The 288,358-nt window shown below is 40.3% G+C and overlaps 7 protein-coding genes and 1 pseudogene across 13 annotated transcripts; 1 reads left to right on the top strand and 7 right to left on the bottom strand.

Moving 5' to 3' along the window:
• Nucleotides 1-20,134: 20,134 nt before the first annotated feature.
• Nucleotides 20,135-23,960, bottom strand: LOC119621570 (myosin light polypeptide 6-like; annotated as a pseudogene).
• Nucleotides 23,961-39,119: 15,159 nt separating this feature from the next.
• TAS2R5 (taste 2 receptor member 5) lies at nt 39,120-40,388 on the bottom strand. Its single transcript, XM_007983205.3, has one exon. It carries the CDS (start codon nt 40,384-40,386, stop codon nt 39,226-39,228), a length of 1,161 nt encoding a protein of 386 aa, XP_007981396.2. The 5' UTR covers nt 40,387-40,388; the 3' UTR covers nt 39,120-39,225.
• Nucleotides 40,389-55,664: 15,276 nt separating this feature from the next.
• On the bottom strand, nt 55,665-56,564 carry TAS2R4 (taste 2 receptor member 4). Its single transcript, XM_007983194.3, has one exon. It carries the CDS (start codon nt 56,562-56,564, stop codon nt 55,665-55,667), a length of 900 nt encoding a protein of 299 aa, XP_007981385.3.
• A 6,805-nt stretch (nt 56,565-63,369) lies between these two features.
• TAS2R3 (taste 2 receptor member 3) lies at nt 63,370-64,469 on the bottom strand. The gene has a single exon (XM_073008667.1). The coding sequence runs from the start codon at nt 64,405-64,407 to the stop codon at nt 63,457-63,459; it is 951 nt and encodes a 316-aa protein (XP_072864768.1). The 5' UTR covers nt 64,408-64,469; the 3' UTR covers nt 63,370-63,456.
• Nucleotides 64,470-76,508: 12,039 nt separating this feature from the next.
• On the bottom strand, nt 76,509-88,350 carry SSBP1 (single stranded DNA binding protein 1). Of its 5 annotated transcripts, none has more exons than XM_007983189.3 (7): nt 88,264-88,350; nt 87,487-87,553; nt 84,460-84,520; nt 82,987-83,127; nt 82,704-82,791; nt 81,137-81,225; nt 76,509-76,659 (listed from the first exon to the last, which is right to left on the bottom strand). In XM_007983189.3, exons 2-7 carry the CDS (start codon nt 87,508-87,510, stop codon nt 76,616-76,618), a joined length of 447 nt encoding a protein of 148 aa, XP_007981380.1. In that variant the 5' UTR covers nt 87,511-87,553; nt 88,264-88,350; the 3' UTR covers nt 76,509-76,615. The 5 variants fall into 5 exon arrangements, with proteins under 5 accessions (XP_007981380.1, XP_007981381.1, XP_007981383.1 ...); XM_007983190.3 differs by having other exon boundaries at nt 88,074-88,341; XM_007983192.3 differs by having other exon boundaries at nt 88,092-88,341.
• A 203-nt stretch (nt 88,351-88,553) lies between these two features.
• Nucleotides 88,554-177,099, top strand: DENND11 (DENN domain containing 11). Of its 3 annotated transcripts, none has more exons than XM_037991178.2 (9): nt 88,554-89,245; nt 145,074-145,173; nt 146,107-146,265; nt 156,932-157,085; nt 164,708-164,846; nt 165,809-165,940; nt 166,071-166,221; nt 166,884-166,952; nt 168,254-171,196. In XM_037991178.2, the coding sequence occupies exons 2-9, from the start codon at nt 145,079-145,081 to the stop codon at nt 168,447-168,449; spliced, it is 1,095 nt and encodes a 364-aa protein (XP_037847106.1). In that variant the 5' UTR covers nt 88,554-89,245; nt 145,074-145,078; the 3' UTR covers nt 168,450-171,196. The 3 variants fall into 3 exon arrangements, with proteins under 3 accessions (XP_037847106.1, XP_007981375.3, XP_007981373.3); XM_007983184.3 differs by lacking the exons at nt 88,554-89,245; nt 168,254-171,196 and adding exons at nt 130,307-130,606; nt 174,033-177,099; XM_007983182.3 differs by lacking the exon at nt 88,554-89,245 and adding an exon at nt 130,309-130,606.
• WEE2 (WEE2 oocyte meiosis inhibiting kinase) lies at nt 95,410-130,283 on the bottom strand. The gene is made up of 13 exons (XM_007983178.3): nt 130,021-130,283; nt 116,792-117,193; nt 111,577-111,773; nt 109,711-109,756; nt 106,741-106,913; nt 104,940-105,061; nt 102,676-102,822; nt 101,905-102,012; nt 101,676-101,761; nt 100,752-100,922; nt 98,228-98,370; nt 96,692-96,834; nt 95,410-96,385 (listed from the first exon to the last, which is right to left on the bottom strand). The coding sequence occupies exons 2-13, from the start codon at nt 117,131-117,133 to the stop codon at nt 96,360-96,362; spliced, it is 1,704 nt and encodes a 567-aa protein (XP_007981369.3). The 5' UTR covers nt 117,134-117,193; nt 130,021-130,283; the 3' UTR covers nt 95,410-96,359.
• AGK (acylglycerol kinase) lies at nt 176,371-278,325 on the bottom strand. The gene is made up of 16 exons (XM_007983186.3): nt 278,206-278,325; nt 273,941-274,055; nt 242,178-242,217; nt 238,754-238,833; nt 234,116-234,191; nt 225,552-225,644; nt 222,279-222,311; nt 220,901-220,995; nt 208,757-208,826; nt 196,625-196,704; nt 193,604-193,661; nt 189,188-189,338; nt 188,668-188,765; nt 181,265-181,335; nt 178,986-179,070; nt 176,371-177,799 (listed from the first exon to the last, which is right to left on the bottom strand). The coding sequence occupies exons 2-16, from the start codon at nt 274,039-274,041 to the stop codon at nt 177,662-177,664; spliced, it is 1,269 nt and encodes a 422-aa protein (XP_007981377.2). The 5' UTR covers nt 274,042-274,055; nt 278,206-278,325; the 3' UTR covers nt 176,371-177,661.
• Between the last annotated feature and the right edge of the window lie 10,033 nt (nt 278,326-288,358).

Here is a 288,358-nt window from a genome sequence, read left to right as displayed (position 1 = left end):
GGCTCTTACATCTGAGGTTGTACTGTGCTCAAGCCTTCAGGGGGGTGTCAGCTGATCTTCACTGATGTTATTTCGCTGATCTCAATCCCCAACCTCCCAAAGGGCTTGCGATTGTATTCCAGCTTTGACAGAGAGGCAAGTTTACTCCAAAAACAAAAAAATTTAAACAGGGCCCAGTAAGGTTTCCTTGTTTTCTTAGAATAGTTCCCCATTTTAGAGAGTTCTCCTTGTTTTCTTAGAATAGTTCCTCATCTTAGAGAGAACCTCAGGGTCATATTGCTGATACATCGGAGTCTGAGATTATCATGACAAAATCTGCCTTGCTCATTTGTATGAACTTAATGGAGGTGGGGGGAAGGGGAAAATGGAGTTAGTTCATGGGTACAAAAATATAGTTAGAACGAATAAGATCTAGTATTTGATAGCATAACAGGATAGCATTATAGTTAATAATTTATTGTACATTTTAAAATAACTAAAATAGTATAATCGGAATGTTTGCTATACAAAGAAAGGATAAATGCCTGACATGATGGATACCCCATTTATGCTGGTGTAATTATTATGCATTGTATGCCTGTATCAAAATATTTCATGTAACCATAACTATATACATCTACTATCTACCCATAAAAACTTAAAATTTAAAATGTTTCAAAAGACAATACAGGAAGATAAGCTACCATTTTTTTAATATCTACTATATATCAAGCACTGTGTTAGACCTTTTGACATGCATTATACTCTTCAAAAGTAGTTATATTCCCTGCTTACTTGAGGTTTCTGAAGAAAAGCAAGTTAGTAACTTGCCCAAGTTAGTAAATGGCATCTTAAGTCAGGGACTGTATGTGTTCTGAAGATGATTAAATTATACCAAATCTATATTGCAAATATTAGTTGCTAAAACTAAGCAGGATAGAAATCTGTTTCCTTTGATTATATGATTTTTAGAAATATAAAAATGGCAGAGCTGTGATTCTAAACTTTGTGTGACTGACTCCAAAGCCTGTGCCACTTCCCTTACATCTTTCCATGGCTACGTTTCTAGATATGCAAGTGTTTCCTGAATACTTTCACTTATCCCTTTCTTCAGGTAAGGTTAAATGCACCTATTTAGATAACACAAGAAGTCTGATGGTTTCTCACATGCTTTTAGATTTTAGCCCCTAGTGAAAAATTATTTGAGGTCTGTATAGAGTGAATCTTCCATTCTTATTTAAATGTAAAGTTTCCCTGGAAACCACTCCGTAATATTCCAGTTCTATATTGCGGAAAGTGATAGACTTAAGCTCAATGTAGGTATAAACGAGAGTGATTGCATTATAATACCAACTGGTGATTGCCAAGATCAGGTCAACATATATATTTTGGTAAATAACCTTGAATGAAGAACAAAAGTCAAAACAAAAATTTTGAAACCTGATAAGGTAATCATCATCTTTTTTTTGGGTTAATAAATCTATTCTTCCTTTTCAAAGATTTTCAAGTTTGTTAATAGCCTGGACTTTATCCAATGACTAATAACAGCAGAGATAAATTTAAGTAATCTGCAGATAAATGCCTAGAACATTAATCGAGGCTAAGAATAACTTATGGAACTATTAGCACATCAATTTATATTTTTAAAAATCATATAATCAAGGGGAGTAGGTTTTAACCTGTTTCCTATTTTAGCAACTAATATTTACAATACAGATTTAGTATAATTTAATCATCTTCAGAATACATACAGTCCCTGACTTAGGCTGGTTCACCTCTGGATTTTTTTACTTTATGATGGTGAAAAAGTGATACACATTTGGTAAAAGCTGTACTTCTAGTACCAACACAACTATTCCGTTTCTCACTTTCAGTATACTGGTCAATCACACAAGATATTCAACACTTTGTTATAAAATATACCTATGTTAAATAATTTTGCCAAATTGTAGGCTTATGTAAATTTTCTGAGCTTGTTTAAGGTAGGCTAGGCTAAGTTATGATGTTTAATAGGTTAGGTTATTAAATGCATTTTCAACTTATGATATTTTCAACTCACAATGGGTTTACTGAACATTGGACAAGTTAAGAAACATCAATGTAGAAATTTCTATGGCTATAGATCTCAGCAAAAAATTACTGCCAAGAGTAAAAATATTCTCAATTCAAGATTATCTGTCAACTATATGTCTTGGAATTACTTCGTGGACATCAATTTTTATCTAGAAATTCAGCTTGTCTAGAACTTCAGCTAGACTGATCATTAAACCCTGATATAGATTCAGATAAGCTTCAAGATGCATATCTCTCATACTCCTCCTTATTAGAATATTCTAATGCATTTGAATATTAAATTGTAAAGAACTGTGGATATTAATCTCTTCTGACTTAGACCCATCCTAGTCAGTGTGACATCACACTCTTGGCTAAAGTAAATTCTCTACCGAAAAAGAATAAGAGGCCAAAAGAGAAGAGCTTTTGGAAAATCACTATACATTTGTGTAACCTTTTAAAGGTTACTGAAGATATTGGTTTAAAAGTACTTAATATTAAATGGAGAACAATAATTATGGGGGGAGACTATAGTGGAGGAGGATTAGCCCAAGTTCTGTCAGAATTTACATTTATCTGACCCAGTGTGTGATGGTTGCTAAAGGAAGGATTTAACAGAAAGTATCATAAGAATATACATGACTGAGTTAAGTAATCAATTAAGACTAAGTGGAAAAATCTGAAAATTGTTTCTTCCAAAAAATGAAAGAAAGCCATTGCAGATAAAAAGGCAACTACGGATAAAAAATATTTCTCTATTTAGAAAACAGAAATCATGCAGTTTCAGGCAGCTCACCACTAGGCTTCTAATCATATAAATATTACCTTTTTGCTTCTTTTGTTATAGAAAGGATTCAAAAACCCTTACTACTCAGAAAACATCAGAAAAAAAGAAATCTAGGGTCTGCCTTTGGGTTTTTGTTTCTTCAATTTTTAGGAAAAGTAACATTTAATGTTTAAAATATAGCTGTCTTGCTTAATGTTCAGAAAAGACTAATTTTTAATAGAACATTTTAAAAATGTGATTTCTAATCAAGTTTCATAAATAAATTATGCAACAGTAAAGTAATATTTATAGTTAAGTATTGACAAAACATTATTAGGATACAATTGACTCAAATGGTGTCTAAACAACAGAAGGAAGGATGAACTATGTCTAAGAAGGGAAAAAATTTAGAGAATATGGAATCAAATATCCATGCATATCTGACTGTATGAGTCAGTTCTTGCATTGCTGTAAAGAACTACCTGAGACTGGGTCATTTATAAAGAAAAGAGGTTTAATAGACTCATAGTTCTGTAGGCTGTACAGGAAGCATGGCTGGGGAGACCTTGGGAAATTTATGATCATGGTGGAAGGCAAAGGGGAAGCAGGCACGTCTTACATTACTAGGGAAGCAGGAAGAGAGGGCAGAGGGAGGCGCTACGCACTTTTAAACAAACAGATCTCATGAGAATTCACTACCACAAGAACAGCAAGAGGGAAATCTGCCCCCATGATCAAATCACTTCCCACCACACCCTCCTCCAACAGGGGATTACAGCTAAATATGAGATTTGGGTGGGGACATAAATTCAGACCACATCACTGGCTCCTAATGATTAGGCAGAAAAAACTCAAGTGGCCATCTTCATGACTGTTCCGTACTCTAAGTAAGGAGAGGATGCTCAGTACCTAAGTGTTAAAGACAGAAGATATGTGTAAACTGGTTAGTTCCCAGTGAGAAAGCAAACAGAATATTCTTGATTAAGATAACTATTATCTTGTAAGTCTGAAAAACTGGAATTTTCAGAGCTTTATTAAAAACAGGATGGCAAATTTGAGTAAAATTCTAACTATAGAGAAACACTAGAAATTGCTAGATACATAAAATCCCCCATGATATTAATCCAGAGGATCAAATACTTACATAAACAGTGAGATTAGAGCATCAGCCCCAAACTAGGAAGATCCCTAAGTTTGTAGTAGGCAATCTTGAAGGGTCTTGGAATTAAGTCACAGGAAGAGGTTCGGCAAACAGAACATAGGAACAGGCTATCATTGGAAAATAATTCCCATGAAATAAAGGGAAGATATGAAGGGAATTTGCAGGAAAGAGCTATGGATCTCTATCCAACCAATTTATGTGAGGGTCTGGTGGCAATGAAGAAAGATCTATCCACAGAGTCACGGACCCAAGTGTGGATTCTAGTCTACAGAAGCACTGGTAAAAGCAAAGACACAACTCAAAAACGAAAAAAGAAAAGTTCTCAAGGAATAAGGAAAGCACCAGGACACATTTTTAGCTCTGGAGCTAATACAGAGGTAGCTGGTATAAACAACATAGCACCCTTGGAAAGACCAAAAAAAAAAAAAAACCAATTGAGTGTAATGAAACACATATTCCTATGGCGATGCCCTGCCTAGGTTCCCAAACCACAAGACTGGCATAAGGGCCTATATTAGACTGTGCATCATCTCAGAGATATGGAGTGTATGGGAGTCCTCCAGAGCAAATAAATGCTTGTTGTAGAACCTGAAATTTAGATCAGCACTTGGGGAAACCAAGACAAAGCAATAAAACATAAAGTTAGAATGGCAATTATTAAAAAGTCAAGTGACAACATACTGGTGAGGCTGTGGAAAAAAGGGAACACTTATACACTGTTGGTGGGAATGTAATTAGTTTAGCCACTGTGTAAAGCATTTTGGAGATTTCTCAAAGAACTGAAAACAGAGCTACCATTCAACCAAGCAACTGGATTACTGGGTATGTATCCAAAAGAATATAAATTGTTCTACCAAAAAGACCCATTCACTTATATATTCATCATAGCACTATTCATAATGGCAAAGACATGGAATCAATCTTGGTGTCCACTAATGGTGCATTGGATAAAGAAAATGTGGTACATATTCACCATGGAATGCCATGCAACCATAAAAAAGAATGAAGTCATATCCTTTACAGCAACATGGATGCAGCTGAACTCCATAATCCTAAGCAAACTAATACAGAAATAGAAAATAAAATACCGCATGTTCCTGTTGGGGTCCGTGCTGGGGGTAGTGGAGAATGAAAGAACACACAAAAGACAAAGACACACAGAGAACGTGGCGGCCGCACTCAGAGCCTCCGCCTCACTTTATTTATACTCCATAAACCGCACGTCAGCAGAAAGAATGCAATGCAAAACAAACTTTCTTTTCCCACATGTAACCTTCTACTCAGTTCCTTGTTTCTATGCTCTTCCTTATCTGCCCGCCTTCTTGGCGCCTACGGAAGTTCATTAAAAGTTCAATTGGAGATACTGTCCTTGAGCCCTATCTATTCTCAGCATACTGTTTTCAAAGGCCCCTGCATGTTCCGACTTACTAGAGGGTGCTAAGCACTGGGTACTCATGGACATACGGATGGCAACAACAGACACTGGAGATTACTAGAGGAAGTAGCGTGGAAGGGGGCAAAGGTTAAAAAATGAACTATTGGCCAGGCGCGGTGGCTCACGCCTGTAATCGCAGCACTTTGGGAGGCTGAGGTAGACGAATCACGAGGTCGGGAGATCGAGACCATCCTGGCTAAGATGGTGAAACCTCATCTCTACTAAAAATACACACCAAAAAAAAGTAGCTGGGCGTGGTGGCAGGCGCCTGTAGTCCCAGCTACTTGGGAAGCTGAGGCAGGAGAATGGCGTGAACCCAGGGGGTGGAGCTTGTAGTGAGCCAAGATCAGGCCACTGCACTCCAGCCTAAGCGACAGAGCAAGACTCTGTCTCAAAAAAAAAAAACCAAAAAAACAACTAACTATTGAGTACTATGTTCAGTATCGGAATGATGATATCAATCATACCCAAACCTCAGCATCACACCATATACTCAGGTAACAAACTTGCACATGAATCCCCCAATCTAAAATAAAAGTTGAAATTATTTAAAAAATAAAAATTAAAAATAAAACATGAAGAGGATGGAAAACATGCAAGGGAGGAAGAGCTGTGTGGTAGATTATATTTTCCACCAATAGCCACAACAACACCTCCCATTCCACAAACTCTCCTGCAATGTGATCTTGCCATTCCCACGGCAAGAGTGGAATCTCTCTCTCTAATCTGGGTTCTCAATCTTGGCATTATTAACATTTTGGACAAGATAAGGCCAGGTGCGGTGGCTCAAGCCTGTAATCCCAGCACTTTGGGAGGCCGAGACGAGCGGATCACGAGGTCAGGCGATCGAGACCATCCTGGCTAACACGGTGAAACCCTGTCTCTACTAAAAAATACAAAAAACTAGCCAGGCGAGGTGGCGGCGCCTGTAGTCCCAGCTACTCGGGAGGCTGAGGCAGGAGAATGGCGTAAAGCCGGGAGGTGGAGCTTGCAGTGAGCTAAGATCCGGCCACTGCACTCCAGCCTGGGCGACAGAGCGAGACTCCGTCTCAAACAAACAAAAAAAACCTTTGGACAAGATAATTCTTTGTTGTGGAGGGCTGTACTGTGCATCATAGGATGTTTAGCAGGATTCCTTATCTCTACCGCTAGATAACAGTAGGACAGCTTGCTTCTCAGTCATGACAATAAAAAATGAGGAACAACATTGTCCCTGGTTGAGAAACACAGCTCTAGTGCTTTGAATCTAGGTGGACCCTGAAATTTCTTTGGTCAGTAAAACACTGCAAAAAGGATTCCATGCCAGTTCCATGAATAGTACTTAAGTGGCCTGCCTGGCAGATTCCCCGGTTGCCTCTTAGAATGTTCACTTTTGGAAAACTCCCTCTTAGTAGCCAGCTAAAGTACTATGAGAAATTCAAGCCACATAAGGAAGCCAATATAGGCTCTGAAGTTGAGCTCCCAGCCGACAGTAAGCATCAACTGCCCAGCACGTGAGTGAACCGTCCACTCCAGTGGAGCCAACATCTAACTTCAATTGCATGAGTGTCTCTGACAAAAACCACATAGTTGAATTTAGTCAACCTACATAAACATGAAAAATAATAAATTATTGTTTTAAGTCACTAAGTTTTGGGGGTAACTATGAAGAAATGAAATAGAAAGAAATAAGAATGTATTAGAGAAGACAAAATAAGTCACTATTTTTTTAAACTGAAGACAGAAAATTCCATAATGTTTGCCTTATAACCACAATGCTAGTTATAAAATTCATTCTCCAGGTATTAATTATGTCATTAACAAAAAGAATATAGAAATGCTAGAGTTAAAAGGCAAAGTTTTATTAGTGCCTGTAACTAAAAGAATTAGGATCACTTAAATTTGAAAATATAAATAAAATAATTCCATTATCTATGCTCAGTAACAGCAAGTTATTACGGCAAAAAGGAAAGAGCATAGGCTTTTGATGTATAAGGGGCTTAAACCCCAGTTGCACCACTTTTTAGCTATATCCATTCCAACTGTGAAATGCTAGACATAAGACATAAGGATGGTGTCTATGATCTTTATAAGTTGTACTGCCCTGAAAATTCTATCCAACGCAAAAGAAAAAATACACACGAAAAAAGCACGAAACATAACAATCATTATTTTGCATAAAATAGAACTGCCAAGTCTCTTGATTGGAAATCCCAATTGATTTTATTGATTATATGTTATCTATAAAGAACATGTTCTGATAGGCAATAATAATTACTTTTAAAATATAAGGAAAATATTTTAATAATAACATTAACTAAAGCTATAAACATATGGAAAATTTTCTCTGCCTCTCTAAAGAAAAGCACAAAATTTTCTTGAGTGGAATAAAAAAAGACTTGAATCATTATTTCTTTTATCACCCACACTGAAAGCATCTACCATGCTCCTAGATGATAAAACTTAGTATCACATTACCGGTACCCCAATCTCTAATTTAACAATCAATTTTATGACATTCTAAGCAGAATCACAATAAATTTTCTTTAACAAAGCAATTCAAGAAAATGAATTTATGAGAAGAGCCAAAACACTAATAATGAAGAATAAGCAGTGGAGGTGGTTTGTCCTGATCTCCCAAACAATAAAGTGTACTCTATAGCTCAATAATTAAACTCCTATGGCACAAGTATGAGAATCTGTTTCATAAATCAATAGAACAAAGCAAATAGTGAATAAAGTATGAACTGGTCAATTATCTGAGATACGCTCATTTGCCTCGTTTCTCCTTCCAGATCTTTTTCCTTCCCTCTTCCTTAAGAATTATTAACTTGCCAGGTAGGATGGATCACAACTGTAATCCCAGCACTTGGGGAGGCAGAGGTAGGTAGATCACTTGAGTCCAGGAGTTTGAGACCAGCCTGGGCAACGTGGCGAAACTATCTCTTAAAAAAAATAAATAAATAAATACAAAAACTAGCTGGGCATAGTGGCACACACCTATAGTCCCAGCTACTCAGGAGGTTAAAGTAGGAGGATCACTTGAGCCCAGGAGAAATTTCAGTGAGCCAAGATTGCACCACTGCACTCCAGCCTGGGTGAGAGAGTGAGACCCTCTCTCAAAAAAACACTTAGCTTTAATTAACTATATTGGAGAGCTGAAAACAGTTTCATGTGTTTTCACATCCAACTGACCATAGACCTAATCCTCATGGATCTGTCTAAAATAAATATATGCCACCTCCTGACAGACTCTGGTTTATTATATGTGCTCACAGTATAATCTTATTTCATGAACTTAACCTTCTAAATAGCATAATTTTATTAAGAACAACCTGGAATTTCAGTGGCCACTTTGAGGGAACATTTGACACTTCCAAATTGTATCTCTTGGTTGAGAAGGCTGGGTCAAGCAAGATGGTAGAATTGAAGGCTCCACTGATCTTTCCGCTAACAACCACACCAATTTAACAACTATTTACACACACAAGAAAAGCACCTTTATAAGAACAGAAAATCAGGTGAACATTCACAGTACCTGGTTTTCATTTCATATTGCTGAAAGAGGTAATAAAGAGGTAGGAAAAACAGTCTTGAGTCACTGATGCACACTTCCGCCATCCCCTGGTGATGGCTATGGAGCTCAGAGAATCTGTATACTTGGTAGAGGGAGAGTGTATCAATTGGGACACATTGCATTGAACTCAGTGTTACCCTGTTATAGCAGAAATCAAAACAACCAAACTCAGCTGATGCCCACCCACAGAGGGAGTGTTTAAACCAGCCCTAGCCAGAGAGGAATTGCCAATTCTAGTGGTCAGAGCTTGAGTTCCAGCAAGCCTTGCAACCTCAGGCTGGAGTGCCATGGGGATCTAAATAAACTTGGAAGGCAGTCTAGGCAACAAGGGCTACAACTCCTAGGTGAGTCCTAGTGATGAAGGAGGCTCAGAGCCAGTGGATTGAGGGGACATCCTCAGCTGGGGCAGCTACAGGAGTGCTGGCATCAGCCTTCCCCTAACCCCAGGCTTCACAGCTTATGGTTCCAAAAGAGACCCTTACATCCACTTCAGAGGAGAGAAAAGAGTGAGGAGGACATTGTCTTGCATCTTGGATACCAGCTCAGCCACCACAGGATAGGGCACCAGTCAGTTATGAGGCCCACTTTCCTGGTCCTAGCTCCCAGCACTTCTAGACACAGCATGGGGCAGAATGGAACCCGCTGCCTTGAGAAGGACCCAGACCTGCCAGGATTTGCACCTGCTAACTGAAGAGCCCTTGGGCCCTGGATAGCCAGCAGTAATAACCAGATAGTATATCATGGGCCTTGCATGAGACTCTGAGACTTGCTGGCTTCAGGTGAAACTTAGAACATTCCTAGCTGTGGTGGCTACAGGGAGAGACTCCTGCTCAAGAAAAGTGAAGGGAAAAATATAGAGGATTCTGTCTTGCACCATAGGTACCAGGTCTGCCATGAGGAGGTAGAGCACCAAGTGAGCTTTTGAAGGACCCTGATTCAAGGCCTTGGCTCTTGGGCATTTCTGGACCTGCCCTGGGCCAGAGGGGAGCCCACTGCCCTGAAAAGTGAGTACCAGGCCAGGCAACATTCACCGCAAGCTGACTGAAGAGCTCCTGAACCTTTAGGAAACATCAGTGTTAGCCTGGCAGTACTCCCTGTGGTCCTGTTATGGTCAGAAGGTGAGGCTCCCCTGCCTTTGGAAAGAGGAAGGAAGAGTGGGAAAGACTATGTCTTGTGATTTGAGTGCCAGCACAGCCACAGTACAACAGAACACCAAGTAGACTTCTAAGGTTTTTGACTGTAGTCCCTGCCTCCCAGATGGCTCCCCTGGACCTGCCCAGGGCCCGGGGGAACTCACTCCCATAAAAGGAGGAACAACAGGCCTGGCTGGTGTCACCTGCTGATTGTGGAGCTCCAGGGCTTTGAGCAAACAAAGGCAGTGGCCAGGGAGTAGTTGCAGCAGATCTTGAGCAAGACCCAGTGCAGTGCTGGCTTCAGGTCTGACCCAGTGCATTCATATTCATGGTGGCCACAGGGGTGTCACTCCACCTCCTGCTCCAGGAGACTCAGAATAGAGAGAGAGAGAGAGATTCCCTTTTGGAGGAGAAAGTAAGGGAACAGAACAAAAGTCTCTGCCTGGTAATCCAGAGAATTCTTCCAGATTTTGTCCAAGACCATCAAGGAAGTACCTCTGTGAGACTATGAAAACCACAGCATTACTGGGTTTGGGGTTCCCTCTAATGAAGATACAGCTTATATCACAACACCCAAGTCCCTTTGAATACCTGGAAAGCCTTCCCAAGAAGGATGGGTACAAACAAGCCCAGACTGCAAAAACAACAATAAATACTGAACTCTTCAATGCCCAGACACAGATGAACATCAGCAAGTATCAAGACCACCCAGGAAAACATGACCTTACCAAATGAACCAAATAAGGCATCAGGGACAAATCCTGGAGAAACAGAGATATGTGACCTTTCAGACAGAGAATTCAAAATAGCTGGGTTGAGAAAACTCAAATAAATTCAAGATATCACAGAGAATCAATTAAGAATTCTACCAGATAAATTTAACACAAACATTGAAATAATTTAAAAGAATCAAGCAGAAATTCTGGAGCTGAAAAATGCAACTGACATATTGAGAATGCATCAGAGTCTCTTCGTAGCAGAACAGATCAAGCAGAAGGAAGAATTAGTGAGCTTGAAGACAGGCTATTTGAAAATCCAAAATCAGAAGAGGCAAAAGAAAAAAGAATAAAAATCAATGAAGTATGCCTACAGGATCTAGAAAACAGCCTTAAAGGGCAAATCTAAGAGTTATTGTCCTTAAAGAGGAGGTAGAGAAAGAGATAGGAGTAGAAAGTTTAAGCAAAGGGATAATAACAGAGAAATTCCCAAACCTAAAAAAAGATATCAATATTTGAGTACAAGGTTATAGAACACCAAGCAGATTTAACTCAAAGACGACTAACTCAAGGCATTTAATAATCAGACTCCCAAAGGTCAATGATAAAGAAAGGATCCTAAAAGCAGCAAGAAGAGAGAAACAAACAACATACCATGGAGCTGCAATACATCTGGCAGCAAACTTTTCAGTGGAAAATTTACAAGCATGTAAGAGTAACATGACATATTTTAAGTGCTGAAGGGAAAAAATCTTTTACCCTGGAATAGTATATTTGTCAAAAATATCCTTCATACAAAAAGGAGAAATAAAAGCTTTCCCAAAACCAATAGCTGAGGGACTTCATCAACTCCAGACATGTCCTAGAAGAAATGTTAAAGGGAATATTTCCATCCGAAATTATTTATTAGTTTTCTTTCTGCTTGTCTATTTGTTTATTTTATGCAAGCAATATTAAGTTGTTATTAGTTTAAAGTAATGTGTTATAAGATAGTATTTGCAAGCCTCATAACCCTAAATCAAAAAACATACAAGAAATCCACACAAAATAAAAAGCAAGAACTTAAATCATACCATCAAAAATCACCTTCACTAAAAGGAAGAAAGGAAAGAAGGAAATAAGAAAGAGAAGACCACAAAACAACCAGAAAACAAATAACAAAATGGCAGGAGTAGGTGCTTACTTATCAATAATAACATTGAATATAAATGAACTAAACTCTCCAATCAAAGGACATAGAGTTGCTGAAGGCATTAAGAAAACAAGATCCAATAATCTATTTCCTAAAAGAAACACACAAAAGCCAAAATAAACAAATGGGATCTAATTAAGCTAAAAAGCTTCTCCACAGCAAAAAAAAAAACTATCAACAGAGTGAAAAGGCAACCTACAGAATGGGAGAAAATGTTTGCAGTCTATCCATCTGACAAAGGGCTAATATCCAGAATCTACAAAGAACTTAAACAAATTTACAAGAAAAAAAAACAAACAACCCTATCAAAAAGTGGGCAAAATATATGAACAGACACTTCTCAAAAGAAAACATTTATGCAGCCAACAAACATGAAAAAATGCTCATCATCACTGGTCATTAGAGAAATGCAAATCAAAACCACAATGAGATACCATCTCATACCAGTTAGAATGGCGATCATTAAAAATTCAGGAAACAACAGATGCTGGAGAGGATGTGGAGTAATAGGAACACTTTTACACTGTTGGTGGGACTGTAAACTAGTTCAACCATTGTGGAAGACAGTGTGGCAATTCCTCAAGGATCTAGAACTAGAAATACCATTTGATCCAGTAATCCCATTACTGGGTATACACCCAAAGGATTATAAGTCATTCTACTCTATAGACACATGCACACATATGTTTATTGCGGCACTATTTACAATAGCAAAGTCTTGGAACCAACCCAAATGCCCATCAATGATAGACTGGATAAAGAAAATGTGGCACATATACACCATGGAATACTATGCAGTCATAGAAAAGGATGAGTTCCTATCCTTTGCAGGGACATGGACGAAGCTGGAAACCATCATTCTCAGTAAACTAACACAAGAACAGAAAACCAAACACTGCATGCTCTCACTCATAAGTGAGAGTTGAACAGTGAGAACACATGGACACAGGGATGGGAACATCACACATTGGGGCCTGTTGGGGGTTCGGGGGCTAGGGGAGGGATAGCATTAGGAGAAATACCTAATGTAGATGACAGTTTGATGGGTGCAGCAAACCACCATGGCACGTGTAAACCTATGTGACAAAACTGCACGTTCTGCACATGTACCCCAGAACTTAAAGTATAATTTAAAAACAAACAAAAGAAACATACTTCACCTATAAAGAGATACATAAACTAAAAATTTAGAGATGTAAAAATATATAACATACCAGTGGAAACCAAAAGAGCAGGAGTAGCTGTACTTAGATCAGATGAAACAGAATTCAAGACAAAAACTATAAGAGACAAAGAAGGTCACTATATCATGATACAGGGGTCAATTCAGTGAGAGGGTATGACAAATTTAAATATATATGCACCCAACACTGAAGCACCCAAATATATAAAGCAAATGTTATTAGAGCTAAAGAGAGAGAGAGACCCCAATACAATGATAGCTGGAGACTTCAACACACCACTTTCAGCATTGGACAGATCTTCCCAGAAAATTAACAAAGAAACATCAGACTTAATCTTCACTACAGACCAAATGAACTTACTAGATATTTATAAAACATTTCATTTAACAGCTACAGAATACATATTCTTTTCCTCAGTACATGGATCATTCTCAAGGATAGACCATATGTTAGGTCACAGAACAAGTCCTAAAATATTTCAAAAAATGAAATATTAATAATTATCTTCTCTGACCACAGTGGAATAAACCTAGAAATCAGCAGCAAAAGGAATTTGGAAACTATACAAATACATGAAAATTAAACAGTCTGCTCCTGAATGACTAACGGGTCAATGAAGAAATTAAAAAGGAAATGTAAAATTTCTTGAAACAAATAATAATGGAAATACAACATACAAAAGCTTGTGGTACAACAAAAGCAGTACTAAGAGGGATGTTTAGAGCTATAAGTTCCTATATCAAAAAGGAGCAACTTGAAATAGACAACCTAATAATGTCTCTTAAAGAGCTAGAAAAGCAAGAGCAACCCACATCCAAAATTACTAGAGGGGAAAAAAATAATAAAGATCAGAGCAGAAATAAATGAAATTGAAATGAAGAAAACAATACAATAAGGTTTTACAGGCTCATGCCTGTAATCCCAGCACTTTGGGAGGCTGAGATGGGCAGATCACAAGGTCAGGAGTTCGAGACCAGCCTGACCAACATGGGGAACCCCATCTCTACTAAAAATACAAATATTAGCCAGGTGTGGTGGTGCACACCTGTAATCCCAGCTACTCAGGAGGCTGAGACAGGAGAATCGCTTGAGCCTGGGAGGCGGAGGTTGCAGTGACCCAAGATCACACCACTGCACTCCAGTCTGGGTGACAGAGTGAGACTCCATCTCAAAAAAAAAATAAACTAAAAGAGTATAATTGTATTGTGTGAAACACAAAGGACAAATGCTTAAGGTGATGGATATCCTCTGTATCCTGATGTGGTTATTACACATTTCATGCCTGTATTAAAATATTCTATGTAACTTATAAATATATACACCTACTATGTACCCACAAAAACATTAATAAAACAAAACAATATAAAAAATAAAAAACAAAATTGTATGTCTTTCTATTAGTAATCTACTACTGTGCAACAAGTTACCCCAAAACTCAGAGGCTCAAAACAACAATCATTTATCATCTCACAGTTTCTGTTGATCAGAAATCCAGTCATGGCTTATTGGGTCTTTTGGCAATTGATTCCCTCAAACAGCTGCAATCGAGGTGTTCACCAGTGCCTTAAGGTTTTACTGTGGTGAATCTATTTCCAAGCCCCTTCACATGGTTACTGACATGATTCGGTTTGTCCTGTACTGTTGAACTGAGGGCCTCAGTCCTCTTTGGCTGTTGACTGCAGGTCACTCTCAGTTCCTTGCCATGATGGCCTCCACAAAGGGCAGCTCACAACATGGCAGTTTGCTTTATCAAAACAAGCAAGAGAGAAAGCAAGAGAGAGAAGCTGCAAGTTACAATCTTTTGTAACTTATCTGACAGTGGCAGCCCATCACTTTTGCTATGTTCAATCCAATAGAAACAAGTCACTAGGTATAGCCAATACTAAAGGGGAAAAGATTCCACAATAGATGTGACTATGACTACCAGATATTGTAGATTATTGGGAACCATATTTGAAGCTGTTAACCACAATCTTAGAGATATACTGAAAAAGTAATGAGATTTTGAACATTCAACGGTTGGCATTTGTCAAGCTAGTATGCAGAAATCTCTGAAAGAAATGTGATTGGTTTGCTTAATGGATTCTCTAGCAAAGGATAAAAATATATCTATTTCAATCTTGGATCTACAGTTCTCCATAAGACATCAGTTTCCTTTTATCCTACTTAATCCTACCTGTCTTTGCACCACTCTTTTAGCCTTCCCGGTCTGCTTCTAGACTTCCTTTTCCTCAGAGAATCCCTCAGGAGGAGATTAATAAGCATGAAAATTGCCCTGTGCAAGTAGAATTTAAACTTAGTGCATTCAGAAGTCTATTAGACATGTACTAACTGATACTTTTCAATTGATTCATCTTAATAAGACAATCCATTGTCTTTTAAAATGGATAAATAGTGCAGGCTGACAAGAAGCTGAAGGCAATCTGAAAAAAACCTAGTTCTCAATAACAGGAAAGGGCTGAATATAGCAAAGCAAGTTAGTAAATAACTTTTAAAGACTAAAACTTACCCCCTGCCAAAGACTGAACAAAAATTCAGTCCTATAAACAAGAAAAATAAGGAGTCTATTGATGACTACAGAAATCAACTTGTACGGGTCTTTAAACACAATTCTGGAGTTAATGTAAAAAATGAGATCAAGCGAACTTTGTCCTGTCTTCATCAATGGACTAAAATCTGATGTAGTAGATCTAATAGAAAAAGTAAATTAGAACAAAAGACTTTGGCATAAAAGAACCATGGAGTATTGCTGAATACTTTAAATGAGACCTAGAAAACAGGCCATCAAAAAGAGGATTTACTAATGTCATTTGAAATTACCAATCAATCTGCTTCTTCCAGGCATATGGAATGAAAGATCATGATACCTGTAGATATGGCCAACAAAAGGTCCATGGCAAAAGCCAGTGATCCATCTTATTCAAAAATAAAAAGAAAGTTTTCTTTAAAAATGACCAAATATGGTGCCCAAGGGAACTATTGGTATCACAAAGTTTCTTGTCTTCCATAATCCTCTCAAGGACTATTCAGCCTCGTTGTTAAAGGAAAATCATGGAATTCCTTACAGACTCTGATGTAACTATATCTACTGTATAAACAAACAAAGACCACCCAACTGAGAAAAAAATACAGTCAATTTATTCAGCTTACTACGGCAAGGCAATCACCACCGTCACTAGCATTCGGCAGAGATTCAAAGGCAGGCAGGAAAGGGTAAAGCTTTGCAATGAAAAACAGGAAAGGCTTCAAGTATGCTCTGATTAGAGGTTGTTGGCATGGAGAAGCTGGGCCAACTAGAAATGAGGCATCTTATGTGTTTGGTTTGGGAAGTGTATCTGGATTTCTCTGGGTGATCCCGAATTGGAAGCAGGGACAAAAAATAGGGAAGCTAGCAGTTATTGACCATATTCCAACTATTCTAAAATGTTTTCAGCATTTTAGAATGGTTTGGCTTCCCAGGCAGGTTGCTGCAGAGGTTGTGTTTAGAAAAGTAATTGTTCTTGCAATACAAAGAGATTTTAGATTTTATGTTTCCTACATGGGTATTCACAGTAATCTAGGGACAGGGAAAAACATTTAATGGCAACTGCCACCCAAGAATTTTGTAAGTTCTTGGCACTTACAAAAAAAAAAAAAAAAAAAAAAAAAAAAGCATCTTTGCCCTTATTATACTCAATATTCTAAGAAAGTAGAAAGGATAAAGGGATGACAAAATTGAAATTAGCCAAACTTCTTATAAGAGACTAAATTGGTATATTTAGTCACATCATCAACAGGTTCAAGCTATTCTTCCACAACATAACTTTTCTCATCCATTGCTGAGATAAAGATTTCAAAGAAAGACTGTTTTTGAAGCTCATTGGAAAGAACATTATTGAATACCACTGAAAGCCCACATTGGTCAAACTTCAAGTAACAACTTGGCCTTGTTTCAAAATTTCAAATGTCCTGTTCTACTTGGAAATCTGAACACTTGGGTGATCTAAAGCTAAGCTATCCAGGCATCTTCCAGAAGTACATAACATCTTCCACAGACCTTCAGACAAACAGATGACTTCTTGCTGTAGACAGGTTCTTCTTAAGACTCACAGAACAAGGTCCAGATAACTGAAACCATAAATAAACTCATATCCCATGTCCCATTTTTTTTAACCTGCATGCTCCTTTGTTTATTTTCCTAGCTATTTGCTTTATTTTCTCCTAGTTTAAGCTTCTAAATTGCTAACACACATTTGTTACTTTTAATTGATAACATTCCTTAATACTACTCTGTGCATCCCTAATCACTCCTTGGAATGAATCAGTATCTAGCTACAATTCACTCGTGATATGGCTAAATCACACAATCAAACTAATTGTGTTTATAAACACTTTCCTCTGGGTAACACTTAGTGACTATTACTATCAGTCTCTGCTAAAAAACCAGTTGGTTTCCTGAAAATACAAATCAACTACTACCCAGATTTTTAGATGGCAAACACCATAACAGGTCAGACAACCAAAACTCAAAAACTCATCATCAGATCACACTTGTTATGAAAACCAGAACACCTTGCATAGGAGGTAGCCCTCACAAATTTTTCCAATATTAGAGTTTAGAAAAAGACAAAGAAATAAATAGTGCACGAGTAGAAGCTGAACTCATTTTTACAGATCCCACAATAAAGGCTAACCACTAAGTTCAACTTAATACTTGTACTAAAGATCTATCTGTTTATCTACTCTTGATCTACCGTTGATTTCACTTTCTGATACCAAACCAATTTTTCTGAGTGGCACCACACCCCTGTGGCACAATTATACCATCCCATAGGGATATTTTGTCTGAAAACAGATCATTAAACTGCCCCCAATGACACGCATTAGAATTGCAGTACAAAAGCCCATTGAGTACTAGCTGCAAGTTGGACAGGCATGTCCAAACTCATGCCTGCCTTCCAGACAGCTCCTGACATCAACCTGGTTCTATTTGGCACATGAATTTTCCCTCATTAAAAAAATAGGCCGGGCACAGTGGCTCCCGCCTATAATCCAAGCACTTCGGGAGGCTGAGGTGGGTGGATCGCTTAAGGTCAAGAGTTCGAGACCAGCCTGGCCAACTTGGTGAAACCCCATCTCTACTAAAAAGAAAAAAAGAAAAATTAGCTGGTCATGGTGGCGGATGCCTGTAATCCCAGTTACTTGGGAGGCTGAGGCAGGAGAATTGCTTGAACCCGGGAGGCAAAGGTTGCAGTAAGCCAAGATCATGCCACTGCACTCCAGCCTGGGCTACAGAGTGAGACTCCATCTCAAAAAAAAAAAGAGAGAGGGAGATGAGATGTTTAAATATGACTGAACTCAAGAAGGATAGACTGAGCCTCAGTTGGAGACTCAAAACTTTAACAACTAAGGGGAGATTCTGTGCTTCTTTCTTCTGTCCTCGAGCATCTTAATTGTTTTATAGGCCTAAAAAATATGGTAAATACTACAACACAATGGTTCAAAGATTGATGGAAGAGCTAGACAATGTCTCTGAGACCATAGAGCTCCTCATCTGAGACGTTTTGAGACTGGACAGGTTATGGTTCAAAACAAGATAGCCTTGAATATATTATTAGCCTCTCAAAGCAGACATGTGCCATTTTAAGGAAAGACTTTGAATTTACATCTCTACAGACCATTTTGGAATCTTTAATATTACTCTAAGGAATAGTAAACAAATCAAAAGTTTAGGTGATTTGGCTAACATACTCATATCTCATCCTGTGAGCTTTCTAGATTGGGAATGGGATCTGTTCTCTTGTTTTAATTGGACTTGTTTTGTTCCAGGCTTAAAAGTGAATTACAAACTGTGCTGTATTCAAATATGTGATCTCTACCTTAAAGGCTGCCACGCATTCACTGTCTCATCAAATGATTTAACAAGCAATTATGCAGCAGAAGCAACAAGAAAGAATAGCATTTGTTGAAACTGAAATGACTATCAATATGACAAAAGACATACAAACAAAAATGTAGATCTGGATAGATCACCAAAATTATCAATCACAGAGCCTCAACCAGAGAATGATCAAAAAACAGTCTGAGAAATGGAAGTCAAACTAACAATCCTATCTATCAGAAAATTACCAATCCTGCAGAATAAGCAAGAACACACCACAACATGGTCTGGAAAGAGAAGACTACAAGTTTCGGAATTCAGATGAAAAGAGAACGAAGAAACACTGCATGCCCTGCTCTGTTCTCCCAAGCCCATTAAAAATGACTGCCCCCTAACCATTTAGCCCAATTCATTCCCCATTTCCAAAAGACATCCCAGAGAAATCACCCAATTTATAATCCTAACACCAGATCTAGTCCTGTAAAAACAAAAACAAAAAAAACAAACAAAAAAAAAACCAAAACACACACTCTGTAACTTTTATTTTGTGTACATTGTTGATGTTCTGTTCTTAATGAGGTTTTCTCTTGCTGGGGAGATTAATAATAAATGACTTTGTTTTTATATAAGTTTTCCTGATTATCTTTTTGAGGATTTTAACAGTTCCTGTTTAAGGCTAAGCCTCAAGAGATCGCATCCCCTCTCTTCTATTCGAGAAAACCACTCCAGTATTCCTCCCCAATTTTTCTCCAATTCCTCTCCTCCCAAATCTATTGCTCCAACTCCAATCTAGCTTTTCCAAAGCATTCTCTCTAAAACTGCTCTTTCCAAAGTCGCCCATGACTTGTATATTTCAGAATTCAAAGGTCAATTCTTAGGTCACATTTTGCTTGAGCGACCAGCATCATTTGACAAAGTTGGTCAATCCCTTTTCCTGGAAACAGTTTCTTTACATGGCCTCCAGGATATCATGATCTTTTTATTTCCATATACCTCACTGGTGCTCCAACCTCTTAACATCAGTAGTCCCCAAGTTTTAGTCATGGACATCTCTTTGCTATCTATACCCAATTCCTTAGTAATCTTTATCAGTCTTATAGTTTTATTTATTTGTCAGGGGGCGCAGAGAGAGCAACTTTATTTGGTAAAAGCGGACCAAACATTCAGAAGAGACAAGATAGGAAAGGTGCTGTGACAAGAGAGCCTAGAAAGCCTTCAGGCTAGATACAAAGTCTCCCACATCAAAAGGCACGGGCTCTGGGGAGACTGAGAAGGTCCTTAGCCATGTGGCACCCCATGGACAAGCTCTTCACAGTTGATGCAACCATGGCTGTCCTCATGCCCTGCACTAGCAACTCTACTTCTATCATCTTCTCACCCAGTGTGACAAGAACTTGCCAGATTTCAGTGCCCATCATGGTGCCTTTCCCTTTCTTGTCAAATACCCAAAGTCCTTCAACATAATCCTTATAGGCCCTGGTCCCTGTCCTTGGCCACAGCCTGCAGCATGGGCAGGAAGTGCCCAAAGTCCAGCACCTTCACATTCATCTCATGACTCTTGGGGATCCCCAGGACTTGAATCACCTCAGCATTGGTGGGGTTCTGACCCAGGACCCTCATCACATCCCCACACTGACTGTACAGGATCTTACCATCACCTGTTCAGTCAAACAGCTAGAAGACCTCCTTGAATTCTGTGGTCTGGTCCTCAGTGAAGTCACACACCTTGATTGCTTAGCTCTGTGGCACCTTTTCCTAGAGTAATGGCCCAGTCTTACAGTTTTAAACATCATATTTAGTCTAAATACTCCCAAATATTTACCTCCAGTTTAGATTTTTCCCTTCCCTTCCAGTCTCACATATTTAACTAATCTAATCTATATATGGTTAAATATTAGTTAAATTTAATACATTAAAAATTAATAAAATATAAAAATATATTAATAAAAAGTAATATTTTAACTATTTTAAAATTAGTTAAATCTAATAGATTATATGTGTGTGTATATATACATATATCTCAAACTTAACATGTTCAAAAATGAACTCCAAATATTACCCCCAGATCAACCTGCTTCACCCGCAGTCTCTCCCAAATATCCTGGTGACAAGCTGTGACCCAGCACTTTTTTGTTTGTGGAAAAAAAAAAAAAAAAGTCCTTGTCCTTATGGAACACACATTCTAGTTTAGAACACAGGTAGCTAACAAATAAATAAAGTATGCATGAATGATATCAGATAAGTGCTATGAGAAAAAAATAAAGTAAAATTGTGAGTGCTGGAGTAACATTGTTAAATAGGGTACTCAGTGAAATTCATTGAACGTGGATCCCCAAAACTTGAGCAGGCTCCAAGAATTCTCCTGAGGATTCTCAGGAATGCTGAAATAGAGTGGGGAGGTGGCTGGGAGGTAGTATGTCTCTCCTAGAAATATGATACGGAATAGTGAGAATACCATAATCAAGGGTGAGAAAGTGAGGATAGGGAAGGTGTTTATGAAAAGGTATAATAATGTGTGACAAAAATGTGGCTCCTGAGTCTGAGAAGGTGATGTTGGGGGACAAAAGGGCAAAAGAAAAGGGAAGGCAATGGATCTCCAGAGACACCCAGGACATGAATCTCGGAAGAAAATGATTTGGATTGGCAAATGCTCTTGTTGGGGATACTAAGAAGACCCAAAGCCTGTTGACACACACAGCTAGGGACCTTGGAGTGAAGGCTGCTGTCATGAGATGTTCTCCCATCCCTTTTTCTAATTCCTTAGAAATATCCAGAAAATACTGAATTATGAGGACTTATTAAAAGGAAATCAAACTGTTGATACTTATTTGTATAAAAGTAATCCTTTATGCTGCATTCAATACAAGTTCATCTGAACATGATACTATGCTAATAACATTTACTTCATCTCAGAAAAACATAAATGAGATTAATCCTCTACTCTTTTTAACCTTTGCTGCACACTGGAATTATCTGGGGAGCTCTACAAGGCATAATTCTTGAGTCTCATATAAGAAATTTTGATTTAATTGCTTGGGCAAGACCTGGACATTGGGATATATTTTAATCTGTCAAGGTGATCCTCATGTACAGTCAAAATTGAGAATCTGAAAGTAATTTTCACCACGAGGTTTGTAATATCTAACTTTTTCCCAGAATTTTACAGAATACTAATAAGAGGCTGTGAAAAAAAAAATGACCCTTTAAAAACTCATCCTTACTGGTTTTTATACTGGTATATAAAAATACGTTAACTTTTGTGTCTTAACCTTACATCTAGCTACCTTTCTAAACTAGCTTATTTTCCAATAATTTTTAGGTTGCTGGGATTTTGTATCGTAAACAATCATATTCTCTTAAAATAATGACAGTTTTTGTGATGGTTAATATTAGTGTCAACTTGACCAGATTAAAGGATGTAAAGGATTGTTTCTGGTGTGTCTGTGAGGGTGCTGCCACAGGAGATTAACATTTGAGTCAGTGGACTGGGAGAGGAAGACCCACCCTCAATGTGGGTGCGCGGTATCCAATCGCCTGCCAGTGTCGGTAGAAAAAGCAGGCAGAAGAAGGTGGAATAAGCTGGTTTGCTGAGTCTTCTGGCTTTCATCTTTCTCCCGTGCTGGACGCTTCCTGCCCTTGAACATCAGACTCCAGGTTCTCTGGCCTTTGGACTCTTGGATTTACACCAGTGGTTTGTCAGGGGCTCTCTGGCCTTCAGCCACAGACTGAAGGCTGCACTGTCAGCTTCCCTGCTTTTGAGGCTTTGGGACTGGGACTGAGCCACTACTGCTCCTTGCTCCTCAGCTTGCAGATGGCCTGTCATCGGGCTTCACCTTGTGATCCTTTGAGTCAATTCTCCTTAATAAACTCCCTTTCATATATACATATATCCTATTAGTTCTGTCCCTCTGGAGAACCCTAATACAGTTTTATTTCTTCTTTTCCTTTAATTTATTTTTCTAATCTTACTTCTGTCTAACACTACCAGTATAATGCTGAAGAGCAAAGGTGATAGTTGGCATTTCTGTCTTGTTCCTGAGTGTAAAGGAACAGCTTCTACTATTTCCTCACTTAGAATAATGTTTGTGATTTTTTTGTTATCCTTATCAACTTAAGGAAGCTCCTTTCCATTCTTGGTTTACTTAAAAAAAAAAGTTATCACAAATGAGTAGTGAATTTCATCAAATGTTTGTTTTGTATTTTTCAGATGACTACATGGTTTTTAATAACAGCTTTATTTGGATAAAACTCAGATACCATAAAACCCACCCTTTTACAATATACAGTTCAGTGAGTTTTTATATATTAACAGTTATGCAATGATCACCACTATTTAATTTTAGAAAATTTTCGTGACCCAAAAAGAAATGCTGTACCCATAAGCATTAATTATCCATTCCTCTTATCCACCAGCCCCTAGCAACCACTAATCTACTTTCTATCTCTGTGGATTTACTTGTTCTGGACCTTTTATATAAGTGGAATGATACAATACATAGTCTTTTGTGACAGCGTCTTTCACTTAGCATAATGTTTTCAAGGTTCATCTGCGTACTTCATTCCTTTTTATGACTGGATAATATTCCATTGTACGGATGTACCACCTTTTTTCAGTCCATTCATCAGATTATGAACAGCTTGTTTCCACTTCTTGGTTGCTATGAATAATGTTGCCATGAATATTTGTGCACAAATTTTTGTGTGGCTATATATTTTCATTTTTCTTGGCTATATACCTATAGACGGAATTTGTGGGTCATATGGTAACATTTAACATTATTTAACATTATTTAACATTTTGAGGCACTGCCAAACTGTTTTCCAAAGTAGCTACACTAGGTTATATTCCCACCAGTAATGATTGAGAATTCCAGTCTCTCCAAATCTTCATCAGCATGCATTATTGTCTTTTTCCCTTTGGCCATCCTGGTAGGTGTGAAGTTGTACCTCATTGTGGTTTTGATTTGCATTTCCCTGATGATAAAGGATGTTGACCATCTTTTCATGTGAAAATTGGTCATCTGTATATTTTCTTTGGAAAAACACCTATTCAAACCCTCTCACCCTTTCTTACTTGTATTATTTGTCTCTTTACTAAAGAGTTGTAAGAAGTCTTTACATATCTTGGATTCCAGGCCCTTATCAGGTATATTATTTACAAGTGTTTTCTACCATTCTGTAATTCATTCTTCACTTTCTTGATGGCATCCTTTGAGGCACAAAAGTTTTAAAAATTAATTAAGTCCAATTTATCTATTTTGTTGTTTTTGCTTATGCGTTTGGTGTCATATCTAAGAAAACATTACCAATGGTAACAAAGATTTACTCCTATAAGTTTTCTTGTTAAGAGTTGCATAGGTTTAGGTATTACAGTTAGGTCTATTGTCCATGTTTAGTCAATTTTTATATATGGTATGAATTAAGAATCCAACATCAAGCTAGGCACAGTGGCTCACACCTATAATCTCAGCACTTTGAGAGGATATCATGGGATGATTGTTTGAGCCCAGGAGTTGAAAATCAACCTGAGTAACACAGTGAGACCCCATCTCTACAAAAAAAAAAAAAAAAGTAAACAACTAGTCGGGCATGGTGACATGAACCTGTGGTCCCAGCTACTTGACAGGGAGGCTGAGGTGGGAGGATTGCTTCAGCCTAGGAGGTCAAGGCTGCAGTGAGCCATGACTGTGCCACCACGCTCCAGCCTGGGCAACAAAGCAAGGCCCTGACTCACAAAATAATAATAATAATAATAATAATAATAATAATAATAATAATACAATTTCATTCTTTTGCATGTAAATATCCAGTTGATCCAGCGCCATTTGTTGAAAAAACTTATTTTACCATTGAATTGTCTTGGCACCCTTAATAAATTATTTGACCATAAATGTGAAGGTTTAATTCTGGACTTGCAATTCTGTTTCTGTGATTCATATGTTATCTTTATGCCAGGACCACAGTGTCTTGATTATTGCAGTTTTGTAGTAAGTTTTTGAAACTGAGAAGTGTGAGTTCTCAAAAATTTTTTATTCTTATTCGAAATTGTTTTGGTTACTATAGCTCTCTTACAATACTATATACATTTTAGAGCCAGCTTGTCAATTTCTGCAACAACAAAAAAGCCAGCTGGGATTTACATAGGGATTGCACTGATCAATTTGGAGAGTATTGATATCTAAACAATATTAATCATTCCAATTCATGAACATAAGTAATAGTTCCATTTATTGTCTTTTCTGATTTCTTTCAGCAATGCTATATGGTTTTAGTGTTAAGTCTTGTACTTTTGTTAAATTTCTAAATATTTTATTCTTTTTAATGCTACTGTAAAGGGAAGTGTTTTCTTAATTTTATTTTTGAATTGTTCATTGCTAGTGTACATGCATACAATTGATTTTTGTGTATTGATATTGTATTCTGCAAGTCATTGTTTTTCTAAACCTTGGCATCCGCCAAAGGAAATATGTGAGTCTTTTATTACTTACTGAAGCCATTTATTACTTTTAATGGCTTTTCAGTGTAGATTCCTTAGGATTTTCTATAAGCAAGATCACATAATCTGCAAATTAAGAGAGTTTTATTTCTTCCTTCCTAATCTGCATGACTTTTACTTATTTTTCTTGCCTAATCATCCTGGCTAGAATTTCCAGTACGATCTTGAATAGAAGTGGCAAGAGCAGATATCCTTGCCTTGTTCCTGATCTTAGGGGAAAAGCATTAGTCAATCACCATTGAGTATATAGATAGATACCTCCCTTCAGGTTACAAAAGTTCCCTTCTGTATTAGTCCATTCTCATGCTGCTATAAAGAACTGCCCGAGACTGGGTAATTTATAAAGAAAAGAGGTTTAATTAACTCATGGTTCCACAAGTCTGGGGTGGGAGGCCTCAGGAAACCTACAATCATGGCAGAAGGGGAAGCAAACATGTCCTTCTTCACATGGTAGCAGGAAGGAGAAGAATGAGAGCTGAGTAAAGGGGGAAGCCCCTTATAAAACCATCAGATCTCATGAGAACTTACTTAATATCACAAAAAGAGTGTATTAGTCTATTTTCATACTGCTATAAAGAAATACCCAAGACTGGGTAATTTATAAAGAAAAATAGGTTTAATGGACTTACAGTTCCACATGGCTGAGAGGGGCCTCAAAATCATGGCAGAAGGTGAAGGAGGAACAAAGGCACATCTTACATGATGGCAGGCAAGAGTCGTGTGCAGGGGAACTGCCCTTTATAAAACCATTCACTATCACAAGAATAGCATGTGAAAACCCACCCTCCATGATTCAATTACTTCCCTCCAGGTCCCTCCCATGACATGTGGGGATTATGGGAGCTACAATTCAATATGAGATTTGGGTGGGGAATACAGCCAAACCAAATCAAATAGCATGGGGGCATGAGGGAACTGCCCCCATGATTCAATTACCTCCCACCTGGTCCCTCCCACCATTTGTGAGGATTATGGGAACTACAGTTAAGATGAGATTTGGGTTGGGACACAGCCAAACTGTATCACCTTTTATACCTAGTGTGTTGAGTGGTTTTATCATAAAAGGATGTTGTGCCTTTTCATATGTTTTTTCTACATCTATTGAGATGATCATATGAAGTGTGCCCTTTATTTTATTAATATAGTATATTACATTAAGTTTCAGATGTTGAAACAACCTTGACTAAATTCATTAATGCAAATAAAAACTCAAAAAAGCCTACAGGCCTTAGTCTACTATACCTGCATTAAAAATTTTGGTTGGGGTGACCTCGGAGCATAACTCAACCCCTGAACAACCTAAACTGAGACCTCACTAGTATAAGTGGGTTAACATGCATTGACCCAATAATTTGATCAACGGAGTAAGTTACCCTAGGGATAACAGCACAATCCTATTCTAGAGTCCATATTGACAATAGTGTTTATGACCTCGATGTTGGATCAGGACATCCTAATGGTGTAGCCACTATTAAGGGTTCGTTTGTTTAACAATTAAAGTCTTACATGATCTGAGTTCAGATCAGAGTAATGCAGGTTGGTTTCTATCTAACATTTCTCCTAGTACAAAAGGACAAGAGAGAAGGCCCACTTCATAAAGCGCCCTCACCCTGTAGATAACGCTATCTCAATCTAACAAATCACCATACACCATACACCCTACCCAAGAACAGGGTTTGTTAAGATGGCAGAGCCCGGCAATTGCATAAAACTTAAAACTTTATAACCAGAGGCTCAACTCCTCTTCTTTTTTTTTTTTTTTTTTTTTTGAGACAGAGTCTTGCTTTGTCACCCAGGCTGGAGTGCAGTGACCTGATCTCTGCTCACTGCAAGCTCCACCTCCTGGGTTCACACCATTCTCCTGCCTCAGCCTCGCAAGTTGCTGGGACTACAGGCACCCACCGCCATTTCTGGCTAATTTTTTGTATTTTTAGTAGAGACGGGGTTTCACCGTGTTAGCCAGGATGGTCTCGGTCTCCTGACCTCGTGATCCACCCACCTCGGCCTCCCAAAGTGCTGGGATTACAGGCATGAGCCACATGCCCAGCCTCCTCTTATTAACAATAAGCCTATAATTAACCTTCTCCTACTTATCATTTCCACTGTAATCACTACAGCATTCCTTACATTCATTGAACAAAAAATCTTAGGCTATATACACCTATGCAAAGGACCTAACATTGTAGGTGCTGTGGACTGCTTCAACCATTCACTGATGCGATAAAACTTTCCATACAAGAACCCTTACAGACCTCAACATCTACATCTACTATCACCCTTTATATTATTGCTCCAACCCTGGCCCTTTCTATTGCTCTCCTCTGTGAAGTCCCCTCTCTATAACAAATCCCCTAATTAATTGTAATATAGGCCTCCTATTTATGCTAGCCACATCAAGCCTAGCTGTGTGTTCTATTCTGTGATCAGGATGAGCATCTAATTCAAATTCATACTAGCTCCTACCCCAATCTTAATTAAAAAAATAAATCCCTGCTCTACAGAAGCAGCCACCAAATACTTCCTTACACAAGTAACCACATCTGTAATTCTCATAATAGGTATCCTTTCCAATAACCTGGCCTCTGGACAGTGAATAATAATAAACACTATTCATCAATTTTCATCCTTAATAATAATAATGGCCCTAGTAATAAAAGAATAGCCCCCTTTCACTTCTGAGTCCCAGAAGTAACTCAAGGAACCTCTCTAATGTCTGGCATACTTCTCCTCACATGACAAAAACTAGCCCCTATCTCGATCATGTTTCAAATTTTCCCAATTACAAACATGAACATCTTCCTATCTATCACAATCCGATCCATTATAGTAGGCGGCTGAGGAGGACTTAATCAAGCACAACTGCGTAAAATCATAGCCTACTCCTCAATTACTTACCTAAGTTGAATAACAGAAGTAATAATTTGTAACCCAAACATTACCATTCTAAACCTGATTACTTAACAACTACCACATTTCTGGCACTCAACCTGAGTATAAGCACAACCCTGTCACCATCTCGCACCTGAAACAAATTAACATGGTTAACACCTATAATCCACTAATTTTACTATCCCTAGGAGGTTTACCCCCATTAACAGGATTTCTGCTTAAATGAACCATCATTCAAGAATTTACAAAAATCAAGTCTTATTACCCCTGCCATCATAACTATCATAACTCTACTCAACCTGTACTTTTACATATGCCTAATTTATTCCATCTCAGTAACAATATGCCCCACATCTAATAATATGAAAATAAAATGACAATTCGAAAATACAAAAACTATATTTCTCTTCCCCCCACTTTTCTTTTCCACCCTCCTCTTACCTATCTCTCCATTGATACTGACTATAACTTGGAAATTTAGGTTACATAAGACCAAGAACCTTCAAAGCCCTTAGTAAGTAAATTGTATTTAACTTCTGTAACAGACCTAAGGACTGCAAGACTCTACTCTGCATCAGTTGAATGCAAATCAACCATTTTAATTAAGCTAAGCTCTTGCTAGATTGGTGGAATTCAAACCCACGACAATTTAGTTAACAGCTAAACACTCTAATCAACTGGCTTTAATCTACTTCTCCTGCCATTGAGGGCAGAAAGGCAGAAGAAGCCCCGGCAGGACTGAAGTTGCTCCTTTGAATTTGCAATTCAATGTGACAAACCACCTCGGGGCCGGTAAAAAGAGGCCTTGACCTCTGTCTTTAGATTTACAGTCTAATGCTTACTCCGCCATTTCACCTTTTTTCCCACTTAGGTTCATCAATCGTTTGTTGTTTTCAACAAACACTCTACCTGCTATTCGGCGCATGAGCGAGGATAGTGGGCACCGCCCTAAGCCTTCTCATTCGAACAGAATTAGGCCAATCAGGAACTCTGCTAGGAGATGATCAGATATACAATGTTATTGTTACCGCCCACGCATTCGTCATAATCTTTATAGTAATACCAATCATAACTGAGGGTTTCGGCAACTGACTAGTTCCTCTGATAATTGGTGCACCCGATATGGCGTTCCCCCGGATAAATAATAAAAGCTTCTAACTTCTCCCTTCTTCCCCCTTTCCTACTCCTACTTGCATCATCAATAGTAGAAGCTGGCGCGGGAACCGGCTGAACAGTATACCCCACTTTAGCAGGAAGCCTAACACATGCAGGAACCTCTGTGCATCTAACCATTTTGTCTCTCCACCTAGCAGGCGTTTCTTCTGTTTTAGGGGCCATTAATTTTATTACCACAATTATTAATATAAAATCCCCCAGCCTTATCCCAGTATCAAAACACCCGTTTTCGTGTGATCAGTCCTCATTACGGCAATCCTTCTACTCCTTTCTCTCCCAGTCCTAGCCGCCGGCATTACCATACTATTAATTGACCGTAGACTCAACACTACTTTTTTGGTCCTGCTGGTCGGGTGACCCTATCTTATATCAACACTTATTCTGATTATTTGGTCAGAAAGAATAAACAATCTTGCATTACTTGAGAAAATCCCACCTGTTTGCAGTATATGTTGCTGGATTCAGTTTGCTAGTATTCTGCTGAGGATTTTTGCGTCTGTATTCATAAGAGATATTGGTCTGTATTACAATGTCTCTAGTTTTGTTATCAAGGTAAAACTAGCCTCATTGAATGAGTTGGGAAACCTTCCTTCCTATTCTATTTTTTGGAGGAGTGTGCCAAAAATTGGTATTGATCCTGTAAATGTTTGGTAGACTTGACCAGTGAAGCCATCTGGTCCTGGACTTTTCTTTGCAGGAAGTTTTTGTCTTTTAAATTAAAACTCCAGTATATTTTTGAAGGTCTATTCAGAACTCCTGTTTCTTTTTTATTCAATTTTGGTAGTCTGTGAATCATATGGCTTTTATTCTTTATTATGTTCCTGGAGCAAATGGTGTTTATATAGTCTTAATGGTAAGCCATCCCTGCTTTCCTGGGATAAACAACATCATGATGTCTAATTGTTTCTACTAACTGTTGAATTCTGGTTTTAAATAATTTAATTATTTTTATTTTAAACATTTACTTCTATATTTATATGTTAAGCGGGCCTGTGCTTTTCATTTTTTGTTTTTTTCTGTCTGGTTTTGGCAAAGTTATACTGACCTCAGAGTAAAGCTTAAAGAGTATCCGCCCTTTTTTTTTTCCTATTCTCTGGAAGAGTTTGTTTAATATTAAGTTACAGTTTGGTAAAATTTGCCTGCAAAAATGCCTAAGCTTGTTTTCTATGTGAAAATATTTTAACTACTGCTGTTTCAATGTATTAAATTAAATAAGTAGCTGGATTCTTATTCCTAAATCAGTTTTGGTAAATTGTATTTTTCTAGAAATTTGCAATTTCATCTAAGTTTTCAAATTTACTGAAGCAAAGTTAAGTATAGTATTTTTTAAATATTTTAATATTTTCTGTATCTGTAGCTAAGGACCATTCTGCATTCATATTATTTAGCTTCTCTCTTTCATTCCAAACTTATTTTATCAGTGGTTTCTTAGTCTGCTCAGGATGCCATAACAAAATACCATAAACTGGGTAGCTTATAAACAACATAAATGTATTTCTCATAGTTTTAGAAGCTGCAAAGTCCAAGATCTAGGCACCAGCAGATTCAGTGTCTGGCGAGGGCCCACTTCCTTGTGGATAGACAGCCATCTTTTTCCTAAGGGCAAAGGAGCTCTCTAGGGCCTCTTTTATAAGGGCACTGTATTAGTCTGTTTTCACGCTGCTGATACAGACATACCCAAGACTGGGCAATTTACAAAAGAAAGAGGTTTAATTGACTTACAGTTCCAAGTGGCTGGGGAAGCCTCACAATCAAGGTGGAAGGCAGGAGGAGCAAGTCACATCTTACCTGGATGGCAGCAGGCAAAGAAAGGAGGACTTGTGCAGTGGAACTCCCCTTTTTATAACCATCAGATCTCATGAGACTTACTCACTATCACGAGAACAGCATGGGAAAGACCTGCCCCCATGATTCAATTACTCATAACACATGGGAATTCAAGATGAGATTTGGGTGGGGACGCAGCCAAACCGTATCAGGCACTAATCCCATTCATCAAGGCTCTACCCTCAGGACCTAACAGCATCCCCAAAATCCCACCTCCGAATACCATCACATTGAGGATTAGGTTTCAATATACAAATTTTGGGGGGACACAAACATTCAGTCTATACCAAATGAGTTTTCTACTTCATTACTCTTTTCAAAGAACAAACTTTTGGTTTTTTCATATATATCAGTCAGAAAAACAACACACTTGAAATAAATGAAGAAAATTTCATAATTTGTAAGTGCTTGGGAAGGATTAAAGGAATCAAAATCATTTGAAATTTTATTTATATTTTCCATTGATTTCTTCCATATCTTTATTATCTTGTTCCCTCTAGTCCTTAGTCCAAGGACATTGAAAATTAACTTTTCAGTTTGAAATTTTGCAGATCACCCATGTTCTGCCCTGAACCCCCAATTTATTTTATCAATCCTATTCAGTTTAGCATTTAGAATGCTTCCAATTTTTCAGTTTTATAAATAACTGTGCGATGAACATCTTTGTAAAAGCAAGTTTACATAGATCTTTAATAGAGATATATTTACAAAGTATAACTGCTATATCAAGATATATACATATGTGTTAAAATATGCTGCCAAATTGTCCCTCAGAATATTATACCAATTAGCACATCCATCTTCAATGTATAAGAATATCCTTTCCCTGTATTCTCAATAAAACCATTATCTTTCATTTTTTAATCTTTGCTACCTGGATAAACACAAATGGTATTACAAAAAAATCACATTTTTATGACTAGTGAGAAATAACAATGTGTTTATAAACCATTTAATTGATTCATTTTTTTAATTGCCTCCAAAGCCTTTCTCATTTTTGTGTTGGAATGTTATGGTTCTTTTTAATAATTTTGTAACAATTAATAATAACTTCTTCTGGTTATATATGCTTAGTTGCAATTTTTTCCTCCGTTTATCCATTGTTATTTAAATTTATATGTGTGCTGTTTGTGACATAAAGAAGTTTTAATTTTTTATGTGATCATATATGTTAATAATTTTTGGATGATTTTTGTCCTTTATAGCATAATTAGAAATTTCTTTCATTCCCCAATAATTTATTCATCTATATTTTCTTTGAGCTTTTTATGGTTTCATTGCTTACACTTTATTCTTTAATCTACCTCAAATTTAGTAAAGACAATGTGAAGTAAAAATCTAATCTTACTAATCCTAAATGGTTAGCCACTTGTTTCAGCAGCATTTATTGAATAATCCTTTTTGAAAAGAAGACCACATTTATCATCTGCTAAATTTACATATTTATCTGGTGTTTCAATTCTATTTTCTTTATCTTTTAATTATTCTTTGCAAGTGCAAATATTTAAAATTATTTCTTCTAAATCCTGTCATTTCTGACAACATGAATGAACCTGACGACATTATGCTAAATGAAATAAGCCAGGCACAGAAAGACAAACACCTCATGATCTCATTTACACGTGGAATCTAAACAATCAAACTCATAGGAGCGGAGTGTGGGATGATAGTTACCAGAGGCTGGGGGGTGGATGGAATCAAGAGATGTTGATCAAAGAGTAGAATGTTGCAGTTATGTTACACAAGTGGAATAAATAAGTATTTAAGGTGATAGATATATTAATTAGCTTGATTCAATCATTCCACACTGTATACATATAACATCACGATCACTGTGTACCCCGTAATTTACATCATTATAATTTGTCAAAAGTATAAATAATTTTTCCTAAATAGTAGTACAATAATAATATTAAGGATAAAAAATTATATCCATTATTATATACCAGGTACTCTTGTAAGCCCTTTACATCTATTAATTCATTTAATCTTCATGACAACCTGTGAGGTATATACAGGCCTTCCTTCATAAAGGGATATATATGTTCTTATAAAACTTTAAATTCTTCAACATCATACACAAAATATAAGTTTATTTGGGGGTAGGATAGAATAAGGTTGGAAAAGACTGTTGAAACCCGATGTAACTTTGTAACCAGAGCACTAACTGAAATAAAAAGAAAGTTAATAAAAATCCTAGAATGATATATCTCTATAGCCTTCGCACTCAACATCTGTCAATCAATCATTCACAGCCTTTATACTCAGTTTTATGTTTCCTTCAAAGTATAGATCTTTGAGGGAATTAATTTTTAGAGATTAATTTTATTACAATTAAAAATCTGAACCAGTGTAGGATGACGATAGTTAACAATAATGTATTATATTGTTTCACATAGCTAGGAGGATATTGAATGTTCCCAACACAAAGAAATGATAAATGTTTGAGATGACAGATGTGCTCAGATCCCCTGATGTGATCACAATACATTAGGTGGATCAAAACATCACTAGGTACCCCATGAATATACACAATTACTATTTGTCAACTAAAAAAGGTAAAATTTTAAAATCTGAACCAGAGTACAACAGTATCTATCAATACACTTTTTAAAACATAGGAAGAATGTTTTTGCTGCTATTTAATCTTCACTCAGTTTCACCAAAAACTCAACAGTATGTAGAATGTGGAAGTCCTAAAAGCCACTCCAATAGCTTCCACTAAAGGAGATCACTGCAGCAAAGTTTTCAGCTTCTTTCTTAAGATGCTCATATATTGCTAAGGCTTTCTCTTTAATTGGAAGAAAGTTTATCCTGTTTGTTTCTTTTTTTTTTTTTTTTTTCTTTTCTGAGACAGTGTCTCGCTCTGTAGCCCAGACTGGAGTGCGGTGGTGCGATCTCGGCTCACTGGAAGCTCCACCTGCTGGGTTCATGCCATTCTCCTGCCTCAGCCTCCTGAGTAGCTGGGACTACAGACACCCGCCACCACGCCCAGCTAATTTTTTGTATTTTTAGTAGAGTCGGGGTTTCACGGTGTTAGCCAGGATGGTCTCGATCTCCTGACCTTATGGTCCGCCCGCCTCAGCTTCCCAAAGTGCTGGGATTACAGGCATGAGCCACTGCACCCAGCCCCCTGTTTGTTGCTTTTGTATTCAGTTGAAATGCTCAATTTTTCCTGTTTACTGCATTCTCACAAATTCTAATGCACTGGCAATTATTTGTGCTACTTTTTTTCCCTCCAGAGTCATCCCCAATTCTATGCCACATTGACTCTTAATGCATTTGTGAGTATTGACATCACAATCTCTCCAAATCCTTTAGTTTCAGGATTTTCTTTGATTGTTCAAATATTTCAGAATTTGCTTACTAACCTTATGATAATCACTGAGCCTCCACTGACATTTTTAGAATTACCTCTCCATTTGTAATTAATATAAAATACGTTGCTAGCCAGGAAAGTATTTCTAAACTTCTCTTCTTGGTGTTACTTGAAAATAAGAACAAAATATTTACTAGAAAAAAATGTCATGCAAAATCTTGTTCTGTATTCTCCTGAGAAATGTCAATCTGATTCTTGATCTGTTCTTTCAAAATTTTGTAAATTTCCTTTGACTTCGATATTCTTAAATCTCTACAATGCGTTTAAGTGTGACGAATTCCTCCCACTTTATCTGTCTTCTTTGACATCCTTTGAGTCCTTTTAGTCTGTCTTTTTTCATCATTAACTTAATTCAATTCTTGGTCGTTAATTCTTCAAATATTTCATTCCTTGTGCTCATTTTTTCCATGTCCTTCTGGGGCTCCAGTCATACCTATGAGTGTCCTTTTACTGCTGTGTGCCATTTTGCTTTGCTTTTAAATTTCCCATCTCTTTATAACTTCGCCATATCTCCTGTGAGAGTTCTAGAGCTGGCCTTCCAGTGCATCAGTTCCACACCAGGAGCTGTACCCATTCCGCTGCTTAATTCAATGGCAGAATAATTTATTTCGCCTGATTTAAAAATGCATATTTCAGAAGCCAAAGGGAAACCAGGCTTTTCCTCACCCCAGGGCCTGTCAGCTAGGGCAGGCCTGTGATCTAGAATCAGCCAGCCAAAAATCCACCCAGGATGGCTCAAAGAGACACAGTCTCAGAGGCCGTGGCAGTGTCAAGAACACAATGCTGACAGCTGAACGGGAGAGGCGGTGCCAGCATCAGTCCCTGTAGTGTGACTTGATTGTGTTCTTGTTTATTTAACCCCTCTTGGTTCCCATTCTGGGGTGGATCCTCCAGCCTTCTCCTTGGTTCTATAATCTAGCCAATTTCCTTTCAATAGTGTATTTTTTCCTGAAGTCATATGAAGTTGGACTGTGTTGTTCATAACTGATACCATAGGTGACAGAAGTCGGGATATGGGAGAAGCGCAGGACAGGTGAAGCACTAATTTCTTCCTCCTACATAGTTGGGACTCTGTGGATACTGTCATAAGGCATGGTTCAAAAACGCAGGGTAGAAAATATATTACTTACAATTGTGAAAGTAATGACTGTTAGAACGACAAAATAAAACTAATCAAATTTAGGAGAGGAAAATGGATCAGGGGTAAAATGAGATAGTCCCCAAACCTGATGAATGGGACTCAAAGGTTACAATTTAAAGCTGATAAGACAAGTAAGAGAACCAAAATCTTACTATTTACAGTCATAAAAAATAACCAATAAAAGAGCTAACACAAGTGAGAAGATACAATTATATCCAGTCTGTGGGACTAATATAGAAGGTGGGAGGTAAAAACGTTGCTGTTCATTTGCTATCTTTCTGTCTTTTTGAAATCATTTTTAGCCATGCTCATATATCACATTTTTAACACTTCACATCTCTCAGCTACACCACCACAGAGCATATCACATAATTAAATGTAAGGCCATTAATATCTACACACACACACACACACACACACACACACACGGATCCAGCTGCAACTCTAAGAATGCAAATTACAAAAGATTCAATTACATAAGAATCAATTCAAGAGTATATATTTGCCTTCGGATTTGTTTTCTTTGCTAAAACACAAAGCAGTCTCATACCCATCATAAGGTAAATTGTGTACAGAAAAAGAAGGAAATCAAATTCCAAAAGGTGATGTGGAAAATGCAATAATTTTTTCTGCTTTATTGAGGAATGATTGACAAAAAGGGTATATATCTACAGTACATAATGTGTTTTGACATCTGTATACACTGTGAAATGATTACCACAATCAAGTTAACATATCCACCACCTCACAATTATCTTTGTTGTTGTTGTTAGCGAAAACATTTAGCATCTACTCTCTCGCAAATTTCAAGTATATAATATGGTTCTATTAACTATAGTCACTATGCTGTACATTAGATCTTCAGAGCTTATTCATTCTGCCTAACAGAAACTGTACCCTTTGATAAACATCTCCTCATTTCCCCCATGCTCCCAGCCCCTGGCAACCACCATCCTACTCTGTGCTTCTGTGAGTTTGGCTTTTTGAAATTCCACACATTTGTGAGATCTTACAGTATTTGTCTTTCTGTATGTGGCTTTTTTCAGTTAGCATAATGGTCCTCCAGGTTCATCCACATTTTTTCAAATGACAGGATTTCCTTCTTTTTTAAAGCCGAATAATATTCCATTTTGTGTGTGCATATACATATATACACATACATATGTACACCACATTTTCTTTATCTGTTCAAATGTTAAAATGTGATGTTTGAGCATGGCTAAAAACTATTTGAACAGTACAGAAAAGTAGAAATGAAACAGATACACATACATGTATACACGATATTTTCCTCCTCTGTTCATTTGTTAATGGACACTTAGGTTGATTCCATACCTTGTCACTAAGAAAAGCAGATCATAAACTTTGATCTGTTGTGATTTAGATCTTAGATCCCATCAATACCAAATTTGAAAGATTAGTTGCTTATTGCCTGTGTGTAAAAATACTCATAAACTTGAGGGAAGTTCCACAGGCTAATCCTAGTTTGAAGTCTTATAAGTATGAACAATGAGATACTTAGGATTTACTGGAAAGAGTACAAGACTCGGAGTCAAAAAATTTGGGTCTGCCCCATCTGCATTATTTACAAGTTCATGATCTTGGGCAAATCATCACTCCAGCCTGAGCTTTGTCACCTGTGAATTGGGGATAAAATTGCTAACTGCATAGGATTGCTATTAAAATCAAATGAGATAATGGACTATATATGAGATTGTCTGGTAAAATGTAAAGCCCAATACAAATGTTAAATACTATTGTCACTATTACAACAACTGGTCACAAAGGACATCTATAAAAAAAGTAGAAATGGCATAATGAAAATTCATCCTAATAAAAAAATATAACCAAGCAGAAGCACCTTTCTTTTTAAAAGAAATGAATATGATCCTTCCCAGGACACAAAATATGGTACTTGACCTCACACAGTTCACAGTGGCAGTGGAACCAGTCTCCCACTGTGTGATGACTGATATCCACACGTGCCCAGCATGTACCTCGATTCACAGCTTCAGGTAAGAAAAAGTTTGTTTGAGAGAATATATTAATGAATAGATTTTCACTTCCTTGATCATAGGAAGTGAAAAAAAAAGTTTAAGAACATCAAGTGTTGTTCTTTGGATTTCAGATCCCCTGGAACTGAAACAAAGAAGGCTAGAAAGAAGGTAGAGAAAGAGGGGCGTAGAAGAGTCTGTAGAAAGAGGCATGGGGTTCCAAGGAGGGAAGGACAAAGCTAGCTCGTTAGGAAAGTAGTATGTTGTAAAGGAAAGAGCCCTGGACCAGGAGTCAAGAAACAGCTCTAGTCCCAGCACCGCCACAGGCTCTCTATGAAACCCTGGGCAGGCCACTGCCCCTCTCTGAGTCTCAGTTTCTTTACCGATAATACAAAGGAGGCATCGTAAAACCAGTTAAAGCAGCTACTCAATCATTTACAAAATATGTATTAAGTGTTTATTATGCGATAGGCAGAGTTCTAGTCACAGAGACATGGGAGAAAACAAAAACAAACATGGTTCCTGCTGCCATGGATCTGGCATTCTAAATGATCTCGCTCCAACTCAAAGACCCGGCACACTAGAACTGACTGTAGGCTGTGGTGAGGCCACAGTAGACAAGCACAATGGCTAAATGACTGAAGAGCAGACAGCATGACCTCTTCGAAAGCAGTCTATTTTTTTTAAGCAGAAGCAAGTGCTCCTCACTCTCATGTTGCCCCACTCCAGGTCCTGGGCCTTGGAGCTTAATACAGATCATGGCATCCAACAGACTTTTATTCTGAAAGCCAAGGTTAGGGCTCAAAGAAACTTGCAGAAATATAAAGATGTTTTGTTTTGTTTTTCAGTTAGATAATTAGACTCATTACAGCAGAGAAATGGGGACATTATTTGATACTTTTTAAAAAGCATATCTAAAATGACTAACATTAATGTACAGGTGAAATTTCATAAAAATTAATGATCACTATAATTGTTCCTAATCTCTGTTTTCTATACTAGGAAAAACAAAATTTATATATGAATTATTTGCTATACGTAGAGAGAATATAATACCTCTTTTACCAAACATGAAGCCCTAGCCTTGATTTCTGTGGTACATTAAAAAAATATACTTTGCATTGCCAAAAGAGAAATAGTATTGAGTTTTGATCTGTATTTTCTGTTGCTCATTCATTAAATTGGTGTAAAAGAAGGAAAATCTTAAAAGACATGGAAGGCAGCTCCCTTACAGACAGCTATCAAAAGAGCGTCCCAAGAGTGCCCTGACCACACTTTTCTTCCCAGATCATGGGCCCCAGCATCTCCGAGCACACACTGTCTTCCACAGGATCTTCTGACAAGTCTGCTTCACCCTAGGAATCCCCATGATCAACATGAGAGAATGAAGAGAAGGATAGGCCGCCATGAGTGTCTCCCAGATGAAGACACTGGTGAGATCAGGAGGATAAGTCTTGGAGGTGATGGAGAAGGGGCTGGCCATGATATAAACCAGGTGAAGTAAGAGGAAGCAGCCCAAGGACTTCAGGGCAGTGATGTGAGCCTTGGCCCGGGCATCCCTCCTACCAGCTGAATGGACCTTCATCTTCTTGTGGTGTGTATACAAAGAGACAATCAGCATCCCAGAGGAAACAAGAAACACCATTAAAGGCAAACAACTTCCAGAATTGAGCTGAAATACATACAGGTACTGCCAGTGTTCAAAGGGATAACGAATGCTGCTGTTTCCTTGGGAAGGATGATGGACCGTTAAGCCAACTTGGACTGTAAGTAACAAACTGATTATAAAGTAGCCCAGAAGGCACCAGAGACTCAGGTTATAGGCCCTCTGCTTTAGCCACAAGTAGGCAGGGTGATCAAAGGTGGTGATCTTCTTGCAATAGAAGACACTGAGGAAGGTGGCAAACCACAAGCTGGCCTGGCTTACCAGGACCCAGAAGACACTAAGATAGCGAAGCCAACGGCTGCTCTGGAAAAGGGGAAACAAGCTTAAGTCCAAAATGATCAGCCACTGCAGGAGAAACCGGCAGCCAGCCAGGCCCAGGATAATGAGGTTATATGAGGACCAGCTGAATTTTCTGATCCATTCTCTTAAACTCCAGACCACAAGGATTCCATTTCCAATTAAACCGATGAGAAATTCAATCACGGCCACCAGCATCAGCAGTCCTAGGCCAGCGCTCAGCATGACGGGGGAGTGGAGGCTCTCACTGCTCCTGGCTGAGCTCAGATCCCCCAGCAGCGATAACACACCAGGGTAAATTTGCACACCACAGAATCTGGATTTGGCCTTATCCCTCTGTAATCTGTCTTCAAGCAAGACTGAACAGCTGTGACGAGGAACAGAGAGGTTGAAAGTTATGACACGCTCTGTATTTGCATCTACATGAATGAACTCTGGGTGTAGACCCAGGGATTGCCAACAGTACCATAGACACTGGCTCTCCATCTCAAAGGTCGTGGGCCAAAGTCTAGACACCAGGATATAATGTAACAAGGCCCCTCAACAAGAAAGATCAAATCAAAACATGCTCAGGTGCTAGATAGTGCCAGTTATGAGCTCATATATATATAAAAAGAAATTTTATTTTCATAAAAACAACATTGGGCTGGGCATGGTGGCTCACACCTGTACTCCCAACACTTTGGGAGGCCAAGGTGGGTGGATCACCTGAGGCCAGGAGTTTGAGACCAGCCTGGCCAACATGGTGAAACCCCATCTCTACTAAAAATATAAAAATTATCCAGGCATGGTGGTGGCTGCCTGTAGTCCCAGCTACTCCGGAGGCTGAGGCAGGAGAATCACTTGAACCCAGGAGATGGAAACTGCAGTGAGCCGAGATTGCACCACTGCACTCCAGCCTGGGCGACAGAGCAAGACTCTATCTCAAAAAAAAAAGAAAAAGAAAAAAAAGTAAGCATGCTAAGAATTCTCTATGAAGCTGTAGGCAGGCAGGCCACTGCCCCTCTCTGGGCCTCAGTTGCTCTACTAATAACTGAATGGATTGTAGGACTAGATTTCCATTCCTTCGGATTAAATTTACAGAGTGCTTATTTTGTGTCAAACTAGTGTACTAGGCACTGGGGATGGTGCCATTGTAATACACGGTCCCTGCCTCCAGGTGGCATTCATTGTACATCATCTCCACCCAGCTGCAAGACCTAGCACTCTAAAACTCTGGCTGTAGGCTATGGAGGGGCAGAGAAGCTCACGATCTTCTACCGGCCTAAAAATCTAGATGAGGCTTGAACCTGTCCAAAAGCAGTATTTCTTTGGCAACTTTCTGATAGAGACATAGTGCCTCTCTCTGCCCACCTGCCCCAATCTAGCCTGGCAGTGGAATTTGCCACAGATCCTGGTAGCCAACTGACATGTTTCCAGAAAGCTATTCTGGTGTCAAAAAATCAAAGTATCCAGAAATATAGAAAGGTTTCTGACAGACTAGTTTACTACCAGTGTTGAGAGGCTAAACCACATAGAAAATTGAGATCATAATTTAGCTAATTCCACTAAGAAAAGTGCTTGCCTAAAAAATATCCAGCAATTAACATACAGGTTCACCTCTTTTTAAAATACATTAGTTTCAAACTATAGCTATTTTCTACTTCCTTTTATCAAAAACATAGCGTATTGGCAAGGAAAATTGGATTATCTGCAGTAATTTTTTAAAATGTGATACTTTCCATGCAAAATATGAAAACTCAGTTTTGACTTCAGTAGTTTATTAAAATGATGTGATTTGCATTGCTTATAGAGCAATAAGGTCCAGTTTCTAGCCTGTTTTTCATGTTACCCTTTCATTTTGTTTCAAAATCAAAGAAGAAATGAGAAGAATTGAGAATAAAAATTTTATTTTTCTAAAATCTAGTTATTTCTACTGTTGTCAATGATACAGTTAAGGACCTGATTAGATCCTTTTCCCAAGCCATGGCCTCTAGGATTTCCAAACACATATCATCTCCTACAGAATTCTCTGACAAGTCTGATTCCTCATAACCATTACAACAGAGGAAAGTGAAGTATAGACAGCCATGAGTGTTGCAGAGATGGCAAGAATGGTGAGATCAGAAGGACATTAGAAGGTTATGGAAAAGTGGCTGGCCAAGGCAGAAACCATGTAAAAGGGGAAGTTCAGAGCAATGAGCACCTTGGCTCGAGCCTCCTCCTGACAGCTGTGTGGTCCTCCATCTTCCTGTGATGTCTATACAAAAAGACAAGTGGAGCAGAAACATCACAAATAGCAACCAGTTTCCTGCACTGGACTGCAATCTATAAAAATAACAGATTTAAAATGGGTTGCAGGATGTTGCTGTTTCCTGTTAATGGTTTTTAAAGCATCCAGCCAACAGGAGCTGAGAAATAAAAAGTGATCTTGAAAGACACTAGCAAAAACCAAAAACCCAGCCTTTTCAGCTACAAGAAGTCAGCGGGGCAAAGGTCATGATCTCCATGCAGCAGAAGCCACTGAAGAAAGTGGCAAACTGCATGTTGGCCTGGCTTACCAGGACTCAGAAGACATCAAGATAATAAAGCCAACCACTGCTCTGGGAAAGTGGAAACAGACTTACATCCAACATGATCAGCCTGAGTAGGAGAAAGTGGCTACTTACCAGAATCATGAGGATTTATAGGAACTTCTATTATTTTTTATTTTTTATTTTTTTTTGACCCATTCTCTAACACTCCACACCACAGGGACTCCATTTCCAACCAGGCCAATGAGAAATTCAGTCACTGCAATGGGCATCAGCAATCCTAGGGCAGCAGCCAACGTGACTGGGGAGGGGAGGGTCTCAGTGCTGAATCAGGAGGTGCCCTGCTTTAGTGCTGATTAACATATACTGCTCCTGGCTGTGTCAGAATCCCTGAGGATGGTATTAGTATCATGGCAGAGCATTTCACTTCTTACAACTCAGATTTTGTTACTGTCTGAAATCCCTTCTCTGGTAAAGATGTTACAACTGTGAACAGAAGAAACATTCTTGAAGGTAACAATCCCTCCTTCACTTACATCTACCTGACACTGGCCTGAGATCTGAGATTAGGTACAGAGACACAATTACAGAATGGCCTTCCGAAGGAAAGAACTAAACTCCAGACAGCCTAGAGCACAGTCTCCTGAAATCCTACTTCTACCGGACCTAACTCCACAAAACCTAAGTAAGACATTCTGAGAATTTAAACAGTGGCAAATGCAAGGCAACTCATGTTATATAAAGGGAAAGCATGGGTCGGGCACAGTGGCTCACACCTGTAATCCCAGCACTTTGGGAGGCCAAGGCAAGTGGATCACTTGAGGTTAGGAATTCAAGACCATCCTGGCCAACATGGTAAAACCCCGTCTCTACTAAAAATACAAAACTTAGCTGGGCATGGTGGCACAGGCCTGTAGTCCCAGCTACTCAGGAGGCTGAGGCAGGAGAATTGCTTGAACCCAGGAGGTGGAGATAGCAGTGAGCCGAGATCGCACCATTGCACTCCAGCCTGGCAACAGAGCAAGACTCCGCCTCAAAAAAAAAAAAAAAAAAAAAGGGAAAGCATGACATTTATCAATTATTTAACCAATATTTATTAATGACTACTATGTGCCAGTCCTCTGTTCCAAGCTCTTGGGATACAGTGGAAAGAAACAAAGTTGCTGCTCTCATGGAGCTTACGTTCTGGTGGACGAGGCAAGTAATTAATGGTTTTAATATGTTTATAATTTGAATATATAAACATGAGAGCTATATTTACACCTATGTAAAGGCTTATTGCAATAACAATGAAAACAAATGGAAGGATAGGGTGAGCACACAAGCAAAAACAAGGAGAAGACAGGATAAATATCAACTGCTGAATAACAAATTCTAGGAGAGGTGAGGCAGGAGAGAAATCTGTGAACCACGGCTGCTACTTCATCTCCACGCAGAACTGTTCAGCCTATCGGCGTTCACACCAAGAGCTGCAATGAAGGGGTGTATGTGGAGAGTAACAGCCTCCGTGCCATCCACTTTACCAGAGTAACAGTATGGTTTTTACTTTTGATACAACCAAAATGTGTCTGCCATTATACTACCACAAGTCTTTCTACCAAAGTCCCTTCTATTCATGCTCCTATTCCCCACTGCTCTGAGCCCTCAGCTACTTTAGCAGTACCTGAACCAAGAAAAGAAAGCTGATAAAAGATCAAGTGGGATGCAAGCATCCAAAGAGACCCTCCTACAGGCAAGTTATGGCTTTACACTCAGCGTCAACAGAGCAGTCTATAATAAGAATATTAAAAAGAATGAAACAAAGAACAAGCACTGGTTTCCAAAACCTGGCACTTTCACCCAAAAAATCACCCTGTCCTTTTACCACTCAGTACAGTTCCATCTTCCATCTCCTATTCTACATCTCTCTTGCAAATCTTCTGTATTCCTGTACTCAAGACTTCTTAAAAGGCTTCTCAGACTTGTTCCTATTTTGCCACTAGATGGCGTCAAGGCAACGCCTCTGTAGAAGATGTGGCCGTAAACCTTAATGAGCTGAATTAGTTCAGATAGTCAGAAACGGAACAGATCAAGCATGTTTTTAATAAGCATGTGTAACAAGAACACAATTTATAAATGTACACAAATTTACAGTCTTGCCAGCTTCCTTCCTCACAAACATGAAGAAGAGGAGTCTTGCTCACCAGTCATTGCGGCCTTTTTGGTGCTGCAGTTCAGGCGTTCGGAGACAGGAGGAAGCACAAACTACACCGTGGAGGGTGCTGTGTGCAGCAAAGACCACAATTCTGAGGAACAAGATGACCAGTATCGGCAACGTTGCTCAGGGCAGGGAAGTGAATAGAGTAAAAGCGGGCTAGTGAGGAGACTGCAGATGAGAGAGCGGGAGCCCGTCCCGTCCCGTCCCGTCTCCCTCTGTCTGGAGTGCAGTGGCGCGATCTCGGCTCACTGCAAGCTCCGCCTCCCGGGTTCCCGCCATTCTCCTGCCTCAGCCTCCCGAGTAGCTGGGACTACAGGCACCCGCCACCACGCCCGGCTAATTTTCTGTATTTTTAGTAGAGACGGGGTTTCACCGTGGTATCCAGGATAGTCTCGATCTCCTGACCTCGTGATCCACCCGCCTCGGCCTCCCAGAGTGCTGGGATTACAGGCGTGAGCCACCGCGCCCGGCCCCGGGAGTTATTTTTGTGTGCTTTTATGAATACGAAATTTGGAGGGCTGAGAATTTTTAACTGTAGCAGGCAAAATGTGGGGAACCCTCCAGGAGGTGCAGCATAATTTCACTCCCTCTGAGTTTGTACTGGACATAATGACTTGCTCCTAACGAATGAAGTGTGGAAATGGGGGAAAAATTGTAACTTTACGATTTTTTATGTTTTTAATGTTCCTGGCAGACACCACCTTCACCAAGTGATCAAGGTTAACGTCACCAGTGACCAGTCATGTTGATATCACAGAACTCCTAACGTGATGAGTAGGGCACTTTACCTCAGTCTAACTGAGAAAAATATCAGACAAACCCAAATTGAGGGACGTTCTACAAAATGCCTGAATAGTCATCTTTAAAACTGGCAGGGTAATTTTAAAAAGAGCTGAGAAACCGACACAGACTAGAGATACTAAATGCAACCGTACCACGGTGATGGTAAACTATGAATATTAGCAGAAACTGGGTGAGGATGATGTTTGAACTCTCTGTACTCATTCTGCAACTTCTCTATAAAACATTATAAAATACAATGAAATGAAAACATTTTCAAAATTGAAATAAAACTCAGATATAATAATTACATTTTTAGCATTGAGAATTACATTTTTAGCATTTAGCAATGAGAATTGTGCATATCCAGAAGACACTGAGGTGTTCCCATAACATTGCAAGATCATGCTAAGGAAAGGGTCAAGCAGCACAGACTACAGACAGGGCTTTCTGAGTGTCTGCCCATCCAAGGTAAAGAGTTCACATGTTCATGCTAGCACCGGCCCTCACTGGGACACAGGCCTCAAGACAAGCTTTCTGTTACATGTATTAATCAATTGGGCACTTGTGGCCATGCAGAGAAAGGCAATGCGTTTTGAAGTCAGACAGATTTGGGGGTGCTCCCAACTCAACCAGTTAGCAGCTAGGTCCTTAGACAAGCCAATTAACCCCTCTGAGCTTCAGTTGCCCCTCTATAAAAATTATAATGTTTACTTCACAGGGCTATTGTGATGATAGAACAAATTACCTAGCCTGTTGCTTCCCAAATAGTCTAATTAGTGTTATTTTTCTTTCCTTCCCTGGTGATTTCTCTCCCTAACTACTACTTTCAATAAAGTCAGAGAACACCTGAAGTCTGTTATTCACAGTATGCAAATCCAGGATGAACTGACCTACTGATTCTAGACACAGGTGTCCAGTTCTGAATAATTCCAGAATGTCTGGAAAGCATGAATAAAGAGGAGAGACTGATTAATCCAGGCCTTTAAAACACATAGAAGTCAAAGATGTAAAGGGGTAGGTGGGAGTTAGGAGAGGTCTTTTCTGAGTAATATCAATGTTTAGCTATTTCTTCTCTTGAGATACCTGGAGTTCAGATCATAACCATAGTCATTGTTGCATCTGTGAAAGCAGCAAAATCAAGACAAATAATTTTTCCATATTTAAAATAGGTCAGAAATGTTATCAGACCAATCAAGTATGCACCTGTGTTTAGATATCTCATTTGCAAGCTAGCTGTGCACACACCCAGTCATTTGCCCAGAGCTCCTGACTCCTTCCTGCTGACCCAAGGCAGAGTTGCAGTCACCCCATTTCCCAGACCCCATATATCCATATAGACATAACACAGTGGACAATCATAACATGGTGAAGTGATGTTGACCTCACACCTCCACCAGGCATGGGGAGGAGGGTATACAGACTGCACCCCTCCTCCTGCTATTGACCTTACCCTCATGTCTCCCGTTTCCTCTCCTCTTCTCCCACCCCCATTAACCCATATCACTCTCTTGTTAATTTCTATGCCAGGCAAATTCTTACACAAACATAGAATTTCTTTTCACACTATTTTCCTCATGGAGTAAAACTGGCCTTGGGGTCTTCTCTTAGAGGGGGAAATAAATGTATATCTGTGCCTTTCCTTAGACCACAATATCCAAATCCCTAGGGAGTTTTGTCAAATTCCACTTCCCCCTTCCACTCCCACACTCAGAAGGAATGAAAACAGGGTATATAAAATGTGAAAAATAAAAATTCCCAATGGACTCTGACATACTTCTCACCCTCCTGGCCCTCTTTGAGAACCAGTGAACTAGACTAGATGATCCATCTCCAGCTTTAACTTGTAAAAAAAAGTTATATTATTAGAAAATTTATTTTAAATGCCTTCAGTAAGCTTCAATTTCACCTGAAGACTGTAGCTTTTGACGCTACCTTAAAAGTTACATTCCATTCAATCTTTAAAAGACCCCTTTCTAGTAATCTTTTCTCTCTTTTTAACAATTGAAAATGGTTCATCAACAGAATGCTAGTAACAATTATCAAGGAAACCCAAAGCCAGACATGTTTAGAAATGTTTAAATGAAATTTAAGCGATATAAAGAAGCTTTTAAAATCCCTGAAATTTTTGAGGGGAGGTTCCAAGATGGCCAAATAGGAACAGCTCCAGTTTACAGCTCCCAGCGTGAGCGACACAGAAGACGGGTGATTTCTGCATTTCCAACTGAGGTACCGGGTTCATCTCACTGGGGCTTGTCAGACAGTGGGTGCGGGATAGGGGTTGCAGCCCACAGACTGTGAGCCAAAGCAGGGTGAGGCATCACCTCACCCGGGGAGCACAAGGGGTCAGGGAATTCCCTTTCCTAGCCAAGGGAAGCCTTGACAGACGGTACCTGGAAAAATTGGGTCACTCCCAGCCTACTACTGCGCTTTTCCAACGGTCTTAGCAAACGGCACACCAGGAGATTATATCCCACACCTGGCTCAGAGGGTCCCATGCCCATGGAGCCTTGCTCACTGCTAGCACAACAGTCTAAGATCGAACTGCAAGGCAGCAGTGAGGCTGGGGGAGGGGAGCCCGCCATTGCTGAGGTCTGAGTAGGTAAACAAAGAGGCCAGGAAGCTGGAACTGGGTAGAGCCCACCACAGCTCAAGAAGGCCTGCCTGCCTTTGTAGGCTCCACCTCTGGGGGAAGGGCATAGCTGAACAAAAGGCAGCAGAAACTTCTGCAGACTTAAACGTCCCTGTCTGACAGCTTTGAAGAGAGTAGTAGTTCTCCCAGCATGGAGTTTGAGATCTAAGAACGGACAGACTGCCTCCTCAAGTGGGTCCCTGACCCCCAAGAAGCCCAACTTGGAGGCACCTCCCAGTAAGGGCCTACTGACACCTCATATGGCCGGGTGCCCTTCTGAGATGAAGCTTCCAGAGGAACGATCAGGCAGCAACATTTCCCGTTCTGCAGTATTTGCAGTTCTGCAGCCTCCATTGGTGATACCCAGGCAAACAGGGTCTGGAGTGGACCTCCAGCAAACTCCAACAGACCTGCAGCTGAGGGTCCTGACTGTTAGAAGGAAAACTAACAAACAGAAAGGGCATCCACACCAAAACCCCATTTGTATGTCACCATCATCAAAGACCAAAGGTAGATAAAACCACAAAGATGGGGAGAAACCAGAGCAGAAAAGCTGAAAATTCTAAAAATCAGAGTGTCTTTTCTCCCCCAAAGGATTGCAGCTCCTTGCCAGCAATGAAACAAAGCTGGATGGAGAATGATTTTGACAAGTTTAGAGAAGAAGGCTTCAGAAGATCAGTCATAACAAACTTCTCCGACCTAAAGGAGGATATTCAAACCCATCGCTAAGAAGCTAAAAACCTTGAAAAAAGATTAGACGAATGGGTAACTAGAATAACCAGTGTAAAGAAGTCCTTACATGACCTGATGGAGCTGAAAACCATGGCACAAGAACTACATGATAAATACACAAGTTTCAGTAACTGATTCAATCAACTGGAAGAAAGGGCATCAGTGATTGAAGATCAAATGAAGCGAGAAGAGAAGTTTAGAGAAAAAAGAGTAAAAAGAAATGAACAAAACCACCAAGAAATATGGGACTATGTGAAAAGATCAAATCTACGTCTGATTGGTGCACCTGAAAGTGACAGGGAGAATGGAACCAAGTTGGAAGACACTCTGCAGGATATTATCCAGGAGAACTTCCCGAACCTAGCAAGGCAGGCCAACACTCAAATTCAGGAAATACAGAGAATGCCACAAAGATTATCCTCGAGAAGAGCAACTCCAAGACATAATTGTCAGATTCACCAAAGTTGAAATGAAGGAAAAATTGTCAAGGGCAGCCAGAGAGAAAGGTCAGGTTACACACAAAAGGAAGCCCATCAGACTAACAGTGGATCTCTTGGCAGAAACTCTACAAGCCAGAAGAAAGTGGGGGCCAATATTCAACATTCTTAAAGAAAAGAATTTTCAACCCAGAATTTCATATCCAGCCAAACTAAGTTTCATAAGTGAAGGAGAAATAAAATCCTTTACAGATAAGCAAATGCTGAGAGATTTTGTCACCACCAGGACTGCCCTACAAGAGCTCCTGAAGGAAGCAAGAAACATGGAAAGGAACAACTGGTACCAGCGACTGCAAATATATGCCAAAATGTAAAGGCCATCAATGCTAGGAAGAAACGGCATAAACTAACAAGCAAAATAACCAGCTAACCTCATAATGACAGGATCAAGTTCGCACACAAAATATTAACCTTAACTGTAAATGAACTAAACACTCCAATTAAAAGACACAGACTGGCAAATTGGATAAAGAGTCAAGACCCATCAGTGTGCTGTACTCAGGAGACCCATCTCATGTGCAGAGACACACATAGGCTCAAAATAAAGGGATGGAGGAAGATCTACCAAGCAAATGGAAAACAAAAAAAGGCAGGGGTTGCAATCCTAGTCTCTGATAAAACAGACTTTAAACCAACAAGGATCAAAAGAGACAAAGAAGGCCATTACATAATGGTAAAGGGACCAATTCAACAAGAAGAGCTAACTATCCTAAATATAAATGCACACAATACAGGAGCACACAGATTCATAAAGCAAGTCCTTAGAGACAAAGAGACTTAGACTCCCACACAATAATAATGGGAGACTTTAACACCCCACTGTCAACATTAGACAGATCCACAAGACAGAAAGTTAACAAGGATATCCAGGAATTGAACTCACCTCTGCACCAAACAGACCTAATAGACACCTACAGACCTCTCCACCCAAATCAACAGAATATATATTCTTCTCAGCACCACATCTCACTTATTCCAAAATTGACCACATAGTTGGAAGTAAAGCACTCCTCAGCAAATGTAAAAGAACAGAAATTATAACAAACTGTCTCTCAGACCACAGTGCAATCAAACTAGAACTCAAGATTAAGAAATTCTCTCAAAACCGCTCAACAACATGGAAACTGAACAACCTGCTCCTGAATGACTACTGGGTACATAACGAAATGAAGGCAGAAATAAAGATGTTCTTTGAAACCAACGAGAACAAAAACAAAACATTCCAATCTCTGGGACACATTTAAAGCAGTGTGTAGAGGGAAATTTATAGCACTAAATGCCCACAAGAGAAAGCATGAAAGATCTAAAATTGACACCCTAACATCACAATTAAAAGAAATACAGAAGCAAGAGCAAACACATTCAAAAGCTAGCAGAAGGCAAGAAATAACTAAGATCAGAGCAGAACTGAAGGAAATAGAGACACAAAAAACCCTTCAAAAAATCAATGAATCCAGGAGCTGGTTTTTTGAAAAGATCAACAAAATTGATAGACCGCTAGCAAGACTAATAAAGAAGAAAAGAGAGAAGAATCAAATAGATGCAATAAAAAATGATACAGGGGATATCATCACCAATCCCACAGAGATACAAACTACCATCAGAGAATACTATAAACACCTCTACACAAATAAACTAGAAAACCTAGAAGAAATGGATAAATTCCTGACACATACAACCTCCCAAGACTAAATCAGGAAGAAGTTGAATCCCTGAATAGACCAATAACAGGCTCTGAAATTGAGGCAATAATTAAGAGCCTACCAACCAAAAAAAGTCCAGGACCAGACGGATTCACAGCCGAATTCTACCAGAGGTACAAAGAGGAGCTGCTATCATTCCTTCTAAAACTATTCCAATCAACAGAAAAAGAGGGAATCCTCCCTAACTCATTTTATGAGGCCAGCATCATCCTGATAGCAAAGCCTGGCAGAGACACAACAAGAAAAGAGAATTTTAGACCAATATCCCTGATGCAAAAGATCCTCAATAAAATACTGGCAAACCAAATCCAGCAGCGCATCAAAAAGTTTATCCACCATGATCAAGTGGGCTTCATCCCTGGGATGCAAGCCTGGTTCAACATACACAAATCAATAAACATAATCCATCATATAAACAGAATCAAAGACAAAAACCACATGAGTACCTCCACAGATGCAGAAAAGGCCTTTGACAAAATTCAACAGCACTTCAGCTAAAAACTCTCAATAAATTCGGTATTGATGGGACGTATCTCAAAATAATAAGATCTATTTATGACAAACCCACAGCCAATATCATACTGAATGGGCAAAAACTGGAAGCATTCCCTTTGAAAACTGGCACAAGACAGGGATGCCCTCTCTCACCACTCCTATTCAACATAGTGTTGGAAGTACTGGCCAGAGCAATCAGGCAAGAGAAAGAATAAAGGGTATTCAGTTAGGAAAAGAGGAAGTCAAATTGTCCCTGTTTACAGATGACATGATTGTGTATTTAGAAAACCCCATCGTCTCAGCCCAAAATCTCCTTAAGGTGATAAGCAACTTCAGCAAAGTCTCAGGATAAAATATCAATGTGCAAAAGTCACAAGCATTCCTATACACCAATAACAGACAGAGAGCCAAATCATGAGTGAACTCCCATTCACAATTGCTTCAAAGAAAATAAAATACTTAGGAATCCAACTTATAAGGGATATGAAGGACCTCTTCAAGAAGAATTACAAACTACTGCTTAATGAAATAAAAGAGGACACAAACAAATGGAAGAACATTCCATGCTCATGGATAGGAAGAATCAGTATCATGAAAATGGCCATACTGCCCAAGGTAATTTATAGATTCAATGCCATCCCCATTAAGCTACCAATGACTTTCTTCACAGAATTGGAAAAAAAACTACTTTAAAGTTCATATGGAACAACAAAAGAGCCCGCATTGCCAAGACAATCGTAAGTCAAAAGAACAAAGCTGGAGGCATCATGCTACCTGACTTCAAACTATACTACAAAGCTACAGTAACCAAAACAGCATGGTACTGGTACCAAAACAGAGATATAGACCAATGGAACAGAACAGAGCCCTCAGAAATAATACCACACATCTACAACCATCTGATCTTTGACAAACCTGACAAAAACAAGAAATGGGGAAAGGATTCCCTATTTAATAAGTGATGCCAGGAAAACTGGCTAGCCATATGCGGAAAGCTGAAAGTGGATCCCTTCCTTACACCTTATACAAAAATTAACTCAAGATGGATTAAAGACTTAAATGTAAGACATAAAATCATAAAAACCCTAGGAGAAAACGTAGGCAGTACCATTCAGACATAGGCATGGGCAAGGACTTCATGTCTAAAACACCAAAAGCAATGGCAACAAAAGCCAAAATTGAGAAACGGGATCTAATTAAACTAAAGAGCTTCTGCACAGCAAAAGAAACTATCGTCAGAGTGAACAGGCAACCTACAGAATGGGAGAAACTTTTTGCAATCTACCCATCTGACAAAGGGCTAATATCCAGAATCTACAAAGAACTCCAACAAATTTACAAGAAAAAAACAACCCCATCAAAAAGTGGGCAAAGGATATGAACAGACACTTCTCAAAAGAAGACATTTATGCAGCCAACAGACACATGAAAAAATGCTCATCATCATTGGCTATCAGAGAAATGCAAATCAAAACCACAATGAGATACCATCTCACACCAGTTAGAATGGCGATCATTAAAAAGTCAGGAAACAACAGGTGCTGGAGAGGATGTGGAGAAATAGGAACACTTTTACACTGTTGGTGGGATTGTAAACTAGTTCAACCATTGTGGAAGACAGTGTGGCGATTCCTCAAGGATCCAGAACTAGAAATACCATTTGACCCAGCCATCCCATTACTGGGTATATACCCAAAGAATTATAAAGCATGCTGCTACAAAGACACATGCACATGTATGTTTACTGCAGCACTATTCACAATAGCAAAGACTTGGAACTGTGCCCAAGGGGGACTTTGGGTAAGTGCCTAAGCAAAGACTGAAGACTTTCTTCAAACAGCAAAAATAGTCCTAACACAAAGACAACATATCCAACCCAGAGAGGGGAAAATTAAAGACTGTGTAGGACAAACAGGAAACAAATTGGCAGAACTTTGCCAATACAATAAAAAGTATCCAGACAAAGCAAGACAATTCACTTACCTTTCTTAGCGAGGACAAACTGGATGTTGACCTCAGAACTCCCTCTCTGTCTTTTAGGTAGGTGGGTGGGTGGATGGACAGACGGACGGACAGACGGACGGACGGACGGACGGACGGACAGATAGATAGATAGATAGATAGATAGATAGATAGATAGATAGATAGATAGATAGATAGATAGATAGATAGACTGTATATATGTTATATATTTAAACATATTTTTTGATTATAAAAAATGTTCATTATAGAAAACTTGAAATATACAAAAAGATTACTTGATTCCTCCCACCTAAAATAATTACTGTTTACATTTTTATACATTTCCTTTTAGACTTTTCTTCACATGTACACATTTTTACCAAAAAAAAGGTATTATACCACGTGTACAGGTTTTATTTCAATTTCACGTAGTAGATCATATAAAAATGTTCTTTGACTATAAGATGGTAACTACATACTATTTCATCATAAAGATATGTATTATTGTATAGATTTAAGGTATAGCACAGGTTATTTGACTAAGGTAACAGAGACCAAAAATCCAGCACCTGAAAGAATAGAGACACTGATTTCTCATAAACAGTCCCGGAGTTCAGGCTTGAGCAGTCCAGAGCTGGTGTGACAAGACCACAGTGCCAAGAAACATGGAGCCAGCTCTGGGATAGAGAATTACTCCACTATCGCAAGCATTCACCTCATCTGCATTGTCCAAGATAGACAATCATGATGTCAGCATTCCAGCTCATGGAGGGAGTAATGAAGAAAAGATTAAAGAAGGGAAGGTAGGACTGCTCTGAAGCACCACCTAGAAATTATATACATCTTTTCTGCTCATATCGTGGCAATAATGGAATTTGCTGCCAAAATTCTGAACAGCTAATGATTTGATTACTATGGAAGAGAGGAGAAAGAACAGATACTGAGGGACCAATGAGGGTGTCTGCCACTCATTTAGAGTTCTTAAGACATAGTGTGCATTTAATCACTCTCAGTAATCCTTTTATCTCTCTCAGGATTTAACATGATGAATACCTCCAGGTTTCATAGCACAAAATATTGGCTTGGGTAATTTTTACTGGATATTGCAGTCAAGATTCTAGTAATCAGAATGAGAAAAGTCATGTAATTTATAAAATTTTAAGATTTATTTGACATATGTAAATATTACATAAGCATTTTATGAACACCAAAAAAAACTAAATAAATACAAATTATGATTCCCCAATTCACATTCCAAAGCTTGTCAACATCTCATCTTCAGACTCTTGTTCTTTTGGAGCCACAGTCCTATTGTCCCAACCACAGAAACAACATTCTGCAGAAGAACTGTGCTATGCACAAATGCATAAACAGATGAAATAAATTCATCACAAGTCAAGCACTCCCCCTACCTGTCCAGTGCTTCTTTGGCTTTCTGCTGAGTTCCATATCCTATGGTGAGGTACAGTATTTTGTAAATTTGTACTCATATGGTGGTAATTTGATTGTCTAGCACTTGCCTTTGACCTTAGGCTGGCTCCCCTGGATTTTAAGATTTTTGGAACCATTCTTGATTCAGTTTCTTAAATACTAATCACTTCCCTCTACTTAGCAACTCTGGCATTATCCTCTTTTCCAGAACAAGCCTAGAAACCTTAGGGTTTCTTGCAAGGAATAGTTCAGTTACTGTTACCCAGCAAGTGTGAGGACACTTTTTCTGTCTTGTCCCACAGTGTTCTTTTCACCTTTCTCTTTCCTTCTTTTCTCTCTGAAACCTTCCTTTTTTCCTTTTCTCTTTGCACTGCCCCCAATTCCTCTGCTTTCAGTCAGTCTAGTGGCTCCCAGTGACTACCTATCCACTGCTGAGCCCTTACTCAGGGCTCCGCAGCTAAACCACAAACATTTAACTCATCATATGCACCCCAATGTATTCTCTAATGTGGAAGAATTTCCCATTATACTTTAATAGACAATGAAACAATGTGATGATTTCCATTGTCCATGGATTCAATGGCCATGCAAAATACATGATAAATAATGCCTCAAAAAAGTTTCTTAGAGAATGTGCCTTATTTTAAAATACTTACATACCAAAAACAATTACAGAATGAGCTGAAATTCAGGCACTCAAAAGCCTAAGAGTCAGATCAGCAATCACAAAACTGAATTCCTCAGACCATTGGGAAAACTGCCAACAGAACACCTTGCCCCCAAACCATCAGGTGAATCTAGGTATTGTTTACTGAAATTCCACTATTTTTTGAAACAAAGAATCTTCTTTGCTGTTGTTTTCAGTTTAGGATGTGTGATAATAATGAGAACAGAATGTCCTGGAGAGTAAAGGGTGGCAAAAATCAGACAAATGGATTTGGTCCCCATATCCATCCCTGCATAAAAGGGGAGATATTGGACCAGTGTAGCAACTGAATATGGAATGTAGAGGATGAGGAAATAGATCATCAGCTTCATAGCACCTACATGAGCTTCCGTCTGGGGATTCCAGAAACCAGTGGCATTTTTCTGCATCTTCCGTATATGTCTCCTCAAGGAGTATATTAGCAAGGAAGCAGAAGTCACATTAATGATGAACTGGAGAGATGAGCTCAAGACAAAAGAAACCACTAAAGACAAGATGCCCTCACTGATATTAAATGATGTGTTATTTCTCTTAGTCACAAGTTCAGGAAAAGGTGATGCCTGGCTAAGCGTGATATACAGGCAAGTGGTGAAAGCAGAAATCAGCACACAGGCCGGCAGCAGTCTGGGGATCTTTGGGGAGATATTCCGCTTCAGCAGGAGAAACACTGAGTGTTGGAAGTTGGTAATCTTCACACAGTACAAGCTGTTGAGCAAGGTCACAAACCAGAGACTGCTTGAGTCCAAAAACATGAAACACAACACGAAAAAAGCAGACAGGTAGACTGACCTTTCCTTATTTGAAGAGACGAAATAGATGGTGTTCACCAGAAATAGTCCCAGCATAAAAAACCTGGTGATGCCCAAGCTGAACAGGATCCTTTCAGAAGAGGAGATTCTATGACTTTTGACCCAAGTTTTGTAATTGACCACTGTAATAAACAGACTCATAATGATTCCTACAAAATCTAAAATAACTGAGGCAATAATAGCAGAGAAATAGAATAACCAAAGCATCTTTACTCATCAAGGATTCGGCAGTTGTGGTGCTGATAGTGGGGGCAGGAGAAATACCAAAATGTATAAGCAGACACCAGTATCTAGCCACGAAGGACATCTCCTTTTTAATTTTTCCCCAGTGTGGCAAATGAGCCATCCATGATCTAAGGGCCAGCTGCTTTTACTGAGATGCAAATCTTCCAAGGATTGCATTACTATTCCTTCATGTGTATCCTGTTCTCCCTAGACATGCCTAATTACAGCGAGCCTAGGTGATCCTGGGAGTCCAATCCTCCAAGAGCAGGAGGGTGAGAGGGAGGAGTCACAACAGGCTCCAAAAACTTAGAATCCAAATCGGAGAGCTTGAGTCCAGCAATGCTTCTGTCACTGTTTTACGGTAAAGCTTTTCTTCATAAAAATGCCAGAATATGGCAGAAATCCTTATTCCTCACTCCTACCCACCCACCTTCTAGCCTCATATTCATGGATAACCAGAATCCAATTTCTCTCTCTCCTCTAATCTGTTGCTGCCACAACCGGTTTCTCCAACTGTAATTCTGGCCATGCCAATGCCACTCTTTCAACCCTAGTGACTCATCTACAGTGATTTATAGTGATCTAATACATCAAGTTCAAAGACCCAATATCTCCTTGAAAAAACCTTTCTCAATGAATCCCATCCTTTCTGATGCCCTTTGCTTTGCATTCTCTATCTACATACATAGATTTGTGCCATAACCATTTGCTATGCTCTGGTTTTTCTTAGAAAAAGTTAAGTCAACCCTTGTAGGTGTTTCCTTTATAAATCTGGGTTTATGTTTAGATCACATATGGCTATTTTTCTTAAGCATTTAACTGTCAATCCACGTACCCTGAAATGAGATACACAGTAATGCACTGGTTGCAGTTTTGTGAGCCAAACAGCTAGGCATCTCATTGCTGGATTTCTCTGTACTTGCTCAGATGGGAAATGGCACAATACCCCTGGCAAATGATATTATGGCGGACCATAGGTGAATGTAAGAGTATGGCATCTCCTATCTACTCCAGCAGCTGAATGAAACCAAGGTGCAATCCTGGATGCGGCCACATATGTTACCAAATTAGCATCAAGGTACAGCACAAAGTCCTACTGCCAAGTCCAAATAGAAATAGACAAGAAAAAGGAGCTAAGATATAATGATAATCAGGTCCAGAAGAGGGGAACACATTCATGAGGCCCTTTAAGACAGATGACAGGACAGCAAGCCTGGAGAAATTCTCTGACCTTGTGCCCAGGTGCTTACAGAAGCTTTTTATTCAAAACTGACAGGCACTGATAGAGGCATGCCCACATATCAGTTAAATAGGCAAACAGAATGAGCCAGGAAGACTATGACTAAAAGGAAAATTATCGCACAGATTTCCAATTAATTATCCGTAGATGGCTGCATTAAAGTGAAGTTACAGTATTACTAACATCACATTTAAATAAAATAAATAATATAGAGTAAACCATAAGAAATAAATGTGGCCAAAAGAGCAGGAATCCCAGAATTAGATAGTAACAGACTCTATCCAGAATGTACTATACCAAATTGTTGGATTCTGTGTAGGAGGAAGTGCTGTAATTAAGATGTGATAAAGTTGGCTAGCACAATCAATGAATGAGCTCATTCAGTTAGAAGTTATTTCCACAAGGGTCAGTATAGGAAAAGTGTTAGCAGAACCCTTTCTCCCTCTGCATGAGAATTTGACCTACAGTTAAAATTCCTAGCTGTTTTCCTTACCAACCTGAGAAGGGTGAGAACATCAACTATGTTTCTAGACCAAAAAAAAAAAAGACTCCTGACTGGCAAATTGCATCTTGACTGGAAGGAACTGTAAGTGAACTGTAATAAGTATCTTACGGAGACTGCATGCATTGGGCTTCCTTCTCCTGTGCCTGTATCTTGACTCAACCCTAGAAGCTTTGTCTACAAAATTATAACATGATAAATTGGATCTTTTGGGACACGAATCTTTTAATTTACGGCAGCTCCCAGCCTTACTCTAATGTGTATCTCTTATTATTGTACCTGAACTGTATGACCTGCACCAAAGACTCTGCAAAAGAGGAAGGCCTGACACTGCCCTGCTGGTAAATTAGGTCCCTCAACTCTATCCGTCTGAGTAGGCTGGTACCACAGTGGACTAAGACAGTCTTATAAGTTTGATTATTTACTAGAGCCCAAGAAGACCAACTAGCAGGCATTGCAGGCATGGGTCCAAACTCTGCTTCTTGACAGGTCTGTAAGAAAAGCTTTAGGGCAAATTGTCAAAGCAAATGAATGGCACTTAACTTATTTGATGACAGCTCTGAAGAATTAGGTCAGTCATGAAGAAACAGGAATTTAAAAGTTCAAAATGTTTTCAAAAAAGTATACATGGCACTTACGAGAAAGAAGAAAACTTCCATTTCTTGTGGTTTTTTTTAAATGCTTACTATGTTCCCAGCAGTGCACCAGGCATCCTAGGAGGAGTATATGGTTATCCTATTTATGAGTGAGGAAAATGAAGATCAGGGAAAATAAGTGACTGCTTAACACCAGAGCAAATGCCTTGGCCCATTTTCTGCTGCTATAACAGAATACCACAGATTGGGAAATTTATAAAGAAGTCTAGTTGGCTCACAGTTCTGGAAGCTGGGAAGTCCAAAAGCATGGTGCTGGCATCAGCTCGGCATCTAATGAGGACTACTTAGTACTTCATAACACGGCAGAGGGCAAGAATGTGTACATGAGAACAAGACAGGAAAAGCGGGCCAAACTCCTGCAATAACAAACCCACTCCTACATTAATCCATTCATGACAGCAAAGCCCTCATGACCCAGTCACCTCTTAAAGGCCCCACCTCTCAACACTGTTACAAGGGCACAATTACATTCTGGCATGAGTTTTGGAGGGGACATCCAAACCATAGCAGCAAACAAGTGGCTAAGCTAAAAGGTCTGAGACTGAGCTCCTTCTACTACACTAGACTTCCCTCACTGGTTATTTCCTTCTATAAACTGTGGTTATCAGCCAGTCACTGTTAGGTGCTGGGGAAACAGAGAAGAATCACCCACAGCACACCTGCCTTCAAAGAATATATGAAATGGTAAAAAAAAAAAAAAAAAAAAAAAAAAAAAAGAAAAGACAGATGAATAGACAATTAGAATTGAAAGTTTTAGATGCCATAATAAGGAAACACAAGGAGCACAACAGGAGTGTTCAGGAGGCACACTTGATCCAGTTTTGGCAGTTCAGGAACTGAGAAGACATATACATTCAGTCTTAAAGGATGCAAAGAGATTATCCAAAAAAAGCTAAGGTAGGGAGAAAGAAGGATATTGCAAGCAGAGAACTCTACATGCAGACTAAGAGGTGATAGTGTGTGGTGGGTTCAGAAAACAGAAGAGGGGAGGGGTACAAGGATAGGAAGAGAAATAGTGGGAGATGAAACCGAAAAGATAAATCAGGAAGTATCTATGCCATAGTAGGTACAGAATTTGGACATAATTATTACACTAATGTGATCAGAGGCATGTACAACATTAGAAAAACACACAGAATAAGTGCTTAGCTTCACCTAAAAGAATCAGAGAAAGTTTCCTGGAGGAGGGAGGTCTTGAAGAATAAGAGAAGTTGACACAGTTGATAAGAAAGATAATTCTAGGTATAGAAAGCAGCACATGAAAAAGCATAGCAGCAAGAAGAGTACGGCATATTTGGGAACTAGAAGCAGTTCAAAGTTCTTTTGGAAAAGCAAGGAACAAGAAGATGAAACTAAAAAGAAAACAGAGGCCAAATGATGACTGGCTTTATGCTGTAAACTAAGTAGTCTGGACTTTACCCAAAGCAATGGACAGCCACTGCAAGACTTTTAAGAGGGGAGCATTACTCCCCTCTTTTCACTGTATGAAGAATACAATCCAAGTAACGAGGAAAGGCTTTGCTGGAAGGGGATGGAGTTGGAAACAGGAAACTAGTTAGAATCCTGTTGCAATCACTCTGATGGGCTGAAAAGAGTGGAAATGGAGACCAGGAAACATGTGAGAGAAATGTTTTGAAGTACAACAAAGGGGATGTGGCAACTAAATGGATATTGAGGTTGTAGGAGAAGGCAGAATCTGGAATGATTTCTAGAATTCTGGTGCACTTTGAACACACACACACACATGCACGTACACTTATATGTCTTTTAGTGAGTATCTTTATCGTCTGCACTAGCTTTTTAACAAAGAGATTACTTATATGAGAGGTCTGCCAAAAGGCAGAGGCTTAAAAAAGATTAGATGTGCAAGAGATCTTAGGTGGGTGGGAGCCAGAGGAAGTGAGCAGAGTATTCAGATAGCAATGTAGGTCTGACAGCTATAAAAGGGGAAGAGGTAAAGTGGGGTAGGGAATAATTGGGTAGAGAGAGTTCAAAAGTGCAGTAGAGGTCCAAGAAAACTTCAACCAAGCTGATGCAGAGTCCTTGGCCAAAATTGCCTGTTAGAGGAGTCCCATGTCTCAGCAAAACAGACTTGCCTTAGTACTCCACAGTGCTCCACCACTGGCTGGGAGAAGCCTGCAGGAAATGTGGCCTCACGGTAGTGGATCTCCCAAGCTGGAGCCATCAGCCAATTGAGCCTCCACAGCAGAGATCTGAGTGCACATTTTCAAGGCTGACACAAAAGGGGTCTAGAGACAAAGATCACCTGCACCAGGACCCTCAAGATAGGATGATCCCTTTATTGTACCTGAAGCACCTGTTTCAGTGATGCAGCAATTAAATACTTGTTACTGTGTCTTTATGGCCCACTAAGTAATGTTTTTGAGAACAGAACCGTGTTCAAGGAACAAGCGTCTCGTACAGTGCTTGGTCTCGTACAGTGCTTGGTACACAATAAGTGTTAAATAAATGTTTGTGGCAGGAAGGAATGAACTGGAATCAAGGCTAGCCAGAATCAAAATGAAGTGAGAAATGTATTCATTCCTGGACTATTACAGCAACATCCAGAAGCTAGGCAGCGCTCATCCCTTTCTCAAGGGGGATCTGCCAGCTGGGCAATAAGGGGAGAAGCCTTAAAAGCCAAGGATAACTCAGAAATCCTTCCTCTCTGGCTATGAATACCCTGTCTGGCCACAAATGGAAACTGAGATCAGATAGAACACGGCTAAGAAACTCCACTCATCAACTCCTGAAAATATGTATTTCAGTGTTAACCTGGAAATGTTGCTCAGACGATTGACCCAGCTCCACCAAGTCACAATGACAATTTAATGATAGTGTGGCCAACAAAATTTACTCACTCTACAAGCTCAAATGTGCTGAAAACAAGTCAGTTCTTTATTTTATCTATCAGTAATATGGTTTTTCTCCTGAGCTGCCACCTGCTGGCTGGGGAGGTGTTTAATCCAATGGGATAATGCAAACTGTGCAGACCAAAGGAAATTTTTTTCCCGTCATTTTAGAAATTAAGATATAAATCCCAGAACAACCCTAATGTTAATTTCCGGTTACATATGACCAAATGTCCAGTAATGTAATGGACATTCATGCTATGTCCAAATATACTCATTTTTATTATGTCAAAATATGCTCCTTTTCACAAAATAACAACAATAGCAGTTTTATTGTGTGTTTACTCCACGTAGGACAGCACTTTTCATGTGTTAATTCACTCATTCCTTCCAACAACTTTATCCCAACACACACACACACACACACACACACACACACACACACAATTACTATTTCTATTTTACAAGAGAAGAAAGTTAAATAGAGACTGGTTAGGAAGTTTCCCCAAGGTCACCCAGTTCAAAAGGGCCAAAGCCAAATTTAAACACGGGTTGTCTGGCTTCAGGGTCCACATTCTTAGCCACAACAATCCACTTCTGAGAGTGCCATTAGGACTAGAAATCCACATTTCTGAATAATGCCATATGTATTAACTGAATATGTTTACAAATTTGAGAATTCTTCAGGATATTAAGCAATATCTTTTCATTGACATGTCAAAATTGTTAATAACAGGAAGTAAATCAGCATCTATATACTTCTGTTTAAATAAAATTGATTAAACATAAAATTTGCTTATATTACATTTGATAAAACTGTAACTTTAAAACCAGGTAGGCATCTTGGTCGAAAATAAAAACAAAACCACTTGGTCTTTTGGTCAATCTACAAAATAATTACTTGAAAACGTACTTCAGCAAAATGATCATGAAATGCAAGATTGAATTGGAATCTAGACTCTAAAGGTCTTAATTTTCTTTCCACTGTTTTCATTATTACACAATGGGTTTGTGGAAACTGGAATCATATGGAAATTGCTGTTGCTGCACAATCCAATATTAGCACAATAATAGCCTTCACTTACTCAGTACTTTACATAACACACTGTGCTAAAATGACCAGTAGGGATCAGAAGAGGGGATCAGACAGGTAATTAAAGTAACTCACCTGAGGCCAAAAATCTTGGCCAGAATCAGAACTCCAGCCCACATCTACAGGACTGCAAAACTTTTGCTCTTTCCTTCAAGTCTACTATGTAATTTTATGTTTATCACTGTTCGTATCTAATTTAAGTTGAAACTAGTAATCAGACTCATTGTGTGGAGCTGATGATCATTAAAATACAGCACCGTGTGTTTATAGTGAGAGTGTTCTTACAACATCGTCATTTCCAAAGCACTACTACTCCTGCGCCCTCCCCACTTCCACAACCACCATACAGACAGAGGTCGTGAGAAGCATAGCTTTCACCTTGGAAGAGGTCCTCAGGGACCAGGGGCAAAGCAGTCAGGGTTTCTCTCCTAGTGATGTTATGGAACTGGTATCATGGGAGGGTCAGGAAGAATCCCGTAGTCTTGAGCCAGGCAAAAGGCTCACGGGCTCCACCCCAGGCCCTCTGTTACTCTAGGAGAAAATGGGTCCCTTGGATCCAGGCTTCAGGTGGCCAGACTCACACCGGAGCATCTCTACAAATGTCTGCTTCAGTTTGCTGTTCCCCAGAATGACAATAAATGAGTGGCCAGCAGGATAAAACATTGTCATTACCTCGCCAATCATCTTAGCCATCTTGGTTTTTGGTAGGAAATGACCAAATGATGCAATTAAAAAGGCAAGAAAGTAAAGTAAGAAGAGAAAGAAGAAGGAAAGGATGATTCTGATGGCCCTCTTGTGGGCCTCAGTGCTTGGATCTCTGGAGCTTGTACTATTTTGCAGCATCTGCCGTGTGTGCCTCCCCAAGGAGAAGATGAGCAAAAAGTAGGAGGCCAGGGACACAACTAAGGGAGGCAGGTACCACAGAGTCCCAAGAACATGGATCAGATAATACTCATTCCTCTTCTTTCTGAAGTGTTCAGTCACATTCCTGGTGGCCTCAATTCCCCTAAGGACAGAATAGAGCTTAAACTCATTGATCAGAGATGCAGTACTACCACAGGATAAGAGCAGTGCACCCAACAGCATCCATATCATCACCCTAGAAACTCTCCACTTGAGCCAGAGGAATGTGGGGTGAGAGAAACTGGCGATTTTCAAGCAGTAGAGGACACCAAGACAAGTGGCAAACCAAATGCTCAGATGGTTTGTAAATGTCCAGAAAACATCAATAGTTTGCATTATTATGCCTGAATCATGTTCGTTAACAGATAATACTATTAAAAAACTATCAGTCAAGATAATACACAGCAGAATGATCCTCGAGAGTGCCAGGGTGGCAATGATGAAGTCAGACAAAGACATTCTCTTGGTCTTGAACCAGCTCCTACCATTGACCAACCCAATGAAACCATTGACCAGAATTCCCAGTGTGAACTGAGTGCCACACACAATCAGGAACACCCCCTCGGTGAGTCCCATCATGTCAGCAATTAGGCAGTCCTGATCTTTGTTCTTTCTGTTGATATGTAGAATCTCCTCACTGATTTGATATTTTTCTTGTTAATCTACTCCTCTACCTGTTGCTTCACTGTACCTGTCTCTCGTCTCTGCCCGATTTAGTCTGTCGTACAGCACAATTTAGGGAATCCTCTCTGGCTCTTTCAGGTTAGTCTGTCCTCTTCACAGATGATATGGATTGTCATATTCCATCTATGAACCTAAACTTAGCAGCTCTTTGCTAAAATGCAAATAAGTAGTGTCCAGTGTCACAGAGAGAAGGAAGAGATCTAGGTCACAAAGATGATGGAGGACTTGGACTCAATTTCAAAGGGTGTAGGGCTCTGAGCTACCCAAAACAGAAAGATGAGCGGCACCAAATGGAGGAGGCTCAGAATTACTCAGAAGAGTAAAAAGTCTCATTCCTCAGGAGGGAGGACTCAGAGATACAGAAAAGGAATTCCACTAGGAGCCACTATCCACCTGGAGTGAGGTTTAAGTGCATAAAATTGTAAAAGTTCAGTGCCATTGATCCTGGATTAGAATGAAAAGGCCTGCTCCTTGGAGCCTGGCTTACATGCAGGGAGATGGCAGTAAGCTACAAGCCAGCAAGAGAAGCCTCACCAGAAAGTGGCCAAGCTTACATCCCAATCTTGGACTTGCATTGGGAAGTCTCAGACCTACTCTGGATTTCTAGTCTGCTGTAATACTGCCAAGGGAAGCATAAGAACAATACTTCTGTTCTTAACCTAAGAGCTCTTCTGTTTAACAAGGGGCTATTAATTAAGGATCTTCACTCAGGATTACATGCAGAATTAAACAGTACTTAGTTTATATTAAAGTATGCTTATGTTCACTCTTTTTAAAGTTAATTGCTAAGGTTTGTGTACTTTTTATGTCCCACTCCCTTCCCTAAATTTAATGAGACATTAGTTTAAAACCTAAAGGACCGTGGGAATAACGATAAGATTTTACATCTTCTTGCCGTGGAAGGTCATGTAAGAGAAAGGTAAGAGTAAAGAGTTGCTCATGTATATGGAGATAAAGTCAACAATGTATGAATAAGGAAGAATTAGGTTTAAGTACACAACACAAATAAGTGGCTTAGAGGAGAGGTATATTTGTGTTCCCCAAAGCAGTCCAGAGGCAAACTGTCCAGGCTGGTATGGTGGTTGCATGGTGATCACAGATACCAGCTTCTCCTATCTTCCATTCTGAAGATTGCCTCATGGTCTAAGATGGCAACTGGAAATCCAGCCATGAAATGTCCACATTTCAGACAAAAAAGAAAAAGCTGTAGGACAAGAGTCTGGGGAAGCACACCGGATATGCCTCCCAAGAGTTACTCATATAAAAAGTTCCCTGAGAGCATTACCAAGTGACTTCTGCCTATAGCCCCTTGGCAACCCCTAACTGAAAAGAATAGGAATGCAGTGCATGCATTGTGCACCCTCTCACAACTGGGTTCTATAAATACAGAAGGGACAATAGATACTGGGTAGTGCATTGACCATGTTTATTTTCTATATTTTATGCTTTGACACTTTCGGGCCTTGCAGACCCAGAGAAGGCGTGCCCTCCCAAGGTTAGCTAATTCCTAGAGTTAGCAAACAACTTGCCTGAGAAAACACCTTGGATAAGCAAACCAGCCAATCCTGAATCCATACTGCCCCTCCCATCTACCTCCTTTGCTTAGGACGTAGAAAACGAGCCCAGGACACTATGACCTTGCTTTCAATCACCCCAGGGCCAGGCACCTGATAACTAGGGACCATCTTGAGAGCCTGGAGCCTGCTGAAATTATTCAAACTACCCAATCCTAAACTTGCTCAGCTTTCCACCGTACCTTACCCATCGCTTCCCTATGAAAAATACAACAAAGGCTCTGGCTCATGTTTTCCCCTCTCCTTCTTCCTCCTGACCAACTCCAGTGCGTCCCTAAGTGGCCCTGCATGGCATAGCATGCCACCTCCTATTGGGAACTGTGAAATAAAATATTCTTCTTTCAAAGCAGTTGTCTCCGTGACATGATTAAAGCAGTTGTCTCCTACCGTACATGATTAAGGCAAGTCCCAGGTACATCGTAAAACAGGTGGGCAACTGGAAATCTTTTCCACAATATGGTTTTCTAACACAGAAAGCTAGAATCTACAACAGAAAGTTAGAATGCTTTAAAGTTATCTCACAGCCAGGCATAGTGGCTCATGCTTATCATCCCGGCGACCCAGGAGGCCAAGGTGAGAGCATCACTTGCACCCATGAGTTTGAGGCTGCAGTGAGCTATGACCACATCGCTGCACTCCAGCCTGGGAGACAGAGCAAGACTCCAACATACGTACATATGTTATAAATAAAGGATAAATAAATAAAATTTAAACATTAAAAATAAAGAAAATAACCAGTTTATAATGTGTTTGGCAGAAGAAAAAGAATAATCACTCCTGTCTCAACTTCTCCTCTGAGCTCAACTAACATAATTAATGCCCTGCCAAGGAGCAGTTAGAAAGTCTACGGATAAACCATATTCAAAACTAAGCTCATTATCTTTCCCCCCCCTCAACTCTGCTCCCACATCCAAGTTCCATAAACTCAGAAATGAAGTGCTACTATCCACACATGTCTCCGTGCAGGAACCTCAGAACCACCTCTGAATTGCATTTCCTCTTAGCGATAGTGGTTGTGTCACCACTAGATCTTGGGCAGAAGCTGTAAGTGATTCTCTGCAGTATTTCTAACACAGAGCCTTGCACAGGGTCTGGCACAAAATTGGTACACAATTCGCATTTGTCAAATCAATTTGAATCCCAAACGCCCCTCAAGTCACCTCTCATCCCCACTCTTGCTAACCTTTCTAGGCTTAGTACAGAGCTTCCTAACTGGCTCTAGGCTTTCTCCTTTTAGCCCTTCACTCTGTCTTTGTTGTTCTCCTTCTAAAGCACAATTCTGATAAGATGTCCTTGTTTTCAAACCTTCTATTGCTCCCCATTGCCAAAGTTCTCTGAAAGCTTTCAAGGCCCTTTACTATCTAGCCCCAACCCACTTTCCATATCTCACCTTTGTTTCATAAACTTTTGTTTCTGGATCTTTGCTCATGCTGTTTCCTCTGCTGAAAGCTAACCTATCTATTCTCTTCTAAGCTACTCCTCACACCCTATCACAGTTAGCTACAAAGGTTTCTGCTTATCCTCCCTAACCCTCCATAAGCTTAATTGTGAATTCCTTCAGTGCAGGAATCCTGTTATATTCATCCTTACATTCAGGTCCTATATGGGTGCATGACATATAGCAGATGCCCAACTGACTTCAGAGTTTAAAAAGATACACAGATTGATTACAAATAGTTGTGGAAGATTAAAAGCATAAAACAAATCACTAACATGGAATAAGCTGTTTAGTAATTCATGAAAGTTAACAACAAAACAAGTCAGGTACAATAAACTATTTCAAGGTTAATATGCTTTGTAAATATCACATAAGACTTGGCAAGATGGACATAGTGACTTAAAAGAATTATATGGTCAGGTGCAGTGGCTCATACCTGTAATCCCAGCACTTTGCGAGGTTGAGGTGGGTGGATTACAAGGTCAAGAGATCGAGACCATGCTGGCCAACATCGTGAAACCCCATCTCTACTAAAAATACAAAAATTAACTGGGCGTGATGGTGCACACCTGTAGTCCCAGCTACTCGGGAAGCTGAGGCAGGACAATCACTTGAACCTAGGAGGCAGAGGTTGCAGTGAGCCGAGATGGCACCGCTGCACTCCAGCCTGGCGACAGAGTGAGACTCCGTCTCAATACATAAATAAATAAATAAATACCTTGTTTAAAATAAAAACTAGAATAATAATAACAGCCAACATGTATTGAGCACTTGTTTCAGTTACTATGTATTATATAGGTTATATGCACTGTGTTACTTATTGCGCTTTTCACAGCACGCCTATGAAGGAGGAACTATTATCCTTGTTTTACTTCCAGGAAAACAAAACAACAAAGATCTTAGGCAGATAAAGTTAATTAACTCACGAGAGAGACCACTCAACTGTCGAGTGGAGAAGCAGTAATTCAAATCCAGGCTGACTGCACAGCCTTAATTCTGAACTATTATTATAGACCACCTTTTTTTCAAATGACAGGTAAGGCAGAGAAACTAAATGTCAAGGTGTGCACCTACAATGGCAAAACAAGACTGACATGGCAGAGAAAAAATGATGAAGAATAAAGAGACAAAAAAAAAAAAAGAGAGAATTTCATCGTGCCTGTAGTCCCAGCACTTTGGGAGACTGAGGTAGACAGATTGCTTGAGGTAAGGAGTTCGAGACCAGCCTGGCCAACATGGTGAAACCCTGTCTCTACTAAAAACACAAAAATTAGCCAGGTGGTGTGGTACGCACCTGTAATCCCAGCTACTCGGGAGGCTGAGACAGGAGAATCACTTGAACCCAAGAGGCAGAGGTTGCAGTGAGCCAAGATTGCATCACTGCATTCCAGCCTGGGCAACAGAGCAAGACTCCATCTCAAAAATAAATAAATAAATAAATAATTTGATTATTGTGGTTGCACGATGCTGACAACCTAAAAAGTTACACACTATCCTAGTACAGACTGTGGGACTGGCCCAGAAGCAAATTACAATAGTGAGGGGAGACTTCAATGCTGTTAATGCCTGCCAAAAATCTCATTATCTAAAAAGTGGGTCTGACAAATTCTTAAACAACATTCTTGATTATTTCAACTGGTAATGAGTAAACAATGAAAGGAGCAGACGCTCTGAACTTACTCTAACCAGTAAAAAGACAGTGCTTGATATAAAGGAAGACGAATATGTTAAGATAACATGGTAGAGAAACTGACTCATTTCTTGTAAGATCATTAAACTGAAAATCAGAAAGAATTAAGAGGTAGAGGTATTCTCCTTCACTTATAACTCTCCCTCCAACCAAAACCGATTAAATTCCCAGTGTGATTTAGATGCACGCCGCATGGGTCACTCTTGAAAGGTTGGCTGTGGGATGTTCACTGCAGCACTATTCACAATAGCAAAGACATGGAATCAATCTAAATGTCCATCAATGGCAGACTGGATGAAGGAAAAATGGTACATATACACCGTGGAATACTATGCAGTCATAAAAAAGAATGAGATCATGTCTTTGCAGGAACATGGATGGAGCTGGAGACCACTATTCTTGGCAAACTAATGCAGGAACAGAAAACCAAATACCTAATGTTCTCACGTGTAAGTGTGAGGTAAATGATGAGAACACATGGACACATAGAGGGGAACGGCAGACACTGGGACCTACTAGAGGGTGAAGAGTAGGAGTGAGAGGATCAGGAAAAATAACTAATGGGTACTAGACTTAATACCTGGGTGACCAAATAATCTGTACAACAAACGCCCACGACAGGAGTTAACCTACGTAACAAACCTACACATGTACCCCTGAATGTAAAAGTTTGGAAAATCTACATTCTCCGTAAGGAATTTGACAGATTTCTAACACTTTCTGATTTCAGTGGTAATATCAATGAATTTGATTAATATTATACAATAAATGTGTCAACATTTGAAGAAAATAAAAGGTTGGTGGTATGGTTTGGCTCTGTGTCCCCACCCAAATCTCATCTCAAATTGTAATCCCCACATGTCAAGGGAGGGACCTGGTGGTGATTGGATCATGGAGACGGTTTCCCCCATGCTATTCTTGGGATAGTGAGGGAGTTCTCACAAGATCTGATGGTTTTAAAAGTGACAGTTTCCCCTGCTTGCTGTCTCTCTCCTGCCACCACGTAAGATGAGCCTTGCTTCCCCTTTGCCTTCCACCATAATTGTAAGTTTCCTGAGGCCTTTCCAGCCAATTAAATCTCTTTTGTTTATAAATTACCCAGTCTCAGGTAGTATCTTTACAGCAGTGTGAAAATGGACCAATACAGAGAACTGGTCCAGGGAATAGGGCACTGCTGTAACTGTTGGAACCTAGTTTTTAGATTCCTTCCTGGGCAGGGGTCGTCGCGAGAGACCACTCGACACGGAAGTCACAGCGGAGAGATTTATTGCTAGCGCGCTAGGGTCCTATGTCCGAAGTTGGCCACAGGACCCCGAATGCCTAGTACAGACAGTTTATAAAGGCAAAAACCACAGAAACTCACAAAGCTTGAGGCGCAAGATGATTGGAGCAGGTTATGACCTGAGCAGGGTGTCTTACTCTGATTAGTTGGTTTGAACCTGGTTTGAACCCGCGCGGGGTATTTCCCGGACTTGTCCTTCTGTTTGAGTTCCAGGAATTTGGGTGGGTGTTTTAGATAGCCACACGGACATCGGGCGGGTGCTTTAGATGGCCACCTGGTCATTGGGCGGGTGCTTTAGATGGCCACCTGGTCATTGGGCAGGTGCTTTAGATGGCCACCTGGTCATTGGGCGGGTGCTTTTAGATGGCCACCTGGTGTGGCTTTTCTAAGCTTCTACGTTTCTAAGTCTCTAAGTCTCTAAGTTTCTAAGTCTATAAGTTTCTAAGTCTAAAAGTCTAAAGGTTTCTAAGTTTCTAAGTCTATAGGTCTCTAAGTTTCTAAAGGTTTCTAAGTTTTTAAGTCTATAAGTTTCTAAGTTTTTGTGGCCTATTTTCATAACAATAACCTAAAAATGTAGAAACGACTTTGGAACTGGGTAAGAGGCCGAGGTTGGAACAGTTCAGGGGGCTCAGAAGACAGGAAGATATGGGTAAGTTAGGAACTTTAGCCTAGAGACTTGCTGAATGTCTTTGACCAAAATGCTGATAGTGATATGGACAATGAAGTCCAGGCTGTGGTGGTCTCAGATGGAGATAAATAACTTAATTGGGAACTAGAGTAAAGCTCACTCATGCTATGCTTTAGCAAAGAGATTGGCGGCATTTTGCCCCTGCCCTAGAGATCTGTGGAACTTTGAACATGGGAGAGATGTTTAGGGTATCTGGCAGAAGAAATCTCTAAGCAGCAAAGCATTCAAGAGGTAACCTGGCTTATTCTGAAAGTGTTCATTTACATGCATTCACAGACTTTGAAATTGAACCTTATGTTTAAGAGAAGCAGAGCATAAAGGTTTGGAAAATGTGCAGCCTGACCATGTGGTAGAAAAGAAAAACCAACTCTCTGAGAAGGAATTCAAGTTGGCTGAAGAAATTTGCATAAGTAATGAGCCAAATGTTAATAGCCAAGACAATGGGGAAAATGTCTCTAGGGCATGTCAGAGTCCTTCACGGCAGCCCCTCTTATCACAGGCCCAGAGGCCTTGGAGGGAAAAAGTTTCCTGGGCCACGCCCAGGGGCCAACTTCTCTGTGCAGCCTCAGGACTTGGTTCCCTGCATCCCAGCGGATCCAGCACCAGCCATGGCTAAAAGGAGCCCTTAAGGAGAACCTCTGCTACAGCAATGTGGAAAGAAAATGTAGGGTTGTAGACCCCCAGTAGAGTCCCCACTGGGGCATTGCCTAGTGGAGCTGTGAGAAGAGGGCACCCATCCTCCAGACCCCAGAAAGGTAGATCCACTGACAGTTTCCACCATGTGCCTGGAAATGCTGCAAGTATTCAACACCAGCCCATGAAAGCGGACACAGGGGCTGTACCTTGCTGAGCCACAGGAAGGCAGGGGCAGCTGCCCAAGACCAAGACTGTGGGAGCTCGCCTCTTGCATCAGCATGCCCTGGGGTGGCCTACATGTGAGACACAGAGTCAAAGGAGATTATTTCGGAGCCTTAAGATTTAATGACTGCTCTGCCAAGTTTCAGACTTGCATGAGGCCTGTAGCCCCTTTATTTTGGTCAATTTCTCCCATTTGGACCGGAAACATTTGCCCAATGCCTGTACCCTCATTGTATCTTAGAAGTAACTAACTTTATTTTACAGGGTCATAGGTGGAAGGGACTTGGCTTGTCTCAGATGAGACTTAGGACTTGGTCTTTTGAGTTAATGCTGGAATGAGTTAAGACTTTGGGGGACTGTTGAGAAGGCATGATTGGTTTTGAAATGTGAAAAGGACATGAGATTTGGGAGGGTCTGGGGCAGGATGGTATGGTTTGGTTATGTCCCCACCCAAATCTCATCTCGAATTGTTGTCCCCACGTGTCAAGGTAGGGACCTGGTAGGTGACTGGATCATGGGGACAGTTTCCCCTGTGCTGTTGCCTGATAGTGAGGGAATTCTCCCCAGATGTGATGGTTTTAAAAGTGGCAGTTTCCCCTGTGCCCTCTCTCTCCTACCGCCTTGTGAAGAAGGTGCCTGCTTCCCCTTCACCTTCTGCCATGACCATCAATTTCCTGAAGTCTCCCCAGCCATGGAGAACTGTGAGTTAATTAAACCTCTTGTTTATATGTTACCCAGCCTCAGGTAGTATCTTCATAGCAGTGTGAAAATGGACAAATACAGTTGGCTGTGGGAATTCGTGGATATGGAGGGCCAGTGGAGAATGAATGCAAGTGGAAGCAGGCAGCGGGCAGAAAGCAAAATGCAAACTTCACATACCTGAGTTCAAACTCCAGGTGTGCATCCTGGAAGATGCATGACTTTGACAAGTTATTTAACCTCTCTCGATTTTGGGTTTCCTCACCTGTAAAATGGGATTATTGTACCTTCTTCTTAATAGCTAAATGAGACAATGATAAAAAGTACTTCGCTTAGTGCTTAGTACATAGTAACCAGAAAAGAAATGTCAGTCATTAATATGATTATTGTTTCATCTTAAGAGATTTCCCTGTAATTCATTAACCTTGGACTTGCCTCTCATTTTCCACAATGATTTTCTTGCTGTTACTCCCACAGATCTTCACAGAATATTATGCAAACTCTGACAGAAAAATAGTAAAGTGATCCTGCCCTCATTTTCTTTTTGAGTCCCACCTAACTGAATGACAAACATTTATTAATCTTCATGTCACTGTGCTAGGCTGAGTTAGATTGGGGTTTGAGTAAAAGAAAACCCTGCCTTCAAGAATTGCATGATCTCATTTGGGAACAAAGGGAAAACAGCACTAACTTCTCCTAACTGAGCTGCAAAAGTTAGGCTGTAAGACACATTGCAATGATGAGTAATTCCCAAATAAATGTATACTGTATTGCCAAAACTGCCACAGAAACATCTCTTTGGTATTTTTAGATATCTCTGAATTAAATGTCCAGTGTGTTTTAAGAAATGATTGATTCTTTGAGAACTGTAAAGGCATCAAAAAGTAGATCTCATATAGGTTGGTGTTGTTTGTTTTTGAGATGGAGTCTTGCTCTGTCACCCAGGCTGGAGTGCAGTGGCACAATCTCGGCTCACTGCATGCTGCACCTCCCAGGTTCATGTCATTCTCCCACCTCAGCCTCTCGAGTGGCTGAGACTACAGGTGCCCGCCACCACGTCCGGCTAATTTTTTGTATTTTTAGTAGAGACGGGGTTTCACCGTGTTAGCTAGGATGGTCTCGATCTCCTGACACCGTGATCTGCCCGCCTCGGCCTCCCAAAGTGCTGGGATTACAGGCATGAGTCACTGCACCTGGCTAGGTTGATGTTTAAAGTAAATTATTTTGGGCTGTGTACACGTGTTAACAGATGAATGAATCATACAAGCATGAGATGCTAAAATGCAGATGGCGGAGGAAAATATATAAAAGATTTTCTTGTTCACATCCAGTGAAGTGGTACTCATTAAAAGTGAATGAGTAAAGTAAGCCTGGCTCAGAAATAATGGAAAGATCTTTTTCCCCCAAATAAAGTTTTATTTTTTTCTCATTATAAAAGTAATATATGTTCAATGCTAAAATATATATATATATAAATTGTAAAGAAACAAGGAAAATCACACATAATCACCCTCTCTAGAGATAATAACATCCTGTTTCTCCCTCCAGACTTTAAGCATATCTTAATTACAACTTCTTTTTCAAAAACGGGATACCCTGGACATACTGTTTGATACTTTTTCTCCCATTCCTCTAGGTATACTATTCGTCTTACCATTTAACATGAAACCTCCAAATCGAGGTCACAGTGCAGTTTTCTGAGGTTTATTCCCTGACACTACCACATCAAAAAGGGAAATGCAAGACCCAAAGCTTGGGTTAGAAGATCCCTACAGTATTTTACTGCTATCATATTCCCACATGTGCTCTGCCTACACCAGCTAGGGAGCAGGAGAAAGTTTCTCAGCAGACGGGGCTTCCTAGGGGTGGGCAAAGTTTACGTAGCAAGTCTGACTGACTTGAGGAGAGAATCGGTCTGCTAGAATCATACGCATGCTGAGGACGGCACGCTACACACCTGAGTCTGATAAGGCACTGCTGCTTCAGCCCCACAGCCTTTCAGAGGCGTGGAGAGAAGAGGCAACCTTCAGGGAAGAGTTTAAAGCAGAGCCCCTCGGCTCACAGTGGTCCAGCACAGCATCCTCTTCTGCCCCTGCATTCTGGACTCAGAAACCGCTCAGGGTTGGTAATTAAGCTCTTCTGTTCAGCATGTCATTTTCCCAAAGCAGAGATTTATCACCCTGCTTACACAGGACTATTAATCTGCATAATTTCTCACAACATTTAAGGCACGTAAAAGTTGCTATGCTGATGGAAGAAATAGAGTTGTTCAAAAGATAAATTTTATACACTTCACAATTTTGCTTAAGGAATGTGGCATAACGGAATAAAGACTACATCACCAGGCAGTTTTAATGTGTGAACTTAAGAGAGCAGAGTTAATATGCTGATTAATAGTCCCAGCTGCAGGAAAAAGAAAGATGATTGGCAGGAGAAAACAGCAATGAATGTTCTACTGTTCCTGGGCAAGGAGAGGATAAAGCTAAAAAATTCCATCTTTCCTCAACCAAAATGCACTGTAAGCATTAAAAAGCTACTCAAGTGTGCAGAAAATACCTTAAGACAAAAAAGTCATGGACCTATAACATAGCTTGTGAATTCTGAACCTAATCAAGTCCAATATGACCTAAGCTGCAGTTAGCACTACACCTGTACTCTTAGGCAGAGAGGACAGAACATGTAGGCTGGGGAGCAAATACATAGGCTGGGTCAGAGGCCAAACTGGAGACAGAGTCGCCTAGATAGTATGAGAGACTTCTACTATTTGAACAATACAACCTGCACAGTGGCAGCCAACCTCCGGGACACAGCAGCAAACCGGCAGGCAGAACTCGGGAGAGCTGATGCAAACGTTAAACAGCAAAAGATGCATGAAAAACTGAGTTCATTTCATCTTTATTGGTCAATTATTAGTATTCTAAGCTTTCCTGAATCTTGTAATAAAAAGTAAGATTACATGATGTACCTAACGATCCACATGGAAAAATAAAAGGAAAATGTAGGACCTAAGACTCTAAGGGAGGCACTGACAGAGGTTGTTAAGAGGATCCTCTTCTACCTTCCCCAAGAAGAGTTCTGCAGAAGACTCTAAAAGGATAGATAAGAGGGGCAGAGAAAGATAGAACAGAACCACAGCTCCTGTGGCATCACCTGGAGATGAACGATTTCACCTCTAATTTATTTCAGGTCCTTATTGCTGGTAAACTATGTTTCATAAATGCTACTAGTGAAACTGTCTGAAAACAAAAGATATGAAGAAGGTAGGTTAGTCTTAAAGATGTTTAGGTTACACATTAACCACTGCTCAGCAACCCCCTTCAATTTGCCTGAAGCTTAGAATCCCATTGGGATGATTCATCTATCAATGCTTACTGAGTGGCTATTCTGTGTAAAGCACTGTTTAAAGTGCAGGCAAACAGAAGATTCAGTCCTTGCCTTCATGTCTACAGAGCAAAACGGTAAGAAAATCAGTATTTACAAACATGGGATAAATGTCTCACATACAGTGATGTTCAGTAAATTCACTGAGTGGACAAATCAATATTGTAAGAGAAGTGTATACAAAAACCAGGAGACCTTCCCAAAGGATATTTATCCTTTTGCCATAGCACAAAAGAGCCTGAAAGTTTACTATTTTGTATGCCTGTACATAGAAACCACCCCCAAAAGAATAAACAACTAGTAAATGCTGTAACAGATAGTAGCTACCAAGATTATACCACAAAAAGGAGAGTGAGAACGACAGTCAGAAAAAAGATTATCACTCATTTTATGTAAAAGAGTATTTTTATTCTTGTCCTTGGGAGCGATAAAGATTATACATGACTTGGAAATGAGACTGTACCCAATGATGGCCAAAGAAGAATCATCCTTTCTACTCCTTCTCTTTCGTCTGGTCACTCAGAAATATAATATTATCTGTAAAAAAGCCAAAATGTAAATATTAATTTCAGAACTCTTTCTCCATCTCATTCAATAATTCTCCTCTAATACATACAACTTGAGTGCTGTTCATTAAAAGGATTTTAGACAAATTTTCAAAATATTAAACAACTTGCTATGCTCATGAGAGGTACACATACAGTTGGCATAAGTGGAGCTAAAAGTTAGGCACTGGCTGCTTTTCTAATAATTCAGATTTTGTTAGAAGAGGTGGGATATTTCTTGTCTTCCCTGAAAAGAAGATAAAGCCTTCTTAGAAACAATTTCCTGCAAAAGAACTGGTCACAAAATTGGATGCTTGCAATGGTCAGGCAGATGCCATGACACCAGGCAGCACATCCTCAGAGAAAAGGATAAAAGTATATCACATTCTACACTCTGGAGGTCTAGAGGAAAGAGTAAGAGTCCATATGTGGCCCTGTTAGCAATGACAGGATTTATTTATGTTTTTAACTTTAAAAATTCAAATAGAAGAAGTTTTATTTTTAAATTATAAAACAGAATAATTTCTTTTTTTCCTTTGGAGATGGAGTCTCTGTCACCCAGGCTGGAGTGAAGCAGTGTGATTTCAGCTTACTGCTGCCTCCCGGGTTCAAGCAATTCTCCCGCCTCAGCCTCTCCAGTAGTTGGGATTATAGGTGCGCATCACCACACCCAGCTAATTTTTGTATTTTTAATAGAGACAGGGTTTCACCATGTTTGCCAGCTGGTCTTGAACTCCTGACCTCAAGGGATCCGCCCGCCTGGGCCTCCCAAAGTGCTGGGATTACAGGCGTGAGCACTCCACCTGGCCCAGAATAATTTTAATATACCAATTCTTGGGAATATTTTTATGAATCAACATCACAGAGTTAGCATTTTTATCCAAAAATATCAAATGTTGCTCTTAAAATGCTATTCCAGAGGGAGTTAGCTAAAGATAAACAAAAGAACAGAGGCAAGTAGTAGTCACCCTTCAGTATCCATGGGGGGACTGGTTCCAGGACCTCTATGGATACCAAAGTCCACAATGCTCAAGTCCCTGATATAAAATGGTATAGTAATCACATATAACCTATGCACTTCCTCTTGTATACTTTAAATCATCTCTAGATTACTTACAACATCTAACACAAGGTAAATGGTATGTTGACAGCTGTTACACTGTATTGTTTTGCTTGTATTTTTTGTTGTTGTATTATTTTTATTGGTTTCTTTTTTCAAACATACTCGATCTGTGATTGGTTGAATCCACAGATGCAGAACCAAGGGACATGAAGGAATGACTGCATTTCCTTTATAATTCCAAAAGATCTAGATTCTTGTAATGATAAAATTATCCAGCAAGGACTGAATATTTGTTCATGACCATAATCTTCCAAAAACTAGAATGTTTCGGTATAGAATGGTTACTTCAGAAGAGACTATTCAAATATCACTGTGGAAAAAGCTAAGAGTGCCATCCACTGGTAGTGATTTTTAAGTTACAGATAGGATCCCTAGGAGAAAAAAAAAAAATCACCAATATAACAGGATCAACCAATAAGCTCTATTTTCTTCAATTCAAATGTCACTAAAGAGCTCAATTTTGCCATCAGACATAAACCTAAAGTAAACTGACTGTGCTAGTGGAACCTAGTGACAAGAAAAAAACAAAACAGCAGATCATCTGAAATGCTTCCATTTGGCATGGTTACTAACAACACAATAATCCGAACAATCTAAATTTTGCCCACACTCTTGGTTTACATTGGGACCCACAGGAGGGTAGGAAAATACCTACACTGCTTTTCAAGGTTAATAAACTTTCAAAGAAACTTAGCAGTAAGAAAACATATGAGCATTCTATACAACAAATTATAAATTATTAATAAGGTATGGTGGTTAAGACACAAACTCTGGAGCAAAGGAAAGAAGAAAGATAAAAGGAAAAATCTAAGAGACTTAGGGTAGAAACCATGTAATATAATGTATGAATGTTTATGAAGTAATCAAGGAAATCTGAACACTATGATATTTAGTTAAAAAATTAACAGTAATGTATCAATATTAGGTGTGATAATAGCACAGTAGTTACATTTTCAAAAAGACACCCTATCTTCTAGAGATCCCTATGGAAATTTATGAATAAACTTATGTCTAGCATCTGTTTCAAAATAATCGAGGTGGACGACAAGTAGCTGGAGGCATGGATATAACACTGTCCATAAGCTGATACTGAAGTGAAATGGTAGGAGTTCATTTCACCATTCTTTCTGCTCTTATATATGTTTGACATTTTCCATAGTAAAAAAAAATTTTTTATCTATTTATTTTTTTTGAGAGAGTCTTGCTCTATTGCCCAGGCTGGAGTGCAGTGGTGTGATCTCAATTCGCTACAAACACTGCCTCCTGGGTTCAAGCAATTCTCATGACTCAGCCTCCTGAGTAGCTGGGACTACAGACACACATCACCAGACCCGGCTAATTTTTGCATTTTGTGTAGAGACAGGGTTTCACCATGTTCACCAGGCTGGTCTTGAACTCTTGACTTCAAATGATCCACCTGCCTCAGCCTCCCAAAGAACTGGGAGGTGTTAGCCACTGCACCCAACCCAAAAATTCATTTTTAAAAATATTATCTAATTTGGGCATATCTCAGAAGTTCATAAACACAGAGACATTACTATAGTAAAATTTAGTTTATTGCCATGTATTTATTTTAAAAAGGTTTCTTATTTCTTAGTATTTATATCCATAAAAACAAACAAAAGCACAAAAGCACAAAAAAATCCATAAAAACAAAAGCACAAAATTCAGTGTCTAATTTTAGCAATTTACTCAAGAAGTGAAAAAAGCACCACTTATCTCATTTAAAGACATATTTTCAATGTAATTTAAATACATTAAAATTATTTTGGTCAATTAGGTACTAAAAACAACTTTAATGATAAGTCAATTGAGGAGAATTTGTCATAGAATTCTTTTAAATATTTTAAAGTTTCTTTTATGTATGCATTTTTGTCACAAATAGGGTAATAAAAAATTCTTAACTATACCATAAATTATTAAGATACACTTCTGAGGGGAAAATAAAAACAGTAAAACAAGTTCAAAGAAAAAAGAATAATATAAAATTTCCAAATGCTGAATCGGTATTTTTTACAGGATAGCAGGTATCACATTGCTATGCTATTTAGATTCCATTAATACATTTAAAAATAACACAATTTTATATTGAAAAAAATGTCTTTATGTCACTTGCAGACACCCAGACAGGTATATTATTTTCAAAATTCTTACAGCATTTTCAAAATTCTTTTAGCATTTTCAAAAATTTGAAAACTCTTTCCTAGGGGATACCTCGTTAATCTTCTTTAACCTTTACATGTACATCTTTTCTATGTTGTACTGTATTTTGTTTAAAGAGAATATTAGGCCAGGCATCACGGCTCATGCCTGTAATTCCAGTATTTTGGGAGGCTCAGGTGGGAGGATCATTTGAGCCCAGCAGTTTGAGACCAGCCTGGGCAACGTAGTGAAACCTCATCTCTACAAAAAAATTGACAAATTAGCCAGGCGTGGTGGTGTACACCTGTAGTCCTAGCTACTCAGGAGAAGGCTGAGGTGGGAAGATCACCTGAGCCTGGGGAGGTAGAGGCTGCAGTAAGCTGTGATTACACCATTGCACTAAAGCCTGGTTGACAGAGGGAGACACTGTCTCAAAACAAAAACAAAAAAAGAGAATATTAAAAACTTCCTGGCTGGGCGCGGTGGCTCATGCCTGTAATGTCACAACTTTGGGAGGCCAAGGCGGATGGATCACCTGAGGTCAGCAGTTCAAGACCAGCCTAACATGGTGAAACCCCATCTCTATGAAAATTACAAAAATTTGCCAGGCGGTGTGGCACACACCTATTACCCTAGCTACTCAGGAGGCTGAGGCAGGAGAACCACTCGAACCCGGGAGACGGAGGTTGCAATGAGCCAAGATCGTGCCATTGCACTCCAGCCTGGGCAACAGAGTGAGACTCTGTCTCAGAAAAAATAAAATAAAATAAAAAATCTTAATTTCAAATAGAAATTTCAGCATACTAAGTACCAAAGAGGTTCTGAATAAATCTGCACACTCACATTAGTGTAATTCTTATCTTGGCATATGCTTCTTCCTGGTTAGGGCTAGAGCCTTCCGAAAGACAATACATTCAGTTTTGGTAATTCTCAACAATAAGTACTGGGATGGACAATTCAGTTTTAGGCTTTATTCAAAAGTTACTGGTGACTAAAACTGTGAGTATAAAAATAATTTTTTAAAGGAATGGATAAATGTAGAGACTCTTACCATGTAGAGAAATCAGAGTCACGGACATCTTCTAGTGAGTTGCCTTACCTCCTAAGTACTGGTACTCTTAACCCTAGTTAGTTACAATGTAGCCAAGCTTTTGAAAAAGAAAACGAGAAAACGGAAAAATAGCTATTTTCACAAGCTTCTTACCAGCTATGATAGTTGTTGCTTGTCGCCTCACATTATTTTTATCCATGTATTCACCATAGTCTATTTTCCCTTCCAAATAAATTCGAGACCTGATATAAATAAAAAGTACAGTTTTTAGTTGAGATCCTAATATGCGTTATAAGAGTCAGGTCAGGGTGGTACTGAGTATATGACAAGGATGAAATATATAATCGTACATAACCTAATTTTTGCTACCACTTCTCAAGGTTCAGGATTAGAAGTACTGAAACAGAGTGTACAAACAGACTTGCTAACATCTAGGTAAAACAGACAATGTTTTCATCTGTCAGCTATTTCTCTTATGGAAGTTAAAAAATGAAACAAAACAGTTCAAAGGGCAATTTAGTGGCAACCTTTAAATCTCTAGGAATAATTTACAATGTATCATTTTCCTTGACCTTTGATTTTGGAGTCCCTAACAGACTTAATTTTCATTTATTTATCAATTCTTTTCTATGACCTTAGAAACTTACATGATTAAAATTCAAAATATGAATTTGTAGCTTAGTATAATATTACCCTGAATTAATCACTAAGACTATTTCTACACTGTATCAGCTTAGAGGTAATTACTAAGACTATTTCTACACTATCTAGAAGGCTAAACTAGGTAACAAACCTAACCATGATTTTCAAGAGTGGAAAAATGACAATAGCACCAGTTTTGAGAGTCTACCACCACCAAAAAAGTACAACACAGAAAGATCAGTGAAATGTCAGGTGCTCCCCAATCCCACACACACCCATCAATCAGTAAGTGGGAGTGCAGACAATTCCCTTGAAATACCTTATATGTGTGTGTGTATGTGCACATATTCATAAATACATACATAAAGGGCAATGAAGATACATAGGAAAAAAGCTATAGTTATTGAAAAGAAAAATTTTAGTGATTGCTAAATTCTTTTTCATGAAATTTGTTTTGATTATTTCTATAAAACAAGTACATTTCTAAACATATTAACTACCAATACAACTGCTGTTACACACACCATTTTGTCCTTCTATGAGTTTGGAAAACATACTTTTTATACATACTCAATCCAAGCCTTCCAAAAGGGAACTATTAAGCCTATAGAAAATCATCAAATATAAAACAACAGCCATGAAGATGAAGTCGAAGTGTCAGGCTTCAGACATGACAGGCTGTCTGCAGGAACACCACGTGGCAGCCAACAGGCAAGAAGCCACACTCAGCATCCCCGGCCACAGAGGCACAGGAATTCCTGAAAGCAGATGTTCCACTTGCTCAAATGCCACTTTGCCTTTTCTCCTGCCTCATCTATTTCTATTTATGTACACACCCTGTTTGCCCTAAACTGTAAACTCTTAGAAAGCTAAAACTATGTTTTATATACCTTTTAATTAGTCACACATGGCAACACGCCATGCATATAGTATCGAGGACTTAGTAAATACCTCTTAAATTAATACAGTCATTAGTATACTCAGGAATTTAAGAGGCTACACACTCCTTTCCATGAGAACACTTCTTATCAGTTCTTTAAACTATTCAATCCATAAGATCCTTCCTTCTTCAACTTACCCCTTTTTCACATACTGATATGCCACATCTCTGAGGCCTGGCCGGAATACTGATATTCTGTGCCATGTTGTCTTTTGACTGACATCACCTAAATCACAAGAATAGGAAACTGGTTACAAATGCCAATGGACAACATGCCCAGGAAAACCAATGTCACAATTTCTAAGAGAACAAACAGAAAGACAGATCTTGTTTAAAGTGGCTTATCTCTAAATTAGACAACTGGCAATAAATAGTATCTATTTATTGCTGATAAAATTAAACCCCCATCTTTTCTACTCACCCATTTGGTAAACTTCACTGTCCCCTGATCGCCACATCTCATTAGTTGCTAGAGAAAATATTGTGACTGGATTTTTTCCTTCCACCTGTCTCAAGACAGGGTCCTGACCCACTCGCCCAAGTAAATGCACACGATTCAGGGCTGAAACACAACACCAAGACCAAATGAGACACAGAACCTGCTATAGACTGAATATTTGTGCCCCTTCCCCCCAAATTTGTATGTTGAAGCTCTAACCCTCAATGTAATGGTATTTGGAGGTGGGGGTCCTTAAAAGGTAATTAGGCTTAGATGACGTCATGAGGGTGAGGTGCCCCTATAGGAAGAGTTCAGAACTTTCTGTCTCCACCATGTGAAGACACGGTGAGAAGGCAACCATCTGCAAGCCAGGAAGACAGCCCTCACCAAGAGCTCAATCATACTGGCACACGAATCCTGGATTTTTAGCCTCCAGAACTGTGAGAAATAAATGTTGGTGAAGCCACCCGGTCTATGGTATTTTTTTATAGCAGCCTCTAAGCTGACCATTAAAGAAATCCACACCCAAGATTGAGAGAAATGTCCAGAAGAAATGTTATAAATATCACTGCAACTTCAATCTCTGTATTAAGTAAAACCCAAGCTCTGGAAGATCAGAAAATAAGTTAAGGAATGAATAAGGAGAGGTTGCGAGAGCAAAGAGTGTTGTCAAGAAAGAAGAAAATAGTCATAGAGAAAGCAGCCCCACGAAACAAACTGTAAGCTCTAGATCTTAAATTCTTTTTTAAGATATCTTTTTTAACTGACTGTGGAGCTAAAAGAACAAATCTGAGATCTGAAAATCTTTATAAATACAAGGGAATATTTCTGTGAAGAAACAATATCTTTTATAATCTCAGCCTAATATAATCTGGGAAGACTCAGATAACCAAATATGACTCAAAGAAATTCTTTTTTTTTTCTTTTTGAGACGAAGTCTCACTGTCACCCAGGCTGGAGTGCAGTGGCATGATCTCGGCTCACTGCAAGCTCTGCCCCCGGGGTTCATGCCATTCTCCTGCCTCAGCCTCCTGAGTAGCTGGGACTACAGGCGCCCCCCCACTACGCCCGGCTAATTGTTTTTTGTATTTTTAGTAGAGACGGGGTTTCACTATGTTAGTCAGGATGGTCTTGATCTCCTGACCTCATGATCTGCCCACCTTGGCCTCCCAAAGTGCTGGGATTACAGGTGTAAGCCGCTGCGCCCGGCCAGAAATTCTTATGCAGGAAAGAGTTGACGAGAATGAGTAGTAACTGGCTGATAAGGAGAATAGGGGCTCAGTTTATACTATATCTCCACAGCCTGATGGGTCAAGGCTAAGATCTGAAGAGCAAACATAAACTAAAAGCACAATGACAACATGGTTAACCCAACCAGCATACCTCTTCTACGGCACATTTGAGATTGGCAAATTACTAAAAATAACATTTTAAACTTGGGAATTAGCTACTTACATCTTTCAAGAACCAAACTGGTAGTTGTTTCGGACTCATGTCTTACAAACTGACGAAGTACCTAAAGAAGAACAAATGAGTAACACGGCTTTAATTTTTAGGAAACGCAAAAGCAAACGGAAGAATTACTCACATTCATTCACCATGTAGTCAGTAATTCCTGTAAATTCCAGAAGAGAAGAGAAGCTCTTCTCATGTTCTCCCAAAAGAGTGCCAGAAGGACCTGGCAAACACTTCAAGTGCAGCCTACTGCAGAAGCCCAAAGGTACAAGGAAGGTACTAGAAGGCATGCTCAAGAGTTACTTTATAGTACTCCCCTGTTTATTTTGCGACAGTACCCCTGATTATGGCACTTCTGTGTTTGCACACAAAAGGAAAAGTCAAAATAATATGACTTTAACATTACAGAGTATGATAATATTTGTAAACCCAACCTGTACCTAAGAGTCGCTGCCAAGTATTTTCAAAATCCAGCTTTCATTAGCTGGAGAGACAAAAAGTACTATATATATATCCAATATATACATCCTCTAATTTTTTTTTTTTAGTATAAACTGGCATATTATTACTATATTTTGGTTACAGTAGACTTTAGAAATTAAGAAATTTAGGTCCAACATAGGTACTGATTTAATCCATCATTAGGCCAAAGGAGAGTAAAAAGAGATGTTTTATAATTAATAATTTAATAAGTAGATTCATTAATAACATACGCAATGATCAAACAAGTGTCAGGAGGTGTGGAATAAATGCAAAGCCTCACTCTCAGGCATAACAACGAGCTAGTTTAGAGGAGGATCCCCAACCTCCAGGGTCAAGGACTAGTAGAGGTCTGTAGCCTGTTAGGAACCCGGCTGCACAGCAGGAGGTGAGCGGCAAGCAGTGAGCAAGCATTACTGAGATCTGCCTCCTGTCAGATCAGCAGGGGCATTAGATTCTCATAGGAGTGCGAACCCCATTATAAACTGCTCATGCGAGGGATCTAGGCTGTGCACTCCTTATGAGAATCTAACTAATGCCTGATGATCTGAGGTAGAAAAGTTTCATCCTCAAACCATCCCCGCAACACCCGCCTCCTCCATGGAAAAATTGTCTTCCGTGAAACCAGTTACTGGTGCCAAAAAGGTTGGGGTCTGCTGGTTTAGAGAATGAGAAATAGGTTAAATTCCAATAAAACAATACATTCTTGAACTAACCACATGAGTGACTTTCTGACACAGCAACAGGAACATATTCCAAAGTCAGACTCCCTGTGTCTATGTAACTGCCTTCCCCCGGTTGCTCCTTCAGACCTTAAAAGGAATTAGGATGCCTCAAATATGATTAACCTAAAGTGTTTCATTTTAAAATCAGCAAAAATTATGATAGGTAATATCTACTTCACAAGGTTATCGCAAAAATTAAACAGCTTCAGTAGTGAGCTTAGCCTAATACAATTTCTATAAATATTTCATGGGAAATTTCATGCTTTCAGTGCATCAGAAAAGGTCTAATAAATTTGGTTCTTTGATTAAACACAAAGATTCGACTGTCCAAGTCAAAATCACATCATTGTCGGAAAAGGTAGTCACTACCACATAATAGCAGCAATGGTTACTGACTATCAGCTAAGAGATTTATCTATTATCAATTATAAAACTAAATCTACAAGTTATGTAAAATTATCCCCACTTAGAGCTGAGAAAACCACCTCAGAGAGACTGCATAACCTGCCCAAGATCCCGCAGGAAGTATGTGGCGAGTGATCTCAAGGCCCAGGCCCTTTGACACCAATGCTACTACTTTCCCAAAGCCCCTTGCTGCCTCCTGAATTTCAAGAGCTACTGTAAAGATGGGAGTACACGTCGCTGAATTCAGAGTTGAAAGAGCTAGCCATTCTATCAGCGAAACATTTTCGAAGTGGCAGTACTGTTAATATAAAAAGCAGAAGCCCACCCATCAAATAAACACCAATTCCCAGGGTGCTGTTGGCTATCTAATCCCATCACTAAACTTATGGGCACAGTGTGGGTAAGAGAATAAAGATATGAGTACAACATACCATAGAATCAAACTGCTAATGAGAACCTGTGTCATGATTCTGGAAATGTACTCACTTCAGTGCTCAGACAAGCAAGAGCTCATAAATCTTACACGATAACAATGTCTCATTTGGGGCACACAAAAATCAAAGCCTACTGGAAAAGATTAGGAAAGGATTATTTAACTTGGATACTTTTTAAAATTAAACTTTTAACTCTTATTTAAAGACATCTTAATACTGTAACATTAGTGTTAAGTAATAACTTTTTTATGTTTCACATTTCAATACAGAAAAAATAGATTAAAGATACATAGAGGTTAAAGGGGGGATCCAAGAATAGAGGATTAAGGTGGGAAAAATGACAGTCATGGAGGAACTGATTCTTCATTGATCTTCACAGGAGGATGGGGAGTAGGAGAGCCAAAGAAGAATCTACAGGAGGTGGTGCCCAAATGTGGTAAGTGAGGAAAAACGGTAGTCTCAGCTGGCTCAAGGTGGGCTAGAGTGACTGGAAAAGTGAGGAGCCATATTAAGTGGAATGAGAAGGCATTTTCTACATAGTGAAATCTGTGGTGACCATTCAGACTTGAGCTGCTCTCTCCAGGGTGGAAAGATGGGGGAAGAGGAAAGTTTAGCAACACAGGAGGTAAACGGTCAAAAAAGCAACTACACGCCTTAAGAAAAAAGTTGGAACAATGAGTCCTACAGTCTTTAGGTCACTAAAGACCTATAATGTCCTATCACTGCTTAAATTCAAGCAACACACACACGTTTTAAAAATTAATGATTCCTATTACATATGTGAATAAACCTGAACTTTTTTTTGTTTTAGTGAACATAATTTTCACTGGCAAAATTTACACTACCAATCCTCCATATCAGTTGAGTACAGAGGTGGGTGGGTGAGCTCAAAGGTCTTTTGCCCTGTAGTTAAAAGCCTGAAGAAGTCTTCTGATCACTGCTGATAGTAATACATCTCAATATTAATACAGACAAGTGACTACCTGTAACACGGGTCTTCGAAACATGGCTTCTATTTTCTTTCCTTACAGTCTAATCTTCAGGCTCTTCCTAAAGGAAAAAAACAAAATAAGAAACATTACTTCTTATGGCAAAAGCACAACTCACCAGTCCTAAATTCCTAACTGCATTCATAATTCTTATGCACTCCAATTTTGTGACCACAACGTACCAACATTCCTGCACACCTGATGAGGATTCCTTCCTCCCTCCCAAATAAACTCACACCTGTATGTCTTTTTGGTCCCAAACAACTTCCTCTTCCTCCAACCCAGACAAAATTTTGATTGTGAGTTAATCCCACTTCCAATCCACTTCTTCTCAAATTTGATTACAATGCAAGCTCCCCTAGGGCACAGATTTTTATCTGCTTTATTCACTGCCATTTTCTAAACTTCTAAAAAAGTTTAGGCATAGTAAAGGCTCAAAAACGATTAGCGTCAAAAAGGGACTTATATCTGAAACCTGTTGCTGAAAAATTACTGCCTTCATCTCCATTAGCAAAGACCAAGCAGCGTAGAGATCCCCGGGCTAGCCAGCCACACCGTGGGGAGAGGTGGGCACCCTTTACCGGAGATGGCGCCACCACCTGAAAACCGAGGAGAACTGGGAGGAAATCACGCAGTCCTCCGCACGACTGAGGAAAGGGCCAGACACCTACAGAAACACCTCCCGACCCACGCAGGATCACGCGCAGCCAAAACACAGGACTCCACCACTTGCTTACCGCTTGCTATCCCTCCCTCACCCGACGCTCTTACCCGAGCAGCCGAGCCAACCAGGTGATCACTTCCGGTGCACAGGGAACGCAAAACTCGCGAGAGGAAAAAGGAAGCAGAAACTCCACAACGTGCGCCTTGGAAATACTGCCGGCGAGCGCTGTGGGAAACACCGCCCCTTAACTCTGAAGTTCCGCGAGTTTCTCTTTGGTCGCGGGAGGATGATCAACGCCGCCAAGTGGTGAGTTTGGAAGGTTTCAAGGTTCAAATTAAATGAAATTATGTGATGAGGTTTCTAACGGTGCCCGGGAGGGGGCGAGGTAGGCAAAACAGAGACTAGCTCTGCCTTTCGGGGGAGAAAGGAAAACGATTTGTGACCAGCCTAGGCGACATAGGGAGACCCTGCCTCTACAAAAAGTATAAAATTAGCTGGGCGTCGTGGCGCGCGCCTGGGGTCCAAGCTACTCGGGAGGCTGAGGTCGGGGGATCACCAGAGCCCTGGAGGTCGTGGCTGCCTTGAGCCGTGAACGCACCGCCGCACTCCAGCCTGGGCATCAGAGCGAGACTTTGTCTCAAAAAAAAAAAAAAAAAAGAAGAAGAAGAAGAAGAAAATTAAAGAAAAAAAAGAAAAAGAAAACGTTCCAGGCCTGTTAAAGCACTAAGAAAAGCAGAAAAAGAAAGGGGAGCCGGGGAAGGGCTGACAGGCCGTCAAATTTAAGGGAGCACCAGAAAAACTGGCAATCAAATAATATCTTAATGTAATATTTTAAAAGGTAAAAATTAATGCAAGAAATCCGGGAGGAACAAAATAAGAGTCGTGTGTAGCTTAACAACAGGGAATGTTCTGAGGAATGCGTCATCAGGCGATTTCGTTGCTGTGCGGACACCATAGAATGTACTTTCGCGACCTAGATGGTAGAGCCTGCGACACACCTCAGCTGTGTGGTGTGGCCTGTTGCTTCCAGGCTGCAAACCTGACAGCATGGGACTGTACACTGAATACCGCAGACCACTGTAATTCATGGTAAGTATGTGTGTGTCAAACATATGTAAACGTGGAAAAGGTACAGTACAAATACAGTATAAAAGATAAAAATGGTATGCCTGGATGGGGCGCCTACCATGAATGGAGCTTGGAGAATTAGAAGTTGCTGTGGGTGAGTGAGTGAGTGAGTGGTAACCCAACGTGAAGGTCTAGGACATTATTGTACCCCACTAAACACTTCATAAACACTAGACACTTAGGCTACACTCAGTTTATAAAAAATATTTTTCTTCCTTCAATAAACTTTCACTTACTATAACTTTATAAATCTTTCAATATTTTTTACGTTTTAACTCTTTTGTAATAACAATTAGCTTAAAACACACACTGTACCACTATACAAAAATATTTTTCTTACATCCTTATTCTGTAAGCTTTTTTCTACCTTTGCTTTTTTCTTTTTTTTTTTTTAACTTTTTTGCCTTTTTTTAAAAAAACGAAGTCATAAACACACACATTAGCCTAGGCCTACACAGGGTCATTATGATCAGTCTCAGCCTTCCACGTCCACCTCTTGTCCCACTGGAAGGTCTTCAGAAGCAGTGACACACAGTCATCTCCTATAACAATGCCTTCTTCTGGAATCCCTCCTGAAGGACCTGCCTGAGGCTGTTTTACAGTTAACTTTTAAAAAATAAGTTAATAATATAATAAAAAGTATAGTAAACACATAAACCAGTGACATAGTCATTATTAATATCAAGTAACCCATGAGTAATACATTGCATTCTGATGTTTTATTAGGTACAATGTCACTAGACAATAGGAATTTTTCAACTCCATTGTAATGTTATGGGACCACCTTTGTAGATGCACTGTTGTATATGCAGTCTGTCTTTTTCCCAGACATCATTATGAAGTGCATGACTGTATTAAAATTTTAACTGAATACAGGATCTAAGCCAGATTGGAGCCTGAAGCACAAGGAAGAATGTGCACCCCATATATATGTGTGCTTATGTATTTTTAAAAACTGGGGCTAGGAAGGTTAGTGGGGGGCTGGAGGGAGGGTGGGAATTGTTAATGGATACAAAAAATAGAATAAGACCTGCTATTTTCGATGACACAATAGGTTGACTATAGTCAGTAATTACTTAATTGTACATTTTAAAATAAGAGTGTTACTGGATTGTGTGTAACTCAAAGGATAAATGATTAAGAGGATACCCCATCCCCATGATGTACTTATTTCACATTGCATGCCTGTATCAAAATATCTCGTGTACCCCTAAATACTTCCTTTGAACCCACAAAAATTAAAAATGAAAAAGACAAAAACAAAAAAAATTTTAATTAAAAAAATTTTGGCCAGGTCCAGTAGCTCATGTTTGTAATCCCAGCACTTTGGAAGGTTGAGGCAGGTGGATCACTTGAGCCTGGGAGTTCAAGACCAGCTTGGGCAACATGGCAAAACCCTGTCTCTACAAAAAATACAAAAATTTGCCAGGCAGCCGGGCGTGGTGGCTCACGCCTGTAATCCCAGCACTTTGGGAGGCCGAGGCGGGCAGATCACGAGGTCAGGAGATTAAGACCATCCTGGCTAACACAGTGAAACCCTGTCTCTACTAAAGATACAAAAAATTAGCCAGGCGTGGTGGCGGGTGCCTGTAGTCCCAGCTACTCAGGAGGCTTAGGCAGGAGAATGGCGAGAATCCGGGTGGCGGAGCTTGCAGTGAGCTGAGTTGTGCCCCTCTCTCCAGCCTGGGCAATGGTGTGAGACTCCATCTCCAAAAAAAAAAAAAAAAAAATATTAGCCAGGCATAGCGGTATGTGCTTATAGCCCCAGCTACTGTGGAGGCTGAAGTGGGAGGATCACTTGAGCCTGGGAAGGTGAGGTTTCAGTGAGCCATGATCACACCACTACACTCCAGCCTGTGCAACAGAGTGAGACCCTGTCTCAAAAAATATATGTGTGTATATATATCTATATATCAATGAAATATGTGCGTGTTTATATATGTACACACACACATTTTTTGAGACAGGGTATATATATCACACTATATATATGTATATATGTGGATATATATCAATATAAATTTTTAAATTAATTTTTAATTTAAAAAATTTTCGACAGTCCAGTAGCTCATGTTTGTAGTCCCAGCACTTTGGAAGGTTGAGGCGGGGGAATCACTTGAGCCCAGGAGTTCAAGACCAGTTTGGGCAACATGGCAAAACCCTGTCTCTACAAAAAATGCAAAAATTAGCCAGGCAGCTAATTTATGTGTGTATATCGACATATACACACATATATTTCCAGAACATTAAAGTAGTTGAAGCAGTATTGAAAATTTTTAAAGTCAGTATTGTAACAAGAAAAACCCAAAATTGCATTAATAAAAACCTTCCCCCAAACTGAGAGGAAGCCGAGAAACCAAAGATTGACCTGGACAAGTACAGCTTGGCGAGTGGAGGAGTTTATGAGAACTTACATACAAGGCACTCCTGGATGGCAGCAGGATAGCTGTGGAAATCCGCCTGGCCTCCCATCCCTAAGCTACTTGTAAGCTAATTTTCTGGCTTTTAGCCTATTGTGTGTGATGGAACTGTTTTCTTTGGTAGGTTCTCAGATATTCTCTGGGATCTTTAGCCTCTCAGAAACACCTGCTCTTTGGCTGGTCACCATGGCCTTGGCACACGGCCTGGCCTTCAGGATTCAGGCAGTGGACATACACTTTTTAGTAACCCGGGGTGGGTACACTCTTTAGTAACCCGGGGTAGGGGGGTACCCGTTACATTACAGGTGTATTAAAATTCACACTGTTTTAACTTTAAATATTTTATTTATGCCAAGATGGAATGTAATATAACTTTACTTTTAATGGAAGTAAACTGATCAGTAATGTTTTCAAATCTACTTCTTTGCTTATCTTGTTTTGAGAGAATTTCCATACCTTCACAATTTTTCTTGACCAAGTTAACAATCTTAAATAATTTTAATTCAGCTTACTGATCTTGTCTTTATTTAAAATTTTGGTGTTTTATTCATCATGATTTTTTTTTCATTAGTTTTAATATTTTAAGAATATTTCATTAAAGTGTCACAAATCTTGATTGCTGAGTTTCTTGGTGCCCCTTAAATTCTGTCTCATTCATGCTAATCCTGGGCCTAGCGGGAAAAAGAATGTATGGAGCCCCATAAATTACAGAACCCACACCAGTAGGGGCCACCCCTTCCATTCCATCTCCTGGTCCTGGCACTGTCCAGATTGTGGAGAAAGAAGGTACCCACCGTATTGTTCTGACAGGCAAATCACCTCCTCAGGCCTCTACCTAAAACCTTTCATCTTCCCATATTTTGCCATTTAGGGATAAAATCTTAACATAGCTTCCAACGCACACCTTAACTCACTCCTGAAGGTCTTGCTTACCAGTTGGTATATCGTATTTCCAGATGCTTACCTCTATTTTACTAGCACCTTCACAAAGTTGAGCTCCTAAAACATACCACACTATACTGCCTTCAAGCCTTGCACAGGAATCAGTAATCCCACACTCCACCCACTATGTTACTACTGTCAGTGACTTCCAGTGATTTTTCTCTTTAAAAATCCTGCTTCCACTTAAGTCAAATGAAAAACTAAATTCACTCTTTTGCCCAATGTCAATTTCTCCCTTGTTTTAATGGTACCAAGATTCTCCCAGACTTGAACTTTATAATCATCTTCATCTGTCTCTGACCACCTACATCCATTCACCCATATCCAATCACTTGGCCCTAAAACTTCTTTCTTCATGATGCCACTAATATGTCCCTTTCAATTTGCATACTTTGGAGTAAGGAGTGTGGGAGAAGTTATATAAAGAAAAATGCAGAAAGCACCATGCAAATTGAAAAGAGACAACCTTAAGCAAACTCTTACAACTTTCTAAATAATATGTTAGTGGAAAGTCTGGAGTACCCTGAATTCTCAGACAGGAATTGCCAATACACATTCTCCTGAGATTGCTGGCCGGAGAGAGTCACAGTGCTGCTACTTTGTTTTTTCTTTGACAAAGAAAAGTGTGAGAAAATGTACAGTTTTTTAGATGTAAAATGTCATGGAGAAATTAAAGCATTTTCTTCTATTATCAAATGGATCCCTCCTTCCTAACACAAATGCTTCTGTGCTGCCTTGCTCCATCCTCAGGATCTGAAATGCACTCCCCTCACACACTTTCAGAACTTCTCTACTCAAACGTTCCTTCCTTTCTGTTCTCCCGTTTCATTTTCTTTGCACACTCTGTCCATCTTATAACAAATGATCACGAAGGTACCTCATCCCTCCTGTTAACTGTGAGCTCTTAGAGTTCAGGGAACTTGTGAATATCCAGTTCACAGTCTACTTTAAAATGAGGACAGGCTAGTAGGGCCCAGGTCACAGGCCAGGGTATGGAAATAAGAATCCAGAAGGGATGCTCAAATAAGCATTCTTATTTCTGGGAAGAGTCCAGAAGGATGCTTGCAGAGCCATAAAATTTCTTTTTAATCGAGGACTTAGAATAGTGATTCCAATATATTTTTGTATCAGAGATACCCCTTCAGAAACCTAAATTTCACATTTTGATGAGGAAGCCCTGAAACCTCTCCATAGGATACACATACACATACTTTCTGTAGTTCATCCATGGGCCCAGAGACGGCCTTCCCAATGCTGTGAAGTGGTGACAGGTAGCATTATGGCTTTAATCAGTTTTAATGCCTGGCAGTAGTAGACTGACACAGGGCTTTTATCACTTGCAAAGATGAATGAGAAAGAAGTGTGTATCATAAATGCCCAGGGGTACAAAATCCCCTTTGGCCTGACTTATTTCTCCCTGAATTAAAAAGGTTCCAGCTATAGGCATCCATTGGTAGAGACGAAGACTGGCAATGCTTTATCATAAATAGGAAGCCTTGGACAGTTTTGCTGTAAATTATCCATTTTTAAAGAAATTTTAATCAGGTTTTTACTTTGATTTTAAATCAGCTTCTCTAAAACCTCATAATAACTGTTGAAAAATTGCAGCACTTATTACCTACACTGATTACTTGCATATATTTTAGAATGATTTGAAAGCAATTTTAGCAATACTTAGTAGTTATTATGGCTTAATTTAAAAACAACCTGACAATTTTTCTGCAATTCAAGATTGAAAATATGGTTCATCTAGAGATAAAAAGCCTTAGTTGTTCATGCTGAAAGGTTCATATCTTTCAATATTCATCTTTCTACAACCTTGAGTAAATGACCTCTCTAAAGTGGTATGTGTGTCAGAGCTTAGACCAGTGGAGCACAATAGTATTCCTCTAGATCTCAAGATTATCTGTTGGTACCTTAATGTCAGTGTTGACATTTAGAATACATCCATAGAGAAGTAACATATTTTCTAAAGTATTTTAACTTCTTTAATGCTACCAGCCCAATGATGTTAATGAAATAATTGTGATAATTAGTTTCCAAGTTACATAATGATCTCTGTGCAAAAACAAAACTTACTGAGGTAAGGAATAAGCATCAAACTGAAATGAAAGGGATGAAATGCCAAGGCCAGTGAAGACCCAGTCCCTCACACTCAGTAGTATCTATGCAGATAGATACATACTATTTTGGTGACATCCTGCTACTGTAGAGAGAGAGCAAGCGAGAGAGCAAGCCAGAGAGCCAGAGAGCCAGAGAGCGGGCGAGCCAGAAAGTGAGAGAGAGAGCGAGTGGGCGAGCCAGAGAGCGAGAGAGAGCGCGAGCGGGCAAGCCAGAAAGAACAAGAGCGGGCAAGCCAGAACCAGAGCCAGAGCCAGAGAGCCAGAGCGGCCAATAATCTGGCACCAGGTCCATTCAGTTGTGAAGCTAGGCTGAGGAACACAGTAGAGAAGAGGCTGTAGACCCAAATAGTCAGTTGTCAATGCCTGAGAAGACTAGTATAACCAAACAATTCTCATCTATACATTGGATGTACTTAATAATTTACCTGTTTCTAAATCACAAATTGTGGTTGACCTTGTACTATACTACAAGGGACATGGCCTGGTGTGTATGTGTTGTTCAGTGGGAGGTGGCAAGAGATAAACTAACCCCATTTTATAATTTTGAATAGAGCCTAGTAAAGAAAAATGGCAGTGGGCTATAGGAAGACCACCACCACACTTAATTGCATGGAAAGAATTGCTACTCCAAAGCAGAACAAAGAATAGTATTAGGGTTTATTCAATTAAAAAAACTTAATTAGCTTTTAAAAATGAGGGGGAAAGAAGAAAATCAAGCAGCAAAAAAGCCATTATCATCAACAGGTTGCATTCACTAAGATGACACAAACAGCGCTTATCAAATACCTTTATGACCAACAATTTTCTAGCAGAGCCTGACCATTATTAACTGTTGGATCTGTGAAGCTGAGACTTGCCACCAAGACCTGTTACTACTGACCCACTGAATTCTCTTACCCTTTTATTCATAAAATGTTCTCCAACATAAATTTCTTGTTCTTTGTTAGTTACATTTTACAAAGGATATTTTACCTGTAATTAGACTTTGGACAAGATAAAAACCTTTATTTAAAATACAGTATTCTATTCCTTTTAAAATGTGTATAGAAAAAGGATTTAGATAAAAGATGATCTTAAAAAACAGGAAACAAAGCCAAATTCTCATAAAAATCATGAGAAATTGGTAAGACCCGGAATATCAAACCAACCAGAACAGCCAGAAGAGAGGCAGGGCAAATAGATGGAGAACAACCACAGGCATTTCAAGTTTTCCCTGAAGCCCCTCCCCACAGCATTTTTGTTCTGCAAGTTAACAGCCAGCTCAGAGATGTCCAAGTTGCATACAGTCTAACTTTTACCCACCTCACATAATGGTGAAGCCATTTATTTAATAAATACAATATCAGAAAGGGTATACATTAGGAGACCCACTTCCTCAAGAAGCTGGGAATTTTCTCTTAGGAACAGCATCATATAACCTGGGAAGCACTGTGGAAAATCCAGGCACATTTCCTGTAAGCTGTGACTTCAATCTAAACTAAATTCTATTCCTTTCTATGTACAATGAGTCCCTGGGATCCTTCGTGGGGAATCAGCAACAGCAACCTCAGAATCCATAGGCCAAACCAAGGGCTGTTTCCTTTTCTTCCTTCAGTGCAGAGGCTCACGCTCTCCTGCTGTTCATCAAAAGTGTGAGAAGTAAGTAAGTTATTGATCAGTGGCATTAGGAATATAACAATAGAGGAGAAATGGCTTCCAATTACTGTATCTGGGACCACTGCTAATACAAAGCCTTACTAGCTTTAGGATCTTGGCTATAAAATGGTAAATTAGTAGTGGCTTTTGAAATCCTTGGGCATTCAAGTTGGCTAATTTTTTCATTTTATAAGAGGAAGGTTGGGACAGCTGGTATCTATTTCCAGAGGTTCTACAGTAAAAGGTTGGCTGGTGCAAAATGAGTTCTTAAGGGGAAGATTACTCACAGGTAAAGCTTGAAGACCTTGCACTCTTTCCTCCCACCAGGCGTTTTGTGCTTCTTGATCCTGTATGGGTCCCAGAGACCCCAGTGTCATCATGATGGCTATCTCCCTGGGGTGACTGGGCCTGCTGGGCTTCTCTCAGTTCCCTGAAGTGCAAGGGGGAAAAAGCAAAGACTACTTGATCTCCAATCAGAGATATATATGATCAAAACTAATATGTAAATGTTTTTCTTTTTCAGTATTTACAGAAAAAAAGCCTGAGCTATGTACAGAATAGAAAATTCACTTACTATGGTTGTCATAAAAAATGGTTGACACATACATGTCATACAACATGGTAGGTTTAGCTCCCCAGACTCTGCTGATTGGAGTATAAATGATCTTTAAAATGTTTTAAATTAACTGAACAGCTCTTCAGGCTACATATGAAAGGTACCAGGGTCAACAAAACACAACTTCTGAGTCAAATCTGGCCTATAACCTGTACTTATAAAGTCTTATTGGAACATAGCCACTCATTTATATGTTGTCAATGGCTGTTTTTACACTGTAACAGCAGAGTTGAAATCATCACAACAAAAAGCATATGGCCCACAAAACATAAAATATTTACTGTCTAGCCCTTCACGGAACAAGTTTTCCAACACTTGGTCTAGACCAGCAGTCCCCAACCTTTTTGGAATCAGGGACTGATTTCAAGGAAGACAGTTTTTCCGTGGATGGGGAGTCAGGGGAGGAGATGGTTTCAGGATGAAACGGTTCACCTCAGATCATCAGGTATTAGATTCTTGGAAGGAGTGCACAACCTAGATCCCTCACATGCACAGTTCACAATTGGGTTTGTGCTATAAGAATTTAATGCTGCCACTGATCTGATGGGAGGCAGAGCTCAGGCGGTAGTGCCCACTCACCCACTGCTCACCTCCTGCTGTGCAGCCCGGTTCCTAACAGGCCACGGACTGGTACTGGTTCATGGTGCAGGGGTTGGGGACCCCTGGTCTAGAGAGTTTCAAGATGCTGTCTGCCCCATCTCTATGATGGGTGCCCATCACTTGTACTGGCTGATGATAGTCACCTGTGTCTCCATAGCTGACTTTCCAGAAGGTACACACCATACTGTCCTGTATCAGGGCAGTATGTCTACCTGCCCGCCCCTGAAATTTAATGGGTTTCTAAAATAGGTCTTACCCATCTTACCTGCGGTTATCTTATATTAGGCGATCACCAACCAGTTACTAAGATACCCACTATCACTTAGAATCCTAAGTTTTCTTTACTGGTATTTCCTTATATTCCTCACTCTTACTTCCTTTGTTTTCATTAACTGAAAATTTCTCTCTCAAGCAACCTAATCACAGAGCCTCCCAGCCCGATGCTACAAAGAGCCGCGTGCCGCCAGTTTCCTTATGGGCAGGGACCTATGTATTATAATGGTGAATATATTTATACTTGAATCCACAAAGAAGACACAGTAGACTAGTCATACCATTGTGAGTAGTGCTCAGATTCTTTTTTGACCCCCATCATCCAAAAATATACCTTTCCAGTGTGGCAGTTTTGAACTTTTCTAAATTCAGCTGCTGTTGGAGCTCCTCTGTTTTTCCCAGGGAAGGCCGGAGAACTCTATTTCTGGCCAGAGCTGCTGCAGAAGGTCTCTGTTCAGCATCAGGGTGGATCATGTTCTGATTATATAGGACCAAGAGGAAATAAATAGAAGCTTCACTACTGGAAAAATCTTCTCACTGAAGCCACCTTCAACCCAGCTTCTCCTGGTGGATTTTGTAAGACTTTGCTTCTGCTTTGTGCAGCGGGAAGAAATGAAAACTGAGCTCCACCTTGGGCAGGAGGATTGTCCATGTCTGGTAGCACCAGTTGTCCACACCTTTGATTTGTCTTTTTTATTTTTTTTAATTTTTTTGAGATGGAGTCTCGCTCTGTCGCCCAGGCTGGAGTGCAGTGGCCGGATCTCAGCTCACTGTAAGCTCCACCTCACGGGTTTACGCCATTCTCCTGCCTCAGCCTCCCAAGTAGCTGGGACTACAGGCGCCTGCCACCTCGCCCAGCTAGTTCTTTGTATTTTTTAGTAGAGACGGGGTTTCACTGTGTTAGCCAGGATGATCTCGATCTCCTGACCTCGTGATCCGCCCGCCTCAGCCTCCCAAAGTGCTGGGATTACAAGTGTGAGCCACTGCGCCCAGCCTGATTTGTCTTTAATCATATTTTGGAACTGGCTGGCTAACTAGTCTATTGCCTTAGTTTTAAAGTAGAAAAAAACTAAGACCCTTGATAAAAATTATCCAAATTATGGAATGGCCAAGACCAAAACCCAGTTTGCCCAACTCTTATTCCAGTTTACTTTCTACCACATCATGTTGCTTTTTCACTTAATATTAATAACCCAAAATGACAGTATTCCTAAAGCATTTAAGTTAGAAGATGTCTAACCTATCATGATTTGAATATAGTAGAAAATACCTAATTATATACAGCAACTGACACTGTCATATAGTGAAGAAAACACTGAACACAATTCTGAGCCAACTCCACCATTTGTTTTATAAATTTTGCTGAAGCTCCATTTCCCTTACCTGAAATTTGGGATAATTATATTTACCTTCTTGGACTATTTTTAGAATTTAACAAATTAATATATGTATTGTCCAGTACAGGGCCAGCATTTACGTACTGAAATATCAACTAAATGCAAAAGTGGTTTACACATGGAATTAGGTGATTAGACTGAACAAAAGGAAGGAGGAAGAGTTTGCCTCCTTTCAGGAAAGCAAAAGAAGTCAGGAAGAAGGACAGATTTGTAAATACATTTGAAGTTTGCAGGTAAACTGTGAATCTCCCACACCTGTAGTCCAGCTACTCAGGAAGCTGAGGCAGGAGGATTGCTGGAGCCCAGGAGTTCAAGGCTGCAGTAAGCTATGATTGTGCCACTGCACTCCAGTCTAGGTAACAGAGTGAGACCCTGTCCTCTCCCACCCAAAAAAATCTAATCTCCAAGGAAATAGGTATTTCTAAGGCTGTTTTGGGAATCCTAACCAATCCTGTTCCTTAAGACATGATTTAAAGTCATATATATGTTTTTCTTGACATGATTAAGCTTGATAATATAAGCTTTTTGTGTCAATTTCAACATAGTATCTTCCTTTTCTTGTCCCCACACTACTCAGATGTCATTAAGTACAAGTAAAACAGATTTTTGAATTGACATCATGCCTTTTTTCTAATAGCTCAAATAATTGGTATTATCAATTAGCAATAAAGTAGTCTTATACCTTCTTACATATAATATAAATTCATTATTTTAGTACTATCACTGTTATTGCTAACAAAAGTTAAAACCCTGAAGTAGGAGCTAAAGGACCAGATTTGATTGTGGAGTTAGCCCGTAATTCATTGTCACTACAGGTGTCAAGGAGCTGCTCTGAGCCATGGTTTCCTCAACTGCAGGATAAGATGCCACCTGCCTACCTTACAGCATTGTTAGAAAGGGCAAATGAAAAACATGTTTGTAACAGGATTTTTAAACTAAGCATGAAAGATTTTACAATATCCTCTCAGTTTCCTTAAGAAATTCTCCATCCGTCTCACCACCCCCCGATTTTTTTTTTTTTTTTTTTTTTTTTTTCCTGAGACAGTCTTGCTCTGTCGCCCAGGCTGGAATGCAGTGGCACGATCTTGTCTCACTACAAGCTCCAGGTTCAAGTCATTCTCCTGCCTCAGCCACCCGAGTAGCCAGGACTACAGGCACCTGCCACTATGTCCAGCTAATTTTTTGTATTTTTAGTAGAGATGGGGTTTCACCGTGTTAGCCAGGATGGTCTCACCTTCTGACCTCGTGATCCACCTGCCTCGGCCTCCCAAAGTGCTGAGATTACTGGCATGAGCCACTGCGCCCGGCCCTGCCCCTTATTTTTTCTGGACTTCTAGTCACATTCCTTTTTCTGTTAGTGACACTACCAGCATCTCCATTTTTCTTTGCCCAACTACTTGCCATCACATTAAAAAAAAAAAAATAGATATTGCATCTTCTGTTCATCTCGTAAAAGATCACCTTGAGCAGACTGGAAAAGCTTTCTGAGAGCTCCTGAGGAACATCTGGAAAGTTACCCTTGCGGATATGGTGCCATGCAGTACCATTGGTGGGTAATGACTCTGCTCCTGCAGCCACTGCGATTGTTAATCCCAAGGCAAATATGTCTGCTTTGGGAAGGTGCCGGTAATCCTTCAAAACAGAAAACAGGAAGGCCAGTTACTATGCCAAGCAGAGTGAGTCTAGATTAAAATACAACTGGTAGGAAAGGTTCATTCGAGTGCATATAAGGTCTAAACAGATATGATGGTCAAAGGTACATTCACTGTAGTCAGTGAGTTCTAGAGAAGAGAGAACATAAATCTACCTGATTATCACTGCTGTGCCCTGCGGAGTCCAAGGCAGAAACTTCCTGCCATTTTGCTGTCAGGCTCAGAAAGGCTTGCTACATAACTTGGCTGATCACAGGAAGGAAATACTCATTTTCACCTGATTATCACCCAGGAAGAAGTTATATCCTCCCTAGGCCTGACTCAACAGATATTGGAGAAGATGGGCAATGACTAAACGTCATTTCAATAACCGAAACTGGTGGTGCTATCAGAACGATAATGGCATGATAAAGATGGACTGGACCAATATGGGCTTGAGGAAAAGGCTTCCTTCTTAGCAGGCAATCCATGAGGTTAGGAAGTCTAAGAAATATCTGGAAACAGTAAAGGGCATTTAGAAAGAAAAGTCTGAATATTGATTCATCCTTAATTGAGCCAGCTTTCCTCACTTTTTTGGAAGAGTTTCTCTCCTATCTTTGGTCTCCATTCTGAATGAGAAGAGAGGTACTATAATGATAAATATACAGTTTTAATTTTTTGCACTGAGATCCTCCATTTGAGGAGTCAAAGGTTCAATGGATTATAAAATATACTCTATTTCCCTAATCTGTACCTCTTGTAAAATCTCATTAGCCAGGAAGCGACTATCTCCTTCTTCCACTTTGGGTTCGTTTATTGATGTTGCATGGCCCAGGTCACCTAAAAAAAGATAGGAAAAAGGAAAGAATAATAAAAGAGAAAAAAAGAGCTTTAAAAGCATGTCTTAAAACTGGAATAAATTGAGTCATCAGTATAAATTTTATAGGATAATAGTAACTGGTAAGAGTCTAAGGCAGACTAACCAATTTTATATATCACATCAGCAGAGAGAAACCAATCAGCTTCATTTTCAACTTCTTCTATGACTCCAGGGGAGTCACTTTGCATCTTGTGACAAATGAAGATATTACCTGAAAAAAAAAAATCACAGGATAGGTGTAATGATTTCTAAGCTTTTTCATCTCAAAGATTCTTTTCTGTATTTGACAATTCAGCTTCTCTCCTTTCTTCTTTTGTGTGGACATAGCAAGACTACTAAGGTTTCTTTTTTTCCATGAAATCTCACATCACTTCTGAAGAGCTAGTGATTGATCATACCTATTTAAGTTGAACTGACCTCATACATTCTCCATTCTCTGAAGGAGCTGGCATCAGAGTACTATTGTCCCCAAAATAAAAGAATAGTAAGAACTTGTCCTTGGGTTTCACACTAATGAGTGATACTCATTTCTCCTTAATCAGTGCAGAGTTAGAATGAGTATAGCCCTAGTCATAAACACAATCAGAATGTAGCTGATATGCTGTCACTTGCCTTTGTAGTAAATTAAATACCTAATTTTACCTTTTTGGCCTTACTATATGGGTAAGAGTCTTTTTTTTCTCTATGTCCGTTGGGCCTAGGGGAGAATGGTTAAAGCTATTTAACTGATTTTTTTAAGGGACACAAATGGAAGAAAAGGGTTCTTGCCAGTAAACACTGTCTTTGACACTTGGTAGACAGACAGACCTAGATTTTGATGATAGAGTAGAAAGAACAAAATATGGTAGAAGTGGCAGAAGGGAATCACACTGACTAGGTTTGATGTCCAGGTGTACCATGCCAGAGTTGTGGATGTACTTAAGTCCAAGGGAAATCTGTAGAAGGATGTCCTTGAGTTTTGGCTCTTTGAAATGATTGCCAGACTTAGTGTTTTCAGATATAGCAGCTTGCAAACTCCCACCTGGGAAAGAACAACGGAGAATAGCCCCACAATTCGAGTCTTATGGATGAAAGCACAGTAAATACAATTGGCCTCCCATATCCTCAGGGGATTAGTTCCAGGACCTCCTGCAGATACCAAAGCCCCAAATGCCCAAGTGCCTTGTATAAAATGGCATAGTACTATAATGAATACATTCCTCATGAATGGCTTCAGTCCAACAAATAGATTAATTCAGTGTAAGTGCAAAGCGTAATATCTGCCCCATCTATACCACAGACATGTTGGAAAGGAGAATTACAGGGCTTTCAAAGAGGAAAAGAAAATGCTAGTATCTCAGGTATCCAGTATATGGCCCCATTGATTCAAGCATGTACCAGCTAACATTTTAAAAGTTTTACCTAATTATTAACTAGAAGATCAATCAGGCATAGTCATATAGCTACTATTGGTGTCAATGATTAGCTCCATGTCAGTGTCGGGCTAGTAGTTATAGGCCATCAGTTATTTTAATTTAATTGAGTGTAAGTCTAATTTCGTTAGAAATAGATCATAAAATAAGAATATTTAATAACTGCCAACCCAAGGAAAATATAAAAGCTGCATATACACCTAAATCTTATTTTAGCCACAGTATTGGTACATGAACTGTACTCGATTTATTGTTGTTATCAATTAAATAAAAGGCCTGGATTCATATAACTATCTGATCTTGATTCTAAGGTATTAGAATGCTTCTGATCACTTTTTTTTTTTTTTTTTTTTTTTTTTGTTTGAGACAGAGTTTCACTCTGTCACCCAGGCTGGAGTGCAATGGCATGGTCTTGGCTCACTGCAACCTCCACCTCCCGGGTTCGAGCAATTCTCCTGCCTCAGCCTCCCCAGTAGCTGGGACTAAAGGTGCATGCCACCACACCCAGCTAATTTTTGTATTTTTAGTAGAGACGGGGTTTCACTATATTTGGCCAGGCTGGTCTCTAACTCCTGACCTCATGATCTGCCCACCTCAACCTCCAAAACTGCTGGGATTACAGGCGTGAGCCATTGTGCCCGGCCTCTGAACACAATTAGTGTTCATTGGCAGGTTCTTCAAATTATAGAGACCTAGCTCTAACTGGCAGTTACAAAGACCATAGCTCCACTCATTGAGCTCTGAGATAGTCATGGAATTTGAGGGAATTCATATTTAAATGCATTCTGTGTAAAATTGAATTTAAAGAATTATTTTAGCATGACATGTAAGTTCAGAAAGGAGAAAAATTCAGCTCCTTTCAGAAACACAAGGAGGGCTACCATAAAGTTTTTTATTCTTTTGAGAGTCTTCTTAGAATTTATATGCTATATGTGACTTATTAATTAGAAAGAATAAGTAAGGAAAGAGAGCGTTTGGGAGCTTGTTAAAAATGAAGTCACTCGGCTAGGTGCGGTGGCTCACACCTGTAATCCCAGCACTTTGGGAGGCTGAAGCAGGTGGATCACCTGAGGTTGGGAGTTCAAGACCAGCCTGACCAACATGGAGAAACCCCATCTCTACTAAAAAAAAAAAAAAATACAAAAAATTAGCCAGGCGTAGTGGCGGGTGTCTGTAATCCCAGCTACTCAGGAGACTGAGGCAGGAGAATCACTTGAACCCGGGAGGTGGAGGTTGCGGTGAGCCGAGATCGCACCATTGCACTCCAGCCTAGGCAACGAGCAAAACTCCATCTCAAAAAAAAAAAAAAAAAAAAAAAAAAAAGAAGTCCCTCCAAGACAAAGTTTTTAGGTGAGGTCGTGAGGTACTGCCAACAAGGAGGAAGGCTGCAGCCACCAAAGCTCTGATTCTCTACCAGCCTGAATGTTGCTTAAGGGGAGGGAGCACATCTAACTCATCTTCACTTGCCCAAGGTCTAACATGGAATAAATATTTTCGGAAATGAATGATTATCCTGACAACAGAAGGAAAAGAAAGAATAAGTCGAGGACCCCTTTAAGAGGTATAGAAGCTCTGTGCTTCCAAGCAAGACTATAATATATAGTACAGACTTTTTAGGTATGTCTGCTATCTGTGGCATAAACTATGAGGAGGAGGGAAAGTTTATTTCTGAAGGCTTATAAAGTTCATCTCCCTCTTCGTAGATATTCGTCTATATACTACTTACCACTGCAGTATTCATTCTGAATGATCATGTGGTCATCTTCTGCCCATGAGGAATAGTAACGTACCACATGGGGGTGATGCCCAAGCACTGCATGCGCATAAACTTCATGCAAAGCCAAATTCCTATGAGACAGAAAAGCATTGAGGAATAAAGACACCAATCCACATAAGGTACACAAAAATGTTTCTTAAAAATATGAGGCTTTATTAGCAATGGCAGAAAATTTATTGAGAGCGCACTGCTTGCTTACTATTTTATCTCACTGAATCTTAATAATCATTTGGTAATATACAGTGGAAAGGATGAAGGCTCTCGAAAGTAAGTGGCCCAAAATCGAACTGGTAATTAGTAGACTTAAGAGCAGAACCTTGGTCAGCCTGGTGCCAAAGTCCATTGTGTTTTGATTTTAACATGGCATATGTAAAGAGGAGCTTTAAGTGGTTATGCCTCAGTGGCAGATGCGCGTCAGGTCTTCATTTCATCCTGTCACAATCAAAACATTTTAATGGGCTTAACGAGAAGGCCACTGTACACCAGATTGTGGATATTGTAATGGGCCTTCGATTCATCTCTATAAAGGCTAGGCAGTCATTAGAGTCAGTGTTAACCTCAGCCAATATGACATACTCACAGAAATAGCCTTGGGGAGAGATATTCCTTATGGAATAGAAAATCCCAACACAAATTAAGCAAAATAGAGTACTTGACAAATCTCATAAAAATGAGGAACTAGCCAGGTGTGGTGGCACATGCCTGTAGTCCCAGCTACTTGGGAGACTAAGGCAGGAGAATCACTTGAACCTGGGAGGCAAAGGTTACAGTGAGCCACAATGGTGCCACTGCATTCCAGCCTGGGCAGCAGAGCTAGATTCCATCTCAAACCTGTAATTCTAGATTCTGCGTGTTAAGTATATCCTCACAGTTCATAAAAAGCATTGGCTGAATCTGAAAATATGTATTTTCCTTGTGATTAAGGAAAAACTTTTGAACAGTTCTGGGAATCAAACTTATTTTCCCTTGCATGTAGTCTCTGAAACTTTACTATTGAATTCATTGTTAACATAAAGTAAAGATAAACCAGTGAGTTTATAATAACTTTCTATTTGGTAATATTTCTGATAAATGAAACAGACACCAGAGGCCAATTCCACAAATCTATTCTTTTTTTTTTTTTTTTTTTTTTTTAAAGTCAGAAAGACCAGCAGTGGAAAGTAAAAGCCACAAGAACAAAAACAAAAAAAACAAAAAAACACAAACACATGATGATCAGCCAGGTGCTCAGGCCTGTAATCCCAGCACTTTGGGAGGCCAAGGCGGGCAGATCACGAGATCAAGAGATCGAGACCATCCTGGCCAACATGGTGAAACCCCATCTCTACTAAAAATACAAAAATTAGCCAGGTGTGGTGGTGCATGCCTGTAGTCCCAGCTACTCAGGAGGCTGAAGCAGGAGAATTGCTTGATCCCGGGAGGTGGAGATTGCTGTGAGCCAAGATCTCACCACTGCACTCTAGCCTGGTGACAGACCGAGACTCCATCACAGAAAAAAATAAATAAATACAAATTAAAAAATAAAGAAAAACATCATGATCTAAAATGATCATGGTATATTTTAGGAAGTAACATCTCTGAGCTGGAAAACTCAGAAAGGTTATGAATATGAGACAACATGTAATGTGGGGTGATTTTAAAATACAAATGATTTTTAACAACATCGATGCTATAAATTCAAAATAATTTGACAAGAAACAGCTCTCCAAATCTAAGTTTATACTTTTAGTGCATTTCAAAAGGTACTCACTCATTTGATAATTCTGCAAAAGTTTTCATAGAGCGCTTTATTGCATAAACACATCCATCCAGCCTCTTAATGCACTTGTAGACTGTACCAAATTCACCAACACCAATTTTTTCCACCTCCAAGAATTCTTTTTCGTAGCGGGAAGCCATGTTGGTTTCTCTTAAAACACATCTCTAAAGTATTTTAATAAAAAGGAAATTAGAGTAATTCTAACATGTTGTAAGCAATAAAATTAAACAATATTACAGTCCTAAATTGCTCCAAGTTTTCAAAAACACTTTTGAGGTGATTGCAATGAATTCTACCTGTGTCAATATTCATGGTAGCAAGAATCTCCCCAATTGCTGACTATCTTCTTTGTTCTCTTTGTAACCTTCTGTACAACCCTATACTGACAATTCTCACTTATTTTTCAATATTCTTTTCTCTATCTGGGCATACTGTTCTTTTCTACATGTTCCTAAGGGGACACAACTTCTCACACCCAGAGCTCCTGTCCTTAGTTCAAAGAATAGCTGGGACCTGGGTGGAGCAAATTAAAAGAAATGAAAGACCTCCCTTCTTTACGTGTCTCAAAGTCGGAATGCTAATGTTTCCATCTCAAGCTGAATAAGCATACTTGTTTTCTGTTTCTTTTCCCAAAAAACCAGCCTGGAGAAATGATCTTGTCAAAATCGTCAAACTTTGACAATTTTGGTTAGTTCAGACTATGTGTTCAGGTCTAGCAACCACTCTCACTACTGGCCAACTAGCAACATCACTCATTGCCCAGCTAGCAAATAACCCCAGGTCAATCTGAACTCCTTTCATTCCATCTGTGAGATGAAGATCATGGCAACTACTCTTCAGGGTTCTTTTAAATATTACATGATCATATACAGTATTACATATAGTACACATAACACGTACCTTAGGATAGTGTCAAGTCATAGTAAATTCTGATTAAACTATTCTGACCAAAAAATCTCCATAAATTTATATCAGTCTAAATCCAAGCTGATTGATCTTCCAAAGTCACCTTTTCTCAGTATCCCAATCCTGAAGAATTTTTCTCCAACTTTATGAGTTTGAAAAATCTTGGGTTTTACTACTTCCTCATTTTCAACATCTAATTCCAATCACTTTCATCAGCAAGATCTCTAATTTTCATTACCCTTAGCCAGTCTCACGCTCTGTTCCCTTCTTGTTTGGATTTGCTACAGCTACCAGCCCTCTCCTCAACTCTTCTAATAGTAAGAGTTATTTTTGCAAAATGATACCATAGAATCAGAGATACCTAATTGTTTCCCATGAGAAATTCAAACTCCTGATAAGAAAGCCTCAAGACCTTCTACCAACTGCACACTCACTACTTGACTACCCTCCCTCTAGATACCAAGGAAGCCAGTGTACCATCTGCATCTATCCCTGACCACTCCCCTCCCACCCTGCCCCCTTACGCATGAACTCTGTTCTCCTGCCTTGATAGCATTAAGTTATTTACTTCCTTAGCGTAAAATTATCTTAATATACAATCTCTTCCTACCCAAGTCCTATTTCATAGAAGTATTTACTAACCCCTTCTAGATTTTAAATATATACACGCATATGTATATTCACATTGCACATATGTACATACACATATACACAAATACACATATCTCATAGCTTCTTATTTATGTATAGATTGTTTTGAAATTTCAAAGGTTTTAACTTCTGTTTGGGCAGATTTTTTTCCTTAAAGGGTCTAACTAAATACAATGCTTATTTAGTGTTCAATAAACATTAGAATTTCTATCTGAAATCAAGAGATAAATTACAAAATAAGTGAGGAATAAAATCCAAGAGTAAAATAATGAAGGCGTAAGTCAGAAACATTTGCATATGAAGGAAAGACTGTGCCAGTGGCTTTCTTTTCTATGATGTCTACAATAGCCAAGTGCTAACATTTTTAACATATTAACATATTTATTTATGCAAATAAAACTTACTTCAGAAAACTTTAGAAATTTAAAGGAAAAACAAATATTAAATATCCACCTTTCAAAAATGTTGAAATAGCAGTAGTTATAGCTGCATTTCATTCTCCCAGTGATGAATGTGGAATAGGTAGTTATGGTCATTCAGGATATAAAACTTTGAGTCTTTTCACTCTGAACCTTGAACATACACATGTTTTCAAGGTATTATAAACATCTTAATGGCAATTTAATACTCCACTGAGTATTAAATTAACAATATTACATTAAAACTGTAATCAGCTTAGCCATTTTTCTATTATAAGGCATTTGGTCTCCCCCCTGTTTTGCTATTACAATCAGCATCTCTGAGGATAATATTTACAGTATTTTTTTTTAGGTTAGATTATCAAATAAGGGATAGATCAAAGGTTGTGAACATTATAAAATCAAATATTAATACTTTAAAAGCTAAAAATGTGCATATCAATCTCTGGCTCTATGCCATTTTTTTCCAATTCTCTTTTTCTATTTTGAGACCAAAAATATCTTAATTTTCCCTTTACTTCTCTACCCCATGAGTGTAGAGTTTTTCTCCAGATTAAAGATAGAAGCAGAAATATTTAAGTTTAAAATACTCTAAAGTAATGATTCAGCATATACATATCAGACACTGCCTGGCAAAGTTACAACTCGCAGAGAACATAGACCCTGAGTAGGGTCCAGAAAAATTCAGCTGCAAAGCACATTTACAAAGCTAGAGTGTGAGGTGGGGTGGGGAGGGGAGGAGAGAAATAGAGTAGGAGAAAGGAGGGGAGGAGGGGAGATGGGGAAGAGAGGGCAGAAGGAGAGGGTAGAAGAAAGGGAGGGAGTGTGCAGGACAAAGGAGAGGAGGGGAGGGTGACGGAGGAGAAAAGGGAGGGTAGAGAAGAAGGGAGGAGGGAGGAGAGAGAGGGAGAAGGGGAGGGGAAGGAGAGAGAGAATAGGATAAACTGCCTATGTTGTGGCAGCTGGGCCAAAGAACCATGCTTACCTTGGCAGGTAGTCCTCCCTTGCCTTCCTCTGGACCAGCTTCCTCACTTAAAGAAAAAAAAAGTTTATCAATATATAATTAATATTTATTGAGCCTGAACTATGCTAGGTTCTAGGGATTAAGAGTAAATAAGACAATCATTTCTCTTCGGTTTAAATGTGGAGGCAGGGATAACCAGGACATTTCAATACAAGAACCTAGAACAGGATAAGATAGCAAGGATACCATGGACAGCACTCAATTATTTCAAGAGTAAAAAGCTTTCCCAGAAGGGAGAATATATAAGCCAAGATTCTGGGAATGAGTAGGAACTAGGAAAGGGAAAAGAGTGAGGTTTTCAGCAGGTAGGACACCATGTGCTGGAGCAAGACTCACAGAACATATGTGAAACTGTTAAATGGGTGTCGTCATCCACAAACTAGGAAACCAAGACAGAGAGAGGTTAAATAACTCTAGGTCAAACAATTAGCAAGTGGCAGAACTGGGACTTGGAGCCAGGTCTGACGCCAAAGCATTTGCTCCTCACTGCCACACCACACTCTCCTTCCAACACCCACCCCTCCCCCAGAATCTGGCTTTGTAATCACTTCACAGGTAGACTACAAGTAGGGCAGAATCTGCTGTAACCCGGGATAAGATATTTTCAATTACTCTTAAATAAGCTAAGTGACCAGCAGACATCCTCTTTGCCACACATACTTGTATTCTGGATCCTTAAGCAAGATTTCAACTAGCTATAGATTTTTCTTTTGGAGAAACACAAGGTAGAAATGGCAAATGGAGGGCGCTACATTCATGGAACTAAATCGATGCTTGGTATTTGTGATTTAGTACCACATTATAATACTTTATGAAGTGTTTTATAAATTATAAAAATAAGGAAAAATACTCTTAGAAGCACCAAATGACACTACAAAAGTGTCACCACTTTCATTGCCAAGATTTCAAATCAGCTGTCTTTGTTCCTGGCTTCAGTGAGAGTGTAATGATTTACAAAGACTCCTAAAGAACTAAAACCAATCGAATTCTTGGTAACCAAAGTAGGTGAGTAGACTTGTGCTGAAGTGCTGTTTACTTAAGTAAGAAGGAGATAGTGTTGAGAGAACCTATTCTGGTCAAAGACTGATTAACACATACTCATCGATTCCAAAGAAACAACTTGACATAGCACATTAAACACTGCAAAGTTTACATTGTTAGCTGTCCATTTATTTTGCTGAGTACATATGAACATAAATGACTGCCCCACTTTGGAAGTGATTCCATTCTATAAAGGCCTTGAAGAGACATAGTCATGTTCCTGAGTAATATGCACAATCCTTATTTGGACAATTTCTGTCATTCAGGGGCCTTTATGGAATAGTGCAGTTTGGCTTTCTATTCTTTCGCAGCTCTGAAAGCAATGCTTTTTTGCTTCAGCCAATCTTTGATCACCCACAGAGAAGTTCAAATCCTTGCTCTATAGCTTTCATCACTAGTCACACAAGACTCAAAGCAGCAACATACTCTTTGAAGTTTGAACTACACCTTCCACAACTGCCAGCCTCATATTAACCAGAGGGGGCCCCTTGAAGGCAATTCCACAGCCCATTCAACTTCCTAATAGAAGCCAGAAATCTATTGCTTATTCTGTCTTGTTCTTTTATAGAGAAAGCATCTTCAGTACACGTCAGAATGGAAAGATGTTAGAATCTCTGGGATAAAGCAGGTAAAACCAGCAATGATATCTAGGGAGGGGAGAATATATAAGCATATACATTTCATTCAGATAGGGTTCTCGTTTCTAATCTTACTTTAACACTCACTTCTTACCGCTTGACTGTAGTAGGGTCAGTTCTCAAAAGTCATAAGTAATAGAGCACTTACAGATCTCCTCGCATTTTCCTCTTGCCACCAGATTGAAGGAATAATTTTCTATAGGACTCTGGAGTGAAGGGATTAATATTGACCAGAGCCAATGAGGTCATCTCATCCTTCAGGGGAGCAGGTGTGAGCTTCAAATGCTTAGGGCCCCTGGAGGGAAGCTTCCCTGTTGGAGAAATCGCCAACCGGCTCAGCATGCTCTGAATGAGGATGACAAAAGACAAGCCATAATAACATTAGTAAAGACATCCCGTATCAGTTAGCTAGTTAATATTTGAATCGAAGAATGCTTTTGCTGAAGGGGCCTTAGAGATTATCTGGTTCCATGCGAACTAGTTGCATTGTAACTGCTCCTCTTATGAAAACTACAGAATCCCAGTCTCTGCCTCTAGATATTCTGATTCATAAAGTCAACACAGGAGTCTGTACTTTAGTCAAACTCTAACCCTTCCCCTGGGCAATTCTGTTAGCTGGCTATGAAAACCAGTTGTAGTCCTATCTCCAGTTTTTAAAGACAAAGACATTAAGTTTAGACAAATAAAAATGACTCTATATTCTCAGAGCTTATGCTTTAACTTCCTCTCAATTATTCATCCAAATATTTGTTTGGTGCCTACTACGTAGCAGATGCTGGGTTAGATGCCAAGTGGTACAGAAGTGAATTCTAAATCTTAAGGAATATATAGTTCATTATTCAGCAGTTCATCAGTGTTTCAGAAATAATCACCTTATAAGAAAAAGATTTCATAGACTATTTAAACATGAAAAAAAGTTTTAAATTTCACTTAAAATATAGCATTAACTGAGGAGTGCTTCACGAAGTGGGGTAATTAGATTGAAAATTAGTACTCTAAGCCCTTAAGATTCAGATCTTTGCAGTGGCTACAACCAGCTACCAATAAATAGGCAAATGTGCAGGACTTAACCACTCCAAGTGGGATACAAGAAGAGAACATCAGCCTAAACCTAACCAGAATGAAACCAAAGGGCAAAGGGAAAAGCCAAAGATTCGAAGGCAGAATGCTGACCTGATGTCAGGGGCCAGAGGAGTAGCTGTGTTATGGATCTTCAGGAGTATGGCAGCACACCAGGGGCCACAGTATAAGCATTGCACTGTGAGGCTCTTTCTAAAAGACTTCTACAGTTCTGATCGTCTCTGCGCATGATATTTTAGTGTAGCAGCAGAAGCCAGATTGCATGATTCATTAAAGAATGTGAGTCTACAAAAAATGAATATTGGATCTATTGTAAATACTAAAGAAATGATTGAATAAGCAGGAATGAAGGAAGCTATGGAAAATCACAGTAACCTGCCTTTTTTGTTTTAAAACTGAAGAAAAATGATGTCATTGCCAGAGTTAAGTGTTTCTCATATCTTGGAGTTCATAGGGCTGCTTGAAGAATCCAGGGGGCAGACAAGCCCTTGTTGACAGACTCACAGCTTTCCTGTGTGTTTATCATGAAGACTGAGTATTGGTTCAAAATAAGCGAAACTATAATGATATTTCTCAGTTATCAGTGCGATTTGCAAAATGGACCTAGAATTTTGTTGTAAGTCATTCTGAGAATTAGTTTTTTGTAATGCTGATTATCATATGGAAAGTAAAATGCATCTATTACATATGAAACAGTGGGTAGCCACACCTGGAATGCAGCACATAGTTCTAGTTGCCACATCAAGGAAAATATAAGGGGCCTAGAAAATATTCAGATAAAAATTATTCATATCAGGGAAGACTAGATTTTCTAGTCAGGAAATATGAGGGCCAAGAGAATCTGTGAGCACCACTTATGATGTAGGGAAGGATATTAATTATGTTAATATAGTCATTATTGCTGGAATAGTAGAATTATGAGTAATCCTTTCAAAATCTCAAATAACATAGTTTGGGATAAGACATATGAAAAGAACTTCTGCTTAGAAGTACAGCAATTTGAAAATTTATTGAAAGATGACACAGGTTGAGAGTATAAATGTGCTCCAGAGAGGGCAAATAATTCTATAAGGAATAGCTCTAGCACAGATGATTGAGGGAGATTGGGGAAATTTGGCAGATAGCTACTTGACTTATGAAGATGGTGAGAAGGCAACCTCTCACAAACACACAAACATAGTATCTCGGGACAGAGAAGGATTTTAAAGGCCCAGTCAATACAATTAGCCCCCTGATGCTTGAATCCTGATATTACTGGGATGTTTGGATTTTTTAAAGGCCCAGTCAATATGATTAGTCCCCTGATGCTTGAATCCTGTTATCATTTGGATATCATGTTGAAATATAATCCCCAGTGCCGGAGATAGGGCCTGGTGGGTGGCATTTGGATTATAGAGGTGGGTTCCTTGGTGCCATCCTCATGGTAATGTACCAGTTCTCATTTTGTTAGTTCACGCCAGATCTGATTGTTTAAAAGAGCCTGACAGCAATCCTTCCTGTCTTGCTTCCACTCTCTCACTTCTTCTCTCACCATGTAACAAGCTGCTTTGTTTCTGTTCACCTTGTGCCATGATTGTCAACTTCCTGAGGCCCTCACCAGAAGCAGATATGGGCAATATGCTTACTGTACAGCCCGCAGAACTGTAAGCCAGATAAACCTCTTTTCTTTATAATCTACCCAGTCTCAGGTATTCCTTTGTAGCAAGGCAAACACACTAACAAATCCCTTCTGCAGTATTCCTACCAAGTGGTCATCAATGAGTGTTCTATGCTTTTAGCCACAGGGAGCGTACACCTCCTAAGCATGCTCTTCCATCTCTAGATGATTCTGTCAGGAAGTCCTTGCAGTGAACTGAATTTCACATGATTTCTGGTTCAATCCCTTGGACAAGACTGACTAAGCCAATCCTCCTTTCCCATCAGCTTTGTCTTCTGCATAACAATGATCAGCCACCAAGCCTCTCCTCTGACACAAACCATGTTTTCATAAAGTATGTACTTTCCCAGTTGCATTTCACTTTTGCTCCCAAGCCCTGTCGTCTGCCTCTCCCTTAAACCTTGGCATTATCCAAGATTTCTAACTGGGCCACTTCTCTCCTTACTCTGGCACTCAGGCTATGTGACCTTATCTCCACCCATGGCTTCAACTACTTCCTAAATCCTGTAGATATCCAAATACGGATCTCCAGTTTTCATTGTTTTCTTGTGCCCCAGATCCAGTTATCCAACTTTTTATACCACATCTCTGCTTTTCTCCAAACCCGTATATTCCTCAGTGTCACCTATCTTGATTCCATCTACTGAACCAAGCAAGAAACCTCAGTCATCAGATTGTTTCCTTTTTCCCTGAACCCCTCCATCAAGTCATCTCTTAATTTTTCACTGTCTGTCCCAGTCCAGGCTCTTCTCTGTTCAACAGGTCTATTCTGAATACTGCTGTACCTCCAGGCTCTCTCATGCTCCATCCCATCATACGTACAAAGGTCATGATTTTTCCTAAAAAATCCCCCTACTCAAAACCATGGTAATGGCTCTCTCAACACTCTCAGGATTAAAATCTTGATCTAACTTCTGCCCACCTACACTGGCCTCATCTCTTGCGCTCTCTCACACACAGGCTCCTGTAACATTGAATAACATGCTGTTTTCCAAGTGTAGTAGCCCCTTACCCTCCATAACTTGGTGGATGCTTTCTCCTTTGCCTAGAATTCTTATTCCCCTCTTTGCCTGGCTAACTCCTAATATCCTTTAAGACATCGTTCAAACATTACTTTCTTTGGAAAGTCTTCCCTGATAGAGATTTAATTCCTAATTCCTTCTCATCATGCTCAACCATTCCTCTAGTACACATGGTTTGAACTTTATTGTTTCATTTATTTAATCTTTATTCATTTTGTGGGCTCTTTTTGAAGGCAGTGAATGGGTTTTGCCAGCAGAGGGTCTGCTAACACATCAAGGTGTTCAGTTAAGCTGTGAATGATCAAATGAATGTCATGTTTTCTTCCCTGTGTACTCTTACTCAAAGCCACATTCTCTCAGCCCATTCTCCCCCATATATCAAAACTGGACCAACTTTCATTGCCCTTCCGATACCTGTCTTTTCTGATCACTGCACTGAGAATGTGTCCAGCGGGTTCTGACCACCCTTATCACATAGTGTCTATTGGCATAACTTCTCTTTGCTAGACTGTAAGCTCTTTGAGGGCAGAGACTGTATTATATGCTCTTTACCTACAGGGAATTCTCAAAGAATAAATGGGTGATTAATTGGTTGGTGCTGTGACCATTGAAAAACCCAGAGATAGATCGGAGCATATTAGTTTTTCTACAATTCAAACAAGCAGCTTAGAATTTCCTGGTATACATGGTACCCACACCCAGCAGGTACTAAAGAGACCCGCTGACAGCAACTGTGCCGCAGTCAGGATCACAGATGTTATGATGATGATCTTAAGTGCCTCAAGCTGAGCCAGCAGGAAGCAGAGCTAATACCAATCCTAGCACTCACACCTCATGGCACCAGAGTTGATTAGAGGTAACCCTGCCCCAACTATGGCTTTAATAACATGAACGATGCAACAGGACACCAATCGCAACAAGAATAAAGGAATATGCTACCAGGGACTGTTGCTTATTTGCCATCCTCAGCTTATAAAGAAGTATCAACAAGTTTCATCTTTGCTGACATATAATAGAACCTGTATTTCACGAGACCAAGGAGGGGAGAGGAGTTTCTTCTGGAAGGAGCAGCAGCAGAGAGATGAATGTGTTCGAACAGTGAATCTGGACATTCTTATATTAGAAAGTATTAGTAAATAATCACACAAAAATAGAGCCAGTTGGCGTAATGGAAAGAACAGACTAGGCCAAAAAGATCAGGTTTCTAGTCCTGTCTCTAACATTGGCTGAGCTGTGAGACAGCTTCTGTCCTGGGCCCTTCATTTTCTCATATGTAAAGTGCACAGCTGGGGCTCTAAATCTCAATATTCCTTCCAGTTCCAATATTCTTTAGGAACGTTTTTCTACCCAAAATTTGTTTGTGGCCAATAGCGAATAGTTACTGGCACCAATGGTTTTGAGAAGACAGCTGGCAAACCATTTAATTCTGTCCATTTTCTGGTAATTTTAATCTCTTCTTTATTTTCATCAATAAATATGTAATTGAGGACATCCACAGCCTGGAAGTGACTGTCATACACACATGAATCCACTGTCACTATCAGCTAAATTACAGGAAGCGGAGCTTGGCGACCTGGGTCCGTTTTCCCCCACCCTTTACTTACTTTGGGAGTAGAGGGGCTGTCACTCGGCAGCAGCTTGCTCCTGCTGTCTTCTTGGGCTGGTGTCTCAGGACATTTGAGAGGATGTGACACTGGAGTCCTCAAAATCTGATCTGGACTTTCGTTGTCTTTTTCCCAAGATGTGTCGAGCTCCTGCACGTTGCTAAGGGGAGTCCGAGGTGGTGTACCCTTTGCCTCTGAATCCTGCACTTCACCCTTCTCTGGGGTTTGGCTCGAAGCCTCCCTGCTTTCTTGTGCTTTCTTCTGCCGTTCAATCTCAGTCTCCTCACAATAGGAAAAGTTTAATTTCTGTCTTGGTGCTTTGTCAATATCTTTGTCATCCATCTCAGCCAAAGAGCTTTACAACACAGGCAAAAAGCTCTATCAGAAGGGAACCCTGGGAACCTACAGAAGCAGGGAGGAGAAAGTAATTTAACCTGCAGGTTTCGTGACGGTAGCCTGAATTTCCCTCTACCAACTAACAGCTACAAGGCACGGTGTTACTGTTCTGCCTTAAGTATTACCAATCTATAAGACCTCAGCTTATCCTGATTTCCATTCTGATTAAAGAAAGCTCCAGTGACTCTCGGAGCAATTAAGTCCAGTTCATGTACAGAACTCCTCTGGATATGACACATAGTCTCCTTGAACCCATGTGCTACCAAATACTAGGAGAAAATTGGATTCCTTTAATTTAGCATGGCTTTAAACATACCCGTTAGCCAATTTGGGAATAAGCTCATATTGAAAACAAATTATTTTCACTCCTTACACCTGCCATTTATAAATATCACCCCCCATTCTCCTCCCCACCCACCCAATGGCTAACAGCAGGTAATTACAATTTAGCATCACCTGGCTATCATAATGATCCTTAAACAGCCTCTAACATATCTTGACTGGAGTTTGTATCCCTGACAGAGACACAGCTTAGCTCTGTGCCAAACACACCTGCCCTAATTCAGGCATCTCCCTCCTGCAGCTGTTAGCTGTTAGCAGTTAAAGCTTCTAGGGAATTGAACAAAAATTTAAACTGACAAAAGAAAGGCTAGAAAGATCAGCAACACATAGAAACAGATATTGATCACTGGAAAACAGCAATGGCTTTTACCAAAACTGCCTTATTTTGTAAAATGCTCTTTAATATCTTTAGTACACGTTATTTAATTTCTTTCTCAGAGAAGCCCCCATGAGAAGGATGAAAAACTCTTTGAAGAAAAAAACAACTATTATACAATCCAGCTGTCTCTCTTCTCTTCCAGTTATATAACCAAAGAAAATAAAATCATTATCTCAAAAAAATACCAACACTCCTATGTTCATTGCAGCATTATCCACAACAGCCAAGATACGGAAACTACCTAAATATCCATGGACAGATGAGTAAATAAAACGCAGTGGATACACACACACACACACACACACACACAATAGAATATTACTCATTCATAAAAAAGGAAAGTCTGCCGTTTGTGACAATATGGATGAACACAGAGCACATTATGTTAAAGTGAAATAAGCCAGGCACAGAAAGACAGATACTACATGATATTACTTATATGTGGAATCTAAAACAGTCGAACTCCTAGAGGGAGGGAGGAGAATGGTGGTTACCAGGATCTGGAAAGGCAGGGGAAATAGGGAGATGCTGATCAAAGGGTACACACTTTCAGATATAAGATGAACAATTCTGGGGACCTAATGTACAGCATGGGTGGGCATGGGTGTGGTAATTTTTTGGTAATCATTACACAATGCATAGGTATATCAAAGGAAAAAGGCCTCACTGATATCACATTATAGGAGAAAACTATGTGAGAGGCAGTCCATGTAAAAGGAAGATGATACACTCGTGCCCCTCAAGGAGGCTTCAGAGGGATGGCAAATGAGAAATTATTTACATGATAAACATGGGCCCAAAGAGAGACAGGAACCAAGGCAGCTTGATGAGTTTGAAACAAATGTTATTTCCCTTCTCTTTACAGACTTTGATACCTGTCAAGCCTCTTCCATTTACCTCTCTTCATAGATCTCTCCACCACTTTCTCCTAATTCCTTACCCATTCCCAACCAGAAGTCCTGACGAGGGTAATCCAAATGAAAACTAACTGGGGAGACTTGAATGTGTTTTTTCAGCTCAAAGCCTTCTCATGCTGCAGCCCTTTGTAGGTGGGCACACCAATTCATCCTTCCTTGGCCCTTCTCCATAGCCTCCCACCCACACAAACTATGCCAGATAATTCAACAGGGGGTAAAATATTGGTCACAAAATGCAATAACTCACTGCCTACCTTTGCCAGAGATTCAGCATCCTACAGGGGCCAAAAAAAAAAAAACCAGAATAATCAAAGAAAAAGGAGAACTTGTAGGTTACCAGTAATGCAATTATTATCAACTGGGATTCTCAGCCTAGGAGTGTCTTGTTTACCAATTAGCAAGCCAGGTGATAGAATTTCTTTTCTACAGCCTTGATGTTGATCAATTTCCCCTCCCATTCCATGGCTTGTCATTCCTGCCTCTCCAGGCCAGCTAGAGGCTGGCTTTGCTCTCAGTAAAGCAGGACTGACTCAAAACACCTGCTATATTATTGTCCTGGAGGCAGGACACAGGGGCTGGTTTATTGGGTATTACCCAAGTAGACCAGGTTTTCTTTTTTTTTTTTTTTTTTTCATCACCTGCTGCTTTTTCTCTCTCCCTTGCTATACTTCTTGATTACCCATATTTATGACTACATTGTTTGCCTAGGGAGGCAGCTATGCCATTGCAATGCTTGAGATCTCATGTTATCAGCAGTAATACTGTTAGAAACTTGGACCATTCACCTTTTCATGTATTGTGACTCAGAAGATAATGATTGTGGCTAAGTCTTCAGAATAAGAAAGGTGTAACAATGAGCACAAAAAAGATATCCCAAATTTGGACAACTAAATAATAAGAATTGCATAGTTAACTGATCTGGATGACCCAAGGGAATCCCTAGAGGTGCTACCTATGGCCTCACTATTTTTTTGGTCATGTTGTAGCCTTTTCTTAATTTTTAGCCTCTTTCCATTATGAAAAATTTCATCTCTGCTTCAGTATATGTTAATCCCACAGGCATCCATCCTGATATAAACCTTCAGGTCATAGTTGAGATGATGTGTCAAAAAGGGGACCCATGTAATCTGTGGCAATAAGAGGAAAAGGAGAGGGTTTTCCCTTTAATGCCTGACATATAGTAGGGGTTTAATAAATTGTTTTAGGATGAATTTGGGGAAGTAAATTAATATATTTCAATCATGTTTAAAATACTCTGTATTTGACTTTTTTTAAAAAGCGTTTGAATTTTTTTCTCAATATGTCAGGAGTTGATGCACAGGGGGAAAGCGAAGTTCCCAGGAGTAAGATGTGCAAGAAGGAGGCCTTGCATTTCAGGGCTGAGTTCCCTAAACTGTGTGCTTGAAGGAAGTTCTCCCCTTGCAGACACACTGCTGAGTGATAAGGAAGCACCTAGACTCCACTATGACCAGACTGGGTTCTGAGGCCTATGAAATGTTGATGGGAAGAACAGAAGCAGGAAAATCTATCTATTCAAATTTGCAAGAGGTGGAAACTTATTCACCTTCCTGGATAGACTGTCCCGTTGTCAAAGTAAAGCTAAGGCCATGGAAAATGAGCTATTTGAGAGTCTGTCGCTCCAAGGAAGAACATGCTGGCCTAATCGTCCCCTCAGTCAGGGGAGAGAATTGTAAAAAAACACTTAAACGGGCCTAAGTAAAGGTCCAGCACATTATTTATTTAAGACTGAATTAGGACTGAGTCATTCCAACTCCGAAAAAAGAATATTGGATTCTTACATATTTGATGGACCGTCCCATTGAAAACCATTGTGAAGTCTGGTTTCCCAAGCATGAAATGACACTTTCACTGTCAGTCTTTCTAGGAATCTGGCAGAATCCAGGACCGGGGTTAGCCTTATTTTTTAAGCGACCTTAGACTAACAGAGGCTCTCTGGGCCTCCAGACAATTGGCCAGGGACTCTGAAAGCCAGAAACAAAGTTGAAAGAACTCCAGGCTGGTGTAGAAAAACAGCTGGCCTTCATCACCAGAATGTGCCCCATAGAAGCAAGAAAGCAGCAAGCGAGGTTCTTAAACGAGGGCCTGCGGTCCTCATCAAGATCTGGAGGAGTCATCTGCAACTTACTGCTGAGTAAGAAGCCTAGGCAGTGTCTTTAAGGTCCTGCCAGCTTTAACATTGTATGCTTTCTTTTTCTTTTGTTCAATCTCTCACCACAACTGGAAGTGTTGCCTCAACTACACAGGAGAAAGTTTGCAGTAACTTAGAGAAAACATTATTTTAATCACCAGCGTATGTTCTCTCGCTCCCTGGACAAATCCATCAGCAGTGGCAACACTGACCAGGTCCAGATTGGGGCCGCTGCAGTGGATGTGGATCCATTGAAACCAGGGGTCTCCAGTGCTCCTGACTCCTCACAGCTCTGTTCCTATGATAAGGATGGTCAGCAAAGCCAGCAACCTTGAAGGGGGACCTTCTCCTAATCTCCCTGCCTGCTGAGAGAGTGTTCAGAAGCAGCCACCTGTCAGCTGCGATGAATCCAATGATAATTACATAAATCATTAACAATACTTGATATTTGCCCATCACATTTCTCATTTCAAACTGCTCATAAAACTGTATCTCATGGGTGGCGTTGCCGGCACAACAGAATTCCAAGGAAAGATTATGGGATAAGTAAATAAAGCCTGGAGGTTGCTTTAAAGCCTAGGAGTCTATTATTAACACTTTCTCCTTTTTATTTAACTTTTTCTTCTGGAAGTGTTCAAACATACCAAAAATAGAGAAAATATTAAAATGAATCCTTATGTATCCAAAACCTAGCTTCAAAAATTACGTATGGCTTTACAGTCTTGTTTCGTTCATACCTGCAACTTCATTGAGGGTGAGTGTTGGGGTATTCTGAAGCAAATCAGTAACAACATATTTTACCCATGGATACTTTGGTGTCATTAATAAAAACTACGTTATGCTATTAATTTGAAATCTACTATAAATCTATCTGATGAATAAATCAAACAGATTTTAACAAACTGCTTCTCTTGCCAAATATTCCCGTTTGCTAGAACTAGAGATTATTCATCAAAATAGCTGTGACAGTAGAAACACATCACTTGTCTCCTCACACAAGACATAGCATTCTTAGACTAGGAATAGGTCTCTGATTTGATGTCCCAGTAATTTAGAGATTGATGATATCCTACCAATAGTTTAAGGAGCAGACATTTTAAAACGATGGTATAGACCCACTAGTCTGACCTTCTCTCTGTTAGTCACAGTTGGGCTGTGGTCATTCCCAGATTCCCTAACATTAGAACAGGTAATAGGTTACCTGCGTGACCTGCACCAAGACCAGCCCCACAGCCCCCAGCCACAGAAATAAGATCTCTCTCTCTCTGTCTCTGTGTGTGTGTGTGTGTGTGTGTGTGTGTGTCTGTTTCTGCCTCTCCCACATCACTCACACACACAGACACACACACACACACCGCCTCACTGGGAAGAAATGAGCAGGTATGGAAGAGACATTCCCAGAGATGGATCTCTACTGTGGTCAGTCTTGACTTATTCACTGTCAATGCTCCAAGGGATGAGCTCTGGAAGTCACCAGTAACTTGGTCAAACATCCCCAGCTACTTCTTCATCCTTCTGATCCAGTCATGAGGTTCCTACACTGAAGTTTTACCTTCATAAAACATTTTATGATTTTTTGAAGTGTGGTAAAGAAGAATCTAAGCTCTTCCACAGGCGGTAACTACTAGAAACTGATGATAAACTGTGAAAAGTGGCTGTCTCTAAGGATGGAGAAAGGGATGGCGGGGTTAGAGGAGGTGATTGCTGCACAGTGTGTCTTGCATGCATTTGATCATTTAACTTTTTGCCATAAATACATACTCATCAAAATGTTTAAAATAAACTTTTTAAATGTAATCAAGTAAACACAGAAATGCACATATTTTTTAAACTGGCCCATAAGGTGCTTGAATCTTTTTGCTCTCTCATCTTCATTTCCTGACCTCTAAACTCTGGAGGCCTCTGGGCTGTTCCCCCAAATTTTCCTCTTCTCTGTATACACTGTCTTTCTTGGAATATCACTTAGCCCACAGCTTGAAACACCAACTGTAAGCTGGTAGCCTCTGAATTTATGTCCAAGTCACAGAACTTTAACTTATACTTCAGATTTGCAACTGCCATATAAAATTGCCTCTGGATGTCTAACAAGGCTTCAGTCTTAACATGTCCAAAACTTCCCCATCACATCCACTCCTCCTGTGATGTTTACTATGTCAGGAAATGGAAACAAGTGAGTACTCCTCTCTTTCTCTGCAACCCCACATCAAATCCATAAGCGATCCTTTCAGTCCTATCCTGCCTCTTCCCTGAAGGCAACAGCCTCCTCTTCACGGGCATCCCCTGCTCTTGCCCTTGCCTCATTGATTTCTATTCTACATCTAGTAACCAGTGGGATCCTTTTAAAAAGTAAGCCAAGGCCAGGTGCAGTGGCTCATACCTGTAATCCCAGCACTTTGGGAGGCTGAGGCAGGCAGATCACTTGAGGTCAGGAGTCTGAGAGCAGCCTGGCCAACATGGTGAAACCCTGTCTCTACTAAAAATACAAAAATGAGCCAGGTGTAGTGTTGGGTACCTGCAATCCCAGCTACTTGGGAGGCTGAGGCATGAAAATCCCTTGAACCCGGGAGACAGAGGTTGCAATGAGCTGAGGTGGCGGCACTGCACTCTAGCCTGCGTGACAGCATGAGACTCTGTCTCAAAAATAATAATAATTATTATTATTATTATTAAATAAATAATAAAAATAGAAAGTAAGCCAGATGCTGACATTCCTGGAGTCAAATCCTCCAGTGCCTCCCAATTCACTCAGATTTCTGACAGAGCCAGCCCTCACACCAAGGCCCATGGGCCATATGGTCCATCTCCAGCCTGTCTGACTCCTGCCATCTTCCCCATCAGGCATTCTGCTCTAGTCTCCTCACTATTCCTTCAGATGCCAAAATCGTTTTTGCCCCAGAACCTTTGCTCCTCCTGGCATGTCGTTTCTCCACATCTCACTCGCCCTGTCCCTTCCTGCAGGTGTGTGCTTAAAGGTCACTTGTCAGAGAGGTCTTCCATGATAACCCTAAAGAGTACCCATACTCATTCACTGGCCCCTTGCTGTGTCATGTCCCTTCACAGCAAGAATCCTTACATCATACATTATATATTTAATGATTCATTTTTAATTTTGTCTGTCTCCCCCACCCCACCCCCAACAGAATCTAAATTCCATGAGGAGAGGGGCTTAACTCTTATTCGATGCTCTATTTCCATTATCTGGATCAAGTCTTGGCACATGGTAGACTCAATAAACATGTCCAGAGTGAATCAAGTATGTTATATATTCTATCTATCCCCATGATGGACACCACTGCAGAATGGATAGCTTTTATGAGGTTTCCAACTTAATTTTCAGCCCCAATACAAATTGAAGAGGACTAAAAGGGAGGGATTTGCAGATTTTAAATAATGTATTAATTCTTAAAATCTGCATCATTTTATGAATCCCTATACCATTTCTGGCACAACCTGAATGTAACCTCTGCGGGATATGATTTGCTGTGCTTTAAACTTGGGCCACGCCAACAAGCACCTGTAGCACAGATGACTTGGGAAAGAAATACTAGTGCAGACAGGGCTGATATTATGACTAGTGTGGTCTAATGTAGAAAGTAGATGTTAGGAAATAGGGAGACTGGAGCAGATGCACCCAGGAAGTCCCTGGATGCACTGGGCTTTTGGTACTCTCAGAATCTGACTGTGGAACTTCAATTCCCAGGACAGATAAGGGTATAGATATTCCTTAGACCACTACAAAGATTATTTCTTCATCTTGTCCATTCCTTTTTTTTTTTTTTGAGACGGAGTCTCGCTCTGTCGCCCAGGTTGGAATGCAGTGTCGCGATCTTGGCTCACTGCAAGCTCCACCTCCTGGGTTCACACCATTCTCCTGCCTTCCGAGTAGCTGGGACTGCAGGCGCCCACCATCACATCTGGCTAATTTTTTTTTGTATTTTTAGTAGTGACGGGGCTTCACCGTGTTAGCCAGGATGGTCTCGATCTCCTGACCTCGTGATCCGCCCGCCTCGGCCTCCCAAAGTGCTGGGATTACAGGCATCAGCCACGGCGTCTGGCCTATCTTGTCCATTCTTAATTTCATCCCTGTAATACCTCAGCTTGCCTCACAATTTGGATTCTTGTCTGGATCATCAGTATTTGTCTTGGCAACTAATTATGCATATTAATGATGAATGCAGAGCTACCTATTCCTTACCTCTATGGAACACTATTCCTGCAAGATAGAATAAAATGACTTGGTGATAGAAAGACGCTGTTAATCTTCCTGCCTCACATATGGTGAATATGTATTTCTCATGCAATTTGAATGAAAACTCACTTTTTTGAGAAATTAGATAAAATGATTTTAAAGTTCACATGGAAAAATAATAGTCAAAGAATGGCTGAATAATTTTTTTTTTAAGAGAGTAAAGGAACAAGACTACTTGTCATGGAAGTAAAAGTTTAAAATATATGTATAATAATTAGTGTGGTACTAGTGTAAGAACAGACAGGTCAATGGTGAGTGATACATACAGAAATTTACTATTGTATTTAAAGGAGAATTATAAGTCATAGGAAGTGAAATAACTATTCAATAAGTCATGTAGGAATTATTGATTAACTGTTCAATGCAAAATTTTTAGTCTTCTTACCACGTATCAATATAGGCATTGAATAGATTAAGAAATTAAATGTAGGAAATCAATTTATAAATAACCAAAAAAGAAAAAAAAAAGAGGGCCGGGTGCAGTGGCTCACACCTGTAATCCCAGCACTTTGGGAGGCTGAGGCGGGCAGATCACTTGAGGTCAGGAGTTCGAGACCATCCTGGCCAACAAGGCAAAACCCCGTCTCTACTAAAAATACATAAATTAGCTGGGCATGGTGGCATACACCTGTAATCCCAGCTACTAGTGGGGCTAAGGCAGGAGAATTGCTTGAACCTGGGATGCAGAGGTTGCAGTGAGCCAAGATCGTGCCACTGCACTCCAGCCTGGGCAACAGGGCAAGACTCTGTCTCGAAAAAATAAAAAATAAAAATAAAGTAAATGTTGATCAAATTTTTGGTGGGGGACCAACTTTCTAAATGTCAAAGCAACATAAAAAGTCACAAAAAAGGCTGGGCATAGTGGCTCACGCCTATAATCCCAGCACTTTGGGAGGCCGAGGCGGTCAGATCATGAGTTCAGGAGATCGACGCCATCCTGGCTAACATGGTGAAACCCCGTCTCCACTAAAAAAAAAAAAAAAAAAAATACAAAAAAATTAGCCGGGCGTGGTGGTGGGTGCCTATAGTCCCAGCTACTCGGGATGAACCTGGGAGGAGAAGCTTGCAGTGAGCCGAGATCGCACCACTGCACTCCAGCCTGGGCAACAAAGGGAGACTCCATCTCAAAAAAAAAAAAAAAAAAAACAAAACAAAACAAAATCACAAAAAAACTGATTATGTAGCAAATACATGGCATTGGAAACATACAATACATTATATTAACAATTAAATAATATTAAATATTATGCCAGACAAAAGATTAATATTCTTATGCATAAAGAACTCATACAGATTGGTAATGAGTATCGGGCATCACAGAAAGACAGTGCAAATGAGCAAAGGACAAGCAAGCAAAGGGCATCACGGACAGACGGTGTGCTGAAGAGGAACCACAATTCACCAACATGTAGTTTGAAAACATGATTAGAGATTTAATTACAAAACATAAACATGAAACAAAATGTTATTTTCCTCTGACAAATTGGCAAAAACAATTTTAAGTAGCAATACCTCATTTAGACAAGGGTGAAATGAAACTGATACTCATATACACTGGTGAATCAACAATTTGGCAGCACAATTAAGAGAACCTTAAAATTGTGAACGCACTTTAACCCAGCATTGCCACCTTTATCATAAGCCAGCCACCTGAATGGCAGATCACATTTGCCCTACCTGTCTCCCCTCATTCTGTATTTCATTTCTTGCCTTGAAGCTGTCTTTCCTGCCTGGCTGTGAGCCTGATGAGAAGGAACGTCTGTTTTCTTCCCAGCTGTCCCAGTGCTATGCGCGGGGCTTAGTATCACAGGGCTTAGTAAGAATGATATTTGGTCAAAACCTTAGGCACAACAAAAAGGGAGGGTCTTGACTATCTAGCAATGAAAGATGGCTAAGTAAATGATCAAACACACATACAACGGAAAACATACATAAGAATGATAGAGTGCAGGCCACTCTATCTCAAAAAAAAAAAAAAAGTATGCATATAAAAAGTTTCTAAATCAGATCTCAAATTGTTCATATTCTGATGTTAAGGGTAAAAATAACACAAAATGGATATAGAGCATAATTTCAACATGTAAACATAAATACATCTATTTTAAGATATATAGTCCTCCCTCGGTATCTGTGGGAATTGGTTCCAGGACCCCCATGGATACCAAAATCCATGGATGCTCAAGGCCTTGATATAAAATGGCATAGTATTTACATGTAACCTAGGCATATCATCCTATATACTTTAAATAATCTTTAGACTACTTACAATACCTAATAAAATATAAACAGTCATTCTACTGTATTATTTAGGGAAAAATGACAAGAAAAGGCTGCATATGTTCAGTGCAGATGCAACCTTCCTAGGCCTAACTACATAGTACATGTTGGCAACAAGGTAACGTTGCCACCGATGCTGAACCTGTGAATGTGGAGGGCTGACTGTTCTATTATATTTATGTGCCATTCATCATAAAAAAAATGAGAAGTCTAATGGGGGTACCATGAAGAAACTGTGGCCAGTAAACCTCCCACACAGAGAGATTTGACAAGCAAGAAAACGTGCTTGTCTCAACTGGGTCACTAGGTGAAAGGAGAAAAAAATCTTGCCTAAGAATGTGAACTACAAGTCAGTATTGAAGCTAGGTTGTGTGGTTGAATGAACCTCAGTGGAGAATTTATTCAAGGCAGTCTCAGGTTGGTGGTGCCTCCAGATGGCTAACAAAAGCAAGTCAAAATGTCCTCTATGAGAACTAGACCTCAGCAGGGACTAGCAGCAATCGTGAGTCACTATGGCAACATTAAAAATGAAACATTTTTGCATCCTAATTGATGAAATAGGATCAGCAACATCTTAACAGTGGCCAACTCAGTGGTAAGATTATAGATCAAAGAGAGTTTTCTGTATTTGATATGACATAGACATATTTAGTATTTGGGAAAGTGAAATAAATTTTCAGTTTTACACATACGGTGTCCTAGGTGAAATCATTTTGAAATATTACATCAGACTAAGGTCCCTGAATATGATTGCTCCTTCCTCTCTTCTTTTCATCAACAGCAGAGCTATTCTAATAGCTAAATTCAATTAGTTCCCTCCCTATCATCTTGTGAAATTCAGTCACCAAAGAGGAGATAACTGATGGTCAGGTATAATACCTCAATCAGACTGTGAATGCATGTGCTAAGAGGGATGTCATCACTGTCATTAACATTTTTGAACACCTACTAGGTCCGAGATGTTACATAAAGCCTGACAAGAGGGCCCATTACACAGAATTGTAAGTCTCTACTTTCATTCATATATTTAATTGACAAGTATTCGTTGGACACTTATTATGCACTAGGAATTTAAAGATAGACATTGTGGCTGATAAGCCAGGATATACACACAAATGAAGACTGGAGAAGGCCATAGGCTTAGGGTTTGGAAATTTTGCTTTTCTGTTTATATAAAAAACTGATTGGGAGGGGAATTATGAGTTTATTTCCTGGTATATACACAGCTTGAGGGTATTAAATGTAGGATGTGCTGGGGGGTGGGGGCAGTGGAAGATGGCTATTCCTACAAAAGATCAGGACAAGGAAGTCCCTCCAGGGAGGAGAAAGTCCATCATCCCTAAAGCTAATGGCTTTAGAAATTGTTTATTCTCTATGAACCTCTAGTTTATATTTAAAAATAAAATTTTGAATGCCTCAACCTGAAAAGCTTTGGCTATGGCCTGATCTTCTGAAGTAGCGGGCTTTGGAATCTGGCTTGGAGTAGTTTGGATATAGTCTAGCCTGGTGCGCCTTTGAATGAGCCAGATAATGCCCTGGCCCTGGTGTTGGCTGGACCATGCCTGGGGCTCCTCATCTATTTCAGTGACTGTCTGCATACTGCAGGGAGTGAGCGTTGAATGGTCACTTACTAGCCCTTGTAAACTTGCCCTTGTAAGGTCGGGAAAAGGCTGAACTAAATATGTAAATAATGAAAGTAGACCCTGTTCTTGGGGGTAAAATGCTGCATAAGTACATTCTTTATTGTTATATCATAGATTTTAGACTAGAAGTGGCAGCCTAGGGCAGTCATTGGTTATCTCCTTAGGGATACGGGTTAAATCACATTATCATTGCACTGCTGGCGTGTAGGACACGGATGTTCATAAACATCCCCTGGAGTAACACCCAACACATAGCTCTACTGAGTCCTTTTGAGAACAGACAAACCGTGGAGACTTGCTGAACCCTGGATGAACTGTGTACCTCCTCCGCTTGCCACCTCCATCTTTCCATTTTAATAGCTCTTCCTATTTTTATACACATATCCTCTTAAAGAGTTGCTTAGCTGCTAGATTTACCTCAAGGATTGAGGCATTTAAAATTTATTTTTAAATATAAAATGGGGGTTCATAGAAAACCCCTAATCAATTTCCAAAGCCATCAGCTTTAGAGCTGACTTTCCTCTTTCTCCCCTGAGCAACCCTTTCCTGATCTTCTGAGGGAATATCCCTCGCCCCACAAACGCTCCAGCATCTCCTAATTCCCTCAAGTTGTATATATACCAGGAAATAAACTCATACTCCATCCTAATCAGTTTGCAATATACAAGGAAGAGCAAAATTCCCAAACCTTAACCCTATAGCCTTTTCAGTGTTTATTGATGGCTATATTGCAAACACCTGGGTAGCCAGGGCGCCTCTGCTTCACTCCGCTGCTTAGAAGCAGATTCTGCCACACATCCAGGGTTATGTAATACATATCTGCCACGGCCCACAGGACCAGGGGACTTTAAAAAATAATGATGACATAAAAACTCACAGTGGTAGCTATACCACGGAACCCTAGGTGAGAAGGCGCCTCCACCCGCACACAGGTGCATGCACGCAAGGATGAACGTTCCGGCCGCACGCGTCCCACACACGGACGCGCACACCGGCGCCTCCCAACTGGCTCGCGGTTCCCGAAGCCGGTTCCGCGGACGCCTGCTCCGGCTCCGTGGGAAAGGCGCTTACGCGACGGGGCCCCGGGCAGCGCCAGACCCGGCGGGCGGCGGCGGCGTTGGCGCGGCCAGGCGAGGGGGGTTCCCGTAGCCAGCCCGCCCCGCCCCTCGCGCCCGCGGCTCCGCCTCGCCTCGCCATGGTGGAGCAGGGAGACGCGGCGCCGCTGCTGCGCTGGGCCGAGGGCCCCGCCGTCTCCCTGCCACAGGCCCCGGAGCCGCAGGCGGGAGGCTGGGGCCGGGGCGGCGGCGGGGGCGCCCGGCCGGCCGCGGAGCCGCCGCGGAGGCGGGAGCCCGAGGAGCCGGCCGCCCCGGAGGTGCTGCTGCAGCCCGGGCGCCTGGAGCTGGGCGACGTGGAGGAGGACCAGGTGGTGGCCGTGTTCGTGGTCACCTTCGACCCCCGCTCGGGTGAGGGCCGCGCCAGGGCCGGGGGCTCGGGGAGGGTCGGGGTGTCCCCGAGCTTTGGGGGCGCGGGGGAGGGGCTCGGTGCGCGCGCACCTGCCCTCCCAGCCCCGCACCCCGCACCAGCGGCGGCCCCGAGCTCGGGGAAGGGCGGGGGTCGGCGCGTCCCCAGCTCCCTGCCTCGGGGCGCAGCCGGGTGCTGGCGCGCGGCCTCTCGGAGCGGCCCCGAGGGCTTTGTTTCAGCCCCGCCGACCTCCTCTCCCCTCCCCTCCTCTCCTCTCTTCTGAGTCCCAGCCCCACAGTGGTGTTCGCACTTCTCCAGTGACAGGAGATCCGGTTTGTGGCCGCGTTGGGTTTTGTTTTCTTTTCTTGCGGGCTGGACGGTTTTTCATGTTGAGCGGAGGAAACCCCGCCAGGCGAGCGCCTTGAGCTCTCCGGCCTCCCCCTACCCCCGCCCTGCTCGCTCTAGCTCCCCGTAGCTTCCTCCTGGGTAACTTTCCTAGCGGCCAAGTTCACTTTCTCTGACTGCATTATTTTGAGGAATTAACGCCGGGAGCATTAAGGGATGGGGCTGAGGGATTCAGCTGAAGGCTGATTAAAGGAGAAGCCTCCCCGGATAGGCTGTCTTTCGGAGATGCTTGGAGAATTAAAGTCTTAGCCCACATAATCTTAGTCTAGCCACCCGGCAGGGAGGTGTGCATTTTCCAGGTGGGAGTCCGCGGGGGATAGAAAGTGGAAGAATGACCCTGCGCGCCCAGGAAGCCTTGGAGGGTCAGCTAGGGACTTCTGACTCTGAAAGCGGCTGTGCTGTTCGGTGTTGGGGGAAGGAGGTGTCATCGCAGGAGTCGTGGTGTCAGGGCTTAAGGAAACCCAGGTGTGACTGTCAGTGTCTCCAGGGCAGCTGCTGGAGTGTGGAGTGCCTGTTCGTGCAGGAAAATATTGGCTGCTTTCTGGGATGAGGTGGGATGGAGTGGGGAAAAAAGGGGTTAGGATCTGGAGAAGGGGAATCCAGTATGGCAGCTGAGGATGGGTTCCAGGCCGGTAGCTTTGGGGTTTTCAGCTGTGGGACACAGGGAGAATGTGGGATTCACTGTGGAGCTCCATTTGTAGGGACAGAGTTTGTGGGGGAGAATTCAGGCCTTTGTGACTTCTGCTTGTTCCTTTGCCCCATTTCCATGGCTTTTAAACTTTTTTGACTGACCTATCATGTGAAATTAATTTTACATCACAACCAATATGCTCACATACATACGGTACTTACGTAACTGAAACAGACATTTCATGAAGTAGTGCTGACTCCTACATGTAATGCATTCTTTTTTTTTTTTTGAGGCAGTCTCACTCTGTCGCCCAGGCTGGAATACGCAGTGGCTCTTTTAAGTGTTCATCAGACATGCTGATTGACTCGCATTTGAGATTCCTAGATACCAGTAGTTTGAAAAATATTAGTCTTTTTTGACCAAAGTAACCCGTAATACTAGACAAAAACCAATACTTTGTAACTAATCATATTCCTTATATCATACCCCATCATTTATAGGTAAACAGCTACCAGCATATGATTTATCCTGGGAAGTATTTCAGAGTAGCTAGAAGGAATGGAAAGGGCACATTCACACGGTCTGATTTAATATTGGTAGCTCCAGTGGTAGAGTCTTAGGGAAGGGAAAGAGAAAAGAAAGTCTTATACTAATCACAGACAGAGTGATAGTTGATAATCTGATAATTGATCAAGTATTGATATTGGCCAATTGATATTTGATATTTATTACAAATATTTGATATTATTACACCAAAAGGCTAGTACCTGCCCCCATTCCTTGTTAGTCACAGGCAGTGAGCATGGCTTTGTGAATTTGTGTATACGGTGTGTGTGTGTGTGTGTGTGTGTGTGTGTGTGATGGTTTTCAGACTAAGGCTGCTGTGCAAAGAAGGGATTGTAACAGATACTTAGACACTTTGTGCAGGCATTTTACTATAATGCTGTTTGATTTATTCTGATCACTGCTCTGTAATTTGAGGATCATTTGTGCTCAATTTATAAATGAGGGAACATACCAGGGATGCTTAGGTAATTTGGGAATATTAAGTAGCCAATAAATACTTGACTGTAAGTCGCATTGTCTTTCTAGTATACTGTGCTGCCTGAACCCCTGGCATCTGATCCTTATCCAGGGATGGATGAGGAGGGAGGGAGGAAGAGAGAGCGCAGTGTGAGAGGGAGCACTTGTAACTTTTTTTTTTTTGGTGGGGGGAAAGCAGTCCTTTCCTGCCCATAAATGTGTTTGTCACTTGTCATCTATCCTAGTCCTAAATGGCACTTTGCATCCTGTAAAAATACTCTGATAGACCTTGTACCATATAATTTTATTTTGTATATATCTTAAAAGTAGGAGATGTAGTGAATGAATGCTACTGAGCTTCTGAGAGCCTCAAGGTTAGCACTAGGATAGGGCCCTCAGAGAGTGTGGGATGTACCCCTCGTGTGATGGTTCCGGTGGAGTGAGGCCCATAGTGGCACAGTGAACTGGAGGCATCACTGGCCCAGCATCTTCCCCTCTCTACTGCTGAGGCAGATCTGCTGTTTGTTCCTATTTCATATTGGCCCACCCAGACTTTTGCCTCTCCTTCACCTGTGTGCGCAGTAAAGTGAATATTGACTTCTTTACCAAAATTAGCATGTTGTCGAAGTTCTTACACAGGTGCGATTTGTCTGCCGTTTAGTTTCTCTCGCTGACCTGCCTGCTTAGCCACTTCCCCATGTCTCCCACCTGTGTCCTCGGTTGCCACTCCTAGGAGATCCTTCCTCCCCCCACCCCACACCCACCTCAACCCTCCCCACCCTGTCACTTACTGCCCGGGCCATAGTATTTTGTGCATCTTCCCATGTAATGTGGATAACCGTTGGCATGTGTCCAAATCAGTGTGTGTGCATGAGAGAGAGGGAGAGAGTGAAAGAGGGAGAAGAGAATTCATAGCTGTGGTACATTAGGAAGTAGAGTAAGAAGGAAAAGGAGAGGTGGATCCTTGTTAGAAGGGGTGTGTGTGTGCGTTTGAGCAGGAATATATGCAGTGATTCTCTGACTGAGGTGTGGAAATAAGAGTAATCCTTTTGCACTTTTAGATACAAGTTTTGGAAAGCTGGGCAGGCCATCTGTGGGAAGAATCAGAGAAAGTTAGTCTTAAAGCTTATTTCCATCAGATTCATGGATTGAAAATTATGGTTGTTGAGTCTACAAGTGACTTAAGAACAGGGGCTTCAGGTTCAAAGTGAGGCTTCCACGTACACTCAGTCCTTATCTGGAGCAGGGGGCCCTCGGATGGTGGTGCTGATCATCTGGGCCACAAAGCGGCTATTGAAACCAGACCCAGATGCTAACTCTGCAAGCTGGGTGGAAGATGTTGGAAGCCAGAATATTGCTTTTTCATTTTGTTCAACCCCATGATTTAGAGCCTTGATTTTAATTTTACTTTTGTTATTTGGGTTTCTAGTAACATTTTCTTAGTCTGCTTGATTAAAGGAAAGGATATTGTCACACTTGGGGAACACCCCTGCCCCCAGATGGTGGCAAGAGCGGTTTCACCGTGTGGCTGAGGACGTGTGTGTGGGCAGGATGGAGGCCGATGAAGCTTTGAACATACAATGTCTGGGCATCTGTGCATCTGCCTCATTAGACTGTTTCTTTATAAGAGATTAACTTTACACTGCCGCGTTTAGAGTTTTATTGTGGGTGTCTGGGAGAAATTCCTGTGCTCTGTGTGTTTGTACTGGGGCAGCTTGCAAGAGGAGGGGTAAGGTGAGAGGCAGATCACCTGCTGAGGTTTTCAAGCTATTTCTCCCTTTCTTCTTGGGAATGAATTTCTACCTGTTCCTCCCTCAGCCTCTAGCCAGTGCCCAGATTACATCTAAACACCTATTTAATTTAATGTATCTAAGCGCATCTATGTTTATATCAGGTGAGTATATTTAAAATCACACATGCTAATTTTAATCTCTGTAGATTCCCTGTATAGTCTATGAAACATAAGCATTTTTTTATTTTTTTTTTTAAACAATGGAGATGATGGGGGCCCAGTGAGATTAGGGCTAGGTCTGGTGTCTGAGGCATGACTTGGAGCGCTGCCCAGGTCATCTGATTCATGGCAAATAATAAATGGCTCCAGCAATGGGTGGGAAAGTGACAAAGTAGAATGCGAATGGAAAATTTGGAGGACCGTTTTAAGATGCAAAGAACAGTCATAAGCATGGACAGCTCAAATGCAGGCAAAGAAAAAGCCAGTTCTGATACCCGGCCAGAAAGTCTCGCAGGAAGAGAAACTGTCATGTCGGCGTCCTTCTCCTGTATTTACACCAAATGCCAGTGGAATACAATTGTGGTTCATTTGCTTAATCCCTCCAGGGCAGAATCTTTCCCAGGTGGTTGGTGATTCACCTGCTTGTGGTTTTCAGGGAGAAATCAGTTTGTAGCCATCTGCTGTGAAGTCAGTTTCTCCTCTTGAAAATTGAGGAGGGGAAAATAAAAGTGGTAATTGTAATACCCACCAATTCCTGAGTGCCCACTGTGTGCCAAGGACTGTGCCACATGTTTCAACAGCCTGCCTCTGATCCTCCCAACGGACTTCACCATAATCATGAGAAAAACAGCTGCACCGAGCCATTAAGTTGTCTAAAGTTAGGGCCAGAGTCCAAGTCTACCTGCACCCCTTGTCCACACCACACCACCACCCAGTGGAGAATGATATGGGATCTGTGAAATGGAAGGTCTTTCTTTGTAAAGTGAATGCATTGGAATTCAGCCATGGATTGGCAGATAGCTGACTTTAAATCACTAGGATTAGCTTCTTCCTGACTCAGCATTCTTTATCCTGTTGCTTTTCTCTTTGCCTTGTATGTGCTCTCAGCCTAGGTGGTTTAAAGTCTGTTTCAAACCATGTAAAACCCAAAGTCAACTCACGTGGGTTATTTACTTTTCTGGTGTTAGGGTCTGAACCAAATACTCTTTGGAGATTTCCATCTGTGGGATCTGGTGGCCCCTTTAGGTGGTTATGTGAAGGGCATGTGTTGTTGGGACCTGGAATACTCTTGGTTGCCTGCCTTTATTCCTGAAACAGGATTTGTTTTGACTTCCTGATTAGAATCTGTATACACAGATGGGAAGATGCCCGTGGAAAGAGTAAAAGGCCAGGCACGTGCTGGGGTGGGAGTTCCACTCCTCAGGTCAGAGGAGCTGGAAGAGGATCTCCAGCTGAGGCAGTCTCTGGATAGGAAATGAAGCGCTCAGGAGGAAGTGCTTGCTTGGGGGTCATCTAACAGAGGAGGAAAAAGAAATCGACATATTTCCTATTAAAAAGAGATTGTTTTGGTTCAAGATCATTGCTTTCTCTATTTTAAATATTTTGAGGTGAACTTTCTAGCAGACCACAGTTACTGCAGTTAATGTTCGTTATCCATAGGAAATAGTGATGAATTTTAAGACATCTGGGGGTTTGGTCATTTCTCCTTTAAACAGAAGTAGTTTTGGAAGTCAGAGGCAATTGTCAACCTAGATAGGACAGCCTACATCTGGCCTAGCCCATGGGCTTATAAAACCCCAGCTCTGGGAGGCCCTGGTGCACAGAGCTGTCAGGCTGACCTTCGGAGCTGTGGAGTAGTAGGGTTCAGACCATCTGTACATCCTCAGCCAGGCGCGGCACTGGCCTTCTGTCTTTCCCTGGGTAACTGAGCTGCCAGCCTCATAGTCTGTTAGTCCAGGTTCCTTTAAACACAGACATATTTGCCTTTGCATGAGCTCAGCACCTGGCAGGCACCCTGCTGCCAGGTTGTGCCCCACCAATATTTGTTCAATGACCAGCTGAATGTCCACAATGCATATTGCTACATTTGTGCCGCCCGTGGTCGTTGTGTGAATCCCTCCTCAGAAGTTGTCTTTGCAGTAGAGGCTAGGAAGTGCCTATAAGTACCTGTAATAGGCCGAAGTCATGGTGCAAGATGAGAAAGGACACGGAGATGGAAGGAGAGCAAGTTAGGGGAGAAAAGGGCACTTGTCAGTGGCGACTCCTCTCTTTGATGGACTAGCCATGAGATGACCTCTTTTGTTGAATCTTCCAGGCCCCAGCTCCCTGGCTGAGTTCTTAATACAGTGAGGATATCTGGAAAACCTAAAAGCATGAAATGTGAAGACTGAGCCTGGCATAAGTAGCAGTCAGGATGAGTTTCTTTCTGGTATTAAATGGCATCCCATAAGGATTACTAATTATGCAAAATCACTTTACATTAAGCCTCCTCAAATTCCACATGTAAGCTGGTTTTCATTTGTAATGTTTCTGTAGGATAGCCTCAAGCCCTGATAGCTCTTCATTCCCTATTATCTGTGGTACATTGCCTCAATTATTTTTGGCTTTCGCAAAGTCCTTTATGCTCTCCTTGTGTTTTTACACGTTGCTATTATTTCAATTATTTTCCCCAGTTTGTAAGTTGAAATGTTCTGAGAATTTGAAAGAATAGTACAGTGAAAACCTGTATGTCTTTCACTTAGAGTCGCCGTTTATTCACATTTTGCCCCATTTGCTCTATTCTTATATAGTCACTCCCCGTATAACATGAAATATGTGTTCCAAAAATCATGAACTAAAAATCATAGGGCTTCTGAGAAAAACTTTGTCAGTGGCACATTTTTCTTTTTTTTTTTAAAGATAGAACCCTACCAAAAACTATAGGACAGTTTTGCATATGATAAATGGTTAAGAAATACATAAATACTCAGTAAACATGGAACTGTACCTTTAAAAGACCTGGTGTTTGTATCTGGAGGTGAGTGCTGAAAGGATTGAGCCTGTGAATTACTATGTGTGGTGGGAGGAGGGTTGTCTGAAATCAGAGGCAAAACTGTGACGCTAGAGGTGCATGGCATGGCTCAGAACGAGGTGACCTGAAGTAGCGGGTCAATGCTTAAGGTGGATGTGTTTTGTAGATTCCGACACGGCTTGATTCAGCTGGGTGTAGTTTTCTACATTCACTTCGTGTTTTTCATGATTGAAATCACGCATAAACAAACGTCAAATTCCCTAATACATCAATTGCTTTGGAACAGATTCAACAAGCATTATAGCAGAACTGATTGACTTTTATTTTTTTGCTAAACTATTTGAAAGTAAGTTGTAGATGTCATGGCATTCATTTCTAAATTCTTCAGTATAGGCTGGGCGTGAATATGTATCCCAATGCCTGTAATAACACTTTGGAAGACCGAGACGGAAGGATTTCTTGAGGCCAGGAGTTCAAGACCACCCTGGGCAACATGGCGAGACTTCGCCTCCACAAAAAATGAAAAAATTAGCCAGGTGTGGTGGCGCATGCCTGTAGTCCCAGCTGTTTGGGAGGTTGAAATGGGAGGATCATTTGAGCCCTGGAGTTAGAGGGTATAGTGAGCTATGATTGGGCCACTGCACTCCAGCCTGGGCAACCCTGTCTCTTAAAAAAAATAAAATACAATACCTCAGTATAAATCTCCTAAGAATAAGGCTGTTTTTCTACATCACCATAGTATCATTGCCACTCTTAGAGTAGTTAATTTAGGTTAATTCATCAATTAGGGTTTTTCCCATAACTAATATATTTTATTTTTAGAGCAACTTTAATTTTACAGAAAAATTGAGCAGAAATTACAGAGTTCCCATATACTATCTCCCCCTCACTGTTACACAAATAATTTCCCTTTATTAACATCTTTCATTAGTGTGGTGTATTTGTTATAATTGATGAACTAATATTGATACGTTATTGTTTATTTAGATCCATAGTTTACATTAAGGTTCACTGTTGTACAGTTCAATGGGTTTTGAAAAATGCAGTGTTACATATCCACCATAACAGTATCATACAGAATAGTTTCACTGCCCTAAAGATCTGTGCTCGACCTATTCGTCCCTCCCTTCCTGTTGATCTTTTTATTGTCTCTGTAATTTTGCCTCTCCCAGAATGTGACATAGTTGAAATCAAACAGTATGTAGCCTTTTCAGACTGGCTTCGCTTACTTAGCGACGTGCATTTAAAGTTCCTCCATGTCTCTTCATGGCTTGAGAGCTCATTTTTCTGTATTGCTAAAGAGTATTTCATTGTGTGGATGTCTCACGTTTTGTTTATCCCTTCACCTGTGAAGGACATTGTGGTGGTTTTCCAGTTTTGGGCCATTGTGAATAAAGCTGCTGTAAACATCTTTGTGCAGGTTTTGTGTGAATGTAAGTTTTCAGCTCATTTGGATAAATACAAAGGTGCATGGTTGCTGGGTCATATGATAATATGTTAGTTTTGTAAGAAACTGCCAAACTGTCTTTCAAAGTGGTTGTGCCTTTTTATATTCCCACCAGCAATGAATTCCTATTGTCCCACATCCTCATCAGCATTTGGTGGTTTTGGTGTTTTGAATGTTAGCCGTTCTGATATGTGTGTCATGCTATCTCATTGTTGTTTTAATTTGCAATTGCCTAATGAGCATATGAAAAAATATTCAACATCATATGTCATTTGCCATCTGTGTATCTTCCTTGATCAGGTGTCAGTTCAGATCTTTTATCCTTTTAAAAAGTTGGATTGTTTTCTTATTGTTGAGTTTTATGAGTTCTTTGTATAATTTAGACAACAGTCCTTTATCAGATATGTGTTTTGCAAATACCTTCTCTCAGTCTGTGGCTTGTCTTTTCACTCCCTTAATAGTGTCTTTCATGGATCAGAAGTTTTACATTTTAATGAAGTCCACTGTATCCATTTTTCCTTCATGAATTGCGCTGTTAGTGTTATATCTGGAAACTCATTGCTAAACCCAAAGTCACCCAGATTTTTCTCATGTGTTATCTTCTAGAAGTTTTATAATTCTGCATTTTACATTTTGGTTTACTATCCATATTTTAAAAAATTATTATTATTTTAGAGACAGGGTCTCACTCTGTTGCCCGGACTGGGATGCAGTGGAGTGAGCATAGCTCCTTGCAGCCTTGAACTTCTGGGCTCAAGTGATCCTCCCACTCCACTCTCCCAAGTAGCTAGGACTACAGGCTCATACCACCATGCCTGGCTATTTTTTTTTTTAATTTTTTGTAGAGACAGGATCTTGCTATGTTACCTAGGCTAGCTGCTTTCCATATTGAATAAATTTTTGTGAAAGGGGTAAAGTAGGTGTCTAGTTTCATATCTTTGCATGTAGATGTCCACTTGTTTCAGCACCATTTATCATAAAGACTATCTTTTCTCCATTGTGTTGCCTTTGTTCCTTTGGCAAAGATTACGTGATTTATTTGTGTAGGTCTGTTTCAAGCCTCTGTATTCTGTTCCATTAATCTATTTGTCTGATATTTCACCAATACCTACTCTCTTGATTAATTTTATAAGAAGCCTTGAAGTTGGGTGCACTGTTCATCTTCTAATTTTATTTTTCTTCAGTATTATGTTGGCTATTTGGGGTCTTTTGCCTTTCCATGTAAGCTTTGGAATTAACTTGTCAATATCCACAGAATAATTTGCTGGGATTTTGATCGGGATTGCATTGAGTCTATAGCATAAGTGAATATGAAATTCCCTTTGCTCAAATTGCTCTCAAGTACATCTGTTGCATTGACACAAATCCAGTAAGTGATAAAAGTAGAACTGACTATATACAGATCTGGATATGCCTTTTTTTCCTGAACCATTTGAAAGTAAGTCACAGATATGATAATATGTGACTCCTAAATGTTTGAGTATAAACCTTCTAAGGATAAGAACATTTTCCTATATAACTATAATATTATTACTATTTCTAGGGTAATTAACACTAATTCATTAGTTTTTTTAAACACATGCATGCCCTTAATAAATCTGTTAATATATAATATATAAATCTGTTAATATATAATAAATATAAGAAGGGAAGAGTGGATATTGAAGGACAGCTTGCATACCTGATATACCTATATTTCTTTTTTTAAAAAAATGCCTTCTATAAAATGAGTATCTTAAGAGACTCCTTTAAAAAATCTTAAGATACTCCTTTAAAAAAGATAATTTGGGGAAACAGTAAGCACTTTACTGATCTCATGGAGATTCACAATACAGAGTGGCATATTAAAGGCTCTGAGAAGTTCTGCAATAGAGGAATGTGTCTAGCTTTGTTTAAGCTAAGATAACGTGACCAAAAAAACAGACATTTCACAAAATTTTGTTTTCTTTTTTGCAGAAGCCCTATTAACATAAGCTTGGGAAATACTACTTTGGGAATCATTGAGAGTGTCTTAGTTTGCAGTTATGCAAACATTCTTAAAGCAATTCTATTCCTAGGGATGTAATAGAAATGTGCATATTGTGATGGTCAAAATTCAATCAAAGAAACAGAAAAACTAGGAGATACATAAAGGAATTTGTTGCAGGGATTTGGTTTTATGCAACTGTGGGAGCTGTTAGACAATCTATATAAGGCTGTTACTTGTGTCTGCTGTTGGAGTTTGAAGTCTACTGGGCAGACAGTTATGAAGGAAGAGAGTAAACCTGTGAAGAAGAAGAGGAGAAGGAGGAGGAAGAGGAAGAATAAGAAGCTGAAACTCATGAAGATAGATGGGAACTTGGATCAGGCTGTTACTGTATCCAGCTTTGGTGATGTGGGTGTCTCCTAAGGAGAAGCTGATGCCCTTTATTATGGAACTAAACACACACCTGGCTTAGGAGTCGGAGAAGCTGAAGGAAGATGAAGGGATGGTGGCTGCAGCATCGTCAGGGCTGGCTGCTGCCCCTCACCACTGTGGTAAGCCTGCAGAGAAGCAGCTACGCAGTGGACCTTCTGCACCGACCTTATAGACGCAAACATAACGTGGCTATTGATTCACTTCCAAATCTCAGCTGGAAGCATACAAAGAAGGGAAATTCTGAGGAGGATAGTTCAGCCTAACCAGGTCAATGCATTACAATGCCACTTTAAGCTATTTCAGCAGATGGCAAATACAGGATTGTTTACAGCAGTGCCCGTTGCTGTAACTTCACATTGGAAGTAACCCGAATGTGCATCACTAGTTAAGCAGGTAAACTGCTACATGCATATGATAGAAGTACTAAATGAACAAACTGTTGCTACACACATCAGCATGGATGACATAAAAGACATAAAAGAATATAAACTATAATTACATTTGCAGAAACTCAGAAGAGGCTAAGCTAATTCATGAGAGAGGGTTAATGACTTGGAGGCTTTATGAGGGAGGGTTCTGATGTACAAATAATGTTCTTTCAGCTTCTTGATCTGGGTGCTACTCACACAAATATGTTTACTTTGGGAAAATCCATTGAGTTGTACTTTGTGCACTTTTCTTTTTTTAAAATTTTAAGTTCCAGGATAAATGTGCAGATGTGCAGGTTTGTTACATAGGTAAACGTGTGCCATGGTGGTTTGCTGCACCTCTCAACCCATCACCTAGGTATTAAGCCCTTCATGCGTTAGCTATTTATTCTGATGCTTTTTCTTCCCCTTCTCCACCGACAGGCCCTGGTATGTGGTGTTCCCCTCCCTGTGTCCACGTGTTCTCACTGTTCAGCTCCCACTTATGAGTGAGAACATGCAGTGTTTGGGTTTCTGTTCCCATGTTAGTTTGCTGAGGATAATGGCTTCCAGCTCCATCCATGTCCCTGCAAAGGACATGATCTTGTTCCGTTTTATGGCTGCATGGTATTCTGTGGTGTGCATACCACGTTTTCTTTATCCAGTCTACCATCGATGGCTGCATAGTATTCTGTGGTGTGTACCACGTTTTCTTTATCCAGTCTACTGTCGATGGCTGCATGGTATTCTGTGGTGTGTACCACGTTTTCTTCAGTCTACCGTCGGTGGCTGCATGGTATTCCGTGGTGTGTACCACGTTTTCTTCATCCAGTCTACCATCGATGGCTGCATAGTATTCTGTGGTGTGTACCACGTTTTCTTTATCCAGTCTGCCGTCGGTGGCTGCATGGTATTGCGTGGTGTGTAACACGTTTTCTTCAGTCTACTGTCGGTGGCTGCATGGTATTCTGTGGTGTGTACCACGTTTTCTTCATCCAGTCTGCCGTCGGTGGGCATTTGGGTTGGTTGCTTGCCTTTGCTATTGTGAATAGTGCTGCAATGAACATCTTGGCACTTTTCTATACTTATGCTATACTTCAATATAACATTTGGGTAAATAAAGTTTTAAGACACTGAGTAGTCATGAGCAGGCTGGGTTGGAGGAAAGAAGCTAAGTTTGAGCTAGCTGAACCCAGTCATGTGTGGCGTGTGGGTAAACAAAGCAGTGAGTATTAGAAGAAGCAGGTTGGTTGAGTATGAGGAGGACAGAGCCTATCGAGGTTCATTGTAGCTCTGTCCCAGACTGTCCGTTTCCTCTGCTGAGCATATACTGCCACTGTGAAGGGTGAGGAGCATGTCCACAGAGGCCCAAGCAGGGGCTGTCATCGCTGCCGTGCATCAGCGGAATCACCGTGTGGCAGGGCAGGGAAGATGGTGATTCTGTAGACCTAGGGTAGCCCCTGGCACCTTTTAAAGCTCGCCGGCTGTCCTGATGCATGCCACAGGGAAAAAATCCACTGGACTGTAGAGGTCATAGAATGGATGGTAGGGGAAAATATAAGAAAGCGTGGGGGAACTTGGTGCTTAAAAAGCTCATCTTATGCCCAAGGTCACCCCTCTTTCTTTCTGAGTGCTTTTTCTTATCTTTGACCCTGACAAACATAACATTGTTCAAAGCTTTCTGTTTTATGAACTCTTAATTCCTTTTTCATGCTTTTCACTTTAGTGAATTGACTCAATGATCGGAATCATTCCTCTTTTGCAAATAAACTATTTGAACATGCCTTGGGCTGCTGAGTGTGGGATTCGACAATGCTCTATGATAACTACCATGTCCTGAGACTAGATTGTATATTCCCTGATGCCCTGAACAATTATCTGAAAGCGTTGTTTGACTGGGATTATTGATGGTTTTTCTAATGCCTAGCAAATTAGGATTTGGAGTGTTAATAACAAGTTTGTTCTGAAATGAAATCTCACAAGTAGCTTAGTGTTTTGCTTTAAACCCTTTTGAATATGCATGAAAACAACAGGGAGTATTCTATAGTATTCTCTCAAGACTCCAGATAACATGCTATTGTGTAGTTCCCTGATTCCCGCAGCCTGAGGCATGCTTGTACTTTTAAATCCTACCTTGGCCTGGGGTGGTGGCTCACGCCTGTAATCCCAACACTTTGGGAGGCTGAGGCAGGTGATTCACCTGAGGCCAGGAGTTGGAGACCAGCCTGGGCAACATGGTGAAACCCCGTCTCTACTAAAAATACAAAAATTAGCTGGGCGTGGTGGCAGATGCCTGTAGTCCCAGCTACTGGGGAGGCTGAGGCGGGAGAATGGTGTGAACCCGGGAGACGGAGCTTGCCGTGAGCCGAGATCATGCCACTGCACTCCAGCCTGGGTGACAGAGCGAGACTCTGTCTCAAAAAAAAAAAAAAAAAAAAAAATTAGCTGGGTGTGGTGGTACGCACCTGTAGTCTCAGCTACTCAGGAGGCTGAGGCAGGAGAATAGCCTTGAACTTGGGAGGTGGAGCTTGTTGTAGTGACCCGAGATTGTGCCATTTCACTCCAGCCTGGGCGACAAAGTGAGACTCCGTCTCAAAAAAAAAAAAAAAAAAAAAAAAAAATCACACCTCATCCTCTGTCCTAACATTGATCCCCCTGCACTATAACTGCTCATCTCCTCTAGATCTCCTCATTTCTGTCCGGAATCTAATCTCACTGAGGTCAGGGACTTTGTATCTCCAGCATCTGGCTCAGGAGAAACCAAATAATTAATGATGAGTGAATGAGTCCCAGAATTCTGGAAGCAAATATCATTGGCCCTTGAAGAAGGACCTCACTTAGAGAGGAGAGAGAGGGAGGGAAACAGAGTTACACTGGTCAAACAGGTAGGAAAAGCACTAAAATAGTATTCTATCATGGAAATCTAGGAAAAAGAGGAGAAACGTTTGAGGAATTAGCAAATCCTAATTTGCTAATAAACTCTCATGAGAATGAGAGTTTAAAAAATGTTTTGGGATTTTTCCCAGTCATTAGTGGCTATAGATAGAATCAAGGTCTCAAGGGATTAAGGAGAGAACACGAGATAAGGAAATGAGGGCGTAAGGTTAAAAAAACATGCAGAGAAGTGAGGCCACAAAAGGCAGATTTGGAAGTGGTTGAGCAGAATGACAGAATCAAAGGCAGCATCCTCCTGAGGGAGGAGAACAGTGTTTGAGGGCGGAGATGGGAGGTTCCTTCAGTGTCCATCTCCGGATCCTCTGGTGTCACCCCTGCCGGTGATGGAGGAGCTGAGCTCTGAGCATCTCGCTGGTCTGTGTCAGGCTGAGTCAGCAGTCGGTTTATTGAGAAGCCATGTGTGCTAAGCCCTGTACTAACCCATTTTCTTTGAATGATGTTGCATCTTCCTTTTCCTACAGGGAACATGGTAGAATGGTGCTTACCTCAAGATATTGACCTCGAAGGTGTTGAGTTCAAGTCTATGGCCAGTGGGTCCCATAAAATCCAATCTGATTTCATGTAAGTACTTCTGAACTGGAGTCTTCTTTGTACCATTCCCCCTGTCTCCACACTTTCCCCAAAGCAGAAGGGTTCTTGTTAGGAGGTCTTCATGTGCTGTGTGTAAATGCCTTGAAAATACATGGATAGTTTTGTGTTGACATCATTTTTCTAGTGAGATGTCTAGCTTTCATCAGGTTCTCAATAGGCTTCATGACCTACAAATCTCAAGAATCCCTTAAGAAGAGGTTCTCTCACTTTCTCAGAAACTACATGGACCTCACTTGAGGTTTGGTTTTAATGAAGGTGCACAGTTTCAGCCCCGTGTGGGTTAACTGAGGACATCTATGTGTTAAACCTTGAAATTCCAGCTTTAAGTCAGGCCATTTTTTAGTCCTGTGTAGTGGCACATTCAGAGAGTTTTGTGAGAAGGAACAATGGAAAGACCTTAAGGGTAATGAAGTGGCTTTAATCTCCTCATGGGGCTGAATTCATGACTGATACAAGTGTGAGAAAGAGGAGAAAATAAAACGGCAGCTCAGTGAAAAACATCAGAGCCTCAGGAAGTGAGGGAAGAATCAACGCGGTTTATGATACGAAAGAGAGTCTTAGTTCCAGAGGAGCCTGAAGAGGAATGTTGGTTCTGCTTCTCCCATGCAAGTCATTAGTTGTGGTGCAGGAGAGAAGACATGTGTCCCATGATCGCGGGCAGCTGAGCAGCAGACTTGCCAGGGACCAACTCCCAGCTCCAGCCAGGTGACCCTTGGCAAGTTCTATAATCTCTTCAAGCCTTGCTCGTCTCGTCGGTGAGGTCAAGTGGCTTGGCCTACTTGTTTCTTTGAGGCTGAGCTTTGTCATTGACAGCCCCGGACACAGTTCATTTGTTTTGTTAAGGATTGCATCTCAAACTTCCTCTCTGATCTTGAGCCACGCTATGTATTTGGTCTCTTCTAGCTATTTCCGAAAGGGGCCCTTCTTCGGCCTGGCCTGCTTTGCCAACATGCCAGTGGAGAGCGAGCTGGAACGTGGCGCGCGGATGAAGTCTGTGGGCATCCTCTCTCCCTCCTACACGCTGCTTTACCGCTACATGCACTTCTTGGAGAACCAGGTTCGGTACGTGGCTTCCGTACATGTGCAGGGAGGCAGCAGGATCCACCAGCTGGTGCATATGGCACGAGCCCTCGGAGACAGCACTTGCGTGCCAGAGCGGCAGATGTCTTTCCAAGAACATCCATGGCGATGTTTCACGCCTCGGGTAGTGTCCTTTCATTTCAGCCAACGTCCTGCATGATGAGTCTTCACTCTATAATGAAAGCCGGGGTATATTCTGCCTTCAGTTTGGATTTAATACTGCCATCACTTTTTAAAATTAAGTCATTTGTTGACAGGTACATGATCTTTGTTTATTCAAAGCCACAATAGTTACCTCCTCGCCCTAAGTTGGCAAAGAAATCCTAAACTTTTAAAAAGCCTACTCTTTTTTTTATTGGGATTCTTACTATGATTGGGATAATAGGAAGAGAACTTAAAAAAAATTTTTTTTTTGGTAGAGACAGGCTCTTACTATATTGCCCAGGCTGGTCTTGAACTCCTGGAGTCAAGTGATCTCTTGCCTCAGCCCACCAAAGAGCTGGGATTATAGGTGTGAGCCAAGTTGCCTGGGATAGGAAGAGAATTTTTAACAGCAAAAAAAATTTTAACATTTTTTTATCATGCAAGTAACCTGATTACATTTCAGATTTCAGATTTTGAGGGGAAAATTTATCCCTAATCCCTGAAGCACTGACAAAATGTTACCACTTCTTTTCTGTGTATGTGTGTACGTTTAAAATACATATTTGAGTATATACAATATGTATATTCTTTTATAGTCTATACTTTTAAAATTTATCACTAAACATTTTTATGCGACATAATTGTGATCTTCAGCTTTGAAAGTGTGAACTTTGTTGTTTGTGGAAAAAACATGTTTATTATTTAAAAATTTATATGAAAGTACAAAGGATTTTTAAAAATCCTCTCAAGTAGTAACACTCACAGATATCCATTGACAATATTCCATGAATGTGATTGTAGAATACAAATATCTTTACAAAAAAGGATTAATATTTTATAGATTTAATTTTCTCAAATAGCAGGCTGTGTTAATGACATACATTAAACATACTTTTACTTATAACTTCAAGTAAATATTTTTTCACAGTAAGATACACTATTCATTGAAATATTCCTCCAAAATTAAGAACAAAGGTTATGAAAAATGTGACAACATGTGACAAAATGTAACAATTGTTTACTGAGAAACAATATATAAACATTAAAATTGATCAGGAATGGTGGCTTACGCCTGTAATCCCAGCACTTTAGGAGGCCAAGGAGGATCAATTTAGGAGGATGAGTTGAAGCCAGGAATTCAAGACCAGCCTGGGCAACAAAGCAAGATTCCAACTCCACAGAAACAAAAAAATTAGCCAGGCATGGTGGTGTGCACCTGTAGTCCTAGCTACTTAGGGGGCTGAGGTGAGACGATGGCTTGAGCCCAGAAGTTCTGAGCTATGATTGTGCCATTGCACTCCAGCCTGAGTAACAGAGCAAGACCCTGTCTAAAACATAAAAGTAAATAAAAAAATAAAAAAATTCTTGAATGGTGGAATTTTACCATCAAACACGTTTGTTTCTTTGAAAGGATCTTGCATGATCAATACTGTTGGCCTGTTCCCTTTATCCTCAGCTGGTTGTACAGTTCTTGAATGCTTTCTTCTTCCCCTCAGGATGCTATAGATATTGTTCTACTGTTATCTGAAATTAGTCCTTTTGGAGAAGTTTCTCCATCCAGATACCTATAGCGTTTATCTTTGTCTGTGCTGTTTCTGAAATTGCCAAATGTTTTGTTTTGTTGTTTGTGTTTGTTTTTGTTTTTTGAGACGGAGTCTTGCTCTGTCACCTGGGCTGGAGTGCAGTGGTGTGATCTTGGCTCACTGCAACCTCTGCCTCCTGGGTTCAAGCGATTCTCCTGCCTCAGCCCACTGAGTAGCTGGGATTACAGGGGCCCGCCACCATGCCTGGCTAATTTTTTTTTTTTTTAAGTAGAGACGGGATTTCATCATGTTGATCAGGCTGATCTCAAACTGCTGACATCGTGATCCGCCCGCCTCAGCCTCCCAAAGCTCTGGGATTACAGGTGTGAGCCACCGTGCCTGGCCTGAACTTGCCAAATGTTTATTAGTTCGTATCAGAATGTTCTGGGATAGTTTGTCCCCTTTGCTCAATAGATAGGTCTTTTATTTTTAATTTTAGGAACTTTTTCTTCTGTAATAAAATATTTAACTTTTGCGTTCTTGTTTTTCCTTCTCTAGGAATGCCTGTCATGCATATATTTTCTCCTCATTGTCTTCCATGTTTGTCATTTCGATGATTATTTTAATAGCTCTTTATTGCTGGAGCTGTCCCATACATTTATTGGTTATTCTCTGTGGCTGAACATGCAGCATGTTTCTATTAATTGTTTATTTTTTTTAGCTGCTCCTCTACCTTTTGGAGCTGTGGAAAATACATTTGCACTTATATCTTTTTCTGTATTCAAAATATTTCCTCAGTTTTTTCTTTTGTGTCTCAGAAGTAATATGAAGTTCTAAAAAAGACCATTTTATTGGGATTTTGACACTTTTAAAACAATATTATTCCTTTTAAAAAGCTAATTTTCCAAGTAGGCAACACAGTCTCATGGTTCAAAATCCAAAAATTTTAAGGTGTTATTATATTAGTTAGGGTCCTGGCTAAAAACAAGAACAGAGGCCCAAAATTACTATGGCCCAATTAAGGTAAAAGATTATTGCTCATGTCATAGCATAGAGGTAAGCAGGTGGTCAAGTTAGGTAGCCTGCTCTGTTCCATACAATTGTTCAGGGACCCATATTCATCTCTTGTTATTCTACCATATCCTAAGAATGGTTTTGTATTGCAAGGTGCCCTTTCCCAAATGTTGAAAGCTGCTCACTGCTATTATGTTTGCATTTCAGCTCATAGGGAAGAGGGAAAGACTAGAATTTGCATATCTCACTTCTCATATTCCATTGTCAAGTTCTCAATCACAGAGACACACCCAACAGCAAAGCAGACTGGGAAGCATCACTATTAGGTGGGTGACCCTGTGACCAGTTAGAACTCTGGGGCATTGGTTACAGACAGGAAGAGGGAAGGCTTGACTTTGAGAAGTCAACAGCTTCTGCCTCAGTTTGCCCCTCTGGCCACTCAGGTATACATGTGTACTCTTCTTCCCACTTGTAAAGGCCATTCCTCCCACCCCAAAGGAGACGTCATAGAGTCTCATTCAGTTCATGCTCCCAGTCTAAAATCTAGGATTTCTCTGTGGTGTGCAGTAGTTCTTTACATTAGGCCAGGGCATGGTTCTTCTTACCCTGAAAACTTATGAAAGAATAGACAAGTCCCTCTACTCCCTACCTCCCAAATGCAATAAAGGAGGTGAAGTAGGAACCACCATACAAACTCCTGTTTGGAAAAGGGAAGAATGAGAAATACGGATGGTCACTAGTTCATAACAACAGTGAAATTCTGCTGAGCAGGAATTGCAGAGTCAGTATGCTGTTGGTTCAACTTTGGTTCTGTTGTGTAGAATCCCCTGTCCATTTTCCTCCATGATACTTGGCTTTGTCTTCTAGAAGATTCTTTCTTCATTTTCCTCCATAACCTCATCTGCAGTGGGCATTGGAGAACATGCCCTTCTTGAGGCTGTACAGCTTTAGAACACCTTTCCTGCTGGTATATAGATTTTGGGGTCAAGAAGTCATAGGCTTTTATAAGCCAAGCATGTGACAATACATGTCCCTCAAAAACTAAATTGACTTCTGGTTTGCTTCCAGTCAGTTCCAGGTAACAGTATCCATGGCCAAAGATCTTCTTTGGGTCATGGATTTTAATTAGCAGACTGAATTATAGTTACTGGCCTCTCGTTTTGGCTGATCCCTTTCTCCCTCATTTTCATAATGACTTCCTTAAGGTGATTCCCTAAATCTGATCTTTGTAAATAAGCTGACTCCCTTGTCTGCCCAAGAATACTAAATTGCAGACGTTCATAGATGCCCTGAGAGAGACTCCTGTCTCCTGCTTTTGGGGTACAGTAGCATTGACTTTTCCAGCCCTATGGGGTCCCAAATTGTTGAAATCTCAATGGATTTATATTGCCAAATTTAGAACACATGACCCTTAGTAGGCTGTATTTTATTCCGTTTTTCCTTGCAAACCAGCCAGTTCTTCCTTGTTTTTATCTTACTCTTGTAGTAGCTCACTAAAAGCATATAAGGGGCAGTCAGCACACATTCTATTTCCAACTGCTTCCCCTTAAAGCTACAAATTCAGAGGACACAGGGTCTCAAGTTATTGAAGTTTTAGCAGATGTTTTGCTACAAGTGTAACAAGGGTTGCCAGCTTTCTAGTCTGCAGTATCTATTTTCTCACCACCCTCCCCTTCCAGCAACAAAGCCAGTGTCTCAGTATGGTTTTTGATACTGTAGTAACTCATTTCCAGGTATCATTTTTGGCTTTTAGAGTATAGGCTGCGTTGCTATAATGAAGAAGAGACCCCCAATACTGTGACACAGTAAGATAGAATTATAGCTTTTCCAGCATGGCAGTTGTAGTAGTTCATTGTGGGTAGGTGGTTCTGTTCCACTGGTCATTCTTGGACCCGAGTCATTCAGTCTTACATTATGTCATTTTCTAGAGTGTTGTCTTATCCACATGGTAGAAGCTGTCTCCCCATTACATTGTCGTTTTCCAGCCTATAGGAAGAGGGAAAGACCTTGGCTCCATGGAATGTGAGCAGAGGTGGTATGTTCAACTTCCGGGATCTGGAACTTCCGGGATCTGGAACTTCCGGGATCTGGAAGTTGAACATACCACCTCTGCTCACATTCCATTGACCAGTTCTTGGTTACTAGGCACACATAAGTAGCAAGGGAATCTGGGAAATGTGGCCTTTAGCTGGGCATCCATGTATCCATCTAAAATTTGGAAGGTTCTGTTACTAAAAGAAGAAGAGTGTGGCAGACTGCCACTCACCCAGTTCCCGTATCCGTCCAAATCTCGGTAATCATAATTCATTTCTCATGTATTATCTCAAAGTGTGTGTATGTATATATACAAATATGTATATTCATACTGTCTCCCTTTTCTTGCAAAAGATAGCATGTTATTCGTGTTGTTTTGCACCTAGCCTTTTTCATTCAACAGTATGAAAGATCTCATCAGTACGTTGAGAGTTTCTTCCTTGTTTTCAGCTGTGTCATATGCCATGTATAGAATAATAGCATTTATCAAGTTCATTATTGATAGACATTTGGTTGTTTCCAGTCCATTTCCTGCTACAAATGATACTGCATTGAATATCATGCATTTCACACATGAGGGGTATATTTGTATATTAAATTTTCAGAAATGAAATTGATGGCTTAAAGGATATATGTGTATGTCATCTTAATAGATCCTGCCAAATTGCTTCCCATAGAGGTTGTGCCATTTGCATGCCCAGTAGTAATGCAAGGGAATGTCTGTTTCATCACAACATTGCCAACACAAAAATGAAAGTTTGGGAGTTTGGACATTCTAACCTGATGGAAGAAATAACTGTACATCAGTATAGTTTTAATTTTTATTTTTCTTATAAGTGAGGTTGAGCACCTTTATGTATGTTTGAGTCATTTGTATTTCTTTTTCTGTGAACCATTTCTAGCCTTTGCTATATTTTGTTTAGCTTTTCTTAATTTTTTTTTTTTTTTTTTTTTTGAGATGGAGTTTGGCTCTTGTTGCCCAGGCTGGAGTGCAATGGTGTGATCTCGGCTCACCACAACATCCACCTCCCGGGTTCAAGCGATTCTCCTGCCTCGGCCTCCCGAGTAGCTGGGATTGCAGGCGTGTGCCACCACGCCTGGCAAATTCTGTATTTTTAGTAGAGATAGGGTTTCTCCATGTTGGTCAGGGTGGTCTCTTAACTCCCAGCCTCATGTGATCTACCCACCTCGGCCTCCCAAAGTGCTGGGATTACAGGCATGAACCACCGCACCCGGCCTTTTCTTATTAATTTCTAGGAGTTTGCACGATAGGGAAATTTTTTCTTTGTTATATAAATTGAAAACTTATATAACACTTTGTCATTTGTCTTTTAACATTACCTTCTTGTCATATAGGTGTTTTTCTTTGAATTCATTCATCTTTTTATGGCTTCTAGATTTTGAGTCTTAGCTAGAAAAGTTTTACAGCTGGGTGATTAAAGAGGGCTATAGGTAACAGAAGAGACTTATATGACAGAGTATGAGGAAAAGAAGGAAGCACAGTTAGATAAGCTCAAGTCTAGGTTAGGATAATACTTGAATACAGCAGCAGCTTTTACATGAATTCACTAGTCTTCATTTCTGCAGCACTTAATCTGTGTTTTGTATTTCTTCTGACTTCCAGTGTTCCAAACCTATTTACTTGTATTTCATCTACAATTTTTGCCCTCAGTATCTCTAAAGAGTCTTTTTAACGATTATTTCTTATGAATCAGAAGATATTGGAGAACTATTTCATAATTTTAAAAATTAAATTAGAAAAGGCAAGAGGGACTGTTATTGAAGAAACGGACCCATGACTCATAACCACATTTTACCTTGCTCAGGTCTCGATTCAAACCAACTGTGAAATAGCGTTTGGGGGACAGTGGCTATATTTTGAATGTGGACTGGATATTTATATTAAGGCATTATTATTAGGTGAGATAATGGCATGGCGATTATGTGTTAGTTATTTAAACAGATTTTATCAGTTAGAGATGCCTTACAAAGCATTTATCAACGAAATGTTATGAGGTGGGATTTTCTTTAAGACATTCTAGGAAAAAAGTGGTGATGGTAAGGTATAGGGTATAGATATAACCATATGGATCAAATATTATTGAAGCTAGGTGATAAATACATCCGGAGGTGGAGGTTGCAGTGAGCTGAGATCGCGCCACTGCACTCCAGCCTGGGCAACAGAGCGAGACTCCGTCTCTAAAAGGGAAAGGAAAAAAAAAAGGATTATTGAGGTCATTTAGTATGTAAATTTTGTAACTTGGTATATTAACCTTTCCGATGTATCATGAATTATAGTCCTCAATATTATTGTGGTTTCACAGCATTTCAATATATAGATACATCACAATTTATTTAACTGTTTCACTGTTATTGGGGTTTTAGGGTGTTCCTTATTTTTTTCACCACCGTGCACATCAGCATCCTTATGAGTAAATGACTGTTCACATCCAGAAATAGTTCTTTAGGCCACAATCCGAGAAGGGGAATCATTGGATCAGAGGCTATATACAATGTACAATTTAATACAAGCTGTAAGTTACGCTTCAGAAGGTGGTGCCATTGTATCCCTGCACCAGCAGTAATAAATGGGGGTGCTTATTTTTCTGCATTTGCAAAGCCAGGAACTAGGAGGCGATTTGTTCAGACAGATATATACATATATATACACACACACATACACACATATACACACATATATACACATATGTAAATACACACACACACACATATATATATATATATACTTTTTTTTTGAGACAGTCTTGCTCTGTCACCCAGGCTGGATGCAATGGTGTGATCTTGGTTCACTGCAACCTTCACCTCCTGGGTTCAAGCAATTCTTGTGCCTCAACTCCCTAGTAGCTGGGATTTTTAGTAGAGACGGGTTTCACCATGTTGGCCAGGCTGGTCCGGAACTTCCGGCCCCAAGCGATCCGCCCACCTCACCCTCCCAAAGTGCTGGGATTATAGGCATGAGCCACCACGCCCGGCCTGTTCAGACCAATACTTAACACACCAGAGTGATGAAGTGTAATTGTTGCACGAGGCATCTCTGATTCTGATTGTGGATGAATTATTGCCCGTGTGGTAGGGACAGGCAGGGTCAGTTGCATTGGGCATCTGCATGGCCACATATGGCTGTGTTTTATCAGTGAAGGAGCTGTGGGCTTAAGGAGAATCCCAGTGTCTCTGGCCCAGCAGCCTATGGCTTCAGATTAATAATATATATTGAGCCAGTTGTTCTCTAGTTTTTACAGTGTCACGGCTCTTGGATGGGTTCCATGGGTGGTTTGGCATACATTTCAGTGTGGTGGTTTCTCAATTTCTGCATTCTTATAGGTAAGTTCACCAGGAAGGGCTCCTTTGACATCATCTTTGAAGACTAACTTATCCAGCACTCTGAGCCTTGTTTCAGTACTTTTCGGTCTTTCTTGATATTGTGGTTTGACAGTCTTGTTTGTTGCAAAATCTGTAGTGTGTTTAAGTTTTGGGGCTTTCATACAACAGTTGCTTGACATTCATCCAGGAACTGCCAATTTTCGTTTTTGTCTGTTCAGATTCCATATTATTGCCTTGTTCTGTCCCATCAGTCAGTAATATCTGAGGCAGTCAAAGGACAGAATCCTCATATTAGTTCTTTGTCTAAAGGATTCTAACTTTTGTACCGAACTTTTCTTTAGAATCATGATTCAAGTATACAGTTTAATGTAGTCAAACAGAAAAGGCAATTGAGCAGCAAATCAGCAAACAATAAACATAGAAAATGAAAAAATATTACCTTGACACAGCCCCCTTTAACACAGAAAATATAGTAGTAGCAAAAACATAATGAAATGATTCTCAGTATTTTTAGGGAAATTTGATCCTAATGAAACACCTTTGAATGAAAAAATATAAATTACCCCTGACACAGCCCCCTTTAACACAGAAAATATAGTATTAAAATATAATAAAATATTCTCAGTGTTCTTTTTAGGGAAATTCCATCCTAATAAAAACACCTTTGAACATAATTGCCTTTGTGTGATTTTTCTGTGAATCAAACTTTGATCAGTTTGACCAACTTCCCTAAAAAGTGTCTGAAATTGCCATCTTCTCAGAATAGTCAGACACAGCTTAGACCATGGGTTTCCTGTCTAGCTCATGAACATTTGTAAAAGTGAACTAAATGATTATAAGCACCCTCCTCCCAACGAGTTATTTGTTACAGGAGGACTGCCTCCTTGTCAAAACTTAAAATGTATAGGGGCCCTGAAATTGGAGCTATCATCCATCTTACATTAGTAATCATTATATGAATATAGTGATGAGTTTTTTCCTTTTTAAAATATAAATTTGTCTGAAGGTCTGTTGTCATCACTTTGACATAAGAGCTGTCAGTCAGTCTGGAGTGGAGATGGTTGGAGAATGGAAGGCTATAGTTGGTTGATGAAATCTTGGCTCTGAACAGTTTGTGTCATAGTTTGGGGTAAGCCACTGTGGCAGTTTGCAGAGGCAGTGTGGCAGCGGGGAGTGCCTGTTTTTAATCACTGCTGTTCCAGGGCCAACCATAATTAGGGATGTTTCCCTTGCTCAGTGAAGCCGTATTTTGCTTTTTGTTCATTGATTGATGGAAATTGTAGGACACTGAGAAAATAACGATGGGCTAAGAGGGTTTTGGTGCCTTTTATTCCTCCCTCAATTAGGGCTTTTCCGGGCCTGCATAACAAAGTGCCAAAAACTGGGTGGCTTACAACAGCAGAAACATACTGTCTCACAGTTCTAGAGGCTGGAAGTCCAAAGTCAAGGTCTCAGCAGTGTGAGTTCCCTTTGGGGCTATGAGGGAGAATCCGTTCCAGGCCTCTCCCCTAGCTGCTGGTGGACGCTGGCAATCTTTGGGGTTCCTTGGCTTGTAGATGTATCATCCCAGTCTCTTGTCTTCATGTTCACCTGCTGTTCACTGTATGTGTGTGTCTCTGTGTCCAAAAGTCCCCTTTCTATAAGGACAGCATTCATACTGGACCAGGGCCGGCTCCAGTGACTTCATTGTAGCTCGATTACCTATGTAAAGATGCTATCCAAATAAGTTCCCATTCTGAGCGAGGTGCTGGGGCCCCATCTTTTTTGTGGGGACAAAATTCAACCTATAACAGCCCCATTAAACATAGTGACAAACAGTCCTCACAGTGCTCCTGAGCTCCACTGGGGGGCAGGATTCTCCACTGTCCAAATGGCCCAGGGTGCTGCCTTCTGGGTTCTGGGGTCTGGGGTCAGCCAGCAGGGCCAGCCACAGCCAGGCTCTGCGACCCAAGCCAGTGGGGCGGGCAGAGAAGAGATTCTGATGCTTTTTATTTCTTTATTATTATACTTAATGCAGAAATTATGAGCCCTGGTGATATCCAATAATAATTGTTTTCCCTTATTTGAGACATTGGAGGTAAGCTTCTCCGTATTCTTCCATAACCACAAAGCAAGCAGGCAAGCGTGAGTTCTCTAAACAAAGAGCGGCTTTAAGCAGGGAATTTTAGGCTTCCAAGCTGGCCCCTTCTCACAGGAAGCGGCCATTCTCTGGGAAGTGGCACCCAGTGTGCGGCGTACCTTGCTCAAGAACAATAGACATTAGTCATAGTCTGTTAATTCTGTCTGTTTCCCATGAGAAAAAGAATGTGTTCCATGGTGCTGTCAGGGAGTTTCAGGCCCATGTTTGAACTTTTCCTCAGGATCTTCCGTAGCATCAAAGGAGGTGACCTAAGCAGCCTCCAAATGGGGATCTTTGGAGTATGTCAGGGCCTTTGCCCCTGAGTGTTACAGCCCTTGAGGTGGGTGGGGGGTAGGAGTGGTAGCAGAGCTGTGACCAGGGCTGTTCTCACTGTGTGTGTGTGTGTGTGTGTGTGTGTGTTCGTGTGTGTGTATGCATGTATGCGTGTATGCATGTGTGTGTTTTTCTGCAGGCACCAGCTGGAGATGCCAGGACATTACTCTCATCTGGCCGCCTTCTATGAGGACAAAAAGGGGGTGCTCCATGCTGGTCCTGGCAGAGGCAGCAGCCTGCCCCCGGTCTACTGGCTGCCTTCCATCCACCGATACATGTACCCTGAGATGAAGGTGAGGTTAGCCCTGCTTTTCTTACACGATACTGGATCTGTATCTGGGAATAGTAGCTGTTGATTAATTTTTAATGAATAAAAAATTTTGTCTTTGGATCATACAAAATATCTACTTTTGATACAGTAGAGTTGCAACATAAGCATTTGGTTTGTTTAAAACATAAAGCAAGTTATCTTAAACAATATGCTTTCTAGACACTTCTGTAATCATAGTATAAAGGCGTGATAGGCCAGTCGTGAAAAGACGGATTTACTTCTGTTGATTGCTTCTGATATTTTAACACCAGACATTTGAACTAAAGATGAAGAGTTCGATGAATAAGTATGACATTTCTTAGTGAATATGCTTTTGACGTTACTTCATTTTGTATTTGTTTCTGAAGTACTTTGGCTTTGGTACTAGAATATGCCTATTTACAGTTAGCAAAACACCCAGCGAAGCGTTAGGTGTTGGAAGGGTGCAAATATGACTAAGAACATGAATCTCCTCTTTCTCTTTCTTCTCTGTCCCCTGCGGTTGGCCACAGGATGTTTCCATGGAAACCTAGGGCTCCCCTGGTAGAGAAATTATGCCAAGAGTCCAAGGGAGAACTCTGGGAAAGATGTCTTAGGAGAGGATGCGGTCCCTGAGTATTTGGCTAGGTGGAGAGTGAGGATTGCTGATTCCAGAACCAGGAAAGGTGTGAGCAGCAGTGAGAACCATGGTCTGTCACTCTCTTAGCACCTTCTGGGAGTTACGCATTGTGCCAGCTATTTATCTATACCTGTTGCAGCATTCTCTAAAATAAAAGTAAATGTTTTTTTAATCCTTGTTTTCCAGTGAAAGCAACCGGAGCTTATAAAGGGCTAGTGACTGCTTTAGGTCTTATAGCTAATAGGAGTTAGAGCCAAGTTTTAAACAGAGGTCTAGTGCTACAGCCAGTGCATGTGTCCTGCCCCACTTTATTGTCTTTGCAGAGATGGGGACACGGAAAAATGCAAGACAAGTTCATGGGACATGAGCAAACTAGTTTGGCTGGGATTAAGTCAGCCGGCATGAGGGAAGTGATTGGAGAACTAGGTTCTGAAATTAGATTGTAGAGAGCCTTAAATAGTAGACCTTGGAACTTGAATCCTAATAAGTACCAAGTAGGGACTTACTGGGAAAAGAGACCATGCTAGGTATTTCAAACTAATTTAATACAGAAAATCAGTAATATAGGAGTTGGAAGGCTGAAGGAGTAGAAAAGGAATAGGTAACCAATATATTAGTAATCATAGACAATAGCCTGACTAACGCCCTATATTAGTCATCTATTGCTGTGGAACAAATTATCCCCAAATTAATGTTTTAAAACAGTACATATTTATTATTTCACAGCTTCTGTAAGTCAGGAATCCCAGCATGGCTTAACCAGATTCTCTATGTCATGATCTCTCATGAGATGGTATCAGCCAGGGTTAGGGGATCATCTGAAAGTTTGACTGGGGAGGTGTCCACCTCTAAGATCATGTGGGTGTTGGCAGGATTGAATTTCTTGAGGACTGTTTTGAACTGAAGGCCTCAGTACCTTGCTAGCTGTTAGTTGGGGGCTCCCCTCAGTTCTTAGCCATGTGGGTCTCTCCACTATGCGAGGTTGCTTTATCTAAGCCAGTAAGAGAGTGTACTAGCAGGATGGAAGTCAGAGCCCTTTGTAACCTAATCATGGAAGTGACAGCCCTGCAATGTCACCATATTTTCTTAGAAGCAAATTAAGAGGACGAGGGGATCGCATAAGGCTGTAAATACCAAGAGGTGGGTATCACTGGGGACTATCTTAGAGGCTGCCTTCTACCCTCCCCTAGGGCTGGGGTAACAAAGCAAGAGAAGCAGAATGATCAAAACCATGGGAGCCTGCAGGAGGGGTCCCTACACAGCCAGTACTCAGATCACTGAGGGAGGCATTGCACATCTATGCTGGGACCTCTCAGGAGGTGTGGCTGCACCTGTGCTGTGCATGCTGAGGAAAGCTGGAGACTGGAGTCGTGGGTGTCTTCTGCTGCTGGAGAAATACTAGCTGGAGCAAGAAGCTGAAGAGATTTCCTTCTGCCTTTCAATCCACAATCCTTGCTCTCCATTGAAGAACTCTAACAGGAAGCCAATTGGCGTGTGAGTTTAGGAATTGTCCTTTACAGGTTTCCCAAGCCCATGGTATAGGCTGAGAGACAATCATTAAGAAATGGTCAGAGGGCCATTGGAGGTACTCTGGGCTTGCACTGACCTGAGTCCTGTTCTCTTTCTGTCTGCTCATAACTGAGACCCATTTTTTCCTTCAGAGTCAAATTTCTGTTGGAATTATCTCCAAATCTACAGGGAGGTGACCTGCATGTGACCTAAATGTACTCATATTCCTCCCCATAAGAGTCCAGAGATGAGGGACTAAGGGAGAAAAAAGAAAACTGCCCATGCTTTTGAGGACAGCTCATTAACATAACTGTTAGACCCTAGGAGATGCAGGGAAGAGGGTACTGTCATGGTTGCAGATACAAATGTGGAGTGTCGTCTTTTTACAAAACAGTATGTCAGCACATCAAAATAAAAAACATGGCCAGGCATGGTGGCGCACACCTGTAATCCCAGCACTTACGGAGGCCAAGGCAGGCGGCTCACTTGAGGTCAAGAGTTCGAGACCAGCCTGGCCAACATGGTGAAATCCTGTCTGTACTAAAAATACAAAAATTAGCCAGGCTTGGTGGTGGGCACCTGTAATCCCACATACTCGGGAGGCTGAGGCAGGAGAATTGTTTGAACCTGGGAGGCAGAAGTTGCAGTGAGCCAACATCGCACCACTGTACTCCAGCCTGGACGCCAAAGTGAAACTTCTCTAAATAAATAAACAAATAAATAAAACATACGTGGCTTTTGTTTCAGCAACTTTACTCCTCAGGATCTATCTACCAGAATGATGTATGTGTAACAATATTTAATTCAACATTGTTCGCAGTGGTAGAAAACTAGAAGGCATGTGTATTGAAAGCCGTGGTGAATAGTGAATTCGAGCATAAGAAGATGACATGGAAGGACCACCAGATCTCATTTGTGTGAGAATAGCAAGGTGCAGAAAACTCATCATCCCTTGGTATCTGCAGGGCCTTGGTTCTAGGCGACCTGCCTCAGATACCCAAATCTGCAGATGCTGAAGTCCCCATATAGTAGGGTGTAGTCTGTGCGTGTAACTTATGCACATCCTCCCATATACAGATACTCCTCAACTTACTGTGGGTTTACACCCCCCAAGCCCATTGTAAGTTGAAAACATTGTAAGTCAAAAGTGCATCTAATGCTGGCAACGCAACCGACAGTCTCTGACTTACGATGGGTCCACTTAATGTATGATTTTTCGACTTTATGATGGTGTGGAAGCAATGCGCATTCAGTAGAAACCATAATCCCATCAAAGTCTTAAGGAGCTTCTTGACTTACTATGGGGCTACCTCCTAATAAACCCATCATACAGTTGAAAACTTGGTAAGTTGAATCATGGTAAATCAGGGACCTTCTGTGCTTTAAATCATCTCTAGATTACTTATAATACTTCATACAATGGAAATGCTATGCACATAGTTGTTATACTGTGTTGTTTTTTACATTTATTATTGTTATTCTTTATTTTTCCAAATATTCTTTATCTGCACGCAGTTGGTTGAATCTAAGGATATGGTATCGGGATACAGAGGGCCGGCCAACTGTACATGTGATATGATTACACTGTTGTTAAACAGTCACAGTCTCTGTCTAGATAGACACATACACACACCCAGACAGAAACATGGAAAGTATTGATGGGTATATACAAGCTTAAGAAATGTATTCCCTGGGATGAGGTAAAGTATGGGATGGGGTAGGCCAAGGCTTACAAGTATAAAAAAGGCAGGGCCAGGAAAAAACAAATGACGACACTTAAAAATAGCATGTATGTCCCAGCACTTTGGGAGGCCGAGGCAGGCGGATCACGAGGTCAGGAGATCGAGACCATCCTGGCTAACACAGTGAAACCCCGTCTCTACTAAAAAAGACAAAAAAAATTAGCCGGGCGTGGTGGTGGGCGCCTGTAGTCCCAGCTACTCGGGAGGCTGAGGCAGGAGAATGGCGTGAACCTGGGAGGCGGAGCTTGCAGTGAGCCGAGATCACGCCACTGCATTCCAGCCTGGGCAACAGAGTGAGACTCCGTCTCAAAAAAAAAAAAAAAAAAAAATAGCATGTATGATATAATACTTGTCATGGATGGAAAATAATGTAATATATCTTTCAGTTTTTATTGAAATATAACATTTTATAGGAATAAGTTCAAAAATAGTATATATGATTATTTGTCATGTATGGAAAATAACGTATATATATCATTAAGCTTTTTATTGAAATATAAAACTTTAAAGAAGTAAGTTCAAAAATCATATGTATATAATTCAATGAATTTTTACAACATGAACACACGTATAAAGAAAAACTTTAGTCTGGGCACAGCGGCTCATGCCTGTAATCCCAGCACTTTGGGAGGCCAAGGCAGGTGGATCATGAGATCAGGAATTCGAAACCAGCCTAGCCAACATGGTGAAACCCCGTCTCTACTAAAAATGCAAAAATTAGCTAGGCATAGTGGCGCACGCCTGTAATTCCAGCTACTTGGGAGGATGAGGCAGGATAATTGCTTGAACCCGGGAGGCGGAGGTTGCAGTGAGCCGAGATAGCGCCACTGCACTCCAGCCTGGGCCACAGGGCAAGACTCCCTCTCAAAAAAAAAAAAACAAAAAACTTTAAAGAAGTAGACTTTTAATGTAGGAGTCAGATATAGGACTGTTTCAGAGGGAAAGAAAATAAACTGGAAAGGAAGCAGAGGGAACAGGAAGACCTCTCTGAGAGATCCAGATGTGGCTGCTAAATGCTCCCCTTAGGAAAATGGGGGAGTGGGAGAGGGATATAGGGGAGGAGGGTTGGGCCCCAGGAGTGGAGGGCTTCCCTAGTGGCAGGCATGGGTATTATCAGAGCCTGCTATGGAGACTGAGCTGACAGAGGTTAGGGAGTAAAAAGAAATTGGAGTGAAAAGAGGATGGAGTATGGACTTGCAAGGTTGGAGGGAAAACATGAAGGTACACACTGGAGACATCAAGGAAAGAGAGATCTCTGTAAAAGCCACAGAGAAACAAGGCTGGAAAAAGGGAAAGAGATGTCAATGAAAGCAGGAGAAATTTCTGTTGCATATGCAGTGAGCCTGGTAAAGTGAGGAGGGGTGAGAAGTCTCTAGAGCTGACTCTTTTAGAAGAGAAGAGGTGGTCCTATGGGCAGTGCTTCCTGGCATGGGCCTGGGCACAGGACCTGAACTACTTGCAGGTCCCAAGAAGGGCCATGTTCCCTCTTACCTGCAGGCCTTTGTATGTGAACACCTTCCCTCAGATTCATCTGTTTTTTTAGTTTGTTTTGTTTGTTTTGAGACGGAGTCTTGCATTGTCGCCCAGGCTGGAGTGCAGTGGCACGATCTCAACTGACTGCAACCTCTGCCTCCCAGGTTCTAGCGATTCTTCTGCCTCAGTCTACCAAGTAGCTGGGATTACAGGCCCACGACACCACACCCAGCTAATTTTTTGTATTTTTAGTAGAGGTGGGGTTTCACCATGTTGACCAGGCTGGTCTTGAACTCCTGACCTTGTGATCTGCCCACCTCGGCCTCCCAAAGTGCTGGGATTACAGGCGTGAGCCACCGCGCCCAGCCTCAGATTCATCTTTATGTCAAAGCTTCAACATCACTTCCCCCAGGAAGTCTTTTCTGTCTCTCCTAGAGTGGGATGAGGCACCCTCTGGTTTGCTCCACCAACCCCCATTCTTCTCCCATCACGGCTCCCATCAGGCTGTATTTTAAATGCTTGTTTACCTGTTTCTCCCACTAACCTATAAAATATACGCTGGGCGAGCCCTGCCTGGCCTCCATGTGGTGGAAGAACAAGTTAGACGCTTGAAGATAACCAGTGGGAAAGCTGGGAGGAATGAGGGCATGCTTTGGCGCCCTTTCCTATCTGATTGCTGTTAAGACTTTGATGAGAGATAGTGATTGGAGGGATGCAACCAGCCTTGGTCACTTGGTGCCTCTCCTCCTCCTGATTTGAGATGTGGTGGCAGAGGAGTAGGCATGGGTGGCAAATGGCATGCTCAGCGCAGGGTTGCCTTTATCCTGGCATGGGGTAGGGAAATGGTATCAGTGCAGGAGTGATGGCTTGGAAAGGGATATCCTCTCCGGGTACTGCAGATGCAGCTTCGGAGGGCCCAGGACAGCCCTGACCTGGACAGGCAGAGTGCAGAGGCTGCCCTGAGGCTCAGGTGTAGGTGCCCCCAAAGGCTGGTAGTTGTTAAACCCTAGCAGGCAGCCTGGGAGTCGGTGCCTCTCTCAGAAGTGCTCTTGCCTGCCTCCCTGATGGGTGATGAGCTCTTACTTCTGGCACTTTGGCATGGAAGTGACCTTTCACAAAGCTTACGGGGTTTGTGAGGCCTGGAGTTTGAAGCCTTTCTGTTCTAAAAATAGCCTTGGCTGTTTTTATGTGCTATTTCATGTTTTGTCTCAGGCAGTCCTTATAACCCTACAAGGTAAGTGATGATTCCATAGTTCACAGTTAAGGATAGTGAACTGAAAACATTAGCTAACTTTCCCCAGATCTCCCTGTTAGTAAATGGCAGGGCCAGGATTGGAATTCAGCTCTTCCTGGGATCAGAGCTTATGCTCTTAACCCCTTATGATACTCCTTGGCTCAGGGTTCCCAGAAGGCAATTCAGGGGTTGCCAGTTAGTGTCAGAAGGAAGAGTGGGGCCAGTCGTGGTGGCTCATGCCTGTAATCTCAGCACTTTGGGAGGCCAAGGTGGGTGAATCACTTGAGGTCAGGAGTTCAAAGCCAGCTTGGCCAATGTGGTGAAACCCTGTTTGTACTAAAAATACAAAAATTAGCTGGGCTTGGCGGTGCATGCCTGTAATCCCAGCTACTTGGGAGGCTGAGGTAGGAAAATCGAACCCAGGAGGGTGGAGGTTGCAGTGAGCCAAGATCACGCCACAGCACTCCAACCTGGGTGACAGAGGGAGTGAGACTCCATCTCAAAAAAAGAAGGAAGAGTGGTCAGAGGTGAAGTGTAGCAGGGATTATGCCAGGGGCTCCTTCCTACCTGTGACTTCTGCAGACACCTCACTTTGCACAGTAGTAGTCCTGTAGATTTGGGATCTGACTGGGGACTGTTTGCTCATTGTGTTATTACTTACAGTGCCTAGTAATGTTTTCAAGTTGAGTTTTCTTATTGAAGCAGAATGTGTCTTCAGAGATGCTTTTATTCTGATTTTTTTAAAATTTAAATTTAGCTTTGTTTTCTTTGCATTGTTCTCCTGAGTAAAAGAATGATCTCTAAACTCAAACATCAGTGTATCAGGGAGCTGTTGTATTATAGAAATCCAGTTTAAAGGGAAGACTTTTAAAGTGAAAAACATCATTTTGTGTGGAAATAAGCATCCTTTAATGTATCTGTTTGGATGGACTTCAGAATTTCGGAGGTGAGGATTAGATACCTTTAGCTATATTTCTAACAAGCTGTTCCTCACTCTTTCTCCTCCCTATTCCCCTCAATTTTTTCAGATCACACACCCAGCTGGCTGCATGTCTCAGTTTATAAAGTTCTTTGGAGAACAGATCCTCATCCTCTGGAAATTTGCCTTACTTCGAAAGCGCATTTTGATATTTTCTCCCCCACCTGTGGGCGTGGTGTGCTATAGAGGTAACCAGAAGCCAGAGTCAGGGGTGCTGCTTAAATCCCTGGAGCAGGAACTGCTTGAGTCTTTCTGTCACTGATCAAGTTTGGAAGAGTTTGGGCCACATCAAGGGGATGGGGTTTTAAGCCCAGGAGTGACCTGATTGGCTGTGAACGCTGGTGGCAATGTAGAAGATGGGCCGGATGACACATCAGTGGCGTGGCCAAAGATTAGGGTCTGGATTAAAGCAGAGAAGATGCATTCTAGATGTATTTTAGAGAAACTGGACAAAACTTGTCAGATTGGATTGTAAAGGTTCTGATGTGTGTGAGGCTGCAACGGAAGAGTCTAGGATAACAAGGGTGGTGGGGCCACCAGATGGGGGACTGAGGAGCAGCCGGGGGCTGCCTTGAAAAGGTTAGTGTGGGATGTGATGAGGGTGTGCTGCCTTGAGACCTTCACAGCAGGGGTGTCCGCCCACCCTGCATAGCTGGGTCAGGACCTGTGGGCGTTTGAGCTGGAGATAAAGATTTGAGGGAGAGAGATTATTTCTGCACTCATATCTGAGATGGACAGCATTACCTGGGGAAAGTACAAGTGTGGAGGGGTGTTCTAGACACAGGAGGTGGACCAGAAAGGTGGAAGGACAGAAAGGACTGGGGAGGGACAGGCAGAAGGGGGAACCAGAAGACACAAGGGTTATAGAGGCCGGAGTTCTGACAAGGTCAAATTCTAAGCATGACCAGCTAGAGAAAGACTGAGAAATGTTTATTGGGTTTGGGAAACATGTTGCCGACGTCACCTTGAGGGATCAGTTTCTCCTGTGGGACCTAAAGAGGCTTGCTACCTCCAGTCTCCTCAGAATGCCAGGACCACCTGGCTCCTGAGGCACCAGATAGCCTAGAGCAGAGGTGTTGAGCTGCAGGCTCCAAGGGAGGAAGGGGGTGGAGGGGCAGACCCTCCCCACTCACCTCCTCTGTCCCCACAGTGTACTGCTGCTGCTGCTTGGCCAACGTTTCACTGCCTGGCATCGGGGGCACCATTCCTGAGTCCAAGCCTTTCTTCTACGTGAACGTGGCCGACATCGAGAGCCTGGAGGTAGAGGTGTCCTATGTGGCCTGTGAGTACGGGGCCCCCCCTCATCTTGCCCTCAGGTCCCAGCCCTGCTCCTGCCAGATGCGGGGCTCCTGGAGCCTTGCTTCCCAGGGGGGTCGGGTGGGTTCCCGCCTCTCTAACCCCGGGTTCCACAGGCACCACAGAGAAGATATTTGAGGAGAAGCGGGAGCTGTATGACGTCTACGTGGATAACCAGAATGTGAAGACACACCACGACCACCTGCAGCCGCTGCTGAAGATCAACAGTGCTGACAGGGAGAAGTACCGCCGGCTCAATGAGCAGAGGTAGCGGCAGCTACGGGGAGAACCAGGGGCTCCACCCTCCTCAGGGCAGCTCCAGCATGGGGGTCTCTGCAAAGCCTGTCTTCTGTCCTTTCCCTGACGCATTTCTGCCAGTCCCCATGCTGCCTGGGATGGAGATGGAAACGAAGGGAAGCCCTGCGGTGGAAGAGGCCAGGCTTCCTGTATGCTGCCCTGATAGGAGGGGAGTAGATCCACGGTGCTGGTTTCTTTCTTCTCATGGACTTTGGAATCTGTGGAAATTACCTTAGCTGCCAGATGCTCTCCACGTGACCTTTAGATGTACCTGTGTGTGCGGCGTAGAAGCACCTTGACTGAGCACCTTCGCTGTGTTGGTCGCTGTATTAGAAGCTTGCTTATATGTATCTGATGTCATTCTCAATAATCTGGTGATCCTATGAAATAAATGTTATCATCATCCCCCACTGATAGACAACTGGGAAAGATTGCTACTTGCCTAAGATTACCAGGGGCAGAACTGGCCCTGGACCCCAGGAATTTTGAGTCCAAACCCTGTTGATCCCTTTCCTGGCTGGTGCTGCTTCCTGGGAGGTGGTGGCCCATTGAAGATGCCTGGCTGAGGCCTCACCTGTGACTGGGGTCCTGGTACCTGCACCAGAGTCTCATGGTTCTCTCCTTCCCAACAGGCAGATGCTGTTGTACTCCCAGGAAGTAGAAGAAGACTACAACCCTTGTGAAGAGGACCTCTTCGTGCTGTGAGTCCTGGGGCCATGGGCGTGGGGTCTCCCTGAGGATCCCTTCAGCACTGAGTGACGTGCATCCCTCCCATGTCACTCACTGTGGACCAGGGATGCCCTTTATTGCTGCCAAGGGCACTTCGAGCCAGGCTCCTTACAGAGGCAAACCTGAGCCTGCAATGCCATTGGGGGAACCCAGAGGACTTACGGAAAGAAGCAGGGCCCTTAAGAGAAAACAGGAGTCTTAGTGTTTCTTTTCTTGTTGGGCTTTTCCATCAAGGATGTCCACTGCACAGAAGCTGTCTGTCCCTCAGGATTCAGGGACTTCTCCTTTCCATTGCCTCCTTTGAATAGAGTAGTTCCTTGCACTGAGTATTATGGGATAATCTGAAATTTTAATTCTTGAATCAAATGAAATCTCTTTGCCCCGTAGGGGTAGGAACCAGGGCCTTTCCACCTCACAGCACTGACTTCATTCCTAGACAGCTGGGTGCAGTAGCCTTCTGTGCTGTGAACTGAATTCTCCCAGCTTCCTCTTTGGTCTTCCAGGGCTGAGGTTGTGGTTTGATGTTGAAAACTTAATGTGGGCATTTCTACAAAGGTGCAGCATCTTGATTCTAATAGGGGACTTCCTAAAACCTACATCCTGTTTAGGTGGAAAGTATCTGAGGCTTGAGCACAGCCACAGTCTCATCCAGTATGACATGTACCACTGTGTCTGAAATTCCTGAGCACCCAGGGCCACTTCAGGTACCGGGCACTTTGCAGACCTGAGAGCTGTATGGGGCTGGACTGTCTAGTCTAACTAGACAGTGAGCGCTGTCCTGAACGGGGCTTGTTTGTTCATAAAGCACTCTAAAGCAGTGACTTTTAAATCTTGATCTGTGCATCTCACTCCTCCCAAAGAGTCATCAAGGGAGAGCAAACACCCAAGGGTAATGTTGGCTCATGTTCATTTTGTTGGTGGTGTTGAATTTTTGCTTCCTCCTATGACTAAGCAGAAAGAGAAAAGCAGTGTGTGGGGGCCTCTTCTCAGGCTGTGTTTAAACCCCGGTCACTTCCCTCAACAGGAAAATGGATTTTGACAGGCCATCTTGTTTAGAGATTTCCCTAATCACACCATAATTAATGCCAAATGGTTTCTTTGCTAACTTTAGTAGCACTTGAATAATTGTTTAACTTTTACTCTTTTCTTAAGATACCTGCGAATCCACTGAAAAGTACATTAAACAACAGTATAGTTTTGGTTCCCCATATGTGGATTATCTAGTGAGTTTTTTTCCCCCCTTCCTTTCCTGTGTCTTGTCTTCTAAATGCAGATTTTTCCTAGAACAAAACAACCGGATATTTCAGACTTTGTTGGAGGTGTCTGCCAGTCAAGACAAAACTCTGACAGCAGAGCATGCCCGGGGCATGGGCCTAGACCCCCAAGGAGACCGGAGCTTTCTCCTGGACCTGCTGGAGGCCTATGGCATTGATGTCATGCTAGTCATCGACAACCCCTGTTGCCCGTAGGAGGAGCCAACAGGACTGGGAGCCGCTTCATGTGGGATGTCAGCAGCCTGGAGTTCACCCCAGGCCCCCAGAGGGCCTCATTTTTTATTAAGTTGACACGAAGGAATATTGTTTATACTTTCCAACAAACATAATTTTTGCAGTTTCCTTTCTGCCCTTTTCCCTAGAGATAAGGTGAGATCACCTTGGTTTAGTGTCCTGCCATGTTAGGATATTGGAATCTGCCACTTTCTCCCAGAGCTGCTGGTCCTTTGGGCTTGGTCATAGGAGTTGTATCACTAGGAGTGGGCTGAGCTCTGGAAATGTTGGGATGGACTGTTCAGAAAGTTTGTGCGGTCTTTGTCCCTTGACGTATTTGAGAATAAGACAACCATCTGTCCCCTGTGGCCTTAAGATGTTCATCTGCTTAAAGGCAGAAACTAGACCCGATGATCTTTTAAAGTTTTTAGTAGCTCTAGGAGTCTTGGGATCAAATCCCTTTTCTTGTTCACTGGGGCAACTTTATGTCTTCTCTGTTTACTTGAGTAGGGACCACAAAGAAGGAAAAAAGGATGTTTCTGACACCAAATGTGAGCTTATCTTATGGTCAGAATGACAGAGGTTGCTTATCAGTGAGCTGAAAACTAAAATTGTAGATTGAAGCCTTGAAACCTTCCTCAAAGTAACTTCATGGTGGCCATGCAATGTAATGTTCCTCTTTCTCTAAACCCCTCCTCTTGGGATGAATTGGTGAACTGTTAAGGGCCAGTGCTGGCCTTGGAGCTTGCAAGCAAATTAATTTTCCAATTTAGTCTCTTAAGGGTTCAATATGCTCTTGGAGTAAGGGGTATTTTTAAAGGCTGAAGTTTGGGCTACTGGAGGATAGAGCAGTTGAAGTTCGAACAGGATGGAGAAGTCACTCTAAGTCTCTTCATCTGGACATGAGTTCTCTGGAGGCATTTGCAGTAGCAACTCTGGATCAACACAGATTTTCTGGATTCTGAAATCTAGCAAGGATCTGAGCTGGTTAACTCAGAGGGTGGAGCATGATGCTAACAAGACCGTTCATCATTTTGGACCCCTCACAAACACACTTTTCTTTAGCAGAGGTGACATTCCTTAGGCTAAATCTTTGGATCCAGGGACATAACAGATTTGTTGAGAGAAAATGTGGCAGTGCCTTCACCCAGGACAGTAGTCAGGAAGCCCCGAGCATCACTGATGGATTTATCCATTCTCTTCTGAAGTGCTCTGCTCTAGGCTGGGTCCCATTTTCACCTGCCTGTCCTCTGATTGGCTTTTGCAGGAGGGCAGCTTACGTGTTTGTCAACCAGTTAGAAAGCCAGTTCCTGTGGGTTGAGTTTACGCCTTCTTGGCCATGATTGAGAATTTTGACTTGGGATACTGGGTTGCTGGTGACAAATAATGTCTTCCTCTTCCCCCTTCCCGCCTGGCTCGATTATGGGAATAGCCGTCAGTGCATCTATGTCTGTGACCAAGACCCAGCCAGACTAACGTACACAGCAGAGAGAAATAACATTCAAATGGGGGGTCACACATCTCATCTCAAGGTGCTTAGGGTTCACTGCTTTATTCAAAAGTATTTTCACTGTAGCTCCTTCATATGGAATATCAAAACTGAAGAAATTCACACGTGGACATGCAAATAGACATTGATTAATCAAGGTAGCATCTTTATGTAAATATATAAATAAGTTTGGGCATTGAAATGAAAACTGTCCAGCTAATACACTTCTCCTCTGCAGTGTTGGTTGCTGTCATTTCAGTAATGTAGATGTTTACAAAAGAAAAAAACATCTGTGTTTCGAGGTTGAAGACTCATCTTTTTTTCTCCTTTACACACAACCTCTCCTCTTGCCTCTCAAGGGTTGAGGGGTCCTTTCTAACTTAAGGCTAATGGTTACTTTTCGTGGTATCCTGAGGTTCAGGGTGTTTTAAGCTGGGGGTAGGTGGTTAGAGGCAGGAGCAAGAGTGAAAGGAAAGGTCTGATTCTCCTAGAGGACACAGGAAGACCTTTCTCTGGAATTAGGGAATCTGCCAGGAGGAGCTGTTTTAGGCATTTCTGCTCCAAGCCTTCTATATGCAAACACTCTGCGGGTTTAACTGCAAGCTCAGAAGTGCTGGTGTAAACACAGCAGGGTGAGAATGAAGTTCCTGTATTTTCCTTTGAATGGTGAGTCAGGGCTTCTGGGTTCCCTTAACTTTGTGCTTGTCTCGGTAGCTTTCTGTCTCAGTCCACCCTCCCGCTCATGCAGAGGGCCAGGGTATGGGTGGCCACAAAGGAGAATGTGCCAGTGAGGCAGTGAAATATTTTCTGAGAAACCATCTGCTTTTGTTCAGAAGAAAGTGCTGAACATCGTTCACAGACTTCTAGGTGTGTAAGCTCTTTAGGGGCGGGCATTATGATTACCACTGGCCTCCTAGAGGAGGGTTGGAAACTTGTGGTGTGATACCTTCTGCTACTATCTCCTGCTGAGCCTCAGCCCTGGCCTGCCTGAGCAGGCCTAGTTCTCCTGTGAAGCTTTCAGCCTGATCTCATGCCACACTGTGAAATGAAGCATGTGCCAGTTTAGAAATAATTGCTGACCTGAGACGCTGGCTGGGCTGCCCTGTTGTTCCTAAGTCAGAAGAAATTCCAGGTGGGAGGAGAATTCGGGTTTGGGGCTTGTTGGTGTCCATGTAAAATATGACAAAGGCCTGTTCAAGGGGGTGTTTTCAATTCTGTGGGCTCAGCAGATGATACTACTCAGCCTTTGGGAAAATGTCCAGTTGGCTCCTGGCTTAGGACTCTCCACAAGGAGTTCCAAACGGTAGGGCTTATCCCCTACCAGAATAAAAGTATGGGCCAAATTATGTGTTTAGAATTTGCTTGGGCTTTAAACATGAAACATTCCCTATGCCTGGTAGAGACCATTCAGTGTCCCACCTGGGACCTCTACAGTCCTCAGTAAATTATGATTGCAATGAATGAGAAGGCTTTTGTCTTCCATATCCATCATCCATTATAGCATCTGTGCCTCCATCTGGTTAGGGGGAGGGAAGCTGAAATCATTGATGTATCAATAGAAGTAATTTAGCTTAGGAACTCGCATCTATAACTTACCTTGTTTTGTTCCACTTTAAAGTCAAGACAAGAAAGTTAGGCTAGCACACAGGTGCACATGCTTCCAGATGCCACATGCGAACATTTGTTGGTCATGTAACTACCGATGAGACTTTAGCTAGAAGATAAATTAAATCTTAGCTAAATCATTGTTTTTCATTCTGGTGGCTATAAGGATGAATTTGCTCTCAGTCTTGATACATTGAAAGCCCTTCAAACACAATAAAAGATGAAATCACTCACCTTTAAACTGAGGCCTTCAGGGACGCTTTTGTAAAGGGCAGTAGTGAATTAGGCTTTCAGTTGTAGGACATCAACCCTCTGAGAAGAGGCAGAGACCCGAGGGACCATTTATTTCCCTTTGAAACTGCACAGCCCGGGGAATGGATTGAGATGCTTTCTCCAGTCCCTGTATAGGTCATCCTTGCAGAGGTAGAGGAGGAGTGGGCAGGTGGATGAATAAAACAGGATAATGCTCAGCTTGGCAGTGAACTTGCCTTAGTGTGATGACAGTTCTAACATGGGCAAGAAAATCAGATGGGGGACCAATATGCCAGGCATAGGCTTTTGTCTCCCTAATAGATCCCAAGCTAGTAGGCTTGGATTCTGCCAAATGGCCATCCCTCCTGTCTTCTCCCCTGTACCTTGTAGTTATACCGAGGTGAGAATCCTGCTGATCCCAGTCCCGTCCCCTCTCATTTCAGGAAAACCCTTTTCTGATTCAGGTAGGGGGAGAGGAGGAGTTAAGGGCTCCGTTTACTCCCAAGTCATGGATTTTTAATATTCCATTTTTATTACTAATATACCTCTGTTCCTAGAAGCTACTGGAGTCTTGAGTGTTGTGGGAAAAGGCTAACTGTGAATTAAGTTAATGTTTTTCTTATAAGAAATGGAAGTTTATTTTTTTATTGATATTACTATGTGATGAACTGAGTATGCATATACTGAAATGGAAGGAAATTTTAAAACTATTATGCTAGAAGAAATGGGCAGTTTTGTAATTTGGTGGTGGCTGAGACCCCATAGAAGTTTTACTTTGTAAATAATTTGGAGAGTGAATAAGGAGATTGTGCTATGAAATCTTGACATGCTCTTTAGGAGGTAGACTTGACAGTCCTAGGAAGGTTGACATAAAAATACCAACCTTAAGTAAAGCTCTAGTACAAAAAAGGGTAAATGTCATCATTCTTATTTTTAGGCCTCTTTCTTGAGAGAGGTGGGAGTGGGAGGTAGTGTTATAAATGGCACTTTAATTCGTTTTTGGAACTAGAATTTAGGGGCAGTCGGGTGAAACTGCAAATTTTGAAGGGGAATAAGAATTTTCTAGTGCTCTATAAAGAAATGATGGAGAAAAAAGCCTTGCTTTCATCTTTTTAGAATTTACTCTTGATTTTTAGCATACTGTGGGGCTTTTAGAGCTAATATGATCTAAATTCAGAAAATTTAATTTTCATAGCAGGCCAGGTGTGAATTACTTATGTTTGCTGTAGAATGCTTATTTAGACTAATAATAAATTTACTTTGCTGTCTAAGGCCAGTCAGAGAATGTGGGGATGAGGCAGGATGTTTTCAATTAGCCAGAGATGATCCACAAAGTGAACAGTCCACGCGGAGGTCATTGAATTGGATGGTTGCAAATATATTGACATTAGAGTGAAAACTCCTTCCTTTGGGTAAACTAAAGAAAGATACAGTATATTGAAAAATTTTAAGATGGTGTTATACAAAAAAATTTGGGTCTAACGTGTCCATGAAGGCTGTCAAGTGAAGAATGGTGGAGATTCTTGGCGTTTGAGCAGCCAACCTGGATGAGTGACTTCAGGGACAGAGAGCAGAGGAAAGCAAAAGGAATTTCCTTTATTTACCCAAAGCTTGTTGACAGAATTTTTGTATAGGTCTGGGAAAGTAAGCCTAAACAAATAGTTGTAGCCTTAGAAAAACTGTTTTCTCATTTCTTTGAGTTAGAATCAGCATAGCCTCCCTGTCGCCTTAAATGTAAAAATCCTATTTTGATTAATACCCCAGCCTAAGAGTTATAGCAATACAAGAGACTGAATCTATTTTTGTTTTGGGTCTTTACCTCATATTATGAAATTAGTAAGACGCTTCATAAATTTTGCCCTGAATACTGGTGTGCCCAGGTATGCTGTGCTCTCTGTTTCCAGTGGTGGTAATTTTAAGGCCTAAAGAAACCTGGGGTTAATCCTAAGAGTAAGTGTTTCTTGCAATGATTTTGTTCTGTGGTACAAATAACATCTATGAATATCATATCTGTATATATATGAACCAAGTTGTGTGCAGAGAGGTTGATATAACTATATTTACAGAAAATGATTTTTACAATTAAAGTTCACATTTTAACATGAACATGTGTGCTGCAGTCCCTTCTCCAGTCCGAGAAAAGTGGTTTGTGGTAGGAAGGAATGGTGGCCTACCCCATGAGCAGAGCCCATGGGGGCTGAACCTGACTTCACTTACAGTGATGATGGAGGAGATTGGGGAGCTGCTACCTGTCCTTCTGGAAGCCACGGTCTGGAGAGACTTTCTCCAGGTAATGGGAAACAAAGTTGGGAATAACTATGCCACCCAGAAGAGACAGGGCTGTGTACCCTTAATTACATCAGGAAACTTCTGGAATCCCACAGAGACCACCACCCTTTTTACAAACTCTCTTATCAAAGTTCAGTTTAAAATTGTATGTGTATATATATATATATATTTGGTGTATGTGTAGATTCTAAACTTTTATTTCATTCTTAACCTTTTGGGGAGTTAGAGTATGTATTTAGAACCAGTATAGGGTACATTGCTATCACTGGCTCTGTAAATCAAATGGCCTGGATTCAAAGCCAGGTTCCTGTTTTCTGAGCTATGTAACCATATATTATTGTAGGCTGAGTATCCCTTATTCGAAATGCTTGGGACTTAGAAGTATTTTCAGATTTCAGATGTTTTAGGATTTTAGAATCTTTGCATTATAAATCCAACCCCAAAATGTTCCACTGGGCACTTCCTTTAAGCATCATGGTGGCACTCAGAAAGTTTTGGATTTTGGAGGATTTCAGATTTCACCTTTTCAGATTAGGGATGCTCAACCTGTACCTACTTCCTAGGGTTATTGTGAGAACCGATGCATCAGTTACATGTGTGAAGCACTGGCACTTAGGAAATATAACTGCATCCAAATATGTGCAAAGCAGCTGTGAGGGAAAGGAAAAAAAGCTTTATAAACTTTATCTTAAACTCTATCTTACAGAAAGCAACTGTGGTTTTTTTTTTTTTTTTTTGTGATGGAGTCTTGCTCTGTCACCCAGGCTGGAGTACAATGGTGTGATCCTGGCTCACTGCAACCTCTGCCTCCCGGGTTCAAGTGATTCTCCTGCCTCAGCCTCCAGAGTAGCTGGGACTACAGGCGCCTGCCACCACACCCAGCTAATTTTTGCATTTTTAGTAGAGACAGGATTTCACCATGGTGGCGAGGCTGGTCTCGAACTCCTGACCTCAGGTGATCCACCCGCCTTGGCCTCCCAGAGTGCTGGGATTAATCTTTGCATCTGAGTGAAATTAATCTGTCAAAAAGTTTGTACTAAACGGAATCACCTGGGAAGGGTGGCCGACTTCCCGATGCAGATTCCCGGGCCCCATCCCCAAATTGGGTTATTAGGTTCTCCTCTAGATAACTCAGCATTCCAGCTTTGGCTGACAAGTCTCACTCAGGTCACTCTCTTTTAGTTGCACTGTTAAACGTCTTCCATGCAGGCTTTATAGGGAAGGACAAGGCAAAGAACAAAGCAGTCAACAATAAGGAAACCAAGCCCTCACAGGAAAGAACCTGAATCAAGGAAACAAGGCATATTTATATTTAAAAATGAATAAGATTCTAAAGTGGCTTCCATATCCTTCCTTAATTATATGTACCATTATGATTAGAACCATTACATGAGCACACACACACACTGGTAGCCTATCAATTAGAGAAGAAAGCCAGATTCTGCACTGGTCCTTGAAACTGTTACAGAACCACGATATGCTAAATGCTCTCGGCTCAGGTGAAAACTTTTATTTTCATATACCACAGCATCCTTCCCCCCTACCTGTGGGTGGTATGGGATGAGTGATCTTTATGCTGATGTTTGGAACCATCTGTTATGTTTTTGCTAAAGAACTGTTACCGCCCTAAAGAATACAGTGTGAAATAAGAAAGCCTTCCTTTTTGTGATCTTTGTTCATGGACTTTTCATAGCTGTTCTGTAATCTACTCAAGCATTGGTCTCTCTCCTATCTCCATGGGATGTGGGGGCATGGTCTAGGTACTCTGTCTTAAAAGGGATCTGCCTGAGAGTGAGCCTGCAGCTAAGGCCTGCCAGCTCTGCTTCCTCCCTTTCCCCCTCGCAATCCTCCCTCATTGATCTTCCTGTGGTGCACTGCCCCCTAGAGTGTAAGAACCTCAGGGGCACTGAACAAAGGAAAATGTCTGCGGTAGAAAAAATGGTGCTAATGACTGGCTGGCAAAGCCCTGGCAAATCAGGTGGATTTTAGTTCTCCGCTTTCAACAGACTAAAGGAGAATCTAATGAAGTTGTTAGTTGATAGATCATCATTAATAATTCTTGATGATAGGGCACTGTGATCTTTGTCGAAATTCCAAAGGAATTCAAAGAACTGTATGACATTGCTAACATAATTCTGTTCCATAGAATTTATGTGCTTACATCTATAAAGAAATGAAACAAGGAATACAGCTGAGGTTGAACCCCATCTCAGCTGTAAATCACATTCATGTATTCTTGGATAAATGAAGTAATTAGGATAAAGATCATTCTAATAAAACAACTTTTAATCATCAAAGAATTATATTAATACCGTTTTCATTATATACCAATAATTATGATAACATTTGTTCTGGACTGAGATAAACACTTAAAGCAAGAACTAAAAAAACTTATTTCCATTTATATTTTTTGTTGACAAGATAATGGGGTGAATGATTAAAAGATGGCAGGCATAATAGATTACATTCTGACAGGATTCTTGGCTGAAAAGTAGTATAGAAATACAGAAGGAGAAAAGCCAATTTGAAATGTTCAACTACTAAAGAACTAGCTCATTTATTTTTATAAATGAATGAAGGGTGTCAAATTGTTATGATATTTAAATTGTACTGGATATGTTTAAAATAGTGATGTAACAGTTTTTATTTTAGAATACCAATATTTACACGACACCAGCAAATACATACTTTGTCAACTATTTAACTTCCCATGAAAAATTTTAGATGTCAACTTAGATGGGTGAGGGGATACATGATTTTTCAAAATACTTCTGGGGGGCACGTGAGCAGAATACTTTGTGGACCACTGCTTTAAAACACTATTTCTCCAAGTACGGTTGAGGGACAACTTATAGAATCACCTGGGAAGGGCAGCTGACTTTTTAAAAATGCATATTCCTGGACCCCATCCCCAATTTGGGTTATTAGGTTTGGAGTGGACCCCAAATCAATTTTCAACACGTACCCCAGGTGGCTCTCATGCAAACCATTTAGGAAGCACTACTTAAAAAAATAAAAACTAGCAATTTACAGTATTGTAGCCATGGCTGAAGAGGGAACCAACCTCGCCTACATTTCTGGACTGAGGATAGAACTGAAATAAAAGCTAAACAGGAGCCAGAGCTCACAAAACAGAAGCACCCGTGAAGGAGCCTAGAAATAGGAAAAGGTCGCCAGGGAAGGAATGCACTTTCCTGGAATTCCTAGCACGGTCAAAGAACAGAAATGGAAGGGCGTAGGCAGGCTAAGCCCACTGTGGTTGCACTTTGGAAGAAAACAGAAGAAAGTCCTTTTCCATCTTGAACCAGCCTGAGGAAAGTTCGTGTTTAGGAGCGCCGACCGTCACACCAAAATAAAACATGCACTAATGGAAGCTGATTGCAAAGCAGGTGACAAAGCACACTTCGGGAAGCACTGCTGGAGTGGGGGCAGAGGGGTACTTGCCATGAAAATGCCCTGGGGACCCTCTGACAACACTATTGGGATGGTTGAGGCACCTGTTCTTTTGGTCCCACCGGGTGGCCTAAAGTGTGGTCTCAGAGCGCTTGTCTTCTGCTGCTCACTGGGTGGGGCTTGCGAGCATCTGTTCTCTCTTCCTAGGATCACAGAAGAACTGCAGCTTCCTGGGGAGCAGTTTCACCTCCACAGGCATCGCTTCATACTCCTCACTGTCAATGCTAAAAGAGCCCCCTGCTCCCTGGGGAGAAGAGAATATTCAGAACAGCTCAAACCCACATCAGTGGCCTACTGGAGTTGGGGTCTCACAACAGCACCAGAACAAGTTCATTACGGAAAACAACATCCTCTCTTGAGGATTACCCTAACGTTCTTTTACAAAAAACATTCAGTGCCTACTCTGTGATGGCACAGTGCTGGTTCTGGAAACATCCTAATTCTACCATCTATGAAAAAGGATTTATTTTCTTTTTTTAGCCCCTATCTCCTCCCAGAGTATTTTGGGATTTGAACAACATGGTTATAATTTTGAAATATGTATTAAAAGGCAAGGGTCCTGCAACGTCTTAAGGAACTCATAAACACAGTCCTTCTATATTATGCTAATCCTTCTCAAATAAAAACAGAGAAAGACAGCTAATTCTTTTATGACAAGCTATTATATCTGCTGGATCATTTTCATTATTCTCTAAGACTTGCTTAGCTTGATATACCTAAGGTATACGAACATTAATATCATTACAAAGTCTATGAAACGCTTCCATAACTCATGCATTTAATTCAATATTTATATCGAAACTGTGATGCCAGTCACTATGGGGATACCTTCTCTTTACTTATGTCTGAATACCTTTTCTGAATATAGTAATATAATGGCCACATGTCTTCAAAGGCTATCTGAAGAGCCTCTTTTCCATATTGCCAATTGAATAACCTCCCAATTCCAGATTCTATTTCCATTTTTTTCACTTATATAGGTTATTCTAAGCATGGCATTTTGTAATACAGAAAAATTCAGTGTTGAACTGAAAACTGCTTCCAGATCCTTTATATAAAATGTTAAAGTAAAAGCAACTATTAACATTTGCCAGCTAGACAATTCTCTGTCTTAATGTAGTCACCGTCTGCGTTATTTACATATGGAAAAATAAAAGGAGACCTAAAAACCACTTTAGGGAAGAACCTTGGCTTGAAAACGATGGGAGTCTTCAAGAGTCCAAATCTAAATCCATGACTCCGAAGGGGATTCTGCCATCCTTTTCGGCTCCCCGCTAATATGACCCAGAGCCTGGCAAAATGCTTGGCACCCAATACGTGCCTAAGTGTGTGGGTTAGCTAACAGAGAGGAAGGATGGGACACAGCAGAGGGGCAGGCCGACGACGAACGAATCAAATGCTGTGGGTCTACCGACCCCTTCCCCACTCACCTCGGGGACAAGCAAGGTGCACCGGCTGGCTTGGAGACACTCCGTGCCCTCGGCATGCAGCTTGGGGTTTCTCACCTTTCGACTTCTGTGGGCACAGGAAAAAGCAAGCTTAAGACCAGTGATGGCAACTGCATTAGGTTGCAACAAGGTAGCAACTTCTTTCCCCCTTTTTATGAGGTTACATAAGTGGACAGATGGTCTATTAAGCCACAGAGTTCTGTAAATAATTTTTCCACAGTGATTCTTGCTTAGCATTGTGATACATTCTAGACTGAATGTAGAGAACTGTGCATGAAGTTATGACTTTCTCTGAAATGCTCTTGATTTAAAAATTGATTGATTTAAAAATAATCATTCCACATGTAACTAATTCTTAGATTGTTAGTCTCAAATTTAAAAATTAGAATGAAATTCAGTTCTTTAGGAAAAGTACTAAACTTCTGGTATTTGGTACTTCTTGTGATTACTTGAAGGAGAAAATATTTTTACTTTAATGTAGATATTTTTATGTATATGAACAACTAGTCTTAGAAGTTCTCTGATAACCCTTCCTATATGTGGGTCCCACTCCTGTGGATTCAAGCAACCGAGGATAGAAAATACCTATTTTTGCAACTGTACTGAATATGTACAGACTCTTATCCCCTAGAGAATACAGTACAGCAACTATCCACATAGCATTTACATTGTATTGGGTATTGTAAGTAATCTAGAGATGATTTAATGTCCACAGGGAGGATGTGCATATGTCTATGCAAATACCATGCCACCATATAGAAGGGACTTGAGAATCTGGATTTTGGTATCTGAGGGAGGTCCTGGGACCAACCCCCCAAGGATACTGTGGGATGACTGTATTTATAACACAGTCTATTTGGCATACAATATCTACCTTGACTAAGTGACTATGGAGTAAAATTTCCAGCGCATATTCAGACACACACTCCACCTCATGCAGATATATCCTTTAGGCAGTGGAAATACAGTAAAAGCTAATTCAGGTAAACTAGTCCATTATTATTCATTAACAACAGTAATTCTACGAAATGGTATCAGAGTTTTCTAATGCAACTTCACAATGTTCTCTTCAGATATCCAGAGGAAACAGACATTGCTTGATTTCACTTCCTGTAGAGAACAGAAGGACACTGTGGCTGCCACTGGTGCTAACAATGCAGAACATAGTGGGTTCACCTAACTTTAGCAATAGAATTGGGGTCTCTATTTCTGGATCCCAGTATCATAAAGGAGATTTGAATATTGCTGGTCTCGCTGGTCAGACTGTCAGTGAAGATTGTGTGATTTCTGGACATTCTGTAGAAGGAACAGGATTTTCCCTTCTTTTTCCTAGAGATACAGCAAGAAAATCAAAGGCTGCAGAATCAGCTATTCAGTCTCTGAAGAATTTATGCCAAAGGCAAGAACAACAAACTTATGTGCCTGTGTAGATAATGAAGTAGCCATGGAGACCAGGCCGCTGCAACAGAAATGTGTGATCCCTAAGTGGGCACAAGAGGGAGCTCTGAGACAAAGCACAGAAAAGCAGAGCTGAGCAAATTACCAGTTGGCATGGGAACACACCAGCTCCTCAGATGCTCTGAAGGAGGATTTATAGTGTTCTTAACCAATACAATTCTGGCAGAGGTAGGACTTAACAAATCACAGGACTTGGAAGGGTATTCTGTGTTGGAAAGGGAAAAAGGCCTGGGAAATGCCCAAGGTACTCAATACCTTTTCCAGTTTTCCATGAAGGCCCCGGGAATAGGAGGACGTGGTGAACTGACATAAACAGTAATGGATACTGTGAAGTGCTTCACAATATAAAAAGACTTGACACACATTCTCTTACTCAAGGCTGAATGCCGGTCCTAAGATCGGCAGAGACGATTGTCTTATTTCATTCTGTAGATGGGGAAAGGATTCAGACGCTAAATGATCCGAGTCATGACGTCGGGTAAGTGGCAGAATCAAAATTTGCATTCAGCTCTTTGAGCCTGAAACCAAAGTTCTTGACGCTGTGTCATGCTCCATTGAATTCTTTGGTTTCAATTGAAAAACAAAGACTGCTCTTATATTCTGATCCCCACAAAATGAGCAGTGACGGCCAACACAGGAGAGGGGCACTACACATGTCAGCCCCTAGGAAAGAAAGAACATCGAAATTCCTAAACAAGACAAGGCTTTGGCTGGATCTCTGTCTTAGACTTCATGGGGCACTCTGAATAGTAAAATCGGAGAAAATCACAAGCCTCATTTCCTATGAACCCCAGTCCACTTACCCTATAGTTATAAAGTCTCCTTTGCTGATGGTGTCAGGTTCAATGCAGATATTCAGAAAATCTTCTTTGCTCTAAAAAGGTTAAGAACACTAACGTCATTACTCTTAAAATTTGGCTAATGCAGCCTGTTGTCATCCTCAGCTTTGATGGTTCATAGTTTGAAGCTATGTACAAATAGGGGACTCTACTTGTAGTGATTTAATTCTGAACCTATTCTCAGCCTTTTTTTCTTTTTCCCACTAAGAGCTTTACTGAGGTATAATTTATAGAAAATTCATCTCCATTGCTTGGCTTTTCTTTTTTACTACATAAGCAAACAGAAAACTCAGAGTGGGAGGTTCTGGACGTTCTGTCACTCACTAGTAATTATTAACTGTTCTAGTCTCTAGGATTACTTCCCTTGCAGGCCAAGCTTTCAGCTCATCCCAGCAATCTCAGTGTTCACTGTACATTAGCTTCACATCACAGCATGGAATCAGCTGCTTGGTGTGGAGAGCCCAGGTGCCTGTGCTCCTTTAAATGCTCTACATACACATTTGGTATGCAACCAGAGTTGAAAAATAGCAATCCATTTATTCTATGATAATGTTTAAAAACTTTCCATTTCCAGCCACAGAAAGCTCTGGATGATTTCAGCTATGACAAAATGGCTATAGAACAGACTTGATTCTTGGACCACTTCCCATAACTTGCTACCAGTCAGTGACTAGCCACACAAACTTAGCCCTCTGTAAATGAATCCCACAACTTCTATGTCAGCTTCAAACAGAGGTCTTGTTTCTTTGGGGGTACATTCAAAACCATCAGGCCCAGGATAACCCACAGGCCTCTGAGGGCCTTAAAGCCTTTGCCTAAGATTAAAGGGTAACAAAGAACAACTAACTCTCAACTAAGAATTACAAAACATGAAGTGGATGACTTTGAAAGTTCACCTTTTATTCAGCTACTTGCTGAGTACCAATCATGCACCATGAACCCACGGAGCTTGGGTTACACCAATGAACAAAACGCACATGAATTTCTGCCTACAAAGAACTTACTTTCTACTGTAGAGACTGGAGGGAATAGATAGATCATAGTAAAAGAGTAAATTATAAACTGTGTTAGAAGATAAGGATACCACAAGTATATCAGAGTATATTAGAAAAAAGGAACAAAGAAGCAGAGCAAGGAACATGAGGTGGCGCTGATGGCAGTGGCTGCATTATAAAAGGGGGTTCCATGGAGAAGCCTTGGAAAAGAGACCTGAAGGAGATGAGGGAGTCAGCGATGTGGACATCCACAGCAGTGGTTCTCAAAGTTTGGCAAGTGTCACTGGAGAGCAGGCAACACTCAGACTCTGGTTTTTCTTTGTCAACTAAAAAATAAATAAATTTTTGGCCAGGTGCAGTGGCTCACACCTGTGATCCCAGCACTTTGGGAGGCCAAGGCGGGTGGATCACCTGAGGTCAGGAGTTTGAGACCAGCCTGGCCAATGCAGTGAAACCCCATCTCTATTAAAAGTACAAATATTAGCCGGGTATGGTGGCAGGTGCCTGTAATCCCAGCTACTCGGGAGGCTGAGGCAGGAGAATCGCTAGAACCTGGGAGGCGGAGATTGCAGTGAGCCAATATCGCGCCATTGTACTCCAGCCTGGGTGCCAAGAGTGAAACTCCGTCTCAATGAATCAATCAATAAAAATATTTTTTTTTAACTCAGACTCTGGCCCCATCCCAAGTTTCTGGTTCAGTAGATCTGGGGTGAGGCCCATGAATTTTCATCTCCAGCAACTTCCATGTGATAGTGATGTGCTGATCTAAGGATGGGACTTTGAGAACCCCTAATCTGCGGATGAGCAATCCATGCAAGGGGAATTACTGGGGCAGAGGCCTTCAGGCGGTGGTGGGGGAACATGTCTGACAGCACAGAACAGCAAGGAAGCCCATGTGGCTGGAGCAGAGTGAGTGACAGGGACGACAGTGAGGAAGACAGAGGGAAGAGAGGAGCTACATCAGCAGAGCCTCATAGACCATGGTGAGGAAGCTGGCTTTTAGGCTGAATGAAGCAGAGAGCCACTGGAGGGTTCTAAGGAGGGAAATATGTTCTGGCTTCATTTCAGTAGGATCACTCTGGCTGCCATGTTGAGAATTAAGACAGGAGTAGTATTGCAGAGGGAGACAGTGGGCTACGAATTAACATTATAGATAAATGTGTAAGAATGGCCCAGGGTTCAGGAGCTCCCAGGAGCAATGATCTGCTCTGACAATAGGACACTGAGAGGTGGGGCTGGGGGGAGAGTTAGAGAGGAGGAGGAAGAATGGGTTAAAGCAGTGACGAGGCAGGAGGACAACCACCAGTCACCAGGCCCAGCATACAAGGGGAGGAAAAGAAAGAAAACACAGCCACTGCTTAAAGGCTGTGGGAAAGACAGAGCCCAGGGGAGAGCCACGCTTCAGCTAGAACAGGGTCGGGAAACATTTTCGGTAAAGAGCCAGAGAGTGAACACTGAAGGCTTGCAGACCATGAGGTCTCTTTCACAGCTATTCAACCCAGCCATGGTGGCTGAAAGCAGCCAGAGACTGCACTCAAATGAATTAGTGTGCTTGTGTTCCAGTAAAATTTGACTTACAGACACTGAAATTTGAAGACAATTTCCACACGTAACAGAAAAATACTCTTTTTTTCAATGATTTAAAAATGTAAAAAACATTGTTAGCTTCAAGGCGGTATAAATACAGGCAGCAGGATATTCGGGCCTGTGGGCTGTCCTTTGCTGACCCCTGTTCTAAAGCTTTGTTCTGGAAGCACAATTAAGTTACCTATAAAGAAACTATGGTTCTTTGGAGGTGAGCCTTTAGCTTTGTTAACAGGGAACAGGGCAACCTTTAGTCTAGAATTAATTTTGACTCACTAGTGAGGCGATACCTTTCTGAGGACATTACCCAATGCCCCATGTCTGAAGAGGATTTTCTACTCTAAGTGGTTCGAACATGAACTATTCCTGGCTTTATGAGAGGACTGACACTCCCGAGACTGTCCCGCCTGCTCATTGCTAACTCAACCTCCATCTCAGGTGGTGGTTTCTCACATGCATGTACCTGTCAGTACTCAGCTGAAGATTCCAGAGGAAACCTCCATAAACTTCTAGCTTGGTTCTGGGTGCGGGTCTCCTCTCCATGTGGTTTTCTTGAATCCTGCCTTGCAATTCTAGCTGCCTTGATTTCTCAGAATTCTCAAAGGCCCCTCAACCGAGGGGGGCCATGGGCTGTGTGGGCTCCCTCTCCACAGGCAGTGGCCTCTCTCCAGCAGTCAGCTGGGGCAAGCGCCAGGCTCACCGTGTTTGACTCCCTGCTCTCTGGACTCACTGACCTATGCTGCTTGTCTCATACCAATGTCTCATACAGTTGTTTCATAGATTTTGTCTAATGTTTAAGGTGCTTAAGGTATAAAGCTGGTGCTTTTTGCTCCATCTTGGCCAAAAGTCTCACATTAGCATTCAAAAATCAATTCATTTTATTGCTTTGACAGATTAAATGAGGAAACTTTATTATCTCAATAGATGCTGGAAGAGTACTTGATAAAATTAAGTATCTAAGATATTTAACATGAAAGATAAAAATGGTTAGCAAACTGGGAATAGAAAGGAACTTCCTTAATCTGATAAAGGGTATCTATAAAAAAAGAAAACACATTAAATACAAGAATGAAGCAATGAAGACTTTCTCTCTAAATCAGAAATAAGAAAGACGATGGGGACTCCTGTTATTGCTACTTCTACTCAACCATGTACTGAGGTCCTAGCCAGTGCTCTAAGTAAAATGAAGGATTGTAAGGATAAGTATTTGAAGAGAGAAAACAAAACTTGCACTATTTGCATTGGCCATGACTAAATCTATAGAAAATTTGAAAGAATTCATGGAAAGAAAGTTAGAATAATTAATAATAATTTAATTAGGTTGCTGATTCAGCATTGATATAAAAAGTCAATTATATGTCCATCTACTAAATCAGACAGAAAATGAAATTTTAAGAGATATTATTTAGAATAGCATAAAAATTAAGATAACTGGGAATATATCCAGCAAAAGACAGGATATTCTAGAGAAAACTATAAAACTTCATTGAAAGATATTGAAGCCCTAAACAAATGAAGAGATACACCCCGTTCATATGCGAGAGGAGTCAATATTGTAGAAATGTCATTTCTCTCCAAATTGATCTATGGGTACAATGCAGTGAGATCAATATTATAACATTTCTATATGGAATTTAATAAACATTCTAAAATATTCATAGAACTCAAATGAGCTAAGAATAGCCAGGAGACTGTTTTAAAAAAAGAAAAACATGGAACTTATTATAAAACTGTAATAATTAAGAGAAGCAGAGTATTAAGTATGAGAAAATGGAACAGCAATAGAAGAAAGAGACTAGAAACATTTACATGTATATAGACATGATGTACGGCAGAGGTCTATTGAAGATCAGTGGGGGGAAATGGAGATTTCAATAAATGGTGCTTGGACAACTGGCACCAACTTTCTATTTGGAAAGAACATAAAATTGGAGCTTTACCTCCATCATTCACAAAACTCACTTATAAGTGGGGGTATTTCCTTTTTAAAGAAAAATGGAACTATGTTGCAAATCTTTTCACCTCTTTTTCCCATGTCAATAGATAGAAAAAATACATCTATAATAGACATGATTTTTAATAAATGTACCAAAATTTATTCAGTCTGATTAGTTCATTGCAAATATTTTACTATTATAAATACAGTGAGCATAGTTGTATAAGAGATCCTAATTTTCACACATTCTACACTTCTACAGCTTCTTTCATACACCGAATGTACTGGTTTTAATAAGTGAACATTTTGAGCTATTACACGGCAGCTACATTGCCTTTAATGTATTGCATTTGCTTTTATTTTTATAAAGAATTGTGCAAAAAAGAAATGAATTTGCTACTACTAGTGATAAGCAGCACAGTATCATATACTTTTATAATAGGCACAAAGATAAAAAGCACTTGGCATTGTGAGTGTGGCTAATCTTGATCACCATCACATACTCACTGAACTCAATCCATTCACTGGTACTCAGTCATCAGAGAAAAGAACAATGGTAAAGAACATGAACAAAATACTCGAAATACATATTATTAAAGACCTGGTATAAAGGAGATGTATAATTAGAAATTTTATCTTTCTCTTTTAAATTCCTCTGGAACAGAATTTTTTTTTTTTTTTTTTTTAGCATTCATATATCTACTTTCACCAGTGTTTTTCAGATTTCCATTATGTACAAAAGGACTGCCTACATTATATATTCATCAGATTATTTCAGTAGGATAAATTCTTAGAAATACACCTAATAGGGCCAAAGGTATGCATATATTTTAGACACTTCATAGATACTATACCCAGTTGCTGAGATAGGATGTTCCAATTTATATTCCCATCACAAACACACACCACCAAGCTTTTAATCTATAACATGCTTTTTAGTCATGACAATTCAATGTTACTATTTTAATTTGCATTTCTTTGCCAAAGTCACTGTTTCCTTACCTACAAAATGCAGATAAAGATATTTACCTATAAGGATTACATAATATTATGTAAAATTCTTAGGACAGTGCCTAGCATGTAGTAAATAGCAAATATAAGCTATTTTTTCAAATGCTTATTTCTTTTATGAATTTTCTATTCTTACCCCTTGCTCACTTTTTATATTAGTCCTTTGCCCATTTCTTATTGCTTTATCCTAAGAGCTTGTTACAAGAAAAGTGAATTCCTGGTCTATCACATGATAATACTTTTCCCAATATGTCATTTAAAAGTTTAGAATGTCTTTTTAAATAAAAAGACAAATGCATCAGTATGATTTTTGCCTTAAATGTCATGCTTAGAAAGGCCTTGTCCTCCTTAAGTTTATACTGATAATCACTTAGATTTTACCCTAATACTTTTTTTAACTTCAAACTTCTAAGTTCAGGGGTACATACACAGGATGTGCAGCCTTGTTACATAGGTATAAACGTGCCGTTTACCCTAATACTTGAATCATTTTATTATTTTACATTTAGTTCTTTAATCAAACTAGAATTTTTTTATAGGATGAAGGGAGCTATGTTTTCTAAATGTTTTGCAATGGACATGTATTATTTTCATAATTAGAAAACAACTCAATACTCTGAATATTAATATTAGAATCAAACTTATCATTCTATTAATATTGGAATCAAACTTTTCACGACATTCCAACTCCATCTGCTAATTTTCAGACTGGCCTAGACAACTGTGAACAGACTAATTTGCATAAAAGCTGAATGTAATTAGTCCACAGTTAACAATTACTTTCCTATTGGTATTCTCATTAATATAAATTACCAAGGTTTTCTCTATACCAGGGTCAGTAAACTTTTTCTGTAAGTGACCAGATAATAAACATTTTAGGCTTTGGGCCATACAATCTGTCACAACTACTCAGCTCTCCCCCGTAGCACAAAGGCAGCCACAGACAATGTATTTGTGAATGAATATGGCTGTGCTTCAATAAAACTTTATTTATGGATACTGAAACTTGAATTTTACATATTTTTCTGTTCACAAAAATTATTCTTCTTTTGATTTTCTTTGCATCATTTAAAATTAGAAGATTCTTGGCTTCTGGGCTATACAAAACAGGTGGCAGACCAGTTTGCCAATGCCTGCTTTATTTCAATACTTTCGGGTGTATTTTCTATAGCAGGACCACCCAATAGAACCTTCTGCACTGACAGACAGGCTGCATACCTGTGATTTCCAATATGGTGGCTACTAGCCACATATGGCTGTTGGGCACTTGAAATGTGGTGAGTGTGACTTAGGAACTAAGTTTTACATTTTATTTAATTCTAATTAATTTAAATTTAACTAACCACATGTGGCTAATAGCTACCATATGGGATAGTGCATACCTATAGATTGGGCCTAAATAAATCACATGTAGATATAGATACAGATGTATGTGTGTGGGTATTTTTCTCCTGAGGATCTAATTTGACATATTTAGTACAGTCACAAAAATTGTGGATATTTACTCAAGTAAAAATTTCACAATTTTTTTCCCCGTGACAAATGGGAATAGTTAATTTGCATTTCTAAAGCCCTCTTGCCCTAGGTTCTCTAAATGCCAATTAAGCAATGAGCAGAACATGTGATCAGAGCCCCAGAAGCATTTATGCCACTCCTGCAGGTGGCAGCTTCTCCTCATTGCTGTTATTCCTTAAAGGCACACCACATCCTCTTTCCCCTGACCCTGCCCTCTCTATCTCCACAGGGTAAAAATAAAAATAACTGAATTAGTGGGAGCATTCTATAGCTGTTGTCACTTTTCTTAGGTACCAAATGCTTTTCTAATAAAAAAGCACACTTACTGTCGGGTCAAGCTGATTGTTCCGTGTTGTGATGGACAGTTCAATGGTGGACAGCTGCACATCTTTCCAGACCTCTGGGCTCACCTCTTGGGAAAGGGCTGTGGGAATCCATTAGATACAGGTCAGTTTCTTCCATTAACATTTAACCACCCACCACAGATGGCTAGCTGCTAGCTGCTAGCTGCTCAGCTCAGTTGCTCAAGCCTTTCTGCTGACTCTTTGCCTTCATTTTATTTATTTCATGCTTCTTATACATAGAGGTAAAAATGGCATCTCTGTGCCTAAAACATCACTACCAAAAGCAGTCACATTAACAGAAAGATTGTGCACAGAGACTGCTATGCCCACTGATGGCACATTGCTTGGGCATGCTCTGGTGGCACACAGAAGGATCAATTCAGTGATTCCTGAAAGGCTTCTCCTGCTCTAGTTAAGTCCCTAAAACTGATTTTGGAGGTCTACTTTAGGGCACTCCTAAACTGACCAGGGCCCTCCAATCCTCAGTTGCCACATTGCTCACCATCCTGTGGTTGTGCCCAGTAGGATGCAAGCCTTCGTAATATTCTCCTGTACAAAGAAGGTCTTTGTACAGGGGTCTCCTCTGGTTCGCTGGGAGGTCTCTCTGTAGGTCCCGTGTATGAGATAGAGGCTTGATGAGTCTGAGGCCACTCCTTTTAATGTGGAGAGAGAAAATTTTCTTATGCATATACAATTCCACTCTGGGAGTTTCTCTCAGTAAAGGTTATTTATTTGTCTCTTTATACCTGCTAGAAAGTGAATTAATAATCTCTCACTAGATGGAATGCTAATTTGGAGCATGGAATCCTCAAGCATTCTTTTCCTCTTAAAGCTAGATCTTAAAAACCATGAATTCAGCAAGTACTGCCTCCACTGCTCCCCCTAAAATGGACTAACCACCACCATTTACACTTGTCCAAAAAGAGGGTGAATGAACACAGGGTCATCCGTAATAAATTCATCTTTGGCTTACAGATGTTGATGCAAAATGAAACTGAGGAAATCCAGTTGCATCAAGTACCTACCTCACTTCTGGAATCTTATTCCACACACAGGACAGAATGGTTTAGCCCAGGCTCACAATCCAGCCCAAGGCTTCTCACTTTTGCTTCAAATCCCATCACCCTCACACTCTAATTTTTTTTTTTTTTTTGTCTTCTGCATCCTGGCATCCCAAGTCCAGTGTCATCCTGGATCACATCCTGACCACATGAATAATTAAAACCATACCCTAGCCTCTCAGCCCTTGACATCACCTCCAGTTCACCACATCCACCCATTTCCACGGCCACATCCTGGCCCCTAATGTCACCCAGAACTATTTCACTTTGGAAATCTAAAACTCTGTGATCCTACCCTCTAATCACATCCCATATTCTTCTGGTTGATTCTTTTGTGCCCATTGTGTTTCTTAGGGTGAAATGCTTCCTGTTCTCAAGTTTCCAGGTGGTGAATTACAAAACAGTAGCAACACTGGCTTCTCTCACTCCACCACTTACTCCTCCCCAAGTCTAGAAGGACCAATGCATGGATCCAGCCCCTTCCTTTCTCTCTGACAGCAGCTGTCCTTGTCTCAAACGTTCACTGCTTCTTCTAATTTTCATGTGGTGAAAATTAGCTTCTTGTGGTGGTCTCTGCCCTGAAGGAGCTGTTTCAATGGATACGTTCAGTTCACAGTATTAGGAGATCAGATAGAGACCACGTATCTGTGCTCTGTCCTCCACTCCTGCTGACATTTATAAAGCTGACGTTTTGATCTTCATCTGCCTAGTTCCTACATTTGTTTTCATACCTTGGTTCAAACTAAAAAGAGGAAGAGAGGGGTTTTATTGTGGTCCTCTGAAGACCTAACTGCTGCAAGTTTTCAATCACATTGAGGATTCTACTCCCTGACCACTCATTTTCCCTCAGTGCCAAACTGATAGTCAATTACTTTCAATCGCTTTCTTTTTCCACTTACTCCAGGCTCTCCTGTGTCTTTATTCTTCTACAATATGTCCTAGAAAGCCCCAATTCTGGATCAGCCTTGTCACTAAGTTCCTGCACTCTTACATCATGGCTCAGTATTACTAGCGGAGAAAATGATACTCCTGCTGAGTATTAATACAGGGAAAAGCAGTCACCCAAAGGAGCATTCGTGTCTACAAATCGTTAGCCTCAGGTCTTCAATGCTACTTGATAATCCTAAGCCTCCTCCCTCCATTCATCTTTCTTCAGAATCCCCCATACCACTACCCACCGCCTTTCTGACAGGATGATGGCTTCCTATACTTCAGTGAGAATATCAGAGACATCAGTGAGAATACCTTAACTTTCTCTAATCTCATTTTCATCTGGACCTACCCTTTACTCCTCTCCTGTATCAATGAAAAAAGGGGTCCCTTCTCCTGTCCAGGGACAATCCAGGATTCTGGATCCCACACCCTTCTACCTGCTCTTGGATTTTGCCAATTCAGTCATGCTTTCTGTCTCCCTTCTCCTCACCTCCTCACATTCTTTTTCTTCAGTCTAGAAACACATGGATATTCTCCACTTTTAAAAACTCCATATTGATCCCATGTTTCTCTCAGCTTTTGCCTTCCCTATCTCCATCTCGTCAAAGTCAGGTTTCTTGAAGGAGTAGCCTGTCCTTGCCATCTCCACTTCTTTACATCACTTTTATGTCTCGACTTTCTTCAACCAGGCTTCAGCCACCACACTTTGGAGGCTGCCCAGCTTTTGGAGGCTGCCAAATTTGATGGATACTCTCTTGTCTGTATATTTAAAGTCTTTGCTTTTGCTTCTTGAAACTCTTACTTTTCTCTTGAAATTCTCTCTTCTATTGGCTTCTACGTTGGTATTCTCTCCTGCATTTTCTCTTAGCACTTCTCAGTCATTTTTGGTAGTTCTTTAAATGTTTATGTCCCTTAGGGATATTCCTGGCCATCTGTACTGAATGGTAATTTCACCCAACCCATGATTTCAACACCGCTCTCACACTTATGACATTTGAATCTGTTTCTGTAGTCCAGACCTCTCTGCTGAATTCCAGACCTAAATCACAATTGTATCTTTGCTTGTCTGTACCACAGGTATGTTAACTCTACATAGATTAAACTGAAAATTTCATCTCTCTTCACAAACTTGATTTACTCTTTACTCTAGTATTATCAACATCAGTGGAAAACTCCAATTACCAAACTCTAGTCCCTCATACCAGAAATCTGATAATCCTATATTCCTCTGACTTTTGAGGTTCTAACTTAACAGTTCTTTAATCCGTCTTCTACTGTCAATACTCACTGTTACCTCCTTAGTCTATATGTTACTTCCCACCTACTTTAACAATCTTCTATCAAATGTCCTTGACTTGAGCTACCTACATCCTGTTTTTCTGTTTAGAAAAAAACAATTTTTCTAAAATGCAAATCTGCTCATGTCATGCCTCTGCTTAAGACTCAATAACTCCCCATTGCTTTAAGGATAAAAGTCAAATTGCACATCAAACCCCGCCATAACCTGCCCTTACCTAACCCACTGGCTTCACTTCCTGCCATTTTACTGCATTAATCATAATTAAGGGCCATGTCACACCACTGTGACTTCACACAGCCTTTAAATGTTTCAAAATTTAGTGTAAGTGTCACCTCCCCTGGGAAGATTTCCTGACCCTCATTAGATTGAGATGCCCCTCCTCTCTGCTCCTGTCTTAGTCTTTCTATCTGTCTCTCACAGCACTGGCCTAACTGCTGATTTGCTTACACTTCCCTCCCAGCATATGAATACTTCTACTGAGGGCAGGAAACCTGTCTCATTTGACTTTGTATCCCAAGCATATATCAACAACTGTTTGCTGAATAAATGGTGGAAATAGTTTATATTCCATTTAAATATGTAGCTACTCTGTTTCTTCCTAAATGCACTCAGAACTCCACCAATGAAATTATTCCCTCGAGGAATAACTGATTTTACTAATCCAGTTTGCCCTTGGTATATAAAGACCTTGCCCTGCCAAGTTCATTTTTAAAATTATATACATTTACTTCTAGTAGTCTAGTGATTTTAGGGTTTTACATTTAATTTTTTAATCCAGCCAGAATTTTTTTAAAAGGTAAAGGAAGCTATGTTTTCCACAAGTTTAAAAGGTAAAGGAAGCTGTTTCCACATGTATTACTTTTATAATTAGAAAAACACTCAATAACTCTGAATATTAACATTAGAACCAAACTTCTCACTACATTCCAACCCCATCTGCCAGTTTTCAGACTGGCCAGCCAAACTGTGACTATACCATTTTGATTTGCATAAAAGCTGAATATAGTCTGTAGTCCACAGTTAAAGATGACTTTTCTATTAGCATTTTCACTAATAAAAGTTGTTAGGCTTTTCTCTATGCCAGTATTTTCTATTGTATCATATAGAGTAGCACTGCCCAACAAAACTTTTTCTGATAATGGAAATGTTCCATACCTATGCTCTCCAATACAGTCACCACCACCCATACTTAGCTAGTATAGTTTGAAACCTACTGATATAAACACAAACCTGTACAATTAGATATTACATATTCAGATGCAAATCTTCAATTCATTTCCAGGTACTAACATAGACAAGCATACAAATAATCGGTGGGACATAGGGCATTATGTTCAAGGTCTGTCTGGCAAGAGAGTGAAATAATAGCAAAGGGAATTAGAATGCTAACGAGAGATTAAATATGGGTTTGGAAGTAGAGGGAATGAGTTGGTAGATGACAGGTGACTGCTTATCAAAACAGGAATGCTTTTTGCATTTATACTTAATCAAACATGCCCTGTTTTAGTGTTGAAGCATGCCACATTCATCTGTAGCAAGGAATTTAAAAAATATACCAAATATATGCATTACAGAGAAACAACAAAATAACACAGCAAGTATCTACATTGTAAATCACATTTACCTTAAGAGTGCTGAAAAAGTGGGCTGCTTTGATTTTTAGAGGCCCAAGATACCAGTACCTGTGAAAAGACCAAGATAAAAATCTGATAAGAATATCAAAAGAACTATCATGTGATAGATACCATTCATGGCAGACAATACATTAGAATTACATCTCTGCTATGAGTGGCTATTCTGGTAGCTAGGAGGTTATGGCTTAGTATAAAAGAGTATTTTAAATCCCCATTTCGATGCCTTGTCAAGTTATACATAATTAGTTAGTTATACAGTAAAGATTCTTGCAATTTATGAGAGATATATAACCAGGCTCCCTGAGTCACTAAATTCACAACAGCCTTTAAACACATCCTTTAAGCCATAGAATACAGTTCGGTATACAGTTGTCCCTCAGTCCAAAGTCTGCAGATGTTCAAGTCCCTGATAGAAAATGGCATATGTGCACATAATCTATGTACATTCTCTTGTATATTTTAAATCAACTCTACATTGCTTATAACACTTAATATGATGCCTACACATCACTTCATTTGCACGGATTCAACACAGTACTCGGTGTGCTGCCAATTCCAGTTTTGCTTTTTGGAATTTTGTGGAATTTTTTTTTCCCTAAATATTTTCTCTCTGCATTTGTTTACATCTATGGATACAACGGGTCAAGTGTACATTCAAAAGGGCTATGAGTAAAGGATGATGCAGCCACACGAAGATGCAAACACTGCATGCTCTGATGTGCTGATCCCAAGATAAATGACTAGATCCTGTACACCATGTCCTCTCACACAAGCAAACGCACATATGCACACTCAATTAAAATGTGCAAACCAGCATAATTTCACGTGACTCATGTTATACAGCTTCAAAATGGCAAATGTTAAATCTGGGAATAACGATAATCTATTGCTTATTGCTAAATACATAAAAGCTACTGGAGAGAGGAAGACACCTAATCGGAATTAGAAAATGGCATAAAGTAGATTCTTCTCTTAAAACTTACCTCTGTTAACAAATCACTCAACATTAACTGCTCTCTATTGATTCTGATCATATACATTTATTTAGCATCCACTATGAATGTGGAGGAAACAGAAGAAATATAAAGTATAAATTTCCCACTTTGGGAGCTTATGATTTGAGAAAATAAGACCCAAATAAGTAAAAGCAAACAATGAATGACTATATAGAAAAGCATAAACTGATCACTGCTTATTGGTAAGGGGAATAAAAAAGAGACAAAAAATAATTAAGGGCCTAAAATCATTGGAGCAGCCATGCTTATAAAATGAATGGCACAGAATAAAGTCAGGGTACAAAACTTAGAGTATGGGAAACAGGATAACAGCCAGAGAAAGAGGGAAAAGCTTAGAAGTAAAGATGCATAATTTCATAATTAGGGGTGATGACAGAGTAAGTTGGGCCTGGAATAACAGACAAAGAGCTTAGATATAATCCAAGAGGGAATGCAGAAACATTCTAAATTATTATTCAGGTTGATATTGTGCTCCTACTAATGAGGCCCTGATCATCTGATTTTTTGTTGTTTTTTTTTTTTAATTTCCTTTATAGTTTGCTTCTTTCCCTAGTTAGCCAAGTAGAAGGTCATCTCAACTCAGGCAGTTACGTTCTACATATTCCTCAGTTTCCTTCATCTCTACCAATAGTACATTTTGCCACTGTCTTTGTAGTCTTCTATAGCCAGCTAGGAAATGATTTCTCATATCTCTACCATTTCTTTCTTAATACAAAGAGCAACTCAGTGGATGGGCCTAGCCAAGGCAGCATGTAATGACAATCAGAATTTTAAAATTCTTTGTTCAGAAACCAATCAAGATATGGGGCAAGTATATAAAGTAGCCCTGAAAGTGTTGACCTGTGCTGTGCTTTACTGTTGCTTAACACATTTTGGAAAGCAATTTGTCCTAACCAGACTTTTTTAGGGAAAGCTAAGCAGTTTCTCTTGGTGAGCTGCTGGATTTGAGATTTCAGATCAAACACAAGGTAATTTGTGGAACCCCATAATCATGGCACACTTGCAAATAAAAAGATGTGAAATACTTCAGAATGCAACATGTAATATAATATGGTAATGTCTCTCTTTTGACATTGCACTGTCAGGAATCTCATTAGCAAGAATAATAAAGTGAAACAAGTGAGAGAAATTTCTGTTAAAAAAAAAAAAAAAAGCATGGCAGGCTGGCCTATCAAGTGAAAGAGCAATTTCTTGAGAGCTATGTGTGAGAGCAGTCACAATTCATTTAAACTATACTCAAACTGTAAGCCCTCGATTTTAAGAAAAGGTAAAGAGAAAATAACACCCACCAGGTATGAAGCAAATCTCACATGGTGTCCCCTTTAGTCTTGCTCAGCAAGCCCTTGCCTAACTTTACCTCTCCACAGCAGATGGAACACGACACATCCTCTCTCCAATCCAATCCATTGCACACAATGGATTCTCCAAAAATAAGTCAATTCCCATGAAAAGCCAGTGCTGGCCCTCTCATCAGCTCCTCAACAGGCCTGTTTCTCCCACCTCATGGCACAGCCAGGCGCCGCCTTTCTTCCTCCTCTAAGAGCAGCGGCCTGTGGTCTCCCAATCTGCGAGGCCTTCACAAACATACCTCTCAGGAAAAGTCATCCGACTGCAACAGCTCGGTAAGGCTGTAGCCCAGGCAGTCCCTTCCACTTGGTAGCCAGCTAAGCAGCTGCAGAATGACAGGCAATCCAGTTCTCCCTACAGCCTAGCTTGAGCCTAACCTATGCTCAAATATTGTGCCTAAAAATAGAGACATACCCTTCTCCTCTTCAGCTACTGCCCAGCTAGTGCTGAGGAAGCTGCAACCTTCCCCAGCCTTTCTGCATATAGGACATAAACCTCTACCTGATTGTTCGTACCTCCATTATTCACACATAATTCAACCTCAAGGCCCACCAAATTTATTCCCAGAAGATCTCTGTAACCTGAAAGGCAGGGACAGAATAAGATTTTTTTAAAAAAACATCACACATCAATATAGTAATCCTTTACTTGCTAACTTTGACGCCAGCATCTCTGAACGATCCCCATCGAAGGCCGGTCATTGCAAACACAGGCTGTTCCTTTTCACCCTGGAAGTTAAACATATTTCATTTAAATTCATGATTACAATCAGTCACTTGGAACTCTTTACATGTGAGCACTCAGCAAATGTTCATGGCCTACTTTTCATCAAACCAAAATTCTAAACAGTCTGCTCAAACATTAAAGACATTAACCCTGTGAGGGCTCAGTAAAAATACTTGAATAAGCCACACTGTAAATGAAGGGAAGTTTTACACATCAGGTTTCATGAATCTGCTGGCAGGGGAACATACTGTCATACTTTGGACTGTAAATTTGGGAGTATTATGTTACTTCTTGAACCAATCAGTAGTCAGGTCAGCTAGAATTTCTTTCCTGTACTTGTCCAAGGCAAAGATAACTTAAGCCTGCATTTTCCTTAAGGATCAAGAGCTCTCAAGTCAGATCAGAATCCTGGTACTCTAGAATGTTTCACCTGAATATCTGAAAATACAGTCAAATATGTGTTAGAAAAAGTCAAAATAAAAAGTGACTTGGAGTTAGTCCAATGTTTTATGGCCAAATACTGCATATTATAATCAGTGAATTTCTAATAAATCAGTGAATTAAGCAACATATAGAAAAAATACACAATACAGCCAATGTCCCTAAGAGTTTATACTCCACCCTGAATCTTCCTTAAAAATTATCAATAATCTAGGTACCAGGATTCTAAATAGAATTTTTCCTGTAGCTCAGAATTTCATCTAAAGTCTAACAGCTGAAAATTGACAGGCACCCAGTGCCCCCACACTCTAAAGAGAGCCACCAAATGCTACAGAAGACTCCACAGAAGTTGCTAAAAGCGGGCAGAACCAGCTTGATTCCCACCACAGCCAGTGCAAGCAAAAGAGTAGCAACTGGAGGTAAATCCTTGGCAGTGCAAGTCGCTGCCAAGAGAAAGCAGGCTGTCTTCTCCGCAAGGGAAAGAGTGCTTCCCCCAACGCCACTTTCACCCCGTTTCCACTATGCCAAAAGCAAATCATTTGCTTTGGAATGACTAGGAGAATCAAAGAGATTTCTAGGAGAATCAAACACAATAGAAGAAGCCTGCAAGGGAAGGACGCTGGCCTCTCATCCCTTTGTCGAGGATCTGCAGGTGCAGTAGACTTGCATTTTCACTCTCTGTACCTGCTTTAGCAAGGGACAAGGGAACCACAGAGAAATGGCAGAGAAAAAAGGAGAACGTGCAGCAACTCACTGGCTGGTACAGCAAGGACATATTAGTTTTCTGGGTGCCTAGTGGATACTGTGGAAGATAACAGGCCTTTGAGTCATCTTGACAGTATCCCATCTAAGAGCCTAGCCCAGGGATGATAGTATCCAAGCAGTCAGAAGCTGTGGAGAGAGCGAAGCTTGGATGCTCTCCACAGGAAGCTGAAAAAGGTGGAGCTAGAACAGGTCTCTAACATCAGAAAACTATGTATGCCATGGGGAGGAATCCCAAAGAATTCACACATGAACCCATAAGACAGCCAGCACAGGGGCATCAGCAACCAAGAGGGAATGGTAATGAAAAAGATTTTTCTCTAATCATTCCTTTATGTACCAACAATAAAGTAGCTAGAAACAGTAGGAAGCAGAGAGAGTGGGATGAAAAAACAGCCCAAAGACATTGAGGGGAAGGAGGACTTTTTTATTTTGCTTTTTTTTTTTTTTGACAGAATCTCACTCTGTTCCCCAGGCTGGAGTACAGTGGGGTGATCTCGGCTCACTGCAACCTCCGCCTCCCAGGTTCAAGTGATTCTCCTGCCCCAGCCTCCTGAGTAGCTGGGATTACAGGTGCACGCCACCACGCCTGGCTAATTTTTGTATTCTTTTAGTAGAGACGGGGTTTCACCCTGTTGACCAGGATGGTCTCCAACTCCTGACCTCAGATGATCCCCTGCCTCAGCCTCCCAAAGTGCTGGGCTTACAGGTGTGAACCACCATGCCCAGGATTGCTTACTAATATGAGGAGGTGATGGAGGATATCAATGATACAGTAACATTTGAACAGAGACCTGAAGTACATGAGAAATCCATATGAGGCCAGAGAGGTCACAGGGACTGGACTGTGTTTGGCCTTGAAGGGCTTTGAATGACTTCGGTGTTAGTCAGAGATGGGAAGCTGTTGATGGGCTCTGGGCAGAGAAGTGACATGCTCTAACTCCTGACCACACACTGGCTGTTGTGCTGACAACAGATTGTAGGGAGGCAAGGGGAGAGGGAATGATAAGAGTTAGAGGACTCCTGGAATGACCCAGACAAAAGATGAAGGCAGCTGGGACCAGAGTGGTAAGAACAGAGGCAAGAAGAAATGCTTGATTTTTGATATATTTTGAAGATAGAACCAACATGACTTCCTGCCTGAATGGGGGAGTCAAAAGATGACTCTAGAATTTTGGGGTGAAATAAGTGATGATTTTATCAAAGTATAAGTGATCATTTAAAGACTGTATTATTTCTTAGGAATGTTACATGCTGACCATTAAAGATTTATAAAATGGTATAATAACGTAAACCAATTGTTTTGAAGTGAGAATCCTCACAGAATACCTAAGTGATCCCAGGCAAGTCACTTAACTTTTGAACATTAGCTTCTACCTCTGAAAACAAGGTCATCTTTTGCTTAATACTAAAACAACCTTCTCTACATTATCTTCTGTGAGTGTATAAAGGGGCTATCACCACTGTATCCTCACCTGCTAGCAGTGAGTGGCCAACAGTAAATAAAATTTATAATAAATAAATACATAAAATTTTAAAATTACTTAAATATGATTAAATATATCATAAAATGAGGTGACAGAATAACCTCATTAAGCTTTTACGTGAGCCAAAAATATCCCTACCCTCAATAGAATTTCACAAACGTCACCTCTCATGTATCTGAAGACAGATATGTTTTCACTCATCCACTCAGTATTGATGGAACCCCTACTCAGCCAAGCATGGTGCTGGGAATTGCAGACACACAGGTGAACACACTAACATACTCCCTGCCTCGAAGTGCTTACATTCCCTCCCTAGCCTTTATGCTCTCCAAGCTAAACGTCTAGTCTTTCCGTTGTTCCGCCATGATTTTACAGCGTCATTATCTTGTTTACCCAGCCCCCTCTGTTGTAAGTGTCCCTCTTAATTCTGTCATCTAGAACTGAATCTAAATATTGTCTGAATTAAATCCCACTTAATGCCTTCACCTTAACAAAATTGCTAAGTAAGTATAATAGTGTGGTAAGTTTCCATATACCAGGCTTCTGATTTATACTGAGATACCTATTGAGTATCATGGAAGTAGGTACAACCGCTCAATGGGTGGGGGGAGCTAAGGAGATGGATGGTCAAGGAAAATATAAATTTTAAAACAAAACATAAATTATTATTTTTAATTGATAAATCACACTTGTATATGTTTATGGGGTACAATGTGATTGACATGTGTATGCAATGTGGGATGATTAAATCAAGCTAATTAAATATTCATCACCTCATTTACTTATCCTTTTTTGTGGTGAGACATTTGAAGTTTATTCTCTTGGTTATGTTTAAATGTACATTATTATCAACTATAGTCACCCTGCTGTGCAATAGATCTCAAAACTTATTCCTTCTATCTAACTGCAAACTTTGCACTATTTGGCCAGCAATTAAAAAACAAGGTACCTAGATTAGAGGAGGTTGGAAAGAACTGGAAAGAAGGCAAAGGAGAAAAGAAAGTGATTCTGGTCTAAGGGAGAGAAATAACAGTATATATCTATAGCATCATTTCCCCAAATGTTTCATAACATGTTAACAAGTGTTATGTCTGAGGAGGATGCTTCTGCTGCTGCTGATGATAGAAGATTCCATGGTGAAATAAATTGGAAAATACCAAACTTATTTGGTTTGAAGCAAGTTATGTTTACTGCAGTTCTTCTTCGAGTCTTTACTATGTTAATGTACATTACACATTTCCAAAGGAGGAGGCACAATATACAGCTTTCCTAAGTTGTCAACTGTGCAACCCTTCTTTGGGAGGACATTCTTGTATAATTAATATTTCTTGGTAAATGCTGTTCTAAAGCATGCAGTGTGGGGAAGAAGTGCTAAGTACTGAGGGTTGCCGACTGATCCTCTAACCCTGTTTTCTCTTTCTTCATCTTGGGGGAAGCATTTTTAGGAACATTCCGTTAGAATTAAATAAAAAACCTTGTGACCCCAAAGTTCCACTGATGTGCAGTGCTGTGTCCTAGCAAAAGGTGAGAATGGCTCTGGCTAACAGGAAATGGGCAAGCAAGGCAGAATATGTGTGAGCAGATCTAGAGAATAATTAGTATTCCAGATGGGCAGAGGACTGTCAGGATTCAGAAGAGGCCTGAGGACCAGCCATGGAGAGACTAGTCCCTGTTGGGGTACACATGAACAGAGAAAAAGTAAGCAAGGTCAGATGGACAAAGCAGAAGCCAATAATAGACAAAGTCCCACTATATCTTAACCCACTAAAGATCTGGGTAGGCAGTCAAATTTTGAGATGGTTGGGTCAGTAAACAAAGACAAAAAGAAAAACAAGCACACAGGCAGATCTTCACAGCCAAGGAGATGTGTTGCCCCAATTCACAGACTTCTCTAGAAAGAGTAAATCCCTGGGAGAAAATGGCTTAGGGTTTATGGAAGAAAATAATGGAGTGAGCAGGTTGGAATAAATGCTTAAAGAACACCGAAAAGAAAGCAAGTCCTATAAACTAGATAGATGTCTAATCTGGAAATTTCAGGGATCCTAGATAAAGAAAGTAGAAGGTGTTCTAAAGGAATTCTGAAGCAGCTTCAAGCATCATCTTAAGAGAATGATCAAGGCCAGGGTCTAAAAAGGAGGAGTCCATGTAATTAGCCAGGAATGGCAAGCAGGGAAAAGGGAAAGGTTCTAAGTCCCCACGAACTCCCCTCTATGCCTCATTTGGTTCTGGGTTGGGAGGGTCTTAAGAATCTAGTTGAAAAAACAAAAAGAAAAAGCTAGAAAGAATTCTATAAACCTTCCCAGTAACTACTTTAAAGTCAAGTATCAGGCATTATAGATGTCTATATGGGAAAAACTGCCCTTCAAAAATCATGGAATGGTGCCAAGTATGACGCCACCTGGACGAAGCGTTAAGTGGAAAAACCAATGGACTATGAGAAAGGAAATCTCAATTCTAGTTACATCTCCAGCACAACTCGTCATAATCAAAGGATTCTTTTTTCCCTAACCTGTCAAAGGAGGATATGAATCTCACCTCAACTTCCTCACTGAGCAGGAGATTCAAGTGAAATGTGAACACAGATTGAACAATCTAAAAGCTAAATAGAAGGCATTATTGTTTCCAAGAACTATTTCTTTTATCTTTGGAGAATCGTCAGACATATGTTTGATAGGGTTGGATTGTTCTTTGAAAGAAGAAAAATGTGGTATCAGGCTTTAGCTGTAACGCTTATAGTACAAGGCTTTGTCTATGATCTTTTTCCCCATATTCTGAAATTAATTTTCAGAAAATAAGGAAAAAAGAGAAAATGTATCCAACTTAGTTGGGTTCCTCAGAAACCAGAGTAGAGACTGTTGTACCACATTTTCTAGAAACTGATTTTCAGAGTCTTCTTTCTGGGTTGTGTCATCAATACACAGTAAATTTGATACTGGTTTCATCAATTCACAAAATCAGTATATTTCAAAGAAAAACATAAAGGAGATAAGAGACGTTTAAATATAAGCACAGGCCGGGCCCGGTGGCTCACGCCTGTAATCCCAGCACTTTGGGAGGCTGAGGTGGGTGTATCACGAGGCCAGGAGTTCAAGACAAGCCTGACCAATATGGTGAAACCCTGTCTCTACTAAAAATACAAAAATTAGCTGGGTGTGGTGGTACACACCTGTAGTCCCAGTTACTCAGGAGGCTGAGGCAGGAGAATGGCTTGAACCTGGGAGGTGGAGGTTGCAGTGAGCCAAGACTGTACCACTGCACTTCAGCCTGAGTTACAGGGTGAGACTCCATCTCAATCAATCAATCAATCAATCAATAAAAGCACAGCAAGAATTTCCAGTTAAATCTCAGATACTCTGGGATGGATTATTTCTAACACATATATAAGAAAGAATAAATCACTCAGTTATGAAGAGATGTATCCTGATCCACCTCCTTTGGTAATAACAGTATTTTAAATAATATCTCCATAGATAACAATCTGTAGTACCTTTCCTAGGCTGAAATTTCAGCGTAGCCATCCCATGTTGTGAAAACAAGTTAGCTTTATTATATGCTAAAAGATCAACTGCAATTTAAATCACTTTTATCATGATCAGTGAGGTCATGGTGACGAGTCCAGACATCAGAGCACGAGAAGAAAAGAAAATAAAAGGCAAGCTCATGGGTTCGCCAATTGTAAATATACTTATAGCAAGCTCTATGTGACTAACAGCAACTTTTTAGGATTGAAGTTTGGAATCATGACACAGTGAGGACCCTTCATTCATAAATATCAGGGAACCTGAATGAATATAAGATGTTCATCCTGAATGTAGCTGGTACATTTTCAGGCCAAATCTAAGAACATGGGGCTCACCGTTTATAGGGTTATTTAACTTTGCGGCTCTGCCCTCCTAGGAATTTGCTCTTTCCAGAAAAAAAATAAGAGTTTAGATGAAAAAGGAGTCACTATGTAACTACTATCCAAGTGAGAATAACTGTTTTCTAAGAATTAAATTTTTTTTTAATAGAGAACGCTGATAAGAATTGACAATAGCTACTGGACCTTCTTACCCTCAAAGTTATTTTGGAAAGTGTCAAACCAAAACAAATTTTAAACAGTACAATGAACACCATTTATACCTTTCACCCAGATTCACCAGCTGCCAACATTTCCTCCACATTAGCCTTATCTGTGTGTATATGTTCTCCAGTGATGTTAAATTTGCTAATAAGTTGCAGACCCATGACCCTTTACCACTACATATTTCATCATGCAGCTCCTAAGAACAAGAACACACACAGACATAACCACAACACCACTGTCCCTCTCAAGAAATCTAACATCAATACATAATATTTAAGATATAGTTTATACTAAAATTTCTCTAATTGTTCCAGTAATGCCCTTTATGGATTGCCATTGTTTCTCATTTTTCCAATTCAGGCTCTTGTACTGCAGTTAATTATTTCTTTAGTATTCCTTAATCCTGAACAGACTGTCTAACTTCTTTTGGATTTCATGACATTGCCATTTTTTGATGAGTCCAATTTTTGTTTTTAGAATTTGGATTTGTCTAATTATTCATGATTATATTCAGTTAGTTAAATACATAGGTGATGTTATATCCTTCTCAATATATCACATCAGGAGGCAGACGACATCAGTGTATCCATTATTCGCGATGCTAAGTTTGATCACTCGGTTAAAGTAACATATGCTAGATTTCTCCACTATCAAAGTCTATTTTCCCTTTTAAATTATTAAGTAATCTGAGATACTTTGAGACTGTGGACTTTGTTTACCAACAATCTTTTATCCAATGGTTTTAGTATTCATTGATGATCTCTACTTCAATCAATTATTACACAGGTGACTTTTAAAATGGAGATTTTCTGTCATTCCTTCTGCGTTTACAAACTGGCAATCCTGAAATATCACTGGAAACTCATGGATTCTTCATTTTTAAGGCATTATGATTCATCAGCATTATTGTTCTTTGTAATATTCAAAGAGTCCCAAAATTGGCGAGTAGGACACCTGAAGGCTACATCTTTTGTGATATCTCCATTAGCTTTTGAGTACTTTCCTGCCTTGTTATTGCCCTATGAAAGCCATCCCTTCACAGAGCCTTGGTTATTTTTATTGAGAATGGTATTGAAAGCCACCTTCTAGGTGCCAAATATGATCACTGCTATTAGGTATCATTGCTTCTAAGTCTTTTTAAAAAATATATGTCTAATATAATTCATCAGTTCATGTATAAATCAGTAAGAAAACATTACACAATTAATAAGAAAAATGGGAAATTCTATTCCCACCTAGCATGTAGGAAAGTACAAAGAACACTGTCCCACCCTAAAAATGAGAAAAAGCCAGATACTCTACAAAATCATAACTTTAAAAAAGCTTATCAGAGAGCTAAGATTGCAAGATGACCAACTAACATGAATTCAAAAAAAGACAAGCTACTCTAATAGGGTGATGAGATATGAGAACAGTTTCACCTTTGGCAGGGCATGAGAGGAAGAGGTGGCCACCATACACACAGGTAAAAATCACTATCCTAAATATTTTATATTTGTTTATATTTATTAACTCTTTTAATATTCAAGACAACCATATGAGGTAGATGAACTACTTGTGGACCAAGGGTCATAAATAGATGAACTACAGCCTGGGCAACAAAGTGAGACCCCATCTATACAAAAAAATCTTTGTAAAAAATTAGACAGGCATGGTGGTGTGGGTCTGTAGTCCTAGCTACTTAGGAGGCTGAAGCAGGAAGATCCCTTGAGCCCAGGAGTTTGAGGTTGCAATGAGCTATGATCGTGCCACTGCACTCCAGCCTCGGTGACAGAGTGAGATCCTGTCTCAAAAAAATAAATAAAATAAAGGAACTAAAAATAGCAATACAATTATACTGAGCGTAGATAGAGAGCAATTCTTATATATCTCACAGATGTTGCAGGTTCGGTTCCAGACCACTGCAATAAAGTGAGTATCGCAATAAAATGAGTCACAGGAACTTTTTGGTTTTCCAGTGCATATAAAAGTTATGTTTATATTATACTAGTCTATTGAGTGTGCAACAGCATTACGTCAAAAAAAGCATGTACCTTAACTTAAAAAAATGCTAACATTAAATGCTAAACTTAAAAATGCTAACAATTATCTGAGCTTTCAGCAAGTCCTAATCTTTTTGCTGTGGAAGGTCTTGCCTCTATGTTGATGGCTGCTGACTGATCAGGGTGGTGATTGCTGAAGGTTGGGGTGGATGGGACAATTTCTTAAAGTAAGACAGCAATGAAGTTTGCAATATCGGACTCATCCTTTCATGAAAGATTTATCTGCAAGATATATGCAGTTTGATAGCATGTGACTTACAGCAGAAATTCTCCCAAAGTTGGAGTCAGTCTTCTCAATCCCTGCCAATGCTTTGTCAACTAAGTTTACATAATATTTTAAATCCTTTTTTTGTCATTTCAACAAGGTTCATGGCATCATCATCACAAGTATATTCCATCTCAAGAAATCACTTTCTTTGCCCATCCATAAGAAACAACTCTTAATTCAAATTTTACAAGATTGCAGCATTTCAATCACATCTTCAGGTTCCACTTCTAATTCCAGTTCTCTTGTTATTTCTACTACATCTGCAGTTCCTTTCTCCACTGAAATCTTGAACCCCTTAAAGTCATCCATGAGGGTCGGAATCAACTTCTTTCAAACTTCTGTTAACACTGTTATTTTGACCTCCTCCCATGAATCATCAGTGTTTGTAATGGCATCTAGAATGGTGAATCGTTTCCAGAAGGTTTTCAATTATTTTGCCCAGATAAATCAGATGAATCACTATCTATGACATGCCTGTCTAACTTTTTACAAAGTTTTTTTTTATAGATGGGGTCTCACTTTGTTGCCAAGACTGTAGTTCATCTATTGATGACCTTTGGTCCACAATTTATTTCTTAAATAATAAAACTTGAAAGTTGAAATTATTCCTTGATCCGTGAGATGCAGGATGAATGTCTGTTAGCAGGCAAGAAAACATTAATCTCCTTGTACATATCCATCAGGGCTCTCGGGTGGTCAGGTGCATTGTTAATAAGCAGTAATATTTTGATAGGAATTGTTTTTTCTGAGCAGTGGGTCTCAACAGTAGGCCTGAAATATTCAGTAAACTATGCTGTAAACAGATGTGCTATCACCCAGGATTTGTTCTTCCAGTTACACAGCACAAGCAGAGTAGATGCAGCATAATTTTTAAAGGCCCTAGGACTTTTGGAATGGTAAATGAGCACTGGCTTGAACTTAAAAGTCACCAGCTGCAGTAGTTTTTAACAAGAGAGTCAGCCTGTCCCAAACTTTGAAGCCAGCCATTGACTTCCCGTCTCTAGCTATGAAAGTCTGAGATGGCACATTCTTCCAATAAAAGGCTGTTTCGTCTACACAGAAAATCTGTTGTTTAGTACGGGTACCTCTGTCAATCATCTTAGCTAGATCTTCTGGATAACTTGCAGCACCCTCTCCATCAGCTAACTGCTGCTCCACCTTGCACTTTATGTTAGGAGGAGGGCTTCTTTCCTTAAACCTCATGAACCAACCTCTGTTAGGTTTAAACGTTTCTTCTGCAGCCTCTTCACTTAACTTAGCCTTCATAAAATTGAAGAGAGTTAGGGCCTTGCCCTGGATTAGGCTGTGGCTTCAGGAAATGTTGTGGCTGATTTGGTCTTCCACCAGACCACTAAAACTTTCTCCACATCAGAAATATGGCTACTTCAATTTCTTTCTTTCTTTCTTTCTTTCTTTCTTTTTAGACGGAGTTTCACTCTTGTTGCCCAGGCTGGAGTGCAACAATGCGATCTTGGCTCACCGCAACCTCTGCCTCCCGGGTTCAAGCAATTCTCCTGCCTCAGCCTCCCAAGTACCTGAGATTACAGGCATGCGCCACCACACGCAACTAATTTTGTATTTTTACTAGAGAAGGGGTTTCTCCACGTTGATCAGGCTGGTCTCTAACTCCCAACGTCAGGTGATCCACCCACCTCGGCCTCCCAAAGTGCTGCAATTACAGGTGTGAGCCACTGCACCAGGCCACACTTTCTTATCATTCATATGCTCAGTGTAGTAGCACTTGAAGTTCCTTCAAGAACTTTTCCTTTGCATTCACAACTTGGCTATTTGGCATGAGGCCTAGTTTTCAGCCTATCTCAACTTTTAACATGCCTTCTTACTAAGCATAACTATTCCTAGCTTTTTTTTTTTTAAATGCCCAGCTAATTTTTGTATTTTTAGTAGAGATGGGGTTTCACCATGTTGGCCAGGCTGGTCTTGAACTCCTGACCTCAAGTGATCCGCCTGCCATGACCTCCCAAAGTGCTGGAATTACAGGTGTGAGTCACCGTGCCTGGCCTCATCTCTAGCTTTTGATTTAAAGTGAGAGACAGGTGTCTCTTCTTTATGTGAACACTTAGAGGCTAAGTAGGGTTATTAATTTGCCTAATTTCAATATTGTTGTGTCAGAGGGAACAGAGACAGGTAGGGAAATGGCTGTTTGGTGGAGCAGTCAACGCATACATTTAATTAAGTTTGCTATTATATGTGGACACAATTCATGGTGCCCCAATTACAATAATAACATCAAAGATCACTGATCACAGATCACCATAACAATATAGTAAGATGAAAAAGTTTGAGGTATCGTGAGGATTACCAAAATGTGACACAGAGTCATGACGTGAGCACGTGCTGTTGGAAAAATGACACTGGTAGACTTGCTTGGGGCAGGGTTGCCACAGACGTTCAATTCGTAAAAAGCACAATATCTGTGAAATGCAATAAGGTGAAGTGTAATAAAATGAGGTATGCCTGTAAAACAAAGAGGTCAAAGATAAGGTCTAAAACTGATAAATCAAAAAGTAGTTAAAATTAACCAGGTGTGGAGGTGGGTGCCTGTAATTTCAGCTACTTGGGACGCTGAGACAGGAGAATTGCTTAAACTCGGGAGGCAGAGGTTGCAGTGATCTGAGATTGTGCCACTGCACTCCAGCCTGGGCGACAGACCAAGACTCCTTCTCAAAAAAAAAAAAAAAGTAGTTAAGTATACTTAACACTACTGAACTGTATACTTAAAAATGACTACAATGGTAAATATTATGTTTTTAGCCACATTTTAAAAATAGGAGCAAAAGCATATTAGTGATAACAACTAGAATTAACAGGTAAAATTAATTTTCTCTGGGGACTAATACTTGGGGTAGGAATGGAAGAGCAACTATTGTTTTCATTATGACCTCATTTGAACTGCTACAGTTTATTTTCTTTAAAATGTAAGTGAGTATTACTTTCACAGTTTTTTCAATATGTGATGAAAAGATTTACCTTGATCTGCAAGACATCAAGTGGAACTGTCTCTCCTTTCACAATGGCAAGTGTGGCATCAGTAATATGTCTAAAAGAGAGAAGGAAATGATCATATTGTGAAAAAGAGGCAACATCTCCCCCGCCACACTGCCACATGCACTCATGCACAAACACACACACACCTCTCTCTCTCTCCCCCCTTCTCTCTCTCTCCCCCTCTCTCTCTTCCTCTTGCCCAAAGTACTAGTAGTTTATAGGGACTCAAAGAGAAAGCTTTGGCAAGGAGAAGTTCATACAAGACACCAATCATTTATTCATTTAACATTTACTGAATCTCTACATTGTGCCTGACTCCTATTTACCATTGGAGAATATGATACTTAAATAATAATAACATTTTTTATTCATTGTAAAAAATTCAGGCATTTCCAAAAACAATATTTATTCTTGCTCTAACAGTCAGAAGGGTAACTAAAGGGCAGGACTTGTTATAGTTATCTTAGCAAAATATAATCCAGAACCTGAGACATATTTCTGTTCTTTTCCAGGACTACTAGGATGCACTTCATTTTAATTGTTGATTATTTTAAACACATTCTTATCCACATTCTAAGAGTCATTTGGAAAGTCTAGAGGTTAAAAAAATTATTCATCAAAAGGTATGTACTATTGACATCCATGTAGCACATGTGAAACTATGCCAGGCTGAGAAGCAGTTCTAGAGTTTGTCATTTATTAGATCCAAGGTTAGACACACAAACATACAATAGTGCACAAAAGAAATTTTGAATCAACAAGTGGCTACACAGTAAGATATTGCTGTCTCTCAGAGCAAACGAGTGCACCCACATCAAGCACTTCCTTGCCCAGCATGCCCACCCCTCCTGGAAACAGTCTGCAGTCTCTGCTCATGGCTGGCTATTCTCTTCCTTCAGATCTGAGCTGAACTATCACCACCTCAGAGAGGCCTATCCCAGCCAACCTAGATGGATGTCCTTCCCTAATCTCCATCACTGAACTGCACTCATAACTCTCCACAGTAGACAGATCACAATTTAGGATATGTATTTCTTTATTTACCATCTGTCTCCTCTGGAGATCAAAAGTTCTACAAGGTTAGTGATAAGTTACACCCATGTATTGACCAATATAAAACCTACACCTAGCACAGTGCATGGCACATAATAAGCATTTAACATTTGCTGAATGTATTACTTTATTCTGTAAAATTTCCAGCATATACAAGAGTACAAATGATTATACCATGAACCCATACATTCCTCATCCAGCCTCAACAATTACCAACTCATGGCCAATCTTATTTCCTTCTATATCCCCCACTCATTGCCCCCTACTCTGTATCAATTAAAGCAATCCTAGATATTTTAACACTTCATCCATAAATTATTATGTACTCCAAAAGACAAAAACTTTTTAAAAAAAATGTGAAATATTATTTTCATACCTAAAACATTAAATAATTCATTTATATAAAAATATACTTAGTCAACATTCAAATTTCCCCAATTAATTCATAAGTATTTTAGTTTCTTTGTTCAAATCAGGATCCAAATAAGATGTATTAATTGCAATTGGCTTATAGATTTCAGGTCTCTTCGAATTTATAGAGTCCCTCTCCTCTTCTCTTCCCTACTTGAGGAAACACGTTGTTATCTTACTGAGTTTCTAAGGTTTGGATTTTACTGATTGAATCCCTATGGTATTAACATGCATCTCCATTCCCTGTATTTTCTGAAAACCTTGTCTAGGAGAGAAAATCTGTAACATACTTGGCTTTAAGCTTTTGGCAAAAATAGTCCACATGGTGGTACGTACTTCCACCACAAGTACATGGTATCTGCTTGACTCTCCTTTTGTGATGGTGGAAATGATCAATAATCATTGCCTAGAGTAATTAATAGACTTGCAAACTGGTAATCTTTTAATTCTATTATTCCTGCTAGTTTATTATCTGGTCTGCAAAGAGAAACTTTCCCTCATTCATAATTTGGATATCCTGAAATGTTGGTCATATAAGAAAGTCAGAATACTTTTTAAACTTTTTAAAAATCAGTTTTCAAAATAAGTTGATTTCCTAGTATCCTCCAAAAGTGACCAGTTTTTCATTTTTATTTACCTAGTATCACTATGACCTCATTCGGTGATTTAAATATATTTGATACATCTTAATACATTACAGTTATTTGCCTTATTGATATTCAAATTGTCCTAAGTCAATGCATTTTAATGGTGGGATACAAGTGTCAATATACAATTAGAATGAATGATGAGAAAGAATAACCACAGAATGTCCATATCAATGTTATCCAAACTAAGGAGAAACTAACAGCTTTTCCTTAATGCTTACCTAAACAAGTTGAATTATCTAAGTTTGAAAGAACTTCTGAGATTTTTTTAAAACTTTTTTTGAAGACTTTGTTTTCTTAGAGCAGTCTTAGGTTCATAGCAAAATTGGGGAAGGTACAGGGATTTCCCATATACTGCTCCCCGACATATGCACAGCCTTCCCTAGTATCAACATCTCCACCAACATGGTACATTTGTTACAATTAATGAACCTACATTGACACATCATTACCAACCAAAGTCCACAGTTTGTAACATAGGAACAGAAAACCAAACACTGCATGTTCGTGCCGGTAAGTGGAGCTGAACAATGAGAACACACGGACACAGGGCGGGGAACGACACACACCAGGGCCTGTTTTGGGGGTGAGGCGGAGGGAGGAAGAGCATCAGGACAAATAGCTAATGCATGTGGGGCTTAAAACCCAGGTGACGGGTTGATGGGTGCAGCAAACCACCATGACACATGTTTACCTATGTAACAAACCTGCATGTTCTGCACATGTATCTCGGAACTTAAAATTTTAAAAGTCCACAGTTTGCACTAGGGTTCACTGTTAGTGTTGTACATTCTGTAGGTCCGGATAAATGTATAATGACATGTATATACCATTAGAGTATCACACAGAGCATTTCCACTGCCTTAAAAATCCTCTGTGCTCCAGCTTTTTATACCTGAACCTTAACCCCTGGCAACCACTGATCTTTTTATTGTCTCCATAGTTTTGCGTTTTAAAATGTCATATAATTAAAATCATACAGTATGTAGTTTTTTCAGACTGACTTATTTCACTTAATAACTGCACTTGAGGTGTTTTCATATTTCATGGCTTGATACCTCAATTCTTTTTATTGTTGGATAATATTCCATTGTCTGAATGTACCACACTTTATTAATCCATTCACCTACAGGTTATTTTTTCCTGTGTGAGTTTTGGCAAATTGTGTCTTTCAAAGAATTGGTTCATTTCATCTAAGTTATCCAATTTTGGGGTATGGAGTTGTTCACACTATTGCTTTATTATCTTTATAGTGTCCATAGTATTACGAGCGATAGCCTCTGCAGTGATGTCCTCTCTTTCATTTTTAGTATTAGTAATTTGTATCCTTTTTTCTTAGCCTGACTAGAAACTTACTGATTTTATTGACCTTTTCAAAGAACCAGCTTTTGGACTGATTTCTTTTCTTGATTTCCTGTTTTCAATTTCATTGATTTCTGCTCTAATTTGTATTACAGTCAGCCCTCCACATCTGTGAGTTCTGCATTCATGGATTCAACCAACTGGATGAAAATTATTTTTTTAAACATTGTATCTATACGGAATACTAGACATTTTCTTGTCATGATTCCCTAAACAATACAGTATAACAATTATTTACATAGCATTTATATCATATTAGGTATGAGTAATTTAGCGGTGATTTAAAATATATGGGAGGATGTGCATAGGTCATATGCAAATGGTACTTCATTTTATATTGGAAACTTGAACATCTGTGGATTTTGGTCTCCTTGGAAGGTCCTGGGACCAACCCCCATTGATACTAAGGGAAAACTGTATTCTGCTCTTCTGTTTACTTTGGATTTAATTTGCTCTTCTTTTTCTTGTTTCCAAAGGGGGAAGCTTAAATTATTGATCTTTCTTCTTTTCTAATATATACAATTAATGCTACAAATTTCTAAGCCATGCTTTTGCTGCATCTCACAACTTTTGATAAGTTGTGTTTTCATTTTCTCTCAGTTCAAAATATTTTTAAATTTCTCTTGAGACTTCTTTGATCCATGTGTTATTTTGAGGCATGTTTTATAATCTCCATGGATTTAGGAATTTTCTAGTTATCTTTCTGTTACTGATTTCTAGTTTAATTCCATGTGCCTAAGAGCAGACAGTGTGTGATTTCCATTTTTAAAAATCTGTTAGGGTGTGTTTTATGGCCCAGAATGCGGTCTTAGTGAATGGTCCATGTGAGCTTGTACAGAATGTGTATTCTGTTGTTGTTGGATGAAGGAGTCTAGGTATCAACTGTACCTTTTTGACTGATGTCCTCACTGATCTTCTGCCTGCTGGATCTGTCCATTTCTGATAGAGGGATCTTGAAGTCTCCAACTATGGTAGTGAATTCATCTTGCAGTTCCACTGGTTTTTGCCTCATGTAGTTTGACATTGTGTTGTTAGGCACATACACTTAAAGGACTGGTTCATCTTCTTGAATAACTAATCCCCTTATCATCATGTAATGCTCTTCTTTATCCCTGATAACTTCCCTTGCTTTGAAGTCTGCTCTGTCTGAAATTGATATAGATAACCTTGTTTTCTCTTTATTAATGTTAACATGGTACTTTTTTCTTCAGCCATTTACTTTTAATCTGCAAGTGTCTTTATATTTAGTTAGTTTCTTAAAGACAACATATAAACTGGGTCTCGTTTTTTATGCACTCTGACAATCACTATCTTTTAATTGTACATTTAGACCACAAATATTCCAAGAGATTATTGAAACAGTTGCACTAATATCTACCATATTTGCTTTTTCTAGTTGTTACACTTTTCTTTCCTCCTATTTTTGTTTGTTTGTTTTTTTTTGCCTTTTGTGATTCTAACTGAACATTTTATACAGTTCCATTTTCTCTCGTGTCTTAGTATATCAGTTACACTCCTTTTTAACTTTCATTAGTGGTTGGAATATACATATACAATGAATCCAAGTCTTTTCAAGTAACACTATATCACTCCATTGGTAGTGTGAGTATATTTATTTGATATAATAAAATAATTCTAATTTCTCTCTTGTATCATTGCTGTCATTTCACTTATATTTAAAAACATATGACATATACATAAGCATGCACAAGTGAATACATTGTTGTTACTGTTGTTTTGAACAAACTGTCATCTGTTAGATCAATTACGAAAAATGAAAGATTTTATTTTACCTTACTTATTTCTTCAGTGGCCTTCCATTCTTTACATAGAGCCAAATTTTTTACCTTTACCATTTTTCTTCTCTCCAAAGAACTTCTTTTAACATTTCTGGCAAGATAGATAAATTCCCTCTATTTTTGTTTGTCTGAGAAAGTCTACTTCTCCTTTTCTTGTGAAGGATAATTTTGCAGGGTACAGAATTCTAGGATGGTAGCCTTTTCCTCTCAATACTTTAAATTTTCCACTCCACTCTCCTTTACTTGCATGATTTCTGAGGAGACGTTGGATATAATTCTTATCTTTTTTCTTCTGTAAGTTAAGTCCTCTTGTCCTCTGGCTTCTTTTGGGATTTTTTTCTTTATCTGATTTTCTGTAATTTGGAAATGATATGCTTCAGTGTGATTTCTTTGGTATTCATTCTGTGTGGTGTTCTCAGAGCTTGCTGAATCTGTGGTTTGGCATCTGACACTAATCTGGAGAAATTATCAGTTATTACTGTTTCAAATATTTCTTCTCTCTTTTCTTTCTGATATTTCCATTATAAGTACATCTTTTGTAGTTGTCCCAGAGCCCGGGGATATTCTGCTTTTCCCTTTTTCTCTTTGCTTTTTGCTTTTCAAAGTTTCTATTATCATCCAGCTCAAAGGTTCTTTCCTCAGCTATGTCCAGTCTACTAGTAAGCCCATCAAAGGCATTCGTCATTCCTGTTAGTATCTTTGACCTCTAGCACTTCTTTTTGATTCTTTGTTAGGACTTCCATTTCTCTGCTTATAGTACCCATCTGTTCTTGTATGCTGTCTGCTTTATTGATTAGACTCCTTAGGATATTAATCATCATTGTTTTAATTCCCAGTCAGCTAATTCAAACATCTCTACCACATCCGGCTCTGATGCTTGCTCTGTCTTTGAATTGTATTTTTTGCCTTTTAGTATGCCTTGTAATTGGTAATCTGATATGACATACCAGGTATAATGAACTGCTAGTAAATAGGCCTTTAGTACTGTAGGGGTAATGTGTGAAGGGAGGGGAAGCAATGATCAGGTCTCAGGCTTTAATGAGACTATGTCTCTGGACTTTGAACTTTGTAAGTGTTTCTCAGTTTTTTCTCTTCCCTTAGGTGGGACAGAATGGCTAGAGTAGGCTGGAATTGGCTTTTTCCCTTCTCCCACATGCAAGGCTGCAGCTGAGTAGAATTAAGTATTTCCCTTCCCCAGTAAATTAAACCTTCATAATGCTCCAGCAGGTTGGGCTCTGGTTAGCTTGTTTCTCCTGAGGACAGGCCTTGTTAAGAAGAACAGAATACTGTGGCATATTTCAAAATGGTTCCTTTTCCCCACCAGTGCCAGAAGTATAAGGCGATTTTTCTCTGATATTTATTGTGAGTTTCTGGTTGAGCTCCTGGAGGTATATCTCACAATATTGTGGGGGACTCATTATGACTGGATCCCAGGAGACTGGGACTCCTCTCAGAGCTAATCACACTGAGCTTCAGCAATTTATCAATTACAGTTCAGGTTTTCCTACCCTGACACTGGTTTCCAAAGTGGTTTCCAGTATGTGTCTTTGTTAAGTCAAAATCCCCTGTATTCACCTGTCTCTCCAATCTTGGGGGCAGCAGTCTGCCCTATGTCCTCCCTTCTCCTTCAGATACAAGAAGAGTTGCTGAGTTTTCAGGTTGTTCAGCTTTTTATTTATTGTTAGGACAGAGTGACAACTTTCAAGCTCCTTACATGTGGAACTGGAAACTGGAAGTGTAACTTCTTTTTTAAAGTTAGATTTATTAGGGTATGATATATACACAGTAAAATTCATACTTTTAGGTACACTGTTTTACACATTTTGACAAATGCTACAGTCATATAACTACCACCATAACAAATATATATAACATTTTCAACATCCCAAAAACTTCCTTCATAACCCTCTGTAGCCAACCCACTCCCCACACCTTCAGCTCCTGACAATTACTATGTTTTCTGTGTCTAGAGTTTTGCCTTTCCCAGAATGTCATAAAATAGAATTGAAAAGTATGGAGCCTTTCCAGTTCAGCTTTTTTCCTTAGCATGAGCTTGAGATTCATTTACACTATTGTTTATGAATGGATGTATCAATAGACTATCAATATTCCATTGTATGGATGTACTAGAATTTGTTTATCCATTCAGCAGTTGATGGACATTGGCATTGTTCCCAGTTTTTGGCAGTTAGGAATAAAGATACTATAAATATTCATGTATGGGTTTTTATATGGACAAATGTCTTCATTTCTTTTGAATAAATACCTATAAGTGTGATTGCTGCTCCTATGGTAAGTATATGTTTAATTTTATAAGAAACTGCCAAACCATTTTCTAAAGTGGCTACCATTTCATATTTGCACAAATGATATCCAAGAGTTTCAGTTGCTGCATTTGATGGGTTTTTGTTTGCTTTTTTTCTCGTTTACGCTGTCTTAATAGATGCATAGTGGCATCTTACGGTAGATTTAATTTGCATTTCCCTAATGACTAAAGATTTTCTTTTCGAATTTTTACAGTTTTAGATTTTATATATAGGTTTACAATCCATTTTATGCTAATTTTTATATATAGTGTGAGATATGGGTTGAAGTTTACTTTCTGTATATGTTCAACTGTTCCAATACTGTTTGTTGATAAAAACTGTCTTTTCTATCATACAGTGAATGGCTTTGATGCCCTTGTTAAAAAATCAATTGTCCATATGTGTGTGGGTCTAATTCTGGACTCTTTCTTCTGCTGATTTATATCTCTTGTTTTGCCAACACCACACTGTTTTGATCACTGTAGCTTTAAAGTATTGGAAATAGATAGGGTAAATCCTTAAACTTTGTTGCTTTTCAAAATTATTTTGGTTATTTTACTTCCTTTCTCTATATAAATTTTAGAATCAATTTGTCAATTTCTACAAAAAGCCTTAGGAAACACTGATTGGGATTGTATTGAATTTATAGATCAGTTTTGGAGAGAATGACATCTCAGTACTGAGCCTTGCAATCCATGAACACAGAAGTATCTCTATTTACTTGGGTCTTCTTGATTTCTCTCTTCAGTGATTTGTAGTTTCCATCATATAAATCTTACACATATTTTGTTAGATTTATCCATAAGTATTTCATGTTTTCTGTAAAGTTATATCAGTGTTAGTGTCCTATTGCCTCTATTGTTACATAGCTATATTTTGGAAAAATAAATATGGTAACTATTATTAATGAAGTAAAATAATTATTTTGTCTAGAGTTTAAGTACACCTACAAGTAGAAGTCATTTAGAAAGTACTAGGCCGGGCGCGGTGGCTCAAGCCTGTAATCCCAGCACTTTGGGAGGCTGAGACGGGCGGATCACGAGGTCAGGAGATCGAGACCATCCTGGCTAACACGGTGAAACCCCGTCTCTACTAAAAATACAAAAAACTAGCCAGGCGAGGTGGCGGGCGCCTGTAGTCCCAGCTACTCAGGAGGCTGAGGCAGGAGAATGGCATAAACCTGGGAGACGGAGCTTGCAGTGAGCTGAGATCCGGCCACTGTACTCCAGCCTGGGCGACTGAGCGAGACTCCGTCTCAAAAAAAAAAAAAAAAAAAAAGAAAGTACTTTAATTTCCATTAAAAAAAAGGGCAGTTCCTAACCAAACAGGGCCCCTCCTAATCTATTCTGCTATGTACAGAACTGGTTGATACTGTTAATTTCATAGAAATTGTTGCCGTCCCATGGTAACTGATTTAAATGACTACAAAACATTCTTTCCTTTTTTAAACAAAAAAAAAACTTTTCCAGGTGAAGCAGTTAGCAGTAGAATAGAGGCTTATCTGTTTTGATTTATATTTGTTTTAATTATAGCATCTAGAATCAGTAATTGTAGTCAACGTGTTATTTACTGTTTGTCCCCCCAAATGAATTTTTTTTTTTTTTTTTTTTTTGAGACGGAGTCTTGCTTTGTCGCCCAGGCTGGAGTGCAGTGGCCGGATCTCAGCTCACTGCAAGCTCCGCCTCCCGGGTTTACGCCATTCTCCTGCCTCAGCCTCCCGAGTAGCTGGGACTACAGGCGCCCGCCACCTCGCCCGGCTAGTTTTTTGTATTTTTTGGTAGAGACGGGGTTTCACCGAGTTAGCCAGGATGGTCTCGATCTCCTGACCTCGTGATCCGCCCGTCTCGGCCTCCCAAAGTGCTGGGATTACAGGCTTGAGCCACCGCGCCCGGCCCCAAATGAATTTTTAATAAATATGAATAAAGTCTACTAGACATAATTACACTTACCTAACTAGACCTATTCTAGCTTTTTAACAATCTTCTGAAGTAAGTACTACTAGTGTCCATTTGGTAAACACAGGTAAGAGAAACTGAGGTTCAGAGAGATAGAATGAAATTACCAAGAGGACAAAGCCAGCATGTCACGAAATGAAATTTGTCTCCAAAGATGTGCTAACTTAACCTGTAAGGCTGCTTTGGAGGTATCAAATGGATATTAATGGATTCCCAAAGAAAAAATCCACATGTAAAATCTGGGTGCTCTACAGTCCTCCCCACCAATGTGCTCAGGACTAAATGTAAACACCTAAGGAATCAAATCCACCTAAACCAGTGTTTCTAACAAAGTTAGGTACAACTTAAGATACTTTAAAATCCCAAGATACACACATTAACTCAAATGCTTGGGTTAAACTCTAGCTGAAACGATTATACTTTCTCATGTTTCTCTATCAGCTCATGTTTACACCACTTTTTCTCTCCAATACAGATGCTACTTGGGAAGTAGGTAGCAGTTTGGAATATGAGTTTCAGTTTAGGAAAAAGTAAGTAGCACACAAGTTAATTTGATATGAATATATTAACTCTAAAAAAAGCTATCAGAAAGGATCCTAAAGCACTGTACTTACTCTGAACAGTATTTAACACACTGAGAGATTTAGTAAATGCCTTTGAGAGGCTGACCTTAAAAAAAAAAATTGTTGCAACTCAAAAAGTCTTTTTATATTAAATTTTTTTCCTAAATTGCTTGGCAGAAGACAGCTAAAATCACAACCTATAATTTATCATTCTCCTGCCAATAACTAAAAGTTCTAAATAAAGCAGCACTGTAGCATGGAATAGCACTTTTCAGATTATCTACTTGCAACATTCCGAATTCAAAATTCTTTTTTTCCTCTGTAGTAACTATGGTACAACGAATCTTGACAGCATTGCAAAAAGCAAAGGCTTGTTCTTTTTAAACAGCCTTAGGCTCCTGCCATTTTGTGAGGCTTACAGAATTCTGAACTCAGGAAAGACTTACTTGATTACCTAAGAGCCCTGGGGCATGCTTATAAATTAAGTTTTATAAATTTTTAAATTATAAATAGCAGCAACAACAACAGTAGTTTAACTACAAGGGAAAATCAATTCCCCCAAACTGAAGACGCTCTCAGACCCTGGGGGTTGCCACGCTCTGTAAATTAGCTTTTGGACAGGCAAGGGGTCTTCCAGGAAAATGGTCTACCCTTGGATCAATGACATATGCTATTTGGAATACTGGCTAAAGCAATTCAAAAAATCTACACTGACACAGGGGAAGACAAGCTCTCTAATTTAACCAACACCTGAATCAGACAGGATTTATCTTGGAGAAGCAAAAATGTGAGCAATTAACTGTCATTATCTACTGCCCCCCTCAGAAATTCTAAACTGGGAAAAAAAAGTATGGCCAACTGAAATGGCCTCTCCTATAGTTAGGCCTCAGGATGGCTAACGAATAACTGAATAATCCCCATTATATTAAGGTTTGAAACATGAAAGAAGTTTGAATGAAGGTCTGACATATATCTATGTGTGTATGCCTAGTATTTTGAAAACTGGACCAAGATGCTTATTAAAAGAAACACAGAATTGTTAAAAGATATACAGTTGACTCCTAAAATTACAATAGCAAAAATAAATTCACAAAAGTCAGCCTAATCAAAGAATTCCAAAGCAGAAAAAGAAATTCCTTAACCAAAACAGAAAATCACTTGAGTATTATTATTGTTATTTATTCTAGAAGATTATAACCAGAAAAATCATGAGAAAATTTTCATTAAATCATGCAACAAATATTTATTTATTGACTTCCTCCAATGTGTCACAAAGCTTACGTTAACCATCAGCCAACTGATCTCTCAGCTCTCTCTCCATTTATCTGGGTCTTCTTGACAACTGTTTGCTCAAAGTGATGTTATTAATCACTGTCAAAGCTCAAATTCAAAATTCCTAACTTCTTGAAAGAGCAGAGCTTTGTTTACATAATGCCTTCAAGCAAAAAACAACAGTGATACCAACAATTTGCTTGACTCCCAAAAACACTGTGAGACTCACAGCAATTTAATTTAGATGTCAGAATTACACTGCTTTCCCTATCTACTTTGTCTACACTGCCTACCACTTTAGGTATTCCCAAAAGGATGTGGCTATATTTACAGGTTTTATCTATTTTAAATATCAAGATAATGAAGCCAGGCTACTAGTTCAGTCTTCACAAGGGACTTGTTATTTGTCATTGTGTATACTTAAAGCAAACAAATGATCAGCACAAATCTGTCTTCACTAAAGAATCTTACAATGCACAAGCACAAAAACGGTTTAGGTCAGGGATATTATCTTCATAACTGACAAAAGTACATCAAGTATTCACCTCCACCTGACCTAGAGACTTATCGTAAGAGTCCCACAACCAAGTTGGGAAACTTCCCAATGAACTGAAAGGTTGAACTCTGATCTAGGTCCTCCTCTTAATTATTTGAAGTTTCAGGCTATCAAAACTCAAAAAAGTTACAGTATATACACAAATTTTTCATTCCCAGGCTCGCTCACCCACAAATGCTAATTCCCCACATTGACAACCTACTGGACTTTGTTTCCACTTTCAGCAAAGAGGGTATGACTCAAACTACTGGTCTCTCCCAGTGGGATAAATCCAATGGGAATCTTACTGAAGGTAGCCTACGGGGAAAAAAGAAGAAGAAAGTTTTATTGTTATGATCAGAAAATCAGGCTTAGTGGAGAAGCACAGGTGTGTCCACTATGACAAATAACGACCCTGTATCTGCCTCCCCATCTCCTTTCCCACATCCCTAGACCAGTAATCAAATAAAGCTAGGTGGGTAATTTCTAAAACAAGGTAGTCAATGACAACAAAATGACTCAGAATTTGGAAGAAATATTTCAGTACTCATTAATGACAACTGTTTGAAAGAAATTTGGTTAAGATAATGAGGGTTTTGAAGATATTAGATCAATGCACTAGTGCAACAGAGACTGTATTACGTTGTCACATTATTTGATAAAGTTGCAGATAATATTCAACTAAAAATGTCTACCATTTATACAGTGACCAATGATAGGTGAAGGTGCTTTATAAACTATCTTAAGTACAAATAAGGCAAAGAGAATAAACAAGTTCAAGTAATAGATGGTACTGGCATAGTAGTTAACTTAATTAAATGCCACACATACAATAGATACTGTAAGGTTCAAAACAATTCTGAGCACAATGTATTATTACCAAAGGGACTGAGAAGGATCTTCTAGCTATTGTAGAAAAGTGCATAAAATAATGTTACAAAAACATCCATGTGCCCACAACCTAGATTTAACAAATGTCAACATTTACCTTTTTGCTTCATATGTTTTAAGAAATAAAACGATAGAAAAATGAAAGTCCCTTCTAAACCTATTCTCCTCTCTCCCCTCCCAGAGGAGACCATTATCCTGCGTTTGGTGTGATTCCTTTCCATCCACATTATTATTCTTTTGCTACATATCTAGGCATCCATTAACAATACATAGTATTGTTTTCTGAATCTTAAAACATTGTGGAAATGCATAACATACCTGGGCAACCTGCTGTTTTTGAATTCAATACTTTTGAGATTTAGCCATGTAGATATTTATACATTTAGTTCATTCATTTTAACTGTTAGATGATTCCCACTATGCCACAATTTCTTTACAAAAAAGTTCTTTGAAAAAAATATTCCATAACAAAATTTTAAATAACCATTGTCAAAGTTATCGGATACCATCAATTACCAAACCAGAAAAGTCCCCATGTGTTAATATATGTGTTCTATGACATGGGTAGCAGCATTTTCTTTTCTAAAATTCAAGAAAGCACAATGTATACCCATTTTAAAATATAAAATGGAAAAAAAAGTAAAAGAAAGAAGAGCAATAAAGAACAGAAAAATAAAAGTTAAAATGCAATTACTTTCTTAAATGCTCACCTCATCTGTTCGTCGAAGAACTCCAGTAACAACCTACAAATGCAATAATAAAACATTATTATAAACAATATGTATTTCCTGTATAATAAAGAATTGGATTCAATTTTCATAGACCATAAACTTATTCCTGTTTTCTTCTTAGAAGCTCTGTTAAAAGATGCATTGGATCTTTAAACATATAGTATTCTCCAATACAGTTAGCGCTAAATTAGATTTTATTTTTTATTATTGATCTACAATACAATAAAGGCTAAGATAAAATGATTATAAAAACTCCAAGTCGTATTAGTAAAAACATATTTTAAGTTCTATAAAATGGGTATAAATATGATGTATACATCAATTATACAGAAAACCCTAGTTTACTACTATAAAGTACATTTACAGGAAAAAAAGCACTTTGCTACACTCAGAGAGTGTGCACTTAACAAATCGTTCTTATTGACAAATATGAAGGACAATATTCTGTAAAACTGTGAAAAATACCTAAATAAAAAAATTTCTCATAATTCCACCATGCCAGATAACCAATTATTATTATTATATTATTCTTCTGCAACAGAGTCTCACTCTGTCACCCAGGCTGGAGTGCTGGATCTAGGCTCACTGCAACCTCCACTTCCCAGGTTCAAGCGATTCTCCTGCCTCAGTCTCCCCAGTAGTTGGAATTACAGGCACCCACCACCATGCCCAGCTAATTTTTTTTTTTTTTTGAGACGGAGTCTTGGAGTCTTGCTCTGTCGCCCAGGCTGGAGTGCAGTGGCGCCATCTTGGCTCATGGCAAGCTCCGCCACCTGGGTTCACGCCATTCTCCTGCCTCAGCCTCCTGAGTAGCTGGGACTACAGGCGCCCGCCACCATGCACGGCTAATTTTTTTTTGTATGTTTAGTAGAGACGGGGTTTCATTGTGTTAGCCAGGATGGTCTCGATCTCCTGATCTCGTGATCTGCCTGCCTCGGCCTCCCGAAGTGCTGGGATTACAGGCGTGAGCCACGGCGCCTGGCGAAACCCCGTCTCTACTAAAAATACAAAAATTAGGTCAGGAGATCGAGACCATCCTGGCTAACACAATGAAACCCCGTCTCCCAGCACTTTGGGAGGCCAAGGTGGGCGAATCACCTGAGGTCCAGAGTTTTTTTTAGTAGAGATGGGGTTTCGCCATGTTGGTCAAACTCTGGACCTCAGGTGATCCGCCCACCTTGGCCTCCCAAAGTGCTGGGATTACAGGCGTAGCCACCGTACCCGGCCCCAGATAACCAATTATTAATCACTTGTTTATATTTGATATACTTCCCTCCAATCCTTTTTCTAATCAGTACATATTTTTATATGACTGTAATTATACCAAATACACAATTTCTTTAAAAACATTTTGTAAAGTAAAACCTGACCCAGGTCTCCTCCCTTCATCTTCTCCTGCCTCACTGAATTTCAGGAATAAACGGGGCTGTTGAGAGGTCTACTTCCTTCTTTGTAGGCATGCTATCAATATTCTTCACACTTCATTAAAAAGCCATAAAAACAATTACAACATCATTAGCACAGCCTTTTTAAAAGAAGCTTACTAAATTAAGTCAAACATAGGACAGTACTCTGCTATTAGCTTCTGATCCCTGAACACTGGTAAAACCAACAAATGGGGACAACAGGCAATCAGAAATGAGGTATGAATGTAAATTATAGTATACAGGATTGAATAATTAAGCAGTGAGTGGGATCACCTGCACTGGGCTCTTCAGGGGTTTCCAAAATACAATGAATACACTACTCTGCTGCTAGAAAAGAAGAGTACTTGCAGGGTAACATACTTATTGTCCTTAATGGACCAAAGTAAGCATTAAGGGTATCTTTATTAATAAATTTTATGTTTTAAAAGTAGTTTTAGGTTCACAGCAAAACTGAGAGAAATACAGAGATTTCCCATATCCCCCTGGCCTCCTATACGTGAACCTTCCCCCAATAATCGACATCCTTCACCGGAGTGGCACGTTTGTTACAATTGATGGACCTACATTGACACATTATTATCATCACCCAAAGTCCATAGCTTACATTAGGGTTCACTCTTGGTGTTGGACATCTACGGGTTTCCACAAATGTATAACACGTATACATTTGTGTATAACAAATACACAAAATTTGTGTTAAACAAATTTGTATATAACCCAAATGTATTCACCCTTACGGTATCATAATGAATCGTTTCACTGCCCTACCAATCCTCTGTGCTCTGCCTATTCATCCCTCTCTTCAACATCTGGTAACCTCTGATGTTTTCACTGCCTCCATAGTTTTGCCTTCTCCAGGTATCAAATTGTTGGAATCACACAGTATGTAGTCTTTTCAGACTACCCTCTTTCACTTAGTAACATACATTTAGGTTTCCTCCATGTCTTTTCATGGCTTAATAGCTCACTTCCTTTTAGTGCTGAATAATACCTATTGTCGGAAGATACCTCACTTTACTTATTCATTCACCTACTAAAGGACATCTTGGTTGCTTCCAAGATTTGGCAATTAAGAAGAATGCTGCTACATGTGCAATTGTGTGGACACAGGATTTCAACTCCTTTGGTAAATACCAAGGAGCATGATTGCTGGACTGTATGTTAACAGTGTGTTCAGTTTTGTAAGAAAACACCCAACTGTTCCAAAGTGGCTGTACCATTTTGGATTCCTACCAATAGTGAGAGTTCCTGTTGCTCCACATCCTTGCCAGCATTTGATATCGTCAGTGTTCTGAAATTTTGGCCATTCTAATAAGTGCATAGTGGTATCTCATTGAGAATTTGCAATATTAAAACAAAAGCAGATGCATACATCTTAACATGTATACCTCTTCCTATTAATGTGGTATAATACTATATGTAATGGAAATGACATGAGAGTGGATAGGTGAATCTCTATTTGTTTATTTTATAAGAAACATACCTGATGATGGAAACTAATGATTCCATCACAAACAGGGCTATTTCATAAGAGTCTTCAAAATATAACAAGATTATCCCATCTGCCACCATTTTTTCTTCTATTATATTAATATTATCAAACTTAAATATGATAATACGAAAATCCTTCTATGTGCTGGGTAGAGGATTTACAAAAACAATGAAATGGAAGTGCATGAGAAAAATTTAAAGCCATCCTAGCTTTAGAGAGCAACAATCCGAAAATAATGAATAATTTCTTTAAATTACAACATACCATTGCTCTAGGATTTAATTTCCATTTTTCTCACCTTCAAAATAGCTTCAAAGAGAAAAATAGTCATACCTCCTGCAGTGTCCCATCTCCTCCTGCAACAATGATCACATCTGTGTTTTCCATCAGTTCCAGGAGTTTCTTGGCTTGTCCCTCATAATCTGTCTGAAATACCAAGGAAGCCTTTGATAAGTTTATCAACCTAGAGCCACATGGTTAAAGGTTTAAAAATGTGGGATATCTTCTTTAAAGTTTTACATTGACTCTCTTCATAAATTTTACATAATTGATAGACATGAAAAAAATAGCTATCAAAGCAATTACGTATAGTTGTTACAGTTTTACACTTTTAGAGCCAGACGGACCTCAGAAACCATCTAGTCAGCTCTTTACTTTGAAAATAAAATTCAAACCCAATAATTTGTCTGTTACACAGCTAGCTAGTCAAAGGCATCATTTCCAGTTCAGTGCCGATTCTATTACATCCTTTATAGGAAGTCAACTGTACATACAAATAGGGAGAAGCAGATGTAATGACAAGAGCACAGATGTCAGAGCCCAAGAGACCTAGATTAAATCTCAACCCTTCTACTTTTTACTGAGTGACCTTAAATTCTATGGATCTTAATCTCCTCATCACTGAAATTATGTATGTTGAGGGAGGGAATAATGATAGCTTCTCTGTAAAACAGTTGTAAAGCAGTCTGTAAAGCAACTGGTAAGTCTGTAAAGCAACTGGTAAGGTAAATGTTCATAACTAGTATTGCACTAAATAAAAGGAGGTTATTATTGTTTTGTTATGACCATATATAAAGAAATACAGGTATGATTCAAAGTAGTCACAAAACAATGCCTAAGACTTACCATTTTTATTGACACCATTTGATCTCAGACACATACACAGACTTAAGTGAACCATTTAATCCACCAATAATATGTATACCTCTAAAACTAAACACTAAATTTCAATAGACATAATGCAACTAATATTAAAATAGGAAACACTCCCTCCAATTGGTATCACACTATACATACTAATAGATAAAAACTAAATGCCTGGATTTCAGATGGGCTCAAGCACCTGTGGCATTATATATATATATAAAATATATATATAAATATATATAATATATATTTATATATATAAAATATATATAAATATATATAATATATATTTATATATATAAAATATATATATAATATATATAAAATATATATATATATATTTTATATATATATAAATATCTGGGCCAGGGGTGGTGGCTCATGCCTGTAATCCCAGCACTTTGGGAGGCCAAGGCAGGCAGATCACAAGGTCAGGAGTTTGAGACTAGCCTGGCCAACATGGCGAAACCCCATCTCTACTAAAAATACAAAAATTAGCCAGGCATGGTGATGTACACCTGTAATCCAAGCTACTCAGGAGGCTGAGGCACGAGAATTGCTTGAACCTGGGAGGTGGAGGTTGCAGTGAACTCAGATCGCACCACTGCACTCCAGGTGGGGCGACAGAATAAGACTCTGTCTCAGGAGGAAAATAAATAAAAATATATATATATATCTGGTCTCTGTCCTTGGTTCCTGGCACAGAGCTCCTAAAACCCCTGGAATTTCCTGAGGGATAAAAACATCTTTCGTTATTCATGGCAAGCCTCTCTCAATCTTGCCAGTTTGTGCTAATGAGGTGATTGGTGGGTCCCTGAATAGCTTCAAGATGGGAGCTGATCACCAGAAGGACGAGCAGGAAATTTATTTTGTTAAGACTATATCAATACCTAGAACAAGGCTTAGCTCATAGTGGGCACTAAATAAATATTTGTAAAAACAAATTAATAAATGTGAAAAGATATATGAATAAAAGAATAAAAATTTTAAAAGATCTTGACAGATTTGACAGACCATAGTTTCGAAGACAATAAAGATAACAATATATGTGAGGCTCTGATCTTAGAAAAAAAATCCCAAATGCACTAAAAGAGGAAGGATTAAAGAAGTGGCCTAACAGTTGTCCCCTCCCAGAAAAAGAATCTAGACACTGACCTTACACTTTTCAAAAAACTAACTCAAAATGGATCACAGGCCTAAAGGTAAAATAACAAAGGAGATAATTTAAGTGATCTTGGGGTTGGTGATGAGGTTTTAGATACATCACCAAAAGCAAGATCCATGAAAGAAAAAACAAATTGATAAATTAAAATTCATTAAAATTTAAAACTTCTGCTCTATGAAAAACACGATTATAAGGATAAAAAGACAAGCCACAGCCTGAGAGAGAATATATACAAAATGCATAGCAAACAACTTGCATCTAAAATATACAAATAACTCTTAAAACTCAACAAAAAAAAGCCAGCCCAATTAAAAGGGCAGAGATCTGAATAGACACCTCACCAAAGATCTACAGATGGATAATAAGCATATGGAAATACACTCAACATTATATGTCATTAGGGAATTGCAAATTAAAACAATGAGATTTCATTATACATTTGTTTCAGTGGCTAAAATCCAAAACACTGACAATAGCAAAGACTGACGAGGATATGGAACAACAGGAACTCTAGTTCACGGGCGGTAATAATACAAAATGGTACAGCCACTTTGAATGGCAGTTCCAATAAAACCAAACATAGTCTTACCATATTATCCAGCAAAAGCACTCCTAGACATTTACCCAAATGTGTGGAAAACTTATTTATGTCCACCCAAGAACCTGCATGTTAGTGTTTATAGCAATTTTATTCATAGTTGCTAAAATGGAAGTGACCAAGACATACTTCAGTAGGTGAAAGGATAAACTGTAGCACATTCAGACAATAGACTATTGCTTAGCAAAGAAATGAGCTAATGAGCCATGAAAACACAATGGAGAAACCTAAAATGCATATTGTTCAGTGAAAGAAGCCAATCTGAAAAGACTACATACTGTATGATTCCAACTATATGACATTTTAAAAATAGCAAAAATATGGTGACAGTAAAAACATCAGCTGTGTAGGGAAGGATGAATAGGTAGAGCAGAAGAACACAGAGGATTTTTAGGGCAGTGAAATTAATCTGTCTGATAATATAATGGTGAACACAATGCATTATGCATTTGTCAAAACCCATAGAACTGTTCAACACAAAGAGCAAATGCAAATGAAAACTATAGACTTGAGTTAATGATAATGCATCAACAATGGCATCGATTGTAGGAAATGTGTAACACTAATGCAAGATGTTAATAATACAGGAAATTGTGGGCGGGGGAGAGAAGGAATACAGGTATTCTGTGATTTCTCTTGAATTCTTCCTTAAACCTAAAACTGCTCTAAAAAAGTCTACTTTTTAATAAAGTGGCCTGATGGTACATAGCAAACAAGATAATGAGTCCAGTATGACTCACAAGTATGATATATCGACAGCAACAAGAGAGTCTGCGCTTGAGCTGTTTGAAAGAATAGTATATGGAACAGGAGACTTGATGGTCTTGCTTTACTCTTCCTTAGATAGCCCATACCTCATTTCTGGGCACTACTGGAGAATATCTAAGAGAACAATCAGGAATGTGACAGATTTGAAACCATCACCCCTGTGAAGAAACTGGAAATGTTTAAACCACAAAAGGCTCAAGGGAGCATTAGGATGACATTCTTTATTATTCCAAAGACTATTTTGCAGAAGAAAGATTAGGCTTGTTTCACATGAACCCATGGTATAGAACTAAGTCTGAAGTCAATGATTCTCAATCCAACTACACATTATAATCACCTGGGAAGGAATAAACAAATGAACAAGTGAATGAATGAATGAAATTATTTTGTAAATACAGACAGATTCCACTCCACATTAGTTATATCTAGGGAGTGTGACTGGGGTATAAGTTATATTTTTAAACATTTCCAGGTAATTTGATATTCAGCCAGAGATGAAAACCACTGACCTATGTGTAAAAACTTTTGGGAAACAGATTTCTTCTCAAAATTAGGAAGAATATTCTAATAGTGCTATCCTAAGATGAAAAAGATTGTCTTGGAGGTTTCATGTCAAATGGGAGACAAAGCCTACCGTAGAAAGCACATGCCTTAGAGTCGACAGACCTGGGTTTAAATGAGCTCTGTCACAACTAATTGTATAACTGAGGAGGTTTCTAGATGTTTGTATCTTCGATTTCCTCATTCACGAAATAAAGATAACACTCAACTTCACTGAGCTTTACGTGATTTAAATAAAACCAGTTATGCGAAGTGCTGCAATTCCATTTCTAAAAGAATGGTAGGCTAGGTACCCTGCCACTGAAAATTAAAGCTACTGAGTAAAATAATGAAAACACCTTTGATGCATCAATAAATGAGAATAAAGTAAGGAACACTAAATATAAAACTAGCACCTACACAGTAAATGTTTTGAGGGCAAAACAGGTAAATGTTTTGAGGGCAAAACAGGTAAACTAGCACCTACACAGTAAATGTTTTGAGGGCAAAATAGTAAACAGGTAGATCTGAATGTTGGTTTTCTAAGTTTTACCAGGTTCTAGGAAAAGCAAACAAAAATCCCAGGACCTGCTCAAGATTAGTGAATCTAGTACAGAACCACACCCCACTATAAACGAGGACCCAAAAGACAGCAAGTGCAGTTTACAGAGAATAAAAACAAGGTTGACTCACTCATACTCCTAGTCGATTCCCAGAGAGCTGCAAAGAAACCTTCGTGTTCTGAACTTTGGTGCTAAGTGAAGGGATAAACATCTTCCCTGAGAATCCACAACTTTAGGCCAGTCCTTATATAAGTAACCCAAATGCATGCTACCTGGATAATCTGAAAAATCTCGAGCTAAAAATTTAAAGAGTTCACAGGACTTTCTTACATGTATTATGCATTGAGGAAGACACAACATTCTGTGGTACTTCCGCTAAACTACATAATCTGAATCTAATTATAACAAAACAGTAGATAAACCCAAACTGAAGGACGTTCTTAAAAAAAAAACTGAGGAATTTTTTTAAGTTGCCTAAACAAATATCACAACTAAATTCAACATGTGACCCCAGATTGGATGCAGAACAAGAAAAAGTGTTTTCTCTTTTGTCATAAATGACATTCATGGAACAATTGGAGGTCGAGGCAGGCAGATCATGAGGTCAAGAGATCAAGACGATCCTGGCCAACATGGTGAAACCCAGTCTCTATTAAAAATACAAAAATTAGCTGGGTGTGGTGGCGCACACCTGTAATCCCAGCTACTCAGGAGGCTGAAGTAGGAGAATCGCTTGAACCTGGGAGGCAGAGGGTGCAGTGAGCTGAGATTGTGCCACTGCACTGCAGCCTGGTGCCAGAATGAGACTCTGCCTCAAAAAAAAAAAAAAAAAATTCTACAAGATAGTACACCAATGCTAATTTCTTGATTTTGATAACTGTTCTTGCAGTTATGTAACAGAGTGCCCTTGTTTTTAGGATATAGATATTTAGATATAAAGGAACATTATTCTGCAACTTACTCTCAAATAAGCCAGAAAATAATATGTGTGTGTATATATATAAGTATATATATATACACACACACATTCATACATACACACACACATACATGAAAAGACAGAGCATGTGTACACATAGTAAAATGTTAATACAGTATTTGAGGAGTTTGGGTTAAGTGATATGGGAATTTGTATTATTTCTGTGCTTTTATAAGTTTGAGATTATTTCAAAATAAAAGCTAATTCAAAAGAAAGAAAACAAACCCTGTAAAGACCAGTAGTTTCTACTGAGGTATAAAAAGTAAACATTAGTATTTTTATTTATTTTTTAATCTCATCCTTTTAAATGTCTATTTTCTGTATATGTAATGTACATATTAGTACTTGCACACGATTGATAAATATCTTAAATTGGAAAAAATTACAAATACATGAGTCACAGGACATTTGATAGTGTAAGATGGGATTAGATATTGTAAGATGATAAAAGAGAATCGTTACTTTTGCTAAGTATGAAAATGGCACTGTAGATAAATATAAAAGTATTCTTATTTGTTTAAAAATACATATAAAAGTACTAAGGGATAAAATTAGAGGATATCTGTAACTGACTTCAGGCACCGAGCTACCATGTGAAGATACCTAGTGGAGACTACACGAGCCAGAGGACAGCCAGCATCAACTTGGAGACATGTGAGTAAAGTCATCGAAGACCACCCTTCCTCAGCCATGCCACTAGGAGCCCAGGCGAGACTGCTGACCAATGGAATCATAAGCAGAAAAACAGCGAGGCCGTTTGTTCTGTAGCAATAGATAACTGGTATAGAATGTTGGAATGAATTAAACAGTCGAGTCAAAAGATGAGAAAATGGCCTTCACAATATCCTGCTTTCATGCTTTTATCAACAATACATCTAAAATCTCAGGAGAGAAAAAAGATGAAAATAAAGGGATATAAAAATTATACCAGGCAAAAACTAAAACTAAGCAAGTGTAAATTGCCAGTAATACTAGATAAGACAGACTATCACAAAAGACAGTATTTGTGCTAAAAATAGTCATTCTATGACTGGGTCAAAATGTAAGAAAAATGAAATAATATGAAACTTTAGTGCATCTAATAACATAGTCTCAAAATACAAAATGTAAAAATGGACAAATCTATGTAGTGAAATAGACAAATCAACAATTATAGTGGGAGATTTCTAACACCCCGTCTTGATAATTTATATAGTTAAAACAGAAGAAAAAATCAGTAAGGACATAGAAGATTTGAACCTACACAGTTAACAGACTTGACTTAATGAATATATAAAGAACATAGTGCCCAATAACTGATATATACTATTTTTAGACATAGATACAACATTTATGAAAACAGAGCACATGTTGGACCATAAAACAAATCTCAACAAACTTTAAAATACTAGAATTTTATAGACTTCATTTTTTTGGCCAAAATACAATTAAGTCTGAAATCACTAACAAAGACAATCAGAAAAACTTTAGATTTGGAAATTCAAAAACACGTAGATCAAGAAAAGTCACAAGGAAAATTCAAAAATATTTAAAAATAAATAATAAAAATATTATGTATCAAAAAGTATATGATGCAGCTGAAGCAGTAGAGCTGATCTGTAGCTTAAATACATACACTAAGAAAGAAAGGTAAAAATGAAATAAGCCACAAAGTTAAAACATCAGAAAAAGCACAGCAGAAAAAAATTTTTTTAAAGTAGAATGAAGGAAACAATTAAAAAAAAAAGATCAGAAATGAATGAAACATATAAATAAGAGGATCAATAAGCCAAAAAATGGTTCATGGCAAGGGCTAATTGACAAACCTCTCACAAGATTACTGAGGGGAAAAAGAGAGGGTACAAATAAACAATATTGAGAATGAAAATGAGACATTACACATGCTATAGAAATTTAAATTAAAGAGAAGACATTATGAACCTGATGTCAATTAATTTGAAAATTTAGATGAAACAAATTCCTTGAAGAATTTACCTTACAAAAATTAAGTCAAGAATAAAATCTGAGTGCTTCTAGAACTGTTAAAGAAATTTAATGTACAAAGAAAATTCAAAAAGGATAAAAAAGGCTGGGCATGTTAGCTTACACCTATAATCCCAATACTTTGGGAAGCCAAGGTGGGGGGATCACTTGAGTCCAGGAGTTCGAGACCAGCCTTGGCAACAAAGTGAGATCCTGTCTCTACATACATACATACATACATACATACACACACACACACACACACACACACACACGCACACGAGAAAATCTCCCCTCAAGGAAAGCTCCAGATCCAGATGGTTTTACCAGTGAGTTTCACCAATCATTGAAGAAACAAACATCAGTCTCACATAACCATACTAAGGTTTCTCCTACCTGCCACATTACAGGTACTCAAATATATGTTAGTTTTCTTCCCCTTTCTGCTCTCCCCAGAGACAAACAACTGGAAAACCATGCCAGAAAAGTTGGAAAACAGGGTTCAACATTGCATGGTAAATGAGACTAACTGATCCTTTTTAACTTCTATGATTTCCTGGAAGTGTACAATATTAGAAATTGGTCAACCACAGACTTATAACCACATAAGAGAGGTTTTCACTGTATACACATGTGTATACTTACCCACATATATCTCATTTAAAATTCAACAAGTAGAGTCCTGCATCTTCGAAACAGTACAACTGCCTGTAATTTATGCTTGCCTCCTTTTCTTAACGAAATCTCACAAATTCTAAAGCTTTACCATTTAAAATTCTTCACCAGAGATAATTCCTTATCAGAGAGAAAATGGTTTACCTGTTTGTGGAACTACTAAGAAATTAAATTAATTACTCAAACTTGAAGGTTGTGTATTTTCAGGAAAAGAATTCTTACAGCTATAACAACTTTCATCTTCCAAGAGATGTAATTCCACATCCTATCTCTTAGATGAAAGGTATCAAGTTCTCCAAGCCTCCATCCAATCCTATTCTGAAAATGAAAAGCTGATACTATTTGGAAAAAAACAAAACTACATTTATTAATTGTCAGAACAGGATACAACATTAATTTCTTAGATCTTGTGACAAGCAATTTTTGCTAAGAAGCCAAGAGAAGAGGCTGTTATAAGACGCGGTTGTTTGGGTGAAATAAATATTCAGGAGCCATTCTTACCTTAACAATAGTCACATCCATGCCGGATAAATGTAAAATCGGGGCAGCATTTTTTTCAAATAGAGTCCTGGCTTTTCTGTAAACAAAGGAAAAAATACAAACATTTTAACACAGGTTATCAAGAGAAGAACAAAAAGCCTTACAATCCTCTTCAGGGCAGAAGAAGAAAGACTATGAAATATGGGTTTCCTCTATTTGTTCAAGTACAGAAAGTTTAACAACAAGTAATGAGTTAATATGCATGGAAAAATAAAACCTTTCACCTGGGGCCTCTGAGAATTTGCCGTTTATCTAATGCAATAAGCTCTTATCCATTTGGGAGGCCTATAGTTCACACAGTAGTTCCTCTAGGGGAAGAACGAACACTAGATATGGTTCCATTCAGGCAACAATGCTTGATTCACTCAAGTATTCATTGAGTACCTACTGTGATAGACACAGGTGGAGGAGCTAGGAACACAACAGGACAAAGCAGACAAAACTACTAATTCACCAGAAGCTTGTCTGAAACTCCCAGGCACGGTCATGCCCTCTCTGTGCTCCCCGAGTACCTTATACACATCTCTATTCGTGACCTTCACACTGTATGGTGATTACAGACTTCCAAGACTGTTGTCAGGACTAGACTGGAAGCTTTCCAAAAATAAATACCACATCTTATTAATCCTTGAATCCCCTGACCTCTAGGATTATGTATGGCACACTTAGAAAGTACTTACTAAGTATCTGATGAATTAATGCACAAATGAATGAATAAACCTGCCCCAAACGTAGAGATGTAAATTCTAAGGAAAAGGAAATAACATGGATGTCTTATAATAAGAGAAAAAACAGCCTCCAAAGAGTTTGCATATTTCAAAAGTATTATGCATATCATTCTGACAGTGAACTCTTGTCCAATTCAGGTCAGAATTCAAAAACACAGTCTGTAGGGATCTAGAGATTGTTTTGCAACTTCTGCAAAACAATCTCTCCCACCAATGGCATAGTCTCAAAGTCAAACTAATGTTAAAACATACCAATTAGTTGACCTGTCTTTTACTCAAATATTTCAACTATTACATAAGGGAAAAAAAATCCAGTACTTTCAGTCAATGTCAAACACCTAAGTTTTATATCCACATTTACTTAGATGTCTTTCTAAAAAAGATATTATTTTTAAACTAAGGATGTATCCTTTGACCTTAAGGATACTTTATACAAGAAGTTAAGGATATTTTAGAGAAGAGACATTTTATATTTAGCTACAAAGGCAGCTAATGAGGGACATGTATAGTTATGCACAAGCCAAACTCAATATTCTTTAAACTAAAAAGAACCACCAAATGGCATATAGAACACAAAGCATTTCTTATTATGAATTAAAATAGAAATTGAGAGGCTTGCACAAATTTTCACAAGAACCATCCAAAAGAATATCTCAAACCAAAGGCCTGAGTTTATAATAAGCAAATTAAATATATTCTACCTTTCCACTGTTCTGAATGATTATTCGAATGAACATAAAAGGGTAAATAATTACTCCTTTCCAGCTCAACATTTCTGGGGGCTTAACCCAACATTAAAGCACTGAGCTAGTGATACTACAAACGATTTTCCTTCCAGGGTTGCTTTCATTACTAGATTGATAGGAAAGGATCAGTTGGAAGTGGATCAGATCTACTTCCTAAAAGCAAAATTCTGAAGAAGTCTCAATCTGCCATATCAATCACAACAAATCTGTAACCTCCTCTGAGTTAGTTTAAGAAATCAGGTTAGAATATTTGGGTCTTTATTCACATCTTTATATGATGTTATACGTTCAGAAAACCTCTAAAATGAAGGTGAAGACTTTTTTCCTTCTAATGTTCTAATATAAAAGATTGAAAAACAAGTGTTACTAGTAAGAAATACATTATTTATCACATAATTAAGGGCGAGATAGCACTGAGGCTAAATAAAAACCTTAGGTACTTATAGCAATTTCCAGACTCAGGCACACACAAAATAATTACTCTTTTATGTATTATTTATTAATGCTAAACACACAGTTATCTTATTTCTTAAAGCTCTTATGTAGTTTTAAACCAGTACTACATAATGAAACAGCTACATGATAAATTATAAATAACGTGTCAGGACAGAGGCATGATGACAAAAATAGTGCAATTAAATAGTGAAAGCTTAAAAAAAAAAAAAAAAAAAAAAAGGATGCTGGAGAGTTTCAGACTTTCCTAGAAGCACACAGGGATTCACCTTGTTAAAGGAGACAACGCCTTTAGAAAAGACTTTCCTTCAGTGGCAGTATTTTAGCTTACCTTTAGATAAAGATGTTATAGTTTTAAACATGAATCTATCTTTAAAAATGCAAATACATTTACATGTAAAAAGAACCTAAAATTGCTCTGCAAAATTTGCTTATTAATTTTAAAAATGTGGATAATTCTTAGAAGCAGGAGCTCAAAATAACTGGTTATTGCTTAAACAAATTGCCGTAAGTTTCATCAGAAATTAGCAAGTTGTTAATTTATTAGGTCTCTAAGGAATAGAACAGTTACACTGAAGTAGGCCGAAGGAGAGGTATAAGAGCTTCTGGGAAGGATGGGAGAGTGAAGTGAAGGCTGTTCTGAACCAAACCCATGGTCGAGAGTAACAATTTCAGCAGTTTATATTTCTTACATTGTGTGCTTATTATGAAATGGAAATAGTGCCTAATAAGCATCATCTCATTTAATACCAAAGGTCCCTATTCTACATAATAATTTTTAAAGTATGTACTATTGCCTTTCTGGTTTTACAGATGAGTAAGCTGGGGATTTAAGAAGTGAATTAACTCCCACAGTATCACAGAGCTAGTAAGCAGCAAAACAGTCAACAGACCAGGTTCCTCAAACTCCCAGACCCAGGCTGAGTTCTCCGTTATCTTCAGCCACGGGCCACCACTGACAATCTACTTATCCTGGGTATTTTGACTGTGTTATATTAGCACTTGCTCATTTGTTGGTATGATTTAGTATTGATATTAAACAAAAATGATCAATAGGCAGTATGACTGGTGTGTTTATTGGGGAGGGAAGCGGCTCTAACAAAGCCCAGCAGATATGATTCAGTTAGGCAGAATAATTAGTCTGTTTAGACAATCTGAATTAAACAGCTGAATTACAAAGAAATAAAGCAGGATGTGTCCTCCTGTCTGTGACGTCACACTCACTGCCTCTCAAGAAATGACTAGAAAAACTGACTTCAGAGACCCTGTGTTTTACTCCAGACAACATTATGCCTACCACTTACAATTCAGCCCAAACTATCTTTCTTGTTGTTGTTCTTATTACCTTAATGTCATTTGACTTAGATCTTATAGAATCCAATTTAATACATATTTACTAATTTTTTCTCTTTTTTTTTTTTTTTTGAGACAGGGTCTCACTCTATCACCCAGGCTGGACTGCAGTTGCACGATCATGGTTCACTGCAGCCTTGACCTCCCGGGCTTAGGTGATCCTCCCACCTCAGCCTCCCAAGTAGCTGCAACTACAGGTAAATGCTGCCACGTGTCTAATTTTTGTATATTTTCCAGCTAAGTTTTGTATTTTTGTAGAGACAGTTTCACCATGTTACCCAGGCTGGTCTCAAACTCCTGGGCTCAAGTGATCTGCCCACCTCAGGCTCTCAAAGTGCTGCGATTACAGGCGTAAACCACTGCACCGAGCCTACTGATTTTCTGATTCCCAAAAAGCCAAAAAGAACTATCTTGGACATTAGGGACATAAGAGATATCACTTTTTAACACTCAATCCTTTAATTCTGACTATTTTTTTTCAAAAAAAAAGTTAATTATTTATTCTAAAGCCATCTAGGTCTTTGTATTCACCTTTCCAATTGAGTAACAGTTGCATCTAATATTGTTAAAAAAAAGTTTTGCCCATTTATTTTTCCTTAACAGACTTTGAATCTCCACACACCCACTCCCCACCCCCACATACAGCCTCCCCACCTTTTAGTGTGGTTCATTTGTATAATCAATGAACTGCCATGATCAAATCATTACATACCCAAGTCTCAATTATTCTTCACACCTTAATTCCCACAATTCCCACATGACCTTTCCAGGCCAGCCAGACCAGTTACAGGCTGTCCTGTGTCATAGCAAAGCCATAATTAGGTCACTCCTGTCTCCAGGCCCCTGCCCCATGAGCCATTTCCTCAGCTGAGAAGAGTGAGTAGTCTTCTCCTGCCTGCTTCCTCCCAGGCCTAGCTCAAGGATCATCCCTTTTGGAAAGAACATTGCTGATCTCCGAAGCTCACAGTATTCTTGACCATCTCTGAACATCCTGTGGACAGAGATGGCCTAAGGATTTACGCCCTAGCAGTACAGCAGTTGCTCCCGAGGGGACTATTTCCAAGCAAACAAGACATCTTTGTAGGTGTTAATCCTGGAATGATTATTAAACTTCAATTAGACAAGTTTGCTAAGCATCCATTAGTTTTATAGTTATTTCTCATTTAACTGTTATTTCTACATTACAAATGAATCTTATTGCTAGAAGAGTATTAAACCTAGTTCTTCCAATTTCACAGAATCTCACTAGCTGCCTGACAGTCTGTGATTTCTTTCCCCCTTAAAAAACCAAGTATATAACAAGTCACAAACGGCACTACCCTTTGCAAGCTGCCGGATTGAGAAAAACAGTGGCCTTCTTCACTTGTGCATTGGGAGGAATGAGTTGATTGCCAAACACCTAAAAAAGAAAAGCACAAAGTTTTCAGTAAAAGTCTATTTATTTGGTAAATGTCACATGCATTCTTCCATTCCAAAAAAAAATTTACTTGCAGCACATATGGTATCTAACCTTGGGGGAAAATGTTCTTTCATGATCTCATATTAATGAAAATGCCATCAACAACAACAAAAAGTAACATTATTTAATGACAATAAGCTCTATTTTGTATTGGAATAAAAATTCCTGCTTTATTTACTAGAGGCAAATAACACTTATTTTCCCTATAAGACATGGCTAGGTTTATTATAAACATATAATTAGTAAGGCCATAGTCTGTCAGGAGAGAAGTTTAATCTATGTCTTTAGTTTGCAGAGTACAATATTCTCTCCAGCTCATCACTAAAACTTGTTCATGAAGAATCTCTGTGTTACCAGTTAATCTTCATATCTTTATACACATACAAAATAAACCTAATAGTCTATTTGCCTTCTCTTCTTTGCAACCCTGTATGATAACTAAATAGCAGCAACTGGCAGGAGAAATTGGAAAGAAACGTAACTAATATATACTAAGCACCTTCTATTTGGCATTTTTACATACATTATTCTTAGTTCTCAGAAACCAAGGAAGTATAAAATAATCTGTTTTCCAGATTGGAAAGTCCAGAATCAGGAAGACTAAGTTCCTGAAAGTTACAGAGTTGATAAATTACAAGCCTGGAATATACATCTTCTAATTCCAAAGCCTCTCTAAGCTCTAAAGAGAGGATCAAGGATGAGGTAGAATTAAAAGGCAGAGGACTAGATGTGAGGAGTCCAAATGAGAAATGAATGGGAACTCTTGCTATTATGTCTGAATTGGAAATGATAGTCAACAAAAAGAATAAGAATAGGAAAGTAACAAAATGAGCCAAAATTGGGGTCTTGAATGGTGGGACTAGGCCTGAACCAAGAAAGCAGAATTCTAGTATGGAAGTACAAAGTAAACATGGCAGGAGGAAAAAAAGTTATGCAAATATTTTTTATTGAATAACTTACTCTAAATCTGCCATCTCCCTGACAGTTCATTTTGGAGCCTTTCTTATTATTGTCTATTTCTTGCTTTAAAAACAAAACAAAAACAAAAATACTTTTTTTCTGAAGTAGAGAAAAAGACTATTTCTTTGTAAGAAGTTTCTGGAACATTATAATTTCTATTCTGTTTTCATTCTTATTTAGACATTCAGAGTGAGCTAAGTTTATGTGAGACTACATTAAGTTTATGTGAAATTTGTTTTTAAATATCATATTTTCAAGAATTTAGACTGTAAAAGGAAGTACACAGATAGGAAAATTAGCCAGCAGAGGCCATAAGGACAAATCCACTTCCATTTGTGAGATGGAAGGAACTAAACATGCAGGGGAAGTGGAGAATTAGAATAGTAGAAAGAAATAAGGCCAGCGTGGTGGCTCACATCTGTAACTGCAGCACTTTGGGAGGCCAAGACAGATGGATCCCAAGGTCAGGAGTTCGAGACCAGCCTGACCAACATGGTGAAACCCCATCTCTACTAAAAATACAAAAATTAGCCAGACATGGTGGCATGTGCCTGTAATCCCAGCTACTTAGGAGGCTGAGGTAGGAGAATTGCTTGAACCCGGGAGGCGGAGGTTGCAGTGAGCTGAGATTGTGCCATTGCACTCCAGCCTGGGCAAAAGAATGAGACTCCAAGGAAAAGAAAGGAAAAAGGAAAGGAAAGGAAAGGAAAGGAAAGGAAAGGAAAGGAAAGGAAAGGAAAGGAAAGGAAAGGAAAGGGAAAGGGAAAGGGAAAGGGAAAGGGAAGGGGAAGGGGAGGGGAAGGGGAGGGGAAGGGGAGGGAGGGGAAGGGGAGGGAAGGGGAGGGAAGGGAAGGGAAGGGAAGGGAAGGGAAGGACACAAGAAGGAGAAAATAAAGGAACATCATCCCTGAAAACGTATGAGGAGAGAGGATTTAGAACAGAGGTGGAGGCATTTACCTTCAACAAGAAAGGGAGGGTCCTACAATCACACAGGTCTACTCTTCCTTAAAGAGTGAAAGAAAGGGGTCAGGCACAGTGGCTCACGCCTGTAATCCCAGCACTTTGGGAGACCAAGGCGGGTGGATCACGAGGTTGAGATCAAGACCATCCTGGCCAACACGGTGAAACCCCATCTCTACTAAAAATACAAAAATTAGCTGGGCGTGGTGGTGTGCACCTGTAGTCCCAGCTACTTGAGAGGCTGAGGCAGGAGAATCGCTTGAACCCAGGAGGCAGAGGCTACAGTGAGCCAACATCACACCACTGTACTCCAGGAGGATTTTCCAGTTGCTAATGATTGGCTTGGGACGGGGATCACCTTTAATTTAATATTAAAGTTTATTTGAATTGATTTCTAAAACAACTTAGAGCCACATGAAAGATAATAAATTTAAACAAAGAAGTGATCAAATTCTTAAAACACAGATTTAGAACAGCCAGATAACAATCACTAAAAAGGGGAATTACAGTATCTACTGTAACAACTGCTAAAGAGAGGAATTAATTTATAATATCTATTGTAACAATCAAAGAGAGGAATTAATTTATAGTATCTATTGTCACTGTCATCCATTAAAACATTTCAGAAACACACATGAGGTCTGCCACCTACTTCTATTACTAAATGCTTCATACACTTGCCACTTTTGATTTTCATGTTTCTATTTTGGTATTTCTGACATCATAAGCTCAAATGATACAAAACAAAAAGGCAACTCAGTCACAGAATTTCATCTGCAAAGTATAATGTACATTTTTGCAGTGGGGAGCAAAAAAGTGGCCTTAAATTTGAAAGGATTTATAATCCAGCTATAATTAATTAGCCATATAAATGAATATTTAAGTAAAATCTCATGGAATGTAACAGTGTACATGATATGGACCAGTTGAGCTTGAAGATGGACTTTAAAAATATGAATCAACAATTTTAAGAAGATTTGACTTTTAGAGGTAACACTTGTTCTGAACTGATATCCTTGGGGGTTATTCAGATCAGGGATGATTCAGGGGTTAGCCAGATCTACAAAGACAACTGCAGACACAAACAAATTCCCAGAGCTTCTACCAGTCCAGCTTTGTGTTCCCGGGACCAATCCAGAAACAAACAGTCTACAGGGGTGGGTGTCAGAACTGCTCCTCACCAGATGGTTAACTTCCTGGAGTTCTACTCAGAGTTGGCTCCCAGCATGATTCATCTTGATAGTGCTAAAAAATAGCCAAACTACACAGATGCAAGACACTGTGCAAGTTCCCTGAAAGAGCTTCAGTTTTCTGCACAATGAAGATAAGGAGGGGTTTAATTTTATCACATTAAATAGTATTACCTGAGCTTCTTGACAGGCTGCTCTCCTTAGTAGGTTATCACTATCAAAGTAAGCAAAAGAGAATAATTAGCTTTAACAATAGATTATGATCCAAACAAAATTTGTGAGCTTTTTTTATTTTTTAATATGTGCACCTCTTCTCTAAAAACACCCTAGTGAAAGTGGGTGGGCAGATCACCTGAGGTCAAGAGTTCAAGACCAGCCCTGGCCAACATGGTGAAACCTCCTCTCTACTAAAACTACAAAAATTAGCCAGACGTGGTGGTGGGCGCCTATAATCCCAGCTACTTGGGAGGCTGAGGCAGGAGAATCGCTTGAACCTGGGAGGCGGAGGTTGCAGTGAGCTGAGATCATGCCATTGCACTCCAGCCTGGGCGACAGAGTGAGACTCTGTCTGAAAAAACAAACAAACAAAATAACCTGATAACAAGTTATCGACACATTTGAAAAATACATCCTTTGAATAAGTTTGTGTTAAATAATTCCATATTATGGTAACCAGAGAATCATGCCGCATCCCCCCAAAATTTCCACATCCGAATCCTCACAACTTGAGGGTATGTTACTTTACATGGTAAGAGGGATTTTACAGACCTGATTAAACTTAGGACCCTGATATGGGAGATTGTCCTGGATCATCCAGATGGGTCCAATCTAACCACAAAGGTCTCAAACCAGAAAGTTTCCCAGTTCTGATCAGAGGCAGATGCGATCATGGAAGAACGGTCAGAAAAATGCAACCTTGCCAGCTGTGATGCAAGAAGGCTGTGAAGAGAGTCAAGGAATGTGGTGGCCTCTAGAAGCTGGAAAAGCAAAAGGATTCTCCCCTAGGGCCTCCACAAGGAACACAGACCTTGCCACACTTTGTCTTAGCCCAGTGAGAGCTGCTTTGGGCTTGATTCACAGAATGCAAGACAAGAAATTTGTGGTGTGTTGAACCACTAAGTTTGTGGCAATTTGTTAAGGTAAAAATAGAAAACTAATATACATATCCTCCATTTTTCTTACCCAGTGGAAATCAGGTCATTTGCACAAGTAAATTTGATGTTTACTTTCTTCTGCTACTGTTTTATCTAAATCACTTATTTTTTATGTCACCATCAGACACTAAAAGAGATCATAAATGGAGAATTTTGTCATGAGGCAAAATTTTGGCTTCCAAAAATGAAAGGATTCTGTCAGAATATGATCACCTATTTAACATCAAGGTCTCTAAAATATGTTTCTACCATAAAAGCATTTTAAATGGCTCCAGTCACCTATGGGGCTCCAGAATCTTCATCTAAGAGCTTGTGCTAATGCTAATGCACATTGCTGGCACTGCTAAGATAGTAACTTCAAATTGGTTAACAACAGTTAAGAAATCAAATACCCAGAGAAGATGAACAATAACCAATTTATAGGAAAACTTGAAAAAAAAATTATTTTGCTTATATCTTCTTTCTAGACTTTTTTCAATAACATTGAAAACTTTAAATTTTGCATTTTCACAGTAATTCAAATGGGATTTTGACATTTACAGTGAATGAAAAGGAATAAGCAAGCTTTACTTTTTGCCATAGTTGCTGTCAAAGGCTTCTGCTCCGTGATTCCATAACCAGGCTGCAGAACAACCCCTGAACTTCATAAAGCAGGCGGCTTCACTAAAGGAACACCATCCACAGGGAAGTATGGACGCTGTGAATTTGAAATCTCAAACCTAAGAACCAACAGGGCGCAGTGGCTCAGGCCTGTAATCTTAGCACTTTGGGAGGCCAAGGTGGGCGCATCACTTGAGGTCAAGAGTTTGTGACCAGCCTGGCCAACATGGTGAGATCCCATCTCTACTAAAAATACAAAAATTAGACAGGCGTGCTGGTGCAGATCTGTAATCCCAGCTACTCGGGAGGCTGAGGCAGGAGAATCGCTTGAACCTGGGAGGCTGAGGCTGCAGTGAGTGGAGATCGCACCATGGCACTCCAGCCTGGGCTACAGAGAGAGATTCTGTCTCAAAAAACAAATAAACAAAAACCTAAGAACCATGTTTTACTGAAATGATAAATGACATCAGTACCCCAAAAGCTGATATTGTTCAATAACAAAGATTTTGAGGCGCCTCACCCCTTGTGAAATCCAGCACAAGTCAGCCCAGTCCCCATTGGCTTAAGTGACTCTGCTCCCCTGTGTCCAGGTGGCAAAGGGCGTTGTGCAACCTTCTCTCCCTCTGCACCCAGTATTCACAAATATTCATGTTTTTTTTAATGACTCCCCACAGGAAATAACACATTTCCCTTTCTTCTTGTGTCCCTCCCCATCGAATGCTCTCACTGAATCATTCTAACATCAGTAACAACAACAAAAATACACTACAAGATGAGGTAAATTCCGGGTACAAACTAGCGGAATTCTTGAAAATAATTAACATGTCACTAACTCCTTACAGCTTACTGGATAATATGCATTTACGACCTTATATACAATGAAGAGGTAAAACACTGAACCCGCAGTAACCTCTGGATAACAAAATAATAAGAGGTTCCTCATAGTAACCTGGGCATTGTCACTGACCCTCCCCCTGGACTGTGCTGACCCCTAGTTCAACTTGCACAGGGCCCTAGGAAGGCAGCGTCCAGCCTCTCCGGACTGTGCTCCCCCCGGCCACTGCTTTCAATGCTTTCCTTTAGTAAACTAATTACCTTGTACCTCCAATCGCTCCTACAAACTCAGCCTGTGGATTTTTCTGCACAAGCCCTCTATGCTTCTGTAAAAGCTGCAATCCCATCTCTATATCCTGCCCATTTCCAGGCTCCTCCTCTACCACAAAGGACAGGTCTCCGAAAGGCAACAGGCTCCTCTGGGTCATTAGGAAAGAACACCACCCTTGCCACAGCTCAGCCACACTGATTTCCATGGACCTAACTGAAAAGACAATAGCCCCGAATATGCACAAGAATATGGGGTAGCACCTTAGATCATTTTTTCCCCTAAGTTCTTTGTTGCTAGAAGTAAAATTCTGATTACTAGCTTGTGATTAAATATATTATTAAAGATTTCAGCTCTTCTGAGTTTATTAATTCTGATTAATTTATCAGAATGCTATTCAAAATCAAAAGATTTTGTGATTGTTAATTCCCTGAATTTAGTGTGCCAAATGGAATATCCTGTCAATGCCACCTGTGAGAGAGCCAGAATATGTACCAATTTTGATATTACAAAAGAAAATCTCATTATAATCACACTTAACTTTGAGCCGGGCACGGTGGCTCACGCCTGTAATCCCAGCACTATGGGATGCCGAGGTGGGTGGATCACCTGAGGTCGGGAGTTTGAGACCAGCTTGACCAACATGGTGATACCGCATCTCTACTAAAAATACAAAATTATCCAGGCGTGGTGGCACATGCCTATAATTCCAGCTACTTGGGAGGCTAAGGCAGGAGAATCGCTTGAAGCCAGGAGGCAGAGGTTGCAATGAGCCGAGATCGTGCCATTGAACTCCAGCCTGCACAACAAGAGTGAAACTGTCTCAAAAAACAATTCATACTTAACTTTGTTTAATATCAAAAACGGTGTTAACCATCTTGATCTTGCTATCTGAACCTGACTATTCCTGAAAATCAAACACATCCTCAAAGAAAAAAGATTTCTCCCATTGAGATAGTCTGATGATCTATAGCAAGCTCTGAAAACTATCTCAACAAAGAAATTCCAAAAATGTTTCAGTAATGTCAGCACTGTCAGAATAAAAGACAAAACGTAAAATTCATAGAGCAACTACCTTGTACCAAGTACTATGGCAGTTGTTTTCATAAACCTTTAATCTTTGTAACAACCTTGCAAGGTAGGCATTTTTAGGTAACAGAAAATATTCTCATTTTACAGATCAGGAAGCCAAGACTCAGAGAAGGAAAGTGACGTGCCCAAAACCACAGAGTTACTAAGTGGTAGTGTCAGAGGTGTTTGACCAGAGTGACTCCATCTTGAGTAGGGGCTGTGTAAAGAGGCTGAGACCTACTGGGCTGCATTTCTAGGAGTCTGGGCATTCTAGTCACAGGATGAGATAGGAGGGTGGCATACAATACAGCTCATAAAGACCTTGTTGATAAAACAGCCTGCAGTAAAGACACGGACCAAAATCCACCAAAACCAAGATGGTGATGACAGTGACCTCTGCTGTCCTCACTGCTCATTATATGTTCATTAGAATACATTAGCATGCTAAAAGACACTCCTACCAGCACCATGACAGTTTACAGATGCCATGGCAACATCTGGAAGTTACGCTATATGGTCTAAAAAGGGGAGGAACCCTCAGTCCTGGGAATTGCCCATCCTTTTCTGAAAAAACTCATGAATAATCCACCCCCTGTATAGCATATAAGCAAGAAGTAACAAGTATAAGCACCTGAGTGGTCCATGCTGCTGCTCTGCCTATGGAGTAGTCATCCTTTTATTCTTCTACTTTCTTTTTTTTTTTCCCTCGAGGCAAAGTATCGCTCTGTCCGTCCCCCAGGCTAGAGTGCAGTGATGCTGTCTCCGCTCACTGAAACCTCCGCCTCTCAGGTTCAAGTGACTCTCCTGCATCAGCCTGCCGAGTAGCTGGGATTACAGGTGCACGCCACCACACCCAGTTAATTTTTATATTGGTTTCAACATGTTGGCCAGGCCAGTCTTGAACTGAACTGCTCACCTCGTGATCCACCTGCCTTGGCCTCCCAAAGTGCTGGGATTACAGGTGTGAGTCACTGTGCCTGGCCTACTATCTTAATAAACTTGCTTTCACTTCACTCTATGGAGTCGCCATGAATTCTTTCTTGTGCAAGATCTAAGAACCCTCTCTTAGGGTCTGGATCAGGACCCCTTTCTGCTAACAGCAGAGTTGGAATTCAGACCCATGCCAGGCTGTCCCTAAGCAGATGCTTTTTCTTCTAAACTTCAGACAATACTCAATGGGCAATTACTCATTTAGTTGTATGTTTTATAGCACATTTTTTAAATTGCATAGTCTCATCTAATATAAATTTTTCAATTTATATTCACATAATATTTTTTAAAAGGTCAGGTGCAATAATGCTTCTGAAGGTAGCTGTTGAAACAAACTCATTTAACACAAAGTGCTGCCTATGGCACACAAATAGATTTGGTCCTGCCCTGAAGAAGCTTAGGAACAAGTGGCAAAGAACAGCTCTTGGTAAATATTGGTGGCATAGTAAAATGTGTTTCTTGATAAATAATATGCCAGGCACTGTGCTGGGTGTCTTGGACTGCTTGTGAATAAGCCCAACATTCCCTGTCCTAGTGAAGTTTATAGTTTAGTAGGGAACAATGACAATTCACCAGGCAATTACGATGCAATTTCACTTTCAGGTAATCCATAAAAGGGGCAAATAATGCGGGCATCTAACCTAGTTTTGACAGAATTAAAGGCTTTTTACAGGATATGACATTGAAGCCAAGATCTAGGGGAAAAATAAAAAGTAGCCAGGCAAAAATAGGGAGTAGAATCTAGGCAAGAGAAATAGCATGTCAAAGCCTGCAAGTGCTAGAACGTGGCCAATTTAGGAAAGAGAAAGTAGTTCGGGACAGCTAGAGGCCACACGCCATGGGAGAAGCCAGGTAAAGGCCAGGTCACCATGGACATTTTCAGCTATTTAAGTAATTTGGATTTCTCCTAAGGGCCATAAGGAGTCATTAATGGGTTTTAAGAGAATGGATGTGACCAGGTTTACATTTTGGAGGGATTACTTCTGGCTGCAGTGTGTGAAGAAGGCATTGGTCAGAGGTAAGACTGAATCTAGTGAAACCTCAGAGGCTCCCTCAGTGATAGTCAGTGATGATGACTGGAACTAGGATTGTGGCAGAGGGGACACAGAAAAGAGGACAGATTCAGCAGATATTCAGGAGGTAAACTTGAGGGATGGCTGGCGGGAATTAAAGAAAAGATGAGGGGTCAAAGATAGCGCCCACATCCTGCATTAAGCAACTGGTAGAAGACAGTACCATTCACAGAGATGGAATGAAGTAGAAAAGTGCAGGTGAGAGGGAGAAAACTTAGCTTAGTTCCGGGTCTGTCTATCCGAGATGGGGTGAGAACCCAGGTGGAGGTGTCTAGGTGACAGCTGGAAATGCAAGTCTTAAGTTCTGTATAGCAATCTTAGCTACACGCTAATAGAAGGAATGAGACTGGACATGATGATCTATATGAGTAGGGTGAAAAGGAGGAGGAAGAGATACCCTGATCATGGACAGTTGACAGAGAACACCAAATGAATCCCAAAATCACCCTGTACTTCATTTGAAAGTCAAAGGAAAAATCAGGTAGATAACTACGGAAAAAGTTTTCCTTATCTTCCACCATTCCCCCTTGATGCTGCTTCTGCTCTTGGCAAACTGTATATTAAGAGACACAACAAACTACATCTTCAAGGATTTGATCATTTTATCCCTTCCTTTTTTAAAAAAAGCCAAGCACAGTACAACCCACCACACAAAAACTGCTTTACTTATCTTCCTTCCTAGATTATAAACTTCTTGAAATCATGGATAATTCACCATTTTCTCATCCACAGCCCACAGCACACTCTCGCAGATACAGGGTACTTGGTAAATACTTGTTTAATAAATAAGTGGCAAATGTTTGAACAGGAGAGATTGACTCACTGTGCTCAGACAGGCATGCTTTGTCCTGCAGGAGAAACTGAAGGTTATTCTTCAGATGAGGATTTGGCATTCTGAAAGCACAGATGAGTGGGGATGGTTCTCCAGTGTGATGATCACCAAAGGGCAAGGGTAAGAGTCATTATGGTGTAGTACAGCATGAAAAACCAAAAAATTCCAAGCGCACAAAAACGTTACTAGATCAAGAAGCTCCCAGGGTGTGTGGGTGTGCAGAGTGTAATGGAAGGAGTACCCTCTAAAGAGGCTAAGCGGGGAGTTCCTTTTGACACACCAAGAAGCACCACAAGAACTGGTCCTGTAGCTAGAAGAACTCTGAGTGTGGTCATCAGAAAATTCCAGATTACTAATGAGTCAAGAATCTGAATGTGAACCGAAGACCTCATTTCCAAGCCAACCAAGACACTATATAAATTCTAAGTCCATGTTTTTTCCACTACACCACGCTGTCTTCTGAGAACTGAAGTTAAATACAATTTAAAAGAGGTGCTACAAAACGTAGTCATATCAAAAAGGGTCCCTGCAGATCTGCTCAGTATTAAAATGCAGGTTCTTTGACAGAAAGAAATTAGAAGGCTCCGGATTAGAAAATGAAAAAAAAATCTGCTGATGTCACTCAGCCTGAGGCTTGAAAAGAATAAGAACATGCCTGCTACTATAGGTAATGGGATGCTCTCAACTTATTCCAAGCCATAAATATTTTATTTATTACTTTAGGACTGCAAAATACGATAAGTTGTTATTCCAATAGCAACTTTACATGGAGAGAAAAACCACATCGATCCACCCTATTTCCCAAAAAGAATATTTCCCACTACAGTCTAGAGGCAAATTGTACAGCAATTTCTACCACCAGCTTTTCCCTTGGTGCATGCAAACACAGTCTTTGCTTTAAACAAAATAGATTTCAAGTTTAGATGTTTATAACAATCACTTCAAGTTATCCAGGCTTCCTAGAATAATTAATCATGATATTGCCGGTGGCTGTGTCCATGGTTGCCCATGGAGCAATAGGAATGAAAGAAATGGAAGCAAAGACAAAAATGAATCTTAAAAGTGCGTGCAGAAGGAGACAGCTTTTCTAAACTATACATGGCATAGCCCTCCCCATATCCCGGACTCCCTACCCAAACAGATAATGGCTGCACTGAACTTTTGTCATATATGGGAAAATAGTGACCAGCCCTGCCTTTCTGCCTTTCTGTCTTTCAGAAAGACAGCTGATCAAGCAGGAGGAAATGCATCTTGCTAAGGAAGAATGCTTGATCTTTTGGGCCGACAGAATCTCCATTTGGATAGAAGGTACTCAGTGTAACAGGTCAGAAAACCAAGGGAACAATGAAAATGTTAATGATTTTTAAAAGGATTTTAGGGCCTACGGTCTGGTCTTCCCCATTTAACCAAAGAAGGTTATCTCTTCTTGTTCTCCAAACCGCACTATCATGTACTACCTGCTACCAAAGAAACATCTCTCCCAAGCCCAATGCAACAAAGAAGTTTCCTAATGTAATGAAAGCATAAAGGAAGAAATCCTATTGATAACCATGTATTAAGTGGTGACTGTCTTCATTTCAATGCCCCTTAGAGTGCTTAGAAGATGTCAGTGAAAATAAGGGCCACAGAGGCAATCACATTAAAATGTCAACATCTGCATTGCTGATGGTGAAATTTAGCAAAAGAAAAACAGCTAAAAATTCTACTATCAAATGCAAAGTACAGCACTGCCTCCTATACTAGTAAAAAGTATACCAACTTGCGTTCAGGAATTTTTAGGTCAAATGTGTGAACCCAAAATATCTGAGACAGGTCTCAGTCAATTTGTTTATTTTGCCAAGGTTAAGGACACAGCCATGACACAGCTTCAAGAGGTCCTGAGGACTTATGCCCCAAATGGTCGCGGTACAGCTTGCCTTTATACATTTTAGGGAGACATAAATTAGTAGCCATACATTTAGGGAGACACTTTAGGGAGACTGAGTGTCAGGCCTCTGAGCCCAAGCTAAGCCATTGTATCCCCTGTGACCTGCACGTATATATACATCCAGATGGCCCGAAGCAAGTGAAGAATCACAAAAGAAGTGAAAATGGCCGGTCCCTGCCTTAAATGATGACATTCCACCACAAAAGAAGTGAAAATAGCTGGTCCCTGACTTAACTGATAACATTACCTTGTGAAATTCCTTCTCCTGGCTCAAAAGCTCCCCCACTGAGCACCTTGCGACCCCCCTCCCCTGCCCACCAGAGAACAACCCCCTTTGACTGTAATTTTCCACTACCTACCCCTATCTCCCTTGGCTGACTCTCTTTTCCGACTCAGCCCACCTGCACCCAGGTGATTAAAAAGCTTTACTGCTCACACAAAGCCTGTTTGGTGGTCTCTTCACACGGACACGTGTGAAATTTGATGCCGTGACTCAGATCGGGGGACCTCCCTTGGGAGATCCCGTCCTCCTGCTCTTTGCTCCATGAGAAAGATCCACTTACGACCTTGGGTCCTCAGACCAACCAGTCCAAGGAACATCTCACCAATTTTAAATCAGGTAAGTGGCCTCTTTTTATTCTCTTCTCCAGCTTCTCTCACTGTCCCTCAACCTCTTTCTCCTTTCAATCTTGGCGCCATCTTTCAATCTCTCCCTTCTCTTAATTTCATTTCCTTTCCTTTTCTGGCAGAGACAGGAGACGTGTTTTACCCGTGAACCCAAAACTCCGTCGCTGATCACGGACTCGGGAAGACAGTCTTCCCTTGGTTTTTAATCATATGGGGACGCCTGCTTGATTATTCACCCATGTTTCAGAGGTGTCTGATCACGCGGGGACGCCTACCTTCACCCTTCACCCTTAGCAGCAAGCACCGCTTTTCTTGGGGGCAAGCACTCCCCACCCCTTCTCTCCGTGTCTCCATCCTCTTTTCTCTGGACTTGCCTCCTTCACTATGGGCAACCTTCCACCCTCCATTCCTCCTTCTTCTCCCTTAGCCTGTGTTCTCAAGAACTTAAAACGTCTTCAACTCACACCTGACCTAAAACCTAAACGCCTTTTCTTCTGCAATGCCGCCTGACCCCAATACAAACTCGACAATCCTTCCAAATAGCCAGAAAACGGCACTTTCGATTTCTCCATCCCACAAGATCTAGATAATTCTTGTCATAAAACAGGCAAACGATCTGAGGTGCCTAATGTCCAGGCACTTTTTTACACATCGGTCCCTCCCTAGTCTCTGTTCCCAATGCAACTCGTCCCAAATCTTCCTTCCTTCCCTCCCACCTGTCCCCTCAGTCCCACCCCAAGTGTTGCTGAGTCTTTCCAATCTTCCTTTCTTATGGACCCATCTGACCTCTCCCCTCCTCCCCAGGCTGCTCCTCGCCAATTCTTCCTCAGCATCCGCTCCCCCGCCCTGTAATCTTTCTATCACCTCCCCTCCTCACACCTGGTCTGGCTTACAGTTTCGTTCCACGACTAGACCTCCCCCACCTGCCCAGCAATTTCCTCTTAAAAAGGTGGCTGGAGCTAAAGGCATAGTCAAAGTTAATGCTCCTTTTTATTTATCCAACCTCTCCCAAATCAGTTAGTATTTAGACTCTTTTTCAACCAATATAAAAAAACCCAGCCCAGTTAATGGCCCATTTGGCAACAACCCTTAGACGCTTACAGCCCTAGACCCTGAAAGGTCAGAAGGCCGTCTTATTCTCAATACACATTTTATTACCCAATCTGCTCCCAACATTAAATAAAACTCCAAAAATTAAATTCCAGCCCTCAAACCCCACAACAGGACTTAATTAACCTCACCTTCAAGGTGTACAATAATAGAGTAGAGGCAGCCAAGTAGCAACGTATTTCTGAGTTGCAATTCCTTGTCTCCACTGTGAGAGAAACCCCAGCCACATCTCCAGCATACAAGAACTTCCAAATGCCTAAACTGCAGCAACCAGGCGTTCCTCCAGGACTACCTCCCCCAGGAACTTGCTTCAAGTGCGGGAAATCTGGCCACTGGGCCAATGAATGCCCGCAGCCTGGGATTCCTCCTAAGCCGTTTCCCATCTGTGCGGGACACCACTGGAAATTGGACTGTCCAACTGGCCCAAGGCTTTGAATGACTCCTTCCCAGATCTTCTCAACTTAGTGGCTGAAGACTGACACTGCCCAATCACCTCGGAAGCCTCCTAGACTATCACAGGTGCTTCGGATAACTCTTATAGTGGAGGGTAAGTCTGTCTCCTTCTTAATCAATACAGAGGCTAACCACTTCACATTACCCTCTTTTCAAGGGTGTGTTTCCCTTGCCCCCATAACTGTTGTGAGTATTGATGGCCAAGCTTCAAAACCCCTTAAAACTCCCCAACTCTGGTGCCAACTTGGACATCATTCTTTTATGCACTCTTTTTAGTTATCCACACCTGCCCAGTTCCCTTATTAGGTGTAGGCATTTTAACTAAATTATCTGCCTCCCTGACTATTCCTAGGCTACAGCCACACCTCATTGCCACCCTTTTTCCCAGTTCAAAGCCTCCTTCACATCCTCCTCTTGTATCTCCCCACCTTAATCCACAAGTATAGGACACCTCCACTCCCTCCTTGGCGAATGATCATGCACCCCTTACCATCCCATTAAAACCTAATCACCCTTACCCTGCTCAATGCCAATATCCCATCTCATGGCACGCTTTAAAAGGATTAAAGCCTGTTATCACTTGCCTGTTACAGCATGGCCTTTTAAAGCCTATAAACTCATCCTGAGTCACCTGTTCTGTAACTGCCCTTCCCGCCAAACTACTCACCCACCACTCGGGCTGGTACCCCTGGTCTCTTTAAAATAGCAGATCGAAATTAGCTTAGATGGTGTGGTCCAACCCTAGACAACAGGGGAACAACACAGCAGTAGGGGCTACCTGTGTCAGGAATAAGAACCCCTTCTCCTCCATTGTTCAGGTGTGCTCTCACCATTGCTCCATCCGCGAATCACACCCTTTTATAGAAGTAAAAATTGTCTTGCTGAGAAAATTAAATTTATATTCCAATGCTATTTCTTTGGTGGCACCGAAAATTTATTTATAATATTTTTGGTTTACAAATGGCTCCTCTGAATTTCTTTAGTTAGTGGTATATTTAACAAGGCAAGGATAAATATTTAATATAAATACAAAGCAAGCCAACAGCATTTTTGTTCCAAGAAGTGGGGAGGCATTAAGGAAAGAAGGGAGAAGTCAAGTTCATAGTTAGCAAGTTCATTGTTCAATTCAGCATTTAAATTGACAAAATACCTATTCCAAGGAATGAGGAATGAACCAACACAAACAGGGCTGCAGCATCTTGTGTCTCAATAAAGTCAATCCCCCCAGCAGCCTTTTGCCAAAACATGTTTTACCTCATTACATGAGATTGTGATTCACCCCAGAGATACGAATTTGCCCACTGTTTAACCATGGCTTCCAAATATTTACAGCAATTTTCAGGTCTAAAATCCCTGTTTTGACTATTGTTATTTTTATGTTTTGTGAAAGTTTGAAAGCCCTACAAGCAGCCAGGCCAAAAAAAAAAAAAAAATGCCTTTGTAAAAGGCATCTAAGCCCAATTTCCATTTCCTGGAAATCTACATTTTTCAGATTGGAAGAGTCCTTAGAAATTATCTAGTCCAATGCTTGTCAACCTCTCCACACACCCTGAAACCCCTGAAACAAATATATGACAATAATTAGTAACAAAGTTCAATACAGCAATGATTCTCATTTGGGCACACACAGAGAGCACATGTAATTCTATGAGCTCAGGTCTCTAAGTGTCAAGTGATTCTGGTATGTTCACTTCAGCAAGATACTGTCATTTCCTTAGAGCTCCCAGAAAATAACTAATTGACCTAGTCTGTAAAAGCATCTGGCCTGGTGATTTGCCCACTGAGACAGAAGTTACTAAAAGGCTTAGCCCTAGAACTGAAGTCTCCTTCTCAACATGGCATTTTCCCCAATACTCTGCTTTTCTTCTGTTCTCCACAGACATTCTCAAATGACAAAAATGCAATCAAGAAACCTCTGTCCACTGTTTTGCCATATGTACTGGCAAATGCCACATTTACGGTCACCTCAATTTATGATTTATCACTATAGTGATTACTACTATTATTCTTTCCTTCTAGTGGGCTTAGGAAAAAGCCCAGCTAAACCTAACCCCACTTGAATTCATTAATTCAAGAACACTTAGCAGCCAAAGACTCCACCTCTGCCCTGCATGGGAAGGCCTCACCTAAAATAACCTAAAAAACCTAATAACTTCACCTAAAATAACAGCTAAAGGCTGCAGTGAAGCTCCAGTTTGGTACCTATTCTTTCTCACTCCCTGAAATACAGTATAGAAATCCCAAAACCACATCTTCCCTTCTTATCAAATCCCAACCACTGTACTCTACACTTCTATGCACTCAGGTGGAACAAGCTACTACTTGTGAATACTTCAAGTACCTTCTAATTTCTCGGATTTTCTCCACACAGTTTGTTCCCTCTCCAGTTCGGGATGGGAAATGACTTAATGAAAAATGGCATCCCCTGGAGGCTTCTCTCACCTAACTAAGCTAATCATTTTGGTCTGTTGTGTAGAATTTTTCATTAACCAGAGGATGGTTCTGCAGTTTATCTTCTCATTCTATTGACCAAGAGAAATGGAAGTGGAGGAAGCCTGTCTTCATAGCTCACTTTTTCTCCTGTTAGAACATGAAATTTTTCTATTTTCACTCTCTTATCCTAGCCTCGGGTCTCCATAAGATATCAATTTCTGTTCCTAATATTCACAGGAGCCCACGTTAGTCAGCTGAGTTCCGTGGGCACTGGGGAAAAAGTTCTGCCTCTGACTGGCTATGTTTATGCTGAAGTCCAGACTGTACCACCATTAGGCAAAGCTCTGGCTACCACTAATGGGCATCCTTCTCTGAGCTTCTACCACCAGCCATTTTTTCAAGGATTTCTACCCCTAATTCTCATAAGCACTGACATTCTTTTACGGTCCAGTCACTTCTTCCATTTTTCTGCTCTTTTTTAAATTTATTTGCTTCCATCCAACACTCCAATTTAAATACTTTATGCCATATACTGATCTTCCATATACTGCATACCATCTTTACTAGGCAACCAAATTACTAGTTCTTTCTGTGCCATTGGCCATTATATATTTGAATATACAATTATAAACAAATATATATATTGAGACTCAATTTCATACAAGGTACTCAAATCTATTTACATTAAAAAAAAAAAAGGAGAGAAAACAGATTGCATAGAGATCTTGACAGCTACTTCAGAAGAAAGAATAGGATGAGAGAGTCCCTGTGTCCCTATGTCCCTCTGCCTCACAAGTTGTTCTCTATAAATAGCGTGCATGAAATGATATTTACTTTGGGTTCCGGGATACATGACAGATCTGGACAACGTCCGGCCTATAAACACATAAAGTTAGCAGCTACTACTGTCAGTCTTTTCGCTGTTCTGGGATATGAAATGTTTGAGATGTCAGTTACTACCTACAGAGGGGCTAGTTTTAGCATCAGCTGGATTATTCTCTCTGTAACACTTGGAACATCTAAAACCACTGATATAAAACTCCCTTAAAAGTATGTGAAATCAACAAAACAGAATATAAATTACATATATAGGGCTGCCCATCTCAGCCCACCACTCCCAAGACAGAGGGGAGGAAGCAAAATAAATATATAGATTTTTTTTTTAAAGAAGAAATCTGTTTTCTGGATAATCTAACAAAAGAGTTGAAAGAAAGGAAATATAATTAAACTTCATTGTACTTAAAATAAAAATTTAAAAAGGTTCCCCTATTCCATATCAAATCTGGGCTGACAGGCATGTTATTTAATTGCCCATAAATGAGCTTCCTTAAATAGCACCCATTAATACCCAATTTCAGTATCAGCCTGTGCACAGAGAGAAAAAGATAAACTTTGAAATGGCTAAAAAGCAAAACAAACTGCTTTCTTAAAATGTCAGCAGAATCTGAAATGATGAAAAGCCATGAGGGGGAACAAAACCTTCCTACCTTCAGCTGTGGATGAAGCAGCCAGGCCCCAGACCACTGACTGCAAAGTCAGAGTCTAATCTGAACTGATGTCAAGGTAAGACATCTGCTTTGTCAGAAACACCAGAGACACTGAAAAATGGAGCACAAATCATTATTGAAACCATAATCTGCACCAAAAGCAAATCTATGAGTCTAGTCAAGGGTGGCTCATGCATAATTTACCCCTGGCATCCAACACATTTCCCCCCCGGATAGCCTGCTAGGGTCTCAAACTCAATGTATCTAAAACAGAATATAATATCTCCTCCTTAAACCAATTCTCTGGCAACTTTCTTATTTCTATATCACCAATTATCCTAGTCTTGAAGCCAAAAAAAATCATTTCTACTGCCTTCCTCTCCTTCAATCACATGCCCAGTCAACTACCTAGTAATAATAACAACTAGCATCTTTTTAGGGCTAACTGTAAGCTGAGCACAGTACCAGGCACTTGACATACCTATTTACTCCTTGCAACTAACCTGCCAAACAGGTGTAATTATTCCCATTACGCTTATAAGGAAACTGAGGTTCAGAGGTTCAGGTGGTAAAGTGACTTGATAAAGGCCACATAGCTAGTAAGCAGCAAAACCCAAACCAGAGACACCCCCTGTCTTTGGCACCCATGCTCATGTATTATTCACACTGTCACAATCTCATATCCACCCATAAGTTCTTCCATCCCTAATGCCATCACTCTGGTTTAGGCCTTTATTACTTTTTGTGTAAACGTTCAGACTTTTTTCCTTCAAATGTATCCTGCACAGGTGTGCTGCATTAAACTTCTTGACTGCTACCTTGTTCATGACATTCTCTTCCCCTTAAAAATGTTCACTGTTCCCCAAATAGTACAGACTTCCTATATCCAAAGTCTTCCATCAACTGGATTTTCCCCCATCCTCCTGAAAACATGCAACTTTACAGTCAAGTGTAATTCTTTGCCACTCTCCAAAAATATGGAGTGAATTCCCATTTTCTGCTTATAATTAAGTAATTAATATCACCTAGAACACTGTCCAACTCATTCTGCAGGGCTCAACTCAAATGGTATCTTTGTAAAGATTCCCTCCTTTCTCTGAGAGGAGGGAAACGACTAAAGAAGAAGAAAAGAAGTGTTATTTCTGTTTGAAAGCTTTCTTTTTGTCAGGCATTGTTCTAAAAAAAATCTGCATGACCAGTGAAATGGGTACAACTATTATCTCCAGTTTACAGATAGAGAATTGAAGCATAGAGCAGTTAAGTAACTATCCAGGGTCGCTTTGCTATATTGGGCTCTAGAGGCCCCTTTCTTAACCATTTTACTCTAGTGAACTCTAAGAAGTGATCCTTCTTAACTTTCATGGATGGGTCAAGCTGATCACATTGGAATCTACTGATCAATCTTAGTATCACCAAAAACAGGACACCTAGACAATACATGCCTCTTAAAGTTATACAAGTAAGCAATTCACCACAGGCCTATAAGCATCCTTGCCAAATAAACTGCACTGGAATCTAATTATGGCTCCCCTCGGTGCTTCTCAAACTTTAATGAGCAAACACATCCTCTAGGGATCTGGTTAAAAAGCAGATTCTGACTCAGTGGGTCAGGATGGGGCCTAAGAGTCTGTATTTCTAAGAAGCTCCCAGGAGATGCTCATGCTGCGGGACCACACTGTGAATAGCAAAGCTCCAGAATGTGGATCTAATCACCAGCTGACAAGACACAGGAAGGATAGAGGAACAAATTAAGCAACTCATGGCTGGGGCTGGAACACAGTGATGAGGCACTTGCCTCAAGGGCAAAATTTAAGGGTGTGCCAAAAAATACAGTAATGGAGATAAATATTTTAATATGTATTTTCCAAAATCAAAATGAATGCAAAAAAATTATAATGAATATAGTAACACAATTTTAAATAAAGTCAGGGCCAATATCACTGGTTTTTCTTCTTGCCTCAGGCTCCCATATGGCTCTGCACAGCTACGCAGAAGCTATCTGCCCAGTTGAGGGTATGAAATATTCTACAGGGCAAATGTAGACCTAGTTTCTAAAACATGTAAATATTATCAAAAGAAGGGGAATTGTAGTTTAAGAGACTTAAGAGACAGAAACTCATTTTGATATTCATTTGAACAAAAAGCACTGTAAAACAGACAATGTGGAGACAATAAGAAAAATAGAAACAGATTGAATATTAGATAATATAAAAGAATTATTTTTGTTTTTTCAAGTTCATGATAATCATAATGACACTGTGATTTTTTTTTAAGTCCTTACCTACTGGAGTAAGGTATTGCAGTATTTATGGGTAAAATGATATAATATCTGGGTTTACTTTAAACTAGTCCAGTAAAAAAAAAAAAGTAGAGGACATAGATGAAACAAAATTAGTGAAATGTTGATATCTGCTATAGCTGAGTAATGTTACTTAGAGATTCATTATACTATTCTCTAATTTTTATATGCTTAAGATTTTCATAATAGTTTTTTAAATCTTTTTTTTTCTTTAGGCACCCTTAACATTTACTTTGTACCCCTCAAACAGAACGTAGCACATAGTTGTGCCTTATATATCTCTAATAAAAATAGGTACTTTTTTTATTTTTTATTTTTTATTTTTTTGAGATAGGGTCTCACTCGGTCATCTAGGCTGGAGTGCAATGGTGCAATCTTGGCTCACTGCAACCTCCACCTCCTGGGTTCAAGCGATTCTGCTGCCTCAGCCTCCCAAGTAGCTGGAATTACAGGTGCCCACCACCATGCCCAGCTAATTTGCTATATTTTTTGTAAGGACATGGCTTCATTATGTTGGCCAGACTGGTCTCGAACTCCTGACCTCGTGATCTGCCTGCCTCAGCCTCCCAAAGTGTTGGGATTATAGGCGTGAGCTACCACTCCTGGCCTAAAATAGGTACTATTTTTAATATGTGCCAGGAGCAGTGATTAGTGTCACAATAATATTGTGACATATTGCACAGGTAAATAAAAGTGAAGTTTAACAGGCTAAATAACTTGCCCAATGTCACACATCCAGAAAGTGGCAAAGGCAAGACTTAAACCCAGACCCCACTGGCTCAGAAGCTCTCACTCTGAAGCACTATGGTATAACAATTTCTCTTATACCAAATGGATTGTATGATAGAAGGTAATCTCAGTTTACAGTTCTTTATCTCTCTCACAGTCCTAAGACACAGTGGCTATTTTGAGAGGTTAGGATCAGGACTATCTGGCTTTGTATGATGGCTCTGATACCAGCTGTGTGACCTTGAGCAAATTACTTCATCTTGCTGCCCCTAACTTTCTTCATCTATATAGGGCTATTAATCTCACATGAGTCTGAGATTAATAACCATCTCACAGAGTTATAAGGAAGATGAAATGAGTTAATAAATGTAAAGTGCTCAGAATTGTGCCGGGCACATGGCAATTACTGATTAAGTATTAGCTATTATTATCATTATTATTATTATTTTATTTTATTTTTGAGACGGAGTCCTGCTCTGTTGCCCAGGCTGGAGTGCAGTGGCATGATCTCGGCTTACTGCAGCCTCCACCTCCCGGGTTCAAGCAATTCTCCTGCCTCAACCTCCTGAGTAGCTGGGACTACAGATGCACACCACTACACCCAGCTAATTTTCGTATTCTCAGTAGAGACAGGGTTTCACCATGTTGGACAGGATGGTCTTGATCTCCTGACCTCGTGATCTGCCTGCCTCGGCCTCCCAAAGTGCTGGGATTACAGGTGTGAGCCACCATTATGAGTAGTACGTTCTCAATAAAATAGAATGACACTGAACACACCCCTCAGGCAAACTCATAATCATTTATTTTTACTACTTCTAAGAAACTGTTTTTGACCATAGAACTTGAAAGGTGGCTCATACCAATGCTAAGAAAAGCCAATATACAGTAATCAAAATTAATGTTCCTATGTTTGGAGAAAGAAAGCTCCAATATTAATTAAAACCCTTAAACACAAGGACCAGGACCATTGCTACAGTAACACACTTGCTTTGCAAGCTTAATGTCAAGGAATTTATGGTGTCTGTGGGATTTTAAAATCTCCAGGAAGGTACTAGGATCCTCAGCTGAGAAGCTAGATGCTCCATAGAAATAAATAGGAGGTGCCAGGCATGGTGGCTCACGCCTGTAATCCCAGCACTTTGGGAGGCCGAGACGGGCGGATCACGAGGTCAGGAGTTCAAGACCAGCCTGGCTAACATGGTGAAACCCCATCTCTACTAAAAATACAAAAAAAATTTAGCCGGACATGGTGGCACGCACATGTAGTCCCAGCTACTAGGGAGGCTGAAGCAGAAGAATTGCTTGAACCTGGGAGGTGGAGGCTGCAGTGAGCCAAGATCATGCCAAGATCACACCACTGCACTCTAGCCTGGAAGACAGAGTGAGACTCTGTCTCAAAAAAAAAAAAAAAAAAGAAATAAATGGGATGCCCCTGCGTCATAGGCCAAGGTGGGTAGCAGAACTGGTGTCAGAAGCATTAAGCCAAAGGCGTAAACTGAGAACCATGTGCCAGAACTAAGCAGGAGCTAAGCTATCGTTAACTGCTCAGCCACGGGAGTTAGTTGGGGAGTTGTGCCAAAGCCAAAATGATGGGTAGACAGACCAGAGCTGGGAAGAGCGAGGACAAGGTCTGCAGTGATACAGGAACAATCTGAGCCCAAATCAGATGGAAAAGGCTTCTGACATGGCTTGCTGCTTTTAACCACGTATGGCAGGCCTCTTTTGTAGTTATGTTGGCTCAGTCTTAAAACTGTACTTTTCCAAGCTGTCTTGTTACATGTGAAAGGCGAAATAAATAAAAGGCTCAGACCTTAGACTGCCTGGCAGATCCACATCTCCCTTCCCACTGGCGGTCTCTGAAGTCCCTCACAACCCAGTCACCAGCGGCACCTGGTTTTAACTTCCACAGTGCTGAGTATGTATTATATCAAGTTTACTCACAATTACTAGCATTTATTGAACCCTTAAATCTAGCAGATAGGATGCTAACAGCTTTCCAGTTATATCAGTTAATCAATCCTTCAGTGATCCAATAAGATATTGTTATTATCCCCATTGTACAGATGAAGAACCTAAGACACAGGGTCACATTGCTAGGAAGTGTCAGTTCAGTCTGACTCCAGAGACAACTTTTTTACTCCACTGCCTCCTTTCCTATGCTACTTTTTATTAGCAGACTCTTTGCTACTAAAAGGACCAGAAATGAGTGAGAGACTATTGCAGGTAAACTGCTGACATGATGAACCGAACAACCTGGAACATAATCTTCCCCAGGGAAGCTGGAAAGCTTGGTAAAAGCAGTTGAAGAGGAATGAGCAATCCTTAAACTGTCTTTACTTTCAGCAAACAGGGTCATTTTCTCCTCTGCAATTGCTCTTCTCGAGTTGAGAGTAGTCCCTGCTGCTCTTGTCAACTGCTGCAACCTGCTGTGGGGAAATTATGCAGAGGGGAAAAATATCACAGACTTCTTTTTCTTTGAAACTTGGGGGAAGGGAGAAAAAGAAGGGGGTGGAATTCTCAATGGAGAAAAAAATTATAAATACAGTAAAAATGGAATAGAACCTCCAAATAAATATCTGATATCAAAAGACAAACTAAGAGCAGTTATCAAAAGGGGTCAGATAAAAAGAAATTAAAATATGCAATTTTTCACAAATCTGTTACCAAAAAATATTTGTTTTCTATTCATACAAAATGTCAAGAAAAGCAGTATCTGGGCTAGAAAAATATGAGGACTCCAAAATCCATATATCATACCTGAAAACAACCATGTGGTTGTGATCCCTTACAGAGTGTGTAGAATGAGAATGGAACATGAGGGACACCAACGTTCAAAGCAGGACGATATCTAAAGGTACCTAAAAGGATATGGGGCAAGAAAATCAAATGTGGCATGAAAAGTATCCCTTTAATTTAATAACTAAGAGGCCATTAATGACCTCATCAAGAGCAGGTTCAATCAAATGATGGGATACAAGCCCATTTTACTAAGCTTATTCTCAAATGGAGGTAGGACTGCAAGTGTGAGATACACTTCTGAGGATGGTGTCAACGGAAGATGAGAGCAGGTCACCAAACACATGGGAATGCAGACTTGAGTGAAGATGTATGAGCTAGGAAAGATTCTGACAAACAGAGGAGAGAGAAAGCGAAAGTCTGAGACTAAAGATGTAAGTGAGGAAATGGACAACCAATGGGAGGTGAAAGAACGGGAAGAGTCAGAGGGGCTGACCAGGAGGATGGCTGCCTCAGCAGCCACTGAGACAGAGAGAAAGGATGTCAATATGCACTCTGGGGTAACTGCCCATGTTTTTCATATTCTCTTTGAACTAGGAGTTAGGTTGCTTAAGAATAAGTATAAAGAAGATAGAGTGGGTAAGGAAATTCGTGAGTATTTCAAAATAAAATTTGTAGAAATTGAAAGAGTAACCTATGAATTTAGGGTATAATTTCCTTCCGAAGGACTCAACAGCCTAGTTTGTGAATTCCAAGTGGTCCGTCAATAAGGTTGATATTTGCCCTCTGCACACTCATCCTTTCATTCTCATTTGTTCCATCTTCCATAAGTAAAATGTGTGTCAAGTGTCTTCTATGTACTGGGCCTACAGGACAACACTGAGCAAGACAAACAGCACCCCTGCCTGTAGAGTCTTATGATATAACAGAAGAAACAAACAACAGAAAATCACTAATAGCAATGAACAATATATGAGGAGTTCATAGAACTATGGAGAAAATGTAAGAGGATTGTCTAATCCTAACTAGAGGGGACAAGGAAGGCTTGCTTAAAGAAATAACATTTGAGACTTGGAGGAACGATAGTTGCCTAAGGAAGAAGAGAAAGTCAGAGTGTTCCACGGAGAACAGCATGTGCAAAGACATTCCAAGAAATCCTGAAACAGAAAGAACATGTCACTTTGGAAGATAGGAAAGGTCTATGTGTTAAAGTATAAAATGTTGCAAGTCCAGGGATGTATGCAGGGGCCAAGCACATGTAGAGGTGGTAAGAATATTGTGCTTCGAGTCTCAAAGCAATAGCAATCTGTACTTACAAAGGACTACTCTAGCAACAGTGTCCAAAATAGATTAGAAACCGGCAAAGTAGGTGCCAGAACAGTGAGGAGGCCATTATTAAGGACCCAGGCAAGAGACGATAGTAGTATGGACAAAAGCCATGACAGTGAGGACAGGAAAAAGAAACTCAATACATTAAGAGATGTAGAGGCAGCAAAATCCTTTATAATGTATGACCTGGATGCGGGGAATGAAGGAGGATAAAGGATGATGCATAAATTCCTAGTTTGGGAATTTTTTTTTTTTTTTTTTTTTTTTTTTTTGACACAGAGTCTCTCTCTGTCACCCAGGTAGAGTGTGGAGTGCAATGGTGTGATCTCGGCTCACTGCAGCCTCTGCCTCCTGGGTTCATGCAATTCTCCTGCCTCAGCCTCCCGAGTAGCTGGGATTACAGGCATGCGCCACCACATCCAGCTAATTTTTATATTTTTAGTAGAGATAGGGTTTCGCCATGTTGGCCAGGCTGGTCTCAAACTCCTGACCTTAGTTGATCCGCCTGCCTTGGACTCCCAAAGTGCTGGGATTACAGGCATGAGCCACCACGCCTGGCCTAGTTTGGGAGATTGGATGGTGAGTGGTACCAATTACTGGGAAGGAATAGGTTTGGCAGGAAAGCTTTTTACTTTATTTTTCATCTGTTAAGTTTGAGGCACCCGTGAAGCATCCAAATAGACAAATAAGTAGCTGAATGTATATACAAGTCTGCAATTCAAAAGAGGTCTTTATAGAGACAAAAATCTGGGAGATGGCTTCATATTGCTGGTAACTGAAGACATCATGAGTGATGAGATCATGCAGGAAGAGGATATAAAGTGAGAAGGCGGCCTAGGGCAGAGTTCTAGAGAGCTACTCCTCTAATGCCTGAGTAGAAGGGAAGAGAAAAGTAACAAAGGAGGTTGGGCACGGTGGCTCACACCTGTAATCCCAGCACTTTGGGAAGCAGAGGCGGGAGGATCACCTGAGGTCGGGAGTTCAAGACCAGCCTGACCAACATGGAGAAACCCTGTCTCTACTAAACACAAAATTAGCCAGGCGTGGTGGCGCATGCCTGTAATCCCAGCTACTCGGGAGGCTGAGGCAGAGGTTGCGGAGAGCTGAGATCATGCCATTGCACTCCAGCCTGGGCAACAAGAGCGAAACTCCGTCTCAAAAAAAAAAAAAAAAAAAAAAAAAGAAGTAACAAAGGAGAAGAAGAAGAAACAGGCAGAGACAGAGGAGGAAAAACAGGATTTGGGGAGTCAAAAGACAAAAAAGTGAAGCATTTCAAGGAGAGTCAACAGGGTCTAAAGCTGAGTGGCTGATATGGTTTGGCTGTGTCCCCACCAAATCTCATCCTGAACTACAGTTTCCGTAATCCCCATGTGTCATGGGAGGGGCCCAACAGGAGGTAATTGAATCATGGGGGTGGTTACCTCCACCCTGTGCTCATGAAAGTGAGTTCTCACAAGATTGGATGATTTTATAAAGGGGCTTTCCCCCTTTTGCTCAGCACTTCTCCTTGCTGTCATCATGTGAAGGAGGATGTGTTTGCTTCCCGTTTTGTCATGACTGTAAGTTTCCTGAGGCCTCCCCAGCATGTGGAACTGTGAGTCAATTAAACCTCTTCCCTTTATAAATTACCCAGTCTCAGGTATCTTTATTAGCAGCATGAGAACAGACTAATACAGTGGTCAAGAGGAATGCAAAATAAAACTGGTGAAAATAATTATAATGAAAATTGGAGAGGATGTGGCATGAGTGGGAGATAGGAAAGCAGAGAGAACCTATTCAAAAAGTTTTATCAGCAGAGTGTGCTGTCATGCACCTATAGTCTCAGCTTCTCAGGAGGCTGAAGTGGGAAGATCACTTGAGCCCAGGATTTTGAGGCTGCAGTGAGTTATGATCGCACCACTGCGCTCCAGCCTGGGTGACAGAGCGAGATCCCATCTCTAAACACAACAAAAACAAAAACAAACCTTTAGTTGTGAAAATGAGAGGAAATGAGAGATTAAAAAGCCCAGGAATGACGTCAAAAATGGAGTTGAGGAACGTATGATGTGTTGGATCAAGGAATCTACGATATAAAAAAGATAAAAAGCAAGGAAGAGTGATAGATTGGGAAGAAAACAGGCGCCAAGGGACAAGAAATCCTAACAACACTGAAGAGCAGAAGTAATGGAATGAAAAAAACTGGAATAATAGCAGGCCGTAATGACAGAATGGGATACCGAAGTGGAACAGGGGCAAGTGATAAAAGTTTAGCATTCAACCAATGAGAAGGGGGTGAAGTTGGAAGAAGGTGGAGTAGTGGGTCAAAGTTGCAGATACAGGAGAAGTCAAGGAAAGTGGGGGTAGGTTGTTAGGTAGGTCATCCATATGGACACTCGGGGTGTCCGGGAAGATAACAGGACTTAGAAAGAAAGTGACATTGATAAGCCAGGCACCAAAGCCTAAGCTGAATGTAACCGAAATCCTAGAAGGCTGGAATATTTATGGTTTTATTAGATAGCCAGATATAAGGCTTGAAGGATGGAAGATGTATAAGATGGAAGATAAATGGTTTGGAACAGCTACTGAAGGGCCAGGAGAATCCCAACATCCTTACACCCCGATCCCATTTGAAAGGACAGAGATGGGAGCAAGATGACGGATAAAAGGCAGGGCTAATGTGCATTGCATCTCCCACCTGGACAGACAGAACAGTGTGTGGAGAATCACACTGTGATCTTTTGTTCCAAGAACCACCACAGGAATGTAGCAGGAAAACGGAAAGAATTCACAGATCCTTTGAAAGAAGTGACACGCTGTTGCAAATGCTGCAAGACAGACGAAAAACTGTGATTCCCCAAAGCGTGAGGGGGGAAAACCTGCCTCTGAACACACATCCCCACCAGGGAATTTGAAAATCCAGATCGTGGGCAAAGGATTTAGCCTTACACAGAGCTGGAACAAATGTAGGGAACTGTGTGAAATAAAAAAGTAGAAGCAGCAGCAGGAAGAACCTTGTAGGCACACCCAGTCTCCAGCTCAAGCCCACAGATGCCATCCCTGACTATATCTTGCAGGAGCCACCAACATTGTGGGCAGACAAGTGTGGAGAGTGTGGCCTGAAAGCCTTGCCTGCTTTCTCAGCGGGGAAGCTTATGACCTGGGGCAGGTCTGAGTTCTGCGCACAGGCTGCCTGGATCTAAACTTGGCACTGTTAGCAGAGCACTCTGGAAGTGAGAACAGCCTCACTAAATGCGTGGGAGCTGGATGAGGCCTTTCACTACCAGCTATCCCCTGCTTCCCTGGTGAACTACACGGCACAACAGAAGCAGCCATAATACCCTCTGGAACATAACCCCACTGGCCTGAGAACCACCTCCCCATACCCCACAGTGGCCACAGCAAGCCCTCCCCAAGGACAGTCTTAGCTCAGACCCACCTAACCCTGCCCCTACCTGAAGGTATTTCTCTATGAGCCCTGGTAGCTGAACACAAAATATAGAAACTCTTGGGAGTTTTATGGCCCCACCCATCACCTGAGAAACCAGAATACTTGCCCCAACTTAGGGCAAGTTCAAATCCCACTATTACTACCGCAGGTGGTGTTCTCTTGCAAGTGCCACCTCCTGGCTGAAGGTCAACCAACTCAGGCCATTACCACAACTCATGACAGAGTAACACTGCTACCAGGAAGGAGAAAACAACAGCTAACACCACTGCCTGCAACATCCTGGCTAACCAAAGGTCCTGAGTCTATCCATGTGACAACTTCATTACTTGCATAACCAGCATTCAAGAAAGCCAGCACACTAAACCTATCTACAGCCAAGGATCCTCAGAGTCGACATCATTCACCTGCCACTTCCACCACAGCAGGTGCTGGTACCCATGGCTGACAGACCTGAAGATGGATTACATCATAGGACTCTTTGCAGACATTCCCCAGCACTGGCCCAGAGCCCGCTATCCCTGCTGGGTGGCTAGATCCAGAAGACCAGTAACAATCATTGCACTTTGGTTCTCAGGAAGCCCCATCCCTAGGAAGAGCAGGAGAGCACGACATCAAGGAATCACTTCATGGTAAAAAAGAATCTGAAGAGCAGGCCTTGAGTTCCAGATCCTTCTGCTTGTGGGTAGTTTCTCACAGCACAGACAAAATTGCAGCACTAGACACAGTAGGGAAAGTTTGCACCTAAACCCCAACAGGCAGGCAGCCTGTGATCACACAGGGCCTTGGAGAAGAGGTCCTTGTTCCCCACTGGCACTCCACTGCAGAGGAACTCAAACAAATCAGCAAAAAAAAAGCAAATAATTCCATCAAAAAGTGGCCTAAGGACATGAATAGACAATTCTCAAAAGATACACAGATGGCCAACAAGTATATGAAAAAATGCTCAATATCACTAATTATCAGGGAAATGCAAATTTAAAAAAAATGAGATACCACCATACTCCTGCAAGAATGGCCGTAATTAAAAAATTTAAAAATAACAGATGTTGGCATGGATGTGGTAAAAGGGGAACACTTACGCTGCTAGTGGGAATGTAAATTAGTACAACCACTATGGAAAACAGTATGGAGATTCCTTAAATAACTAAAAGCAGGACTACCATTAAATCCAGCAATCCCACTACTGGATATCTACCCAAAGGAAAAAAAGTCATTATATGAAAAAGACACTTGCATATGCATGTTTATAGCGCAAAATTTGCAACTGCAGAAATAAGGAACCAACCTAAATGCCCATCAACCAACGAGTGGCTAAAGAAAAGGTGGTATATATACACCATGGAATACTACTCAGCCATAACATAAAATGAAATAACGGCACTTGCAGCAAACTGGATGGAGTTGGAGACCATTACTCTAAGTGAAGTAACTCAGGAATGGAAAGCCAAATACCATATATTCTCATTTATAAGTGAGAGCTAAGCTATGAGGACACAAAGGCATGAAAATGATATAAGGGACTCTGGGGACTCAGGGGAAAGGTGGGAGTTGGGTGAGGAATAAAAGACTACACACTGGGTACAGTGTACACTGCTCCAGTAACAGGTACACCAATATCTCAGAAACCACCACTAAAGAACTTATCTACGTAACCAAAAACCACCACCTGTTGCCCAAAAACTATTAAAATAAAATGTGTAAAAACCACAATAATAAAATGACCTGATTCGGGGGGGAAAAAAAAAGAAGAAGAAAGAAAGGACAAGGCAGCTTCCACTCAAGAAGACGACAGGGTAAGACTTTCTCATGGTAAAAACAAGTTTGGTATAAAGAACGTGAGCACTGTTCTGTGAAAAGGTTGGGGATATATAGGCAAAAAAATGGGGGGAGGGCAACAAAAGGTAAAGTATCACAGCATAATAAAGGCCATATATCATGACCCCACAGCTAACATCATACCCAATTTTGAAACACTGGAACTTTTTCTTCTAAGATCAGGAATAAGACAAAGATGTTACTCACCACTTCTACTCAACATAGCACAGGAAGTTCTAGCCAGAGCAATGAGGCAAGAACAAGAAATAAAGGTATCCAAATTGGAAAGGAAGAGGTAAAATTATCCCTATTCACAGATGACATAATCTTATATGTAGAAACCCTAAAGATTCTATACCAAAAAAAAAAAAAAAAGCTGTTAGAACTAATAAATTCAGCAAAGTCGCAGAATACACACCACACAAAAATCAGTTATATTTCTATATCCTAAGAATGAACAATCTGAAAAGGAAATTAAGAACACAATCCTATTAACAATTGTATCAAAAGAATAAAATACTTAGGAATAAACATAAGCAAGTAGGTAAAAGACATGCTAAAAACTACAAAACACTGCTGAAAGAAATTAAAGAGGACAATTAAATAAAAAGACATCCCATGTTCATAAATTAGAAGACTTAATATTGTTAAAATGTCTATTCTACAAAGCAATGTACAGATTCAACGCAATCCCAATGACATTTTTTGCAAAAATAGAAAAACTATCCCAAAATTCATATGGAATCTCAAGAAACCCCCAAATATCCAAAACAATCTTGAAAAAGAACAAGGATGGAAGCCTCATACTTACGGAATTTTAAAATATATTACAAAGCAACAGTAATCATACCAGTGTGGTATTGGCATAAATACAGATATATAGACTAATGAACAACAGAGAGCCCAGAAATAAATCCTCATCTATATGGTCAAATGATCTTCAACAGGGATGCCAAGACCACACAATGGGGAAAGGACAGTCTCTTCAACAAATGGTATTGAGAAAACTAGATATCCATATGGAAAATAATGAAGCTGAACCCCTATATCATATAAAAAAAATTAACTCAAAATCTGTTAAAGACCGAAATGTAAGACCCAATATAAAACTCCTAGAAGAACACACAGGGAAAGGCTTCCTGACACCGGATTTAGCAATGGTTTCTTAAATATAACACCAAAAGCAGAGACAAACAAAAGCAAAAGTAGACAAATGGGCCTTAACCAAACTAAAAACAACATATATCAAAGGACATGATCAATCGTGTAAAAAGGCCAGCTACAGAATAGGAAACAATATATTCCAAATTCTATAATCTCACAAGGGGTTAGTATCTGGAATTCATAAAGAACTCTTACAAGCCAACAACAACAACAAAAAACTCAATTAAAAATGGAAAAAGGACTTGAACAGACATTTCTCCAAAGATTTTTAAATGGCCAACATGCATGTGAAAAGATGCTCAACTTCCTTAATCATTAGAGAAATGCAAACCAAAACCACAATGACATATCATCTCACACCCATAAGGATAGCCCATATCAAACAAACAAAATAATGAGTGTTGACGAGGGTGTGGAGAAACTGAAAACCTTGTACAATGTTGGTGGGATTGTAAAATGATGAGCTACAATGGAAAAATAGTATGAAGGCTCTTCAAAAAATTAAAAATAGACTACCATATGATCTAGCAATCCCACTTCTGGGCATATATCCAAAACAATTAAAAACAGGATCTCCAAGAGGTATCTGTACACTCGAGTTAATTGTAGCATGTTTCACAATAGTCAAGAGGTAAAAGTAACCAAAATGTCCATTGACAGATATAAAGGCCATACCTCTTTAAATGTAAAGAATGTATCTTTACATTTAGAGATAATATAGGCCAGGCACGGTAGCTCACACCTGTAATCCCAGCACTTTGGTAGGCCAAGGCGGGCAGATCACCTGAGGTCAGGAGTTCGAGACCAGCCTGGCCAACAGTGTAAAACCCTGTCTCTACTAAAAATGGAAAAATTAGCCAGGCATGGTGCACACGCCTGTAGTCGCAGCTGCTTGGGGGGCTGAAGCAGGAGAATCACTTGAACTTGGGAGGCAGAGGCTGCAGTGAGCCAAGATCACACCACTGCACTCCAGCCTGGGTGACAGAGCAGGATTCCATTTCAAAAAAAAAAAAGAAAAGGTAAAGATAAACATTATGGACATTATAAGTGAAACAAGCCAACCACAAAAAGATAAATACTATATGACTCACTGACACAAAGTATAAAGTGGTCAAATTCCTAGAAACAGAAAGTAGAATAGTGGTTGTCAAGGGCAGCTGGGGTGGGGCAGGAATGGGCAGTTGTTCAATGGGTACAGAGTTTCAGTTTGGCAAGATGAAAAAGTTCTAGAGATCTGTTGAACAACAATGTGAATATACTTAACACCATCAAACTGTAGATTTACAAATGGTTAAGGTGCAAATGTTTATGTCCCGTGTTTTTTCACCACAATTTTTTTAAAAAGGCTAAATAGTACCAAATCATGCAAGAGAACAGTCTGAGAAAAAGAAGAGCAATAGGACAACAGGAGTTTGCATTTGCAGCAGTAACATTGAATGTCAAGGGTGGAGAAAGAGCAAAATGAGGCCTCCAGGCTGCCACCACACTTCTGGCTCAAGCTGTTTCAGATCCAATTTAGAATAAGGCCTCCGTTAGTCCTGAAGACTTAATGGTCCTTTTTTAAAGTCTCAAGGTTACATGTGCAAGAACTTATCATGGTTCCTCTAAAGACATCCTGAACAGAGTACACAGTTCCTTGAATCTTCACCTAGAAACAGCAGGAATCCTCAGTGGGTGGGAATTTCCCCCGACTGACCTAGCCATGACCTAGATTGGATACGCCTGCAAAGGGGCCTTGAGGACTCAAGTGTAGTTAGAAAAAGGAGAAGCCAAACATTCCAGGCTCTATTTGTTAAAATATCTGCTCCACCCTTTTCTTAACTACAAATTTTAAACTTCTTACGTTTGCTCTTTTCCTTAGATGCTGGCTAATGGAATTTGAGCATCTGGCCTTGACAATACTTAGAAAGAAAAGAAGGGGAATATATTCCAATTTGTCTACAGCTGCAAAAAAAGCAGCCATCATGTTGTATCATAAAGTTATTCTCACAGTGGTGAATTGAGTGTTCACAAAATATCAATATGAATCTCTTTTCCAATGTTAAGACTTTTAGTTCAAAGAGTAATTGTTCTGTTTTCTGTTCAACAAAGCAGTCATTTAAGACATCTGGATTTTAGTGTTGCTACATACTTAAAATGTAGTCCTTAATCTCCAAAAGACTGCAATTTGATTGGCTGCCTTCATAATTTGTATAATTTTTATACAAAAACTTATCTGTTTATTTAAATCTTAGTATCGTGTTAAACTAGAAGAGGAGCTTTGGCACTTTCTTCTCCCTCCATGCATGAAGACTAATAAAATCCATGACTCCTCTGAATTCTTTATTTAAACAAAAGGTTTGAAAGTTTACTTCTCATTTAAATCAATGTAGGCTAATGGGATAGAAGAAGATAGTCACAGGGGATAGAGGAACAAATTCAGTAAGTGTCCCTTGATGACAGATCAAGAGACTATAGTAAGAAACGGAAGGAATAAAATGCCAGGGAGACATGAGTTCCAGTCCTTGCTTACTACTGTGAAAGGAAAATAAATCTTGGGGCCCCAAAATCTCTAAGCTAAAGAAAAAAAGTCAAGCTGGGAACTGCTTGGGGCAAAAGTGCCTCCCATTCTTTTTTTTTGAGATAGGGTCTCACTCTCCCACCCAGGCTGGAGTGCAGTGGCCTGATTTCAGCTCATCACAATCCCAGCCTCCCAGGCTCAAGCGAATTCTCTTGCCTCAGCCTCCCAAGCAGCTGGGACTACAGGTGTGCACCACTACTGTCTGGCTAATTTTTGCATTTTTGGTAGAGATGAGGTTTCACCATGTTGGCCACTCCTGACCTCAAAGGATCCACCTGCCTCGGCCTCCCAAAGTGCAGGGATTACAGGCATGAGCCACTGCGCCCTGTCGCCTCCCATTCTATTCAAAGTCATCCCTCTGCTTACTGAGATAAATACATATCTGATTGCCTACTTGGGAGAGACCAATCAGAAACTCAAAAGAATGCAACCATTTGTCTCTTATCTACTTATGACCTAGAAGCTTCCTCCCTACTTTCAGCTGTCTCACTTTTGTTTCAAGTTGTCCCACCTTTCCAGACCAAAACCAATGTTCATCTTACATATATTGATGTGTCATATCTCCCTAAAATGTATAAAACCAAGCTGTGCTCAGACCACCTTGAGCACATGTCATCAGGACCTCGTGAGGCTGTGTCACAGGCGCACGTCCTTAACCTTGGTGAAATAAACTTACTAAATTGACTAAGCCCTGTCTCAGATTTTTGGTGTTTACACTACTAACTTGGGAAAGGACTTATCTTTCTCTAGGATGTCTTAATTTCTTCAACTATAAATGTAATGAATAAAAATAGCTTCCTTTCTGATCTACTTTATTCTCTATCCACTGGATATGAGTATACATGTAGTTCCAGCTCTGGGTACAAGAAGTCTTTGTTTTTGCTTTGAATCGCATTGATTTTTCTTTTACACCACATGTTTTATAGAGATAAGCACAGCTGAACAAGATTTTAACCCAAAGCTCTTTGGGGCTGTTTCGCTGTGGGTGCAAAGGTGGAGTGGGGCTGTCAGATAATTACCAGTGTTTTCCATAGAGCCAATGGCCTCCCCAGGTCAGCAGGCAGAGCCCAGCTGTAGTTTTCTTCCAATGGTTTCGAAGCGTTTTAAAGAACACCGTCATCTTCTAGAGATTTGCTAGATTAGTAAAGGCAGAAAAAGAAAAAAAAAAAATTTATCCATGATCTTCATGTAATGTCCCTATTACTCTATCTTCCATTCTTTTATCCTCTCCCACTCTTTTTCCCACTCATTCCTCTTCCTCCTTACCATTTCTCCTCTGGCCTTAGCTCATCTTCTCCCTTCTATTCCCATCATCTTCATCTTCTCACCCACCCACACATCCACCTTTCTTTCTTCCTTCACATATTTTCACCTAACCTATACTTCTTCCCTCTCTGATCACTTTTTCCTTATGGTAATAGAAGGAAGAGGGATAGGGCAGAAAGAGAGGAAGGGAATTCCAGGCTTCCTCTGGTTTTTCTGACTCCTTACAGCCTCACTGTACCACTGTTTAAGAGTATACATTTGTCTATCCATCATAAGTGTCCCCAAAACACAATAATAATACGAAGGGCGAGTTCAAAATCGAAGAAAATACCAGGTCTTCAACAGGAAAAGAAACAGAAAACATGTATAGAAAACTCAATGAAGAGGCAATGCACATGGCTATCTAAAAATGTTCAACTTCCTGAATAATCAAAGACATGCAAATTACAGAGATCATTATTGACCAAAATAATTTTTTAAATGATCGTATTCACTGATGACATAATAAAATGATAGACACTCACACACTCCTTTAAAGGCGGCAAATTAGGAAGACTTTACTAAAAAACAGAGTGACACAACAGAATATTCTTCATGACACTTATTATTTGATGATGCTTATATTCACTTGCTCCTTTATTAGCCTGATCCTACTGGAATGTAAACTCCATGAGAGTAAGGACATTGTTCTGGTCACTGCTGTATCCCATGCCTAAAGTAAGATCCGGCATACAATAGCTGTTTAAGAGATATTTGTTCAATGAATAAGTTAAATAGCAATTATTTTTTTACCCCAAATTTGTACTGATGTGGAAAAAACCCAAAACATAATGTTAAGTAAAATTACAGGATAAAAAGCCATATATAATTGGCATTATCCCAATTACGTTCAAACATGAGTATAAATTAAAAAAAAAAAAAACTAATAGAATTAAACAAAAACAAATTTTTTTTTTTTAGACAGGGTCTCACTCTGTCATCCAGGATGGAGTCCAGTGGCACAATCGTAGCTCACTATAACTTCTGGGCCCAAAAAAATCTCCTGCCTCAGCCTCCCGAGTAGCTGGAACCACAGGCACGTACCACCACACTTGGCTAATTTTTTGTTAGAGACAAGGTCCCACTACGTTGCCCAGGCTGGTCTCAAACTCCTGGCCTCAAGCAATCATCCCACCTTGGCCATCTAAATTGCTGGGATTATAGACGTCAGCCACTGCACCTGGCTCAAAACCAAAATTTTAAAGTAGATCCCTCTAGGTTGTGGAATGGTGGGTGATGTTTATTTTATTTTTAAAATTGCAATGTACTTTCTAAGTTTTTGAAAGTGAACTTAATTATTTTCTAGATAAACAAAAATTTAAGAAAAAAATTTTTATGACTATCTGTTAGTGAGGTATATAGACCAAGAAAAAGAAACTGTTTCCACTTAAAAGTCCAGTTCTTTTATGACTCCCTTTAAATTCCATTGGTTAAAATTCCTCTCAAGGGAAGAAGCATCCTTATTGAAAGCAGCAGTGAAGCCAGTGCCAGGGAGACCATCTTCCTGTGAATCCCATACACCGTCAGGCTGACACATGATTCCAAAGGCCCAACTAATTATTGAACTCCTCTCCATCTGACCCTAAATCACTCCTTCATTCAAGAGCTCTTTAATAAACACCTATGTGGTAGGCTCTGTGCTGAGGGTGAGGGCAGAGAAGAACCGGTCTCATTCATTCTCAAGTAATCACAACTGTCAAACCCACAATGCTAAAACAATTATACAATTATGATTGCAGTACAGTGAGATAAATGAGTCAGCACAAGGCTTTCTGAGAGTCTGCAAGAATGAACCTAACCTGGTCTAGGGCTGAGGGAGTGACGCACAGTCAATGAAGTCTTCCCTGAGCCCTGAAGAATGAGGAGGAGTCACTAAAGTAACAAAGGAGCTTTGTGGATGCTATTGTCTGAATGCTGTGTTCCCCAAAAATGCTGATATGGAAGCCCTATCCCCAGTGAGATGGTATTAGGAGATAGAGCCTTCAGGAGATAATTGGGTCATGAGAGTGGCTCCCATGAAAGGGATTAGTGTCCTTATAAGACTAGACTCTACAGAGATGGTCTCTCTGCATTGTGAGGATACAGCAAGAAGAGGTATCTACAAACCAAGGAAGAGGGCTATCACCAAGCACTCAACCATGCTGGCACCCTGACTTTGGACTTCCAGCCTCCAGAACTGTGAGAATTAAATTTCTGTTGTTTAAGTCACCCAGTTTTTGGTGTTTTTTTTTTTTTTTTTTTACAGTAGCCCAAACTGAGAGTGTACAAAGTCATAAAAGACAGTAAAGTGTGTTGAGAGAAACATACATAGGTAGTGAGAGGAGAACTAGGTTCATGGCTGAGACCCCTATAACAAGAGAGAGATTAACAAGACAAAAACATACATATTTATTTAAGGTAAGATTTAGGCGACACAGGAACCTTCCTAAGAAAATGAATACCCAGAAACAGGTAAATTCATGTATTTTTATGCTAGGTTTGATGCAGAGTGGACGGCCGTGGAGAAGTATGACTGGAAAAAGGGGGTATGATCTAACGGTAATACGCTAGGGAGAACTTGGCAAGGCCTGTTTGTTCAGATTCTTCTCTGTGTACCTGTGTCTTCAAAGATAAGGGCATTCCTTTCCTCGATCCTATACTCATAGGATGAGCACCTCTCACAGGAGGGTCGTATACAGAAGAAGGTCAAAGACTTATTTCATGGCCTGCTTGAGGAGAGAAGAGTGGAAAGCCACAAAGTGACTTTCCTGCTTCAGTTGTTTCCTCTAATGCCAACGAGTCATATTTTGGGGCAGTGTGTCCTGTACCCCATCAACAGCAGAGTAAAAATTGGAGTGTCTAGAACAGGGGTTCTCAACCTTTAGTGCAGGACTTTTTAAAAACACAGAATCCTGGAAACTGCCCCCGCCCCAAAGAGTCTCATTTGTTTTGGAATTAAGCTGTCATCTTCACTTTTAACAAGTACTCCCATGTTGGTTGTAATGGAGGTCACCACTATACCAGACTTTGAGAAACAGTGGTTTAGAGATAAAGGATTGAGGACCACGGGGGGTTTAGAAAAGACCTTGAACCCACACTAAGGACTTTGGCTATTATTTTGAAGACAACGAAAAACCTTTAATGAGCTTTAAGCAGGTGGGTGATATAATCATATTTGAACTGTTAAAAGACCACTTTGTAGCAGAATGAAAAATGAACTGGAAGAAGCTAAAATTAAAGCTAAAGAGAACCATTAGGAAGTTATTGCCATAATCTCTAGGTACCTAAAAGAACAAACCAAGATAAAGGATGGATTTGGAAAGCTTTAGAAAGTAGAAATTGGCAGCACTTGGTGGTTCACTGACTGTAGGAAGTGAGAGAGGAGGAACCAAGCCAGGTTTTTGTGCTTGGGTGACTGATTGAATAGTGATTTCAATCATTTAGATTTGAGTGGTAGGTCTGTGGAGAAGAGTAGTGCGGTTTAAGAGATACTGAATTTGACATGCCTGTGGAGCATCCAGGTGGAAATGTTTTTCTCACTAGACAGTGAACCCCTCGTGGGCAAGTTCTGTCTATCCATCTGCAGCACCAGAACCTAGTAATGCGCCAGAATGAATGAACCAACCATCCCATCAATGGATGGGATACTATTGGCCCCATTTTGCAAAGGACTATACTTAAGTCCAAGGGACGAGTGAGGGAGGGTTCACAAGTTAGCGACAGCTCTGGTCGAACCCAGGGCAGCTGACTCCCGCAGTGACCATGAGATCCGCGCGAGGCTCTCCCCCGCCGCGCCGGCCAGGCCCGCACCCCCTACCCTCAAGCCGCGCAGCCGCCTGCACCCACGACGCCTGATGCTCGGGTACCCGAGGCTCTCGGCCCAGCGCGACTCCAGAGGCTCCGCCCAGCGCCCCGGACCCCATCCCGACTCCCACCCCGCTCGCGCGCCCGTTCCCAGCGCCCCGCACTCCGCTCCCCGCCCGGACGCCGCTGCACTCACCACGGCTGGTCCAGCTCGCGGCTCTGCCTTTCCTGTGTGCTCCCTCCAGATTCCCCGGCTCGTTCAAGGGAAACCGCTGCCGCCGCCCTCGGGTTCCGCCGCGGGTCTGCGAGCGCGCGCGGGCCGGGGGCGGGAACCTGCTCGGATGCCCAGGGACGGTGGGGGTGGCAGGGCCTGCCGCCCTGAGGCTGCCTTTCCCCGCGTTCCCTCGTTGATTGGCTCACTCCTCCTTTCATCCATCCATCCTTTGCGCAATAATATTTGATGGGAAGTCTGCCAAGGTAACACTGCTTTAGCGCCTGGAACTAAGTCGGAAAATCAACTAAATGAACAAGGCCGTTGGAGATGGTGCTCCGGGCCACGAAGAAAATGAAACGGGTGACGGAAGGCAGCGCGGGTTGGGGGAGAACTGCGTGAAATTAGGCGGCCTGTGCTAGGCCTTCTGAGTACGGGGCCATTGGTCTGAGACCTGAATGTCAAGAAGGAGCAGCTGAAGCAAAGATCCAGGGGAGAGAGCCTGGAGAGGGAAGGGCCTGTGCAGAAGCTCAGAAACCTGGGGCAGTCTGGCGAGTTGCAGGCCGGTGCGGGTGAGGCAGAGAGAGCTAAGGAGAAAGGCCAAGCCAAGCGAGGAAGCTGGAGAGGTGGAGACAGGCCACCGCGGCCAGAAGTTTGGACATGACATTAAACAGGGCGAGAAGGCATTGAGGGGGTACAGTCAGGGGCTGGTGGGACCGGTTTCCATTTTACACATCTCTCTGGCCACAGGTGCTTGATTGGATTCTAAAGAACAAGAGAGCAACAGAGAAGCTAGGCCAATGCCAACCTCCAGACAGTTTACACTCTGTACTCGCCCCCCAGATTGGTGTGGGGACCAAGCCAGGTCCTTCTTCCTTCCAGCATTCAGTCAGCCAACTTTTTTTTAAGACAGGGTCTCACTCTGTCTCTCAGGCTCTAGTGCAGTGGCACAATCTCAGCTCACTGCAACCTCTGCTTCCCGGGTTCAAGCAATTCTCATGCCTCAGCCTCCCGAGTAATTGGGATTACAGGTGCGTGCCAACAAGCCCAGCTAAATTTTTTTGTATTTTTAGTAGAGACGGGGGTTTCACCATGTTGGCCAGGCTGGTCTCGAACTCCTGACCTCAAGTGATGCGCCGGCCTCGGCCTCCCAAAGTGCTAGGATTATATGCATAAGCCACAGCACCCGGCCTGTCAACCAACATTTGAAGGTGTGCTAGGGCCTGCAACAGGCACTAGGGGTATGCTCAGGTACAACGCCCTTCATGGTTCCTGCCCCATGGCGCTTGAGTCTGCGCATTTCCTACGTGTAGACATGCATCTTACTTATGTCCCCCTAGGTGAATGCTTCAAAACAAAAACAAACAAACAAACAAAAAAAGGCGGTGGCGGGAAACATTCAATGAGGTTATGGTGCAGTAAACCTATTCCTTATGCCAGGGTGCACCAATCCTCACTGGGTCACACTATTTAATAGCAAGAACTTTCTAGTCCTCTCTCCCGAGGCTCCACCTGTAAACTAGGGGACTGAGAACATTACCATTTTAAAAAACCCTTCTAGCTTTAAATTGTTGTCATAGAGTATGGAAGACCATTATTTTCAGTTCTTCTTTTCCAACTATCTAAAGCGTTTGTGTGTGGAAATAAGCTGCTGAACTGCTCACCTGCAGGCTAGAAAAATCTGAGACTTGATGCTGATGTTCCAAGGTTCAGACTCAGCATACGCTTTAGGGCTTCAGCATGAAAGTGGTTCCCCAAATAAGAAAACGTCAGCTTTGATGAACTTTCCATAATTGTCCAATCAGAACAATCTAGAAAGAATTTTTTTTTTAACTTCACACATATGTATGCTTTTTAGTGTTGTTGTTTTGGGGCTGATTTTATTTTGTTTTGGATTATATGAATAGGGAGTTCTGTACTCATTTCCGTTCTTCAGGGCCCCTAAAGACCAGATCCATCATTGCTGGGACATCTGCATAGCATGTGGATGTGAGTTTGACCACATGGAATGTGCTCGTGCTTGTATGTTTGCCTGTGGATTTTCCCCTAGAGCCAGAAGGAATGCAACCCTGAGGACCATTTTAGACTTCTGACCTCCAGAATTATAAGATAATAAAAGTTTGTCATTTTATGCTGCTAAGTATGTAGGAACTTATTACAGCAGCCACAAGAAACGAATTAGTACACACTGTCTTAGAATATGCTTCCTGGAGAATTCGACCTGGGTGACAGGTTGATATTTCAATACTTTTAGTGAATCAGTATTTAAATTATTTCTGTCCACCATTTATGAAGTCCCACACAAACCTCCAGTGTCCCCACTCCTCCTCTCTGCCCATCCTAATCACATCCTTCCTGCATAGCTCACCTTCACGCAGCCTTTCCTGATAGCCACGTCCTTGTTGACCTGCTCCTTTCTTGAAGGTAATATTTTTAGTCTGCATCACTTATTTCTGCTATGCATCCTGTATTTTTATAAGAAGGATGGAAATATAGGAGATTAAGGGAATCTGAATACACACCTGCAGGCAGATGTGTAGGTTGGAGTGTTGGAGACCTATACCAATTCTGCTCTCTTCCAAATCCCATTTTACGAGGATGCATTCAGATTCCAGCATAATCAGGCTCACGCTCTAGCCAGCCCTTAATGGGTTCCTGCAGCCCAACAGAAACCTGACAGTCTGACTTAGGCAGCCCCAAGAGCTTGTTAGGCTGGGCACGGTGGCTCAAGCCTGTAATCCCAGCACTTGGGGAGGCCGAAGCGGGTGGATTGCCTGAGGTCGGAGTTCGAGACCAGCCTGGCCAACGTGGTGAAACCATGACTCTACTAAAATTACAAAAATTAGCCAAGCATGATGGCAGGTGTCTGTAATCCCAGCTACGTGGGAGGCTAAAACAGGAGAATCGCTTGAACCTGGGAGGCAGAGGTTGCAGTGAGCCGGTATCGCGCCAAACATTCCAGCCTGGGCAAGAGCAAAACTACCTCTCAAAAAAAAAAAAAACTCTTAGCCAAGGACTAACACAAGTTCCCTCTCATAGTCAGAGAGTCCTGGAGAGCTTCCTCTGCTGATCCTTGTTAAGGATCTACAATGCCAGAGAAGACTCAGGTCTGACACTCTGGCTCTTAGATGCCTGGAACAGTGCCTCAGGCACAGTCCCTGAGGCTCAATGGCACATTCATGCCACAGAGAAGACTAAAGACAGATCCAAATGCACACAGCCAGAGAGAAGGGTTTGGCTTATGTACTTCCTTTTCCACGTGCTTTGTTCACTATCGCTGACAGCTGAGTGAGGTTCCCAAGGAGCAGAAAAGTCATCCCAAGCAGCTATTTGGAATTTGCCTTGGTCTTCAGCTTTACCTGGGATCTTCAGAGAAGAACATTTTTCACTGTCAAGGATAGGGACTTGTGTCTCTTTTCACATCCAACACATTGCCACATATAATACTATACTTTTGGCATATTGAAATAAGTGACACATTGAAAGTATGGGCCCCAGTTGCTTACAAAATGAATTTATGTTCCCTTGAGGGTAAATGTACTGACTGACACCCAGTAGATCCCAAGAATAGAAGAGTCTTACTTACATCTCAAGATCTCTAGCATTTTCCAAATATGGTGGCTGACCATCCCAGTAGCTTCTTATTAGTCCAGAACCAATCCTGAGGTAACATTCTCTTGGCTCAGAACCTGTTTTGTTTTGTTTGTCTGTTTTTTGAGATACAGTTTTGCTCTTGTCACCCAGGCCAGAATGCAATGGCGTGATCTCAGCTCACTGCAACCTCCACCTCCTGGGTTCAAGCAATTTTCCTGTCTCAGCCTCCCAAGTAGCTGGGATTACAGGAGCCCACCACCACGCCTAGCTAATTTTTGTATTTTTAGTAGATATGGGGTTTCACCATGTTGGCCAGGCTGGTGTCCAACTCCTGACCTCAGGTGATCCACCTGTCTTAACCTCCCAAAGTGCTAGGATTACAGGCATGAGCCACTGTGCCTGGTCTTGGCTCAGAATCTGTTATTAAGGATGTTAGAGGGAAATGACCTTGGCCTAGAAATAGGGTGAGAAGAAACTAAGACAGGAGTGCCATGGTCATTCAACAGGAAAGAGTATTTCACTCTCCAGTCAGATTGCCCCCTACTGTGGAAGAGTGTTCAAGAACATAAGACAAGAGAGAAGGAATCGAGGTTTAAGGTAGTCCCACATTTCAATTTTTTGCTCATTGACGAGATATATAGAGATATATAATTTTTTATACATGTATAAAAAAATTCTACTTGCAACCTCCCTCTCATTTGCGTACATCGACTACACACAGCTAGAACAGCAATGATGGCATGCTGAATTGCTGGCAATTGATTACCTAGAAAGTGGGTACTGTGTGGCTCTCACCTCTCAGTTACCCCCTCCCTGCCTTTGCCTCCTCCCTGAAGCCCCTGAAGTTGGTCAGCTTCACTCAACCTGGTGGTATAATAAAATCCATTGCAGGGGTAGGATTTGGAGTGGTTGGTGAACCCACCACTCTAGAGTCTGAAGCTTACAGGTGTAAAACAAAAAGGAAGGAAGGAAGACTGGTGGAATAAATAAACCAAAGGTAAGTGGAGCCCCCTTCACCATTCTTACCTTCTTTCATAACTGTTATGTTGTATCGTTAAAGTGTAGTGTACATTTTATCTCCTTACCTAACATCCATTGCCCCTTTCTTCTTTCCTAACAGGAACTAAATTTTGTTCAGACATCCACTCTTCACCTTCCCAGCCCCTGTTTGCCTGTAACTACAAAGCAGGTGACTAGATAACCCCATCCCCTTTGCCAAGGGTTAGTTTACACTCACTTTAGGTAATCACAGTCATTCCTTTTCCATCTCCAATGATTAGATTAGGAACAGATCATGTCACTCGATTTAGAACAGTCTTAAAAGGAAGTCTGCTGAGAGATCTCTAGGAAAGGTTTCCTCTTAAAAGGGAGAATTCAAGAAAGAAATGTCAATCAATGTTAAAAACATTAGGCTAGGCAGGCCAGGTGCAGTGGCTCACGCCTGTTACCCCAGCACTTTGGGAGGCTGAAGTGGGAGGATCACCTGAGGCCAGGAGTTCGAGGCCAGCCTGCCTGGCCAACATGGCGAAACCCCATTTCTACTGAAAATACAAAAATTAGCTGGGCATGGTGGTGCATGCCTGTAATCCCAGCCACCTGGAGGCTGAGGCAGAAGAATCACTGGAACCCGGGAGGCAGAAGCCAAGGTCACGCCACTGCACTCTAGCCTGGGTGACAGAGTGAGACTCCATCTCAAAAAAAAAAAAACAAAAAAAAAAAAACAAAAACAATTAGGCTAGGCAAAATGGGCCAGTCACAAAAGACCACATAGGATATGACTCCACTTACATGAAACCACCAGAAGTGGCAGATGCATGAAAATGGAACATGGATTAGAGGTTGTCTAGGACTACAGTTGCGGGGAGCTTGGGGAGAAGTGGGAAATGATTGCTAATGGGCATGGGATTTATTTTTAGAGAGATGAAAATGTTGTAAAATTGATGGTGGTAGTTGTAGGACAACCTTATGAATCTACTAAAAATCAGTGAAACACAAAGTTTAAGTGGGAAAATTGTATGGTATGTGAATTATATCTCAATAAAGCTGTTTTTTAAAAAAGAAAGAGATGGTCGCACTTTTCTCCTATAGGATCATCTATGTGTACGTAATGCCTGAAACTGCTATAGTCATTCTTCATCCATGAAGGGAGCCAGCCCTGGGAGAAAGCCAACTCACAGAGAATGTCCCAGGGAAATGATAAAGGCCCCAGGTCCTCAATGACATCACGGAACCAAATGGTTGTACTGTGTCTGGAGTTTGCCCAAACTCTGGGACATCCTATTATGTGAAATAATAAATTATCTTATTGTTTAGGCTAGAGTCAAGGTTTTCTGTTCCCTGGAGCCATAAGCACCAACTTGATAAACTGCAAGCCCTAGGCAATATTGGTGGATAGGAAACACAATGAGGACAGTGATAAAAAAAATATATATATATATATGATGGCAAGGTTTTTTTGTGTGATTTTTGTTGTTGTTGTTGTTTTTAACGGAGTCTTGCTCTGTCGCCCAAGCTGGAATGCAGTGGCATGATCTCTGCTCACTACAACCTCTACCTCCTGGGTTCAAGTGATTCTTCTGCCTCAGCTTCCTGAGCAGCTGGGACTGCAGGTGTGGGCTACCAAGTCCAGCTAATTTTTGTATTTCAGTAGAGAGTGGTTTCACCATGTTGGCCAGGCTGGTCTCGAACTCCTGATTTCGTGATCCGCCTGCCTTGGCCTTCCAAAGTGCTGGGATTACAGGTGTGAGCCACCGCACTGGCCTATGGCAAGGTTTTAAGGGTGAAAATCAATGACAGAAGAAAGCAAGTTGACATCAATGGGATGCTTAACCTTTGGTTTTTCCTAAAATCATCCTCCAGTCATTTCCCTTGATCTTGGACCTGTGCTATGCTCTTTTTCTGTAGATTCATTAATACTAAAATAGAGTTAAAAGTTCAAAAAAAAATGATATAGTGTTCTTATCACCATTAGTAACCTTAGTATGTAGCATCGCCAATGAAACCTGCTTGTGGGAATAGGTGCTCCCCAGGGTCAGTACTTCTATCACGGACAATTGTGTACAAATTCTTTTAACACTTATCTTGGTTTATTTGCTCGTTTTTTGCATACAGATACTTCTTTAGACTACTTTGTTTCCCCTAAGGAAAAAAATATGAAATGGTGTTCTTGTGGTATTTGTGCTTAAAATCCTTTCCTTATTATGACCTTTAATATCCACTGAATCTACTGCTACCAGATTGGAAACATGTAAATGAGGCCTTTCAAGAAACCAACAGGTTCCTAGGACAGAGAATACTTTTTCACATTATTGCATGAGATTTTATGAGAACCCTTTATGCTGCCCATTGTCACCCATGACCTATATGGGCCCTGCCTTTTCCTGAATGTGACTTCTCTTGTTAATGTGTCTTCTTGTCATCCTTTGCCACTTATTCCTCCTGACTCCAGCTAGGCCCTGGTCGGCACTTCCCAGCTGCCTGTTTAATTTGACAGTGAGTAGGAACAAACGTAGGGCCCACATTGATTGTATCAAGCCAGGTCTCCAACATTGTTTTGTAAATTTTAGTTTTCAGGAGTAAACCACATTCTAAGCACCCTGGAACAAGAAAAGGAGAAAAGGGAACTTCTACCTGGAATGAATTTAAGTTTTTTACTTTGGTAATTCATTTCTTCATTTCCAGGAGCAAAGAGTCCAGCAGTTTTTTTTTTTTTTAGGAAACCAAATTTCAAACAAAACGGTAATTATGGTATTGTCATCCTAATACATTACCATATAATAAAAACTCTGAATTTTCTTATATTTTTAACTATGAATTGCTCTAAGAATAGGGCACTGGAGAACAACAGGTACTCACCATCATTGTAAGACTTTTTTGGAATTTTGGTTCTGGCAAGGTACTAGACCTGCAAAGTCTCCCTATTTCCAATACCTAGAAATTCTGTTTAAAACATAACAAGAGGATTCATAGTGCATAACTGAACTTGCTGTAAAGGAAGCTTCATCCATGGGGCCAGAAAATAAGGGGGACCTGAAAGCTAAAATGGAAATACATGAGCCGATGATGTGATTGCCTGGCTTGAGGGTTCCAGCTCAACAATCTAGGAGCTATGTCTCGGCACAAGACACGAGAACTTGGGCCCTCCAAAGTCAGGGAGCTGGAAGCAAAACCTCTGACTACATCACTAGGGAAAAAGATTTTTTTTAAATCTACTCGCCAATGTGGAAGATGACAAAGAAGCAGTGTGTCCCAGCCCGAGCTCTAGGTGGAAAAAGAGTCCCCAAATAAATGATAACACCAAATCTGTGCCTAGGGTGGGTTTTCGGATTTGAATACGCATTATCTCAGTGGTACAGAAGTCTCAAAACTGGGAAAGTTACTATAAAAATTGGTCCCAGACTGATAATAGCTTTGAGTGTCTGACAGAAGCAAACACAAAGGCCTCTGGGGGAACGCTCCCATACCAGGCCAAAAAGGATTTTCCTGCTTTTTGAAAAACCTTTCTAAAGATGTCACAATTTTTTAAAATCATAAAATACATGAAAAAAATGATTTACTTTGAGTAAGTGAGGAAAAAAAACCCAAAGGAGAATTAGAGCCCCACAAACTTAAAATAATTGAATTAGTTTGAAATAAAGTAGTTCAAAATGATCAAAATCATTACTAAAGATAAAAAATTTAAATCTTAAGAAGAATACAAGGCACAAAGAAAAACAAAATAGCAAATTTTTAAAAGAACTCAGTATAACACCCAGAAATTTTTAAAATGCAGTTACTAAAATTAAAAATTCAGTGATAAGTTAAACAGGAGGTTAAACACAGCTGATGAGAAAATTGTTGAACTAGAAGACAGATGTGAGGGTATTAACCAAATACAGCAAGAAGACGAAAAAGAGAGGCAAAATATAAATAAGGGTTAAGGTGCTGGAAGACAGAATGAAATCCAATAGATGTCTAATAGGAGCTCCAGAATGAGAGAGTAGAGAGAAGGGAAGAGGCAGTTTTCAAAATATAACAGCAGGCCCAGTGCAGTGGCTCATGACTGTAATCCCAGCACTTTGGACAGCTGAGGTGGACAGATCACTCAAGGTCAGGAGTTCGAGACCAGCCTGGCCAAACATGGTGAAACCCCATCACTACTAAAAAAATACAAAAATTAGCTGGGCGTGGTGGCAGGTGCCTGTGATCCCAGATACTCGGGAGGCTGAGGCAGGAGAATCCCTTGAACCAGGGAGGCAGAGGTTGCAGTGAGCTGAGATCAGGCCTCTGCACTCCAGCCTGGGTGACAGAGCAAGACTCTGTCTCAAAACAAACAAACCCAGCAGATACATCAGACTGAAAGTGCAGAACATTAAAGGCAGATCTTACAGGGAAGCAAAGGAAATCAAATGAAAACATACGAATGCATGTGACCTTACAAAAGGGAAACACAAGTGGGGGTTGCAGTTCTTGGTTCTGCCACTTGCTGCTGGGCTGTGGCCGTGATTCTGACTTGCACCTCTGTCATTCATTTCATACCTCCTCACCTCAGGCCAGCCCTCAGCTGGCTAGGCTTTTTGTTTTTTTTGTTTGTTATGTTTGTTTGTTTAACAGAGACAGGGTTTCACCATGTTGGCCACACCAGTCTCAAACTCCTGGCCTCAAGTGATCTGCCTCCTCAGCCTCCCTCAAGTGATTCCCCTGCCTTGGCCTCCCAAAGTGCTGGGATTACAGGTGTGAGCCACTGCACCTGGTCTCGAGCTAGGCTTTTTGTTTTGGTTTGTTTTTGCAGAGGGCAAGGGGGATCTGATCTTCATTCCTGGAGGATTGAGTTCTGGGCCTGCCTGGTTGGAAATGTAGTCGTCTTTCACTAACACTCGCACTGGATATGGCAACATAAAGAGGTGCCCAGGGTGTTTTTCTGGGTTTCATGCATTCACCTTCTTGCCCTCATTGTACAGCAGCAACTTTATTTCCCCTTGAAAACTGTGGTGAATTGTCCCTGATGAGAAAAAATCTTTTGCTTAGGGCCTCTGGTGACTTGCTTCCCTTCCAGCTTTAGCAGGCTTAACTGTAAGCTGAGTTGGTAGGACTGAGCCAGGTCAACAAAGAATGCAAAATCTCTGGCTTGGTGTGCAGACTACCCTAGCTAAGTTCCAGATCCCAGTCATTTCCTCGGTGTGGATGCTCCCAGCATCACATAGTAGACCAGGTGTTTCTGTCTGTCTCCCAACTTACCTAGAAATACAAAAAGCAGAAGGGACAGGATTCCATTCCTGGAGGACGTTCCACAGTATGACCAGCTGTGTCCAATCTAAGAACATCTCAATATGAAATAACAATAATTTAAGGGATTATGTCATATGCACTCTATTCCTCCTCCTCCCTTTGCTGCCGCTACTATAAGTTTTTCTCAACAAACCTTCCTTTACATTTCAATAGTATTTGTATGATACGGGGTGTGTATGTGTGTGTGCATATGTCTGCATGCTCACCCATGCCCCTTGCACATTGCTAGCTGTCTCAGCCTGGGTTCCTCAGTACGTAGAGTTTGTGGGTTAGGGCT

The sequence above is a fragment of the Chlorocebus sabaeus genome, chromosome 21, assembly GCF_047675955.1.
Source record: "Chlorocebus sabaeus isolate Y175 chromosome 21, mChlSab1.0.hap1, whole genome shotgun sequence".
Lineage (NCBI taxonomy): Eukaryota > Metazoa > Chordata > Mammalia > Primates > Cercopithecidae > Chlorocebus > Chlorocebus sabaeus.
The sequence above is the reverse complement of the archived record's forward strand: the minus strand, read 5'-3'. Positions and strand labels throughout refer to the sequence as shown.

Coding starts and splice junctions, on each gene's coding strand:
- TAS2R5 (XM_007983205.3), bottom strand. CDS start 40,386: ATGGAGAGCCAGTGTCTATGGTACTGTTGGCAATCCCTGGGTCTACAC.
- TAS2R4 (XM_007983194.3), bottom strand. CDS start 56,564: ATGCTTTGGTTATTCTATTTCTCTGCTATTATTGCCTCAGTTATTTTA.
- TAS2R3 (XM_073008667.1), bottom strand. CDS start 64,407: ATGATGGGACTCACCGAGGGGGTGTTCCTGATTGTGTGTGGCACTCAG.
- SSBP1 (XM_007983189.3), bottom strand. CDS start 87,510: ATGTTTCGAAGACCCGTGTTACAG. Junction 82,792..82,986: donor CAGTGAAGTTTACCAAATGG/GTGAGTAGAAAA, acceptor CTTGTGATTTAG/GTGATGTCAGTCAAAAGACA. Junction 81,226..82,703: donor TATCAGTATGTGAAAAAGGG/GTAAGTTGAAGA, acceptor TATTTATATCAG/GTCTCGAATTTATTTGGAAG.
- WEE2 (XM_007983178.3), bottom strand. CDS start 117,133: ATGGATGACAAAGATATTGACAAAGCACCAAGACAGAAATTAAACTTT. Junction 101,762..101,904: donor TGATGTGATATATAAAATTG/GTTAGTCTGCCT, acceptor ATCTTTTTTTAG/GTGACCTGGGCCATGCAACA. Junction 100,923..101,675: donor CTAATGAGATTTTACAAGAG/GTACAGATTAGG, acceptor TCTGTTTTGAAG/GATTACCGGCACCTTCCCAA.
- DENND11 (XM_007983182.3), top strand. CDS start 130,339: ATGGTGGAGCAGGGAGACGCGGCGCCGCTGCTGCGCTGGGCCGAGGGC. Junction 145,174..146,106: donor AAAATCCAATCTGATTTCAT/GTAAGTACTTCT, acceptor GGTCTCTTCTAG/CTATTTCCGAAAGGGGCCCT. Junction 166,222..166,883: donor CGCCGGCTCAATGAGCAGAG/GTAGCGGCAGCT, acceptor CCTTCCCAACAG/GCAGATGCTGTTGTACTCCC.
- AGK (XM_007983186.3), bottom strand. CDS start 274,041: ATGACGGTGTTCTTTAAAACGCTTCGAAACCATTGGAAGAAAACTACA. Junction 242,218..273,940: donor TGGCTCTATGGAAAACACTG/GTAATTATCTGA, acceptor TTACTTTGATAG/TGATAACCTACTAAGGAGAG. Junction 220,996..222,278: donor TTCTTCGACGAACAGATGAG/GTGAGCATTTAA, acceptor TTTTCCCCGTAG/GCTACCTTCAGTAAGATTCC.